This window comes from Pelodiscus sinensis, chromosome 17, assembly GCF_049634645.1.
Source record: "Pelodiscus sinensis isolate JC-2024 chromosome 17, ASM4963464v1, whole genome shotgun sequence".
NCBI lineage: Eukaryota > Metazoa > Chordata > Testudines > Trionychidae > Pelodiscus > Pelodiscus sinensis.
The window spans coordinates 28,655,397-28,857,656 of NC_134727.1; the positions used below are offsets into that span (position 1 = coordinate 28,655,397).

Sequence of the window (202,260 nt, forward strand, 5' to 3'; positions counted from 1 at the left end):
TAGTTCGAATTAACTTTGTAGTGTAGACATACCCTTAGAGCCCTTTACCAACACTGATCGACTGAGTCTTGCAACATCCCTGTGAAAAGTTGTTAAAGATTATTATTCCCATTACAATAATTAGAGGTTAATTGGTTTGCCCAAGGATGCATAGTGAGCCAATGGCAAAATCCAGGCTTTCAGCTCTAGCCACTAGACCACATTCCTTCCCTGGGCATGACTGTTAGATACCCAACAGAAATTAGATTCTGTCACACTCAACAGTACTTCTTCTGGCAGGCCAAATTCTTAGGCTATGTCTACACTGGCACATTCTCATGCAAAAACCCTTTTGCGGAAGGGTTCTTCTGCAAAAACTCTTCCAGAAGAGAGCGTCTACACTGGTGTGTGCTTTTGCGCAAGAGATGTGCTTTTGTGCAAGAGCATCCATGCCAGTGTAGAAGCTCTCTTGCGCAAGAAAGCTCTGGTGGCCATTTTAACCATAGGGCTTTATTGCGCAAGAAATTCATGTTGCCTGTCTACACTCGCCTCCTCTGGAAGAGCTCTTGCGCAAGAGGGCTTATTCCTGACTGGGAGCGTCAGAGTTCTCGTGCAAGAAGCCCTGATTTTATACATCAGAACGTCAGTTTACTTGCGCAAGAACACGTAGCCAGTGTAGACAGTCAGCAAGTTTTTACGCAAGAGCGGCTGCTTTTGCGCAAGATCGCACCAGTGTAGACACAGCCCCCAGGTACATCTACACTAAAGAGGAAGATCAAAGATGTTGCTTTCGATCTTCCAGGGTTCGAATTAGTGGTCTAGTTAAGAGAGCTAATTTGAATGAGAGGGGCACTCCCATCGATAATGGTAACCCTGCTTTCATGAGGAATAAGGGAAGTTGAAGGAAGAGTGTTCTTCCTTTGACTTTCTGCAGTGTAGACAGCACCAAAAGCTGAGTTAAGCTGCTTTGACTTCAGATATGCAACTTCAGCTACGTTAATTGTGTATCTGAATTTGACCCATAATGTAAACATACCCTTATTGAATTGAATAGGTGGTTTTGCTCCATTGTGATGAAGGGTGGATTCTATGGCATGAAATACTGCTTGGGAAATGGTTGTATTTCCAACAGTCATGCTATTCTGATTGGTGTCCTCAGTCTCTCTGGCGGTGAGCGAGGGAGTCAATAGGCTGCTTTGGGGTTTTGTTACAAACACAAAGCTCAACTTAGGATCCCCCCAATGGTTCCCTGAGGTGTGCAAATCTTCAAGGCACCTTGGCCAATTTTCATGGTGAAAGCGATTGATTTCAAGTGGAAACCAATAGGCAAAGTCCATTAGAGCAGGGCTTGGTCCCTAAACCTTGGCTGAATTTTGATCCTCTGGAGTTTTGGCGGGGATTTGGAGATACAGGCATGGCAAAATGTGGCTTAGCATCTAAACTTCCCCAATCCTCTGTCAGGGTTTGGCTGTGGAGTGCTGCCTGAACACATAATAGAGAGACCAGAAGCTTGCCTATAGGTCCCTACCCTCTTCATATTGAAATCACTACTGAGGATACCTACTCTGATATATACATGGCATTAAACGGCTACCGAAGGCAAGAAGGGAGGCTTTGGGGGAAAGGTGATATATCCAATGTTATGAAAAAACAACAATATTATCAAGAGGTGACCAACCAGCCCCTTGGCCACTTTATTTGTATGCTGTACCCTCTTTATGCTTTTCCTTTGTCTTTTTAGACTAAGGAACTGAGGCATTAAACCCCAGCTCAGGGCAGCAGCTAGAAAATAATCAAACACCAAACCTTTAAAAGAGGCCCTTGCTAGGATAGAACTCCAGCTTCTTTCCCACTGTGATGGAGCATTCCATAGGGCTTTATGAAAATATACTTATGATGTGAATGTATCATCATAAGTCAGATATGCTTGATGCAAGATGGCTCATGTACCATGGCATTGGAAAGGTTGTAATTTACTGAATATGATTATCCCATTTGTATGTGTGTTTCATTTTTGTAGAGGAAGTTATAAATATGGACTTGGGTAGCTGAAATTTCTTATTTGCTGCTTTGGGCCACGCCCCGCTGACACTTCAGGTACAGCCCTGATAGAAGCCATAGTGCTGTTGGCCCATCAGCATGAGACAATGAACTGTAAAAGAGCTGAACCTTCCTGGGAACCTGTGGGTCAGCCTTTGAAGAATGGCTACAGAGACATATGACCATGTGAACTGGCACTAGAAGTAGGGATGTAAGAGGGTAGTTGATTAACCAATTAATCGACAAGCAAAAGATTATTGGTTAATGCTATAGATTACACACATCCCCCACCCCCAGTCAATTTTTTAGCAGGCTGGCCAGAAGCCTGGCTTAGTCCTGGCTTGCGCCGGTCTGGGGTCTACCCCCATTGCTTACCAGCTTGGGCTGCTGGCCAGCCTGCTAAAAGATTTACTGGCAAAAGGGGGGGAGAATGCATGTAGTCTATAGCATTAACCGATAAGCTTTTGCTTATTGGTTAATCAACTACACCAGTGGTCCCCAACACAGTGCCTGCGGGCGCCATGGCGCCCGCCGGGCCATTTATATGCACCTGCCAAACAATCAGGGCCAGCTCCGCCCCTGGGCGCATGGCACATGCGCGGTGCCGGGCCCTGGCCCGTGGGGCATGGGCGGCCCCTGCCACGGCGTCGCGGCACACGCTGGTGCCGGCCCCAGGCGCATGGGCGGCCCCTGTCCTGGGGATGCGGCACATGCCAGTGCCAGCTCCGGGCACCTGGCGCATGGGCGGCCCCTGCCCCGGGGTTGCGGCACATGCCGGTGCCAGCCCCGGGTGCGAGACGCATGGGCAGCCTCTGCCCCGGGGTTGCGGCACATGCTGCTGCCAGCCCCTGGCACGTGGTGCATGTGCCGGCCCCGCATCCCAGGCATGTGGCACATGCGTGGCCCCACCCCCGGACGTGCGGCCTGTGAGCGGCCCCACCCTAGGGCACCCGGCAGCCCCAAAAGGTTGGGGACCACTGAACTACACTATTACATCCCTATCCAAGACCTACCCCCACTGCAGCTCTGCAATTAAAGTGTATTAGGAGAAAGGCGGGCAGGCAGCCCAGCTCAGTTCCGGCTCGCACTGAGTCCGGGAGCTCAGCCCTGCCACTGGATAGGGCCTGCTGCCACCCCAATCTATATCAGAGGCAACAGTGCTGGGCAACAGGCAGCCGATCCGTGAGGGGAGCTGGTTTTTAAACTGGCTCTCCTTGTGGACCAGCTGCTGCCTTTGATACAGAGGTAGCAGGGCAGAGTGGCAGGGGGCTCGTTAGCAGTGGGGCCGGAGCGCACTGGCTGCCGGCCCCACCCCCGGGGATTATAGAATAGTCGAGTAACCGACAAGAATTCATGAGATTGTTTATTCAATTAACTAGTATTTAACATCCCTGACTAGAACCCCTCTTTATTTCTGTACTTTTCCAGAAAAAGCTGGGAGCAGGTCAAACTTGAAACAAGCGTCTCCCACCTTATCCCCGCCCTTAAACAGGATTTGCATGAGGTAATCCTGGTCATCAGTAGGGATGTTAAAATATGTTTATTTGTGTAAATGTGTAACCACTGAATTTTTTAGTGGCTACATGTTTACACTCAGCGCACTGGCTCCTGCCTACTCCTCCCCCCGCCTTGCTGGTGCCCCAGGCAGCAAGGGATGGGTGTATGTTACTATGAGACCCTGGCTTATCTGTTAACCATGGTCATAGATATGCATTAACATCCCTAGCCACCAATCGTCCCCAGCTACCCCACCCAAGATGACTGCTGGAAACAACTAAGACTGAACTGGGGGAAACTGGACCAAGATTAGAAGGGAGTCTGGCTTGTGAAGAAGATTATTAGAACCACATTTCAGGTGAGACCTTACATGTAACTAGTTTCTTTAGTGTCTTCAGCTTAGCTTCTTTGTTTAGTAATAACCCAGTTTAATTTCTGCCCGAGGCAGCAAGAAGCTAGTGCATTTCTCCCTTTACAGTAAGAACGAGGGCACATTTCATGAGCTTGCCCTGTGTGAATCTCTATACGGAGTGAGACGGCTTTATGCAGGGTTCAGCTCCCAGGAGAGCTGTGTACTTGAGTGCTGGGAAAAGGGTTCTCACTGCACTGCTTTCAGTCTGGCCCTGTTCTGGTGTCTCAGCTGAAGCAGGCTGAAGAGCATGGGTGGTGAGTGAATGTAGGGCTGGGGGAGGCAAGCCCCCCCCCCACCACAGGGCAAGCCTTCAGCCCCCACCGGAGCCTCCCCGGCCACAGAGCATCTCAGGGAGGGTGGGCGGTGCGTGAGCCCAGCCTCCCTGCACTGGAGCATGGGGAGGCACACGGCCCAAGTCTGCAGTCTCAGCCTGCTGAAGTCCAGGGGCAGCAACACTCCACCCCCAGCACGGTTCTGGGGGCAGAGTGTGGGCGGGGCCATGCCTGGTTGTTTGGGAAGGCAAAGCCTCCACCTGCCTCTTATACCCGCCAGCCATGCTGGAGAGCTGGGCTCAACAAGACAGGATTCCAGGGTCCCTGCCCAGGCAGTCAGGGGAAGCAGGCTCAGGGGGTCTCCACACAAGGCTTGGTGCAGCTCTGGATTTCAGCCGGGGTCAGAGGAGGGAGGGACAGGGACAGGGACACCCTTCAGAACTTGCTGGCCGGGCTCTGATCAATGTGCACTCCCTCTCCCTGACACAGGAAGGTTTTCAGACAAGGGCACCCCTAAAAGGCAATCCACTGCAGAGCAATGCAGCCCAGGCTGGGGACAGACTAACTCCGCTAGCCTCACGCACTCAGGGGCGCCTACAGCCAAAAAGAGAGGCGAGGTTTTTGAGAGCTGCATTTTACGGGGTACGTTTTAGTCGGGTTGGGGAACCCGGCCCAGTGTGGAAGGAATCATCCCTGGAGAGAGACGCAGAAAATCAGTCTCTTGATAAATCTGTTGGAGAAGCAGGTAGCCAGTGGGGTTGTTACATTGGCACACGTCCCTACTCTTAGCTCATTGCCTCTTTGACACGCATTCTACCCACATTGGCTCAGGGCCCAAGTAATTTTCCAAACCCAGCCCTTTGAATTAGCAACACTGAGAGCCCTGCATTTGCTTCTTAACCAAGATTAGCACCAATTAGAGCTCCCTGCTTTCCCCATGTGCTCAGCGCTCCTCCAGCCCTGCTCCCCTCTCTCTGCTCTCTCCTGCTGCAGACAGGACTGCTGGCATGTTCACCTAGGGGAGGGGCGGAGGAGAAGGAGGGGGAGCTTTTCTCTCCCCAGAGCAGATAGCATCATCTTCCCTGCAAACACAATGACTCATCTCTGCAACTCGAGCAGCCGATGTCAGCATGAAACACAGGATCCCATTTCTCTGCCTACATGTTCTCTCAAAGGAGCTAGTGCATGTTTAATTTAAGGTCAGGTCCACAGCATGGCCTAGCCTGTGACCCTCCCCTCCCCACTGCCCTCCCCAGCATTTTTTTTTTCATCAGCAGGCTAGATGGGTTGGGATGAGTTCGCCTGTGTGTTTGGTGAAAAAGAAACGAGTGATCCTGTAACACCGTAGAGACTAACAAATATGTATCCTGAGCTTTCATGGGCAAAACCCACTTCCTCAGAGGTGTTTGGAGTGTGAGTTGCCTCCACTGCACCCATTCTCTCCCAGGACAGGATAAAACTGGCTTGTTTTGTAACACAACAGAGAGGGTGAGTGAACAGAAGGGGACACGCCAAAGTGTTTACTGCATGCTCCAATTTTTGTGCTTGATTGGCTGAAGCTGCTTCTCAAAGACAAGGCTAAAGGGTATTATATATCCCTGAAGGGGCGGGGGAAGTGAATCATTTTCCACTTAAACACCCCACCCCTGCATTCAGTCACTCACACAGCAGGCAGACCGGGCAGGATGAGTCAGCATCAAACAGCAGCTATCTCCACTCCAGTTTTCACTGAGCAGCTGGCGAAGTCTGTTAAGCCAGGGGCAATAGACAGTTGTTGGTTTTTTGCACTGACAGGCAGGAGAGTGAAGCTAAAAGCATTTGCCTTGGTGCGAGAAGTTCAAGCTGCCTTCAAATGGCAGAGCCAGAAAATAAGTCACCAAACAATGTCTGGAAGGGCCAAACCGGCCACCTCAGCCTATGCCAGGCAGCAGCAGTAGAGATGGCTTATGACACTGCTTGCACTGGGATGAGCCTCTCAGTAGGAGGCAGGGCAGCAAGCCACCCATCAACAGACCCCCGGTGATTGATTCCCCTGTGGGAGGCATCGTCGGGCAGACTGCACAGGCCCAAACCGGCAATGGCATGTGGACTACGGAGCAGGTGATAATCTCACACTTTCGCACTGTGCAGGGTGAGCGTACTCAGACGCGGAGAGAGAAAGTTCTGTATGCCCGGATAGAGCCACCCTCTTTCTGTCCCTTCACGTGGCCCTGCCTGCTCTTGGGGAGGGCTCCAGCTCCTCCACAGAGGCAGCTGCCATCCCAGGCAGCGTGCCTGTGGCCTGGGTGCTCCCTCATCCCTTTTTATACCTCATCCGAAAATCTCTCCGCTCTCCCTGCTGGGTCCTCTGAATAGCTCTCCTCTCTGCTACCGGTTGTGATTGGATGCTACAAGACAGTGAGAGTCAACCTGTCTGCCTCAAGGCCCTTGGGAGAGGCCGCGCCGGGAATGAGTGGAGTCCCCACACTGCCTGAAGCCTGCTCGGAGCCGCGAGTGTGAAGTTGTCGGACCCCATCCCTGGCCCCCGACCGCCAGGGCAGAGACGAGAGATGGACAGAGAACGTGATGAGAGTTCCGAGACCTACAGCATCAGGGTGACACAATAACCTTCTGCTTTTGAGCGCTGGGGTTGCGCCGACGTGGGATGATCTTCTACTGTTGAAAATGTAGCCAGCCTGGCAGCACTGCTTCCTCAAGAGGGCATCTCGAAACTCAGAGTGGGTGTTCACTCTTGCATGGGGAAACCCTGCCCCCTCACCCCAGCCAGCACATGGGGAGAGCCTCCATCCCCTCACCCCTGCCCCCATACTTCAGCCACCACATGGGGCGGGGCCTCTGCCCCCTTGCCCCAGGCACCACATGAGAAGACCCCCCCAATACCTTTGCTCCAGCTACCATCCCCACCTGCCCCCACTCTCAAGCCACCACATGACAGAGCTGCCACACCCTTTTCCCCAGCCCCTATGGGGGAGACTCTCCACCCCCTCATCCCACCACCACACAGGGGACCCCCACCCCATCACTGTAGTCACCACATCAGCAGACCCCTGTGCCCCTCTCTCCAGCCATCACATTAGGAGACCCTGCCTCCCCCCCACACTCCATTCCAGCCACCACATAACAGAGCTCCTACCCCCTTCTCCCTAGCCACCACATGGGGAACCTCTCCCAAGCCACCACTTGGTGGCAGGGTTGCCAGGTGTCCAGTTTTTGCACCGTCTGTCCAGTAGAAAAATTCAGAAAATACTGGACATGTGCAATGTCCTGTATTTTCTGAATTCCCGGGTGGGCGCCGGATGGAAGCTTGGTGGGGGCAAGGGAGCGACTGGGAGGCGGGGCCACGATTGGCGCTGGCAGCCCCGCCCCCGCCCACAACTAAGGACAGGGAGTGCCTGTCGGGGGCGCGGCCTGAAGGACTCCAGCTGTGGCCAGCAGCTGCACCCCCCGCCAGGTCCGCTTCCCCTCCCCCTTCCTCCCAGCTCCGCTCTCCTCCCGGCCAGCCCCGTGGCCTCAGGACACCCCCACCACCACCAGCTCTGCTTCCCACCCCCCCTCTTCCCGCTTAGCCCCGCGGCCCCCGGACCTTCTCCCCCACCAGCTCTGCTTCCCGCACTGCCACCTCCTGGCCAGCCCCCTCCCAGCTGGTTCTTCACCCCCTCCCCCTCCACCCATGATCAAGTGTTCGTTTTTTTGGCAGGGTCTACCTGGCAACCCTACAAACTTGGTGGAGCTCCTTCCTCCTCTTCCCAGGCATCACATGGGAAAGCTACAAGCTCCACCCTCTTCTCCCCAGCTATCCCAGAGGAAAACCTCCTCCCTCCCCACTAAACTATCGAAGAGGGGAACCCTGCTCCCTCACCCCTTCTCTCCAGTGATCACAGAGGAAGACTGCCACCACTCCCCAGGTATCACAGGCAGCATGTGACCACACACACACACATCCCAAGGGCTGTAATAGGCACTTGTAATAAGTAACAACACAAAAGCTTTCCCTGAGCAACATCCAAACCCTTTTTGCTGCTGCCAACAATCCACATCGGGCCCCGTTATAGCCAGCCAAGCCGGCTGGGCATCTCACCCCTCCATCGGGGGGGGGGGGGGCAGGGGGCAGGGAGGTTCCTGGAGCCACAGGCTCAGGTGGGAAGAGGACTGGAGTGAAGCCAGCTGGACCAGAAGCAGCAGATGCTGTTCATGGGAGAACTCTTTACATAGCCGCAACTCTTGAGAATAGCTCCATGCTTTAAAATGTTAGGTCCTGATCCAGCTTCCAGCAAAGCTCCCCGGACATCAGTGGTTAGGTGATTAGCCTCAGCCTTATTATTCCTTAGAATCACATTGTTGTAGATCGTTTGCTGGGAAGCCAGGTGCACAGAGGTTTACTTAATACCCAGGGGAAGAGCCTTTATTTTTTAATGATCATTTCAATTGGCTCTAGAGGAAACACTGAGAGCATTAGGAAAAGCAATCAGCTTGGATAGCAGCACTGGGTGACTGAAGGAATTGCTGATTAAACCTTCATGTGAGCTTAATTCCTAGGAAACGTAAAAGTGCTTATGTGGAATTTTCGGATAATTGAGAAGTGTGTTGGAGCTCCTGTATCACATGCCACAGTAAATACAACACATTAATAAAATACAATATAATTATTTACACCAGAGTAAATACAATATTACACCAAAGGAAAAGCACGTGCTGATTTGCAAGTGGAGCTCTCAAATGTGCATTCTGGGTACTGTCTAGTGAGATCCACAGGTAACTGGGCATTCATCAGTGGAAATTACAGAAACCAGAATCTGACCTCCCACCTCCGAGCCTCAGTTTCCCCCTCTATAATTAGGAAGTATGATAACTCCCTTCACAGGCGCTGGCTTTATTTTTCCCCATGGTTGCTCCTTCCTTGCTCCCCCCCGAGACTTTTCCCCCATGCCACCCCCTCTCCCCTGTCCCTTGCCCATCCACTGCTCTCCACCCTTCCCTAAGCACTTCTAGACACCTACCAAATAGCTGACTTGGACCCTACTCAAAAGCTGGGGCTAGTGGGTGCTGAGCATGCCCTATTTTTCCATGTGTGTTTGAGTGCTGGAACATCCAGAGTCAGCATCTATGCTTGCCCATCTTTTTAAAGCCCTCAGCCTGCTTAGATAATGAACACCAAGTGCTGTATCAATATGCAGCAGGCTCAAATAAGAGATCAGTTTTGTGTGAATAGCATGGCAGGCACTGGTTAAGCTCATAAGGACCCCATGGCCTGAAAAGGTCCCTTACTGAAGGCCAGATCAATCATGGAAACTGGATTTTGGAATATAAGAACTGCTAAACTACTAAAACTGCTCAAATAATTAAAGAAATTGATAGATACCACCTTGATGTCCTTGATCAGTGAGAAGAGCTGGACAGGTTTGGATCAACTACACTTTAGAGAAATAAATAACACCATCATCTGTTCTGATCAAGTTGATGATAAACATGGTGCTGGTGCAACAGTTCTAATGTCTAATGAACCAGAACACACACTGAGTGGGAATCAGTCAATGAAAGAATTATTAGAGCTAGTTTTTAGAGGAGATTCTTTAAACTAACAATCACACAACGACACACACCAACCAAGGAAAAGCCAGATGCGAGAAAAGGTATTTTTTGTGATTTGTTGCAATTGTGTTAACCAAGATCTCAAAACATGGTAGAATACTGACTATGCTTGAGTTTAATGCAAAGGTTAGAACTAACAATGGTGGTTCAGATAAAGTTATAAGCAAGTATGGAAGGGGTTTGGACATAAATTAAAATCGTGAATGATTACAAATTGGACCTCTCTAGTCCGGCACGCTGGGGTCCGGCAACATCTGTGGTCCAGCATCATTTTTAATTGGATGCCCTCTTATTATGGGTGAGGTCAAGTTACCTATGATCTCATAAAGTTTGTTTACAGCCACCAGTCCTGGCTCTCAGTGCCCTGTGCTGTTATTTAGCTCTAATTTACCCCCTAAATGTCTTCGAAGAGCCCAGTAAGCAGTGGAAGTGTTGGTAATGCTGCCAGACAATACTGACCTCCTGTGGTTCGGCAAATTCTCTTGTTTGGTACCAGTCAGGTCTCGAGGATGCAGGACTAGAGAAGTTCAACCTGTAGCAGAAATTTGCAATATGAATAGTGATAGATGGAACAATATTTTTCATAAAGAAATTCATAAAGTGTTATGGAATTCCTCAAAGAGTATCCACAATGACAGATAGATCACGTCTGCATTTCATGAAAGTTTTGCAGCTCATTGATTGATGTGTGTGTGCATACAGGTAAGCAGATCTGAGTAGTGCCATAGCCTTTGTATTGCTAAATTGAAGATCAAGTTAAAGTGGATGAAGAAAATTGAAGGAAGACTATGCAACAAGAAAACATCCAGACAAAAAATGCTTTTCATCATGAATTAAAAAACGGGTTTTGTTTCAAAGTAGCTAGCTCAAGAAAACCAGGACAATTATATTTTGGGGGGAACCTTAAAGAGTGCTATCTAGAAAGTGGAAAGTGCAAAGATGGTCCTAATAGCAATGAAATCTAGACAGGAAGAATGGATTAGCGATGCACTTGGGCAGCAGTGGAAAAGCAAAAAAAACTTGAATGCTAAGAGGTGAAGAGGCAAGCAAGTGGGAAGAAAAATATAGTGTTATAAGTAGAAAGGTAAAAAGACCAGCTAGAAGGGCACAGATTTATAGCAAATGTTGAGGGGTTGAAGATGTTAGCCAAAAAGGTGACCTTACAACCTTGTATAAGACAATTAAACAATTAACTGGAACCTTCAATAATACTGTATGCCTTGTTAAAGACTCATATGGAAAGACTCTTAAGACAGAAGAACAACAAAGGGAAAGATGGCCAGAAACTCTTCTGTTTAAATTGACCAAGTGCAGGCAAAGAATTTGAAATATGTGATTAAGACCTACCACCAAAGCTCAATATTTATTTAGGAGATATGAGAATTGAAACAGTTAGAAAAGCCACTGGTAAACTAAAAAAGGGGAAAGTGGCCTCAGAGGATAACATTAGTGGAGAAATGCTTAAAGTAAGTGATGAAACAGTTCTCCAGACTTCCCTAGTGTTTTGGATAAAATATCAAATGAAGATAATTAAAATTGCCCAAAATAAAATTGCCCAAAAAGACTGAACTTACCAACAGCAATAAGTGGAAAGGAATCACATTATTTCCAGTACCTGGGAAATCACATACCACATCATTCCAGAATGTATCAAAAAACAAATAACTCTCCAGTTTAGAGAGGTACAGCAGGCTTTAAACCATTAAGATCACATGCTGAAACCTCATTGTTGTTTTCAGATATATTATAAAACATGTGGAATGGTAAATATCTCTTGTGGTAAATTGTATAGATTTCCAGAAGGCTTTTAATAGTATACCTAGACACAGTCTTTGGGAAAGTATGCTATATTATGGAATACCAGCAAAAATCTTTAGAGTAATCCAGATTTTATATGAAAATGTTGAATGGGCAGTCAGAGATGGTGATAACATCAGCCCATGGTTTGTAGTGACAACTGGAATAAGACAAGGGTGAATTATGTCCCTACTTTTGTTTGCATAGTCATTAACTATGTTGTGAGACAAGTACAGTAACAACAGAGGGCAACCAAGGAGTTTTATGGACAAATGATATAGCACAGTTGGATTACCTAATTTTTGCTGATGACATTGTGTTATTTAGTTCAACATTTCGCACAATATGTCGTCACAGTCTCTGTCAGATACAGCAGAACGAATTGGTTTGTTTATCAAAGGGAAGACAAAATATGTGACAATTGATGTCCCAAAAGCAAGTGTCAGAGTAGAAGGAGAAACATTGGAAGAACAACATCATTTTACCTACATCTGGTCTAGGAATTATTTTGGAGAAGTCCTATGGCGTGTGTCATGCAGGAGGTCAGACTAGATGACCACAGTGGTCTCGTCTGTGAATCTATGAATTCTATGAATTCTGTGAATCTATGAATAGGGTGGAGCTCATCCCTCTCCTTTTCTCCCTCCCCTTTCCTCCCGCAGCATGGAGCCTGTGCTGGCACTCCAGCCTAATCCCCCTAGCCGCGAGGTTAGACTGCCAGTGCTGACTTTGCACCTGGGGAGAGGGGGAGAAAGCTCAGAGCCTCCTTGCTGGATCTGTCTCATGGGAAAGAAGCGGAGCCACAAGCAGGTCTGCCACTCTCCCTCCCCCGACTGGAGGTGCAGCAGCGCATGGACACGCTGCCTGAAGGCTTTCCCTGATGCTCCCATTGGCCAGATTCTGGCCAACAGAAGCAGCAGGAGGCCATGCCTAGGACACGGAGCCTGGGAGCAGTGTTGGGCACAAAAGCAAGTATGTGCCCCCCTTCCCCTCATGCCCAGACCCCACCCTCACCCCTCACATGCACACACCCCCATACTGAGACTGTGCACTCCCCGTCTGCTCCTGCACTCTCCCCTCAGCCAGACACCACACTCCCAGCCTGCTCCTGCAGCCTCTCTCGTGGCCAGACACCCTGCCCCCATCCTGCTCCTTCACCTTCCCTTGCTCCTGCACCCTCCCCCCTGGCTGGACACCCTCCCCCCGGCCAGACACCCTACTCTCAGCCTGCTCCTGCACTCTATCTCAAACCCAGACCTTGTACTCTCACCCCCTGCTACACTCTAATCCCTATCCCACTCACTGGCAGCCCTAAACCCCTCATTTTTGTCCCCACCCCAGAGCCTAAGGGGGTCCACAAAATCCACTAACTATGGAACCTCAGAAAAGTAAATCTGGCCTATGGGAAGACCTGAACCTCAGTCTTCCCTGACCCTCCCACTCCACCCCCTCCAGCCTCCTGCCGTGGGGCTGGAGTACCTGGAGAATGAGGTGTCACAGTTGGGGGTCACATCAATATGGGTTGGGCGTTTCTGGAGGGGTTTTTTGCTTCTCACTTGTGTGGTCCCCAACTGATTCTTCTGTGGGTCAGCTGCCTCCAACCGCAAAAAGTTTTCCCACTTCTGCCATAAACAAACACATTGGGGGGTACAGCCCGTGCTTAGCTTCCCCCTCCCCAAATATGCAAATACATTTAAAATACTATTTTAAGGTTACAATGAACTAAGGAAGAAGAGGCTATGAAGACCTAACAATTTCATTTTCTAGGCCCTTAACCTCACCTCTGCTGTGGAGATGTCTGTCCTGACTTTCTGCCAGCTTGTATCACCCATTTCCAATATTCCAACAGACTGCTTCCCACTACCCTTACCTATCAAATGAACTCCCCATCAACATCCACAGCTCCTTCAACTCCCCCCGGAAAGCCTATTTGCACTATAATGTGTACAGCACCTATAGGTGGGTAGTTGGTGTTCCGTGGCAGCTCTTTGTTCCTTGTCTTCGCTCCCCACCCGTTTTCTCAATTGTGCTCATCTGTTGTCGCATTTATATTTGGAATGGTAGGTTTGTTCTGTGTTTCTAAAACACCTAGCACCTTTACCACTCTTACACGAATTCCAATCACATCGAACTTTCCAGAAGCCCTTCCAAAAACATTTTGTAAAAAACTCTAGCTCAAAATATATAAGGAGATCAAAACGAACTTTGACATTATTGAAAAGTTGAAACACATTAGATTTAAGACCAAAAAGACAAACATAAAAAAAAACTTTTAAAAAAGACAATCTTTCTAAAAGCACACCAAAAGACTAAAAATAATTAAAAATTGCACCAGTTAAAAATAAAGTTTTAAGCTAGCAATTTAGGAGAAAGATTGGATGGCTAACAATGAGCAATTAGCTTGAATCATACTTAGCCATCCAATCTTTCTCCTAAATTGCTAGCTTAAAACTTTATTTTTGATTGCTTAGTGCAATTTTTAATTATTTTCAGTCTTTTGGTGTGCTTTTAGAAAGACTGTATTTTTTTTAATAATTTTTTTTTTTACTTTATCCACCCCAGTCATGATTTTATAGACCTCTGTCATATCTCCCCTTAGTCGTCTCTTTTCCAAGATGAAAAGTCCCAATTTTATTACTCTCTCCTCAGATGGCAGCCGTTCCATTCTCCAAATAATTTTCGTTGCCTTTTTTAATCTTTTCCGATTCCAACATAACTTTTCTGATGGGAGGAAGGAATGCCTGTCAAGTCATTAGTCTCATGTAATTTACATGTCTTGTCACTGTTCTTAATCCAGGGGAAACTTGGAATCCCCCCTGAAAGCACAGAAGGGGGAGGGGAGAATATATCTTTTAATCTATGCAATGTAGCACTCCACTTTGACTGCAGCTTACAACTTGTGTGCTAAGATGCCATCTTCTGGAAGCTGACAGTTGCAAGTCAATAAACAGTCTCAGCTAGGGTCTCACAACAGGAGGATGACCAAAAATCTGCAATCTGGCTGGGTTTACAGAAAGTATTTTTTCCTCTTTATCCTTTCTAGGAGGTAAACAGGTCTTTGTGGTTTCAGAGAGTTGGCCATGTTAGTCTGTTTCAGCAAAAACAACAAGAAGCCTGGTGGCACCTTAAAGACTAACAATTTTATTAAGCTTCAGAGGGGTAGCTGAGTTAAGTCTGTAACTGGAACAAAACATGAGCTTCATGGGCAAAACCCACTTCTTCAGATGACTGGAGTATTAAAAGTCAAGATCCAAGCATAAATAAGGAAGGGGGGGGGAGGACGTTGAGGAAGGAGAAGGAAAAAAAAGGAGAAAAAAGACAGTAAATAGATTAACATCCTTCTAGAAGAGCTTTGGTTCTACATTGTTCAAGTTACAAGAGGCTGATAAGAACAATTTTATTAAGGCATTTATTATGGGTCTGTGTGATGAGCTCAGTGAATCATGGACAAGCTAACAAGGATATCAGTTACAAAACAAACGGTACTTATGTAAAATGAGTTGGAAAGTGTCACCCCAGTTGCCCCAGGGCAAATGTCCACATTGCAAAACCCAACACCGAAACTGACCCATTGTTGGCAGTGCCAAGAGAGATTCCAAGGATTAGGTAGATACTGAACTCCCATCCCAATCCTAGAGATGTTCTCCCCAGGTCATGATTTTGGCAGGCTGGCAGGGCAGTATAGAGACTTGCCCAGGTTGTACAGGTTGAACCTCTCTCATCTGGCACCCTCAGGACCTGACTGGTGCCAAACCAGAGAATTTGCCGAACCACAGGAGGTCAATATCGTCTGGCAGCATTCCCAACACTTCCACTACTTACTGGGCTCTTTGAAGACATTTAGGGATAAATTAGAGCTAAATAACAGCACAAAACACGGAGAGCCAGGACTAATAGCTGTAAACAAGCTTTATGGGACTGTGGGAAACTTGGCCACTCCCTTAAGCAGACATTCAACTAATTAAAATCGTGACAGACCACAGATGTTGCCAGACCAGGAAGTGCTAGACTAGAGAGCGTACAGTATTATGGATAAAGACTGGATGTCAGCCTATGAATCAAAGAACTTTTTCCAGCTGTATAGTCACATGGAAATAAAGAAAGTAGGTTTTAGGAATTGGCACATGGGAGATGGTCTAATAGGAATTTATTCTCAGCTGTATAGATGCTGGAACTAGGGGTGCTGGTGCAGCACCACCTGGCTTGAACTGGTGTCCATTATATCCAGCGTTCACTGTTTGGTTAAATGGCTCTTGGCAGCCCTATTATACAAAGTATTCCAGTGCTCCTGCTCAGTGAAATCTGAATTGAAACTCTTTTGAAGTCCAAAAGCATCAAGATAATATTTCTCCCCATTTCTTTTCATTTCATGCCCCTCTCGTCTCCCTAATTCTGCTCCGGACCAGAAATAGAAATACCAACGGTCACAAGAGAGGCTGCTGTCACAGTATTTCTGACCAAGAACATACACTACCAGAAACCTTGAAAGCAAGCCTCTGGGGATTTCTGGCTGAAGTTTGAATAGGGGCCAATTAAGCAGGTGAATTTTAGATGAGTTTATGCCAGGAGTTTCCAAAGCTGGCTTGTGGGCCCGCCTGGGTAAGCCACTCGTGGGCCACAAGATACTTTGTTTATCTAAGCATCCATAGGCACAAAGCCATGATTTGACTTGAAAAAACGTACAGAGGAAACTGGACCAATCTGGAGTCTGTGACTACCTTGAGGAAATATAGCAAAGCCTTCCTCTTTGATAAAACTTTTCCACAATAGCCAGAATGGTATCGTAATATCCACTTCTTCTCTATCACCACATCCAAACATGCCTGCAAACTGGTATTTCTATAACACTAAAAAGGAAAACAGACTTCATGGAGACATCTAAGAACTTTGCTATTTCAGTCTAATCAACACGGGAGGAATTTAGGCACTACTGTGGTAGATGTCAATCAGAAGTGAAAGTAATTTAAAATTTCTTACAGGTACTGTCCTATTGCAATCTGGTCTCTTTAAATAGCTCCCTGCTGACTTTTGTGGCAACTCAGCCAGCTCTTGCCAGAGTTGCACACCAGGGCGCACCTGTTTACTTTCACCTCTGGTGGCAATACAAATTCCTAAGATAGATAGAAATACAAAATCCTAAGATAGATAGCATGTCACTTCTAGAAAGCAGGGCATTCAGCTCTCTGGTCATGCTTTTTACGGGACATAAGGTATAAATCTGTTCCTTATCGTGTTCATAGTTCCAGCCTTCCCTTTTTATAGCATGACTGAAAAATCAACAGCTGGCTTTGTCTTAATTTATATGTCACCTTTTGCATTTCAATTTTGTTGATATAGCGTCTCAATGAAATCTCCCTTACTAGTCGTTTCTTTGTCAAAAGCATTTCTCTGTCCTTCACATCATCAGAGCACTGAAGTATCACACAGCCTCAGCCACCCATGTACTGTTTATAATAGTTATATGGAGTTACCACTTTGTGACAATTTTCGACTTTGTGAATTTTATCGACAGCCACATTTCACCCAGGTTTTAATGCTTACCACCATTAACTATTATTGCAACAAGCTGTACCCTGAGCCATTTGAGAAGGGTGTCGTTTAAATTTGCAGATCCTTGTTGCTTGCGAATGCAATTTGGCAGCACGGGAGTTCCTTATAAAATGTGATTTATGACGTGAAATCATGCAAACAAATATAAAGTGGTATCTTTTACAGAGACAGATTACATTACAGAACTTGCCTGCTGGGTAGGAAGACTGAGTTAATGGGATTTTTAACTGCATGCTATTGAATGGGAAAGCAAATCCAGACAGCATATCACTTTACATCTATGATATATTTTAGAGAGTTTGTGTGTCTGTCTGTCTGTGTGTCCATCTGACTGTCTGTGAGTCCATTTGTACAAACTCCTGCTAAGCAGTAGGAGCTAGGACCACCAAATTTGGTATGCAGCTTCCTCTTATAACTTAAAGCAAGGTCAGTGTTTGGTTGCGCCAGGACAATGGGATGTATGTGGAATGTGATTGTTTCTCATCAAACAGAAAAGAGCGGTGTGATAGCAGGGACAGTAGAATGACCACAGATGGGGCATCAAGGACAGGGGACAGTTATACCCCAGAATGACCACAAGGGGCCAGCAAGTGTTCCAGCCTTGGGGAGTAGCTGCTGCCTGGCAGCATGGAACCCACAACCCTGGCCTGTCCAGGGGAGCAGCTGCCAGCCGAACCACACAGCCCCTGTCACTCTGGTCCGGCCCCAGGGAAAAGTTGCCAGTTACCACCTCCTCCGCTTTGAGTGCCTCTTCACCCCCCAACCCTGTCTCCTGTCCTCCCCAAGTCTCCTGCCCTGAAAGACCCAAGCAATGCTGGGTAAGTCTTCTAGTTGTACATACACCACAGGATTCATAAAATCCTTACAGACATTGGATAAGATCCTCATTTAATTTAGATTAATTCAGTCAGCTCCATTGATTGACACCATCTAGCTGAGGGTCTGGCACAACATCAATAGAGTCCTGCATTATCAGTAGCATGCTCTATGTAAACAGGTGGGAGGTAAACAGCAGAACAGAAAAATTTGTATATGTAATTTGTTATTTGTATATGAGAATCCTGTGTATACTCTGCATATTATATTTCCATGAGGTGGTATCAGAAACTGACTAACCTTGGACCAGAAAACAGATTGCTCTTTCGGTCAGGGTCTGACCCCACTGAAATCAAAAGGAATCTTTTCATTGTCTTCCACTGTTTTCCAAGGAATCTTTCCATTGTCATCCAGACAGGCTGTCAGGGTACATCTACACTACAACGTTAATTCGAACTGACTTAGTTCGAATTAGTTAATTTGAACTAAGCTAATTCGAACTAACGCATCTAGAACTAAAAACTAGTTTGAATTAGCGTTTTGCTAATTCGAACTAGCGCGTCCACATTAAGTGGACCCTGAACCAGGCTTAAGGATGGCCGGAAGCAGCGCTGGCAGGGCATCAGAGGAGGACTTAGAGCATGGAGATGCTGTCTCAGGCTAGCCGAGGGCTGTGCTTAAAGGGCCCCGACCTCCACCCCAGACAGACAGTTCTCAGGGGTGCCCCGCTTGCAAAGCAGTCCTGGCTTGGAGTGCCCTGAGTGCCTACACTGGGCATTTCACAGCACTTGGCCATCAGCCTGGCTGCACTTGCCACAGGCTGCCATCTGGGGAGAGGTGGCAATTGGGGGGCTGCAGGAGAGCTTCCACCCCCAGAAGCCTGCAGAGCCAGCCCAGTCCTCCCCATCGGGGGCTCGTGCCCCATTCCGCCCTCACCTCCTTCCACTTACCCTTCCCTAGCCCCTCTTCTTGATGTACAAAATAAAGATAACGTGTCTTCCAAAATGGAATCTGTCTTTATTGAACAAAACTGGGGGAGACTGGGAAAAGGAGGTGGGAGAAGGGAAGAGAGAGGCTGGGAGAGGGGAGGGCAACGAACATGATCAGGGGTTGGGAACATGTCCCATATGAAGAGAGGCTAAAGAGACTGGGACTTTTCAGCTTAGAAAAGAGGAGACGGAGGGGGGACAGGATAGAGGTCTCTAAAAGCAGGAGTTGGGTGGAGATGGTGCATACAGAAAAGTTCTTCATTAGTTCCCATAAAGAAGGACTAGAGGACACCAAAGGAAAGGAATGGGTAGCAGGCTTCAAACTAGTAACAGAAAGTTGTTCTTCACAAAGCAAAGAGTCAACCTGTGGAACCTTGCCTCAGGAGGCTGTGAAGGCTAGAACTGGAACAGAGTTTAAAGGGAAATGAGATCAAGTCATGGAGGTTGGGTCCATGGAGTGCTATTAGCCAGGGGGTAGGAGTGGTGTCCCTGCCCAAGGTTTGTGGAAGGCTGGAGAGGGATAGCACGAGACAAATGGCTTGGTCACTGTCTTCGGTCCATCCCCTCCAGGGTCCCTAGGGTTGGCCGTGTCGGCAGACAGGCTACTGGGCTAGATGGACCTTTGGTCTGACCCAGGACGGCCATTGTAAGCTCAGGGCTCAGGGTCGGGGGTCTCAGTGGACCCCCTTGATTCTCTTGCACACCTGCTCTTGGGTGGCCAGGCTGGCAGCTATCCTGCCCAAGCCGGCCACTTTCCTGTGCCTAGTGTGGAGATTGTGGACAAGGTCCACGATGTCCGCACTAGCCCAGGCGGGTGCTCGCCTCTTGCAGTCCCGGGCAAGCTCCTGGGAGCCGCCAGCCTGGTCCCGGGAAGAGGGGGAGGGCTGGGGGGCATCGGGTTGGTGGCTCGATCCATGCCAGGTGCAGGGTCTGCTGGCTGGGTGCTGGCAGGCTTGCACCTGGCACGGGCACCGTAGCCAGCCCGTGCCCCTTTAAGGGGTCCGGGGCCGGGAGGGGGGCAGAAGAGTTTCCGTGGTGTTGGCCAGAGTGGCCACCAGGGAAACCTGGGGAGGGCTAGCCTCCCACTAGTTCGAATTAAGGGGCTACACACCCCTTAATTCGAACTAGCTGGTTCGAACTAGGCTTAATCCTCGTGGAATGAGGATTACCTAGTTCGAACTAAGCGCTCCGTTAGTTCGAATTAAATTCGAACTAACGGAGCGCTAGTGTAGCACCTATGAAAGTTAGTTCGAACTAACGTCCGTTAGTTCGAACTAACTTTGTAGTGTAGACATACCCTCAGTGACTAGCTAGGGGTGAATATGTAAATGTATATAGGCACATATGCAGTACAAGTAAAGGTGGCTGGTAAATAGACATCCAAAAGTGACCAATTTCTGTTTTTCATATACTGTAAATAGAAGCCTTGCACCATTATTGACGTACAGTACCCATTACCTACCCTCAATGCATGGTTATTATTCCTATTGTGTTAATGGCGGTTGTGCATGCATGAAAGGGTAAGGAGTAGACCTCATGGTCTGCAATTTATTAAAGAAAAGATTTTCCTTAGCTAACTAACTAAAGTGACCAGAGTAGAGGACAAAACTGTAGCCATACAACCTTGTGTACTGTGATTTGGCTGCTGTTACAGGTCCAGCCGAATCAGATGACACTGTTAGTGTCTCACATATTTAAAAATATGGGCAATTCTGATTGTGACATTAATTGTTGTAAACATGCATGTTATTTGAGAACTCTACCATAGAACCACTGCTTGTATAGAAGCCTGTGTGTAACTAAAAGTAGTTCAAACTTCTCAGTACAGTATATTTAAAAATCACTGAAAACTAAAATAATAGGAAAAGCCTAGAATTCATGAGTCTATGATGTGCTTGGTGAATTTGAGGTTCTTATTCATTTGCATTCACACAAGTATGCTTATCTTACCTCTAACTGAAGTAAAGCTATCACTGTGTTACTCAACCAATTTTACTATGTATATATTTTAATATTTTGTTATTTAAAAAAAAAATTCGAATACTTCAAAATATCATGTACTTTCCTCATAGAACCATAGAAATTAAAGATGGGGAAAGAAACTGATTTGGTTGCATCTACGCCAGCCTGTGGCCAGAAGAGGATAGTTCTTAAAATATATTTGAAAGTGCTTTATCCTGTCTAGCTTTAAGTGTCAAGATAGATGGCACATCCATCACTTGTCTTGGAAGATCGTTGCATCATGACACTTTTCATCCTCTTAAGAAATTGTTGTTGTGTCTCACTTTAGTCATCATTTAGTCAGGTTTCAACTATTGGCTCAGACCCGTTCTTTATTATACTTCTCTCAATTGATTTACACCCAAAGGTGAAAGTGGGTGCTCCTAGGTGTGCAGCTCCAGCAAGAGCTGGCTGAACTGCAGCAAAAGCCAGCAGAGAGCTATTTAAAGAGCTGGCCAGGACCCAGCTGAAATAGGACAGTATCTTTAAGAAATGTTAAGTTACTTTCACTGCTGTTTACACCAAAGTCAAAAGGATGTAATTGAAAGCAGAATCTAATTCAACTCCCATTTTGAAGTAAATGGTTTAATTCTCACTCACTTCTCTGATGCAAGATCAAGCCCATACTTTTTAATCCTGTTTCCTAGTGTAACCCATATACCTAGTGGGTGCGGTTCACTGTCCCATGTAGTGGCACTTAGACCACTTACATGAGAGATAAGAATGAGTGAGCGCTACAGCCTAAACTGAGAGAGCCCTGCCTTTAAGCCCAAAGTGGTAGAGGCTCCTACACTAAGCTCCAGAGGTCCCAGGTTTGGGATTTCAACTGAGTCTCTGAAGCTCGTGAGGCTTCAAAGTGGCCACCAGCAGGCCTGGCTCCTGGAGGGGGGTCAGGAAGAGCACACAGGGATCCGTGCACTGCCCCTGCCCTGAGCTCTGCACTTCCAGTGGCTGGAAACCTGCTGCTGGCTGCGCCTGCAGTGCCAGGACAGGCAGGAAGTCTGCCTTAGCATTCTCACCAGGGGCAGTTGAGGATTTTGCGGGGCCCAGGGCAGCACAATTTCGTGGGGCTCCCCCTTTGACATGGTGCATGCGCGGGGCTTCTTGAAGCACGGGGCCCGTGGTGGCCTCCCCGCTCACCCTGCCCTATATCCGCCCCTGACTCTCACTGCACTGCTGCCTGGGAGCCACTTGAGGTAAGTTCCTCCTGTTCCCTTAGCCTCCCTCCAGAGCCAAAGCTGTTATCCTCAGCCCCACCCTGGAGCCCACCCAAATAATGTTGGGTGGCAGGCACTAACAATTTTCTTCAACTGGGTCATGAGAAGAAAAGTTTGAAAACCACTGAGTTAGCGTATGCTGTTCAGTATTGCATTTGCTCTTCTTTTGCCATCGTATCTCACTCCAAGTTGATGCCTGATTTTGATGGCCTCCCCTCTGCCCTAGGGTAACTTTCCTTAATGCAGATTTCTAGGGTTCTCCACCTTATGGTACACCTGAGTTTCAGATACAGCCAGTCCCCGAGTTGCAAACTGTCGACTTACGACCGTTTGCAGTTACGACCAAAGCTGTCGTAAATGGAGGACCCCGAGTTATGAACAGCGTGGTCGCATGTAACTCAATGGGATCCAACTTACGAACGAACTGAGTTATGACCAGTTGCTTGGTCCGGAACTGGTTCGTAAGTTGGAGAGAGGCTGAATCTATCCTCAGCTGTATTGAATGTACTGCAGCCCATTTTCCAGCAGTGCTGATTACCAGAGTTTATGTTACACACAAAATAACTACATTTAAGAAACAAAGGCTGCAAAATCAGGCACTGAAAAGTAAGACACGCAAGAATGAAGGTGTCATGTACATACCCTGTTTTTTCCATGGAACCCTGCCCTGCCTCATTCACCACATGGACTCAGCAATGATACGTTACTAAGCAGCTATTCAGAACTTTGTTTTGTCCTTGTTGTTACATGTGTGATCTTTGGCCTTTCTTACTGATTGCTATTCAACCCCCACTCTAAATACACAATCATTATTTTCCTCGTGGCCTTTTTCTATAGTGCTTATCATTATAGTATATGAGACTCACATTTTTAAAGGCATTTAGGCATTGGGCCACTTTGCTGCCTAAGCCATTTTGGTGGGAAATACTAAGTCCTATTTTCAAAAGTGACTTAGGTGCTTAGGAATCTAAATCCTAGCGACTTCCGTTCCTATGACCCAGGTTCTTAAAGGTATTTAAGTGCCTAACTCCCACTCAAATCAACAGCAACCTTAATTCTGGCATCTCTGAACATTTGAGCGCTTGACTTCACAACATTAATAATGTGATTTCAACAGAGTTGGTTCCATGTAAATTCCCAGGATTTTAAAAAAGCAAAATGACAAGCCATAAATTCCATCATGGGGCATCATTTTGCTCCCACATATGTTAGCAGACAGCAGTGGAACCTGCCATTACACAGCCTTCTACCACTTCGTCTATGGCAGAGAGGGGCAAAATATGTCCTAAGGGCCACATCCAGCCCATCGGACCCTTCAGTCCAGTCCCTGGGCTCCCATTGGGGAGTGGGATTGGGACAGACTCACTGGGAGGAGCCAGTTCAACTCCTGCTGGAGAGAGGATGGGAGCTGGACCACACCTGGCTATTTTGGGAGGCACAGCCTCTCCTATCTGACCCTCCATATAATTTCAGTACACAATGTGGCCTTCAAGCCAAAAATCTTGCCTACCCCTGAGCTATGGGGTAACTGAGAGCAGGAGTAGGCTGATGAGGACCAGCACTAGAGGGGAATGTAAAACACACTTCTCCAGTGGGTTTCATAGATATTTGCTGGCAGCAGAGGAATGATGAGAATCAGGAGGAGCATGTTGTCTAGCGGGCACAAAATCTAGCTGTTAAAATCGAAGCATGGTGCAAATTGTCGAATACTTTTAATGTGGGCAAACATGGGTGGATTTTCAAAGGCAGAGCGAAAAGGCTTATCTTTGACACTTTTGTGGTAAGCTGCAGATATTATTATCATTGCACCAGCAACACCACACCCATTTATTGGCAGGAAGTGAAAACTACTTTATCCAAACAAAGTGATGAGCTATTGATATCATCTTTTTTCTTGATAAAATATCATCACTCGGGTGGGAATTTGGTGAACACACTTGAGAAAAGTGCAGTGGGATTTTTAATGCACAAAGTGTTCGGGACCTTTATGATTCATTATATTATGCCTGAGAGATGGCACTTTCAATAGCAGTGCCTGTAACACGTGATGAGATTCAGATCCAGTGTAAAGTGCTCTCTCCATCTCCACTTTCTGCAGGAATGTGGGTTACTCCTTGGAGGTCACGTCTGGTAGTAACCAAGTCCAAACCTTCTGAGCTTATGACAACTAATCACACACAAGGAAAATATCACACCATAAAGCACCATGTCTGAGGAAGGGCACATTCATCACACAAGTAAAAACAAGAATTCTATACAGTGTGTAAATGCATTGACAGCAGATGGTTTTTAAAGAGTCTTTTCTCTCACTTTTCTGGTGCTGTCAGTGACCTCTGGGGCAGCTGGCAGTGGTCATTAACCTGAGTCTCTACATTTTAAAAAAAGCGGTGAGGAGTCCTGTGGCACCTTATAGACTAACTGAAGTATTGGAGCATAAGCTTTCGTGGGCAAAGACCTACTTCATCAGATGCATCTGACTTGCATCTGATGAAGTAGGTCTTTGCCCACGAAAGCTTATGCTCCAACACTTCAGTTAGTCTATTAGGTGCCACGGGACTCCTCATCGCTTTTGCAGATTCAGACTAACACAGCTACCCCTCTGATACATTTTAAAAAACTTTCCTACCAGCTCAGCAATTCTTTAACACGTTTCTGATTCAGTCATCCTCCAAGTCACCCAGTAACTTATTTCTTTCTCAGGACGAAGGGCTTTTTCTCTCTTTAGATAATTTCATCTGGGCGTGTTGCAAGGAGTGTTGTCGACCTTTCAGTCTCATCTCCATCCAGTAGAGTTTTTAGCTATTTCATGCCAACATAGTCCAAATTTTCTGGGTGATTCTGACCAGTCCTCTCCCCCACACACACAGCAGCAGCCCCAAAACTAGAATCTGGTTGTCAGCTCTCGTGGTACTAGGGTGGAGCACGCCATACATCACCATGCCACGTCTACACTGGCTGGCTCATGATCAGCTTGATGGACCCCAATAGAAGTAGAGATGGGGAGGCAGCTACTTTAATGGTACTATTCCCCTCACCATCTCCTGAATTGCAAAAATGCCTCGGGGAGACTGAGGATCAGGGTAGATGCAGGGAGCGCGCTGGGTGTGGAATTAGCTGTTTATTGTGCCCCTACCCACCTCAGGGGGAAACTATAGACAAACTGTCACAGCATGAGGCAGGTTCCTCTGGGGCGTTGCAAGTAGCATCAGGCAGCAGAAACTACAGCAGTGTGGCATCACTGGAACAGCACTACCAGGGACCTAGGTATCTAAGAAGATGGTCCTGCACCTCCAGCTGATCTTGGGGATATGCGAGTTCTGGAGAGAAAACTTTCCCACAAGGCTCAAAGCCCACTGCTTAATGAGAGAATCTGGGATAAGCACTATAAGACAAACCTCTCCACTTTCTTTCCCCTGGTCCCCTCCTGGGTTGGACCTCCTGGCTGTTTCCACAGAAGTGGGTGATCAGGCACCCTCAGCTAGTCAGCACAACATAGAATCCTGAAGCAGGCAATGGAGTCAAGTGGCTTAGACTCCTCGCCTCCAGCCACAGAAAAAGAATAGTATTGCATCTAGCTTGGTTTGATAAGATCGCCTGTCTTTTTTGTCTGGTGTTTGGGGCTTACAGCGTGCCAACCACATCAGGACTGAGGCCAAGTCAGGCTGGTGGCTTGATGGCCTAGAGGTAGAATTCTGTTTTGCTGGACTGCAGCCCCTGGGTTGGACCTCAGTGTCTAGACCTGATTTCTCACCCCAGAACAAAGCATCTCTGCAGAAGGACTACTGCATGATGAGTTCCTGACTGGGTGAAGCAAAGGTAGAGACTCCTCTGGGGTTATTCACTAGGATTCCCTCAAATGGTTCCTTTCTCCCCAAGCTTGCCTCAGAATACTCCGTCAGGGCAGAGCTGGTGTATACTTTTTATGGAGAGAGTTTGGACTGCAGGGAGCAGAAAACCAAAGCTTCCTATTTCACAGGATAGGGTGGGAAGCTACAGCGTGCCTATTCCCCGGTTAGAGGCAGTGGAGGCTGGAGAAACATCCTGCTTGCCCCAAAAGCTCAAGTATTTATCACAACAAAGCTCTGCCAGCATGAAGCAGTTCATACTCCATATGGGGCTGCAATATAAGCAGTCAACATTACACTGGTATTTCACCTGGCCCCGTGACTCTGAGATCTCCTGCAGCTGTGGGTTTGACAGCACCATCTGAGTCAGCCCTGGATAAGAGATGGTGATTAATACAGAAAGAAAGAGGGGGCTCCCCAAGTCCCCAAAAGTCTGCCAGGGACACAGACAAAATGCAAAGAATATTTGAGCAAAGCAACTAAAATGTATATAATTAATGGGCACTTTTGTGTCCAAATGCTTTTGCAGAGGAAACAAAGTCATCATAATACTAAAAATGTTCTGGAGAAGCACGTTTGCTTGGATGAACTTTGCAAAACAAGCTTTTAGCCTTTCTAACGGAGGTGTTAGATCTAAAGGGGGTGTTGATCTTGCCTTTTAATCCATGTGCTCTGACTTTTTGTTAATGTATTGTGAAAAGGATTGCATACATGAGCAGAGAGGGTTTTGTTCACAGAAAATACCCTTGAAAACCATTTACAATTATTTTCAGCCAACAATCAAAGTGCTGAAATAAAAGGTCAGCCGGAGCCTGGGGAAAGTACCTCATTAGATCAGCACTTAGCGGAAAAACATGAGGAGCATGTTAGTTTTTAAAGAATGCTGCCACCTATGGATGAGAATAGGAAAACTGAGAGCACTGTAACTAGGTAAGTGAGGTACCAGAGATTTAAATGTAGGACATTCTGCCTTAAAAAAATCCTACAAAAAAATGCCAGAGTTACAGAGTGCACATTCAATTTCTCCCTTGCTTTGGGGCAATTTGTAGCTGGGATTTTGATACCGCCCATTATATAAAAAAAAGTTCAGTGGGGACACATAGAACCCGATTCTCCTCAAATACAACGGAAAGCTATTTCTTCTCTGAGACTCTGTCAAGACAGGTGTCCCAACTTTTTGCACAGGACAGGGCAAAGTCTGAGACAGAATCAGCTCAGATGCCAGGGAAGAAAACCTGCACCACTTTGCAAGGCTGTTTGTGTGTCTTTTTTTACTGTGAAATTAGGCTCCAATTCTCTCTTTCCTGAAGCACTGGGGGAGGGAAGATTCTGTTACGCTAGAGCCTACTGTTGTTGGGTTTGTTTTCAAAACCTAAATTCATTCTGACCTGTCTTCTAAGAGTGCATCTATTTCAGCTTACTATAATAGGTGAATTACAAAAACCACATGTGGGCATTTTCCAAAAGGCTGAAATTAAACTTTTTGTATATTTTCATTGATAATACTTAATGATCCTCTTCTAGGTTTGGTCCAATTCCTATAGAAAACCCTAGAGGGAAATGGGGACAGGGGTATATTTGCTACGGCACCTTTTAGATTCTAGAGAGCTGACCTTTTGGGGCCTTGGAAACTGCGTGATAAGTATATTTCCGATGTTAGATCTGAAGAACTGTTGATACACATTGGGATATACGTTGCTTGCGTTACAGGCCTGTTTCTCTTTATTTCTATGGTCCTTTCAGAATGTCCTGCACACACAGTGGCTGTGTCTACACTGGCGCAATCTTGAGCCAAAGCGGCTGCTTTTGTGCAAAAACATGCTGCCTGTCTACACTGGAGGGGAGTTCTTGCGCAAGAACACTGACATTCTAATGTGTGAAATCAGTGCTTCTTGCGCAAGAACTATGATGCTCCTGCTCAGGAATAAGCCCTCTTGCACAACTGTTCTTGCACAAGAGGTCAGTGTAGCCAGGCAACATGAATTTCTTGAGCAAGAAAGCCTGATGGCTAAAATGGCCATCGGAGCTTTTTTGCGCAAGAGAGCGTCTACACTGGCACGGATGCTCTCGCGCAAAAGCACATCTCTTGCGCAAAGGCACATGCCAGTGTAGATGCTCTCTTGCGCAAATACTTTAACTCAAGAACTCTTGCGTTAAAGAGTATTTACGCAAGATCATGCCCATGTAGATGTAGCCAGTGTGTTTGAGGTTTGTGATGGTTAAAATGTCAATGTTTATGAAAGAAGAAGTCATAGAGAAAAAAATACTTTGAAAAAGAAACAGCCTCATGGTACGGCATGGTCATTGGCCATCTCTTGCCAAAACACATTTTTTGTGGGAATGGCTGAGTCTTTTGTTAAATCTGATTGCCTGATCTGCCAGGTGCTTTTAGGCAACTAATTCTTACTGAGGTCCTAGCTTTTCCCTCAGCTTAGCTAGCTTGATTTTATGCTGACTTGAGACCTAACTTCTGGTTTGCTGTCAGGATGCCACGTGGATGATCAATCTGCTATAAAATTCAGTGGACTATCTCCAAAAGCCCATATGGGCTGCAAGTGTCACTAAGCTGGGCACAGGCTGATGTGCCATATGGACCTTGAAGCAGGATAGAACAGGCCTACATCGCTTAATGGCTACCTCTTTTTTTTTTTTTTTTTTTTACAATATCCTCTTTAGTAATGGCACTGGGTTATGGTTGGGGCTCTCAGGTTGTGTATTTCTGAATGTAACAGAGAAAAGGAAGAATTCAGCTTATATTTCCTGTAGAACTGCACAGCAACTCATCACACATTTAGTGTGATCATTCTAGTGCCTAGGGATGCAATGTGCCCTATAAAGGCAATCCCTGGGTTACGTACAAGATAGGGACTGTAGGTTTGTTCTTAAGTTGAATTTGTATGTAAGTCGAAACAGGCGTCCAGATTCAGCCACTGCTGAAACTGACCAGCGGCTGACTACAGGAAGCCCGAGGCAGAGTTGCTCTACCCTGGGCTTCCTGGAATCAGCCGCTGATCAGTTTCAACAGTGGCTGAATTTGGACGCCTGGGACAGAGCAGCTGGGGCGCTGCCGGGTAGGTCCCCGCAGCACCGCACCTCAGCACTGCAGGGACCAACCCGGCAGCACCCCAGCTGCTCTACCCCAGGTGTCCCCAAGTCAGCCGCTGCTGAAACTGATCAGCGGCTGATTCCAGGAAGCCCGGGGCAGAGCAACTCTGCCTCGGGCTTCCTGTAGTCAGCCGCTGGTCAGTTTCAGCAGCGGCTGACTTGGGGATGCCTGGGGCAGAGCAGCTGTGGTGCTGCCGGGTTGGTCCAGTAGCGCCGAGGAGCGGCGCTGCAGGACAAAGCTGGCAGCGCCCCAGCTGCTCTACCCCAGGCGTCGTTGGTGAGAAAAGCCTGGTCCGCTGGGGGAGGGGGGCGCACTAGCTACAGCCCCCCCTCCAGCAGACCTGGGAGATGCGGGTGGCGGGACCGCTGAGACGCACCGCGGTCCTGCCTGCATCCTCCACGGCTTTGCTCCGTGTCTCCCTGGTCTGCTGAGCAGCGGGACAGCCCAGATGCGTCATATTTCATATTCCTCTGGAAGCCGTTTGATGTGAACTCCCTTTTGCATATGGGCTTCCCCTAGCAATCTGGATGAAAGGTGCTCAGAAGAACCAGGGCTACATCACCTATTGCACTGGGATTTCAATGCCTTCATCTCATGTTAGATACATGTCTCAGAGTCAGTATGAACATGAAAGGCTTCCTCGAACAGCCCTTGTGCACCCAAAACTCAGTAAATTGCCTTGCACACCTGTAGTACTAAATGAACACTAATATGAATGCCCTATCAAATTAATGATCCATTCTGGTCAATATCATGGTCATAGGATTTTAGAAATCATAAATTTCAGCTCTTTAAATCTGAAATTTCATCATAGTTGTAGGGCTCACGACCCAAAACGGAGTTTGGGGGGAGGGGTCACAAGGCGATTGTAGGACAGGTTGTAGTACTACTACCCTTACTTCTCTGCTACTGCTGGCGGGGTGCTGCCTTCAGAACTTGTTAGCTGGAGAGTGGCAGCTGCTGGCCAGAAGCCTGGCTCTGGAGGCAGCGCCACCGCCAGCAGCAGCACAAAAGTAAAGATGCCATGGTATAGTATTGCCACCCTTACTTCTGCATTGCTGCCTGGAAAGCTGGGCCCTCTTTTGACAGCTGCCATGTTCTGGGTGCTCAGCTATGAATGAAGGCAGCAGCACAGAAGTAATGATGGCATGGTAGGGTATCACCATGCTTACTTCTGTGCCGCAGCTGGTGGGGTGCTGTCTTCAGAGGTGGGTGCCCAGCCAACAGCCACCACTCGCTGGCCACCCAGCTCTGAAGTGGCAGTACAGCAAGCCCCCTCAACTAACCTTGTGACGCATCTGCAACTCTCTATTTGGATGGGACCCCCTCTTTGAAAAACTCTGGTCTCCCTGTGAAATCTGTATAGTGTAGGGGGGAAAGCTCACAAGAGATTAGATTTCACAGAATCATAGAACACTAGATCTGGAAGGGACCTCGAGGGATCATCAAGTCCAGCCCCCTGTCCTCATGGCAGGACCAAGCACCATCTAGACAAGTGGTAGGCAACCTGCAGTCCGTGAGCCGAATGCAGCCCATTGGGGCTCCATGCCATGAACCAGCTGTTTGTGGTTGTTCAAGCTCTGGGAGGGAGAGGAGCAGAAATGAAGCACGAATCAGGTGATTTGCAGCTCTCTGAAAGTGTTGAGAGGGAGGGGGGAGGAGTAGGAAGTGAGAGGCACATGGCGGAGGGGAGCAGATGGGGGGCTGTGGGGCTGCAGTTGGAACCCCAATGGATTGTGAGCTGCTGAGCCCACAGAGATGAATGCAGCCCACACACTCTTCTTGGTTGCCCATCACTGATCTAGACTTGGGATGTAAAATCCTGGTTAATTGGTTAACCATTATGATTAACCAGCTAACTGATTAAACAGGGACAAGCAGGCTGGAACGACCTTGCCTATGGTGGGCTGTGCAGGGGTGGAACAGTCCCCAGCCCACGGCAGTTACCAGTAATCAGTAAGCATCACCTATTAAGGGTGGCGCTTACCAGTTAACCATTTACATCCCTAATCTAGACCATCCCTGACAGATGTTTGTGTAATCTGCTCTTAAAAATTTCTAGTGGTAGAGAGTCCACAACCTCTCTAGGCAATTCATTCCAGTGTTTAACAACCCTGACAGTGACAAAGTCTTTCCTACTGTCCAATGTAAACCTCTCTTGCTGCAATTTAAGCCCACTGTTTCTTGCCCTATCCACAAAAGTTAAGGAGAATAAGGGTATGTCTACACTACCCCCTAGTTCGAACTGGGGGGGGTAATGTAGTCATACGGAGTTGCAAATGAAGCCCGGGATTTGAATTTCCCGGGCTTCATTTGCATAAAGCCAGCCGGCGCAATTTTTAAATGCCGGCTATGTCAGACCCCGTGCTGTGCGGCTACACGCGGCACGGACTAGCTAGTTCGGATTAGGCTTCCTATCCGAACTAGCTGTACGCCTCGTGGAACTCTGACAACAAATAGTCACATGTAATAGTGCTTAGAATGGGTAATTTGGGAAAGGAATGGGCTGGTATGCTGTGTATATAGTAAATTAACTGCTTCATGACAAAGCTTGTAAAATAATTTTGTATTTACTAGTTTTCAGCTATGAGACTGAGCTGGGACATGATTTATGTTTAGTTTTCATTTCATCCAGGCAGTTAATGATTAATTAAGGCTTAGGAGGGTCCAGAAAATCCCAGACTTATTTCTCTATGCTTCCTTTCTTGGGCAAACTCTCCTCTCTGTTCCCATGATAGACTTCTGTATTTCTCCCACTCTGGCACCCTTGATCTTCCTGCCAACTATAGCAGGACTGTCTGCTTGCCCCAGCAGGCTCCTGGCTGGTACAGTTCAGCTCTGTGCCATGCCACAGCCTATTCCTTCAACTCTCGCAGCTACTTACAAGCACTCTTTGGCAACAGGATCTGTTTGCCAAGCCAAAGATCTGCCTTGACCTGCCCTGGCAACAGTGTTCACTGATGGTAAAAGGGGGCACAACCACCCTCAAGTCAACAGAGTTGGAGTCACTTATGTCAGTGGTGAATTTGGCCTAATGAATTAAAAAGAAAGCCGTATTCACTGCTCTGTTTTTTATTTCTTCCAGATGTCAAACTGAAAACAAACACCACAAACACAAATGCTCAAGATGCAGCAAAATTGTGTTTAAAGGTGGTTTGGTGAAAGGCTCTGAGGTATCAGAGGCAGAGAACTATTTTAATTAATTTTAACGATACAAAGAAAATCCAATTGTTAAAATAACCTGAAAAAATAAGTGTCTAATCAATACTGTACTCCAAGACATTATTCTTGTAGGAACTAGTCAGGTACTTAACTATGTCTGTGAGAGGATATATGTTCAAGGCACAAACCTTTAAAGCAGGGGTGGGGAACCTAAGGCCGAGGGGCAGAATCCGGTCCCTGGCTTTCCTGGATCTGGCCCCCAAGGATTGGGCCCCCCACCCCAGCATTGGGGAGCCAGCACTGATGTTGAAACCCTGCATTCCCCCACATGAGCCCCCCCTGTCGTTCTGGAGCACCAGACCCTTACTTCTCACCCAGACACCCCACACCCAGCCCGTTCCTGCACGTCCACTCCACTCCTGCACTTAGTCTGCCACCCCAAGCCTGCTCCTGCACCCTAATATCTTCCCTGACCCAGTAACCCCCAACATACTCCTTCACCCTCACTCCCTCCAGACCCCATACCTCAAGCCCACTTCCCAGCAGCCCCCCCCCCCACACACTGAACCCTTCATTTTGCCCTACTCCAGAGCATCAAAAATCTCAAAATCTACTAGTCCGCCTCCCCCCCCCTCCCCAGCTCTGATGTGTGAGGGAAATGTGGGAGTGTCTTTCTGCTTCTCAGTCAGGGGCCATGTCAGTGAGATGGGTTGGTTTTTAAGGGATTTTTTTATTCTAATTTTTGTGTAGCCACCGACTGATTTTTCTGTGGGTCAGCAGCCCCGACCCAAAAAAAGGTAATTCAAAATATATTATAATATATTTTTCACCATTATGGTTACTAGAGAAATGCCTACTACAGTCATTTAAAAGGATGCACTGTGAGGGCTGACGGCTGTAAACAGGATGTGATTTTAGAATAGGTCATGCATGAGTACATTTTTTTTTATTATAAAGTGAGAGTGAATTTAGTGCTGAAAGTGAAAGGCCCTAACTATAGGCAAACCTGGCCATTTTGTACAGTGAATAGTGCTTACATTTCTCTTTTAGTGTTATTTTTCCTCTGTTAAAAACAGATATCTTTATTCAAAACAGAATTGTATACACTTTCATTCTTAATTAGTAAATGGTAAAATAAAACCCATAGCTTTAAAATTAGTTTTCCAGAATTCAATATAGTAATTCATATGAAAGATGTAAATCCAAGCATTAAGAACTACATGAAGGAACTTAAATTGTCCTCTTATGTCATGACATGTTCCATTGCTTCATCCTAAATTTTGATAAATGTTAAGAGTCTATTTCCTTCCCAGAAAATAACTCTTTTCAACAGCTCTAGTGGCCAATAACATGTTCAAATGAACTCTTTTTACCCCCCCTGAAATTTGTAAGACACCCTAGTCGACGACACAGGTCAAGCAAGGACTTCAATAACATCTCCATGGAGTTTCTCTCATGATTTCTTGTGTACAGTGACACAAATAGAAAAGGTGCTGGGATCACATGGATAAGGATCTGTTACACATTCTTAGCGCAACAGAAGTAGCCAAACAACTTATGGCAGCCCAGGGAACTTTAATTAACCACACTGATTGCTATTACGTTGTGTAGGAGGGTGGGGGGCATTGTAGTCAGTTTGTGAAAACCCTTTGCTTTTTCCTGTATTGATTCTGTCAGAGCCTAGGAAGGGCTTTTTGTTTGACAGAACTACCTGTCACAAGTACTTCCAGACCATGACTTTAAATGTGAGGCTCATTATGAAGAAAAAAATCTCCCCCAAATAGCCTGATAATCACATCACTGGAGACCTGGGAATCAAGTAACCCAAATACTCTCCAGCTAAGGTTTCAGAAGTGAAAGCTAGACAGAAAGATGCATGCATTTGGTTTGAGAGGAAAACAAAAACTGAACATTAAGGCTACGTCTAGACTGCATCCCTCTGTTGATAAAGGGATGCAAATCAAGCTCGTTGAAATTGCTTATGAAGCAGGGATTTAAATATCCCATGTTTCATTAGCATAAATATGGCTGCCGCTTTTTTCAAAACCGAGCTTTTTCAAAAAAACAGCAGTCTAGATGCAGATCTGTCGAAAATAAACCTTTTCGACAGATCCTGTAAACCTCATTTTTTGATGAATACAGGATCTGTCGAAAAAGGGTTTATTTTCAACAGATCCGTGTCTAGATGGTGGGGGGTTTTTTCAAAAAAGCTCCGTTTCAAAAAAAAGCAGTGGCCATGTTTATGTTAATGAAGCATGGGATATTTAAATCCCTGCTTCATTAGCAATTTCAACATGCCTAATCTACATCTCTCTGTCGACAGAGAGGTGTAGTTTAAACGCAGCCTAAGGCAAAGAGGAAATTTCTACTACCAGCAAATTTTCAGATTTGGCCACTGATTCTGTGTGCCTCCATGTTGGAATGTCTAATTTGAAGCCTTTTAGGCCTCATTGTCAGAGGACCAGCAGCTCTAAAGAGCATGGCCATGCAGATCCTTCAGTAGGGGATAAGGAGAGATGATAAAAGGATGTATTTTTACAATTTTTTTCTTGCACAATTTATCTATTTTTATAGAAATATTTGGATTTTTTTTTACCAGAACTAATGATGAGCTTGTATCTGATGCTGACAACAAAAAAGCACTTGTGATTAAACAAAACTACATTATTTGCACACTTGTTTCTTTCTGCCTAATTGATATGCCCATAAGCAGCACCCTAGCTTCCAGTTGCATTTTTTGCTATACCTGCATATTTGAATGTCTCCCATGATACTTCCTGTAGTCCCTATCTCCAGTAGGCCTGGTTCTAAGCCAGTTCTTTCCCTTTGTGTTTCACAAGCACTAACATTTCAAAACTTTGACCCTGCAAGTATCCTACATGGAGATTGGCTCAGCATAGCTTGAGTGGTTCTATTCACAGGTACTGTTGCCTGCTCCATAAGGCATTTTTCAATCCAACTAATTCCCCCTCCACACACACTTTTATTCTATAACTGTCCCCCATCCACTAACCGCCAATGTACAACGTTGCCAAATGCTTTTTGAAGATCATTATGTAACAATCAAGTCGCTTCCCTTTGTCAGCCCAGGGAGGTAACATTTGACAAGAATCCAAGTTACTGGAGCATGACGTCCCATCTAGTTTATTCACTACTTCAGGATTATGCCACTTTGAAGGAGGCACTTGCCTACTGTAGTCTTTCTTCTGAAGGTTTTAACAAGTCCCAGTTTTAAGCATAATGAGGAGTCCAGTGCCAGTCTCCTTTTACATACCGTAATCTTGCTGAAGTGTGACTTCATTTGCAAAGGTAACCCTGCCTGCTGCAGAATATAAACTATTACCCACCCTGTTGAGATTATCTCATATTCAAAGAGTAGATTGAGGTTTTTTTGTTTTGTTTTGTTTTTAAGATTAGGCTCCCCACAACTACCTCCCTTCTCTGTTTAACACTTGGCAAGCTCTCATCTGTTTCTTTCCCAAATCAGCTGCTTATCACTGTACTTCCTTTGTTAACATTTACTTCTAGGATTGTATGTACTCAAGTGTAATAAAAATGCTACTATGAAGTCTTAATGAAGTGAGACCGCAAACCTGAAATGGCTCTGAAGTTCCTGATAGTTCACTTGTGCACACTGTCCCAAACTATTGACACAGGTTTATGTACTCTTTGAGTAGCCTAAGTACTGCTCCTATCATTTCATTAACCGTTCTGCAATTAAAGGAACACTTAAAAAAACCTACTTAACTGCACTCAGGATGGCAGACATAAGATTTTATCAGCTATGGGTGTTTGCATCCAAGAGCCCTGATAATGTCTCTTCACTTTTATTTAAAGCAACAATGAGTAAAGTTTGACTGTTTAAATGGGTATTATTAATTTGAAATCTAGGAGTTTTAACAATTCAGTAGAGATTTTGGGAACCGTTATGTCTATCCCAAATTCCCCTTGCCAATGTTTGTGGTATGCTTGTGGCCTCTTTTCTGTCCCTTACGTTTTATCATAGTTCATTTGTCATATTAGTTGCAGGTTAAAGCACCATGAATGGTATGATGACAAGTGCCTTAGAAACAGACAGGAAGCAGCTCAGAAATAAAGTTCCTTTAAAACGTGATTGTCAGCTACAGCTTGTATATACTGCAGAGTTCTTCCCCAAACTCTGTTAAACAGGGAAATGACAAAATGGGAGTAAGGATTAGTGCAGGGGAAGAAGGCAAGTGTCAGAATTTAAGGAGTTAGTCACCAATTTGTTGAGTAACTTTGACCAAGACCATCTCCCTGGGCCTCAGTTTCTCCATATGTAGAATGGGGACAATAATACCTCTTTATCTCGAGGGATGTTGAGTGATTACTTTATTAAACTGCAGAGTGCTTTGAGATCCTGGAATGAAAATCATTAAGGGCCTCAAGGTATTGTTATAATTAATGATTCACTTAACATAAGATGGCACCACACATAATAATGGTGTCTAAACAAATCTATGTATAAAGTCTTTATGCTGGCTATTTTGGTTCATCCAGTGACAACCAGTGGAATTCTTAGCTCTTGTGAAAAGATGAGAATTGAGAATTAAACTGGTAATTTTAATTTGAAACAATCAAGGTTTGCAAGTGGCTACATGGCAAAGTGGGTTAAATCACTTTCACTTGCAGAGAATGTATGTCCATAAGTGAACGGAGTTTAATGATCTCAGTCTACAAGTGTGTCTGCATTTAAAACACTCAGAATTTTGAACAGCTGGAAGTCTTGCCTCAATATAGACACAACATCAGTGTGACAAAAGTCAGCTGCAGTGAATTAGCAAAACTGTATGAAAAAAGTACTGATAAGTACTGTCTGCTTGTATGATGCAAACATCCAGTTAACATTTCCCCACTTTTACAATGCCTAAGATTTTTGTGAACATTTTGCAATTGTTAGAAGGGTAGAGATTGAGACAATTTCCAAGTACCCTGTACTTGAGAGTTCTCTAAGTCTGGGATTTTATTTTCACATCGACTGTTTATAAAGTTAGCATGTTATTTTTTCATTCTTTGATTTGTAATCATTCAACAAGAAACGTGACATTTTAAAACTACATTTCTTCAAAGTTCAGGTCAGAATTTTATTTTGCTATTCCTGACATTTAAATTTAAAGCACGTGATGGGATAACAGAACAGTGATAAAAACAGCACATTAACCGTTTAAGAACATTTTCATCTATAACTATCCTTCTGCAGAAATACATAAATTGAAAGCTCATTATATAAATTATGTTTTTAAACATTTACAGCACTCACATTCCAGAACAGAAAAGGTTAATTCCACACTGAGATACTAGTGCAAAAAGTGGTTTATCTAAGTGCAAATAAGTTAGTAAGAAGTTAAGTCTTCTCACGGTGAGCCAGCAGACTTGTCATTTTTATGCAGCTCTATAAATCCATAACTGGGGACTTGTATTCACTATGTCAAAGTAAATGGTACTTTGTGGAAATAGTGAACTTCAGAGAGTACAAACCAAATCCTTTCTGAATGTACAATAATACGAGGTTAGGGTATATTCTCCACTACATGCAGATCTGCAAATTCACTTGAGTTGAAGATAGAGCACCTTACATTTTGCTGAGCTGGCTCAAGAGATAAAGTAGTAAATGTAAAATATTTTATGTTAATCTCTGATTATTAAAATACAATATGGAAAATATATAGTATTAAAACTCACAAACATGCAGGTATTATATTCCAATGGATGCCATATGTCATCTTTGGCACATCACGGACAATACCTGAACACTAAGTATAGCACTAGACGATATACTTTGGGGAACAATCCTGCACTGGAAGAGAATGAACTAGATGATTTAACAGACTTTTGCCATCTCTAACTTCTATGATTCTATTATTTGTTTGTGCTAAAAAATACATTTAGCAGGCCAGGATAGAGATACAATTACACCTCAAATCTTGAGGTTATACAGTGTATCCTAAAATAAAAGCATAAGTACTATCCAGGCAAAATAAATGTTAAACAACTCACAAATGGAAACATGAAGTGACTGCAATGCTCAGGTCACAATCTCAGCAGCAATTATTGAAATACATGACGTCCGTGTCCACCTACCCTAAGAAACTGTTGCGGTATAAAAATAGGTTGGAGACACTTCATAAATACACCTTTACTAAAGATGAGCTTTGTTTTTTCAGCACATATTCTTTAAGTTACTCTCATGTTTAAACTGAAGGCTGTGTATCTGGATACTCAGGAGAGTGAAAAACTTTCACACAAGCTGGTCCTAGAGAAAGAAATCCATTCTCACCAAAAATACGAATGATCACAGATGAACCACTTTAGAAACTAGTCACCTCCAGCAATTAATGCCAAAAACTCATTTCAGCAACCTAACTTTCTGTCGATAATTTCTTCACGCATAGACACCCATTCACATACACAACAAAAACTAAATGAACCCTATAACTTAATCAAGGTATTTCTCCAAAAGGCTGGAAAGCAAGTGAGGAAAAAAAAAAACCTATTTCTTTAAATATTTGAGAAATGCTCAGATACTACCATAATGGAGGCCCGTGTAAGTGGCTAAATGTATAGATACAATTCCTTTCATGTCCTTGTTATGACCCCATTTTAAACCAGCATTTTAATGTATCAAGCATGAAATCTGCATATTTTCAAAACACTAAAAATTACTCTCAATACACACTTTTAAAGATGATCACCTACATTTTTATTCTTACCACTACCCTCATGTTCCTTGCTTTCACTGGTTACTTGGAATAAAAGCTGAAAAGCACAACACATCTGTTTCAATGCCCACCCTAATGAATCAGCCAGCAGAAGTGAACAGAAAGCATGGCCTGGACTGAGGAGAGAGAAACCAGGACATCTGTTCACAGTTTCATTTCTATAAGCATAGGCAACAAAAATTCCAAGTCTCCCATATCAGCATTGTGCCAACTACCTGAAAGAATTATTTTTAATATTTACAATATCCACTGATTTAATTATTCTCAGCATTATAAGGATCATCTGAAATATCTGAAGGAAAGCAGGTCTTCAAAACAGATCCATGGTAGGCAGCAAGGGCACCTGCATCTTCCCCTAACTCTGATAAGAGGCCATTTCTTAACTAAAAGGTTTGGTTTGTGCAACCCAGACAGCATTCCATAGTAGACAGATAATTGGAGGGGGGAGGGAATATCTCTTAGGTTGCATTATATCTGACACATGTAAGCTGTTGCCTTCACTTGCAGCTTAGACATCATCACCCACAAACAACTTTGACTTAGAAAAAGACTTAATATTAAGATAAGATTTGCAGAATAGCAAATGAGTTATAAACATTAACTTTGAGGTTTTGTATTATTCCTCTTAGTCAGGTGCACAGTTCAGGACTGTGGAGATGTGTTTATCAACACACTGTCATTCAAGTTCTGATCAGGGAAAGAGTGGTTCACATTATCCACTGTGATCCTGTATACCCTGCATCTGGAAGTCAAATCCAATGGGCCAAGAAGAACAAAAATTAATTCTAGACATACGATATCAATATTCCATGCATGCTGGACATCAGGATCCACATACATTCCCAAAAAGAGAGCTTACATTACCATGAGGGAAGCAACAATCTTTCCTGGAAATCAATCTTAGACACCAAGAACTTACCTACCCTTACTTTCTTAGGCAAAACCGCCACTGAACAACATCACAAAAAGATGACTCCAGTTTGAAATCTATAATTGAACTTCCACTCCTTTTTTCATATTTATGTAAAATATCAGCCCCACCTGCCATAAATAGGTTCAGATGAAGGCTACAGAATGAGACATCCTACAACAAACAGACCACAGTTCAACAGTAAGTACCAACTAATAGCAACAAGAAATCGACATATGTGCTCTACCACTTTCCACTTAGAAAATAATCTTCATTCTTTTCAAAAGTAGTAATGCATGCAGAAGAAAGGGGAAAGGAACAGTCAAATGCCAGACCACCAGTCTTAGTGATACCAAAACTTTATCTCAGAAATAAGTCATCTCAGACTCCAAAGCATTACATACAGTTTGCCAACATCGTAAAACTGTCCAAAAAAAGCCTTAGACAAAAAGAAAGGCTAAAACTCACATCCAGTCGTGTGACAGATGGCATGAGTTTCCACATGTAACATCAGCAAATGCCTTTCTGGGAATTACAGGTTATTCAGAATCAACTCCTCTGGCACAATCATGGTCTATTGAACTAGGAGAGTATTATTTCACACGGGTGTTTTTTTTTTTTTTTTTAATTTCTTCAAGGTAATGTCAGTTTACAAGTTCATTTTAATTCACAAAACAATAAATGAGCTCAATTTTGCTTTAGATAAAGAATTGTATATGTACACATTAATTTATATATATTTTTAAATTACAGTTTAGTGGTTGGTAGGGCATCTAATTAGATTATTCTCATGTTAATGCAAAATCCTAATCAATGCAATCAAGTAGTTTGAAAAGCTTATAATTTTCTAAAGTACACCAAAACTATCTTGTGGCCTAAATGTTTCAGGAAGATATCCCACTTACTCAAATCTTCAGACATCCTCACTAGTTAAGACACATTAAAATGAAACATTTCCCATCAAAGATGCCAAAAATTGGATTTAGTTTTATTGCATGACGTTGCTTGCATAAGAAAGTGTATTATTGAAAGCTGTAAGGCATCATGCAATTATCAATATGCTAATTATTTATTGTTCCTTGAGATGGTTATATATTCTAAATTTATAAAACCAGTTTCAAAAAAGTACATACAAATTTAACACAACGAGCATTAAATGTTGTTTACATGTCTCCTGTTTTTAGCTGTTAAAAAGTGCATTCAAATGTACTGTACTGGAAAATCACTGTCAAAAAATGGTGCCGAAGACTATTGTCAAGTTATAAATTTCAAAAGACTGTTATGTTATGGGATTAGAAAGCTAACATGTTGTGATAGTCAGTCTTACAAACTTGCTTAAAATCATTTTTCAATCCTCACACTTTCAGTTTAGCATAGTTGATTTAATAATCTAAAAAACATATGCTTTTGTAACCAAACAAAGTCTACTGAGTTTAAATTATGTACACTGAGTGATCAAATAATGAGCAGACAATATTCAGACATGGAACAAAATGTACTGATGCGATTTTGGCATTAATCAATGTATTGTGCCATCCAACGGAATCCTTCTCCATAGCCTTGTCTCTTTAGCACGCTGCACATGAAGACTTCCAGTGGTCTTGCATTCAGTTCTTTCAGTGACACGTTGCCCTGGAAGTGAAAGATGAGAAGTATTTCAAATTGCAGTATTATAATAAAAAGTGTTCTTTTTCCAAAAACAAACATTTTAATAGAACGTTATTACCTCATTTGTTTTACAATACTAGAAATGTGGAAAATTAACTAACCTTAATTTAACAAAAATAAAGATCCTTGTTGAAATATACTGTGCATTCTATCTGTTATATTTATGCAGGGTGAAATGCATGATACAGGAATGCAAGACCAGGCATCAACAAGGAGGTTTTAAACCAAGATGTTTCTGAAAACACATACTAGGAGTTCCTCTGTGCACTGACATTCATTTTGTAATTAGATAAAATAGGTAAATAGCCACTCATGTTAAGACTGACTTCAGTCATGCTGACTGTAGTCTCAGGATAATCCTAACCCTAACCCATTACTACTAATTTGAAGACACTACTGCTTGTTCTGCATTTTGGGTTTGAACCCACACAACCTAGATTTGTGAGTTATGAAAATAAGAGCAAGATAAAAAAGTGAATAGGAGAGCAGAGAAAACAGGAGAATCCAACCATCATTGTTCTCCATGTCCTTTGACAGTAGAACAAGTAGTAATGGGCTTTATCTGCAGCACATGGGATTTAGGTTAGATATTAGGAAAAATTCTCACTTTAAGAATAGTTAAGCTCTGGAATAGTCTTCCAAGGGAAGGTGAAATCTCCATAGTTGAGGTTTTAAAAAAAGTTTGGTCAATTGCCTGTCAGGGATGGTCTAAGGTTACTTGGTCCAGCCTAAGTGGAGGAGACTGGATTTGATTACCTCTCAAAATCCCTTCCGGCTTTACATTTCTATAATTCTATAATAAGGATCCCACCTCACAGACACACACTTTTACCCTGCACACTTTCGGTTGAGAGATTGAAAGCACAGGAACTTGAGATTTACGACTGCTCAGTGTGAAGAAATCTGTTTTGCATTTAACCCTACTTGTGCCCATGCATAGGCTATACTGGCACTAGAGCACAACAACTTCATGGTACAATTATTGAGGATTTGCAACTACAGCTGTGTAATTGTAACTCTCTCCACCTTTCTTTCCCTCACATACTTGGTAATGCCCGTTATAACCCAAATGCTGTGTTACAAGCCAAAGGTGGTTCTTGTTGTTCTTCTACAGAAAAATAAATTGAATTTCACATGACTAGTCTAGAAAATCTACACTATAAGCATGAAAGATATTGGAGGAACTTGTTCTTAATCCCCTACAACTAAATATATGTTATAAATTGAGTGTGCTATATTTACATTTAATTAAAAATAGAGAGCTCCAATAGCACAATGGTTCATATGTAAAACCTAGTTTATTGTGATAGGCATTATTAAGAACTTTTTCATGAACAACCTATCTAGATTTTCACAGCAGTAAATTGGAGTATCCCATTTCTAATCCATGGACTAATATTTTTCTACTGTATTACTCGATAAACCTGCACTATAAATCAGAAAGATCAGTACCTACCAAACTTTATCAAATTACCTAACAGAGTTCTAATCTGAACAACTATCTTTAAAGGCTTGCTCACTCAAAGTATTTTAGAGGAAACTATAAAAGATAATTTAAGTGTGATTTTCTTTCTCTGAACAAAGATGATCCTGAAAACAATTAATAAATTATTGGTAGAACAAGATCTAATTCAGAAATTAGAGACTTTATTTTGTAGATATTACATTTTTAAATCAATGAATAATAAAGTAGTCTCAGAGGGGTAGACAGTTTATTTATGTAACTGAGAAGAAGTAATGCAAAAGAATGCTCTCTGTGGAGCACAGGGAAAGCAAACTTTCCAACAAGAAAATGAGCATTACCTTTCCTGTTGTTTGGCCATACAAACCAAACATCTCACGTAACCTCTCTTCACTGATGGCTTCAGGTCTGTCAATCTTGTTACCAAGAATTAGGATAGGCACGTTAGCAACAGTTTCGTCTGTCATTAGTGACTATGAGGGGGAGAAAAAAAAAGGAAGAGGAATTAAATGAGCCTATGTATCCTCGTGTGCAAGGACAGCAGCAAACAGCAATTGTCCTTGGATAGAGATCATGGGCGGGGGAGGAAGGGGAAAAAGAAACAGACTGCTGAACACCCTGGTCGGGTGGCAGAAGTTCGCATTTTTAGGTACCGAGAACCTTAGTTCATTTTTTTTAAATCCAAATTATTTACGTACATCGAGTTCTTCTTTTGACTCAGCCAATCTCTCATGATCAGCACAGTCCACCAGGAACACAATACCATTGATGGCAGGCAGATAATTTTTCCACACTCTGCGAGCTAAGAAAAAGGGTTATATAACAGCAACAGGAAATTATCCCAACATTCAGAATAATGCACAGGATCTCATTAAATAACAGAATATTTAAAAAGGCAGCCAGTTCTATTTTTAAAAATTTAAAATCAATCTTTAGGACAACCTTCCCTGCTTGACATAGCTTGAAATAATGAAGCAAAAAGGGAATTCTTATTTGAACCTGGAGAAAAACTAATCACATCCATAAGCACAGTTCTAAAAGCCTATGGTTTTGTGTATTATTTAGCAGTCAAATAATTTATGACAATCTGAAGAACTTGAAATTTTTGATAAACTATACTGGACTTTCAGTCCAATTTAGCAGCAGAAGAGGTGGAAGACTGATTACTGCCCTGACAGATCACTTCCACATGTACACTACACTTGAACTTGTTCCAATAGACTTACATCAACAAATGCAAGTTTAAATCATAAAGGCTAATAGTAAATATCAGGGTGGATTTTTTCATTTTGATTTTTGTATTTGTTTTTTCTAATGGTCATGTCACTCAATGGAGACAAGTTTCAGAGGGGTAGCCATGTTAGTCTGTTTCAGCAAAAAACTTGAGGAATGTAAAGACTTACAGACTAACAAATGTGTTTGGATATAAGCTTTTGTGGGCTGAACCCCACTTTGTCAGATGCAGGAAGTGGAAACTTCAGTTTGACAGGTATATAAACACATACTGAAGATTCCACTTCATCCATCTAACAAGAATAGTATCTGTAGCACGGTCATTTGTTTGATTTAAAAAAAATAAAAGTTGCAATTATAAGAACCAAAGTCAATATAGTTACAACAAAAACAAAATAGCCGATCCCACTATCTTACCTTGAGCATGTCCACCCAGATCAAAAGTTGTAAAAGTCATACCAGCAATTGTCAGCTCTTCTGAGGCTAAAATACACAAAACTGGTATGTTCTTTGTTTCTGAATAGCATGCAATACAAAATACTTAGCAGGCTTCTGAAAACAGATTTTTACTGACTCTCAAATTGAGGAAAGGTCCTTTATTATGCTATTATTCAATAAGAAAAGCAGAGCAAAGTGATTGAGAGAGTTATGGCAAGTGCAATGTGTTTTAATAATGAACCAAACATCAATAGGTATTAAAGCATATATAAAATGTTCAATAAAACAATGGGAGAAATTCTCTTTGCATCACTTATTCCTACATAGTTGGTTTTTATCTTTTTATACCTGAAATAGCTTGATTTTATATCTAGAATCATACAATCATAGAATACTAGGACTGGAAGGGACCTCGAGAGGTCATCGAGTCCAGTCCCCTGCCCTTATGGCAGGACCAAGTATTTCAATAGGGGAAAGCCTCACACAAACACACGCGGAATCCTGGGCCATTTTAGCAACTGCTGAAAGTCTGCAAATTGACTGCCTGTTCCAGTGTAGAGCTGTTTTGCTTCAGTCTCACACTAAACCTCTCTGGGAGGCTTGGCTGGTTTTGAAGCACCCCCAGGTGCCAGCTCACTAATTCATCAACATCAGAGCTGTACTTCCTGGTGTCTTATTTAAAGGCACCAGATCCCCAACCCAAAGCCTGCTTGTGGAAACTTAATCACAGAGCAGCACAGCGGCATTTCGAGCAGTTCCTCCATTTGCCAAGCTTTAACTGTAGGCAACGAAGCTCGCTTAATTTCAAACCCTGCATGCACTTACAGGGGTGCACAAAGCGCTGCCCCATCAACAATAAACTTTTCGCTCTACTCTGAATAGCTTACTTTTAGTTTCCATCCAATTCCACTTTTATCCAATTGTTTGTTGGCCTGACCAACATGTGCTCCACACCATCTGATATCAAGCATCTGATCCAAAGCCCACTGAAGTTAATGGGAGATTTTCCACCATCTTCAGTGAGATTTAAAGCAGGCCCTAAGTAAATGATGGCTCAGCAGAGTTTGAGCTTCAAATCCTCCTGGTTCTCAGCCCTCTGGTGTCAATATTTTACATGCTGCTTTCATTAATTAATACAAAGAAGAAGCTGTTTGTTCTAGCTACTGATTTTTACAGTGACACCATATAGCAAGTTTTCTGTTTGTCTTCCATTATCCTGAAGAATTTTCTTCTCCCATTTCCAAGGAAACAGCACTCCTTACTCAAGCAAACCTCTTTGTCCTCACTGGGAATATTTCCTGAATAGAGTGAGGGACTAAGACCAATAATCAGATTTCTTACATCACTAATGCCACACTGCAGGGATATTGAATGTGTGACACTATGTATTTCACATGTAAAATAAAATATAGTTCACTCTGTCTCCTTCCTCTCTTGCTCCCAAGCATCGTGTGTGTCCTCATTGACCTCTAAGTCTATTTTTCATCTGGGGCTTAATTCCCCTCTTACAAAGCCACCCTAGGAAAGTCTTAGCACCCTTTTAGACAAACAGAACCAAACAGCCTTTCTGTAGAGGCTGTTGATGCTATTTTTGCAACTAGCTGGAGAGGTGTCTGTTGAACAATGTAAGGCACTCTATCTCCCATGATCTGAAGTCTCAGCCCCTGTTAATGTGCTCACTTCAGGTCTAAGTGTTTTCAGTAACCCATATTGAATTATATTACAACAAATTTAGTTTTTGTAATATCAGTGAACACATGATGACGAATGTGGCACATGAGAAAATCAAGGAACTGTTTCCAATGTTAAAGAACTGGAAGTGTTGACTTACTGGGATGCAATGTAGGTACATGTTGTCCCAGTCTGTCATCTTTGAGCATGTGCAGCAGTGTAGTTTTTCCAGCATTGTCCAATCCAAGAAATACTAGTTTACCAGATTTCTTATACAGTCCTGTTAAAAAAAAAAAAAAAGCGTTTACTGACTACATTGATTTTATAATCTTTCCCTCTCATATTTATATATAAGTGTTTCCTGATGGGCGAGAAAAGCAGACGGGTGTGGGGGGAGGGTAGGTGAGTGTAGCAAGCAGGGGGCGCAGCCCACTAGCAATAAGGATAAAATAATGTATGACCAAAACTATGACATATAACAGAGGATGAGCAATAGCATTTTCAGCTATTCTTAACAAAGGCTTCTTCCACATTCTATGGGACCTCTCCTCTGCTGGAAGCCCAAGATATCTTCCTCAGACTGAGCTGGGAATGTTTTTCTCAACTATGATCTCTGTCTAGAACTATTGCAAATGAAATTGTCTTGGCAGATAAATAAAAGGGGAAACTGGTTTTAAATAGTATTTGTTATTTTTTAATTCTACACATATTCTGTTGCTGTTTGGTGATCTGAGGCAAATGAAGATGCACGGTATAGTTTGATCAATAGAGCCTGAAGACACAATAAGCCTTGTCTGACTAAAACACTCATCTGTGTCTCAAGTGAGTCGAAAGACTGTCTCATCAACAGTGTATAATGCATTGGTAAAACATTTCCTGTCATGCAATAATGCTCGAATATAATAATCTTCATAAAAACAATTTTTCCTTTTTAATTTCACCGTGTTTTTGCCTCTGGTACAAACAATTAGACAGGAGGAAGAAAGGGTTAAAAAGTAAGACAAGATCTTTTTTAAATTAAGAGAATGACCCTTTGATAATCTCAAATTATAAAAATACCTCCCCAATACTGAACCCTGGGTCAGAGTCAGTCTCTGATTCTGCAAATTATTTCATGCTGAGTATGCAATAGTCTTAAAACTAATGTCAAGTTGCAAGTCACCACTTCCTTTCAAGACCTGTTCAACACAGAATCTGCTTTGATTTTAACTGTTTTAAGGAAGTCCCCTTAACTCCAGTGAGAAATATGACCTGGCCACTGTGTTAAATACGTTTTGTTAATCACCACAGTCAACCACACAGCTGATAGCACGGAAAAGTCCGTGTTAAAGTTACTCTGGGAGAACGCTTCACCATTGCACATGAATATAATCCATGTCCCCTGCAGATTCCTTTGCTTCCCTGAAAAAAAAAATCCTTTCTGATCAGGAAGCAAAGGAAAGCCATAAGAGTGGTCACACGCTGCTTCCCAGCAGTGGACATGCTGTTTCGGGTCTCTGAAGCAGCCAGCCAAGTAGTAAATCACTGAGGAGAGGGTGCTGATGAGGACACCAAGGCCAGCAGCTTCTATCCTGTGCCAGATTCAGTCACTAGTCCTGGCTAGGCTGGAAAGGATGGGGCAACTTCTTCCCCAGCAGCGAGTGGCCAGGGCTAGGTCAGATCCATCCCCAGAAACCTCTCCAGCTACAGGAAGCATCACATTCCTCCACCTCTGCTTCCTGCTCCCATCACTCCTCAGCTGTTGGGACAGTAGTCATTGTACAATGAGCCTTTTCCCATCTGTCCAACCCCTGTGCATCTGGACCCATCTCAGACCCAGATTGCCTCTGCCAAGCCTCACTCCCTGCACCCAGAACCACTGCACCCACCCCACTAGAACCTGCAGCTAGACACCCACCCTTGCGTCTGGACCTCATCCCTGTATCCAGACCGTCCCTGACCTCAAACTCCCTCCCCAAGAAGTCCCAGCACATGTGCACCTGGACTACCCTGACTAGCCCTCTGCACCCAGCCCTCCGCTCCATAGAACATTACCAAGCCAACACCTAGACCACAGCCCACCAAACCAGCTCCTGGATCCTCACCCCATTAAACCTTCCACACCCAAATCCTTCCCACTGAGCCCCAACCATCTACACCTGGATCCCTGCAGAGCCCCATTGTATCTGCACCCAAACTGCCCCTCCACCAAAATGAGTTACTCTTCATCCAGATCTCCCTTGCACCCAGAGTCCCCCAACAAGCTACCTGTACTCACATTGCCCCACACACAACCCTATCATCCTACATCTGGATCTCCCTACACTAAGCCCCTTCATACTTGGATCTTGCTGGACTGCACCTGCTAGCCTACAATCTAATGTGGTTGGCACAGATAGACTCATTGGTTTTTCTAGGATGGTCCTAGTCCTTGAGCTGTGTCAAGGTCAGGTGCTATTTAACCACCAAGTACGTGCCTGTGGGAGGGGGAAGCGCAGAGTGATCTGCTACTTCTGTGCAATCAACCACTGCCAAGCTGGAGGGTCCATTATTATTTATTGACAACATTTGCAAAACTTAAATTTTTTTGGTGCAGAATACCATCAGGAGTATAAAATGGGTGCCATTAAGAAAAACAAATCAGTATTATATGCGATAGCTAAATTTACCACTGCAATTCTATTTCTTCTTCTGTGTACAGGAAACAACCAATGTAGTGAAGTAAACTGGGTTTTCCATGGTTACCATTCTATACTAGGGTCTTTCATTACCTGATGCCATTGTATTTGGCAATGTGATAGACAATTAAGGAAATATTTATTTTACAAACTTTATGAAGATAAAGATATAATTAATGTAATAACTTGTTGGATTATACAATTTAGAATGTGCTATTAAAGTTCACCATCTTAGTTTCTCTGCATTCATTTTGCTTAACTATGTATTCTAATGCAACTGTCCAAAGTTGTGTATTATTTATATTTTCACTTGCTGGGTTCACATTTTGGAGAAAAGACAAAAAAGTCTAAGTATTTATGGTCACGGTTCTTCTAAAAATGGGCCGGACAGTGCACTGCTTGGGTCGTAGGTTACTGATGAAGGATTTTGATAAAGAAGACATCCTACTTGCACCATACCCAAAGAAGGCTGAACTGGTGATGAGACTTTTTCTGACCTTTGCTTTTGTTTAATGAGGATTTTTAATGAATCTTTGATTTGGATTCTGAATTAGACCACTTCTAAGACACTGGAGCATTCCACACACATACAAACATTGACCCTGTTGACCTTTACCCTGGTATTATTTACTTACTGTCTCTTTCTTTAAACTGTAATCTCTACAATCAAATGTTCCAACAGGGAACATTTATAACTTTGAGAGAGAAGGCTGCAATTCACTAACAGAATCAAATGAGGAGAATGGGTCTGGTACTCTTTACTATTACAGGTATGTTACTTGATGTCTATTTGATGTGTTCTCTTGTGCTAAAATCACAAATACTAATAGTATGCAAGTTAAAAACATGGTGCATTTATAAAGCCAATTAAAAAACCTGGTTTCTTCAGAGTCTGACTTCTTAAATTCAGCTCTTGGTACATACAAATTATCCTGCTTATCTGTCGAGCTCCCGAGTAAAACAGTCATCGCCATCTATAAGCAAGAGAAGGTCATCTGACGAGTTCTTATATTGCTCGGTATCTGTCACAGAAGAAGTGTTTATATCCTCCGTTCAGGAAGTTTAAGAACAAGTGAATTCATTATGGGGAAGATAACTGTGTAGGATGACTATAGTTTTTTGGGATCGCTTTCTCTGAAAAAACAGCTAAATATACTCCCTTCACATTTTCTACTAAGAACAAATAACACCTCATTCCTGAGCCAAGTTACTGTTTCCCTATTTTAAACAAGAGCATCTTAGTATCACTGAGCTATAAATATCTAAAGTACAGGCACATTATGGGCAGAATGAAACAGCAAGTTAGAAACTATTGCTTCTCTATGCTTTAATACAATTTTTGTTGTTTTTAATAACAATATAATGTGCTCAATTAGTAATACTGCGGCTATAAAGTACATCACAATATACAGAAAAAAATCCTATCCAGAAATCTCTTCATGTGCATTTTTCTTTTGATTTACACAATGTTATAATCTACTTCATGATAATAATACATCATTAACATTAAATAGACACTATATAATAAATTAAGAGCGCTTGATTTTTAATCACAACAAGATAGTCCCTTTATTTTAATTAAAAAAGAAAAAATCGTTGAGCAAGAGTAAGAAAGGAGGAAGTAAGTTGTCCTTCGAGAACATATACAAAGGACACGTCAAGAAACATTTTCCCTGGCATTTTATTCAATAGTATCTCTTTCACTAGAAATATCCTTGGAGGATTGTGGTGGGGGGCAGGGAAGTTTTAAAATGTGCAGCAGTCGCTGAATAATAAATAAAGTGGGAGAGATAAGAGTTTATTCCACTTAGCCAGTGAAATTTTAACTAACACTCACATAGCTGGCCAAGGGTCTAACATACAGCAAGTTTAAACATCTACCTGATAATGGCTAGGCAAGTAGCTTGGCATGATTCAGTAATATCCTGTATTATGTATTTAATATAATATAAAAAAATCTGTAAATCATACATATTACTGGTCTATGTAACACTGGGTCCCTTTGTTATCCTCATATTCCTTTCCCGGCCCTGTCTGTTGACAGATAAAATTCACATATTGCATCTTGTATCAACCTGGCTTGAAACACTTTTGGCTAGATGCTGTTTTCATATTATGGTCCCTTCTAATGCCCTTCATCTGGTTTTAGTAATGTTTAACTTAGTGTGGTCCCACTGTCTGCATTGGTATTGCTCATGGAGTGAGGTATTGTTCAATATGAGTAAGGGTGTCAGAATCTGGCCCTCTGTCATTATACTGGGTCACAACTGAGCCCTGATCCTGAAAGAGGATTCCAGGTGATTTCATAACACAAATGATAAATAGTAATTAAATAATAAAGTCAAATCACTGGTCTAAGTTCTCCCCTCTTGCACTATGAGAATAAGGAGTAACTCCACATATGTGAATAGACTCCACATCAGTATAAATCTAATTAGTGTAAGTGGAAAATCAAGGCCATTATATTCATACTGGAGAGATTCTTCCTGGGATACACAGGATTGTGAGGTATCTCACTACCACCTGCCTTTAGTGTGAGGAAACCATGTCTCTGCCTGTCAGAGATCAGCTCCCTGATTCCACCAGTCATAGACAGCAGAACCATTCACCACTAGGTCTATGCAAGTCCCACACTAAAAAAAACAAAAAAATGCACTTTTCTCTAGATTTAAAGGAAGTGAATGAGATTAACAGAAGGATGGATGAAGGGGACAACAAAGAGTCAGTGTTGTTAAGTGAATAACTCGGTTTAGTATTTTACATATTTAATCTGAAAGTAGTTTAATTTACACCAAAATAAATGCTGTGTTTTAGTAGTACTATACTTGAAGGATGCAAAGGTAAATGAAAACAACTATAATAGAGTAGCATAAAAACTTACCCAAAAACTGCAATACACTACTGAAACCACTGTAAATCCAATCAAATATGAAGGACATGTCCAAATCTTAAGGGGTCTGAAAGAAATAAAGCAAAATGAATTTAAGCACTATTGAAATATTATATAAAACACTGTAACAAATCTGTATGAATTATGAGGACTCTGAAGTAGGGGATGAAAAAACTAAGAGCCGTTAGCACACATTAGTAGATACATTCATTGTTTGATATACAGTTATCAATTTTCTGGAACTTAGTTTGGGCTGAGTTTTGCTTACTATAGTTTACCCCTGAACACTATGTTGGACCAAACATTTTAGATGTGTTAAAGAATGTCTGACTGTTACAGCAAGGACTGCCGCAACATGATGTTTAGTTATGAGCTGTGTACTCAGGTGAAGCTACCAGAGAAAACTATGAGAATCCAATGAGTATTGACTACAGTTTGTATTCACAGAGAATCTATTTATAGGGGTGGAATTTTAAGCTCAGAAATCTGAGACGTTAGTTTTACCCTCATTTCACAATAAATGTTTATCTGTTTTTTAGTTATTTATAAATTAAGGGTCTTTCAGCATTACTATTAAACACCTTATTTAACAAGATTTATAATCTTACATTAAAATAACTCCAGGACTGGCTTTGTGCCCATAGAATAAACTGCCACTTGGTATATCCAATTCTATTATTCTCACAGCCAATAGAAGTTAAGACTATTGCACCGTCTGCATACTAAGACACTTTTAGAAGTGAGCTTTCTAAACTTTGTAAAAATATAATATTTTTAGTAAATCATAAAAAGAATAATTTAGCCTTAAATTTCAAAATATAATCTTCATTTTCATAGCTTCTTTTGCTTCCATTGGATAATTTCAAAGCACTTTACAAACAATTAATTTAGACTCACAATATCAATATATTTCACGATGGGGAAACAAAAGCATGGGCAGGCATTAAATGATTTGTCCAAAGTCACATAGCAAGTCTATTGCAGCGATAGGGAAAAGAACCTGGATCTTCATACTTTCAACACTCACCATTCTTCCTGCAAGTGTAGTGATGGGAAAAAATAGAAGTCTCAGCAATGGTAGTACAAATTAATTAATTTTAAAACAGGTCTGTGCAGAAGCCGTAAGAGTTATTTAACTGAAGATTTCCTATGGAAATTAAGCATATATATGTAAAGGGATAAATACCGTCGGGGCAGCCTAGGGCGCCAAGTTAAATGGGGCGCCAAATGATGGTGCAATATCATTGAAGGGTTTGGAGGTGGGGGCGCTGATTGCATGATTAGCCTAGGGCACCAGTTGCTGGCAGCTAGTCTAGGGCTGCCCCTGAATACTGTGGATGGGTCAGTGCATTATCCATCTTGTCCTAATCACCACAGTTGTGTGAACTGACTTTCCAGTATGGTGATGGTACCTGAACCACCAGATTATAAACATTTCCATATTCTATACTATTCATTGTCAATCATAGGGGGACTTCGTAAAGACAGACTAGTGAATAGTCATTAAGAATTACTATGAATTATGATAATAGTCCCTGGGCTAGAAGGAATGTGAGAATGATTTACTTGATAGTTAGAGTACCTGCCTAAGATGAAAAAGACCTAAGTTCAAGTTCCTACTCCGAATTATTTATACAAAGTGAAATAGCTTCAACAGGAGGGACTGAAAGAGAAACGGTGTAATATCCCATAGCCCAGTAGTTAGGACACTTTTTTGAGAGCTCAGAGACTATGGATAGTTTCTGTTCTCATAAGTTATCATATAACCATGCATTTCCGGGTGAATTTTCTATTTGCTGAAAAATGTTTGTCCAGCTCTATGTCCAAAAGAAAGAAAGTAAATATACTTTTTCCATTAGACACTAATTATGGGGTCTATCTGGTGCTTAAGTCAATCATCAAGTTTTAAAGTTAAAATATCTTCTCCGGGAGAAACACTGGTACATGAGATCCTGGTAGCACACAAATGAGTTCTTCCTGGCCAATAAAATACAACTAGAATGGTCCAGTTTTAGCCCCTCTTCTTCTGGGAAATAACTAAGTGACACTGAGAAGGCCATATACCCTAAGTTTGTTCAAAGGATATGGACCCCCAGTACTACGCTGTAAAATCTTATCAAGAAATGCTGCATTTATGGCATAGAATTTGATTAATGGACAATTCTCAACATAAAAATAGCCCCTCAATGTACACACTAGTGATGGATGCTGTTCATCTGAGGAAGTCAGGATTCATTTTGCAAGAAGCTAGAATGTGGACCAATTCTGAAGCAATATTTGTGACGTACAAATATCACTGCCACTGACTCACTGTTTTGCCATTGGCAACTTGCTTAACCTTTTCATCTCAATTTCCTGAGATGAGTATACTTACCTATCACAGAGGGTGTTCTGAAGTATTGCTTGGATAACATTTTGCAATCATAAGGTACTTAGTGACACGTATCAATTGCCAAGACACCCTGGCCATGTCTTTTTTCCTTAGGCAAAACCTCATCCCATTCCCTCACTCCACCTCCTCCCCGATACTTGTTGCAGGTTCCAATGCCACCTGAGGATCTTCCTCCATTGGAGTGATCATTCAGTGGCTGAGCAAGATGGCTTAAGAGCAGCTTTGCATGAGTAATGTAGTACAAACTGGATGAATCACAGCTCAACACAAGCCAAAACCTACAAACCGACCATTGTTACAACAGTGGGGGGGGGGGGGGGGGGAGTAATAGCAGCTTAGTAGCTATTGAAACAATCAATTATTAGCCCTAGGTAAGAAAAATGTTCAGTGTTGCCATAAAGGAACAGACCTATCACAGGAAGAAAGCTTGAGGAAAAGAAAAAAAGGAATAGAGTAATTTAATATGAGTCTTTAAAGCACAGTTATGATCCATCCACTACGCATCTGCTGTCCCATTCCCTTTCTCCCAATTTTCAAAAGGTTAGAGTTAGCCAAGAAGAAACCTAGAATTCCTCATTCACATCATGAGTAACTGGAAACAGAGTTGATCAGATAAGAAAGAAGAAAATGACTAAGGGAATAAAAAGTATCACCACATGAATAGTCACACAACACTATGAATAAACCTATCAGTTACATGTCTCAAAAGCAAAGGTCAGGAACAAGCAAACACCAAAGAACATACACGTCAGCAGATTTGTTTATTGCTCAAACAAAATACCAATCAGGAAAAGCCTCTATGAGGCTTAGAAAAATGATCTACTCAAATCAGTGCAAAGGGTGTGATGCAACAGAACTGCTCAAATTACTGAAGTGAAAATAACTGCTTAAAGCCACATTACATTGAATTGAAATGTTCATTTTATGTTTACAAAACTTGTGAATAAAAAAATCCCAGAGATTTTATGTGCTATTAAAAACTCCAGCATGCAAGATTTAAATGTTATTAAAATGAGAAAGGGTTATTCAGCACATAGAGCTGAAACAGGAATAGTTAAATCACTATCAAATTAAAGTACAAAATCCGGTTCTCTACTGCAATGAAATCTCTTAGACTAGTCAAAAGATGTGTGGGTTTAAAAATAGGACTTGTCCAAATAACTCAAAAATACACCAACAAAAACTGACAGTAATAACACCTGACAATACTGAAAGTTAAATAATTCTATTAAAGGAAAATAGCTTTGACAGTTATTTTAGAAGGGAACATTGTAATATTTGGATTGGAGTACTGAATCTACCGTTATGATGTAGAAAAGAAACTGCATAACTTTAAGGTGAGCTTTAAATATATGAATTAAAAGACTTATCTTTACATTTGAAATCAAATGATTATGGCAGTGATGGGCAACCTAGGCTAGGGAGTGGTCTGAAACACTGATTGAGTGGCCCTCACTCATCTCAGTGGGCCACTAGATTGTCATAACCAAAACTGTCTCCTGGGATGGGTTAGTTTTGCATACTTATATCCTAGACTTCGCAGGGTGCACTGATTGAACTATAGCAGCACTCCGATTGGATGCAGAAGAAGCAAACGGCTCTCACAGTTAATGTGTAATCAGCATGCACCTCACTTCACATGCCCTTGCTTTACGTGTGTCACCTGAGTAATACTGCTAGGAAAAAGACTACAAGGACGGCAACCCTGAGCATGGGCAATGGCAAACAAAATGTCTTGTGGGCCATACATGGAACCCCGACAGGTTGCCCACCACTGGATTATGTTCTAATGAACATACTGAAGTCTGGTCACTATAAAGCAAATGAAACAAGCAAAGGCCATTCATTTAAACTGGCATGACTACATCCAAAAGCACCAGAAAAACTGAACATCCAGAAGCAGGTCAATCAGCCTACAACCCATAAGGAAGGTAAAGCCTCTAGGTTATAGAGTTCTCTTAAATTAGATAGCTTGAGAACGGGGTAGGTAAAAACCAGCCCATTGGCCGGATCTGGTCTGCCAGGGTTAGCCCCTGGCAGGCCCCCACACTGCCATATTTACCTGTACCTCCACAGGTATGGGGGGGGCGGGAAATCACCATTCCTGGGCAATATGACCTGCAATTACCCATACCTGCAGAGATGCAGGTAAATATAGCAGCAGTGGCCCACTTGGAGCTGACCTTGGTGAACCACCACCATTTCATAGCCTGCTGCTTTAGAACCATAGAATCATAGGACTGAAAGGGATCTCAAGAGGTCATCAAGTCCAGTCTCCTGCACTCATGGCAGGACCAAGCACCACCTAGACCATTTAGATGTTTCTCTAATCTGCTCTTAATTCTTTTCAAGGCAATTTGAAAGCATAAGCCATTGTTTTTTGGGGAAGTTGCTTGATTTTGAAAGCAAACAGATTTTAGTTGGTTTGTGAAATAATCTTTTGATACTGTCTGTTTCAATAAAAATCACTTTAATTTATTGATGGCCCTCCTGAGCAAGAAAACAGAAAGTATTTTTATAGAATCACACCAGCATGTCTAACACTGTTATCAGTTCCACGTATATGTCAACCATGCCTAACATTACATCATCATTACATCCTGAGCTTGATTTTGTAAGTTCTATGGAGCCTGTCTAAGGCGGTTACTTAATTGATCAAAATATGTTGCTTCATGGAGGTGATAAAGGTGAAGTAGAATTGGATGCAATATCTTTGGGAAAAACTTGAGCAACCTCTTAAGTCTGAAGATTCCTAACAAGAAAAAGCTATCAAATAGACTCATCGTAATTTATCATTCTTTACCTGTCAGGAGATGAATCAGAAAAGAATAAATTTTCTTTCCCTCAATCATTATAAATTTGTTACAGATAAACAATTCTGTTATGCTTCACAAGCTAGTTAATATAGTGGTTGTTCTTTTAAATATATTGTTAAAATTGCAATTTAAAATATGTTTTGTTAGGATAGTGGATTGTGTTCTTAATTTAAAATTAAACTTACTGTTATTTCATATCACAACAAGCACATGTAAAAAATGAATAGTTTTATTCAAGTAAAATGCCCTTTGCATAAATTGAAAAGTGCATTTCACAGGTCCTGGAGAGCCTGTTATCAAAACTTAGCGAAATCAGGTCTCTAGCCAACATGACTGCACTTTAACCAGTGTACTCTGAACCTCAATAATTCCAGGAACAGCGTCTTCTAGAAACAACTTGGCAAACAAATGTTTAAAGTCTACTTTAAGGCGGTATGCAAATTCATTTCAGATTTGATCTAATTTTATAAAATCTTAAAAAGCTCCATATTTGAAGTGATGATATGCATCTGCACTAGTACAGATCATTTAAAAAACAAATCTGGAAACCACATTTTGGTCAAATAAATCACCTTAGGAATACTTCTGAGGTAGGGAAAAAGGAAGCCTCTTCAAAAAGGAAACAAGTAACGTATTTGTATGCATTTGAATGGCTTTCTTGCAAATATTTGTGGAACCTCAAAAATGATTTATATTATCATCAATATAGCCCTATAACTGTGTGTTTTATTAAACAAAGGAAGATAATGTTGGAGGACATATTAACTTTTTTTAACACTATTTATTTAGGAAGTCACTCCCTCAGATAGAGGGGTACTTCAAAGTGGCAGCACCACACAGAGCCCAGGGTCAGCTGCTCTGCGCGGCGCTGCCTTTTTGAATGCTGCGGGGAGCCTAGCACCGGGCAGAGCCGCACGGAGCCCGGAGTTAGTGGGGGCGTCCGCAGCTGACCCCGGGCTTCAGTGCTTTCACCTTTGAAGTGTAGCAACAGCTTTACGGCCATTGTTACATTTCAAAGGCGGAGACATTCTTTCCATTAATCGAAGAATAGTCGATGCAAAAATGCATTGACTATGCGATTAGTCAATTACCTGATGCTTAACATCCTTAGAACAGACAGGTGCAGGGTCTAAGCCCCAGGGAGGAGGTGCCAGAAGTGTCAGGGCATTGTGTGAAAGAAGCTGTTTGCATATATTTGCATATATATTTGCATGAATATGCAACCACACTTAAGTTGCAGCCCTTTGCATGTGCTGTGAGTATCACTGTGGCCCCCAGGGATTCCAAAGTTGAGTAGCCCTGCTTTAACAAGTTTGCAAATCCTTGCCATGTAAATATCAGATACAAAATAATCATTATAATGCTTAGTTTTTGTATAAAGAGGCATTACATAGGAATATAGTCAACAGATCTTTCTATAATCTTGCATACTGAGCAGAGCACAATCTTTAACTTTCAAATAATACATCAAAAAATAAGACTGTGAAAATGGTGATGCAGCAGTCATGTTATTGTCCTAAAGGACAATAAATACACTAACTGAAGTTATCTAAGTAGCAAGAACTGTTTTCAGGTTGTACTTTGAAATTAAAACAGATTGTATGGCCTGTTGCAATAACTACTTTTCTTAAATGAAAAATAGTTTACTTAGGAATTTTAATTTTTACGAACTTTTTCCCTCTTAGCTGTGATAATACATTTTTATTCTTTTTCTAAACTGAATATTCAGAACAAATAAAACAATGCAACATGCCATGCTAAAACAAGATTAACTATAGCAGATAAATTCAAAAAGTTTGTACACTGGAAATGAATACTTACTGATGCTCTACTGAAGACTATCGACATCAAAGAGAAATACAATCAGGACTGAAAAGGAATTGCCAAATAGTACTCTTACAGATTAATACAATTCAGGTAAACAAAAGAAAAGTATCTCTGAGTTAGAAAGACCTTTCTTTGGAATGCTTTTCCAATAATGCCCAGAAAGGAAAATAAAGTGAATTCCAGAACAGGTATGTAGGAGAAGAGAGAGAGTAATGAATCACTACTACAAGGATTCTGACTCACAGTTTTCAGTCACTTAGCTATTTTGGATGATGCAGTAATGAATTCCAAGTCTGTTTACAAAGGGAGCTGGTTACACACTTCAGAAACAAAATAACTTACTTAAATAACGTGGAGGTATTAAAGTCCTCTAAAATGAATTAAATACACTTCATTTGGACCATAAGATTGCTTAGTCACATTCACATCACTTTCTAGTACTCATAGCTGTTATCTCTTAGTATTTATAGCAAGAAAGATGCATTTTTCTGTTATTAGTCCAACAACACAAAAGCAAGGGGGAAAACCCCCATAAATGGCCCCATATCTATTATTTTAAAAAGGTATTTTCTTTTCAGTAAACTTTACTGTCAGATTCAACAGGCAGCAAAGCCAAACAGAAGTTCTGTGTGATTATACAATCCTTTGCACTGAGCCTGCCCTTCCAAATGTTCCCGCTTCCTTTTATTTAAATATTTTTTCCTAGTCCTGAATAGGTAATCAAATATTTTGTCAAAATTTCACAATGTCAAATAACTCCTTTGAACAGACTGAATGAACATTGTTAGCATAATAAAATAAGCCAACAATCTTGCTGGTGTTTTATTAAAATGGTTTTATATAAACTATTCTTCCTTATATAGTGTATTTGATAAGAAAACAATATTTTTCATTTTTTAAGGAGTTATCTTTAGTTCCAATTAAAAAAAAACCTCTATAAATTTTGTAATATGATTTTATTTAAATCACTAATATTTTCCCAACAGATTCCTTCTAAAAAAATACATGTTCTAGTGTAAACCAAAACATGTACACAAGCAACCGAGTTCTCGTGTCCTAGCTTATGAAATCCAAAAAGGAATCTTATGTGCCTGATGTCACACCGCGTTTTTAACAGGGCTTATTGAAAGCCATGCCTAAACAATTCATAGGGAGTGACTCCTACTATATCACTTCTTACTAGGTCATTATCATTCCAGTGAATTTGACCACAATATTTATACCAATAGTGCCATTTTAACAGTTTTTTCAGTGATAGCTGTATAAATTAAATGTTGACAAAATGTTAATGACTGGTACTTATCTGTATCCCAAACTACTGGGGACATTCAATTGAGTCATACTTTCCCTTCAATTAAACTTGGGTTGGACATTAGGAAAAAGTTCCTAACTGTCAGGGTGGTCAAACACTGGAATAAATTGCCTAGGGAGATTGTGGAATCCCCATCTCTGGAGATATTTAAGAGTAGATTAGATAAATGTCTATCAGGGATGGTCTAGACAGAATTTGGTCCTGCCCTGAGGGCAGGGGACTGGACTCGATAACCTCTCGAGGTCCCTTCCAGTCCTAATATTCTATGATTCAATCAGATTCTCAACACAACTTCAAAAAGAATGGCTGAGACCACTTTCATCATGCACTACTAGTTCCATGGTCAAAAGCTTTAGAGGGGTAGCCGAGTTAGTCTGCAACTGGAAAAACTTGAAAAACGTTCATCTGAAGTGGGTTGTACTCATGAAAGCTCATGATACCATCTACATGTTTTGTTAGTCTTTAAGGTGCTGCTAGACCATTCATTGTTTTTCAAGTTTTTCTAGTTCGATGGTGTCCAACCTCATAGAGGTTAAGTCCATTAATGGCTATTAGCCAGGATGGGTAAGGAATGGTGTCCCTAGCCTCTGTTTGTCAGAGGGTGGAGATGGATGGCAGGAGAGAGATTGCTTGATCATTACCTGTTTGATTCACTGTCTCTGGGAAACCTGGCATTGGCCATTGTTGGCAGACAGGATACTGGGCTGGATGGACCTTTGGTTTGACCCAGTATGGCCATTCTTCTGTTCACTAGCCACATGTCTAGTTGGCTTGAATAATGCAGCTATTTGGCTGGTTGAGTTTGACTAGTTTGCTATAGCCAGGGCTCGACAATTAGGGCAATCTACTTGCCCGTGGTGAGTAGATTTTAGCCTGGCACGGCGCCGCAGCATGATCAGCGCACGTGCAGCGCATTCTGTGCATGCACAGCATGCCAAACCATGCAGATGGCGAGCAGGGCTCACCGCCGCTTGTCAAGCCCTGGCTATAGCAGTAGCCACTATAGGATTCAGAACTGGTTGGACACCATGGCTAGCTGAAAGCATTTTTGCCCTATCTATTCAAGCACTTAAAAAGTTTTCAACACCAACTAAAGGAAGACTGAGGAAGGAGGAGGCTATCACTTGCTGACAACCACTAGGAAAATGACTTATTCCTGATATTGTGGATTGCCCCTATGAGTTTAACACCACACTAGCTAGTGAAAAATAACTTAGCCCCCCGCCCACCAAAAATCATGACTAATTCTTGTTATTCTACTCTTTAAAAATATACTTAAGTTTTTTGGGCAGGGACCATATCTACTTCTATGATAGACTCTGTGTGGGTGGGATTATCCAAGTCATGGGTCAATAGAGGGAGACACAGTCATGACTGGAATGCAAGTTCACCTGCACAGAAACACTTACTGAATCTAAGTCGGTAGTTGTGTAGCACTTAGCATATTGCAGCTATGATGCTAAACAGTGTTACTATAATAATAAATATTAGGGATGTTAGCAGCTAGCCGGCTAACTGTTTAACCGATATGTGATTACTTATTGGTTAACAGGTCCAGTTAACCACAACACCCTCTCCCTCACATGCTCTGCATTTTAAATTGGGACCGGCAGGCTGGTCAAACTGATACAGAGACAGCAGTGAGGCGTGGGATGGGACTCCCCAGGAGTGGGGCCAGTAGCTCACTGGCTGCCAGCCCAGCCCTCAGTGACGAGCATTTTAATAACCAAGTAACCACTAAAAAATGTTGCAGCTACACAATTACTAAAATAAAGTATATCTAACATCACTAATAAATATATTTCATAATTGTATCGTTAATTCTCTGGAAACTACACTGAATCTGTAACATCAAGCAAAATCCTCTTATTGCATACTGTCATAGTCATTATACTGGCCACCCACTGCAATTGCCCCTATTTCCAAAAACCGTGAACACAGAAGGGATACAGCACCTTCCTTCTAATGAGCTGTCTGTTTTCCCCTGGCTCTAATCTCCAATAGACTGTCACTATGTATTCCCCATCCCAACATCTGCTGTGAGCTTCCATGGCAGAAAAGACATCAGTTCATTGAACCATGTTTATGAACACATGCAAACAGAATGAAGGCAGCACAATCTCTAGGGGCTGAAGTACAGGCCTGAGAGCCACGTCTATCCCCAGCCCTAGCATTAACGCACAACATGAGCTTGGGCAAGTCACTTAAGCCATGTCTACACCAGGACTTTTGTCAGTAAAACTTTTGTTGGTCAGAGGTGTGAAAAAATACTTCCCTTACTGATACAAGTTTCACTAGCAGAAGCATCAGTGTGTATAATGTCAGCAGAAGACACTCTCCCAATAAGGGTACGTCTAGACTACATGCCTCTGTCGCCAGAGGCATGTAGATTAGGCTACCCGACAGAGTAAAATGAAGCGGCGATTTAAATAATCGCCGCTTCATTTAAATTTACATGGCTGCCGCTTTGAGCCGACAAACAGCTGATCAGCTGTTTGTCGGCTCAGCGGGATAGTCTGGACGCTCCCCTGCCGACATCAAAGGGAGCTGTCGACAACCCAGGTATGCCTCCTGGGATGAGGCATACCTGGGTTGTCGACAGCTCCCTTTGATGTCGGCAGGGGAGCGTCCAGACTATCCCGCTGAGCCGACAAACAGCTGATCAGCTGTTTGTCGGCTCAAAGCGGCAGCCATGTAAATTTAAATGAAGCGGCGATTATTTAAATCGCCGCTTCATTTTACTCTGTCGGGTAGCCTAATCTACATGCCTCTGGCGACAGAGGCATGTAGTCTAGACGTACCCTAAGACAGCTGCTGCCCTTCATTGGGGGTGAATTAATTATGTGAGCAGCAGAGCTCTCTCTATCAGCATAGAACAACTATATAGAAGACCTTACAGAGGTGTTCCTATGCCATTGTAAGGTCTGGAATGTAGACACAGTCTTAGTCTTTCAGTTTCCTTGTCTTTAAATTGAGAACAATAATTGCATAAGTATCTAACAGGGATGTTGAGTGAATGAATTAGTTAGTGTTTATGAAATGCTCTGAGAATAAGTCCTACACAGTGCTAGTGAAAGAGACAGCATTATTATAAAAAGGGATCAATGAAGGAAAGAAAATTACAAGCTCTAAGAAGAGCAGACAGAGTAGTTTCCATGGAGAGAAAAGCTCTGTAGACAGGTGGTAGAGAAAAAGATATAGTGAGAGGCTGAAATCTTGGGAGAACAAGTAGGAACAGAATGGAAGATACTGGGTTAAGTGCAGGAATCAGGTGGGGAAATGGAGGGGAATGAACTTGGGGGCAGAAAGGAAGACACTGGAGACAGGATGGAATGGATGAGGAAAGAAGGAACAAAGAGGAAAGTATGGGCAGGCAGAACGGGGGAGGACAGTAAGGAAGGTACAGGCTGGGGCAGAGCGTACAGATGGGCAGGTGGGGGAAGGCAGCCGGGAGGGTACAGGTGAGGATACAGTGTACACAGAGGGAGGTACGGGGGGCAGCAGGCATGTAGGGGAGGGTGGGGAAACAGAGGGACAGTGGAACAGAAGGTCCAGAGGGAGCAGCAGGAAAGCTACAAGGGGGGGGGGGGGGAGCGATTAGAGGCCGGCGGAAGGGAGCAGAGGGTTCAGGTGGGGGGTAACGGGCAGTGCTCACAGAGGGCAAGGTGGGGGGTAGGGGACACGGGGGGGCAGTGGATACGGGGAGTCAGCGGGAAAGGCGGGGAGCAGCAGGTACAAAGGGGAAGCTATGGGGGGCACCAGATGGCAGGGACGGGAGCCGGGGGGGACACGAAGGGCCCCGGCCGCTCACTCACCCGCTGGTGAAGAACCGGAGATCCAGGCTGCCCGCTTCGCCCGGCACCGACTCGGCCCCCCCCCAGCGGCTCGGCCCCGCTCCGCCCCCAGCTCGCTCCTTCCGGGCCCAGCCGGCCGTGTCACACTCAGCGCGCTCCGCCCGGCCCCGGCTCCTGGCGCTCGGGGGCCGCCCCGGGACTCGCTCGGCCGCTCCGCTTTCCTCCCGCATCGCCAAGGGGGCTCCCCCGCCCGCCTCGGGTTCCAAGCGTCTGCCCCCCCCCCCAACAAACCTGCTAGTATTGGGGTCGCCCCCCACTTCACCCTCCTACACGCCCCCTTTTCTGGGATTGCCCCCACAGGCCCAGGCAACCCACCCAGCCCCAGCTCTCAGAGCCAGGAGGGCATCCCACAGCCATCAGAACTACAGGGCTAGAAATGTAGCCGTGTTAGTCTGGGGTAGCTGAAGCAAAATGCAGGACAATGTAGCACTTTAAAGACTAACAAGATGGTTTATTAGGTGATGAGCTTTCGTGGGCCAGACCCACTTCCTCAGATCAAATAGTGGAAGAAAATAGTCACAACCATATATACCAAAGGATACAATTAAAATAATGAACATATATGAAAAGGACAAATCACATTGCAGAACAGGAGCGGGATGCAGGGGGGGGGGGGAAGGAAGGTAAGTGTCTGTGAATTGATGATATTAGAGGTGGGGAGAGTGGGATGTTTGTGAGTTAATGGTATTAGAGGTGATAATTGGGGAAGCTATCTTGGTAATGGGTAAGATAGTTTGAGTGTTTGTTCATTCCTTTTTGGAGAGTGTCAAATTTTAACATGAATGACAGTTCAGAGGATTCCCTTTCAAGTGCAGATGTAAAAGGTCTTTGTAGCAGAATGCAGGTGGTTAAGTCATTGAGAGAGTGTCCTTTCTGGTTAAAATGGCAAGAAACTGTTTTTCTACAGGGCTGTTTTCTTAGCATCCCCACCCCACCTCTCTTCCCAGGATTTAGTATTATTATTGTATTATTATTACATTTTATTATTATTATAATATTGTATTATTATGTATTAATTAGTAGTACTCAACATGTAGAATAGTGATAGAAATGTAGCGGTGTTAGTCTGGTGTAGCTGAAACAAAATACAGGACTATGTAGCACTTTAAAGATTAACAAGATGGTTTATAAACCATCTTGTTAGTCTTTAAAGTGCTACATAGTCCTGTATTTTGTTTCTAGTACTCAACCGCCATTCTAGCTGCTTTTTGCAACACTCAGCAACTCCCAATCTTACACAGAAATGAAAAAAAAGGGGGGGATTGTTGGCAACCCCTCCCAAACTCATCTAACCAAGTCTGTGTGCTTGCCTCGGAAGAACTCCCCACTCAGAAAAAGGGGATTTCTTTACTCACTCTCCTCATTTTACCAAGGGAGGGTGACCTCCCAAATTAAACTTCCTGTCTTTCTTCCTCCTCACCAGGGATCCCTAGTCAAGAGCATGGGGTACAGATCACAGCTAGAGGATTCTCTGCATCTTGGCGTCTTCAAAGTATTTGAAGGCTTCAGTCTCTGAGATATAGGTGAGAGGATTATTCTGGGAGGGGTGGGTGAGATTCTGTGGCCTACACTGTGCAGGGGGTCAGACTGGATGATCATAATGGTCCCTTCTGACCTTAAAGTCTATGAGTCAATGAGTGTATAAGAGCTGCCGCCAGGCTCTAAATTAACCGCCCAGATTACTTAGCCACAACTCCTTGTTCAAGAGATGCTTAGAATTTATTTTTTTTTAAATGTTACTTATAATACAAAGAAACAATGGCAATGGACTGGTTTCTTGAGGAAAGACTATAAATACAAAGGGCACAAGAAATATAGTGTTCTTATCACAAAAGAGGCTCTTGTGGTTAAAGCACAAGGCTTGGAGTCTTGAGATATAGGTTACTCAAAGGTTTACCTGGCATTGCTCAGGTTCTAACTCAAGTTTTGTTTTTCTTCATTTAAATCATTGCTCTGGGGTGGGGCTGGAGATGAGAGGTTCATTATGCAGGCTGTCCCAGGGAGATAGGCAGGGGCAGATATAGGGCAGGGCGAATGGGGCGGCCGCCCCGGACCCCGCGCTTAAAAAAGCCCCGCGCATGCGCCGTGGCAAAGGGGGGGCCCCGCAGAGTTATGCTGCCCGGGGCCCCGCAAAACGGTCATCTGCCCCTGGAGATAGGATAACCCCAGCCTTCTATCTCTGCAGCAGCTTGGGGTCAGATGAGAAGTGCCTGTCCATGGCCACTGCAGTGAGCATATTCCCAGGATGGGGGACAGACAGACAAATAGACACATAAACTCTCTAAAATATATAGTGAATCACGTGTCCCTTTCTGCACCCCTGACACCTGCTGGCCCAATGGGGTTATAGCGGTCCTGATCCCCATCTCTAGCCCCTTGCTGCCTCCCTGTGGTCATTCAACTGTATAACTGACCTTCCTACTAGAACTTTCTCTTTCCATTTTATGAGACACAATCAAATTTCAGGCACATCCCATTGTCCTGGCACAACCAAATCCTTACCTTGCTTTACATTATGATAAGAGAAAGCTGCATACCAAATTTGGTGGTCCTAACTCTTACCATTTAGGAAGAGTTCTTAAACAACAGACTCACAGACAGATGAACAGACAGATGCACATTTTTTTAAATGAAGAAGAAGAAAGAAGACGAAAGATATCTTGGCTCTGACATACACTCACTGTGTGACTGTAGGCAAGTTACTTAAATTTTCTGTAACTTAACTTTACCATTTGTAAAACTGGAAAAACACTTTTTTACCTCAGAGGGACAGTGTGAAATTCACCTCTTAATATTTTTAAGCACCCACTTATGAGTAAAAACTACTTCTGTAATATTTCAGATGGGCGTAAGCTTGCTGGATCAAAGTCCACTGTTGTTATAAAGAAAACAATATCCCAAGCTATTGTAAAAATGTATGCCTGTCATTGCCACTGATGCCAAGGAAATAAATAAATTATTTCTGTGGGAAGAAGAAAGAATTGTGATGATAAATATGTCTATCTTACACTTAAGTACCTCTATAGAGAAGAACATTTACTCTTCTATAATTTCTTTTGCAGATTTAAAAAACAATATTTCCAAATGTGGTTAGTAATTTTAGGTGTCTCATTCTGAGTTGCTCAAGTTGAATTACTTTAAAGGGGTCTGATTTTCAGAAAGTGAGTGCTCAGTTCTTCAAGGTGTATCAAGCTGGTCACCCAGAAATTGAGATGGGAAAAATCACTAGTAACATTTTAAAGTTTTAGCTAAAATCATAAAACATCAAAATGTGAACTATAACCAAACTAAAAGCAATTGGCTTTAACACCCCTGCACGGTACCAGATTTTGCACAGCTTGCCTATATGTGGTGTCTATGTACAGTGACATTGCATTTTGCACCTGCTTCTGAAAGAATTTGAGTAAATTATCCTTGAAGCAATCATGAGCCAAGAAAACATCACCTGTAACAGCATTTATAGAAATTACAACAACTTTTAAGTTTAATTTTTCCTTTTTACATGTGCATTGTGTCTCATGGAAAAACAAAGAAATACTAAACAAACCAGAAATAGTGTACTTCTTTTTAGACTTCCACTGGTCCATAAATATCCCTATAGTAAGAACTGCCAGTAAGGAATATGCAAGAAACCCTCAAATTAATGCACATAGGCAATACCTAGGTTTAAATGGCTTTTCCCCTAAATTCTATAAAACTTAACCATCATAGCTATTGCAGAATAATAAATAAAATAGCATATAAAGAACAACTCCAACAGCTATACTCCCCCCCTTCCCAAATAAACAGGATTTAATCTATAAAGGCTGCCAAGAGATAACCTTACTAAAATGCTGACTTTAAAGACATCTCTAAGACCTTATGGTACCTAAAGGTTATTTGAGCCCACCTATATTCACAGCTCCACTGACCAAATCAGTTTAAGAAAAGACAGACTGGCATTATACAAGGTGTGCAAAGTGCTGTTCCAACTACACTTGGCAACACTGTTTCGCCACAATGCTTATCTTCTGTCAATAGATGGCAAGGAAACTTTCAATTACTATACCTATTATAAATACCCTTAAATAATGTGATTTGGGGAAGGTTCTATAAATGGGATTTACGCCATTTTCAACCAGCCATTATAGAAGCCAGGAACTCAGAATGGTAGCACATTATTGTCTCTTCTTTTTAACCTGGTACTGTACTAGGATTTCTGGTTACCAAAATCAGACCACACAAGAAAATTGCTAATGACCATTTCAGAATATAATACCTTTCAGAATATAATTTCAAAATATCTCCCCATATGTGCTGAATTACAAAATCAGTTATTTTACATCCAAGGGGATGGCTGGATGAAAACAATGGAGTTTCACTATACTTCAGGCTTTCAGTCATAAAATCAGTCACTATTTTTTAACATGCACTGTTATGGTCCTGCAAGGACCATAACCCACCCACACTAAAGGAACTGAGAAAAAAAAGTATCTGAAAGGACATAGCCACCATCCTAGTGCTATAGAAGACAAATAAAAGTCTACTATCTCACTTTGTTTAATTTGAAAGGATATTTTGCAAACCTAACAATAAGGATAATCTTCAGAAACTTGGTTAATAACTGATAAAGGCACATCCCTTTCCAAACTGATAAAAATACATTCTTCATGTGAATAACTTTCTATCTCTTCCTCTCCCATCACAGATGCTAGGGTCTAACTAGTTACAATTACACTTTGCAGCACAATGAATAAAAATCTAATTAAAAAAGTCCAATGTGAATTGCTACATCTTTAGGGCTTGATCTGATTCCTACTGTAGTCAATGGAAAGTCTATCATTGACCTAAATTAGAAACGAATTGGACCTTTATACCACTTATACGATCCTATCCCCTTAGTTATACAAAATTTGTTGTTAAAAATGAACAACCAATGAATAAATTCTCATTTTTTTTATTATACAGATTTTTTTTCTGTTCAAATGAGGAATTTTTGAAATTCCACCTTTACTGTGTGAGGATTTTTTTGTTTGTTTTTAATGGCAAAATCCAATAAATCATGTGATGTGCGTGTTGTGTAATCACATACTTGCCTTGCTTATATATGCCTCTTTATAAATGTTAATCTCTGGTTTCCTTTTAAAAAGCGAATTATTTGTTGGCTGCAATATAAATGCTGAAATCCTAATCTCCCTTCTTATTCACGTTAGATAACTGTGATGGAGACGTGCTAAAAATATTCTGGTTGGGAGGAGTAGACTTTTCAGAGCCAGCATGATAGCATTTCAAGGCTGTTCAGTGACCTGCATGTAATGAGTTGGTATTCTCAGTCTAACCACCAGTAAATAAATGCCTATCCCACAGAACAACCAACATACTTGGCACCCTGGTTGACAGTCTCATGAGAGGCTCAGCTAAGACCTGAATCAGTCACAGAGACTAAACTATAATCACTCACTTCGTTTCCATTCAGTCCTTTCAAACATTTATACATTTATCTGAGCAACATACTTCATGATGCAAATCTGAAAAGGAACAAAGTTAGTATGGTACTTTAATTGTCTGAAGAGTAATTAGATGGCAGTAGAAACTACTAAGAATAAAAAAGTATCTGGTTTTGTAACCTGAGGAAGGATTTTAAACAATAAGATAAAATAATCATAGAAGACAAATTTGAATGAATTTGGACACCTTTTTAAAGAAAAGGTAGTTGGAATAGATGTCGTTCAAGCATTAAAATAACATGAGTATATAGTTTATCATATATTTAAAATTGGATGAGTGTGAAATAGTAAGCCAAATTCATCCCTGGAGTACATGGGGTGCTGTTGTTCAGTTGTTGTGGTCCTTTGTTCATCTCTTTTATATTTTGTTGCTTTATTCTTCTCCATCTGGTGTTTTAGTTTTTCTTCATTAGTGAAATATTATCTAATTATATTTTCAAATATTAATTTTTATTAATAAAGATTTACGTTAAAGTCTCATTGAAATTAACAGGGATCTGCAAGAAAACATGGGACCATCTTAATAATTGCAAGAATAGGACTAGAGATACTTCTTTGACCTTTGACAATACAAGCTTTTATTTTAAATTGCTATTTTTTAATGTTATTGTTGGAGGTATACAGTGTAATTGTAGCCATGTTGGTTCCAGTCCCAGGATACTGTATTAGAAAGAAAAGGTGGGAGGAGAAGTAATCTCTTTTACTGGACCAACTTCTGTTACTGAAAGAGACAAGCTTTTGAGAAAGAGAGTTTTTCTTTTGGTCTGTAAAAGATACTCCAAGGGTATGTCTACACAGCAGTGTTATTTCATAATAATTGGCGTTATTCCGAAATAACATAGGCCGCGTCTACACTACAGGCAGTTATTTCAACATACTATCAAAATAATGGCAAGCTGGAGGAGTTCTTACTCTCACTCTGTAACCCTCATTTTACAAGGAGTAAGGGAAATTGAAGGAGAAGTGCTCTACCATGAACTTCCTGCTGTATAGACAGCGCCAAAAACCAAAATAAGCTATTTTGACTTAAGTTACGCAATTGACATGTTATGTAGCTTATTTCAGCATTAGCCCTGTTTTGTAGATGTGCCCTGAGTGTCACAGTTAAATGCAAGGTGGAGCAAATTGTTTAGCATAAATCCTTAGCACTGGTGCACAACCAGTTAACTCAATTTTGTATTTTAAATATAGTTTTCATAGCCTCAGGCTATGTACCCAAGTGATGGAAAACAGTCCTGGGATGTGACTGAAATCACCCTAAGAAAGATAAATTTTGCATTTTTTGTAGCTCCACAACCCAGATGACTCATTGATCTAAAAGGAAGGAAAGAAGAGGCATTAAGGTCCAGAGTAAATGGGAATGAAAGTTAAGCACGTGAGTAAGTGCTTGCATGATAAGGACTTAAACTGGTATGTTGGATTTCTATAACTATTATTTAATCCTTTCACAAGTGTTTTAAAGCGAGGCTAATAGCTTAAGAATTTTTAAAAAACCAATATTCTCTTTATAACAATACTGTCAATATTATTTCATATTTCCCTTTTCACATTTTTATTGTTAATAGGAAGAACATTTGGCTGCGAACCTAATATTTAATGTTTCTAAATTCCTCTGATGTAGTTGCTTATTCCAATTGGGTACATTACATTTGGAGATTGTTGCCCTTCGGGTTAACATTCTAAATTGTTTATTTTTATGTTAGGATATTATACCCATGCCTTAAACCTCAATATGACAAAGAGCTTCATGCAGTTAGACGTCTGTTCCTGTTTAGAGCTCTATTAGATCCAATTTTGTGTTGCTCCTTGTAGAATCACGACTCTGCTTTCCAAACTTTTTCAAGAATCTTGCCCCCTGCTCAATATAGGATTGTCCAGATCCTAAGGGTGCATCTAGATTGCAGGGTTTTTTTTTTTTTTGGAAAAATGGCCATTTTTCTGAAAAAACTTCACCTACATCCACACTTCAATTGCGTTCTTTCAAAAGAAAATCGAAAGAACGCAGGGGTTTTTCCAACATTGGTAAACCTCGTTCTACGAGGAAAAACACCTTTTCCGAAAGAGTGTGAGCCCCAGGGCCGCTCCAGGCCCGTCTCCTGCACATGGGATCCCACTGTGGCTGGACACTTCCGTGGCCTGCTTGTCCATGGGGGAGGGGAAGTGGGCAGGATGGTCCCCTGGGCACCTCAGGGCACCTGTGCATGCCACATGAGGTCTTGCTCTCAGGACATCACTGTCCCCTATTCTAAGGACAGTTGCTAGCTGCTCACAGAGGAGGGCACAGCCTCAGAGACAGTGTCTGCATGGATGACTGACCGCCTCTCCCTCTTGTTTTCCTCAGCCAGACCAGCTGTCTCTGAGGGGTGATCCACACCATCCCAGGCATGCGACCGAAGCCGGGGGAGCCGCAAGAACTAGAGGGTCCACCAGGATCTCATGAGAGAGAACATTGTAGTCCTGCGTGACATGCAGCAGACCTTGGCCCAAAAGGTCTGCGATGACACCGAGTGGTGCAATAGCATGTGGGACCACCATCTGGGAAGTGATGGCATACCTGGTTCCTGTCCCCGCTTCTGCTTTCCCCACTCCCACTCTTCCCGCTCCTGCTCCCCTCAATTCTGCTCCCTCTGCCATCCCTGACCCCGCTGAAGCCCTACCTAATCCCGAGTTCATCAAGGTCCCTGGATGCGAGGTGGCACTTCCATCCATACCATGTGCCACTCACAGCCCTAAGCCCCCCCCTCCCCATTCAGGTTCTCAGCCTCCCTCCGCTCCAGTTGCTTTTATTATAAAAAACAAAATAGAATTTTTTTGCTGAAACCAAAACAGGTGTATTTATTATTTGCACAGGGAAGGGGGGAAAGGAAGGCTTGTGGTGGGAAAGGTATATGGGGGGGGGGGCAAGGCACAAGCCCCCATTGAGGAGGCCCTGGAGAGAGTTACTGGGCTCCTTCAGAGAACCTCTCCCTCATGGCCTCCCGGATTTTCACTCCTAACTGATGGGCCTGGTGGATGGCAGCTGTCCACAGCTGTTCGAAGGCCCTACCCTCACGGCCGGCCTCTGCCCATCACCCTGGGAGGAAGGCCTCTCTTTTGCTCTCTACAATGTTGTGGAGAACACAACATGCGGCAGCCGCTTTGGGGATGTTGCACTCCACCACGTCGCGGCAAGTCAGGAGGCACCTGAACCTGACCTTGACGTGCCCGAAGGCGCATTCTACCTGCATGTGGGCCTGCTTTAGGTGTGCGTTGAATTGTTCCCTGATGGGGTCCACGTGGCCTGTGTACAGCTTCATGATCCATGGCATTAGTGGGTAGGCTGCATTCCCGATAATGCACGGTGGCGTCTGTATGTCCACCACGTGAAAGTCCTGCTGGGGGAAGAATGTGCCAGCTTCCAGCTTGTGGTAGAGGCTACAGTACCTGAATATGCGGGCATCGTGTGCCCGGCCCAACCACCCAACAAAAATGTCCAGAAACTGTACCTGGTGGTCGACCAGGGCCTGCAGCACCATGGAGAAATAGCCCTTTCTGTTTATATACTGGGTGGCTCGATGCTGTGGTGCACGTATTGGAATGTGTGTACTATCGATCGCTCCTCCACAGTTCGGGAAGCCCAGGGCAGCAAATCTGGCCACAATGGGATCCAGTTCTCCCAGGTGGATGACCCTGCACAGCAGGACGGAATTGATGGCCCATACAACCTGCAAAAGGAGACAATGAAAAACACAAAACATAGACTGAGAGGGAGTTCCTGAGCCCTTGAGAGGTGCCCGTCTCCCTCCTCCTCCCCTTAAACCTCCCAGGAGGCGCCCCCTATGAGGCTGCCCACCCTGGAGCAGGGCTGTGTGAGGGCTGGATGGCACAACCCCCCAGGGACAGACCTTTCCCCCACCCCTGTAGGCCTTTCCCGAAGGTTCCCCTTTTCCAGGACACTCCCCCCCAATTCACGCACTGCTGCCCAAGAGCGCCTTACCTCCATGAGAGGACTCTGACGGTGGACTTCCCCACGTCAAACTGGTGGCCCACCGACCACTTGCTGACCTAATGCCCTGGCTGAAGTGGTTCCATGTGGCCTTTTATGCGAGATAGCATCCAAATTAATGTGGATGCTCTCTCTCGAAAAAGCAGATCGCTTTTTCAATACGCATGTGCAGTCTGGATGCTCTCTATAGAAAGAAGATTTTTTTGGAAGATCTCTTCTGAAAAATCTTCTTTCAAAAAAAGCTTGCAATTGGACCCTAATAGGGAGAGAGGTAGTGTTGACAACTCTCATGATCTTATTGTGGTCTCATAATATTTGGTGTGTTTCTTACAGCTCTAGCTTCTGGAGTGAGGTGATTGTGTAAAACTGTGAGGTTATTTTGTGTAAGTTTCTAGTCCTTTGGTTTCAAAGAAAGTTTGACAACATGATACACACACACACCCTCATCTCAAAAACTGGATGGGGAATATATTACTTCTTAAAATATCATGATTTTAAGACAATGTAATTATTTGTACAGGCAGTCCCCGAGTTACGCGGATCCGATTTACGTCGGATCCGCAGTTACGAACGGGGCTTTTCTTGCCCCGGAGGATGGGAGCGGCAGGATGCCAAGATGCGCCGCGGTCCGCCGCCCCCGTCCTCCGGGGAGAGAAAAGCTGCTCCCCATCTCCCTGGTCTGCAGGGAGATGGGGAGCAAAGCCTTAGAGCACGCCCGCAACGGGACAGCCCAGGCGCGCTTGAGCTGTCCCCCTGCGGGCGTGCTCCGTGGCTTTGCTCCCCGTCTCCCGACCAGCAGACCGGGGAGACAGGGAGCAAAGCCGCGGAGCACGCCCGCAGGGAGACAGCCCAAGCGCGCCCGGGCTGTCCCGCTGCGGGCATGCTCCAAGGCTTTGCTCCCCGTCTCCCTGGTCTGCAGGGAGATGGGGAGCAAAGCCTTGGAGCACGCCCGCAGCGGGACAGCCCAGGCGCACTTGGGCTGTCCCGCTGTGGGCATGCTCCACAGCTTTGCTCCCCGTCTCCCTGGTCTGACCAGCAGACCAGGGAGATGGGGAGCAAAGCCTCGGAGCACGCCAGCAGTGGGACAGCCGCGGCGCGCCTGGACTGTCCCGCTGCCCGCGTGCTCTGTGGCTTTGCTCCGTGTCTCCCAGGTCAGCAGACCAGGGAGACGGAGCAAAGCCATGGAGGACTTGGGCGGTCCCGCCACCCCCGTCTCCCTGGTCTGCTGGGGGGGGTGCAGCTAGTGGCCCCCTCCCCCAGCAGACCAGGCTTTTCTTGCCTACCCCTGGGGTAGAGCAGCTGGGGGCTGCCGGGTTGGTCCCGCAGCGCCGCTCCGGACCAACCCGGCAGCACCCCAGCTGCTCTGCCCCAGGCGTCCTGATTCAGCCGCTGCTGGTCAGTTTCAGCAGTGGCTGAATCAGGATGCCTGGGGCAGAGCAGCTGGGGTGCTGCTGGGTTGCTCCAGTAGCGCCGAGGAGCCGTGCTACTGGAGCAACCCAGCAGCACCCCAGCTGCTCTGCCCCAGGCGTCCCCAAGTCAGCCGCTGCTGAAACTGACCAGCAGCTGACTACAGGAAGCCTGAGGCAGAGTTTCTCTGCCCCAGGCTTCCTGGAATCAGCCACTGATCAGTTTCAGCAGCAGCTGACTTGGGAACGCCTGGGTTTCTTAAGTTGAATCTGTATGTAAGTCAGAACTGGCGTCCAGATTCAGCCGCGGTTGAAACTGATCAGTTTCAGCAGTGGCTGATGCCAGTTCTGACTTACATACAAATTCAACTTAAGAAAAAACCTACAGTCCCTATCTTGTATGTAACCCGGGTACTGCCTGTATGCCTAAAGCGTGATCCTTGAATGCTTGGGGTTGGCAATACTGCAGTGCTCTTTCTTCTGAGTTAGAATTGCTGCACCAAAATGTTGGCATTTATGCTGTGGGAACTTAAATAGAATTATGTAAAATTAAAGAGGTCCTGTGACTCTCATAAACCCTATATCACTCTGCAGAAAGGATGTCTCTGGGAGTTTTGCTATTGACATCAACTCAAGCAGGATTATGCCCCAGGGTGTACCTTTCGCATCCCTAAGCATTCCTTCCTCTCTCTCTCCCTCCAGCCCTGTTTCAGCTGGATGCCCTTACTCATTTTTTGTGCAGCACACCGTGTGCCTGGCTACTGTGCCTGAGGATTTTTCAAGAAAAAATGGCACTAGGCACATGGTGTAAAAACGGGGGTGCAGAGACAGCATTATATTAATGTAAGCTATTGTTATTATGACATATACATTGGTTTAGAAATGAAAGCCTATAATTAATTATTCAGCGAGAGACAAAATAAAGCCAAACTCAGACACTGCAGGGGGAACGCACCTTGCACGCAATGCTGCTGGTGCTAGAATCGTGCTACAGCTCAATGATCTACTACCAGCAAAGCAAGAGAGCGAACTCCCCCCTCCCTCGGCCCGGAAGCCCCGCCCCGAATCAACACCCCCTTCAAACCCCGCCCCGTCAATGCGCTGGCCACACCCACTGTCGCAGAACGCTCGGTCCCGGAAATGCCACGTGTACGGAGTGCGCTTGCGCGGACCGAAGTGTCGGTCCCTTCCGGTGTGTGGGTCCCTCCCTCCGTCCTTCCCCCCCAGGCTCGGAGCTGGGGCCGGACGGAGACAGGCAGAGAGCTAAGTCCGCTCCCGCCATGGCCCAGCCCGGGAGACCCCCCGCCGCCTCGGGGTACAGCAGCCAGAACGGGGCTGGAGAGCAACGCTACAGTAACGGTGAGGCCAGGCCGCCCGGCACCGGGACTCCGGCCGCTCCCTGCCCCGGGGCTGAGGGGAAGCACGGCCGCTCCCAGGGGGCGCGGAGGAACCTTGCAGTTCCCGGCGCGACGGTGGGCCTGAGCCCCGGGATGGGGCCTACGGCGCCTTGGGGGGAGCACAGTCCCTAGAGAAGCCTCCGTGTCCGGCCGTTCGTCCGGGGTTACCCCTGAGACAGGCCCTCAGGCGGGGGGTGGGTTCCTGAGGCCCGGGGGGGGGGCACTCACTGGTCCTCCCCAGCTCCCTTCTCGCCTCCCCATGGGGCACCGAGCGGGTCGAGCAGCCGTTGTCGGGGGGATGGTCGGCCGCAGAGGTCTGCCGTGGGCGGGGCCTGAGCTTTCCCCGGGACCTCGTTTGCCCCTGAGACCTCTGCGCTCCTCTCACGGCTCCCGTGGGGCCGAACGGGCACAGCTCTCCTGTACGGGCGGTGCTAGGGCCGGGACTCGAGGGACGTCGCAGACTCGAGCCTGTGCTCGATTTCAGAGTTTCAATGGGGGGGGGGGTGTGCCACGTAGGATGTGGGTCATCCTTTTGGGTTCCCTATGGTATGCTCATCGCTGCAGTATCGGGACACTCATCCCGAACTGGGTGAGTGGGGAAGGGCACGAGCCGTGCCCCCACAGGTACACCCAGTGACAGGTGTCTGTGGGAGACTAATACGAACCAGTTTAAAAAAAAATACCAAGGGAAGAAAAGTCCACTCTGAAGTTGTTTGTGTGCCCATGTGTATTACTCTAAATATTTTCCAAGTACCTTCCCTTCTGGTGGAATTTTGTGCAGATCACAGTCAAATTGAGTTCTAGTTTCATCACTAAGCTACACATGGGACACTTGTTAACATTGTTTGCTTTAACAAGCAAACAAGATTTAGAGACAAGCCATAAACAGTGGCCAGCTCTTGAGTTAAAAGATGCTTGGTGGAAATACTATTTCTGTATCTGATTGCAAATAGCTTTTCAGTAAGGTTAGAGAGGAAAATATGTTGGCGTTTTAAGGAGTTTGTTCATTTTTAACAATATCATGGGAGAGGACCAAAACTGATCCCCATAAGCACAAGGGTTGGAGTTTTCACTCTCGCAAACCCCAACGTATATACAGTAGGCTGTGTGCATTGTTGGTGGCCATAAGGCTGTATTCTCTGTAAACATTAAATACTGGTATCAGATGAGATAATTAGCCACTGGCCTGAATTTGCACTAATAGCAAAGTATTTCTGTAAAAATCAGTCTGTTTTAGTCAACTATTTGGTAAAGAAGTCGCCATCCTCTGTGACCATGATAATGAGATAATGTATATATGGTCAGTATGTACGTTGTTTTCTTTTTTGAAAACCAAAAAGCCCCATACAGGTAAAGTTGAGTGAGATTTGTCCAGTTATAGATTGCATTCAACATTCTGAAGTTAGAGTCATTGATAATCTGAGCTTCTGTGACCTTTTGGAATGTAATGTACATGTGGCACCATGATTATTACTTGCAGTGGGAGGATCCTGTAACTTTAAAATAAAGCACCTAATGTAACTTTAAAATAAAGCACCTAATGTAACTTTTGCATGAACTACAAAGTAAAACAGCATTCTCCCATTTAATAAATTCTATGATCTGGAAGCTCTATACTGGTTTGAGAGGCTGGTGGCATTGCATATCTTAAGGAAGGTGAAAGATCCTGACAGTAATGGTACAGGTAAAGTTGAGCAACTTGCACGTTGTCAGCCTAAAACTAGAAAAATATCAAATGTTTCAAGAAAAGCCTCTTAATTACTGAATAAATAAGGGGATATGTTGTTCTAGGTGTTTTTTAGTTTCACATGAAACTGGGGTATTCCCTGTAGATTTCATTCTAAGGTAGGCATTTTGCATAATATACAATTAGGTTAGTGAGTGTAGCATTTTTTTCTCTCCTTTCCCCATAAAGGACGTCTCACTGTTCCTTTTATTTTAACATATCAAATATTGGCATTTTACAAACAAGATTATGGTAGATAAATAATTGTTCTAGTGCGAACAGTGTGTGAGATGCTTATTGTACTATATGAAGATGGGAATAGGGAGCCTGTCTAGACAATAGCGAAAGAGAAGATTGCTGGTAGGTCGCAGAGTGATAAAGCATTGTAGTTTGTCTTGATTATATTTTATTTTTGTAACCACTGATTTAGTTAATATTGCCTGGATTAGGAATGGACTGGGGCTATACAATATGTTTGAAGGAAGATCCATGGCATGCTAGTTGGGAGATGTGGCATAGAGAAAAAGGAAATGAAAAAGGAGAATTGTACAAATTTTTGTTTATGAAAATGTCATCTTCAGATGATATGGCATGTTAGATGTAACATTTTTGTCCCTTGTCTTTTAAATGCAGAAAATCTGTTAAATTGTTGTTTAAGCGCTGATCATGTTCTCAATACTGTTAACAGCATGCATAGAGAAGTCATCCTGCCTCCAAAGACCTTGTATGTGGTGAGGCATTAAAAATCAAGTGTTGGCTGATTAGTAACATATCTCTTTTAAATAACATGACTGTGACCAATCTTATAATGGCCAGGATAGCTTTTAGATTTACAGTGATGGTTGTATACGGGAAGTAAGCTTTATTTATGTTCATATAGACTATTCTAGCCTTTCACAATGATGTCTTGCTGATGAGGCATTTAGTAGGTAACCTTCTGAACACATGCATTCATATATTACCTTAAATTATTACTATCAGCATTATTGTTCATCTCTCTAAGTTGCTGAGTGTTGTACAGGATGCGTCTCCCTAAACCAGGACTCTCTCGTCTGGCAACATCTATGCACCATCAGGACCACAGATGTTGCTGAATGAGAGAGCAGGACTAGTAGCTGAGAGTGGAAGGAGGGGCTGGTGGTTGCAGGGCCAGGGCCTAGTAACCCAATGGCTGTAGTGGGGCACAGGCAGCCCAGCAACCCAGCTGGGGCTAGGGCAGCCCATGTGTGCCGGCCCAGCAACGGGGTTGTCCCCTGGCAGCCCGAGCAGGGTTGCATAACGACTTGGCTGTGGGGACAGAGCCACGGCAGCGCAGCAGGGGAAGCCCATCTGGGGCTGGAGCAGCAGCAATCCTGCTGGGGCTGCAGCAGATGGAGAGCCTGACTGGGGCCACGTGCTAGCCAGCAGTGGGTTTGGGGTTGCAACAGTGGGGCTAGGGCTTCTTGCTGCCGTGCCAGCAGTGGGGCAGGTGTTGAAGTTATGGCAGCGTGGCAGGGGCAGCTGTGTTGCTTGGCCAGCTGTGGGGCTGAAGGAGACGGCAGCGGGGAGGGGCAGCAAGCTGAGGGGACTGGTGACAGGGGACTTTCCCTGGTCTGGCAAATTCCCTCATCTGGGACTGCTTGGGTCCTGAGGGTGCTGGGCTAGTGATAACCAGCATACGGGTTGGACTGCTTCAAGTAACCGCCTCGTCCAATACTTCCAACAGTTGTAGCACTGAACATTTTTTGCCAGTAAAATGAACTAGACTCATAAAAAGTGGAAACTTGTCTACTTTTGGTGTTAAACATGTTAATGGTGCTTCATTTTAAATAAAGGCTAAGATTAGTATTTATCATTAAACATTAAATGAATTTTTTTATTTAAATATTTTCTGCATGGATCATATGATCACATGCTGTAAGGTCACAATGTTTCAGAAACTTTTGAGTTGTGATCAGGGCCCCTAGTGCTCTGTTTAGTTGCACCAATTCCCACGTTCATTTTAGGTTTTTGTAGCTAAGTGGAAGTACTATTACTCCTGTTTTTCTAGATGGGGAACAGAGTCAGAGAGTAAGTCACTTGCCCAAGGTCACACAGGAAGTTGGTGTTAAGTAGAGAATTGAATTTGAGTCCCTCAAGTTCCAGACTAGTGAGTGCCCTACTCACTGAAATAACCTGCATCACCTTAAATGCCCTGACAACACTAATATTTTTTTTGCTATGAAGTATCCTTTATTCCTATCCCTTGATAGCTGTGTGTACTTTTAACAGGTTATGGTTCTTAATAGAAAATGCTAATTGACATTTACTAATGACTTTTAACGGTAATTACTCTTTTGAATACATTTTCTGCTGTTTTCTCTAGGTGCCTTGTTTTCTGTTGCTTTGGGGAAATGAACCAATGACATCAGAGAAGGGAGAAGTTTTTAGGCAGCTTTAGTGACTTATCCCCCCAGCTCTCTTGTCCTTGATTTTTGTGCTCTTCAGGCATCATTGCTCATCAATCACTGCTTCTGGTTGCAAGCTGGACTCCATGGGAAAAAAGCAGAACATAAGCAGTGTAATCCAGTTAGGTCTTCCTGATGGAGAAAGCTGGAGAGGAAAAAGCTGATCCCACCTGGGCAAAAAGATGAAAAATAAAATACGGACCTGGCTGCAGCAAAATGGCAGATCGTTCCCAGGTGCTGGTGCGCACATGGAGCCAGCTTTATACCAGCTCCCCACATGCACCGCTCACAGAGGCAGTAGCATGGGGAGGGCTGGTATCAGTGTGAGGTAGCATGTGGCTCCCCATCCTGCCTCTTCTCTCCCCCATGTTGCTGCTACTGATAGAGACAGCAGCACAAGGGATGGGGAAGGGGGACTGTGTTTAACTGTGCATGTTAACTGATGAGCCCAGGCGGTGTACGGTTATGCTTTCACATCCCTACAGTGTATACACATCAAGGAATGCTCATATAAAGCAAAGACATCTTTTATAATTATTTAAATGGGCATGTGAAAATCACATGAAAGTTAAAAAAAAAAAAAAAAACTTGAGGTGATGGAATGGAAAGTCATCTAGAAAGATTCAGCTTGACTATGAATAGTCAAAAATACTTTGAGAGAAGAGACAGAAAAATAGTTGTAATGACAACTGGAATACAATATGCAGAATATTTAGATCGCTTAAAAATATTTCACTTGGAGATATATACCACCTCCCTTCAAGGTGGAAACGTAGGTCTAGTGGTCAACACATGCTGTGCATAACTTTAAACTGTGGTCTTCAGTTTTGACATCTTGAAAAATAATTTATTTTGATTTGGAATGAAAATTTGAAATTTCTGGTGGAAAATAAACTCTGAAAGATTTCGTTTCACAAATGCCAAAAGCTTGGGATCCTAGAAAGCCCTGGCTTGAGCTAAGGCTCTAGGTTCATAGTTCTGTGTTGAGAAGCTTGCAAATCTTGAGGTACTCATCTTTGGGACAGTTGATGGTGGGACTACCTGGGAATAGTAAATCCTAGACACTTAGGGCTCCTTGGCAGGAAACCAGAAGGTTTTATAATGGGAACTTGCCTGTGAGTCTGTAGATATTTTAGTTTGAATGAAACATTTTGGATTTGACAAAATTAGTGTTTTCCAACAAAAGCCTATTGTTAAAAAATTCCAATCTGCTAAAATACTAACTTTCTGAAAATGTACAGTTTTCCCTTATCACATTTAGTTGTTTAGAAATACATCTAGAAAATGAATAGTATCCTAAGAATATAAATCATCAAAATGGCTAATGGTTTCATAAAGTGCTTGATTCCGAATATCTTCTTTAAATGAATCGAGGTTAGTTCAGCTATATCAGCCAGCAAAAATCCAAAAAGCAGATTAAATAGGCTACCTTCTTTTTTTTAATTTAGCAACATTTTTTAAAATTATTTGGTGGGAGAATTGAGCTCCGTCCCATGATCCTAACAGATTTTTTTTAAAGTATCCTTGTTCAGGAAAATATAGCTGCTAATTAGGTGTGAATAGCTTTTTAAAAAGCATTTTCATTCTAGGTACTTCAGCACATATAATCTGTTCACACGTGAAAGTTGGTACTCAACAGTTACTTGGGGAATGAACACAGATAAGCACTGCCTTATAGTACAATTGTACCCATATATGATTTTCCCTTCAAACCCATTTGTCTTAGCTGATTGTCACTTGGCTTTACGTGGCAATAGAAAATAACTTTTCTATTAGCTGGCTTCCAGAACTTGCATTTTCTAAAATAAATGGTATATAAGTAATATGGGAATGAGTTTTTCCTCTTGCTAAAGTTGATCACTTTCATTAAGCTTGTGAGAAATAGTAGTCATGGTTTATTTCCTTTGCAATTGTGCTGGTATGTCCACTGACTTGAATGTTTCCCAGTAAATTAACAGTAGTGTCAGTGATGTAAAAAGGAATATTTCCAAACTGTTTCGAACACCAAGCATGTTTTCCCTAGCTGCCATCTACATTTAATTGCCTCATTCCTTTTCACTAGCTAGTTGCATGTGAGAGTACCACAGCAATGATTGAATTGATTTTATTGAATGTTTGGCATCTGACTGTTCTCAAGAAACAGATGGTATCACATGCAAACTTCAGCCATAGGTGATGGCCCATGTTCAAACCTTGAAACTTTTAGAGAATATTAGGTTTCTGCTAGGTTGTCAAAAATAATTAAACAAGGGTCTAGCGTATTAAGAGCAGTTATTTATGAAGTTCACGTGACTTATACTGAGCTCCATGCATCTGCAGTGGAACTCTTGGCTTATTACTAGAAAGTACTTCATTACTAAGGGACTAATGGTGAATTCTATGGGGCTGTAAATAAGTGATATGTTATTGGGAAGCTGAACATTTCTTTTTGGGTGCAGAATGTGCAACACTGACTCTTAAAAGTTTTTTTTATCTTCTTGTAGGTCCTGTGCAAAACTCACTGGTGCATTCATCACAAATGTCAGATGGCCAAGGATATAGCTCTACAGTTCCAGGATTATATTCACATCAGGTACCAACAAAGGTCCCTCTGCAGCCATCTTCTGGACTATATAACTTTGGTGGTTCTCAGAATGTTTCTCCATTAAGTAATCAGAGATCTGGGCAGACTCTTAATCGACCACCTATGGGCCACATTTCTGTTGCATCTTTGCAGCATACAAGTTCTGGTCCCCAAATGCTTCCTCAATTACAAAACTCTACTGCTTTACCATCATCTTCTAGTAGCTTTGTTCCTGGAGCTCATCCCCCAGCACTTTCAAACTGGCAGTATGGTCAGACTCCTATGAGTCAGCCAACTGGGTCTCAAACAAACCATTTGGGTCATGTAGCAGGAACAGTGTCAACTCAGCCATTATCATCATCAGGGAGCACAAATCCTGCAACAAGTTATCAGTATGCTGTTTCCCCTGGAGGTCCTCCACTTCAAAACAGCTACATGAAACCAGGTAAGCAGGGTAAACATAAGGACTCGTGTACAATGGCGTATATTTGGACTGAATAATACCTCTGGTTGCAAAAGTTCATTCTCACTTTAGCTGTTATGGTTAAAAATAAAGATCTGATTCTTCAGTGACTCCTAATGGTTGTGGAACTGCATTGTTAAGCTAAATGCTCTGATAAAATGCAGTTCAGAACTAGTTGGAGAACTTTCAGTCACTTAAAAGAATATTCTGTATATCGAGCAAGCTCCTAATTTAGTGTTTTGGAGAATACGGCAACAGGCATTGGCTTGGAATTGGCCTTTAGTTTGTTTAATGCTGCTTATTTGAGTCAAATTGTGCAGGCCTTAATGCTTTCTAGGAATTCCTTTCCATATATCGGAACCTAGATGATCTTTTCTCCACAGTGCTTATCCACCCCCCTGTGACACCTATCAGTCTTTTTCTGGAAAAGGAAGGGAGGGGTGTGGGTGGGTGGGTGGATGTGTGACAAGTACATACAGCAGAGAGGTTGGATGAGCATATTTGGTACCTATATGCTGTCCTGAATGTTGCCTATTTAAAATTTGCACACTGATAAAATCTTGGTCTCTTAAAAAATTTTCTGTTGAGTGTGTGGGTGGGTAGGTAGGAGAGTGTAAGTAAGGCTTTTTTTTAGGATTCCTGTTAATCATTCATAAAACAGTCTTTCTGAAATACAGAAGCCTAGTATGCATTTGTGTTTGCAAGGAGAAAGTGGGAGAAAGCAGTGATGCTATATTCAGTTGCTTACTTCATTCTAGGCAGCGATGATGTGTTCAGGAAAACATAATCAGGCACACAGACTTAATTGAGCACAGCAAATAAAATACTGCTATTGCTTCTCGGTTCCCTGATAATATGCACTGTACAGTCTCTTACCTTGTTAGAGGCTTCTGTTTGTGGTAAACATTTTAACATTTTTTAGTCACGCTTTCTTAAATGTGTGAATTTTGCTTCCAGCTATAAGTTTCTTCAGGATTGTTCACTAAAGCAACTCAGGCATCCAGACTAGTAGATCTCTACATTTCATGGAGAGCAAGAAAACATAAATAAAGTGATATGCGTATTATTGTTAAATGGAAAGCGTAGTGTATACAGGCAGTCCCCGGGTTACATACAAGATAGGGACTGTAGGTTTGTTCTTAAGTTGAATCTGTATGTAAGTTGGAACTGGCATCCAGATTCAGCCGCTGCTGAAACTGATCAGCTTCAACAGTGGCTGAATCTGGACACCAGTTCCGACTTACATACAGATTCAACTTAAGAACCCCAGGCGTCCCCAAGTCAGCTGCTGCTGAAACTGATCAGCAGCTGATTCCAGGAAGCCTGGGGCAGAGCAACTCTTCCTCGGGCTTCCTGTAGTCAGCCGCTGGTCAGTTTCAGCAGCGGCTGACTTGGGGATGCCTGGGGCAGAGCAGCTGGGGTGCTGCTGGGTTGGTCCAGTAGCGCGGCTGCTCCTTGGCGCTACTGGACCAACCCAGCAGCACCCCAGCTGCTCTGCCCCAGGTGTCCTGATTCAGCCGCTGCTGAAACTGATCAGCAGCGGCTGAATCAGGACTCCTGGGGCAGAGTAGCTGGGGTGCTGCCGGGTTGGTCCAGTAGCGCCAAGGAGCGGTGCTGCGGGACCAACCGGCAGCGCCCCACCTGCTCTACCACAGGCCCCGGGTAGATTAGCTGGAAGCGCCGCGGGGCCGGTCCCGGGTCCTCCGCCGCTTTGCTCCCCGTCTCCCTGGTCTGCTGGCTCCCCCAGCAGACCAGGGAGACAGGGAGCAGCTTTTCTTGCCCCGGAGGAGGTGGGCGGCGGGACCAGGTGTCCCGCCGCTCCAGTCCTCCGGGGCTAGAAAATCCCTTTTCGTAACTGCGGATCCGACATAAGTCGGATCCGCGTAATTCGGGGACTGCCTGTATTTGATAGAAAACTTCCTTACTCTACATGTCTAGTTTTCACTCTCCCAAGTTTTGTCTCTGGAAAGTGTTCTGAGAAGTGTGAAATGGACTATAAAAGTGATAAAGCAGCACATTATTAAGTATAGTGTAGCTCTTTTTGTGAGCTCTATGATATGCAGGTGATAAAAAATTTGCATAATACTCACAGCTGACTTGAACCATTTTGGAAACATAATATAGATGCAAACTGTTTGTATAGTTTAACTGCAGTTTTATCACCAGGTTTCTACTATTCAGTTCACAGATAGTAGTTCCTTTTCCAAGTATGATCCTATGGAGCACATATTACTGTTAGTGGGAATTATGTGCTATCATTATATAGAATTTCGTACAAATTGAAGCCATTGGAATGCTAAAGCAAATATATCCCTTGTGTATAACTTTTAAACTGAGGTTAGCTAATGTATCTCAATGTTTAATATGCACATTAAAAAGAAACCAATTGCACAGTGACTTTCAAACTGTGGTCTGTGAACCATTATTATCCCTGGAGATACCCTTGTCATCTATAGGTGAAGGAAAATTAGGAATCAAGGAGTAGATGGTTGGGAGAGAAGAGCTTGTAAAACTTTTTCAGAGTGGTCTGTAGAATTAAGGGCCAATAGCAGGACTCTCATAGCCATAATGCAATACAAATTCTTCTTGAACTAAATCAGTCCCAGTTATTTGTAGAATTAGTGTAATGTATTTATTGTCTTTAAAATTAGATTGCATAAGTTAGTTTATTGGCCAGATGTTTCATGTATTTAGTGGGTGCAAAGATCTCTGCTAATGTTTGTAATATACTTTACCCAAAGCCATCTCTGTTGGCACAGTCTCAGGTAAAGAAACAAAATGAAAGTAATTTTGGTAAAGTTCTACAATACAACGGTTCGTTGTTGTTCTCTGGAACTGGAAGGGACCTTGAGAGGTCAGCGAGTCAAGTCTACTGCCTCATGGCAGGAACAAGCACTGTATAGATCGTCCCTGATAGATGTCTGTCCAACTGCTCTTAAATGTCTCCAATGGGGAAGTTTCCACAACCCCCCTAGGCAATTTATTCTACTGTTTAACAAACCTGACAAGAAGTTTTCCTAATGTCCAAACTAAGCCTCCCTTGCTGCAATTTAAGCCCATTGCTTCTTGTTCTATCATCACAGGCCAAGGAGAACAATTTTTCTCCCTCTTCCTTGTAACATCCATTTAGATAGTTGGGAATTGCTATCATGTCCCCCCTAGTCTTCTCTTTTCTAAACTAAACAAGCCCAATTCTTTCAGTCTTCCCTCACAGGTCATGTTTTCTAAGACCTTTAATAATTCTTAAATTGCATAAGTTGCTCTTCTCTGGACCTTCTCCAATTTCTCCACAACTTTCTTGAAATATGTTGCCCAGAACTAGACACAGTACTGCAACTGAAGCCTAATCAGTGCAGAGTAGAGATGAAGAATGACTTCTCGTGTCTTACTAACAACACTCCTGTTAATGCATCCCAGAATTATGCTTTTTGCAAGTGTCACATTGTTGACGCCTATTTAGCTTGTAGTCCGCTATGACTCCTAGATCCTTTTCTGTAGTACTCCTTCCTAGGCAATTGCTTCCCATTCTGTATGTGTGAAAGGATTGTTCCTTCCTAAGTGGAGTACTTCGCTTTTGTGCTTATTAAACTTCATCTAGTTTACCTCATGCCATTTCTCTGGTTTGTCCAGATCATTTTGAATTATGGCTCTGTCCCCCAAAACACTTGCAACCCTTCCCATCTTGGTATCATCTGCAAATTTAATTTTAATAAGCGTACTCTATGTCGTCATCTAAATCATTGATGAAGATATTGAATAGAACCAGTCCCAAAACAGACCTCTGTGGAACTCCACTTGTTATGCCCTTCCAGCATGACTGTGAACCAATAATAACTACTCTCTGAAAGTGGTTATGCAGCCAGTTATGCACCAACCTCATAGTAGCCCTATATAAGTTGTATTTCCATAGTTTATTAATGAGAAGATCATGTGAGACCGTGTCAAATGCTTTAATAAAGTCTAGGTGTACCACATTCACCACTTCCACAAGACTTGTTATCCTATCAAAGAAATCTATCTGATTGGTTGGACATGATTTATTCTTTACAAATACATGCTGACTGTTACCCTTACTTAGTGTATAGTTACTACGTGAAAAGGATTAGTGTTCGGGTGCCTTATCACAATTTTGTTTGATCTATGGATACACATGGAATATTGAATATTCCATAAGTAATCAAGCAATTTTTAAATCATCTGTTACATTTGTGTAGTTTAGTCTGACAACTTACTTTATATGGCTTAATAATGAGAACTACAGAAATACTTCAAATATATTTTAATGTGTGGCCACTAGCCCATGCCGCCCATCCTGGTGAAGACCTGATGCATTGACAAAGGTTATCTCCCGTGGCTGGCCGGGAGAGATAGAGGAGGTCGGGGGCAAAGCGGCTGGCCAGGAAAGATAGGGGAGGTCGGGGGCAGCGCGGCTCCCCATGAAGCATCTGAGCATCTGCAGAGCGGCAGCTGACAGGGAAAATACCTTGGACCCTTCATGGTATTTTTCCGTATTATCCAACATTTCGATTATCCAACCATCCTTTGGTCCCGTTTAGGTTGGATAATCGAGACTCTACTGTATTTAGTTAATGCCTGGTAGTGTGCCTGGTGCTTTTAGAGAAGGGTAGACATACAACACTGTGAAATGGGAAAAGTTGCTCTTATGACAGCTCTCAAGTATAGAGTACGAAATTGAGTTTGGGTGGCAGTCAAATAAGTAAATTATCCATGGCTGTCCAGGAAGGAGGAAACCTTTCATTGGCTAAGGAAGGGAGAAGGTTACAGGAAAATGGTGTAATCTTAGAACGGTCCTAAGATGATAAATACTTGATATGATCTTTTCACTATATAAATGCTAATAAACCTTTGGGTAATAGGGATGCTAAAATGTTTATATTAGTGTAAATGTATATCTGCTGAAACTTTCAGCAGGTACCTATTTACATGTTGGGGGAGCCGACTCCCCACTCACACTGGCTCCTGCATCTCCAGATGTACAAGAGGCAGTAGGCGGGGGAGTGAAGGTGGCTGCATGTAATCAAGAGTTAACCGGTGACCACAGGCTTATTTGGTTAACCGTATACTCAGCTACACGTTCACATCCCTATTGTATTCTTGACTTTGAGTACTTGGTTTTAGAACAAAAATTCTTAAATTGCATAAGTGTATACTTGGGCAGCGTATCATCTCTGCCGCATTCCCTATGTAAAATCTTTTTAACAGATAATTTTAAAATCTAGAAAATATGTATTTCTGATGATGACTTCTTGACATAGACCATATAGATGGCACGCATCCTGTCAAGGGAAATCTGTTTAAAAAATGTCTGGGTTTACAGGATTGTCAGACGCGTAGTGTTATTGATGTAGTTGGATTTTTTTCAAAAGCCACTCTTGTTGACTCTTTAAGTGGAGTTTGGGTGCTCTGTGCCTTTAAAGTCTTGCCATAATGGATTGTGAGTCATCAAAATAGGCAGGGATGTAGATCAGTGGCTCCCAACCATTTTGAGGATATGGACCCCTTTTCAATCTACTAAAATTTTATGGACTCCTCCCCCCCCCCCCCCCCCGGGGGGGCAAACAATATAGCAGTGCCTGCAGCCTGTGGGAAGTAATGTGGGTTGAAGGACATGCTGGTACTGTAGAGGGCCCATGTGGATCCTCTGCAGTACCACCACGGACCCCTGTGGGGTCCACAGTTTAGGAACCACTGATGAAGATTATAGAACTATACAAGTCCCAGTACTTAAGGACAAGAAGAAAAATAGGCTAAGAGCTTAAAAAACAACAAATTGTCTTGCATCACCTTAGAGACTAACAAAACATGTAGCTGGTATCAGAGCTTTCATGGGCACAGCTCACTTCTTAAGATGAATGGCATCAAGAAAGCTCATGATACCATCTATGTTTTGTTAGTCTCAAAGGTGCTGCAAGACTATTAAAGTTTTTCCAGTTACAGACTAATTCAGATACCCCTCTGAGGCTAAGAGCTGTTTAAACTTCACATACTTCTTTTGGGGTTTCTGTAACGTATGCTGTTCTTTCCACTGAATAAACAAGATTAATATTTGGATTGACTTGTATGGTTCTGTAATAAAGTAACCATCCGTGACTTCAGTCAATTTAAAGCTCTTGAAAATGAATATCTTTACAGGGTCTGTTCCTCCACCAGTGAATCGGCCTTTAGGTTCAGCATTTCCTCCTGCAAGACCTCCTCTAGGACCCCCTCCAACTGGAGGGCCACCGTTAGTGAGGCCATCCACAACCCCAGTCGGACTGCCTAACAACTCTGTACCCCATCTGCCGCTAAATTCAGCTACAAACCAAGAAGGTAAGGGGTTGGTCAGTTCTCTTTATTTGTTTTTTCCATACCAATGTAGGTAATTGGAAATAAAGAAATTATCTTCACTCAAAATGACTTAATGAACAGAAACTTTTAGCTGCTGGAAAATTTTTCCTTATTCCACTGAAGTAACTGTGCTTCAGAACACTTGCATGGTTTTTGATATCTGAATATTTTAAGCACCTGCTTCCCAATTAAGGTGTTGGAGGATCTTTTTTCTTCAACTTTAAATACTTTTTTTATTTAGAGATTTCAAATATGACATGTTTCTCCAATATCAATTTCTGATGCTATATTTTCAGAACAAATTTATTTCATGTGTTGTAATATGTCTCCCTTTGAAAAATCTGTAGAAATTAATGGAGTGATTTTTCTTGCCTTAGCATAGCATAGTTTTTTCACCGTTTTAAGGTAAAACTATTGGGAGAAAGAAGGTGTATTATTTCCTATTGACAGATGCTCAGGAAGGAAATAAAAAAACTGTTCAAAATAGATATTTGTGAGTGGTGTGGGTCTCCTATTATGCCCTGGGGTTCTATATTCACTTTTCTTCTTAGGAGGGAGTTTTCTTTTCCCATTGTTTCAAAACAGTTTGGAGAAATATAAACCTCTCTACCACCAATCCTGCTGCAACCCCAGAGGAATAAAATCTGTTAGTCTTGCATGGAGTTAGTGTTATTTGCATCATGGTATTGTTGCTGCTGGACTGAAAAGGGGACTGCTATATTCAGGCTTGTCCTATGAGCTCTGCAATCCTGTCAGATGTACAGTATTTACATTATATTTAACTTTTGTAGTGAAACTTGAATCTTGTACTGTGTGCTTTCTTTCCACTATGCTAAGGTTGTTGGAAAGTAACACCTGCTCTTAAAAAAAAAAAAAAAAAAAAAAAAAAAAAAGTTCTTCGTATCACCAGCTGTCCAGAACTATTAATAATCTAAGAAGAAATATAGCAGTTTTGAGCTTTACTCCTATGGCTGCCACACAAGTATGCCATTGTGTTTATGTACTCATCACTGCTTTGTACCATGCAGCCTTGTAGTGTTTCACAGTTTTAATCTTAGGATCATACATTGGCACTGTTTGGTTTTTTTAATGGGGGGAGGGAGTATCAAGTCAAAACTGTTCTTGGCTTCTGTCAAGGAGTAAAATTAATAACTACCTTCTCCTATGGTAGCTGGGTGAAACTGTAGAATGAAGATTCCTTTAAAAGGAAACCTGCATGAACAATGAAGACTATTTTTCTCATTTTTGGTTTGACATTTACTGGAAATTGCATTTGGTTAGAAAACTGAATGTTTTCCACATTTAAAATAAAACATGTAATACTTTCTAGATAACTTACAAAATGGCTTATTTATTGCTGTTTAACAGAAGGAATCTGGATATTACTACATTAAGTCTTTTTAATTTGGGTCATCTTTTAGATATGTTGGGTGTTTTTTTCCCCCTTTTACTAACCCAAAAACCTCTTTATGTATTAACTGAGAGTTCCCAGTAGCCCTTCGTTAATGACTCCCTTCCTATTCTGCCACTCTCAGTTCTTTTTGAGTCTTTATTACAGTTTACTTTTGAATGGGTATGTGACTTCCAGAAGCTGCTATTGTTAGAATTAGTAGATAGACAGGATGGTGCTCTTTAGAGAAGCGTATTGTGGTTTATTATTCTTTTAGCAGAAATAATTAATCCCTTATGGATGGAGTTTTCAAAAATACATCAGGGTACTGAATAGGGATGTAATAATGTAGTCCAGTGTCTCAGCTAGAGAGAAGTCTGAGGGGCATATCAGCACAACTGAAATTTGGAGAAAATGGATTTTTGTTTTAAGTTTTATAGTGCTTGACATTTTTGGGAGTAAAAAGTACAAAAAGAATAATCGTCCACCCTGCTACAATTAAGTTGTTTAAACAAATGTGTTGCAATGGTAGAAAAATTGTGTGTGTCTAAAAACTGTAGGTCCTGGGGGTACTTCTCTTTTTAAAAAAAGGGGGTACTTATTTTTTAAGAGGTACTTTATAAAAAAAGGTTGAGAGACACTGGTGTAGTCAATTAACTGATAAGCAAAAGCTTGTAGGTTAATGCTATAGGCCCAGTGGTCAGCAAGCCAGATTGGGATCTACTGGTAGATCTTGGAGCCTCTGACAGGTGATCCTGACTGGTTTGGCCAAAAGGCTATCAATGCCGGCACTTGGGCTGCTTCCTCTCCCGCCCCCCCCCCCCCACTGCTGCGCATCTCCTGTCCTTTGCCTTGGAGCTTGCCTCCCCCCCCCCCCCAAAACTTCTGGGAGCCTCCTGCTTTCTGTGCAGAGAAGGGAGAGGAGGGGGCGCTGATGTCAGGGTGCCTCCCTCTCCTCCTGTAGTCTATCTCCACAGAACGGGGCGGAGGGGGGCCACAACAGGACTTGGGATGGAGTTTGCTGGCTGCTTTTGAGAGTAGTGTGCTCCAGCCTGGTGAAAGGGAGGAAGGCTATGAGAGGGAGGGAGGACAGAGTGAGCAGGGGTAGGGCTGCTTGGAAAAGGAGCACAAAGGAGATGAGGCAAGGGTATTTGGGTTTGAGGTAGATCCTGGATTGCACTTTAATTCAAAAAGTGCTTAAAAAGGTTGGAGACCACTGCTATAGACTACACACATTCCCCTGCTCCCCCACCCCCACCCCCACCTTGCCAGTAAATTTTTTAGTGGGCTGGCCAGCAGCCTGGCTCAGTCCTTATTTGTGACAGGTCCGGGACCTACCCCGGCTGCAGCTCTGCATTTAAAATGTATTAGGAGCTGGGTGAGTAGGCATCCCGGCTCAGTTCCAGCTCACTCCGGATCTGAGAATTCTTTATCAGGCAGCAGGACAGGCCAACAGGCAGCTAGTCCACAACAAGAGCTGTTTTTTAAACTGGCTCCCCTCGTGGACCAGCTCCCTCCTGACACCCTGCACTGCTGCCTCTAATAGAGTTAGCAACGTGGAGTTGCGCGGGCTCCTCAGAGGTGAGACTGAAATGCACTGGCTGCCGGCTCCGCCTCTGGAGACTTTGAAATAGTAGAGTAACCAGTAAGAATTCATGAGGTTACTCAGCTATTCAATTATCCGATATTTAACATCCCTAGTGTTGAACTTCTGAATCCCTGAGGTGCTTTTGAAAATCACTTCCTGCCATGTGCAGCCACCTATGACCAGGGGAGCAACTTGGCATCTTGCTACATTACAAATCATGTTGGACACTTGGCAAAGACTGTTACCAGTCCTAACTAAAAATTGTATCTCTGGTAAAATATTTCATTGCAATGATAAATAACATTTTTTGAGGGGTTGATGACATTTAACGTCCTCTGCACAAGCAGAGTTGGCGGGTGGGCACAAGTAAGCTGTATTCCTACATCTGTATTTAATCACTAGTGCTCAGCCAAAGTAAGCACACAATCATACTAACCTCAAACTTCATCCAAAACATGGGAATGCTTTTTTTGATAAATTGAAAAGGGATTATCAACATGTATTTTTCTACAGCTGGTATTAAATATAGTGGAAGATTTTAAAAAATAACTATACCTAATACTTGAGTGTCCCTTTAAACTTAAGTTTTTGTTCTTCTGTAACATCAACTATTTTAGTGTCTTTATATGAATGTAAAATAAACAAGTATTTCAGTTTATAACAGATTTGAAGCCTATTCAGGTAATATGTGCCTGGAATGTGCAAAGAATATATTTTGCCTTTAAAGTCAGTCAGTCATGACATCTGGCTAGATTCATGTTCTGCCACTACGCAGTTTTGTTTTTCATTCTAAGATATCCCTTGATGTATGACTGAGAGCAGTGTTAAGCAAAGTATTGGGCATTTAATTTGAGGTTTATAAATTAAGTCAGGGATGTAAAATCTCATTTAATTGGCTAACCAGTTAAACATGATGATTAACCAGTCAAAGGGAGGGAGGCCCTGTGCTACAGGCATGGTCGGCTTCATCCTGCCCCCTGTCCATGGCAGGCCTGGATGGATCTCAGTCAGGGGCTGCTCCGGTGCTCTGGAGCAGTACTTGCCTGCTAGGCACCTAGGCCCGCTACAGACAGGGACTGCTCCAGCTCCCATCAGTTAACTGGTTAATCTTTCACATCTCTAATACTGACTTCACTGATCTGTAGTTTTATCAATTTCTCATTTTCTATAAATAGCAATACAGTAATTCCTCATTTAACATGTTCCCACTTAACACATTTTTGCGATAGGACGACTTTTTTTTTTAGGGAACATTTTTTGAATTACACGAACGTCCCCAGAATAACACAATTTCCCCGGCCGGCCCATTGCTGGTGGCTGTGCAGGGCTTCCCCCGCCTCCCTGCAAAGCGGGGGAGGGTTCGCCGCTCGCTGCGCTGTTCCCCAGCGGCCCCCTCCCCCCTTGCCAGACGCAGTGTGGGTCCCCGCAGACCCATCACAGGGGCATACTCCCAACCCAGTCCCCCTCCCCTCCCTTCTCTTCCTCTTCCCTGCCCTTCCCCGGAGCCAAACGCCTCCCCTTCCTGCTGTAACCCAGTCCCCTTTGTCCCCCAACCTTGTGTCCCGGTCCCAACAGACACCATCGCTTGAAATGCGACCCCCCTCTTTTCCATTATTTTCAATAAGAAAATTGACCCTGCATATAACATGTTTTCACTTAACATGATAATTTTCTGAAACACATCTGTAGTGTTAAATGAGGAATTACTGTATTGACTGGAGTTTTAATTTTACTTAGACAGAATATTTGAAGTATAAAATGTTTTACTTCTACATACATATTAGAGCAACTTACTTAGATTCATTTAAATATGACTGGCTCAGATGCATATTGCATTAATTTATTTACTTTATGAGGAGTCTCTGCCATTATTGTCGACTTTGGAACCTGACAGGTTCAGTGACTGGGATGAAGATCTGATTCCCATCCTAAAAATGAGCGTAACTCCTCTGATGGTGCTTAACGTTTGTGGTGATAGTTCAGTGTACCTCTCCCTTTCCATTAGGAGATCCCTTTTCACTTTGTTAGAATTAGGCATTAGGATTTTTATGGTGAAATATTTTCCAGCTTGTCACAATCATATTAAATCAATTGCTGATATCAACTTCTAATAAGGAAAAGCAGCTCAATTTCTGCATTTGTCTTCCTTTTTTAATGGATTGTTCTTAGTAGGTGATGTAGCAGCCACTGCCAGTGATGGATCTTTGGTCCAAAACAGTTATGATGCGATAGAAGGAGGCGGCTTTATGGGTAGGACATTTTTATTAAACACTTTTCATCTTGAGAGAGCCATTTCAGGAGGGAGGCGGTAGGGGGTTTCTTTAACAAATGTATACTTTACTCCATGTAAGTTTATCTGAAGGAAATTGGAAACTGTAGTATTGGATCTTTGTTGTAACAGTTTATTATGCTTATCCATGTAAGTGTTTTTAAACAACAGTCCAGCCAAGACCTTTCAGTAATTTCCTGGCCAGAATGTCATAGTAGCATGATATCAAGGGAAGCTCTATATTTTGTTCTATCAACCTGACTGCCTTTCTTGGATAACTCATTTGTATATGAAAATCCTGTTTGTCCACTTTAGCAACTACATGTTCATCATCTGCTCCCCAGAATCTTAATCTGGGTAGAAGTGTTGGGTATTCTTATCCCACCCTACCACCAGGCTACCAGAATGTGTCTTCACCTGGAGCACCAGGAATGCAGTCCTCACCTCTGCAGTATCCAGCTGGACCACAGCCATTCCCTCAGGTAAATCTTTCCTGTTGATTTTATGTCCCTCTCACACCTCAGTCCTGTAAACAGATCTGTGCAGGCAGAACCCTGCACTCATGTAGGACTTTGTAAACTTCATAAGAATCTATGTAAGAACCAGAGTGTGTCTGTGCAATTAATCTTACAGGACTCAGACCTAAATTTATCTCTGTTGGTTAGTTCTTCAGAGTTGGTCAGGGAGAAACTTTTTCTACATCTTTTGAAGCAATATCAACTTATTGCAAATGTGTACCAGTTCTCTTTACAAGATTGTCTCCCTAAATTAATCTGTACCGCTGCCAAAATAATTTTTTCCAGCCACTGATTGTATTTTTAATTTCCTCCCACTGATTCCCTGTCTTTATTGATGATCAAAATTGGTGTCCAGTATTCTACATATTTCAGGTTTTTTCTCCTGACTTTCAAAGCAGGCCATTAATATACTTCTGCCTCTTGCTCAAGCCAAATTTGTCTTGGCCTGTTCTTTGTTCTATTGTCCTATGCTCCCAGTTAGTATGCAAAGCTTTTTCCTCCTTGCAAAAATGTTATGCATGTTGTAGTGTTCATGATATGATCATCACCTGCCACAGTGTGTCCCATAATTGATGTACAAGAGTTTTTAGTTGGTAAATGTTTTGAGGCAGAAATTCTGCATAGCTCACTTTACTGCATTCTAAAATAGGTACACAGATTTGTCCCTGTTCAAAATAATAATAGACTGAACATTAACATGGGTATTATGTTCAAATAAGCTTTCTTGCAAGACCCCTTATACTGTGCAACATGATACACCTAAATTATGCAGCAAGGATCTCCTGATACATGTGGCATGGCTATATTGAATTATGAAGCATTATACTGCAATTAATCACGAAATAACTTGTTTAGGAGCCATTCAGCCTATCTATGCTGACAGTGGGAGAGACAGTGATATAAGCACCTAAATTTGTGCCTGTGGAGTTTGAGGTTGTGGCTGCTAGGATCCCTAGATTCATAAAAACACAACACTGAGTTTTAGGAGCTGTGCACTTGGGGAGGGTATCTGCTCAGTAACTTCATATTTATGTTGTTTAGGAGGACTAGTTTGGAAAGTCTCCCTTAGCTCTGTCCCAGATGATAATTGTGGAACTCATGCTACTGCATGTCCTCCACTTCAGCTGGTCACACTGGTCCAGATCATCAGAGGAATGTAGGCATTAAATTACCTTTGAAATCAAATTATGCAGAAAATGCATAAATATGCAGGTAAAATGTCTGATTATTTATGTGCCTGTGTAATTGCATATACAGGGTCCTGTTGATTGCTAATAAAAATTGCCAATAAACTCAGAAGTCATGAAATAGGTGCATTGGTGATGCATATCTTTGCTATAATACATAATTTTGTCAAATATCAAGAAACGAGAAGCTTAAGTTTTTGTAACCAGTGCCTGGCTATATTGCAGCAGAATACCAAGAAATACATGAACTAGAAAATTCTGACAGGGAAATAATTGGCTTGTTTTCAAAATAGGCATATCCAGATAAATTCAATTAACTTTTATATATTTTTTTTCCTTAGCCTTCCTTGGGTAGTAATCACCTAACTGCACCTATGAGTAGCCTGAGTCTGCAACCAGAAGGTTTAAGATCTATCAACCTTCTTCAAGAAAGAAATATTCTTCCTACAACACCTTTGCAGGCTCCGGTTCCAAACTTGCATGAAGAAATCCAGAAACTCAACTGTAATCCAGAGTAAGATTTCCCATTAGCTATAATTTATCAAAAGAAATGGAAATAAGTTCCTTGGATTTAAAAAAACCCAACAACCCTTAGGCTACGTCTACACTGGCAGCTTCTTGTGCAAGAACAGCTGTTCTTGCACTAAAACTTGCTGGATGTCTTCACTGCATGCGCGTTCTTGCATAAGTAAATTTACAGTCTAGCGTCGGAAAACAGGGCTTCTTCCAGAAGAGTTATTCCTCTCTCCACAAGGAATAAGCCCTCTTGCGCAAGAGGGCAGTGTAGACAGGCAACATGAATCTCTTTCACAAAAGCACATGATAGTGTAGACGCGCTCTTGTAGAAGACTTTTTGCTCAAGAACTCTTCCGCAAAACAGTTCTTGTACAACAAGCTGCCAGCGTAGACGTAGCCTCCGTGTCTAAAAATCAGCATATAGATTTCTTACATTCCTGAAATGCTTGCTTAGTTTTTTTGGATATGGACAGTAATTGTTTGAAAATGATTAAAGGCCCAGAAAACATGAGCTATGAGGGAACACTGAAAGAACTGGGCTTGTTTCATTTAGAAAAGAGAAGACTGAAAAGAGGACATGGTAGCAGTTTTCAAGTTTCTAAAAGAGTATTATGAGGAGGAGGGAGAAAAGTTGTTCTCCTTGGCCTCTGATGATAGGACAAGAAGAAGTGCAGCAAGGGAGGTTTTGTTTGGACATTAGGAAAAACTTCCTAACTGTCAAGGTGGTTAAACCCTAGAATAAATTGCCTAGAGGAATTGTGGAATCTTCATCACTGGAGACATTTAAGAGCAGGCTAGATAGACATCTACCAGGGATGATCTAGGCCAGTGTTCCTTAAACTTTTTAAGACCAAGGAACACCAAAAATAATTTGTTTTGAGGAACACTAAGGATTTTTTGTTGAGCATGCGCACACCCCCCAAAAAAAAGGGTCGGGGGAAAGTTACTGAGCAAAAGAAAAAAGGTTGCCTGCCCCTTTAAGGGTGGCCATTTTTAATTCTGTTCTCGGCGGCACACCTCCGACTGCCTCGCAGCACACTGGTGTGCCACAGAACACAGTTTAAGAAACACTGATCTAGGCGGTGCTTCTTCCTGCTGTGAGGGCAGGGGACTGGACTTGATGATCTCTTGAGGTCCCTTCCAGTTTTAGTACCTATGATTAAATGAAAAGTGGCATCTTAATTAAAATAATGAAAGATGAAAACTGGCTTAATTTTTAAATTTAAAAAAAGATGAGTAAAATACACATCAGGGTGCAAATGCATGAATTAATCTGGTCTTGACACCTTCAAGATACTAGCTATATGAACTCATTCTTAAACTATTCTTCAGTCTCTTTTTGTACTTCAGCAAATTTCTGGTATTGAGTTGATCAGAAGAGAATGAAATGCAAGTCCACAACAGCTTTTATTGCTGTCAGTCACCTCTGTCCCCCTCAAATGAGAATGAAGGTTCATATGTTCTTTCTAGAAAAATTGCTTCTGGGAACTTTGTAAGGTCTTAGAAGTTTGTTTGACAGTGTAATAGTTGATATCTTATATAAACAACAAAGTCATCTTCTAAACGCTATTTTTAGAACACTTTAGGTAGATGTTCTCTCTCGTTTTGCCATTTGTCAGAGATCTAAAAATATGTTTTAGAGTAGTTTAACACCTATCCATGACCTCATCTTCCCTTACAAAATAGGGATTTCCTTGAGTGTAACCTTTTTTTTCCAGTATATAGACTGGTTAGTTATCTAATTTTTCTCCATTCACCTCAAAATAAGTATTTCAAAATATAATACATATGTTCAGCTCCTTTATATCCATTAGACAAAGATTAGTGTTTTGAAGTGCAGAGGTTCTTCAGTTCCAAGGCCAACGACTTGGCCTTTTCCTGTTAGAATATGTAACTAAAGTGCTTTTCATTATACCCTCTACACAGAAATACAAACAAAATACAAACCTGCGTTTAAATAATCTTAAATTGATAAAATGAGTCTGCAGTATGCATCCCCACAGTGGTTTTTGTTGCGTTATGGAAACATGGGTAAAGGCGTCTTTCTTTTGAAGCCCTTGGATAGATGATAGAACCCAAGAGATACAACTAGCAAAAAATAAAAGTTAAAAACAGAAATAGAAATAAATAAAGTTATGTATGAAAGGTCCTTTAACTATCTGAAAAGTCTAACTTGGGCTTAAATAGACTGTAAGTTTTGTATTTGTAGCAGAATGTGTTTGGGGCCACTATACTTATTCTGCTCAATCAATTGTATACAAAATACAGTTATGATTTAGAAAAAACAAGGTATGTATGATGATTATGCCTTAGATTCAAACAGTTCAGGTTGACTTAGTAGCTTTGGCATATAACCAGAGAGGGTATTTTGTTAAGAAATAGCAGTTCACTGCTACTAACTATGAAAAGAAATATACAGTATAAAGGATGCAATGTACTACTTAAAAACAATGTTATTCTCTTAAAGTCTCTGAAAATAACCCTTTATCCTTCATGTAGGTTGTTCCGATGTACCCTGACTAACATTCCTCAAACTCAGGCCTTATTGAATAAAGCCAAACTTCCTTTGGGGCTCCTGCTTCATCCTTTCAAAGACTTATCGGTATGATGAAATATTAAAAGCTTTAAATTACTGTAGTGTCCGCTATATCTGTTCTAGAGTTCAATATTAGATAACTAACAGAGGTAAATCTGTCAGCTAATCTTGGCCCAGAAAAATAAAAACTTCCCTTAGAAAACTGTCATCTTGCTTCTGTTCTGTGAAAACCACTGTCATTTTGTTAAATATCTGCCCCTGTTTCAGTCCCTAGCCTCGTTTTAAATGCTATTAGAAGCTCTGAGGTACAGTACAGTGCACAAACTATAACAAAGCGAGTCAATATATTTTGGTATAGTTTTTACGGTTTTATCTAGTCACATACTGGCTGTCACCATTGATTTCTTCATATACTCAAGTCTCCTGAGTGCTAATTCTTAACTAAATTAGGAACTAAAATTCGAATGGACTCAGCCACCTTTTAAACTACATAGTTCTTGAATTTAATCTGCTTCTATTGCTACTTTCCAGATAAGTGTGCTTTTTGGTGACTTCTGGAGTCAGAAGGGACTTCTGGAGTCAGAAGGAAGGCAGTGTGGATTCAATTACTATGAATTTATGAGAGTCACACATAGGGATGTTAAAACGCATTTTTTTTGGGGGGGAGATATGTAACTGCTGAAATTTTCAGTGATTACATGTTTACATGCGGGGGGGGGGGGCAGCTCACAAAGCTGGCTTCCACTTGCTGCCTCCCTCCTCCACATGTTGCCATCGGCTCCCTCCCCTCCGCTGCCGCTGATACAGAGGCAGCAGCATGGATGTGGGGAACCTTGCATGTAACCGTAGGCTCATCGGTTAACCGTTTAAACGTACACTATCACATTCTTAGTCCCACAGCCTGTTACTTCCGCAATTGACTTATATTTCTAGAACACTTTTATGACTTCTATTTCTGCAGTGTTGAATTGGGGGTAAGTCTTCCCCAACTCAGTTTTTGTAAAATAAACTGGAAACACAAAATTAGACATGCTGATTGAGAGGTTTATCATCATTTTGAAACATACACGGCTAAAAAGATTAGAGCCTGAATTCAGTCAACCTTTCTAACAGTTAAAGTTTTGGCGGCATCCCTATATGGATTAGGGATACTTTTCTTCCTTGATTCTGCTTCTTACGTGACTGTTGCATCCAGGCTGGCAAACTTGAGATCACAGAAATTAGTATTACTGTGGTAGATATGTCATCTGTATCTTTGGGATTTTAAAACAGAAGTTCCTCTTTTCCAGCAATTACCTGTGGTGACCTCCAGTACAATTGTGCGATGTCGTTCCTGCAGGACGTATATTAACCCTTTTGTCAGCTTTCTAGACCAAAGGAGATGGAAATGCAACTTGTGTTATAGAGTGAATGATGGTAGGTTTTAAAACCAGGAGCCCACTTAAACATGCATGTCAACTTTTGAATTGGACTTCTACATACATTCCCCCAATACACTTTGATCCTGACATCTGAGCTCTGCTGCTATGCTTCTAGTCATTCCCAGATCAGGATTGTGAGTGATCAGGGCTTGACAAACCGCGACGAAATCTACCGTAACTTTGTGAATATACCCCGCACCCGAATATGCCCTGCGGTTTTTTTATTTGAGTAAAAAAAAAATCTTGTATACCCCGCACACGAATATAATCGGTGGGATATACAAGACTTTTCTGTGCTGGGGGTATATTTACGGTGCGGGAGGGTGGGGGAGATTAGCCACTCACTGCCCCAGGTTCCAGCGCAGCCTCCAGGCGGGGGAACACTCATTCCACAGGTTCCTCTGCAGCCGCAGGAAGTGGCAGGGGAGCAGGAACCACCAGCCTCTGGGCGGGGGAGCGCTCACTGCCCAGTTCCTGTGCAGCTGCAGGAAGGGGTAGGGGGATGAGCACTCCGCCGCCCCTTCCTGCGGCTGTGCAGGAACTGGGGGGGTGAGTGTTTTCCCGCCTGGAGGCTGGCGGCTGTGTAGCCACAGGAAAAGGCGATGGAGAGCTCACCACCTGGTGAGTTTAAAAAAAAAAAAAAAGCCTCTGTAAACCTGCACCTGAGTATACCCCGCGGGGGAGTGGTGGTGGTGGTGGTGGTGGTGGTTGTAAAAATGAATATAACCCGCAGGTTATATTTGCTAAAACACGGTACTCGCCAGCCCCGTATTGTGCATGCGCAGGCTGCCAGTGAATGGGGCAACCGGCTGAAATCTACTCGCCACAGGCGAGTAGATTCACTGATTTGTCGAGCCCTGTGAGTGATAACTAGGGACGTTAGTCCCCATAAGCTCATTGGGTAGTCGAGTGGAGTACTTCACTACTCACTTCTCTCCCCTCTATGTATGAGAAGCAGCTGGGGGGGAGAAGGGGGAGAGACAGCAACCTGTGCTGAGGGGAGCTGGCTTAAAAGCCAGTTCCCCCCAGCACTGTCTCCACGATGCCACCTGCCCCCAAGACCCCTCCCACCCCACTACCTCTATTGGAGGCAGCCATGGGGGGATAGGGGAGGCTACTGAGAAGCATCCTCTGCCCATGGTAGGCTGAAGCTCACAACGGGCAGAGGCTGTTCCAGCAGCAGCCCCGTCCACGGGGATCAGCCTCAGTTTACAACAGCCAGCCCTAGCAGCCATGAACGGGTCTGCTGGATTTTGCACAAGCTGGGACCGAGCAGTTCCAGCTCGTGCTGGTCTGGGACACTGCCTCTGCATTTTAAATGTAGTAAGAACACAGAGGCTCTTACTACATTTAAAACGCAGCACTGCAGCACGGATGGCTCCCAGAGCTGGCGTGAGCCAGGTTTGCTCAGTCCCAGCAGCAGCTGGCTCCAAGAGCTACCTCCATTGTGGCTCTGCAGAGTAGCCTCTTATTGACTAATCGTGTAGTTGATACAAACTGTATCAACTACATGATTAGCCAGATAACTGCAATTTAACATCTCTAGTGTAACAAATAATGGGATTGTGCGATGTAGGAAGTCTTCCATTATGGATCATTATGTGATCGCTAAAAAAGCTTAATTGAGTTTGAAACAATCTCCAAATGTGTGATACTGTAGTAACTTGCTATCCTACTAGTACCCCTATGTTTCCTCTTACACATTATCACATTGCAGATACAGCATCATTACTTAGACATGTCTGTGCAAAATCCTACCACTTTTAATATTAGTGTATGTTAGTGTGAGCTGTGATAAATACAATATTTTTCATTTGATTGTAGTTCCTGAAGAATTCATGTACAATCCTGTGACAAGAGTATATGGAGAACCTCATAAAAGACCTGAAGTTCAAAATGCTACTATTGAGTTCATGGCTCCCTCTGAATACATGGTGAGAGTTTGTTCACTTTTTTATTAAACTTTTATATTGCTTTAATGTCTAGGGACCTCAGTAGGAAAAAATTCCCGATTGTGCTAGATGCTTTGCAGATTCCCAGTAAGTAAGGTAACAGAGTGTGTTTGAGTAATTCTGCAAGATGTGCTTTTCGGATAGCATTATGTAACTTCAACATCTGAGTTTATTGCAAATATTATTTTGTACGTTTATATCAGAAAATGTGTTAGTACTGCTAGGTTCCTAATGAAGAAAGCTAAGGTATTCCACTGGGCTAGTGCATCTAAACAGTTCTCGCTCTAGTATAGTGTTCATCAACTGGTTGATCGCTATTGACTGGTTGAACCTGAGGAATCTCACAGTTGATCACAATTGGCAGGCTTCCTACCTGGCCAGTGTGGCCCTGTGGGTGGGTGGGTGGGGCAGGTGTCTTGGCCCCCTTCAGCTCCCATTGGTTAGGGACACGGAAATTGGCAATGGAAACTGGGGGAGTGGTTCCAGTAAAGAAGGGCAGCACGTGGAGCCATGTGCCCCCAGACCACAAGGGTGCATTGGCCCCTTCTGGGAGTGTCATGGTGCTGGGGCAGGCGGAGAGAGGGGAGGTTGAGCGGGGTAGGACCTTGGGGAAGGGGCAGTGTAGATCTTGGGTTGCTCTTAAATTCAGAAAGTGATCTTGGGCATAAAGGTTGGAGGTAACTGTTCTAGTGGCTGGTTCCTGTTTGTTTAGCCTGCTGTCTCAGCTCAAGTGGTAGAGACCTGTTTTTCATAGTTTTGAATCCTATAAATCCTTCTTTTTAAACCATCACAGTGTCTGAATGTGTTCACACCTAAGATTTCTTACACCAAGAAAACATTGTGCTGAAGTTGTTTTACATTCGTTTAATATGACAAATTGCACACAGCCATTGCTTGCACTCCTGCTTTTGGTAGATTAGTAAAAGTCATTTGATTGTTCTCACCCAACAGTGCATTTGAGATTGATCAGTTTTGCCATCTTCTGCAGTTATAGCTATGGGTGACAGTGGTTCTGCACCTGTTCTGGATTAAAAGTCTTAAAAGGGTAGCTGTGTTAATCTGTAATTTAAAAAAAAATAAACAACTAGTGGTCCTGTAGCACCTTAGAGACTAACAAAATATATATATATAGTTGTGCCAACAAAAGCTCATGATAGTATATGTATTTTTGTTAGTCTCTAACGTGCTACAGGACCACTGGTTGTTTGTCTATTGTGGATTGTGATCTTGAATTACGACACATTTTTGGACCACCCCTCCTATATTAAGAAGTGGTTGCTGTCTCTCACTCTCATGAACCCCTGTGTGTTCAGAACTCCTAAGTTGAAAACTTGTGGCACAGGACACCATGAACTAGTTTAACGTGCGTGGTTAAAGGCAAAGAATCTTAACATAAATTGTGGTTCTATTTTCTAAATATTAATGTTTATTTCTAGTTTATAGTAACTTTTTTAATATTCTAATGAAAAACATTAGAAAGCTTAGACATTGTTCCTTGAACTGTACTTAAGATAGTATACTTGTACTAAAGCCACTGAGTAATAGACCAAGAGTCCAGTCCTGCAACTGTTGCTCACCTGAGTTACTCCTGTTGACTTCAGTGAGTGTTTGGAGAAGGGTTTCAGCGCTGCTGCTCCTTAAGCATTACCAACTAAACGAATGGTGATGAACAGTATCATTGTAATTGCACTTTTCTAAAGTAACTGATTGCCATCTAGATTGGAAAATACCAGTTCTGAGAACTTGGAGGAGACAGCATGTTAAAGGGACATTGAATCAATACATTAAAGTAGAAATGAACTTGTTCAAAATAATATATTTAGATTTTAAAAAATTAGTACTTTAGAAAGCTAATGTTGATATTTATATTTTTACTTATATTATCTCAACCTTGATGATGACTGGTCACTATTCTGGATTGCTATCAGGATATTCTACTGTTTGAGTTACAATGGAATATTTGGCAATGCAATGTTTAAAAAAGTCCCTTGCTGATCTTTAAATTACATTCTTGTTGACTCTGGATTTTATAAAATCTTATTTTTACAGATATCCGCATCAGGCCAGTTTTGATCTGACAGTTTCACTTTGTCAAGGACTATAATTTATCCTATGTGGTTTTCCTCTGTATTTCCTACTTACCCTATTTTGAACGATCATGGCTTATTTGTTCTCTATTACACAAATTAGAGAGATTTCTGTTTTGGGAATGCGTTCTGAATGATGCAATGTAAACCTACAATATAACTAATAAATGAACTATGAAACTATATGGACATTAAAAAACGTTGTTTTTTTTTTTCAGCTACGTCCACCTCAACCTCCTGTGTACCTCTTTGTGTTTGATGTCTCCCACAATGCAATTGAGACAGGATACTTGAATACAGTCTGCAAGACCTTGTTAGACAATCTTGACTTGTAAGTTTTGGTTCTTTTATCAGAATTTAATCTTTCTCCTCCCCCTATATTTCCAGTGTTTTCTGTGTGGACTTTTTTTTTGGTGATTTGTGAAATTAGTTTAATATTCTGTGGACAAGACTTTAATTCAGTCCATTTTTAATCCAGAGAGGAAAATTTTCAAAGCCTTAAACTCAGTTTTTATCAATTGTAATTGTGTGCTCAAACCCTGATTTTTAAAATGTATGTGCCAGTCTGATTACACACCTTGGTTTTGATTTATAATGCAAAACATTCATAAGAATGTCATAAGTTTGCATTGAAACTATGGCTTTAGAAACAGTAATTCAGTGTGTACTCACAACAAATGCACATACATATCTATAAAGCTTTGCATGAGAGACAAATTGGGTGAGCTAATATCTTTTACTGAACCATCTTCTATTGATGACAGACAAACTTTCAGGCTTACAGAGTTTTCAGTTTGTAGCTATTCCCACTAAGGACTTGTGTAATGCTTCACATCTTTAAAGCTCTGTGCAAATGTTCGGTAAGAAGCTCTCTGTTTACCTTGGAATTTCTCCCTTTGATTGAGGGACTTTTTTTGGGGGGGGGGGGCTTTCTGGAAGTGGAAGATAGGTTATATGAATCTTGATTCTGTCTTGTGTTAGAGCAGTGGTTTTCAACCTCTGGTGTGTGGACCCATGCAGGTCCACAGACTTTGTCGAAGGGATCCACGAAAGATGACTCTGAACATAAAGTTTCAGATCCAAGGAAAGGCATTTCGTTCTTCTGATCAGTCAAGGGTGTGTGAATACCTCCACATACAGGTCAAAACCAGAGGTAGTGATATAAGAGAAGCCCATAGATGAGCATCCTTTCTCTCACTGCATCAAATGCCATGCTGAGCATATGGAACATTTGTATTTGGTTTCTGTTCAGTCAGTTTTCAGGCTCAGACTTTTATGTTACGCTAAATTTCCATGAGGATCTGCACTACCATTCAAAATTGTTTAGGGGTCCACAAATGGAAAAAAGGTTGAAAATCATTGCTATAGATTGAGTCTCAACATAAATAATGTCAGTTTAGTGCTATAAAATACCTCAAAGGCAAGCCATGAATAAATTTAGTACTGCATTTGTTCGAACTACTTGTTGGGTAGGGGGAGTGAGTATAAGCATTAGCCTGAGAATAATGTGATGAATATTGCAGAAGCTGTATTTCCCAGCAGGTATAAAAATGTCCCTCCACTTCATGTCATTGTAATAGCTCTGAAAGAATGTGCTTGCACTTAAATAATGTAGGGTAACTAAATTTGACTTGCTGAATCCTGTTTCTGATTTTTAGGCTTCCTGGGAACACTAGAACAAAAATAGGCTTTATAACATTTGACAGCACAATCCATTTCTACAGCCTTCAGGAAGGTCTCTCTCAGCCTCAGATGCTAATAGTTTCAGATATTGAAGGTATGTAAGAATAAGTTCTAAACTGTGTTTTTATAGAACAATACCTAATGATTTTGACATACTATGCTGGCACAGTCTAAAACTCTAAATACTAAATTGGGTGAACCAGTGTGTCTGGTATTAAATTAGGATAGTGACATAATTAGGATTGCAGAAACTTAAGTGTAATAAGATAATTGATGGAACATGGTAATAATGCGTACAAAATGTATAGGAATTACAATAGTTCACACTGAGGGAATAGCACTAAAGGTTGACAAAAGAATAGTCAAATACAGTAAAAATCTTACATTTAACTCTTAAGGATAGAAATCACATGCTTGGGCAATAAGAACATAGCAGTAGTAGTATGCTTACTTTGCAGAATGGGGACACTGTGAAATACTCCAGGAGTGTAGAGTGGCTCTGAAGCAGAAAACTCAATAATGATAATAAGAGATTTCAGCTAGCCTCATATTGACTGGGAACATGTCACTTCAGGAAGGAATGCAGAGAGAAAATTTCTAGACTTCATAAAAGACTTCTTTGAGCATCTTGTCCTAGAACTTAGAAGGAGAGAGGCAATTCTTTATTTAGTTCTAAGTATGGATGTCAACATGTAATTGAGTGTGCGATTAACTGATAAGCCTAGTGCCCCTCCCTCCCCCATGCCGTATCACAGGCAGCAAGGGCACGTGATAAGGGAACAAGAGCCAGTGCTGGGGGGAACCAGCTTAAAAGCTGGTTCCCCGCCAGTACTAGCTCCACAGTACCGCCTTACCCCATCCTCCCCCCGCCCCCAATAGAGGCAGCAACAGAGCAGACAAAGGGAGCTTCCATGAAGTAACATCTATCCGCAGGGATGTCCGAGCTCCCTGTGATCAGAGGCTGGTTCCTGGCAGCAGCTCGGACCCCTTGCAGACAGGGGCTGCTGCTGGACAAGTCTCTGTCCATGGCCAGCCACAGCCAGAGGCTGCTTTGTGGCAGTCTCTCCCACCTCCTGCAGCAGCCTCTGTCCGTGGGGAGCTCAGACCTCTGCGGACAGGGACTGCTGCCACCCTGTGCTGCTGCCTCTTAAAAAAACTTAACTTTAAAAAAGAAAGAAAAGAAACTACACTAAAATGAGTTAATTTTTGTTTGACTAGCTAACAGGAACAATCACAAGGGTGAAATGCCTGCACATTGCATAGAAACTATTGAAAAACACCTTCAAAGAGATTCAAACTATGTGTATACCCTACGTAACAAAACTCCAAAACATGTTGCCATGACTAAACAGAGTAAGGGAGAGACAGAAGGCATTCTTTAAAAATTTTAAGTCAAATCCTTCTGGGGAAAATAAAATCCGGCAAGGCAAGTGTGAAGTATAAGGCAGGCCAAGAGAGAATTTGAAGAGTGCCCACAAAAGCTCGTGATACCATCTACATGTTTTGTTAGTCTTTTAAGTCCTACCATTCTATTTGTTGTGTTTTAAGTTTAGCCCCCCCCAGAAAAGTACATTAACAGCAGGAAGCCTGCAAAGTCAGTGGAACCACTGGATGATCGAAATGCTAAAAGAGTACTCAAGGAAGGTAAGACCAATGTGGAGAAGCTAAATGAATTCTTTCCATTGGTCTTCACTTCACAGGGTATGTGGGAGATCCGTCCACCTGAGCCATAAACAGCAATAAATCACCAGGTCCAGATGACGTTGACCCAAGAGTTTCAAAAAAATGAAATTGCACAATTACTAACTGTAGTATGATAATAGAAATGTAGCTGTGTTAGTCTGGTGTAGCTGAAGCAAAATATAGGACTATGTAGCACTTTAAAGGGAATCCTCTGAACTGTCATTCATGCTAAAATTCGACACTTTACGTCTGAGTCTAAACAAAGGATCTAGTTATCTTACCCATTACAAAGATAGCTTCCCTAATTATCACCTCTAATATCATTAGCCCACAGACATTCACCTTCCCCCCACCTTCCCTCTTCTGTACTGAAATTTGATTTGTCCTTTTCATGTGTGTTCATTTTTTAAAATTATATCCTTTGGTATATATGGTTGTGACTATTTTCTTCCACTATTTGATCTGAGGAAGTGGGTCTGGCCCACGAAAGCTCATCATCTAATAAACCATCTTGTTAGTCTTTAAAATGCTACATAGTCCTGTATTTTGCTTTAACTGTAATATGAAATTCCCATTTCAATCAGTCTCTGTAACTAATAATTTTTACAAAGGCTCCAATAGCGAGCCTGGCAATTACAGGCTAGTAAGCCTCACTTCAGTACCAGGCACTTTTCTTGAAATTAGGCCTAAGAACCAAATTATCCAACAATTACATAAACACAACGAATTGGAGAAGACTCAGCATGGCTTTATGTAAAGGGAAATCCTTCCTCACCAGTCCACTCAAATTCTCTGAGGGAGCCAGCAAGATTGTATAGAAGCACGATCCAGTCAAAATAATGTACTTGGACTTTCAGAAAACCTTTGTCAGAGTCCCTCACCAAAGGCTCTTAAGCAAAGAAAATCAATGGGATAGGTGGTAGGTTCTGTCCTGAGCTAAGACAGGAATCAAAAGCAGGAATAAATGGTCAGTTTTCACAATGGAGAGCGGTAAACAGTGGAGGCTCGTAACGTGGTGTAACTCACCACTGCAGTGTCTTCTGCTGGTCACTCCAGGAATCAGCTTCACTCAGCGACGAAGCACCCCCTTCTGACTGGTGTGTCTCGTATTGTAACTTGTTTATGTGTTAAATAGGTTATCAAGCCTTGTGAATAAGGGAACAGCGGTGGATGTGGTATACCTAGACTTTAGTAAGGCATTTGACATGACCTTCTTATCAATAAACTAAGGTGTCAACTTACAGGGCCATGGCCAAACAGGATTATGGATTCACTTCAACACAGTCAATTAGGGATAGTTGCTTTTATTAATCTCACTACTTCACTGCTATTTCAGGGTTAATACTGCCAAATGGTTATACAGCTACCGCAAAGTGACACATTAATAAGCACCGGCATAGCAATGCATAAGAGAGTAACAGGCACTTGGAAATGCTTACGCCCCTTCAGTCTGCAGGGAGTCCCATTCCTGTCACCTCGCAGCAAGACGCAGTAGACGTGGCTTCACCTGGGGGAATCCAGGGCACCCTCTGAGGCTTACGTCCTTGGTGAGACTCACTGGGCATGGGACTCTTACACTAATATTCCAGTTGTTTACCGGTTGTGCGTGCACTGGCTCAACGTCACTCTCAACATTCTCATGAGCTGAGACTGAGGTCAAACTTGTTTACAACTTAGTAGTTTCCCAGCTCAAGTGCATGGGTTAAAGCTGATGAGGGTCAGCTGCTGTTTGTGCTTGCAGGGTCCCAGGCTATGTACTTCAAGGATGGAAACTTCCGTCCTAGCCTGTTAAGCTGTAGGCCACACAGATTGGTGTTTGGAGGATAGGGTCATAATTCAAAATGATTTGGACAAACTAGAGAAATTGTCTGAGGTAAACAGGATGAAGTTTAATGAAGACAAATGCAAAGTAGTCCACTTAGGAAGAAACAATCAGTTTCACACATATGGAATAGGAAGCGATTGTCTAGGAAGGAGTACTGCTGAAAGGGATTTAGAGATCTTAGTGGACCACAAGTTAATCATGAGTCCACTGTGTGACACTTGCAAAAAAGCAACTATTATTCTGGGATGCATTAACGGGTGTTGTGAGCAAGACACGAGAAGTCATTCTTCTGCTCCACTCTGACTTCATTAGGTCCTGATTAGAATATTGTGTCTAGTTCTTGGCACCACATTTCAAGAGAATTTGGAGAAGGTCCAGAGAAGAGCAACAAAAATGATTAAAGGTCTAGAAAACATGGCCTATGAGGGAAGACTGAAAGAATTGGGCTTCTTTAGTTTGGAAAAGAAAAGATTGAGGGGGAACATGATAGCAGTTTTCAAGTATCTAAAAGGATGTTACGAGGAGGATGAAAAATTGTTCTCCTTGTCCTCTGAGGATAGGACAAGAAGTAATGGGCTTAAATTGCAGTAAAGGAGGTTTAGGTTGGACATTAGGAAAACCTTCCTAACTGTCAGGGTCATTAAGCACTGGAATAAATTGCCTAGGGAGGTTGTAGAATCTCCATTACTGAAGATATTTAAGGGCAGGTTGGATAGACATCTATCAGGGATGATCTAAACAGTGCTTGGTCCTGCCGTGATGGCAGGGGACTGGACTTGATGACCTCTAGAGTTCCAGTTCTAGGGTTCTGTGATTCTCTGACAATAGGACCTGCAGCCCTCTCCTCTGTGTTCTGCCCTGATGCGGTGCCCCCATGCTCTGGCGTCCTCCCCCTTAGGTAATCCGCAACCCCCTGTACCCACCTTACCTCAGTGACCTTATTGCTAGTCGTATTCTAGCCCCTTGACCTCAGGGGCAAACTGCAATCTGAAATGGCCACTTATCATTGGCCTTCTCCTGCCCTGGCTGTCTCCCTGCAGCCCTAGTACCCTCAGAACTTGCCTCAGGCCCTGCAGCCTGGAAGTGAATTCAGGCCAGAGTTCCACAGCTCTGCCTGCCTTTCCCCAGCACTGCGTTGTCTCAGGAAGCTTCTAGCTTCCCTGAAACCCAAGTCCTTCTGGTTCCACAGCTGAAGCAAGAATGAGTGTTTTCCTCCACCTTAGGAAGCCCTTATTTTTACAACTCCAGCTGGCCCTTAATTATCTTCAGCCTCACCTGTGGCTGCCTACCACTCAGCCTCCTGCCTGCCCACCTCCTCTCCTGAATGTAAACATGTAATTGCTAAAACTTGTAGTGGTTACACATTTACACAAATACACATTAGTTGAGATCACTGTTTATGAAAGGGATAGAAAATGAATCTCAAAAATCATGATGCCTCCCTCTATACATCCATGGCATGCTCACATCTTGAATACTTCATGCAGTTCTGGTCACTGTCTTAAGTAAAGGTGTATATTAGAATTGAATTAGGGCACGACATTAAAGATGTAGAACAGCTTCCTTTCAGAAGAGATTAAAACTGAAACAGTTCATTTTAGAAAAGAGATAACTAAGGGGGGGCATATGGTAGAGTCCTATAAAATCACGAATAGTGTCAAGCAAGTAAATAGGGAAGTGTTTATTCCTTCACAATGCAAGAAGTAGGGTTACCTGGTGACATTAATAGGCAGCAGGTTTCAGTTAAACAGCGGAAGCACGGCTTCACATGCCAACTGCCCAGGACTGATCAAGCAGCCAGTGTGGCTGGCTGCATGGCTGCTCTAGTCACTAGTGGCTGGTGTGGGAGGCCCCAGAGCCAGCTGCTTGGGCAGCCCTTGTGTCAGCCACACTGGTCATTGCAGAAGTCACAGAAGTTGTGGAAAGTCACTTTTTGTGACTTCCATCACCTCTGTGACAGGTACTGAGCCCTATTCATGGATATGCAGCTGCTGGGGACACCTGAGTTTTCAGATAGCTTTAATCAATTCATTTTTTGCTCTTCCAGATGTGTTTATACCAATGCCAGAGAACTTATTAGTAAACTTAAATGAAAACAAAGAGGTAAGCCCTGTCTTAAATTGTATAGGTGACATTCAGGCCATATGACATGCATTATATAGCTTGTACAGTGCTTAATTATTTAATGTCAACTTAAATCTCACTTGTCTGAATTTCTTGTCTACTTTTATTACAAATATTACTGTAACTGAAATAAATGGCAATAGTTTGTTCAGTTTTACTTTGTGTATTTAATTGCATTGTATTTGGTTAGTGTTGCTGTTTCCCTTCTGTAGTCAGCCCGTTTCATTGTGAAAAGGAAACTCATCTTTCTTCAACAGAGTATAGCTAAACCCCAGAAATTGGCAATGGGACTCCAGGGCAAATGTTGCTCCAAAAACGCCTATAACTCATTTCTGATTGACTACATTTAAAGTTAATGGTATCCTTCTAAAATAAACAGACCTAAATATTTAGAGATAAATGAAGATAACATGTCTCTTACTTAAAATAACAAAAACTTAACATTTTAGCAAGCTTTACGATATTGAGTTCCTAGTTTTTGGTACTATGGATCTTGTTTTATTAGAAGTGGTAGGTTATGTAATACTATAGAATGACATTCTAGGTAAAACGGAGAACTTGTACTATCCTCACATCTTGTTGCAAGGTATTTTAAATGTTACTTTTTGTATATAATATTTAATTAATCTCTTTAATATCAGCAGTACTCAGTGTTACATGCATAATAAATAGCCTGTGCAATAGAGGAGAAATCTCTTCTGAAACTATAATTGAGTAATTTTTTACTTTTATCCCAGCTAATTCAAGATTTACTGAGGACTTTGCCACAGATGTTTACCAAGTCACTGGAAACACAGAGTGCTCTTGGACCTGCGCTGCAGGCTGCCTTCAAATTGATGTCTCCTACTGGTGGTCGAATTTCTGTCTTCCAGACACAGCTTCCATCTTTAGGAGTGGGAGCACTCAAATCCCGAGAAGAACCTAACCAAAGAGCATCTGCAAAGGTTACAAAAACACTGTTTAAACACAAATCCATGAAAACTTACAATCCTGTTGCATGAATTTATATGAATTTTGAATTGTGTGGTTTAGAGTACCTTAGTTTTATTGGAGGTCTATAACAGGAGCTGACATTCTTACACTGTATTAATCAATGTGACTAACAAGGGAACCTATAAACACAGAGTGATACTGATTTTGAAAGATATTGAGAACTCAGAACAGTCATTGAAGTCAGTGAAAGAGATGCATTGCTGAACATCCCTGAAATTAGGTCACAAGAGTGTGGTGCGATTTGGAATCCCTCTTTTCTTTTTCCTTGTATTAACAGGATATACATCTTACACCATCCACTGACTTCTACAAGAAGTTAGCATTGGACTGCTCAGGGCAGCAGGTTGCAGTTGATTTGTTCCTCCTTAGTGGGCAGTATTCTGACTTGGCTTCATTAGGTAAGTCATCACAGGGTACTCCTTAAGATTGTAGCTTCAGTGTTCTTAAGAACACTCTGTAATGCTTAACTTTTTTTTGCTCTTTCACTTGTGCATATTTTACTATTTTAATGTAATGATTTAAAATGGTAACCATGCCCGACAGAGTTAACTATGAGACTGCATGTTCCCCTATCTGCTGTTTGATATTTCTATCAGTAGAGATTTTGATCTTTCATAATAGAAGTTTGGGGATGTCTGGACAAGCTAACTAGCCTGTTTTTTTTCTCTTCTTACCTGAGGGTTGAGATTTTTCTGTCTCTTAGAACATTGTCAGGACTTGTTCCCTAATATTACTAATAAAAATCCAAGTTCTAGAAACATTTAAACAAAGTCCTGCTTAACAGATAGATATATGTTTAAACTATGTGGGTATAATGTCGTCATTTCCAGATTCTGAAAAGCCTCATTAGTATGTACTGTGAGACTATTACTACTCTTAAAAAAAAAATTGGTAGCTATATCCTTAGATGTCAGAGCAGTTCAAAGTGCAGTATCTGATTGTCTTTTGGATGCTCAAAGAAAGAGTTCTGTTTGTAAAACTTGACCCATCTCTTACCCCCAGTTCATGTCCTGAATTTATATAAAGAGGATTTCTTTGTTCTGGACCTAAACCTAAAATCAGATGCAACGGTGACAAAGCACAGTGTAAGAACCTGAGTAGGGTAGAATTTTTATTCATCATGACTAGGATGAAATTTCATATGGAGATTACTTCAGCCTTAATGGATAATTTCATTGTTAATGAGACATAATAATACAGCTTTCTTCTGGTTAGCATGAGTATTTCCAAGATTCTATTCCCCCTGGACTTATAGGAGTATTTAAGAAGATTATTTTTATTCTGGAATGAGGTGTGTCATTTGAAGGAGAGAGTCTGTTACCTTTCAATGCATGATGGAATAAACACCTTTCTAGGAGCAAGCTTCATTAACATTTTAATTTTTCTCACTCTTGAATTACCTTCTGATTTCTATTCTTGAATGGCATGGTGTCATTTTTCCTTCAGACCAATTTTAAATTTATTTCACATTTTATAATCTTAATTAAGTGAACATGCAAGTTATTTATAACATCGACACAATGTCTGGGCCTATACCTATATAGAATAAGATTATTAATGTTAGACTGTTCATACTTGCAGATAAAATTACAAGAAAAATTAGGTTAATCTGAACTGATATTTAAAGACCACAGCAACAATTGTTGGTTTGAACTCCACTAACGCACATTTTCTGTTCTAGGCTGTATATCAAGGTATTCAGCAGGGAGCGTGTATTACTATCAGTCTTATCATCAGCAGCACAATCCTGTCCTGGTGGAGAAATTACAGAAAGAGCTGAAACGATACTTAACTAGAAAGATTGGCTTTGAGGCTGTCATGAGGATAAGATGCACCAAAGGTCTGAGTAAAATCTTTTTTGCATAGTTTATTGTTTAAAAATGTTTTATTGGCATATTCATAGAATCATAGAATAATAGGACTGGAAGGGACCTCGAGAGGTCATCGAGTCCAGCCCCCCGCCCTCAAGGCAGGACCAAGCTCCGTCTACACCATCCCTGACAGATGTCTATCTAACCTGTTCTTAAATATCTCCAGAGAGGGAGATTCCACCACCTCCCTTGGCAATTTATTCCAATATTTGACCACCCTGACAGTTAGGAATTTTTTCCTAATGTCCAATCTAAACCTCCCCTGCTGCACTTTAAGCCCATTACTCCTTGTCCTGTCCTCAGAAACCAAGAGGAACAAATTTTCTCCTTCCTCCTTGTGACACCCTTTTAGATATTTGAAAACCGCTATCATGTCCCCCCTTAATCTTCTTTTTTCCAAACTAAACAAGCCCAGTTCATGAAGCCTGGCTTCATAGGTCATGTTCTCTAAACCTTTAATCATTCTTGTCGCTCTTCTCTGTACCCTTTCCAATTTCTCCACATCTTTCTTGAAATGTGGCGCCCAGAACTGGACACAGTACTCCAGCTGAGGCCTAACTAGTGCAGAGTAGAGCGGCAGAATGACTTCACGAGTTTTGCTTACAACACACCTGTTGATACAACCTAAAATCATATTTGCTTTTTTTGCAACAGCATCACACTGTTGACTCATATTCAACTTGTGGTCCACTATGACCCCTAGATCCCTTTCCGCCATGCTCCTTCCTAGACAGTCGCTTCCCATCTTGTATGTATGGAACTGATTGTTCCTTCCTAAGTGGAGCACTTTGCATTTCTCTTTATTAAACCTCATCCTGTTTACCTCTGACCATTTCTCTAACTTGCTAAGGTCATTTTGAATTATGTCCCTATCCTCCAAAGAAGTTGCAACCCCGCCCAGTTTGGTATCATCTGCAAACTTAATAAGCGTACTCTCTATCCCAATATCTACATCATTGATGAAGATATTGAACAGTACGGGTCCCAAAACAGACCCTTGAGGAACTCCACTTGCTATCCCTTTCCAGCAGGATTTAGAACCGTTAACAACAACTCTCTGACTACGGTTATCCAGCCAATTATGCACCCACCTTATCGTGGCCCTATCTAAGTTATATTTGCCTAGTTTATCAATAAGAATATCATGCGAGACCGTATCAAATGCCTTACTAAAGTCTAGGTATATGACATCCACCGCTTCTCCCTTATCCACAAGGCTCGTTATCTTATCAAAGAAAGCTATCAGATTAGTTTGGCATGACTTGTTCTTCAGAAACCCATGCTGGCTATTCCCTATCACTTTATTACCTTCCAAGTGTTTGCATATGATTTCCTTAATTACCTGCTCCATTATCTTCCCTGGGACAGACGTTAAACTGACCAGTCTGTAGTTTCCTGGGTTGTTCTTATTCCCCTTTTTATAGATGGGTACAATATTTGCCCTTTTCCAGTCTTCTGGAATCTCCCCTGTCTGCCATGATTTTTCAAAGATCATAGCTAAAGGCTCAGATACCTCCTCTATCAGCTCCTTGAGTATCCTGGGATGCATTTCATCAGGACCTGGTGACTTGCTGACATCTAACTTTCCTAAGTGATTTTTAACTTGTTCTTTGTGTATCCTATCTTCTAAACTTACCCTCTCTCTGCTTGTATTCACTACGTTAGGCACTCTTCCAGACTTCTCAGTGAAGACCGAAACAAAGAAGTCATTGAGCATCTCCGCCATTTCCAAGTTTCCTGTTACTGCTTCTCCCTCCTCACTAAGCAGTGGGCCTACCCTGTCCTTGGTCTTCCTCTTGCTTTTAATGTATTTATAAAAGGTCTTCTTGTTTCCCTTTATGCCTGTAGCTAGTTTGATCTCATTTTGTGCCTTTGCCTTTCTAATCTTGCCCCTGCATTCCCGTGTTGCTTGCCTATATTCATCCTTTGTTAGTTGTCCTAGTTTCCATTTTTTATATGACTCCTTTTTTATTTTGAGATCATGCAAGATCTCCTTGTTAAGCCAAGCTGGTCTTTTGCCATATTTTCTATCTTTCCTACACAGCGGAATTGTTTGCTTTTGGGCCCTTAACAACGTCCCTTTGAAATACTTCCAACTCTCCTCAGTTGTTTTTCCCTTCAGTCTTGCTTCCCATGGGACCTTACCTACAAGTTCTCTGAGCTTATCAAAATCTGCCTTCCTGAAATCCATTACCTCAATTGTGCTGGTCTCCCTTCTACCTTTCCTTAAGATCATGAACTCTATTATTTCGTGATCACTGTCCCCTATACTGTCTTCCACTTTCAAGTTCTCAACTAGTTCCTCCCTATTTGTTAAAACCAAATCCAGAACAGCTTCTCCTCTGGTAGCTTTTTCAACCTTCTGAAACAGAAAGTTGTCTCCAATGCAGTCCAGAAACTTATTGGATAGCCTGTGCCTCGCTGTGTTAGTTTCCCAACAAATGTCTGGATAGTTGAAGTCCCCCATCACCACCAAATCTTGGGCTTTGGATAGTTTTGTTAATTGTTTAAAAAAGGCCTCATCCACCTCTTCCACCTGGCTAGGTGGCCTGTAGTAGACTCCTAGCATGATATCACCCTCGTTTTTTACTCCATTTAGCTTAACCCAGAGACTCTCTACACGGCTATCTTCTACATTCATCTCCACTTCAGTCCAAGTGTGTACATTTTTAATATACAAGGCAACCCCTCCTCCCTTTTTTCCCTGTCTGTCCTTCCTGAGCAAGCCGTACCCTTCCATACCAACATTCCAATCATGCGTCCCATCCCACCAGGTTTCTGTAATACCAATGATATCATAGTTGTATTTATTGGTTAGCAATTCCAGTTCTTCCTGCTTATTACCCATACTTCTCGCATTTGTATATAGGCATCTAAGATACTGATTTGATCTTGCCTCCCTGTTGTGCCCTGACCCTCCTTTCTCCTTGCCATTATAGGCCGTGGTCCCCCCCATTTCCAACCCATCTCCCAGTCCCGCACATGCAGCACTTACCTGTGGGCTTTGCTCACCTGCCCCCAACAAACCTAGTTTAAAGCCCTCCTCACAAGGTTAGCCAGTCTGTGTCCAAACAAGGCCTTCCCGCTCCTAGAAAGGTGAACTCCACCTCCGCCAAGCAGTCCTTCCTGGAAGAGCACCCCGTGATCAAGGAAGCCGAATCCCTCCTGGCGACACCATCGTCGCAGCCAGGCATTCACCTCCAGGATGCACCTCTCTCTGCCCGGGCCCCTACCTTTGACAGGAAGGATAGAAGAGAATACCACCTGCGCTCCAAACTCCTTCACCCCTACTCCCAAAGCCCTGTAGTCACACTTGATCCGCTCAGTGTCACACCTGGCAGTATCATTTGTGCCCACGTGGATGAGTAGCATGGGGTAGTAGTCAGAGGGCCAGATAATCCTCGACAATGCCTCCGTAACATCTCGGATACGGGCCCCTGGCAGACAGCATACCTCTCGAGATGAGCTGTCAGGGCGACAGATGGGTGCCTCCGTTCCCCTCAGAAGAGAGTCTCCAACCACCACTACCCTACGTTTCCTCCTCGCAGTGGTGGCAGGAGACTGCTCAACCTTGGTGGTGCAAGGCCTGGTCTCCTCCACTGTGGGGGGTGACTCCTTGTCTCCTGCTGAAAGTAAAGTGTAACGGTTATGTAACACAGTGGGAGGGTTAGGAGCAGGGGTGGAACACTGCCTGCTGCCGGAAGTAACCAGCTGCCAGTTCTCACCCTGCACCACTGCCTCCTCCATAAGTGGCTGGTCAACAGTCCCACATCCTAGGACAGTGACCTCCGTGGACTCCACAGGAATACTGTCCAGGAATTCCTCATGGCTTCGAATGCTCCTCAGCCTGGCCACCTCCTCCTGTAGCTCTCCCACCTGCTGCCTGAGAGATTCCACCAGCAGGCACCTTTCACAATGGTTGTCTCCCCCAGCCTGGAGATCACTCAGTGGGAATTGCAAGCCACAAATACAGCAAGACCACACCAGGACCTGGGTAGAGGCATCCATGCTCAGGTTCTCTGTCTGGATACAGGCACAGGTGGAGGAGACAGGAGAAGTACTGGCACAAGCGCTACGGGTCTTCATCACCATCAGTCACTCCCTCTGCTCAACTCCCTCTTCAACTCCCCTGTCTGCAGTCCCCTGTCTGCAGTCCCCTGTCCGCTTCGCTCCCCTGGTCGCACTGCTCTGGCTTTTTAAAGCCTGCTTGCCTAGGTCAGGCCTGCCCCCTTCTGAGTCACACAGGGGAAGGCTGTTACTATTATTTTTATGTAAGCCTGAATGAATAGTTGGCAGATGTAAAATCTGGCATTAAGAATCCAACTGTACAAAAGAGAGCTGAACTGGTAGTACTGCATAAAAGAATTTATCAGTGGTGTTTAGGAGTAGTATCTATGGCTTGCCAAGGCTAGAAATAGGTGCTTCGTTATCATGTACTTCTATATGCTCCTCAAGTAAAAATAAGGATTTCATAACTTAATGTTCCTGCTGCATAGTTAATTTTCAAAACTGTGTCCTGCCCTGTGGTTAAACCAGAAGCCTGACTTTTCAGTTTTTCATAAGCTAGAAAAATAAGGCAAGCTCTTCACTGTCTTGCACCTTTATTTAAAAACGACAGAAAAGCATTCTAGCAGTGTACTGTAACAAGGCTCCTGTGCCTTGGGTCTAACTGAATTCAGTATCCTTCAGTATGTAATGAAGTGTAATAGGGTTGTCAGTAAATTTCAATTAATTTGCACAGTTAACTTAAAACATTAGTCACTGTTCTAATTTCACTGTTAAGCAATAGAATGCCAACTGAAATTTAATGTTTTGGAGTGTTTTTCTACATTTTCAAATATATTGATTTCAGTTACAACACAGAATACAAAGTGTACGCTGCTTACTTTATATTACGATTTGTATTACAAATATTTGCAGTAATAAACATGAAATGGTATTTTTCATTTCACCTCATAAAGGTGCTGAGGTGCAATCTCTTTATTGTGTAAATGCAACGTACAAATGTAGATTTTGTTTTGTTACATAACTGCACTCAAAAACAAAACAAAATATAAAACTTGAGTCTAAATGTCCACTCAGCCTTGTGTCTTGTTCAGACAGTTCCCTAGGTAAACATGTTTGTTTATGGAAGATAATTCTGCCCACTTCTTATTTACAGTATCACCAGAAAGTGAGTAACAGGTGTTTGTATGTCACTTTTATAGCTAGTGCCAGATATGCTAACCCTTCATATGTCTCTTCATGCTTTGGCCACCATTCCAGAGGGTATATTTCCATTTTGATGATGCTCATTTAAAAAAAATGCAATAACTAAATTTGTGACTGAACTTCTTGAGGGAGAATTGTATGTCTCCTGCTCTGTTTTAGCTGCATTCTGCTATGTACATCATGGTATAGTGGTCTCAGATGATGACCCGGCACACGTTCATTTTTAAGAATGCTTTCTCTGCAGATTTGATAAAATGCAAAAATTTCTAAAGATAATTATAGCCAGGGCTTGACAATCTATGTAAACTACTCGCCCAAGCCGAGTAGATTACATCCCGGAAGAGCCAGGTTTGGGCGATCTACACATGCGGAGAACGATCTGTGCATGCGCAAAATGCCGGATAGTGTGGCTGGCAAGCGGGGCTCGCTGCAGCTCGGCGAGCCCTGGTTGTAGCACTCAAATCTGAAGTGTCTTCCAAAATCTGAGAGGGATGACATATTGAGCATGCTTTCAGAAGTCTTAAAAGAACAACATTCCAATGTGGAAATTAAAGGACCTGAACCACCAGAAAAGAAAATCAGCCTTCTGCTGGTGGCATCTGACTCAGATGATGAAAATGAATGAGGGTCAGTCTGCACTGCTTTAGATTGTTATCAAGCAGACTGAGCTTCGATGCATGGTGGTTGAAATATAAAAGGACATAGGAGTCTTTAGCACATCCAGCTCATAAATATCCTGCGAGGCAAGCTACAACAGTGCCATGCGAGTGCTTGTTCTCAATTTCAGGTGAGACTGTAGACAAGAAACAGGCAGCATTATCCCTTGCAAATGTAAACAAACTTGTTTGAGTGATTGTCTGAACAAGAAATAGGACTGAATGGACTTATAGGCTCTAAAGTTAATTTTTAAAATTCCGTTCTTTTTGTACTTCTACGTTTGTAAGTTATGCTTTTACAATAGAGAGATGGCACTACCGTACTTGTATTTGGTGAATTGAATAATACTATTTTGTTTTTACAGTACAAATATTTGTAATAAATGTAAAGTGAACAATGTATACGTCATATTCTCTTGTAATTAAAATCTATATATTTGAAAATGTAGAACACACCCAAAATATTTAAATAAATGGTATTCCATTATATTTTCATAGCATGATTAATCATGATTAATTTTTGTAATTGTTCGACAATCCTAATTTATAACCTTTTTAGAACTTTGAACTACTGGTTCCCAAGGCTAGTGCTTACACTGAAAGAATATTTGCTATGCTATATACACAATTGTCCCTTAAATGACTGATCCTATCGTGTTCTATACTAGAAATATCAACCAATTATGACTCGGCGTCAAAGAAATTTGGGGCACTTATTTATCTTTGAGCTAACTTGCATTTTGAGTGCTTGGTTATTTTTTGCACATTGTACAAATGAGTATGCAGCTTGAGATTTATATTTACTAAATGAACTGTATTTTGAAAAGGGTTTGTCATTATCTAGAGTAAAACACAATCTAAAAATTAGGGCATCTATGTAATCAGTTCATAGTTTAGATTAGATTGTAAAAGTAACATTAATAAAACAGACCAGATGGTTTTCCCTTTCATAGGTCTTTCCATTCATACCTTCCATGGGAACTTCTTTGTGCGATCAACAGACTTGTTGTCTTTACCCAATGTAAACCCGGATGCAGGATATGCTGTACAAATGTCAGTAGAAGAAAGTCTCACTGACATGCCAGTTGTTTCTTTTCAGTCAGCACTACTGTACACATCCAGCAAAGGTAAGAAATGTAAGCAGCATATGATGTGCTAGATGCCATGGTATGTAATTTCTTAAATTATAATCTAGTTTGCTTGTACTACAGTTGAAGTTACTTGCTTATCTTAATAACCCTCCCCTTATCCCCTCCCAAGAGAGGTTGAGAGTACTAGTAAGCCAGCACACTCATTCCTCAGCTGCTCTTGGTGATGGTGGTTATACATTATTCTGCAGCTGCATTTTGGGAGTTTACAGATTTGCTGGAAAACGTGCTCTAAACAGAAATGGTCAACTTTAGCTCGGTTAACCTGGCTGCTTAACAGCTGTTAGTTTAAAATACTTGTGAGACAAGTTAATGTGGTAATAAATCAGTTTTGTATGGTATTTATCTGAAATAGACTAATTGCTTTTGGTAAGTTGAACAAAAAATATACTCTTAAATAAATTAATTTTAAAAAATCAGAGTTGCTGCAAGTTGTAGTGTGCAAACTTCATTTTTGCTCCATTTGTGGTTCCCTCCTCCTCACTCCAAAATGCAGCTTTGATGATGTGGTGTGGAAAATGCCATTTGGAGACTACAAAGATTAATTTTCTCCCTATAGGTGAAAGAAGGATTCGAGTCCACACTATGTGTTTACCTGTTGTTACAACATTGAGTGATGTCTATCTGGGGGCTGACGTACAAGCTATTACAGGCTTACTAGCCAATATGGGTAAGCATGATGCTCTGATATACATGTGTAACATTTTTAAAAATTCTGAGGAACAACCCTTTAGGAAGCAAGATTACAAAGGGTTCAGAAGGGTCTTTCCTTCTGAATGGTTGAAGGCATTTAGCCATATTGTTTAAAGCTCTTTTGATGTGTGTAGATAAGAGTACAACTGTATAGTCTCTTTGTATGGTATGTAAATGTGAACTTCAGAAGTTAGAGCAGCAATTAGGACTCCTGGATATTTTTATTCTAGGCTGTACTATTAATGTTCCCATGCCTTCTGATGGCATAGGGAAGCTCTATTAATGTCTGCTTATAGCCATTTTAAGATCCTGAGATGAGCTGCTAAAGATGTATAAAATAATACTTGTCAATAATTTCTAAAAAAGAAATTAGGTATAACTTGCTGTTGAACACGTACGTGTGTGTGTGTGTGTGTGTGTGTGTGTGTGTGTGTGTGTGTGTGTGTGTGTGTGTGTGTGTGTGTGTGTGTGTGTGTGTGTGTGTGTGTGTGTGTGTGTGTGTGTGTGTACACACTCTCTCACACTCTCTTGTGTTCCTTTTTAGCTGTGGACCGGTCAGTTTCTGCTAGCTTGAGTGATGCCCGAGATGCCTTGGTGAATGCTGTAATTGATTCCCTATCTGCTTACCGATCTTCAGTCCTAAGCATTCAGCAGCCTGGTCTGATGGCTCCGTATTCCCTACGATTCTTTCCACTTCATGTACTGGCTCTCTTAAAACAAGTAAGAATGAAATCTTTCCAGAGGATGTTATTTTTGTATTCAGTATGTCAGAACCTGGCACAATGAGGCCCTGAAAAGTTTCTGTGAGATGAAATTATATATGTATAGTTTTGGCAACATTTGGAGTGGGGGAGGTTCTTCATTAGTTTACATCGAGTTGAATTAAAACCAGCCATCTCTCCATATGATATTGCGGTACTTGAGGTTGTTAGGCATTTAAGATGATAGCCTTTTCTGGTATAAATGGGACAGCTCTGGAACCAACTTATTACCTCACTTCCCTAGTCCTGGAAATTGTGATTTTTTTTTTTCCTTCAGTACCATTGCAAAGCAACATTGCTTGTTCATCTGGGTTTTCCTTGGGGATAGCTGTAGTAGAAGATGGCTTGGGTGTCTGTCAGCCACCAAAAAAGGGTTTTTTTTTTTAAATAAGATCTAAATGTGCCTAAAGTATAGGCTGTGTTTATGTACTGCATAAGTATAGACTGTATTTATGAATTGCATCCAGTGCTTATGTCAGATGCATTTATTGTAAAGCTTGAATTTTTATGAACAGTGTAGGGATGTGGTATAGTTGTGGCATGGGGTGCCATGGCAGAAAGAAGGGGCTTCTGTTCCATGTATAGAGCTGCAGCAGTTTAGGATGAAAAATATGGTAAAAATAGCACCACAAAGATAGAGCTTATAGAACAAGAAGTTTGTGTGCATTGGTATTGAGGCACTGGGCAGGCAAGAGAAGGGGAAGCAAAAGAAAGCAGGAGTAGGGAGCAATACGGAGAGACTTGCTGTTGTTGTGAGACACCCCTGACTGCTAGCCAGGGGAATGTGCAGCTCTATGCTGCTGCCAAGACAAATCCAGACAATAGCTTAATGTGGAGTATGGGGGGGAGTGAGCTTGGAAAGAACTGATCTTTTGGCTTTTTGTCCTTGTGGGTGCTTTGGTGTTGGGCTTGTCCTGGCATCACAGAGCAGAGATCTTTTTAGCAGTGTCTGGCCGGGCTGTGCATGCAGAGTGGTGGGGGCACGTGCCATTTGCACTTCTGCAGTTCTGTGCACAGCCCATCTGCCCTCAGTTCCTTCATTACCGCCTCGAGTCACAGACAGAGCTCAAGTCCTCTCCTCCCTTGAGATTCTTAGACACAAGATTTTACTTAGAATTGTTTTTATTTAACAGTTTTCTGTTGTTCCTACTACTTAGTTTAGTCACTACTTTAAAAAAAAAAAGTTCTCCTGTAAATAGTTGATTTAATGTTCTTCTGAAGGAGACGCGCCATTAGTCTCCAGCCGGTGGCCCCTCAGGCCTTCGTTTAAAAAAAAGAGAGTTGGAAGATAGGAGGGAATACTACATAGAAAATTAAAAGTCAAAGCCTCTCTCTTGAATGGCTTCATTTCACACCATTAAAAAAACAACAAAAAAGCCACCTTGCATGCACAAAAGAAAAGGAGAAGAAAGAATCAAGATGAACAGACAAAGAATTGCAGACAACATGCCTGCGCCCTGGGTTTTAAAAATGTGCGATGCCACAACCCAATGCCTCCCTCAGATGGCCATGAGTCTCCGATACGTTGTCTGGGTGAGGCCCATGCTACTCAGAAATAAATATATACACTGCTGCAGTCTCCCTGCCAGAGCCCACAAAGACAGGGAGCTGAGGCTGTGTATGTTACTTAAGCCCCAAAACAGAAGGGATGAATGCAGCCAGGCTGACAAGGCTAGCAGTCAGGCTAAGGACTTGAGCTCCTCACTGCCCAAGTCCACAAAGAGGGTTTCCCCAGCCCACTCCCTACCTCTGAGAATGAGTATGGGAGATAAGCCAGGCACCTCCGGCACTGGACACCCCTGTGCCATGCCAGTAGTGGATCCAAAGCAGTGCACTGCCCAGAAGATGGTACACCATCCTCCGCACCAAAAAAGGCAGCTACCAGGGAACTAGATAGGCCCTTGGCACCGGAGACACTGGTGGCGCTGGATAAGACCTTGGCACTGGCAAAATCAAAATCTGTTAAGCCCTTGCCCTGCGCACTGATCCCAGAACTGTAGCCTTCTCCACCGGCACCAATTCCTCCCCCCCCCCCCCCCCCATTGGCACTGAGCTCTATGGCATCGCATAGTATTTCCTCTGGCCACCATAGTTCTTCCGTGATTACCACAAGCCACTATTGAGTATGGCACCATGACTGAGAAGCCTGCATGGCTCTCCCCCGAAGCATTGCTCTCCTCTTCCTTTGTCCATAAGAAGTTCTCCGCCTCGATCACTGGTGTTATCCCATTATAGTGGCTATGAGGATGACCAGAGGAGTGTATTTTCTTCCCAACACTCCTCTCCCGCTAGAGCACGTGTCTTATAACAGACATCAACCACGGTATGATCATCGTCCTCCATGGTACCCAAACTGGTCCTACTGTCCCCACTACTCTCCTCACTGGTCCCCATGTCACTTTTGGGCACCCCCATGGCACTGACCAATGGCACCATCAATGCCAGCTCATAGGCTGATACCTGTCTCATCCTCTTAGCTCTCCTTAGCCGAATAAGGACATAGAGACAGAGGACGGCCAAATTACTTTAGGATGGCAAGGCAGAACAACCTGATGTCTTCCCCACTTGATAAGTTCTCTTCCTCACCTGATGAGGCTGTCGTTCCAAATTACCCAATGCCCACTGAGGACCTGAAGCAATTTCAGGACCTGTTTAAGAGAGTCACTACCAGCCCAGAGATGGTACAGTAGACTTCCAATAATCCGGCATCTTTGGGACCCAGGGGGTGCCGGATTATCGGATATGCCAGAGTATCAGGAGGTACTCTGGCAGGGGGCTGTAATGGGTCTGCCTGGACCTGCACTGCGACCAGCGGGGCACTGGGGGGGGGGGGCGTCGGCGGGGACCGGCGTGGCGAGGGGCGAACCCTCTACCGTTTTGCAGGGAGGCAGGGGAAGCCCTGTGCAGCCACTGGCAACAGGCCAGCTGGGGCTGCAAGCGGCAGTGCCAGACTTGGTGAAGTGGCAGGGTAGAGCAGCTGGGGTGCTGCCAGGTTTGGTCCCGCAGTGCTGCCCCTCACCTGAGCGGCTATGCGGGACCAACCTGGCAGCACCTCAGCTGCTCTGCTCTGCCACTTCCCCAAGTCTGATGCTGCCATTTGCTGCTTGCCTGCAAGCAGCCGCGGCGGACTTGGGGAAGCGGCGGGGCAGAGCAGCTAGTGTGCTGCTGGGTTGGTCCCGCAGCGCCACCCCTCGCCTCGCCCCCCTCTCCTCCACCGCCACTTGCACCCCCAGTTGGCCTGTAGCAGGCAGCTGCGCGGGGTTTTCCCTGCCTCTCTGCAAAACGGTGGAGGGTTCACCCCTCACCGTGCCGTTCCCTGCCCCCCGGCCAGATGCAGCGCGGGTCCCGGCAGATGCGTCACAGGGGTATAATCCTTTCCCCCTCTCCTCCCCTTCCCTTTCCCAGCCCGTGAGCGCATGTGGGCTCACAGGAGCTCCAATTGTCTGGCTGGCTGGAGCACTTCCGGGTTCCAGTTGGTGCCGGACTATCAGGAGTGTCGGACCACTGGATGCCGGACAATTGGAGTTTTACTGTATTATCAGAAGTACAGTAGAAACATCACACTACTAAAAAACCTCCTGCCTGCCTCAATCGAGGATCACCCTTCCGATAGCTGAAGCAATTGTGGAAGCGGTGAAAAAGGTCTGGTAGACACCAGCCTCAAACACCCCCCTATCCTCTCCTCCCAAACAAACAAGTGAGCCAATAGGAAATATTTCATTCCATCCAAAGGTATGGACTTTTTTTCCTCCACCCACAGCCAAATTAAATGCGGCACAACCCAGGGCTGAAACCCCTCAATACAAATCTGTTCAGCATGAAAAAGACCGTAAGTGTCTGGACACATTTGGTAGGAAAATGTATTCCTCATCCACACTCCATCTTAGAATAGCGAGCTATACTGTGTTACTTGCTAATCACATCTTTGACAACACAAAACTAAATGAGCTCATTCAACACCTTCTGGATGCAAAAAGAGCTATCCTGAAGTCAGTCATTCAAGAGGTCTGCACTATATCATGCACAGCCTCCAAATGGCACTTGACTCAGCGGATACATCTGTACGAACAACTGCAGCCTCCATTGTCACGAGGCACTCATCATGGCTTCAAGTGGTGGGAGTTCCAAAGGATCTTCAAACCAAGGTGGAGGATCTCCCATTTGACAAAGAAAAACTTTTTGCTACCAAGACCAGTGAGGTCCTCCATTCCAGCAAGGACTCCTGCACAACAACATGTACATTAGGAAGGTATACACCTCCTTATTGACGGAAGTATTATATGCTCTACCAGAGAGAGCGTGATTTCTCATATGGCAGACAGTAGTAAAGGCCATTTGATCAATACTTCTCTAGGCCCAGAAATCGATGCCAGCAGGCTCCCAACAATCGCTCGTCCACATAGCAAGCCTTTAAGCAGAAGATTTGAGGCTTTGGTTGAGGGCCAGCATTACCGCTCCACTCTACCAGTGCCTTGCAAACGCGAGACGTTCCACCATTTGTACCCCTTTTTTAGTCAATGGGCAACAATTACCACAGGCCTTAAATCTTGGATATCATTGAATGCGGATACTCCCTTACACTCACCACTATTCTGCCAACTTTCCCACCCTCCCCGTTTTTCGGGGATCCACTCTCACAAAATACTACTTTGTCAAGAAGTAGAACATCTCTTTCACATAGAAGTAGCAGAAAGTGTTCCAGAAAGACATCAGGACAGGGGTTTTTACTAAAACAATTTTCCTATAGAAAAAAGAATGGGTGGGTGGAAACCGATCCTTGATCTTTGACAGCTAAACAAATACCTCCACAAGCAACAGTTCAAGATGATCACACTCATGTCAGTCATCCCAGCACTGCATGAGGGAGACTGGTTTGCAGTCCTCAACCTCCAAGACGCCTACTTCCACATTACAATTCACTCGATGTTTTCTATGGTCACCTCAGAACAGTTCCAGTATCAGGTCCTGCCTTTTCTATGCTTCCACTCCCATGGTATGTCTACACTACCCTCCTAGTTCGAACTAGGAGGGTAATGTAGGCATACCGCACTTGCAAATGAAGCCCGGGATTTGAATTTCCTGGGCTTCATTTGCATAAGCGGGGAGCTGCCATTTTTAAAACCCCGCTGGTTCGAACCCCGCGCCGCGCGGCTACACAGGGCACGAACTAGGTAATGAAATGAAATGAAATGAGGAGTAATGGTAGTTCGAACTAGGAAGCCTAGTTCGAATTACCTAGTTCGTGCCCTGTGTAGCCGCGCGGCGCGGGGTTCGAACCAGCGGGGTTTTAAAAATGGCGGCTCCCCGCTTATGCAAATGAAGCCCGGGAAATTCAAATCCCGGGCTTCATTTGCAAGTGCGGTATGCCTACGTTACCCCGCTAGTTCGAACTAGCGGGGTAGTGTAGACATACCCCCAGAGTCTTCTCTAGGATGCTGGCACTAGTTACAGCATTCCTACAGCACAGAGGCACCGTGATTTTTCTTTACCTGGACAATTGCCTCATACGAGGCGCTTCCTGACAAGCCACAGAGAACATGGTTCTATTTGCTTAGAGGCTGTTCGATTCTCTCAGCCACATCATAAACCACCAGAAGTCCACCCTGAACCCTGCCCAATCTCTGGAGTTCATAGGCGGCATCCTGGATTCCCTGACAGCACAGAGACTTATCTTCTGCTTTGGGGCAATCAGAAGCTTGGTGTCCATCATAGTGTCAAGCCCTACAGTACCTGTACTCACCTATATCCACCTCATGGGCCATATGGCCACCACAACATACGTAGTTAAACATTCTCTATTGTGCATTTGCTGCCTCCAACACTGGCTCGGTTCAGTGTACATACCTTCCAAACACGTGGTCACAAGTATGGTACCCCTAAGGGTCCTCACTTCGTTGCAATGGTGGACCAGCCTGGGCAACCTTCTTGCAGATGTCCCATTCCACCAAACCCAGTTGTTGAGCCAGATTACTACCGATGCTTCTCTGCTTGCTTGGGGCATGCAACTACTCCCATCATTTCATTCAAGGCAGATGGTCTACGCAGGAGTTCCGGTTACACATCAACCTCTTGGAGCTCTGAGCTGTCCACAATGCTTGCAGACATTTTCTTCAACCTATCCAGTGTTTTACCTCACCGACAATACGACCACTATGTTTTACCGCAATGGTCAGGGTGGCATCCGTTCTTTCCCTCTGTGCTGATGCGTTAACGCCTGTGGAAATCGTGTATCCAGAACAGTGTCAACATCGATGCATCATACTTCCCCGGCATCAAGAATATTACAGCAGATTCCCTCCACCATTACTTCTCGATAGACCACAAATGGGGGATCCATGCGCGAGTTCTACAAGAAATCTTTCATCATTGGGGTTTCCCGTCTACAGATCTCTTTGCACCAAGTGTGCCCAGTTTTGTTCCAGAGCTGGGATAGGTCCCAGATCATTGGGTGACATCTTCCTAATTCCATGGGAGGTCCCTCTCCATTACACTTTTCCTCCCATTGCATTCATAGCTGGAGTCCTCAGATCAAATCAGATGGGGCCCGAATCACCCTCATAACGCTGGCATGGGCCTGACAGACTTGGTTTCCCTCTCTCTCTCAAATGTGTCTCCGACCTCCTTATCCTTTTCCAGTTCACCCAGATCTCCTATCCCAAAACAGAGGAACCCTTCTCCATCCCAAACCAGAGACTCTCCATCTGACAGCATGGTTCCTATCTGGTTCTCGGAGGCAGAGAAAAGATGTTCCCAACAAATGTAAGCCTTCCTACTCCAGACTAGGAGACAGACTACTGGCAACACTTACCTCTATAAGTAGAAGTGCTTCACATTCTGGTGTGGGACCAAGTGCATACAATCTTCTGATGCTCCTCTTTTTATAATCCTTGATTATATCATGCACCTGAAACAACAAGGCATGTCAATCTCCTTGCTAAGAGTTCACTTAGCTGTGCTTTCAGAATCCCACCCCTCTATTGGGATTTCGTTCTTTGCACACCTGATTTCCAAAAGGCTCCTTAAGGGACTGAGATTGACTAATCTCAATCCTCCATGTACGCCTATAGCCCCAATGTGGGATTTAAGCCTGGTGCCCAACTCTCTAACTAGACCACGTTCGAGCCCTTGGCCAAATGCTCCCTTTCTCTATTAACAGCAAACTCTGTATTTTTAATAGCAATCACATCTACAAGATGTGTTAGCAAGATTATTGGTCTCAGAGCCTCTCCACCCTATACTGTATTTCAGAAGGACAAAGTAATCCTTTGGCCTCACCCTTCCTTTCTGCCGAGAGTTCACTCCAATTTCCATATTAATGAGCCCATCATCCTATCAGCTTTCTATCCAAAGCCTCATGCTACCTGTGAAGAGGCCATTCTATATACCCTCAACGTACGCAGGGCTCTATCATTCTAAATAGGCTGCACGCACTCCTTTCACAAATCACACATTTTATTTTTCTCTTGCTGAACATTGTTGCGGAGTGCCTCTCTCTTCTCAGTGCATTTCCAGGTTGATTTGTTTTGTATAGTCCAGTGCTACTCCCAGGGCTCACTTGAAATGAGCCGTAGCTGCCTCAACAGCGTTCCTCAAAGGCATTCCTTTTAAGGACATTTGCTGTGCAGCCACTTGGTCATCTAAATGTACCTTCATGAGACATATGCAATTTCCACAAGGATGGCCACGAGTTCTGCTGTTGCCAGTGCAGTTCTTTCCACTTCTCACAAGAGCTGAACCAAAGCCCACCTACCAGTTTATGTAGTCAGCAACAGTGGAGCACCCACGGGAACATCACTCGAAGAAGAAAAGGAAGTTATTCACCTTGTGCAGTAACAACGGTTCTTTGAGATGTGTGTCCCTGTGGCTGCTCCACGGCTCACCTGTCCTCCCCACTTCACTTCTTTGGATCATCACTATCAAAATCTGCCTACATGAAAAAAACTGAGGCAGATGGGCCATGTACTCCAACTGCAAAAGCGCAAATAGCACGTGCTTCCTCCCTTCTCTCCTCCCCCTCTCTCCCCCGGCGCATTCACAGCCTGGCCAGACACTGCTAGAAAGGTCTCTGATCTGCAGCACTGGGACGAGTCTGACACCAACAGTGGAGCACCCACGGGGACACACCTCTCAAAGAACTGTCGTTACTGCACAAAGTGAGTAACTTCCTTATTTTGCACCGGTCTTGAGTCTTTTCTACACTAGAAAACAGAACACTTGCTGAAAATGGCTTTCAACAGAAGATCCCCCTGAAACAGTATAGAAAATGGTTAGTGTTAGGATAGATAGTTTACTTTTTCCAAAGCAGTATGATCCAGACCTGATGGAATCATGTCTCCCTCTCTCACTTTCTCAGATGATACTAAAAACTCTTGTCAAGTCTCGCTACTCTGGCTGTGTATATACTGGGGAGATTTGATCTCTTTAATAGGGGCATGATCAGACACTTGAGCAGTGTGCAATACTTGTTTGGGATGGGGTCCTCCCAAGCCTTCTAAAGGGGGGAGGACTAAGGGGATAACTGCCCCTGGCCCAAGGATTCGAAAGAGCCTGGGGTTCCCAGTCACTGCTACTGTAGCAGGGGTGGTGTCTGAGCACCAGGCCCTCTAAATCGTTGCCAGAGTCCCAGACTGCTCCGAGGGCTGTCTGGGAAGGCAGGGTTATGGTGTGCTCCAGGCAGTACTGAAGGCTGTGGGAGGAGAGGGTGCTGCAGTCTGGGCAGTGCTGAGAGCCAGCTCCTCTTCCCCCCTCCATCCCTTCCCCAGGCCCAGTCCCTACCAAGAGTGCCGGGGCCCAGCTGTCAGCTCCCCTCAGTTCTGCTTCAACAACAGTTCAGCTGCTTTGTGTTTGTAAGCCAATGGAGTGGTGTTTTGCCCTGATGGTAAACACTTTAACAGAGATGTGCATTAGAGCCAAAGGACTAAGCATAACAAGTCTTTGGATTTCTATTTTAAGTTATCATTATGTAGCTTTTTGAGACAAAGTAGTGAGCGTAAGTTTATTTAAAATCCATCTAAATATGCTATCATTGCAATTCGACTCTTTAGAAAGTGTTCTACAGACATAGGACCAGCATATATTACACTGTTACATTAGTGGTTCCAGAGTTCAAACACAAACATATGCTGCTTGAATTATTAGTCACAATGCTATTTGCCTGTAAATAATATTTAAAAAAACTTGCTTTGAGTGTAGATAACCAATTGAGAAATGTGGATAAATTAAGGGGAGAGAACTGACTGTTGTAATGAAGACTTTTATTACTATATTTTCGGGTCAAAGTAATTCAAGTGAAATTTTGCATAGGACTCAAAATATTTCATAATGTATGTAATCAAAAGCAGATATAGGCAATATAATATTGTATAGACATCTTAAAATGTGTGATACTCTTTCTAATGCTTCTTACTTATCAACTTTGAATTAAAAACATACTAAATTATTTCAAATGTTGGTTTTATTTACAGAAAGCATTCCAGACTGGGACAAATATCCGTTTAGATGAGCGTATTTTTACTATGTGTCAAGTGAAAAACCAGCCCCTAATTTACCTCATGCTTATGACCCATCCCAATCTGTACAGAGTTGACAATCTCACAGATGAGGTATATTTTTTTTATTCGTTGCACTTGTTTGTTATTGCTTGATTCCTTTATTTATAGTGAAGACTATGTATTGCATAGAAAACCTTTTAAATAAGAACTGTATTCTTCAAGGGATGTAGTCTGAGATCTCCCAGCTGGTCACAAGGAGTTTTAAAGATGCATCCAAGCAATGTATCTTTCAAGTGTCAAGGAATTTGCCTTTAAGTCACATGACATGAACCATGATATGTGTATGTCAATTAAAAATATTATAAAGGCTGATGCACTAACTGCCATTCCATGTAACCCAATTTATTCTAAATCAAGTTTTGCAGCAATATTTCAGAAGCACTACATTCATGAATTGTAAGTTGTTGGAGGAAGAGTTATTGGATTGCATTTCAGACTATGTTGAAGCATGTATTAGTTTACAAATACCTTAAACCATATATATGAGATGATCTCCCTTATTTGGCAGGTTGGCTGTTAGGATTTGGCCCTGTGGTGGAGGGAAAATTACATAATGATCATGAGGAGTCCTCCCTTTCATTGACTTCCTCTCCTGATGGGAGGAAAGTTGATTTGATATAGATGGGGCTGGAGGGAACGTTTGTCTAGAGTGGAGTGTTAACCACAGTGTGGTTTGGATTGCACTTTGAAAAATATAGCTGGCATCTTGATTTAAAAATAATCTATCACATTACAAAACACATCCCCTTACCAGGGAGCAGGTGCAGCAGAAATTGTTTTAAGTGTTGTACAACGTCCTTTTTAAAAAAAAGTCCTATAATTCCTTGAGCCAGTATGTGTATGAATTATATGGTGCAGGTCGACTAATACTATAAATCCAGACCTTGAAATCTGTGGATTTTTTAGGCTAACGTTATTTATGACGTTTTTAAAAGGGAATCAATTTCATTAAGACAAAATACTGGGTTTTTTATAATAAAGTATGTTATCTGATTTGTAAGAATATAAAAGGCAGCACCAGATGATGCAATTGAAGATAAGGGGTATAATTTGTCCTTAATTTGTTTCTTTAGTAATAAAAATGTATTCTACTTGTACATATCACATTCCTCTTGCCTCAAATCTGTATATCTGTAGGCACACTTACATTGTAGCAATTTTTCTCTATAGGGAGCCCTCAACATTAACGATAAAACAATACCTCAGCCACCCATTCTCCAGTTGTCTGTAGAGAAGTTGAGTAGGGATGGTGCCTATCTTATGGATGCTGGCTCTGTAAGTTAACATTTTATATGAATTTGTGGGTTTTTTGGAGGACTATTAAGCAGATTATATATATGAAAGAGCATAAAGGTATATGTATTGCATAGATTAATGCTATCATCTGACTGTCTTTTAGGTAATGTTTATGTGGATTGGAAAGAATTGTGGACAGAATTTTATCAGCCAAGTCCTTGGCATTCCAAGTTATGCATCAATACCACAGAACATGGTAAGTACTTAGGTAGCAGAGTGTCTTTAATAGAACACACAATGTATTATAAATATAAATAAAATATCACGTTATGGGCTAAAGAGCTTTTCATAATTGTAAAAGTTTGTTCCCCCATCCTATGACACTCTTCCTTAGGTTCCCCACTTAAATAATCTTAGCCCATCTCTCTCATCATGAAGCCACAATAAGTAGAAGCTAATAACCATCAGTTAAATCCAGTAAAAGTCTGAGCAGACTGAGAATATTGGGACCAGGAAGGAGAGTGGGTTAGTTCACCAGCTCTGTAAGTTGTTGGAAAATTCTAGTTTAGGTCACAAGTGAAAATGAATCTGTGAACGTAGTCATAGTTGTGACAGCCAAAAGTCACTATTCGATTTCACACAACTAATAGTTTGTTAAAGGATGGTCTGAGACTGAAATTGCAGTGGTATATGGAATAGCTTTGTATTAACTATGCGTGCTTTATGCCTGACTACAGTGCTTGGCCCTTTTCATTAACACTAAATTAACTTTGTCTCCTGAATACAGAGTATGTTATGTTATGAATTAATGATAACCTTTGTCTAATAGACACATCTTCCAGAACTTGAAACAGCTGAATCTACCAGAACAATTGCCTTTATCTCCTGGTTGAGAGAGCAAAGGCCATTCTTCCCTATACTGTATATAATAAGGTAGGTTCTTTTTGAGAACTCTAATACACAAGTATGCATAGTCCCGTGTCACCCACTGTAGCGACATATTTTATACTGCATGGTCCTCACACAAGGTTTATAATAGTTGTGCGTAGTGTGAATTGCAAATATTTCAAAAACGTGATGTGATTTTAATTGTCCTTGTTTTGTCATTTTTTATTTGTGGAGGATGATACTTTCTCAGGGGATCCAGAACTGTAGGTCATCTTGTTGCCCTTCTGTCTTAGCCCTGAATCCATCCACCTTTGGAACTGGTGCATCAAAACCAACCTAATGCTTAACCTCAGGAGTAATATATAGCTTTATTTTATGCAAAAAATTGAAAATTATCCACACCATATCTTAACGTTCTGCAAATGTTTATCAATAAATGTGGCTCCAGCTTAGCAGTGGGGAGCAAAGACAGCTGGCTGCATTGAGGAGGGATAGCATTGAGAAGCCCAGGAACTTGACAGCGAGTCTGCACCTGATCCTGACACAGTGCAAGGGTCCCTCTCTGCTAGGCACACCAAATCTGGCTGGCTAGACTCAGCCCAGCAGGATCTGAGTTTGGAGGGGACTAATTTGAAGAGGGGGCGGGGGAACATCTGGATGTGAGGTGAGAGGTTTCTGTGTGGGGCAGTTGGGATGTGGGTGGCTCAGTGTGAGATCTGGATGCATAGGTGCTCGTAGGAGGGTTCCAGGTATAGGGGCAATGGGACTGCAGGGGATCCAGGTGGTAATGGATAGTGCCCAGCCGGGGTGGGGGGGGGAGAGGAAGAGGAGAGGCTCTTGGCAGGAGGTCTGAGTACAGGGACTCAGTAGGGGAGTCCGGGTGCTATGGGAGAGGGGCCAGGAGGAGCTGGTTAGGGATCAGTGAGGTGTGGGTAGGGGGGCGCACTTATCAGAGGAGTCAAGATGTTGAGGGGATAGGCAGGGTTTGATGATGTCTGCTTAATGGGACATCCCCAGTCGCTGCTGAAGGGATGCCACGTACCAGTCTCCTACTTCCCTTGTGATTCCTCCTATCCACTTTTCTTCCCCATTCTCTCTCCCTCACATTCCCTTCCCCCTGCCCTAATCCACTTATTTCCCCACCACCACTTATCCAGTCCCACCTTAGGCACTCAAATGTTCCACAGAAAATAGAAAGGTTCCCAGCCAGTGCATAGAAGGGGCGCACAAAGACCCAGGAGACTGTGTTCAGCTGTAGAATCCCTGGAGCCAGGCAATGCGAGGGGGGGGGGGGGGGGTGCAGTGGCCTACAATCCTGTGTACTTGCCTCATCTCATGGGGAGACAATCCACTCCCAAAAACTGCACACATGGTTGTCCCTCTGCTGCTTTCTTTTGCTTCCCTGACATTTTCTGGAAGCCAGGGGGAATCTGCGGGGAGGCCAATTTCAGTGGTTGTGTAGGCCTGCAGATTCCCCAGGAGTAACCTGTCTTCTAGGCACCCAAAATTCTCTGGGCACTGCATGCAGCAGGGCTCTCTACTTCAGTCACGAGTGAGAGCTATACAATGTCATGCCTCTAGTAGTTCTTTGAGAACTGGGACACCCCTCAGTGGGGGCTATTTGCCACTATGACGAACCAGAAGCTGCCTCTCTGTTCCATAGGTACAGTAGGAAAGAATTTGCAGAGCAACACTCCTCCTCTTCCCCTAGAAGAACAGACTTTATTACTCCTTTCCTCCCATTGCCCTTCCTGCTGCAAGTACTACATAAGAATAGTTGGGACAGAACCATCGTACTTGTAGCCTCATTTTGGCCCAGTCCTTTCTGATTTACAGATCTCCTTAGATTCCCAAATGCCGCTCTGCCTTCACATTCTCCCTGATCTACTCACAAGATCAGGGGAGAGTCCAGCATCCCAGTCCTAGCACTTTTCACCTCATAGCTCTGGTACTTGGATGAGAGTCGAGTAGGCATGCCCACTGCTGAATGGCAAATCCTTACCCAAACAGCTGGAGAGAATCCACTAGGGAATGCTACATAAAATGATTATGCTTCATGGCATGGGCTCAACATGAGTCACTTTCTCAGTGTAGTATCTGGACTACCTTCTTGCCCTCAAAATGCCTGCTCTAGTCATCGACTCTATGGGGATACACCTGGTAGCAATCAGTATCTTTTTTTTTTTTTAACCCTTGCCCCTCCTCCTACCCCAGATAACACCTTAGTATTCATACACTCCACTGCTGTCCACTTTGAGGGGTTTACTCAACATTTTTCCAGCAGTGCTGAAGCTCACACCCCTATGGGAACTTAATCATATTCTCTACACCAGTGGTCCCCAAACATTTGAGGTTGCTGGGGCGGGGACACTTGCGTAGCCCCCCTCCCCCATAGCTGCATGCCCGGGGGCGGGTCCCCCCCATAGCCACGCACCCGGGGCTGGTGCCCCCTCGAAGGGCCGCGTGCCCGGGGCCGGCGCTTACTCGCCCCCCCCCCCCCCCCGGCAAGCGCCGCACGGCCCAAGTGCCGCACGCCCGGGGGTGGTGCCCCCTGCGAACGCCACGTGCCCAGGGCCGGCGCTCTCCCCCCCCCCCCCCCCCCCAAGCGCCGCGCGCCCGGGGCCAACGCCCCTTGCAAGCGCCGCGCGCCCAGAGCGCGGGCGGCCAATCCGCGGCGCTCCCGGGGCCGGCGCTCACCATGTGCATGGGGCCGGCTTTGGCACCGCGCATGCGCCACGTGCCTGGGGCCAGGCCAGCCCCGAGCACTTGGCAGGCACACGCAAATGCCCCTGCGGGCGCCATGGCTCTACACCCTCCCAAAGCCACCCTTTGAACTGTTGGCATCATGCCCCCTCGCCTGCCTTTTGATGAGTGCTATTCATGGTAGCTATAACCTCAGCCAGGTATATTCCACAAGGACAATGTGTTCCTATGGCTCCACCCACCCTAAATTTCTCCCGAAGGTAGTGTTGGAATTCCACTTAAACCAGTGCATCCACCTCCCTGTTTTCTGTCCCAAACCGCACACCTCCCCCACTGATGGGGTCCTACACTCCTTCGATGTCTGCAGTATGCACTGGCTTTCTACCCTCACACCTCTACCTTTCATACATTGCTGAACAGTCCAAACGTCAAGCCCTGTCCTCCATACAAATCTGCAAATGGGTCTCAGTGAGCATCTGTGGATGCTACCAATAATCAGGTGTAGCCCCCTTTCTGCTGGCATCACAGCTCTCTGTGCGTGAACACAAGCCACCACATTGGCCTCACTGCCAGATGTATGCTGGCAAGACTTTGTTATGCAGCCATCTGGCATTCTTGTTCCCAACGTACTATACCGTTGCACAAGTGGTAGCAGACTAGGTTGTACTGCAGATCATGCTTCCCTTGGGATCCTCACACCCTCCTCTACGCTGCCTGCTGTTCGCCAGTTACCTGCCTGTAACTGGAGGTTATTCAAGATACGTAGTCTGTATTCCATTATCCACACCTTTTGCTTTGGACTACATCCCAAGAGGATAATAGGGAGACTGGGAGGCATAACTTATTTACACCCTCGGTAGGGAGCATGAGGGGATGCAACACTCACATGTTGATCATTGGACGCTGCTGAGAAACTGATTCGGCAGGCATGCCATGCCTGCCTACCCACCCACATGTGCAATACAGATAGGAACCACACATTTTGAAGAACCTCCTTATAGTTAAGTAACTATTTCCAGCACACATGACTCTTTGTATACCATCTGTACAGTCTTACAATGACATTATTGAACAGCAAGCATGGCACCAGCTCTCATTTAATACATGGCACTTTATAAGTGTTGCACTTGATGGGAGTTGACAGAGTAGACCCTCTGCCAATTAGGTCTTATATAACATTTTTTAATGTTATAAAAATAACCATGTCGTTTAACATCAGACATTTAGTGAATTAAATGTGAACATTATCCAGCAGTATTATGGTATGAATGACTGAGGCCTACAGTACAGGCTTTTCATTTACCCTTTACAAGCTGATGCATTTATTTTTAAATATTTCACAATACTAGTTCATCCTGTAACTTTAAAAATACACAACTATAGGTCAATGAATGTTTTATTTCACTCAGTCATTTTATTTCTATTTCTAAGGGATGAAAGTCCGCTGAAATCAAGTTTCCTACAGAACATGATAGAAGACAGAACAGAATCTGCCTTATCATACTATGAGTTCCTCCTGCATATACAGCAGCAAGTGAATAAATGAACCACTGAATTTTGTGGCTCTCTTGCTTAGCGAAAATTTCTGCAGTAAAGAACAATTGTGCTTGTAATATCTTTTGTTTAAGTTTGTGGCCTGGTGCAGTTGACAAGAAGATCTCACTGTGATTTCAACAAAAGTAAAGCAAATAAAGGACCACAACTGAAAATCATATGTGCAACTACATAATATTGTACTTTTAAAAAAATCAAAATATATTTGAAGAGGTTGGGTATCTTTAATTTGCTGCAAATTATGTTTTTACTGTAGGCAGTTGCAGCATGAAGTACATTTGCAATATTGAAGCAAAATAAATTTTGTAAAATGTAGTTCAAAATGTATATTTCTGTAACTCAGTTTTGCTTTTTTTGGGGGGGGAGGAGCTGCTAGATTTAAAACCTCAGTATGATTGAGTTGCAGGGAAATTGTATTGTCTTTGATACAGTATATCCACTGATGAAAGACTGAACACTTGTTTTAAGAGAGCTAACTTGTATGCCTAAAGTAGCAATGAAACAATTCATTGTGAAATGAACAAATATTTGAAAATAATTATGAAAATTTTAGGATGCAATGTTCTGGAAATGGTTATGTTGGATAGATCTAAAGGTAGCTTAAACTGACCTAGATGGATTGAGATAGATTGGTCATTGAGAGAAGTAATTAATTAAAAAAAACTTTTAAATATATCATTATTCTTGTACCTGAAAGGCAAATGTGGCATAGTAGACTGTGTAAATTGAAAATTATAATCAAGTGGTCTGGCAGCAAAAGTGAGCTTGACACTGAGCCTTGTTCTTGTAGTTAAAATTAGTTTGGTTTTGTCTTCATAGTTCATTAAATGGCAGTCAAGTGGGAGAACAGAAGGCAAAGCATAGAACCACCTTGATCCTTTAGATTTCTGTGCTCTTGTAAGTTAACTAAATGTTAGGTCCCATAAACTTAATTTTTTTTGTGAAAGGAGGCAGTGGTGGTGACATTTCAACCTTAATTTATCAATATATGTTTGAAACAGCACTGAATATTGTGTTTACTTCTAAACCTGAATCCAACCAGAAGTAATCTGGCTCTTAAAAAGCTCTCAGAAATAATTTTGATGGAAGCAGTTAACAAGCCTAATTCTAGGGCCGTGTGCATGCCAAATACATATAATAATTTAACTGACAGACTTGCGGGTACTACAGTGAAACTGGACATTGGTTTTACAGAAAGCTGATATTTTTAAATGTAAGATGTGCAAAGTATTTGAGAAGTAAAGTACATTGGAGAGCAATCTGTAGATGACAGGTTGTTTCTCCTTATGTTACTTGATTGTTGCTCCTTATATGCCTATGAAAGAGCTGTGGGGAGGGGAGGAGAAGTTTTGTACCTTACTTTGTTTTTATTTTATATTAAGGCTCATATACTTACTGCAGACTTGCTAAAATCTTGTTGGGGTTAAGTAACTTTTCTTTGGTGAGTAAAATGTTTATAATAAAGGCAGACAAGTAGGTATTGTGCCTAGGCTAGTAAACTTGTGAAAGGTTTGCAAAGTGGATTTAACGGGACCTGATAGGATCACAGTTTCTACAGCCATAGCCTGTTTCTCTGCTCCAGTTATAATAAACTAATGGGAGTTACCTCAGTGCAGGGGAGAAGCAGCTGTTTCTTCATAGAAACATAGTGAACAAGTTGAGCACAAGAAAACCACTATCATTGTGTGCTGATTTATTTCTCCCAAAGATGATTTAAACACCCTGCCTACTGTGTCTACATAACTAGTAGAAATGTATTTCACAAAAGCTTTTTTTAAGACTGTGCATTATCTTCTCTCAAAATGAAAATATAAAGTAAGTATGTAGGGGAAGTTCTGTTTTAAAATTCACTAAATGACTTTTCTGGTTTCATTTAAATCTTATTTTTTATTATTTCTTAAATGAGAATCAGTCCTTCCGACAACCACAATTTTATGAAGTGGTAATCCACTCCAGGCATGTGATGACAAAATGTACCCATTGAGATGTTGGAAATAATCCATATATCTCATAACACACACAAAAGCCTGTGGTTTTCCTTACTATCACCACGTGCTTTGTCATTATAGTCCATAAACTTAATTTTAAAATATAGCATCTGTTTCAGAGAAAGCTTCACTTTATGTAAATTAGGTTAACAGCTGTGAATGTCAGTCTACATGCCAATTCAATGACCAACAACATTTCAAGTTATGATCCCTAATTTTTTTTATGCAAAGCTTATGAACAGCAAGCAAATTAACCCCATTTGGAGTACAGTGCTTTTGGAATGTCTATAATGAATTGACTGACTATCCTGCACTATTGAAAGTCTAGTTTAATTCCATGCAGTCAGAGACAAACCTCTCCTGCTTCAGTTTGTATTATTTTTACATCATTGCAGAGTAACACCCTTGTGTAAATTGCCTTTGTCATACTTCTCACTGTTTACAGATGTCAAGAATACTGTTTTACAATAAAAACAGACAAGGGTGGCCCTGGTTGTTATCTTAGTGTGACAACTACCATAGTACACTTACAATATTTTTCTAGTTTCTGAGATTTAACTATTTGTCTGACACATTAATGTTACTTCAGTCAACATCAGTACCATCCATTTTAATTTGTATACGTCTTTATAATTTAATATATTTGAATCTCAGTCTAAATAGACTATTTTGCAATAACTAGAATAAGATTTACATTTCTTTTATTCAGAGCTAATGTCTTAACAATTTATAATCAAAGATGCAGAATGGCTGTTATATAAGGGACCATCAAATGTGATTTTAAGCTTCTGTTCACTATTATGGATGTAATCCTTATACATTTAATTTTGTAAAGTAGTGTATAATATTGTAATATTAAATCCTTGTTTTCTGAAACTCAGACACAGATCTTCAGCGTGAAGTTATAAATCTTGCCCCTTCTGAATCTGAGACAGGATTTACTTGTCCTCCTTTTTACAGTTTGTAATTTTCACTGTTTTATTCCTGTAAAAAGTCATTTGTAACACATGCAAATGCTTATTTTATCTGTGCTAATTTAAAAGATTTGGCTACTCAATAAAACTAATTGAAAGTGCTCACAAAAGTCCATTAGTCCTTTTAGTTACACAAGTGGGATTCCATATTTGACCAATTGCTGGGTGACATTTTTTCCAATGGTTGCATTAGTCACTTCAGTAACAATAATTACCTAGCTAAAGAAGAAAATACTAACTTGCTACAATTGTCAGTTTTGTAAATTATACAAAGATTGGGGCACTTCATATTTCAGGAGTAAAAACATGAAGTATTTGTTATGTAATCACTGGTAAAATTCCACTGTTAGTTTAAACAAGGAAAATTCAGAATTACTGGCTTTTGAACTAGGGATGTCAATGTGTAGTCCACTGTATGATTAACCAATAAGCCTAGGTTTATGGGTTAATCTTATCAACTATAAGCATTTCTCATCCCCTCCCACCTCCTGCTTTAAATGCCAGCTCCCCTCACAGGTCTGTTGTGCTGCCTGCCCCTCCCATCGTGCTTCTGCCTTATCAGAAGCAGCAGCACGGGGAGGGGGAGGGATCTGAGTTCCCCGCAGGCAGAGGCTGGTCTCTGTCTACAGGAAGCTCAGAAAGAGAGAGAGAGAGAGAGAGAGAGAGAGAGACACACCCCTTGGACAGAGGCTGCTGCTGAAGCAGACTCTGTCACAGCAAGCCCCAGCACACCATGGACAGAGGCTGCTCCAGCTTCAGCCCTTGACTGTGGGGTTTGGAGCTCCCTGCAGACAGGGGAGGCAGAGCTGCCTCTGTCCACAGGGAGCTTGGATCTCTTGCAGACAGAAGCTACTGCTTCCCCATGTTGCTGCCTCTGTATCAAAGGCAGCAGCTAGTCTGCATAGGGAGCTGGTTTCTTAGTCCCCAGAGACTAGAAAAGTCAAGTAACCAGTAAGAATTCATGCATTTACTCAACTATTCAATTACCCAATAGCTAACATCCCTATTTTGAACCCCAAGTATTATGCCTTATTCTTTAAAAAAAAAAAAAAAAAAAAAGAGTACAGACACAGCTGAGTCATCTCTGGGACCCTTGAGTAGCTCCATCTGTACTGTGTAGCATGAACTTCAGTATTGACAAATACATAGGAAGGGTTCTATTCAACTGTCATACACAACTGCATTCTTAATTACTTAAGTCAACAAATAGGAGGCATGGATAACTCAATTCACTGTGAATTGAGCAGCTGTTTTCACTATTTTAGAATGTTTAAAAAAAAAAGGTTAGAAAGTAACATTGAAAATAAGTGTTTATATAAATCAAGGGTATTCTTTCCTAGAATGCTGTATTCAAATGTGATCAGGCTATTGAGGAAAAATAGCACAAATAGAACATACACAGCTGTTGGGTGTAGAGAAGGTAATTGGGATGAAAGGCCTACATGAAAGGCAACAGATCTAAAAGTAATGAAAGGAAATAATTAAAACTGGCTGGTCTACTCCATAATCTAAATCAGGGCTACTCAACTTTGGAAGCCCGGGGGCCACATTGATACTACACATGCCAAGGGCCACAACTTAAGTGTGGTTACATATATATTTGTATGTATATGCAAATAGCTTCTTTCACACTGATGGACATGAATACAAAGCACTTCCCACAATGCCCCTGTGCTCCCAACACCACCTACACAACACCCAGACCCCATTTAAATCAGTTCTGCTGATATTATTAAAATGCAATATTTACCTGATTTCCACCCATATAACAGCACTTTTAATGAGCAATGACAGTCCTGGAATTAAACTACTAAAATGCATATCAACAGAAAACCATTATACTGACTACTTTTTTGTTTTGCCTTCTACCTGCGGACCATGTGTTGAGCCCTGCCTACGTAAATCCAAACCATGCTGAGGGCCACGTGCCCCACCGGCCATGTGTTGAGTAGCCCTGATCTAAATCTTCGTTTGATGCATCTGGTACTGATCATTGTCTGAGAGAAGATACTGGACTAAGTGATTGATCTGATATGGAAATTTGTGTTCCAGAATGTAATCAGGACGTTTTATTTCCTATCTAGAGTCTTTAGCAGAATGACACTTAGTATAAGACTAGGACATTGGTTGAAGGAAAGATTCTCAGCTTGAATACTAACATGAATCTAAAACAGTATTTCACCTATGTATTTACTAGAAATGGGACTGCACTACTGAGGACCTGAAGAGCCCATGAGATTTTGAGAAGAGATGTAACTGGAATTCTTGTCAGCATTTTTCTCCTATCAGAGTTGTTTTCCAAGTATTCAGTCCTTTGAGATTGTCTGTACAGGCAGTCCCCGACTTACGCGGATCCGACTTATGTCGGATCCGCACTTACAAATGGGGCTTTCTCGCCCCGGAGCTCACAGGCAGTGGTCAGCCACCTCGACCTCCGGGGCGAGAAAAGCTGCTCCCGGTGCCCCTGGTCTGCTGGGGACCGTCTCCAGCAGACCAGGGGCACCGGGAGCAAAGCGGGTCCCGCGCCAGAGCAAAGCGGGTCCCGCGCCAGAGCAAAGCCTCAGAGGCGAGGCACCCCCCGCTGCCGCTTTGCTCCCTGTGTCCCTGGTCTGCTGGGGGGGGGCGCAGCTAGTGTGCCCCCCCCAGCAGACCAGGCTTTTGTTGTGGACCCTGGGGCAGAGCAGCTGGGGCGCTGCCGGTTGGTCCTGCAGCGCCGCTCTGGGCACTACTGGACCAACCCGGCAGCACCCCAGCTGCTGGGTTGGTCCAGTAGCGCCGAGGAGCGGTGCTACTGGAGCAACCCAGCAGCACCGCCCCAGACGTCCCCAAGTCAGCCGTTGCTGAAACTGACCAGCGCTGACTACAGGAAGCCCATGGCAGAGTTGCTCTGCCCTGGGCTTCCTGGAATCAGCTGCTGATCAGTTTCAGCAGCAGCTGACTTGGGGTTCTTAAGTTGAATCTGTATGTAAGTCAGAACTGGCGGTCAGTTTCAGCAGCGGCTGAATCTGGACGCCAGTTCCGACTTACATACAGATTCAACTTAAGAACAAACCTACAGTCCCTATCTTGTACGTAACCCGGGGACTGCCTGTATTAAGATCAACAGTGCAGTAATTATATGCAAACACATTCCCTTACATCATCATAGAATACTATAACTGGAAGGAACCTCAAGAGGTCATCAAGTCCAGTCCTCTGCCCTCATGGCATGCCCAAGCACCATCTAGTCCACATCATCCCTGATAGATGCCTATCTATCCTGCTGTTAGTGATGGAGATTCTACAACCTCCTTAGGCAATTTATTCCAAGCACCCTGACAGTTAGGAATTTTTTCCTAATGTCCAACCTAAACCTTTCCCTGCTACAATTCAAGCCCCATTGTTGCTTCTATCAGAAGCCAAGGAGAACATTTTTTCTCTCTCCTGCTATCATCTTTTTAATACTGACTGACACCTTTTACATTGGGATCCCTGGCTATACAATAGTTTATCAGACCAGATTAAAAAAAAATAAAGCTAATGTTAATGTATGATAATACAGAGGTTAAGAGTCCAAAGGCAGCACGTTAAGTTATTTTTGCCATCTCTCCTATAAACAGCACTATACTCCTTCCTATAAAGAACACGCAGGAAAACAAACTGTTATTTCTGAATGGGAAGGTACAATGGGGGAAGTACAGATTAAAATTCTCAATAGCCATTATGCAAAGAAAACCCAAAAATAGGAATAGTATTGAGCTAATTGAGGCATTTCAACCTGGCACATGGGCAGTAATTGGAGTTCTGTGGAAAGTGATTAAACTTGACCTAATGCTTCCCAGGTAAAATATTAGTATAGAGTTCCAGGAATGTTTCGTTTCTTCTGCAGTTCAGAAGTTGTAAAATGTAGAAATTACCACTGCATTCTAATGAATCTAGTCCAATATAGGAGAACATTACGTAGCTAAAATTGGCATTTTGCTACTTCCTACCTGTACTCTTACACACAGGTGCCTGTGCTAAAAACAGCTCTTTAAGGTTTGATGTTGATAATCTAGTCGGAGATGGTTTAACAGAAGAGTTATTAGAGCCACTTGTTTTTTTCCAGGCGCTTTCCAGCCCCGGCCAGTAATAATCCCATACCTTGAAGAACAAAGGCAAGCACACAGTGCCAGAATGGGGAAGAAACAAAAAACAGGACTATGTAGCACTTCAAAGTAGAATAGTGGTAGAAATGTAGCCGTGTTAGTCTGAGGAAGTGGGTCTGGCCCACGAAAGCTCATCATCTAATAAACCATCTTGTTAGTCTTTGAAGTGCTACATTGTCCTGCATTTTGCTTTAGCACTTCAAAGACCAACAAGATGGTTTATTAGATGATGAGCTTTCGTGGGCCAGACCCACTTCCTGAGATCAAAGAGTGGAAGAAAATTGTGACAGTTTTCTTCCACTCTTTGATCTCAGGAAGTGGGTCTGGCCCACGAAAGCTCATCAGGTAATAAACCATCTTGTTGGTCTTTGAAGTGCTACCTCCTCCTGTTTTTTGTTTCAGCTGCATTTCCATCAGAATGGGGAAGGACTGACTCTTGAGGGCTTCCCCCAGCACGTCGCACTTCCAGCAGCGAGTCACATGCTCGTGCAGCTGGAGCCTCGATCTGTGCAGGGATGTGTCGGATCCCTTCTGAGGTAACGCTGGTGTCCAGCAGAGCCCGCTGCCCTGGGGCTGACGCGGAGGGCTGGGGGCGGGGAGCTCCGCGAAGCGCCAACGGGCCGTAAAGGGCCAGTGAAACGAAGGCGCCTGACTCCGCTGGTGGGAGTGGGGCGTCCGCGTTGCCTGCCCCTCTGCTGCGCCGTCTCCTCAGGCAGCCAACGGGCGCCGCTTCCTTCACGGCACGCGGATTCTGGTCTCCCCTCACGGGCACCGCTTCAGCGCGACACCTCCCCACACGCTCCTTTGTGTCGTCATCCCGAGGCCGGAGCCGCCATCTTTACTCTGGGCCGCCGGTCCGAGTTGGAGAGGCTTACCGGCGCGAGGGCTTTCCGAGGTCCCTTGGCCGCTCCCCTTCCCCAAAATGGCGCTGCCTGCTTCAGCAGGGGGGCGGGGACGCTAGGCTGACCGCGGAGGTGACGCCTGCGCACTAAGCGTGGGGGGAGGTGGAGTGGCCTGTCAGGCCCCATTGTTTTGGGGGGTGGAGCCGCTCGTCGTGTTTCTGCTGAGGATGGAGCTGGAGGCGCTGGCCGCGGTAGACAGCGGCGGGGCCGGGTCAGCTCCCGGCCCTCACGGGGTCCCCGCGGGGCTCTCGGCGTCGCAACGCCGGGCCGAGCTCCGGCGGAGGAAGCTGCTGCTGAAGTCGGAGGAGCGGATCAACCGCATCATGGGCTTCCACCGGCCGGCCGGGCTGAAGGGTAGGCGGGGGGGCGGCGTGTGGCCTTGGGCTAGGGGCCGCTCAAGGAGCGGTCGCTCAGGAGACCCCCGAGCGCCGAGGGCAGCCGGACTGGGCCGGAGACTGCTGAGAGACTCCTCCCATTAAAAAGGGAAAGGGGAGGTGGCGCTGGCTTAGGTTGGAGGGTGCGGGGAGCCCCTTAGCTTTGGGGGCGTAGGACACACCTCGCCTCCTCCTCCCCAGGCTTCAGTAGCAGCAGCCAGGCTCTCGTTACCTCCTTGCTCGGCAAGACGAGGGGCTCAGGGCATGGAAAGTGATGGCATCTTCCTCCTCTCTGGAGCAGGGAACAGACTCTTCCCCACCAAGATGTGTGGGGGCATGACTCTGCTATCGATGGTGGTGGGGTTTTGTGTGTGTGTGTGTGGGGGGGTCCTCATTCCTCTTCTCCCCATACTGCTGCGTGATACCAGGTAACACACCCATAAGTACTGCAGAGATTGGAGGAGTCCACTTCCCTGTGCAGGAACACACCTCAGTGCAGCAAACCCCACGTGTGTGCGATTTCCCTCCGGTGTCTGGAGTGGAGATCATTTCACTGACCTCGGAGTCGTCTGCCCTCTGTAAAATAGGTTAGGTGACTGATACACACCAGCTTGTTGCAGTATTGAGCTCTTTTTTTCTGTGTGTCTTATATTTGGAATCACACTGCACTTCTTTTCAGGGCCCTTGGGTGTGTTAGGGTTGATGTTGTTATCTATAAAGCATAATGGATCTAAATATGGCTCCGTTTAAACACAAAATAAGACATGTTCCCCTTCATTTTGCCTCCTAAATATACTTTACAATTTAAGGATCTATGCTGGAAATCCCTCTTGACACAGAATTGACTATGATTTCAATTGAATTTTCTGCATTGGATGGGGTTGACAGGATTGTGCCCTGATGCGTTGATTATGGAGTTTCTTGGGCCCAAGAAAGAAAAGCTAATGCATCTTTGCTTCACCATTACAATATTAAACAGATTGGCTACGTCTACACTGGCCCCTTTTCCGGAAGGGGCATGTAAATTTCATGAGTCGTAGTAGGGAAATGCGCGGGGGATTTAAATATCCCCCGCGGCATTTAAATAAAAATGTCCGCCGCTTTTTTCCGGCTTTTAAAAAAGCCGGAAAAGAGCATCTACACTGGCCCCGATCCTCCGGAAAAAGTAGGAATAAGAGCCTCCGGAAAAGGGCGCTTTTTCCGGAGGATCGGGGCCAGTGTAGACGCTCTTTTCCGGCTTTTTTAAAAGCCGGAAAAAAGCGGCGGACATTTTTATTTAAATGCCGCGGGGGATATTTAAATCCCCCGCGCATTTCCCTACTACGACTCATGAAATTTACATGCCCCTTCCGGAAAAGGGGCCAGTGTAGACGAGCCCATTAAGTTTGGTTTGGGTGGTTATGTGAAACTATTATAGGCTTGGTTTCATTATAATAACTGACACCACAATTTTTAACATTGTATAAAAGATACAGAAAAACAAAACCAGTAAAAGAAGATGAAATGTACAGTTGTAAGTCCTTTCATTTTAACAATATTCTTGATTCCTTTTAGCTGTATAGTTTTTTTTTTTTTTTATAAGGAGAAACTCCTGCTTGGATAGTTTTATAGTTGACTTCAATGGTTTCCTGTGCAAATACAAAATGTATATCCATGGATTCAAATTCGAGAACATGTAGCTGCAGGACTGTACAGAGAATGTAACTGTGAAAGTGGCAGCATGTTGGGCCATTGCTTGCAGAAGCCACCACCCTGTGTAGACAGCTCCTCTGGCATGGCTGTATCACCCAGTAGGGCATGGCATCAGGTTCACTGGCAACTATCCCTGGTCACACTAGCATTTGCAAGGGACTTACACGTTCCCAGGCAGGAGTCCCTTCCATGCAGCAGAATTTATACCAGTAACATTATAGTGTGACTGTTACTCTTCTTACCTATCCTTCCACATGCTAATGTATTTATTTGAAGCGTAGTAATTTATCCAGGTAATGCTACAAATAAATATCTGAGCATGTGGGAGGATGGGTAAGAAGATTAAAAGTATGAAGAAAAAGGAGGAATGGTTATTACTACAGTGATCCCCTTCCAGTGCAGTGATGGTGAGATAAGATATTAGGATGGTTTAATTCATACATAGAATTTGACTTTCAAAATCCAAATTTGTTTTTTTTTCTCATGTCAGGAATTATTATTCAGAAAAACGATGTAAATGATATTGGGTGCTTCTATTGGACCTTTCAATTCATTGTTTTTTTTAAAAAAAGAATCATTAGCTTCTCTGGTTCTCAGTTTATGTGTCTACTAGCACATGACTGCTCGGGTTGCAAGTGAAATAATGGGGTAGTGGATTTGTTTGGAAAATAAAAGAAAATGTACATGCTTTGTTTAAATTATTGTATTTTTCAAAAAAAGAAGGAAAAATAAGTTTGGATTAATAAAAGAAGGAAAGTGATTCAAACATTAGAGCTTGTTGGTAGACAATATTTGCAGGTTTTCTGACATCTGTACCACCTGTCTCCTTTTTATTTTAGCAAGAGTGAGGACAGGGGTTAGGAGAGCTGGTGGGAGGAGGCTCAGGGCAGGGGGTAGGGGATGCTGGAGTGAGTGCAGAAGTGGAGGCATAGGGTTTGGTGTGAGCGGGACACAGGGCAGAGGATGCAGAATTCAGGGAAGGTGGTGGGAGGTGCAGGACTCAAGGCAGGGAGCTCAGGCCAGGGCGCTGGGAGGCCAGGTGAGGGAAGCTTATCAGGGCTGCCCATGGTGGTGAGGATGGCACTGCTTCCATGGCACCTCCTCCCGGGGGGCCAAGGTGCGCTCTCTAGCCAGTGGCTACCCCTGGGGGGCCAGGGATGTGAGGGCCAGTCCCAGCCTCCAGTTTGTCCAGGGATGTTGCTCTGGGGCCCAGCCTAGCTTCCTCTGCCCTTCAGCTGGTCCTGAGGGGTCAGAGGTCAGCCTTGGCCTCCAATGCCCTCCCTGTCCTGCAGCAACCCTCCTGTTCTCCCCAAACTGCAGCTGGTCTGGGGCCAGGCCCAGGGGCCGGGGGGAAGCTCTTCTTGGGTGAGGGAGGCTGACTAGGTCGCAGTCCATGTCATCTCCTCTAGACTGTCTTTGTGGGGGAGGGGAGAGACAGCTCGTGGGGGAGGGCCAGGCTGCACTGCCCAACCCCAGGGATGAACCCATGAGAGTCGGTGTGGGGCAGCAGCTCATTCCCTGGGAGCGGGGCAGGAGCAGGGCTGCCAGGGGGGAGCTGGTACATGCCAGGAGCCAATTTAAAAGCCGGCTTCTGGCATGCACTGGTCCCTGAGGAGCCGGCTGCCGCCCCATGCTGTGGGCTCTACAGTATTAACAAATCTGTTAACTTGAGAGTAACTTTAGAAGCTCTGTAGTGTGTGTATATATATATTTAAAGGTGCTGTCAAGTAACAGATTTTTGTCTTAATGCTGAAGTTGGCTTTGTTATGCTTTTTGTCCTGCCGGAGACATGGTGTAATAGTCTGCACATAGGAGCAAGAGTCAGGAACTCCTGAATTCTAATCTTAACTCTCTAACACAGTTGTCTTCTGTGGCTTAGGGCAGGTCATTTAACCACTGCCTCAATTTCTCTGTTTGTTTGTAAAATGGGACTGCCGATAGTCACTCGTTTACTTCTCATTTACTTCTTCCTTTAGAAAGACTAACTAATTACTATTTATAAATGCTGTGAAGAAAAACTTGAACATGTTGTCAATTGTAAGACTGTGGTTTCACAAAAGTGTTTTAATACATTAATCTGATGCCCAAAATCAGCTGAGAGGCTGATCTAAATATTCATGGGGAATAACATTCTCTTTTGTTTCTCCTCTTCAGATGATGAAAGTCACACAGAATCAAAACTTCAGCATGAGCAAGATAAACCAAACTCCCTCCCTATTCCTGCAGTTTCAAAGCGAATTGTACTTGGTGATTCTGTCTGTAATTTGTCAGGAACATCTGACCATGCAAGTGGCATTATAGAGCTTAAGGGAGATAAAAAGGACTTGTTCAGTAAAGCGCCTGAGCTTGGTAATGATGGTACTAGTGAGCTCCGGCATCGCAGCAGAGGGGATCTGGTATCAGAAGCTTCACAGAGAGCACCTCGACACAGATTAGATCAATACTTATCAAGATTTGATGAAGCTATGAAGCTAAGACACCAGCTGATGAATGAGAAGCCTAATCAAGAGAACGGAAATGCAGGGGAGGAATTTGATTCTTTTCGCATTTTTAGATTGGTGGGATGTGCACTTCTCGCCATTGGAGTTAGAGCTTTTGTATGCAAGTACTTGGTGAGTTAAGGAAAATTTTTTGCTTTGTTGCTGCAAATCCCACGTTCATGTCACCTCAAGAAAAGGACTAAATTCATATATTTAGGATCCTCCTCTGTAGATGGTGACTAGATGAGTAGAGAACTTCTCTTTCTCTTGGTCCACCGTATAAGGCCCTGAGTAGTACGTCATTACCTTCTTGGAGTAGGTACTCATCTTAGTACCTGCAATGTCTGGGTAATGCAGCCACCAGGTGGCAGCTGAGATCAGTGCAAACTATAACTTCATCCCCTCTAGACTAGAGACTAAGAACATTAGCACCAGACTGCTTCATGCATCTGCCTGTGTCTCCAGCTGGAATCTCATCTAAAAATATGTAGCTAGCACAAATTACCACCCTCTAAGCAATTGGGTTGACTTTAGACAGCAGTGATATTGTACCTGTGGCAACAATAATTGGTAAATCAGTCTTATCTCCTTTCAGGGTCAGGGCCTAAGAGAATTATGCAGATATTCCACCTTAATGGTTAAATGTATCTGTTTAGGCCACTAGTGTTCATAAACATAAATGATTTTTCAGTGCAGTGACTTAAATTTTATTACAAATAATTGGCATTTGCCTTGGAGGAATACGTTTATTCTTGTTTTATTTTGTCTAATTTTCATATTTTCAATCTTTACAGTCAATATTTGCTCCATTTCTTACTCTACAACTTGCATATATGGGACTGTCCAAATATTTTCCAAAGGTAAGATCAGTACTTAGAAAAGATTAAATTAAAAAGAATCTAAATTTAACTTTTGCAACAATAATTTAGAGTGGGCCCAAAATGCACTTTACAAACAAGTTTTAAGTGACTGATTGATGTATCAATATGGCTTCTTTTCATTTTAAAGTAGTGAAATGAAAGACACCTATTGTTGTGGGTTAATGCATTAGCCTTTAAGTTGTTAGGATCTTAATTCAAATCCTCTTAAAACCTCAAGTGAAAATGAGTTCTATTTTCTTGCTCTTCTACCTAGCAAACATTTAGTCATAGCACAATTAAAAGCATCTGATCAGAACATAAAGTTAGTTCTTCCTTGCATAATGTAGCATTTACCTGACATCCATGCAGTACTTACCTGTAATTAGTGGTGTGTGGTTTCTTTGAGATCTTTGCACTCACGGAATTTTTCCCCCTCAAAGTGAACTGAACATTGGGCCTTCATTTTCAAAGTCTCTGAATTCATTTGCTTAATAATTGTTTAAATGTGGGGTCAAATTCAAGGTAGAAGACTTTGAAATGTGAGAATTTATTTACATGTGTAACTTCCTGCTCATCAATAGGAAACTGTATCCTTTGCTTTACATATCTACCCCAGTTAATTACAATGAAGTGTGGTAAAGGAAAGTCAACCAGTGGTTGATCTATAGTTTAAAATTATAATGTTCCATTTCAAAGGGGTGGTAAATTTAAATATAGACAGTGCGGTCGGACTTTTTTAGGTAAGTAATTGAAAACAGATAACTTTCAAGAAGTCATTCTAAACTGATGTGCAGAAAACACCAGACAATGTATTAGGAGGCTCCATCCTGGATTAGATTACCTGGACTAGCTCACTTATTAGGTTTTTCTAGCTCTACCCTCCATGATTCTAAATTCAGTTATTTAACTGTACTACTTTCAGATGTGACTTTTTGAATATGGAAATAATATTTTTGCTGATAACAATTACCCTTTGTATATGTTGCAGTGATGCTTTAAACTAGGGCTGTCAAGCAATTAAAAAATTTAATCGCGTACGCCTCCCCTTGAAAATGCTGCTGTGGCTGCACAGAGCCTGAGACCAGCTAAAGTCCCCAGCTGACCCTTGGCTCCATGCAGCGCTGCTCCTTTGCATCACTGCAACGCTTCATCAAAGGGGCAGTGCAACACAGAGCCCAGAATCAGCTGGAGTGCCAAGCTGATCCCTGGCTCCACAGAGTTTCAAAGGGGCAGCACAACGCGGAGCTGGGGATCATCTGGACACTCCAACTGGTCCCCGGTAGGGAAGTTAAAGACTAGTCGATTCCCCACCTTCTTTGCTGCCACTATCAGATAGAGGAAGCAAAAGGGGAGGGGAGGAAAGGGGTACTTCAAAGCACCCCAAGGCGGCGTTTCAAAGGGGCAGCCGTGGAGCCCAGGGTCAGCTGGGAGTGGCTGCCACGGGGAGCCCAGGATCTGCTGGGAGTCCCCAGCTGACCCCGGGCTTCGCAGCTGCCCCTTTAAAACTGCGCTTCTGGCGTTTCAAAGGGGCAGCTGCTATGAAGCCTCGGTTCAGCCTTGGACTGTCTAGCTGATCCTGGGCTCTGTGTGGCAGTGGAGCTTGGGGTCAGCTGGGGGCTCCCAGCTTACCTTGGGCTCCCCACAGCAGCGGAACCCGGGGTCAGCTGGGCAGCCCTCAGCTGACCCCAGGTTCTGAGGATATGCCGTGCAGAGCCTGGGATTAGCTGGGCCTCCCCAGCTGACCCGGAGCTCCAGGACTGCTCCTTAGAAACACGCGTTGAGGTGGTGTTTCTAAGGGGCAGCCACTGCACAGCTGATCTCTGGCTCAGCTGTGTGGCAGCTGCCCCTTTGAAACACTGCCTCTGCGCGTTTCAAAGGGGCAGTGGAGCCCAGGGTCAGCTGGGGGAGTCCCCAACTGATCCTGGGCTCTGCGTTGCGCTGCCCCTTTGAAGTGCTGTATCGGCACTTCAAAGGGGCAGCGCAGCATTAACACCTCTGTGTTAAAAATTTTACGCGTTAATACTGGACTGCATTAATCGCAGGCTTTAACCCATGTCAGTTGACAGCCCTACTTTAAACCACAGGCTTGTTTGTACATCTCTGTGCTAGCTAGTTGGAAAGTGCAGCTCTTCTGACACATTTTGAGAGGAGATGGCCAAACTGCTTTCCCTTCTTTTTAGTATATTACTAGGATACAGTTGTGTGATCTATTTGTTTTGTAAGCAATGACTAATATTTGCTAATGCAGGTTATTCTGCTATCAGTATCCATTTTTATTGCTTTATTAAAATGTTGGGATATCCTGAATATAAGACTGTGTTTTAAATGTTCATAAATGGCTTGATTTACCTGTGTTGTGTTGTAGTAAGTTGCAACACTAAACTGTAATAGGTTACAACATTTTGAAATTTCCCACGACTTGTTGTTGTTGTTCCAAAAATGAATTTCAATATAAAATGCCTAACAGACAGCTATTTTAGGACCTTAGACAAATAATTTAAGCCACAGCCTATAACACAATAAATAGCCATTTCATCCATCGCAAGAACAGTAGTCATAAAGCATTCCCACATGAGCTCCTACAAAAACCTTAACCTACTAGGCTCAGCCCTTTCCTAATTACCGTTCTAAGAGATGGAATTTTCAAAGCCTCCTAATGGTCAATAAATTAAGACTATTTCAGTCCACTGACACAGGAATACATTTGAGATGTTGAAGGTCATCAGAGTCCTTGAGAGAGCACTGTAACAGTTTCATTTACAAAACAGTAAACACCAGTGTGATCACCTGTGCTTGATGCCAACTGAAGCTGTGTTGCATGGAGAGAGAGAGATGGTCTCTTAAGCAGACAGGCACCTTCCCATTTGTGATTTGTATATGTTAAAACAAACATTTTGAATTTGACCTAGAAACCAGCTTGGTAGCTACTGTATGTTTGACCATGGAGGGAGAAGCTTCTTATCAAGTAAGCTACTGCATTTTATGCTAGTTGTTCTCAAATCCATTTAAGATGAGGCCCTAAATAGAACACACAGTCATAATCTAATTTAGAGATGATAAAGGCATTGATTACAGGAGTAAGGTTGCATCCAGAGATGGTTACAATCTCCTGACCAGAAAAAAATTGGGGGTGGAGGGAGCAGTTTTGGTCATCACTGTTAAGATTATCCAGAAGTAACTATTAATCTAACAAGAAGATCACAGATTGCACACTTGACTGACAACCAGGGAGGAGGCAGTCTTTGTTATAGTCCCTGGCTTCTTGCCCTAGCTGGTGATTACCAGTGTTCCCTGTGAGCTGTGCACTCATGTGGCCACTCAGGAGAGATTCCAGTGCCACCCAGCTGATTAGTAGAGCACCTAGAACAAGGTTTCTTGTTTCTTTTGGTGGTGCACATTCACACATGCCTTGTTACACATACAATTTTATTCTGCACGTGGATGGAAAATATTAGAGGGAATATTGGTCATTACCTCCGTTTTATACCATTTAACTTTAATTTTCTCTCCTCATGCCCCAGACACAGAAATATGCTTGATTATAATAGGTTAGATGAAATGAAAATACAAAGTGGGTATTATCAAGATAATTCACTCCATTTCCTTGCTAGCCATCCTTACAGCTCTCTGTCGGTAGTGGAATCCTGCAGGATCCCACAGGAGATCATTGTCAGGGCAAAAGAGCACCCTCCCCAAATTGCTTGCTAGGATTTCTGGTATAAAAACAAAAGAACCAAGCAGTAGTCTCAGCTGCCTTTTTCTAAAGTCCACACGTGGGGTCAGGCTTTAAACTATGTAACTTTTGTGCATTAGAAAAAGATCAAGATCTCAGATTCCCAAAACAGTGTGACCAAATTGATCTTGAAGGCAGTCATAGCCCTGAAGAGCTTAGAGTTCAAAATCAGCATGACACACCACTCTCTTTCCTTGTCAGTCTTTGGGAGAGATAATGCCCAGAGTCTCTAGAAGGTTGTATCCTCCCTAGCAGTCAATAATTTGTGGTGTTTACTGCTCATGCTGAGTCTTGCTATCTGGACTTGATGCCACATGATTAGCATTGAAGTGATAGTTTGAGAACAGAAAACAAGAATGAATGGCTTGAAATGAAAGGATAGATGAAAGCCTTTCATACTTAGAGCAGATCTGTACTAGAATCTTTTGCTGATAATGTAATGTCAGTTAGGGATATAGTATCTTTGACATTTTTATAATGGCAAAAGTCCTAGTGTAGATACAGTTATGCCAGCAAAAAATGCTTTTGCCAGTACAGTCTATATAGGGAAATATAAGTTATACCAGCCAAAGCATCTCTCTCTCCCCTCCCCCCCTGTATAAGCTATATCTGTGCTGAGAAGGTTTGCTAGCATAGCTAAATTAACTCAGACTTAACCTATTTTCCATGGTGGTTTGAGAGAAAATTGGAGCCATCTCAGCATGACTCAGCTACAAGGACAAAAAGAAATGTCCAGAATCCTAGCACTATTGCACAATTACAGAGAATGGATACAAAACTTCACAAGAGGATAGCTAGAACAGGGCTACTCAACTTTGGAAGCCCCAGGCTATGTCTAGACTGCAGGCTTCTTTCAGAAGAAGCTTTTCCAGAAGAGATCTTCTGAAAAAACTTCTTCTGAAAGAGAGCGTCCACACTGCGAAAGTGTCAGTGTGGACACTATCTGGCATTTCAGCTGTGATTACTATGGACAGAATGGCCACCAGAGCACCTGTGCTTTTCTCTCTTTCCTCTTCATTCGAAAGAACTTCCTATTCCCCGTCTACACACGCCTTTTTCCGAAAGAGCTCTTTCGGAAAAAGGCTTCTTCCTTGTAGAAAGAGGTTTACCAAAATCAGAAAACCCCTCTGTTCTTTTGGTTGTTTTTTTTCCGAAAGAACATGATTGCGGTGTGAACGTAAGTGGGTTTTTTTCCTGAAAAACAGCCTTTTTTCAAAAAAACTCTGCAGAGTACCAGGGGCCACAATGATATTCACAGTACATTCCAAGGGCTGCAACTTAAGTGTGGTTGCATATACATGCAAATATATATGCAAATAGCTTCTTTCACACAGATGGACATGAGTACAAAGTACTTCCCACAATGCCCTGGCGCTCCCGGCACCTCCTACACAACATACAGGCCCCTTTAATTCAGTTCTGCTGATATTAATAAAATACAGTATATACCTGATATGAAAGCACTTTTAATGAGCAATGACAGTCCAGGAATTTAACTACTAAAATGCATATCAACAGAAGACCATTATATTGATTACTTTTTTTTGTTTTGCCTCCCACCGATGGACAACATGTTGAGCCCCGTGTAAATCCAAACCGCACCATGGGCTGCAAACAAACAGGCTGCAGGACACATGTGGCCCATGGGCTATGTGTTGAGCAACCCTGAGCTGGAATGTAAATTGTCTGTATTGACAATTTAAACAAACATACTAAAAAATCATGTATTGGCTTAAAATTAGGTGTACTGCATTAAGTAGAACTCAATTGTGCCAGATGAAATAATTTAGTAATCACTGTTTGTTTTTTGATGCGTAGGGTGAAAAGAAGATGAAAACAACAGTATTAACTGCTGCTCTTTTACTGTCAGGAATCCCTGCAGAAGTGATTAGTCGCTCCATGGATACCTATAGCAAAATGGGAGACATCTTCACAGATCTCTGTGTATATTTCTTTACTTTTATTTTCTGCCATGAACTGCTTGGTTTTTTTGGTTCTGAAGTTCTGTGATAGCTGTAGAACTCCATACAACAGAAAACTGTTATGTATTCCTATATCACTGCCTATGCCACACAAATTTATACCTTGTTAATTCTTACCTATTGAAATGCTTGAAAACAGTTAAATCCACTCATAAATGAATGGAAGAGCAGGGTCCCGGGTTTAGGGTTGTATTAGTACAGTTTATTCAATTTCTAATGTGGAGAATAGAGTCCAAGTGTTAGTGATTGATTTCTTTTGCTTATTTAGTTAAAAGATGCCCTTCTCACTGTACTCTTGGTGTCATTTTCTTGTTGACTCTCTGGTGTGAGAACACACCAGTACTGATGGGGACTCAAGTCCAATCACAATGTATAACTAATTCTGTTATCTAAAGACTGCTCCGTGTGTGTGTCATCTGAGGGTTTTTTTAATCTCTACATGAAATGTACCCTTACATTCTGTTGTTCAAACTCTAAATGTTAAACAAAAATAGCTTTCTGCAGGAGAGTTTGGTGATGCACCACCTCGTTGTCTTCCTCTGTCGAAGTCTTCATCCCTTCTGCATAACTTCTTATAGTCATGACTTATTTCAAGTTAGGAAACAGTAATGAGACAAGTAAGCAAAAAAAAATCCTGTTGTCTTACTAATATCATTCTTCTAGAAGTAATATAAATTGTTAGTTTCACAATGTTTCCCTGACCATTTGGCAGCTCTTGAATCTATCTTGTTATCCTAACCCTAGTTTTACCCATGCTTTCATCTCAACCCTTGATTACAAGTTCACTTTATACAGTGAAAGCTGCACCCAAGAAGCCCATGCCTCAAACAGTGCTCCGAATGTATCATACATGTCTGTGCTCTTTTGGTGAATCATGAATTAACCCTGGGCTATGTATGTTTGTTTTCTGTTTTCTTACATAAACTTTGACTATGTATGTATTTTTCTGTATTTCTATCCTTTTGTTTATTACTGAAGACATTTGCCTATAAACAGAATAACAGCATACCAGAACCTTTGGATGTTGACTGACTTGCTTGTTCCTTTGTTCTACACTGTTTTGAAGGCCCTCCAAATAAATCACAATAGCTGTACTTATTGAGATTTTAAGTACTGAAACAGACAATGGAAAAAATGCTCTTCTCTCCATGTTTTGAGTTTGTTTCCACATAAAGATGAGTGTGTGAGGGGGGGAACTGATACCTATTATGGAGCAGGTGTAAAACCAGACAGGAGGGATTTAGGAGGCTGCCAGGCAGATACATTTTATTCTCTCTTTAGAGAGAAGTAGCTAGCTGTAGTTTTACTTTCAATCCCACAAAAAAGAGACATATTGAGAGGAAGGAATGGATTATCTGAAGTGTATTACGAGCTAGTCTCCCCTTCGTACTGGCCATCTTCAATGATTTCTGCTGCATTTGAACCTGCTGAATTTCACCATGTAGCTTATCTGCTTACTATTCAAGGTGTAAGATGAAATCCAACAATACTGGTTTTTCAGTTTGGAAGGATCAGTAGTTTTATTGGTGCTTGTCTACAGTAATTTTTTAGTTAGGAAGCAAAACTATCTGGCTATATGCCTGTGAAGTAAACAAGACTTTTTTTCTGCCCAGTTTTTCTCAGCTAAAATTATTTGCTTTATAATTTTAATTCTGCATTTCTGAGCCAATTGTTATATATGTCTGTGGCACAACAAAGAATCTTGTGTTCTGATTTTACACTATATTCAGTTCTTTTGGATTACCATCATTTTTGTTGGGCAGCCAGTTGTAGACATTTAGAGTTAGACTGTAAACTATTGCAATTTAGATCTGAGTGTACAAATGCAGTTTGCAATGCTAGTTTAGCCATGCTGGTCCCAAGATATTAGAGAGAGACAAAGTGGGTGAGAGAATATCTTTTATTGGACCAACTTTTTTGGTGGAAGAGGCTTTGGGTAGCTTGAAAGCTTGTCTCTTTCACCAACAAAATTTGGTCCAATAAAAGAGATTACCTTGTCTCGGCACAAATGTAGACATGTTAAAAGGTTCAATCAGAATACTAGAAAAGCATATTGATATACAGATTATTATTCTTTATTCATTCTACTTCTTTTGCATTCCTATCACTTGGAAATGATTTAAGACGGATTTTTTTTCCACAGGTCGCAGAAGGAATATTGCTCTGGGCTGGTCTATAGTACTGCAAGGGATGAATCTAAGTTGCACAATTTTAGCTACGTTAATAGTGTAGCTGAAGTAGACATACTTATATCTACTTATTGCAGTGTCTTCACTGTGCTGTGTCTACTGGAGACACTCTCCTGTCACCTCTCCTTTCACTTCTCATTGAAGTGGAATGCCAGAGTCAACAGGAGAGTGATTGGTGGTCATTTTATCGCGTCTATACTAGATACAGTAAATCAACCCCTGCTGTGTTCTTCACAACCCCATTGAACCAGCCTGTAGTGAAGACATGGCTTCTGACTCTTAATATGGAAATGTTGACTCAGAAGAGAAGACTTTTGTCCGACTTATAGGGTATGTCTAGACTGCATCCCTCTGTTGGCAGAGGGATGCAGATTAAGCAGGTGGACATTGCAAATGAAGCAGGGATTTAAATATCCCGTGCCTAATTTGCATAAAAATGGCCACCACGTTTTGCTGACAGCACTTTGTCAGCAAAAAGTGGCAGTCTAGAGGGGGATCTGTCTAGAAAGAAAGCCTTTTTCGACAGATCCCTTATGCCTCCTGCAAGGAGGTTTACAGGATCTGTCGAAAAAGGCTTTCTTTTTTGACAGATCCTCCTTTAGACTGCCACTTTTTGCTGACAAAGTGCTGTCAGCAAAACGTGGTGGCCATTTTTATGCAAATTAGGCACGGGATATTTAAATCCCTGCTTCATTTGCAATGTCGACCTGCTTAATCTGCATCCCTCTGCCGACAGAGGGATGCAGTCTAGACATACCCATAATGCTGCCAAGTGAAATGTAGAACTGATAGGGCAAACGTTTATAAGATGAAGTTCTTTCATTCATTGGCCAAGGATGAATTCAGTTTCCATGATGTCATTTTCTGTGTTCATGTACACAATTCTGTTTAATGTTTCCGTATTTCTACACTGGTTGTTTTCTGTTAAGTGCATTAAAGTTATGCTTGTTACCGCCTTCTCTTATGGCTTGACTGTGCTTGGGAAGACATCCTTTTTATTAATCTCATGATTTGTTAATATTCTAAACAAGTTCCCAGTTCTATAAGGAAAATCAAAAAGAGCTAAATTTCACAGTCCTACATTAGTAAACTGTTTAATTTGAGCACAAGAGCCAAAAATTCTTTAGCTGTAATCCCAGCTCAGATACTAACTCCCTCTGTTGCTTTCATTGAGTATTTGAATGACCTTGCCTCAGTTTTCCCATCTGTGGAATGGGGGGAGAAAGAGAACCCAACTCTGCAAACTGTGTTTGTACAGGTATCCCAATTACATTAATAAGCCCACAGCAGATATCAACTACTTGCCTGAGTAATGGTTTGTAGGGGGAAACTTATGGTTACTTATAGGATATTGTATAGATTAATATATTTATAAACTCTGTAAAGATTGCAAACTCTGTAAATGCTAAGTATTGTTTGGGGCTAATTGTACATAAATGTACATGTGTTAGATTACAGTACATGAGGTTAGTACACAGATTACCGAGTAAACAAAATTGGTGTTCATTACATGTATATGAATTTATTTAAAAAGTAATCTGAATTGATTGCATGAGCAAAACCTAAATTTGAATGCGACTGAATAATCTCAATGTATAAATGTTTGCGTACTTAGAGGTGAATCTTCCTAATTCCAATATTTTTTTTCAAAACTTTCTGCATTTATAAACACTTCTTTGTTAATTGATATCTTAGGCCTGTTGCATGTGAAGGGTTTTTATGTTTGTACCAGGTGTATCACATGCAGCTGTAAGTGGCTGGCTGTGTTAGTTTAGATTCATATTTTGCTCTGTAAAACAGATTTATCTTCAGTAGTAATTTAAAATTACTTTTAATACATAAATAAAAATTCTAATCTGTATCTCTACAGCCTTACTGTGAATGCACAGGACTGATCAAGTGCCTTGCTTTAGTTCTCATAATATAATTATTACTATAGTAAAACTTTGGTTATTATAACTTTTACCTGTAAAAAGTAGCACTAGCAGAGGGAAAAAATTGGCAATTTTCAAGTGCAGTTTTCATTGGGCTAACTAATTTTGAGTTAATTTTAGTTCCTATAGTGTTCAAAATATAATTTTTTATTTACATGCACAAAATAACAGGTATTTTAATCTGGGCTAGTAATGGGTGTGATACAATTTCAGTCCTTTATCTAGAGCAAATGTTTTTTGGTTTCAGACCATAGCAAAGAAATAGAGAGGGAAGTCATAATTGGGTCCCTTTAGTCTATTCAAGTGAAAATGCTCTATAATTATTCTCTAGCATGTTGAGAGATGCTTTACCCTTTAGCTTTAAATATTCTGAAAAAATTGGCTACTTTTACCTTTCACTCTTTGGGGTGATATTTGTGCAGTCTAAGAATACAGAATTCAGATTACTTGTAATTGTATTGCATTTTTCCAAGTTAGACTATTCTAAATGATAGCTCTTCTGGGCGTTTACACTTTTTCATTTATTTTTAGGTAAGTACAGCTTCCTTTCCCACACTACACTCTAATAACTTTATCAACACTATACCTTTTAACTCAATATTCCCTTAATTGTAGGGTTGACTAAAGCTATATCCATATTTGAATAGTCCAATATCCATGTTTGGATAGCTCTCTGGCCATGCTGTTGGGGTTGCGTAGGGTTGGCATTTTTCTCCACGGGCGAGAATAAACCGTGGTAGAACAGGCTTTCGTAAAAGGTAATAGAGATGTAGCCGCGGAGGCCGCTAGCACAGGTCATAGTAGGAGAGGGGAACACCACCTGTGCTAGGCTCGAGTGCTCTTGGACGTTAAGCCCTCGGGACTTATAAGGGATAATTATTGTGGGATGAGGAATGAAGATGAGGACGCTCCTCTCTCATTCCACCCCTGGCAGCGCAGAGCCGGAGCAGACACTCCCATTTCCCCGCTCGCTGCAAAGGGGGCGAGTCACCAGCGGCGTTTGCGCTATGGCTGCCGATGAGAAACGTGACCGGTGCAGCCCACACCCGAGCCCGCTTGGAGCTGTTGCTCCGAATCCCAGCTGCCTCCGCGAAGGACTTTGGCCGGGGCCGCGGGCTCGTCGGAGGTCTGAGCGCCGTGGCAGCGAGCGATACTGCTGCTGCTGCAGCTCGGTGCGAGAAGGAGCTTTGCCGGTGCAGGAGCGCTCCGCGTACCCTCACTGGCGCGGGGCTTAAGGGGGCCCTGCCCGCCTCCAGCCGCCAGGGGGCGCTGTAGCCCTCGGCCGGCCCCTGTCGGCTCCGCTCTGCAGCGCTCCTCGCCTTGGTCACCGCGCTACGGGCCCGTAATGGCGGCAGCTGCGTAGCGGTTCCTGGGTCTCGCTCAATCCCACAGGCCGCCGCTGCTCCGCGCGCTTGGGGCAGCCATGGGCCGAGAGTCCAGGTGAGGCGGCGGGAGCGGCCCTGCCGCTGTCAGAGCTGGGGGTGGGGAGGAGGAGGAGGGGCCGCGTTGAGGGGAGGCTCGCCTGGGCGCAAGGCCCGAAGGCGCGGGCGAGCGGGCTCCCTCCGGATGGTGCGTGAGGGAGGGCCGCGCGGCAGGGCAGAGCCGGCCGTTGCCGAGGCTGTGGGGGTAGCGACGGAGACCTCCCCACACCCCTGCCCGTTTCCCAGCGGGGCGGCCTCGCACGGCTGTTCCGCCTGCGGCCCGGCCGAGGCCCGAGTGGCGAGCTCGCCCTGCTGCTGTGTCGATTGTTCGGCGCCCCAGCTCGGCCCAGGCCCCTGTTTCTAATGCTTCCCGCTCCCGGCTCAGATGCTCCTCAGACTCCGGCTATATATTTATAAATATATTCCTCCCCCCCCCCCCCCCCCCCAAACAAGCAAGCTACGGGGCTGCCTTGGTTTCTAGCCCTACGGGCGGGAGGAGGGGTACAAAGTGCTGGCTCGTGCACCCAAACGATGGGTAACACTGTTGGGATTCAAACCCATCAACGTCTCTGAATGGCTTGTGCTGATTTTTAACGTCCTTGAAGTGCATCATCTCTGTAAATGCAGAGACCCTAATGGAGACACGGCACTGCTGTTTTTGTTTTGCTGTAGCTCAGGGCTATTCAACTGTGGAAGCCCCTGGGGGCCACAATGATACTCTCAGCACATGCTGAGGGCCGTACCTGAAGAGTGGTGGCATATATATGCAAATATCTTCTTTCACACTGATGGGCATGAACAGGGCTTGCCAAGTGGCGGTGAACCCCGCTCGCCAGCTGTGCGGTTCTGCACATGTGCAGATTGCTCTGCGCCGGCTCTTCCGGGATGTAATCTGCTCGCCACTGGCATGACACTGGACCCAAACATGGCCAGTGTAAGCCAGTCAGCACCTCTCAGGCTCTCCTCACAAGGCTAAGCAGCCAGCACTTCCCACAATACTTCTGCATTCCTGGCATCTCCTTCCTGGGGACTAGAAATGCCAACACCCTGTACCTATCTGTTCCAGCCAACCTGTCCACTTGCGTCTTTCAGTGTTCACCCTGCCTGGGAGACATGTCGCCTTTGTGGAGCATGTTCCCAGTGGGGGGTGTAGCTGGTGAAGGTTAGTCCAAATGGCAGAGGTCGGAAGGAATATAGATCTGACATTTTGACTTGCTATACTATCAAGACAAAAACTACCTGTGGTACCTCTACTAGGATTTTATAGAAGTAGCTCTTATGTTGTCATGAGCGCACCTTCCTCCCTCCCCCCCCCCCTTCTTTTTCTTCAGTGAAGACAAACCCACACTCTGGAATCCAGCAGGGGTGTACGAGTGGAACTGTTTGAATGGTTAACCGATAAGCATTACCCGGGCTCCTTGTGGCGCTGCCACTTTGAAGTACCCTCTCCTCTCTTCTCCCTCCTCCCCCCCCCCCATCAGATAGAGGCAGCAAGCAGGAGGATTGACTAGTGGACTGGACTAGTCCTTAACATCCTTACTCCCATGTACCATCTCCCAGCCCTGCTCCCAGGGAGTCAGATGCTGCTCCACACTGCAAGCGATGATACAGAGCCAGCAGCAAGGGGTGGCAGCTGGCTCCCTGGGAGCGGGCTGGGAGCCATTGTGAAACATTTACAGTAACTGAGGGTTAACCATTTAAATGGTTATACTGTTATATCCCTATTTTATGAGGGGAGCACTTGCTCCAGCTAAGATCCAGGCTCCATTGCAAATTACACAAATGTCTGCCGAGATAGTCTCTTTCCCAGAGACTTTACAGTCTAAGACAGAACTGAGAAGAGGTTGGAAGGGAATAGAGAGGGACAAAGAGGTGAAGAAGTTACTTGCTCAAGGTGACACAGCAGACACAGTGTATCTACAGAGTACCCTTAGCTCAAAATAAGCTACGCAATTTGTGCTACGCATATTGCGTAGCTTATTTTGATGCTATTTCAAAATAGCGTATTTTGTAATTTGGTGCTGTCTACACAGTGCCAAATTTCAAAATAACTCGCTATTTCAAAATTCCCCTTAACCATTGGGATGCCAGAATAAGCCGCCCATTATTTCGAAATCTATTTCGAAATAACAGGCTCCTTCAATAAATGCAGAGTAGCTATTTAGAGAGACTTCTGGTATCCCTAAATAGCTCCACAGTGTAGATGTACCCTAACATAGCTGTGAATAAAATTTAAGTCTCCTGATTCTCAATCTAGTGCCCTTTCCATTACGCCACACAGGCTCACATTTGTACACAATCTTTTGACTGGCGTTTGATAGTATCTCTGTGGAACTGAGCTATAAACTGAGGCAGACTGTCTGAGACTTTTTTAAATGCAGTTTTAATCTTTTTCCTGCACATAAAATTGATGTTGCTCAATAGTAAACCCCTCCTGAGATTATGATGCTATCACAAAAAGCTTGACTTTTGTAGTGAAGCCTCATTAGGATTATTTCAATGATATATAGCAAATAATCCAGCTATCTTCAATATCTCAATAGGGGACATGTGTGTGTGTGTACTAATTCCGTTATGCAAGACCAGGGAAGACTTCTGTAATCTTAAAACAAAAACAAAAAAACCTCCTTGCCCTTCCTTTTTATGGTTTTTGTTCTAAATGTGATTTCAGTACCTATAATCTGCAAAGTGTTCTCCTTTACATCTTTACTTTTTTATTGTAAATGTGCAATTACATAGGCATTATCGGAAGCGCTCCACATCACGTGGACGATCTGGTAGCCGTTCTAGAAGTCGATCTCCATCTGACAAAAGAGCAAAACGTGGAGAAGACAGACGATCTAGAAGTAGAGATCGAGAACGCAGGCGTGAGAGGTCACGCAGCAGGGAGAAGAGGAGATCTCGGTCACGGGACAGAAAGCGCTTGAGGTATGAGTTTCAAAGTCTCAGGAAATGTATGTGTTCTTGAAAAATGAGACTTGACTTAGTCAAAGTATCAAATTCTCTGGAATGTCTTATGAATATCTTTTGTTCCTTTCTGTATGACTGGTGATGGTATCTGCCTTTTGTAATTGGTTTTACTTAGGTAAAGTAGTACGTAGCATAATTGGATTTGGTAACCCTGTCTTAGCCTTAATGGCTCTTGGCTTCCTTTTGCAGATTTTTGCTGAAGATTCTGTTTTCCCCCATGTAAATAGACTAATTTATGTTAATGTTCCCTCCCAAGCAAAACTTCTAATTTTTTATATATATTATATTTTAAAATAATGGGCATGAGTTCAGAATACTAAATACGCCAATTTTGTGGCAGACGTTCAAGAAGCAGAGAGAGGGAACGGAGCAGAGAGAGGAGGAGGTCACGCAGTCGAGAGAGAAGGAGGTCCAGAAGCAGAAGTAGACGGTCACGCTCCTCCAGTCCTGCCAAGAATAAGAAAACAGAAAACAGGTACTCTCATTCACGGCTGAAATTAATATGCTAGGAATTAGACATGAAAAGATTTATAGTCTGTTTCTCTATAGGGGACGGGATGTAGTTGCCAGTTTTAATATCTGATACATCTACTGGTTTTCCACTATTTCTGTAAATCTTTTCATGAGTTAAAATATTTCTCGCAGTGTTCCTTGGCATAATGGGCCTTTTTCCCAGGAGAACAATAACATTGGTTTTCTCACCCAAGTAGCTGACTGCAACTCCTTTTTATGCTACATCTCGTCATCATCACTTTGTGGTCATGTCCACAGAATGCCTTATCAGCATTTTAGGCTATTTATGCCTGTTCCTGGATTGTCATTTGCCAGATGATTAACTCACCATTGCAGAATCTTGCTCAAAATCAAAATGCCTACATTGGGAGCTAGATCATATACATTAATTTAATCTTTCAAATCTAGAAACAGGAGTTCACTCTCATATTCTTCCTGCTGACCATTTGTCCACTTTTTTGTTTTGTTTTGTTTTGTTTTTTGTCCTCTATACTGCTAGAAGACTAAAATAGGCTTTCTGGAAAGTCTGTCTAGATTTTGTTTAAAAAGCTTGTGTATCTGTCCTTATATGTTAATCTTAATTTGTTTCAACTGAGATCATTGTAACTTAACTTGCCGTTGGGTATGTAGGTTTTTTTTTTATATTTTCTATTATAATATTTAAAAAATACAAAATTCTTCATATCCCATAAGTGGTTTTGACCTGGAAGACATGAAGCAATTTCAAGGAAGAGTAACCATACTAAATGTTGTTTGAAGTGCCTTTGTTCTTGTTTCTGCACGCATACATTCAGTAGCAAACTAGGCATACTGAATGGATTAGTATGTTTTGCTGTTTCATTTAGCTGAGCTACTTTGCAAAGGTGTGTTGTTTTTAAAACTACTCGTATGTATTTAAATATTGTGCTTGATATTAAGGCCTGGGGGCAGTAAGTCAGGAAAGCATGCACAGGTTTGGTTAGTTTAAGGAAAATATTCAGAGTGCACATGCACAGCCTTAACCTTATGGTTGTTTTCATAGCTACATAAATGTATTATAAAACTTTTAAGCAAAGTATCCTATATTTTATTTATTATTTGTATTGGCATAGCACTTAGGAGCTCTAGTCATGGACCAGGACCCCATTGTGCTAGATGCTGTACAAGCACAGAACAAAGACAATTCTTGTCGCAAATAGCTGACAAAAGGCATCAAAGGGTATGTCTACACTACCCCGCTAGTTCGAACTAGCGGGGTAATGTATGCATACCGCACTTGCTAATGAAGCCCGGGATTTGAATTTCCCGGGCTTCATTAGCATAAGCGGGGAGCCGCCATTTTTAAATCCCCGCTGCTTCGAACCCCGTGTAGCGCGGCTACACGGGGCTCGAACTAGGTAGTTCGGACTAGGGTCCTATTCCGAACTACCGGTACTCCTCGTTTCACGAGGAGTACCGGTAGTTCGGAATAGGACCCTAGTCCGAACTACCTAGTTCGAGCCCCGTGTAGCCGCGCTACACGGGGTTCGAAGCAGCGGGGATTTAAAAATGGCGGCTCCCCGCTTATGCTAATGAAGCCCGGGAAATTCAAATCCCGGGCTTCATTAGCAAGTGCGGTATGCATACATTACCCCGCTAGTTCGAACTAGCGGGGTAGTGTAGACATACCCAAAGGCATTTGTCGACCACCCAGGTAAACCTCATCCCAGGAGGCATACCTGGGTGGTCGACAAATGCCTTTGATGTCGACCCCCGCGCGTCCAGACTACCACGCTGAGCCAACAAACAGCTGATCAGCTGTTTGTCGGCTCAGCGCGGCAGCCACGTAAATTTAAATGAAGCGGTGATTATTTAAATCGCTGCTTCATTTTCCTATGCCTGGTAGCCTAATCTACATGCCTCTGGCGACAGGCATGTAGTCTAGACGTACCCTAAGTGCAAGACAAGAGAACAGATGTATACTAGCAGATAGAAGAGTATAAGGAAACTATAAAATATTTTAAGTTCTATATATGCTGTTTTACGTATTAGGAACTCTCATGCTTTTCGCTGGAGGAATATTTCTATTTCAGTGACTCAAGAAAATACCTGAATATACCTAAAGTTAAGGTTATATGACACCTTAAAAAAAGTTTAGATTGACTCTTTATCCAAGTATCTTTCCAGTAAATCATAGTTACATCTGGGTCAGCAAGTGATGTTTTGTGTCACATCTCTGCAGAAAGAATGCATTAAAGGTGATCTCTAGCACAGCTGACACTCATGAAGGGTTTTGAAAATGTAATTTTTGTTGAAAGTACTGTGGTTAAATCACATAATACCCCTTAGAAAATTGAGTGGGCATTCATTATTCTTATTACAAGAGTTATTTAAATAATTTTAATATATGAATGTCCTCCAATGCCAGTGTATGCGGTAGACTTTCTAGCTTTCAAGTACCACCTTCATCTGGGAAGTGGTGATCTTCAGGGCTGTGGGTTGTATTATTGGCTTTGCCAAGTCACTTAAACTATTCAAACCTCCTGTTTATTATTATCATATTACAATTAGTAATATGACTAATTAGTAGTTATAAAGTGCTTTAAAGTAGTCAGACTAATTACCTTGAATAGTCTGTTGAGATCAGACATGCAGTACATAGGTTTTTGACCTTATCTTTCAGCTCAAAGTCTAAAGAAAAGACAGAAGGTGTGGAAGTTTCCAAAGAAAAGAAAAAAGAGAAAGAAGACAAAGAAGAAGAAAAGGACAAAGATGTTAGTGTATGTATTCTGACCACTGAAAGAAACTTGTATCCGTTTAAACATTAGCTCTTACAAATGATACATTTATTTTAAAACTTTAGGTATAGTTTACTGTGTGTCTAAAATGTCACCCTAGATAATCCATTTTAGGTCATATAACACAGACTTCCATTACAATGGGTATGCTTCTACCACTTAACAGAAGAAACATTCTTCCCTTAATGCAAGGCTTCTCAGTCTGTAGAATGCAAACCTCAAGCAGATTATGAAGGATCACTTGTGTCGCATCCCACTGACTGCTGGATGTTGGGGACTAGATGAGTTTAGAAACATGTAAAATCTTATTTCAGGTCAAGTGCTTCCTAAATACATTTTTATGTACAAAACATCCTTTGATCACTAAAACCTAGCAGGAGTCAGGGGAAGAAAGGGAAGGAGCAGTTTGCTTCCTGTGTTTTTTATTTCCTCCAGTTCTAGAGCAGGTCTCCAACACAAACAATAGTTGGCTCCAAAGCAGGGGAAGAACTGCTTTAAGAGCAACCCTCCAGTCTGGCAGGAGTCAGCAACAGACCACCAAACCAACATCCTCACCAAATCTAGTCATCAACACATGCACCCTCAACCAGCACTCTGGCCTAGGACTCATCCACCATAATTCCCACATAGCTTATTTCTCTGATATACATAATGTGGTGAAATAGTGAGTTGCAGGGTGGCTTTTCAGGTGGAGAACCACTGCTGTTGTATATATTGCATATTAGGATGGGAAAATCTGGCGCGTTTAGGAGTATTTGTTTAGAAATGTAGATCCCTAGAACGAAGTTGCAAAGTGGATAACTACATTTCATATTATTTTACCATCACTTTGCTCATGCAAGTATTGTAATTGTTGTCACTATAAATTGAAACTGAGATATATTAAGTTAAACTTTTATTGCAGTGTATTTTATATTGGACAGTCCTGAGCCAAAGCTCCCATATATTTGAAGGAGGAGTTGATGTAAAGAAGAAGTGCAGAGTCAGGCCAATAATTCATAACTTTTTAATTTGGTTCTAATAGAACTTTGATCAGAACAAACTAGAGGAGGAAATGAGAAAACGAAAAGAGAGAGTGGAGAAATGGAGGGAAGAACAGCGCAAGAAGGCTATGGAAAACATAGGAGAACTGAAAAAAGAAATTGAAGAGATGAAACAAGGAAAAAAATGGAGCTTAGAAGATGATGATGGTATTTTCTTAATATTTGTATATAACAATTAACAGATAATTGCTTCATTTTGTAGTAATAAACACAGCTTTAATTACCACATCTGATTTTAAAACTTCAGTTATTTTTTTCAGGGCGCTGTAAAGTTATTAAATCTAGACTTGTTCATGATCCTAAATAGCTTAAAACACAAGAGAGAGCAACTGGTAAAAGAGAGGAATGAGAGGACAAACGATACAGTAATAATGGTGTGCAATTACTCAAGTCAGTTATGGAGACATAATGGTAGTTTTTTCTTCTCTCTCTTACTTCATTCCCAATTAAACAACAATTCTCATGTAGGCCTTTGATGTTTTTGTGGACCTAATGCTGTTCTGGGAACTTGTAGCTGCTATTTTTACCCACTAAAATCCTAGCTAAATTGCCCATTTACCAATGACCTATTTCAGAACAGCGAATTCCAGCCTTTCATCTTGTGGTGTTCTCATATCCCTTATCGAGAATCTCCATCCTCGCATCTCTCCAAGAATGGAGGATTCTTCTAAAATGACTGCTCTTGGTGTTAGAGGAACTTCTGCAGGCTGTCGGAGCACTTTGGTTACTCTGGCAGCTCCAAATTTAATCTGTCTTTTTTTCCCCTTGGAGGCAGAATTTTCTCTGGGGAGGAGAGTGCCCATGTGGTGTCAGTGGGTAATGGTGTCCTTTGATTCCAGGGTTTCTCTGACCTGGTGAATAAACCCTTTGACAACATATGGAGAGCCCTATCCTCTCTGTCCCAGATACTTTTCTCCTCCCTGGTTGACTCCACCCCTGGGGATGTGCTCCTATTCTCATTATATTCTTTGTCTGTGTTCTATAAGTTTATAGTACTGTGTTCCTGCATTCGTGTGTGCTTTGTAAACATTTTTCAGAGTTCTATACTGAAAGCAGGAAAAAAACCCAAGGATTTTGAAATTCATAAACATTTCTCTTTTAAACAAAAATATTTCTCTGTGTACTAGATGACGAAGAGGAGACTGCGGAAGGGGAAAAGGAAGAGGAGGAGATTGAAGATGAAGAATTAGATCCACTGGATGCTTATATGGAAGAAGTTAAAGAAGAGGTCAAGAAGTTTAATATGAGAAGTGTGAAAGGTGGAGGTGGGAGTGAAAAGGTGAAAAATTAAGGTTGTCTTCTTTTTAGTAGTTTAGCTTTTAATATAGGAAAAATTATATCGAAGAACACTTTTTGAGAGGGAAAGTATGCAAATAGATGAAGACAGCTTAGACTACATGTAATGCATACCTGCCCATAACCTTTAATCTCCACAAATGAATCACGGATGTTGCTGAACTAGAGAGCCTCAGCACAGAGGTTGGGAGCAGAGCTGGCTGTTGGAGCCAGCATAGCAGCGGAGCTCATGGAACACCAGAGCCTGCAGCCAGACGGGCTGGGAAGCCAGCACGAGCACTAGAAGCCAGCAGTGCTGGGGGGTGGGGCAGCAGAGCTGGGAAGCCGGGGGGGGGCGGGGGGGGGGGCGAGAGGAAGAAGGCACTGAATCCACAGCTGGCAGGGCCAGGAACGGGGAGGGAATTGCAGAATCCACGGCTGGCGAGGCTGGTGGGACTGCGAGCACCAGGAAGGCTACCACCGAATCTCCTGGGGCCAGCAGGGCTGCTGCAGCCAGGGGGCCAAGAGTTGTGGTGCCAGGTAGCTGGGGAGAGGAGCCCAGTAGATAGGTTGCCACCCACCTCTCCCCCGACCTTCCTTGGTCCAGCAAACTCCCTTGTCCGTGACTGGTAAGGTCCTGAGGAAGCCAGATCAGGGTTGTCCAATCTGTAATTGTTTTCTTTAAATGTTTTGTTAGAAATCTGGACCAACTGTTACCAAAGTAGTAACTGTGGTGACAACTAAAAAAGCAGCTGTGGAATCAGAAAAGAAGAAAGGGGAGCTTATGGAGAATGACCAAGATGCAATGGAGGTAATTGAAAACTCTTAGGTGTCTGTTATGGAAATTGTCTGTTTTTCTTGCAAAAAGGGGCCCTGATTCAGTCAACTACTTAAGCGCATAAGTAGAGCTATTGGCTGCATTGAGGCTACTCACGTGCTAAAGGTTTGACATTTGGTTATGTATGTTGTTGAATCATGGGAAAATATAGCTGACACTGATTCATTTAAAAAAATTGCAGCTCACACATTCATGTATAGAGACAACATGATAATGAAAATTAAATGCATCAAGTTGCTTAGGTCGATAACTTTTTAATATAATTCAGTTGATGTGTGGATGCCTAAACTTGGCAAATTCACAGTTTATACACATATGTTGAAATTGTGCATTCCATCATGGCAGTTTGGCATGTGAATAATCAATTGAACATCTAAATGATTATGTATGTGTGTAGTTTCTAAACTCACATATTTAGTCACAAAAATTACATAGCTATTTGTATATGTTTAATTATCAAACTCTTGGTCTTACATTTATTAAGTTATCTTTACACTTCAAGTTGATCTCAAAATACTTAAACATTAATGTGTTAAGACTCTTTGAACCCGTGAGAGGTGGATATTTTTATTTTACAGATTGGGAAACAGGTGGGGAGTGATGAGAAGGGAAATCGGCAAAAGAATGAATGTGTATAAAGTGGGAGATCTTCAAAACGTAAAGTAATTCTCCCTTTCATCGATGGTTTTAGTGCAGCACACCAGAGAGAAATTTCCCCTGTCAGTAATTTTTCAGTGCTATGCCAGTGAAAAATCAAGCCCTTGAAGGTTATTTTTATCACTGAATATATTTCTTTATTATCTTACAGTACTCATCAGAAGAGGAGGAAGTTGATCTTCAGACTGCCCTGACAGGTTATCAGACCAAACAGAGGAAGCTGTTGGAACCAGTGGATCATGGAAAGATAGAATATGAGCCCTTTAGGAAAAACTTCTATGTTGAAGTTCCAGAGCTGGCTAAAATGACCTTAGAGGGTAATGGCAAATGCAAATAGAATTTTGTAAGGTAATTTTGTAAGGTAATTTTTCTATATTAATCCATATTATATTTTTTTTCAGAGGTGAATGTATACAGGCTGGAAATGGAGGGAATAATAGTAAAGGGGAAAGGCTGCCCCAAACCAATCAAAACCTGGGTACAGTGTGGTATTTCCATGAAGATTCTCAGTTCCCTTAAGAAGTGAGTGAACATTTTATGAACCAAAATACCTTTCTTCCCCCCCTCCCCGTTGCGTCCTTGTGTCATTAGACTGTGGAGTGTTCAGGCCAGGAAACGTATTTGTCTTACATATTCTCATTGTATGGCACGGTGAACACCAGTCATCTAAATTAAGGTGCTCACTCGGGATTTCTCTTCTAGTCAGTAATAAACTCTTCTTTCGTACCAGTTATGCAACACATGTTTCTTCATTCTGTATTTGTTGTGCTGGTTTGAGTGGGTTTTTTTTTGTTTGTTTGTTTGTTTGTTTGGGGTTATTTTGGGTGTATGGGGTAGGTTTTTTGTTTTATTTTTATGAAACTGAAGTTTTTACTCAAATATAGAATATGTAAAACTTTCCAGCAGGATTATGTACAATTCATGAGAAATCTTTTTACTCCTGACACTTGTTGTTTTTCTTTCTTTAAGACATGGCTATGAAAAACCCACTCCAATCCAAGCTCAGGCTATCCCAGCAATTATGAGTGGGCGTGACTTGATTGGTATTGCTAAAACAGGAAGTGGAAAGACTATTGCATTCCTGTTGCCTATGTTCAGACACATCATGGATCAGAGATCGTTAGAAGAAGGAGAAGGTCCAATAGGTACAAATCTTTGTTTCCAGATATTGGCAGATAGATACTTATACTTTTTTTTTAAATGTTTTGAGTACCATAATTTAAACATCTGCATTTATTTTGATTTTTCATGTGAACTATGTTGTGACTAGGATATATCATGACAATAGAACTCTGTGTGTGGTATAAGTTCCCTATGCCAATGTGCAGGGCTCGACAAACTATAGAATCTACTTGCCTGTGGTGAGTAGATTTCAACCGCGCGCCCTGTTTACCGGCGGCACGCGCATGCGCAATGCGGCTCTTGCGCATGCACAGTGCGAGGCTAGCAAGTGGCTTTCGCTGCCGTTTGTCAGACCCTGCCAATGTGTAACTTTGGGGTTGATCTCCCCTTGCCAGAAGGTAAAATGAGAATCCTCAGAGCTCTGAGATGACATCCCAGAACCTACCAAAAACATTTATTATGGCAGCTCAGTTTTTAAGCTCTGATTCGGCATGTAGGCTAATTTTACATCTGTCTGTTTCATGTACATTCATTCTTTTTGTTTAACATATCTCTATATATAACAACTTGTTAGGAAGAGTGAAAGGGAATTTTGCACCCTTTGATTTTTTTCATTGGGAATTGGCCCAGGGCTGATGTGTGATTTTTAAATCAGTGTAAGTCCTCATATTTATAAGAATCTGAAGTACAGAATTTTCAAATTGTTTTGTCAGATATTCCTTTATACCAGGGCAACTCAACATGCAGCCCATTTGTCTGCGGCCTGTGGTGTGGTTTGGGTTTATGTGGGGCTCAACATATAGCTCGCAGGTAGGAGCAAAAACAAAAAAATAGTCAATATAATGGCGTTCTGTTGATATACGTTTTAGCATTTAAATTCCTGGGCTCTCATTGCTCCTTAAAAGTGCTGTCATGTGGGTGGAAATCAGGTAAATTAATATCAACAAAACCGACTTAAATGGAGCCTGTGTGTTGTGTAGTCTCTCCTTAATTTTTGTATTCATGCTCATCTGTGTGAAAACATATTTGCAGATATACTTGCATGTATATGCAACCACACTTAAGTTGTGGCCCTTGGCATGTGCTGTGTTATTGTGGCTCCACGGGCTTTCCAAGTTGAGTAGCCCTGCTTTATACATTTCTATAAGGTTTTCAGAGGGGGCTTCATTTCCTCTCTTGATGTTTGGAGGAATATGTACTTCACAACTGTCAACCCTGAGAGGGGTTTTTTCTTAACGTGAGCACTGAAGGTTCTGCCAACACAGGTGAACCACAGCTACATATTTCCATATACCTTGAAAGGAGGATTTTTTCCCCTTGCTATCACTATGTTGTTGGAGATAGGGATGTTGGATATTGGGTAATTGAGTAGTTAGAGTAACTGCATGAATTCTTACCAGTTACTTGAGTATTCTATAGTCCCTGAAGGCGGGGCTAGCAGCCAGTGCACTCTGGCCCCACTCCTGGGGAGTCCCCTGCTACCCCTCGCTGCTGCCTCTGTATCTGAGGCAGCAATGTAGGATGCCAGGTGAGTGCTGGTTTGTGAGGGGAGCCAGCTTAAAAAACAGTGCAGGGTGGCAGCAGACCCCACCGTGGACAGAGGCTGCTTCCAGGAAAATGTGTGTAGTCAACAAGAGCCTGCTTTTGCTACATTTCAAAGGCGGAAGTGCCATTAGTTCCCCGCTGTGCCTCTGCCCCTTCTTCCAATGGAGACAGTGCTGGGGGGACCAGGCTTTTAAGCTGGCTTCCCGCAACACCAGATCCTAATCCCCCACCTTGCTGCCTCTCTCTGATAGAGGCAGTAAGCGGGGGGAAGCGACTAGTTGAGTTGACTAGTTGCTTACATCCCTAAGCTATGGTCAAGTTTATTTTTAGTGCCAGGGCAGGCTCTATTACTGTCAATCTCTTGAAATAAGGCTTTTTAAATGTACAGACAATAATTTATACAGTATAGTTAATTAGTCTAAAAGAGATGTTTAAAAATTGAACCTTCATGGTGAAGTTTAACTATGTAAAGTATCATCAACTCCTACATTTTTGTGATCAGTTTTAATAAATTTGTTTTTCAGCTGTCATCATGACCCCAACCCGAGAGTTGGCTTTACAAATTACCAAGGAATGTAAGAAGTTCTCAAAGACACTTGGGTTTAGAGTTGTCTGTGTCTATGGAGGAACAGGAATAAGTGAACAGGTACACTTAAAACACATTTTATCAGAAATTTCGTAACATTCATCACTTACCAACCTTTCTCAGAGGTTGTTTCCCATAAACCCCTTATTAGTTCTTATTTCAAATTTTTGCTTTTCTCTTTATGTTGGAGGTATGGTAGTACAGGCAGTCCCTGGGTTACGTACAAGATAGGGACTGTAGGTTTGTTCTTAAGTTGAATTTGTATGTAAGTCAGAACTGGCGTCCAGATTCAGTCGCTGCTGAAACTGACCAGCGGCTGACTACAGGAAGCCCGAGGCAGAGTTGCTCTGCCACGGGCTTCCTGTAGTCAGCCGCTGGTCAGTTTCAGCAGCGGCTGACTTGGGGACGCCTGGGGGCAGAGCAGCTGGGGTGCTGCTGGGTTGGTCCAGTAGAGCCGAGAGCGGCACTGCGGGACCAACCGGCAGCGCCTCAGCTGCTCTACCACATGGGTCCTGAGAATAGGCTGGTCTGCTGGGGGGGAGGGGGCGCACTAGCTGCGCCCTCCCCCCCCCCCCCAAGCAGACCAGGGAGATGCGGGCGGCGGGACCAAGACGCGCCGTGGTCCCGCCGCCCGGGTCCTCCGTGGCTTTGCTCCCTGGTCTGCTGGAGGAGGGGGGGGCGGAGCAGCAGCGGCAGACCAGGGAGACGCGGAGCAGCTTTTCTCGCCCCCGAGGACGCGGGTGGTGGGACTGCGGCGCGTCTGGGTGGTCCTGCCGCCCGCGTCCTCCAAGGCGAGAAAAGCCCCGTTCGTAAGTGCGGATCCGACATAAGTCGGATCCGCGTAACCCGGGGACTGACTGTAGTTAGATTTCTTTTAAAAACCTGCTCCTTAATACCACCATCAGCAGTACCTGTCCTTTGCATGTGAACTCAAACGTACATTGTCAGAAGTCAGTCTGTTTGAAGTTTCTCCTGTATGGGCCCATGTGTTTGACCTTTTTTTTTTTTTTTTTAATATATATGATTTGGTGGTAATTAAACAAAGTATTTGTGGGTTATGATGGTTTGAAATAAGGGTTTCCTGTTTCCAGAAAGTTTCCTAACTTTTCTGATATCTCAGTCTCAAAAAAGAAGGCTGAGGAATTCTTAATTTGATTTGTCATTAGCAAGTAATGCTTTTTGACTTTTAATAAAACTTGATGGATTAGTTTTAATAAAACTTGATGGATTAATTTTTAAGTTACTCAATATTGTTAATCCACGGAATTTATAGGATTTATAAATTTTGTAATCATATGTAATGGAGCTTAATATATTCACAGATGTATGCTGTGGAGAAATCTTAAAAACCTAACATGAATTGTCTTAATATGCGAAGCTTATCTTAATATACGGATGAACATTTGCATAATAATTGTAGCCCTTTTGTGTGCACTGCTCCAGATTGTAGCAGCTTCAAGTTACTGCAGGTCTTCACAAATCATTGTTTTAAAAGTAAATTCCAAATACTAAAGAAATTGCCATACAAAAACTTCAAATAGATTAACAATACTCTATTGTTGTAAATTATCATTAAATAGGAATGGTTAATCATTGTGACAGAAAAAAATTACGTACATCATTCAGTCTCTGCTAGCCGTAAACTTCAAATGGTTTGTTAAATTAAATTATCTGTTTTTAAAAACAGATTGCTGAACTAAAAAGAGGTGCTGAAATTATTGTTTGCACACCTGGACGTATGATTGACATGTTAGCTGCTAACAATGGTGAGTAGAAACTTGACTCCTTTAGAGAGATTTTTTTATATATTTTGTAATTCTAATAAATTCAGGAGATCGTGTGTTTTGATAAATAGTCTTCTGGTATTTATTTATATCTCTTGAAGCTGTGATATCTATTTATATGGCATTTCAGAATGTACAGCAATGAAAATGGTTCTATTCAATTAGCAACTTCATTTTGAATGAAAGGCATTGTACGATGCTTGAAGAATTTCTAAGAGTTTTTATATGCACAGTCAGTTTATAACTCTGTACTCCAAATTTCTGGTACTTTTGCATGATTTAGGGCTTATCCACATGGCAAGGTAATTTAAAAATCCTAAAGACTGGCTTGGTTTCCTATACTTGGAAGTACTGGTAAGCCAAGTCCCTCTCATTTTCAGTGTGCTGTAGCAATATTCACTGGGACATTACTGCTCAGCAAGCTGTTATGCTATGGATTCACAGCCTAGCTTGCTGTGGAGTAACTTGTCATGTAGATAAGCTTGTAATTAAAGACTTATTTATGTAATTCTCACTTATTTGATATCCCATTGCCCAATAACTGAACTTCAACATTTGCACAATTTAACAGCAGTTCACTTTTGCCTGAAATAGACTTAGCTGTACAGAAGACCCTGACTTTGTTGCTAAAAATCAAAAATTGTTATTTGAATGACCTTCTGTTTAAAAATTTAAAACTAGTGTCTTCCTAGATCAAATGCCTGGGTAGGTTAAAATGAGATACTGCAGCTTGAAGAGGCTTTGGCTTACTGTTATCATTGCATGCTGTTAGACAAAGTTTGATTATTAAAATATTCCATATCAAACCACTAATAAACTGTTGACATTATTTAACTTCTGTGGAAAAAGTCCCTCAAGACTTATAGAACTGGGCTTCCAAGACATAAATCGTCAAAGGTAGGTACATTAATGCTGTTCCCAAGTAATTTTAAAGAGTTTTTATTTGAGGATGAAAATATTAACATGTTAAATATGTAGATTTTTAAGAAAAAGTGTGACCTGAACATCTTAAAGTATTGTATGATATTTAAAAAATAGTAACTTAAGGACTTGACACATCTGTAGTTTTAAATTTAAAAGTAGTAGGTCCTTACATAATTTGATAAAGGTACCAGGGAAATTTGAAAAATCCTTCTTGGAGTCTGAAAACAGACAACAAACTATCACAATTATTGTGTGAAACGCAGTGTATTCTTGTGTCAATATGTTTTAAAGATAATATGATTTAATTCACTTTTTTCACTTCTAAGTGTTTTATGTTCACTATTTAAGGTGTACCTTTTTTCACTGCTTGGGAAGACTAGTAAATTGCTTTATCCATGACCATTACAAAATGAACTGTGTGTACAGATGTACACTTTTTGTACTTGCTTTAATTCCACTTGTACCAAAGACTGGGGTTATTACTTTTTGACTTGGCTGCTTTAATAGACAGGTTTTAATCTGTATGTGTTTGTTAGTAAAATGTTGGTTACACTTTATTATTTGTGCTGTTAGCAGTTAACTACAAATAGTTATGAATATCCTCAAGTCATTTCTAAATCCAGTGTGGCATTGCAGATTGTAATATGGAGGGCAGTATTATGAGGCTTCATCAGTTAGAACTGGAACATTGCTTTCCACACATACGCTGTAATCTCTAATATGTTTTTTCCTAGGTGGAGCTGTCAGATAATGGCTGATGTGGCTCGTTGCTTCATCTCAGTCTTAGTTTTATGATGTGTTTTGGCGAGGGCTGTTTTCTGAATTTTACAGGTTCTTCTGGCCCTATGATGGTACGCAAGAGAAGAGTTTGACAAAATAAAGGGCCTTGTGCATCCTTACACATTTGCCAGAATGTGTATGTTATTAGAATAAGAAATTTAAAATAAAAAATCTATCCTATTTAACTTGTATATGTATGCTAGAAGATAGTCAGAATACTTAACATTTTATTTATAATTACCCATGAGGGGAAAGAGACGTCTTTTTGATGTTGTTTCCTCTTTTTTTCCTCTCCTTTTTCACAGGTCGGGTGACAAACCTTCGGAGAGTTACATATGTTGTACTGGATGAAGCAGACAGAATGTTTGACATGGGTTTTGAACCACAGGTAATGTGGATTTTAACTTTAGTGGGAAAGGAGAGATGGCAATGCAGTGACTTAACATCATGTTAGGCTTCAGGACATTATTGTTGCTTAAAGGATTTTGCAGGATAGAAGTAAGTTTTGTGTGTGGGGGGGGGGGGAATTAAGTGAATTAAATCTGCCTATCAGTACTGTCATATATGAGGCTATCAACACTTGGTCAGCAAAGCATATTGGTTTTGGGTAACAATTTATCAGCTGACTCAGTTTTTGCATTGATCGATCATGGCTAGAACTCTGTGTCAGTCACAGAGGTTACGGAGGTTACAGATTCCATGACCTTCTGCAACCTCCCTGTCTTCTTCAGTAGCCCGTGTGATTGACTCAAAGGCCACCTAAGTAGTGGCTGGTGGCTGGCCCCAGGATTTGCCTGAGCAACAGCTGGTACAGCTGGTACAGCTGGCCCTAAAACTGCCTGAGCAGCCGGTGTTTGGCAGCCCCAGGAAGCTGATGCTGCTGGCTTCTCAAGAACACTGTCCCCCAAGATTTAGTCAGGGGTATTTATCATGATTATTTGTGTATTGCATGTGACCTGTTTTTCTACAAAATATCCATGACTAAATCATAGCCTTAATCATGGCATACTTAGAGTTACCCAATAACTTCTTGTCAGCGTTGGAAAGCATGTGTGAATTTCCCCAGTAAAATAAATATAAATATAAATATATATATATATATATCTGTATGTATGTATGTATGTATGTATGTATTTAGAGACCTGAAATGGGCTGTTGAAGCCCTCTGTAGCCATATAACTGGCTGGGGGGATTATTCCCTCAGAACAGGCATTGAAGGCTGTCTCGGAGGCTCCATTATCTCCTTGGATAAGCCTTGAGAAAGGAAAGTACTATATCACTACAGTGAATCTGGAAGGCCGCTACCCTTATTTCCTTGGACTGTGAAGTTTGTGGTTGTGTGCTCCTTTTGGAGCATCCCAACCATGTTTTGTTTCCTTTTCTGCTGCTTTTCCAGTTAGAATACACAGTGTCCTGAAGGTAAAACTTACAAAGGATATTTATATGTGTGCAAAACAATTATTCCTTAGTTTTAAAAATGACAGAGAAGTGTATGTGTGAAGTCTTTGTGTGTTGTGCAGAATACTCCAGTGGTATTAACTTTAATTTTACCCTTCAATCAGGTCATGCGCATTGTAGACAACATCAGACCTGATCGTCAGACAGTCATGTTCTCTGCCACCTTCCCCAGAGCTATGGAGGCATTAGCTCGTCGAATTCTGAATAAGCCGATTGAGGTGCAAGTTGGAGGCAGGAGTGTTGTTTGTTCTGATGTGGAACAGGAGGTGGTGAGTATTGCATGGCTGCATCTTTTATCTTTTGTTTAATTGACAATAAGACATTCCTGGAAGAATAGTATATTAAATGCAAAACCATAAAATAAAGGCTTTTTTACTTTTGGCTCTTTTGTGGACTTAAGCCATTAAAAATACCTTCTAATGTTTTCACTCAGTGAAGTGGTAAATAATTTATTAACAATGATTTTGATATACTGATTTGAAAAAGTAATAGGTTTAATTTGACTTCTCTTGGAATTGGTTGGAAAGGACTGCACATTTTTATAAACATAGTAAGATTGTCAGTAAAGAAAATTATTTTTAGTGCCTGCACAGATACAAAATGTATGTGAATAGCTGCATCCATATCAGTAAAAATGAGCTGCGAATAGCCATATTTACATCTGTGGATGCCCACTGATTTGCAGAGCTCTAATTATTTTTCCTCTAGCATTTATGGACAAGGGATACAACTTGTTTATTTGGTGTAATGAGTAGTGGAGGGGAGAGACGGTTTCCAGGAACATTTGCTAATACTAATTAAAAAAAAAAAAAAAAGCAGCAGCACCTATTTTGGCTAGCCCAGCAGTATGGAAGTTCTCATGAGGCAAGCATTCTTTTCTGAGGGTTAAATATAACATGCATATGGTCAATCATCATTAAGAAAAGGCATGTCTGAGCTGCCATCCTAGTTAATGTGACATTAGATTATATGGAAGTTCAGAAATGGCAACTGTAATGAAGAATATTTTAAAAATACATATTCCACAGTTCATTGTATGAGTGAACTTGTGAATTGTTAGACTGTTGGGCTTAGCAAATGGAATCTACACTTTACAGTGGCACAGCTGCAGCACTTCATTGCAGATACTCACTACAGTGATAGTAAAACTCTTCCTGTCCCTGAAGTTAGCCCACCATCATGAGAGGTGGTAAGTAGGTTGATGGATAAATACTGCTAATTTAGTGTGACCACACCCCAGGTTGGGTAGGCATTGCTTCATCTCCTAAGGGAGTAGAGTTTTCATACCACTGAGAGATGTAGCAATGCTGATAAAGTTTCTAGTGTAGACAGCCCCTCGCTTTTATATAGTGCTGTTCATCAGTAGATCTCAAAGAACTTTACATCATTTCCCCCTTTTATAAGGGGGAAACTGAGACACAGAGAGATGATGTGACTGTCCAAGGTCACCAGCAGGCCGGTGACAGAGTTAGGGATAGCCCCAGTCCAATGGCTTTTCCACTAAGCCACATGGTTGATATGAAACAAAAGACAGGACTAACAAGATGGTTTATTAGGTGATAAGCTTTCGTGGGCAAGACCCACTTCCTTAGATCAAATTGTGGAAGAAAATTGGCATGACTATATATACCAAAGGGATATAGTCAAAAAAAGTGAACACACATAAAAAGGACAAATCAAATTTCAGAACTGAGGGGGGGAGGCTAATGTCTGTGAGCTAATGATATTAGAAGTGATAATTGGGGAAGCTATCTTTGTAATGGGTAAGGTAATTACCCCCATCACCTAATAAACCATCTTGTTAGTCTTTAAAGTGCTACATAGTCCTGTCTTTTGTTTCAGCTAGACCAGACTAACATGGTTGCATCTCTATTACTATTCTACATGGTTGATATGTGATTCCTGAGTGCTCCTTCTGTACATTTTGTTATAAGGAACGGGGATAATGGTTGTTTTGTGAAATGTTTGCAATATGTACTTTTTTTTTTTTTTTTTTTTTTTTTTTTTTTGCAGGCTGGTAAGAGAAATCTCATCCATGTGTTATGTCCTAAAATCTTGACAGTTTTATTACTGACATGTTTCTTTCCTTCTTCACCACCTGCTTCACCATTTCCCACAACATCTAGTGCCCAGCATTTCCAGCTCCCTCTCCCCTATTCATCCCTTTTAAGGAATTTTTAGTGGCAAAATAGAAGTCATTAACATGTAAGAAGTTGCTCCTTGCTGTCTCCTGTCCTATGCTGCTGTGTACACTCTCCCTCTCCCGCCCTCTCCCTCCCCCCAAGCAGCAGCTTAATGGAGAGCTGAATGCCATCTTGATTCTATAGTCTGAGCTGCACATTTGAGATGAGCCCCTCATTCCCACTACTCACCCCAGTTGAGACTCCTGCCTCTCCTTTAGTTAGGCTTCCCCAGCAATGCCTTGTGCTAGTCTTCTGTAATTAACTCTCCCTCACTCTCAAGAATACACAGACTGTGCAGATGGTATTGTAACTAGTTTCATTACTTGGTTTTGACCAGCTTTGTTCACTGGAAGCTTTAGTGCTTCCACTTCTATCTTGGATGCAGCACAAAGAAAATCCAACTTCTGTTCACAATATTTGTATACTCAGACCTAGTAGTGATAGAGATTAACTGGCTCTGGAGCAGCCCGTGATGGGCCCAGCCTGGCCAGAGCAGCCCACTGTAGGCAGGGGGCACTCCAGTCCAGCCATGCTGCCCAACCCGTTTAAGCAGTTAATTTGTTAAATATAACATTTAACTGATTGATTAGGGATGTAAAACCCCATTTAAAGCTCAATAAAAGGAATAATGTGCAATTTGTCTTACGTGTTTTCAAGTGTTTGTAATACCCACAGTCCATTTGAACAGGCAATGTCTCAGCTATTTTTTTTTTCTATTTGCTTTTCAGATTGTGATAGAAGAAGAGAGCAAGTTCCTAAAGTTACTTGAACTGCTTGGGCATTATCAGGAGAAAGGATCTGTCATCATATTTGTTGATAAACAGGAACATGCTGATGGATTGTTGAAAGATTTAATGAGAGCCTCTTATCCCTGCATGTCACTTCATGGAGGTAGAGTGCAATCTTAAGGACTTACATTGTTTTTAACTAGAATAATAGGATTGGGTATTTTTTTAAATGTTGTAATTTTTTATTTCCATGCAGTACCATTTTAAACCTTGGAATATTTTCTCCCTTGCAATTAAGGCCTTTCATTTGGCGCACACATAGTTTTCTAACATTTTGAATAAAACTGCAATTGACTTGGCATTTTATAAGTTAAAAACACCATAACATGCCAAAATATCTCTTTATGCAGCAAGTTTATGAATTGGTTTGGCAGGAATACATCTCTGAGATAGTAGTAGTTCATTGCTATTGGAGACCGGTAGAGGGAGCATAAAATGGATTTTTCTAGAGTCTACAAAACTAGTTTCATTTCTCTGTCATCAAGTAGTAATTTAAAAATGTAGGTCACAGAAACCCCTCTAGAATACAGAGTGGAGTATATATAATTTGCTTAGGCTAATGTCATGCAGAACAATAAACCATTTAGTTTCTGGAGTTAATTGAATTTTGTATTAGATTTTGACACTTGAAATAATTGGTGAGGGCTCTCTCAGCCTGCATAAGGATACTTTTTACTGAAAATTGAAAGCAAATAAATGCATAAAATTAAACTGTTTAAAAATCAGCTATTTTGTGTGATTCCTTGAAGGTATTGATCAATATGACAGAGACAGCATAATTAATGATTTTAAGAATGGAGTATGCAAACTTCTTGTGGCCACATCTGTAGCAGCACGAGGCCTGGATGTAAAGCAACTAATGTTGGTAGTCAATTACAGCTGTCCCAACCATTATGAAGATTATGTGCACAGAGCAGGCCGAACTGGACGAGCTGGCAACAAAGTATGTAAAAGTAATTCTTCTTAACTGTATTAAGACCTCTGCCTTGTTTGTCTAATACAGTTTTCCAGAATGGGGATTGGGATAAGAGAATGTTTTTGGTATATGATGAGAATTGTTCCTAGGCGCTGAGGTTTTTAGAAGCATCACATGTAAGACAGTGGTCTAAATTTTAAAACTCAAACGCCTGTTCTGTACCAAATTTGTGTGAAAATGAGGAAATGCTTATTGAAGTAAGACTTCCCCAAGAGTTTGTCTCTGCTGATCATTTGATATTGCTCATGCTTGGAAATGTTCACGTGTGACCCTGGAAGATTTAGTGTTACAGATTTACAGCCATGACCAGATGTAAATAGAAAGCTTTAGATTTCATGATGAGCGGCTGAAAGATTTTATCAGTTTACATGCTAAGAAAAACAGTTAGTTTATATTTCTCTTAAAAGGAAGTTCAAGTAAAAAATGCAGTTTTACTTTTATGAAATTTAACAGTACTACCTGTGCTAAGATGCTTTAAAGAATAAGAGGACACAGTCTTCATGGATTTTTGTTTAATACCTCTAATTTTTAATTTAATGCTGACTAGGGGTATGCCTTCACCTTCATTACTGAAGATCAAGCACGGTATGCTGGTGATATAATTAAGGCTTTGGAATTGTCAGGAAAACCAATTCCCGCTGAGCTGGAGAAGCTCTGGAGTGACTTCAAAGATCAACAGAAGGCTGCAAGTAACCTTTTTCCTTTTTGATGAGTTGTGCTTTTGTACTCCTGTGTCTCTGTTCTGCACACACAACTTTACATGCTGGATAGAGTCCCACTGACCGCATTGGGGCAACATGTATACGGTTAAATAGGTGCTAAATGTTTTCAGGATTGGGGTCTGACGTGTTTTCAAGAGTTTTCTTGTGAATTTCACTGTTGTAACCATGCGTATGTGAGCAGTCTCGAGACCTTATTTTGTCAGAAATCGTATATTAGACAATGAGAGTATTGTAGCATTTGTATTTTATTTGTATTCACTCCATCACAGTATTGGGGCATAATGTTTCAAATGTAATATTATGTGTTGTCTACCAAAGTGAAAATTCTGTTACCTTAGAAAACATTTTAGTTTGATACACTTACATTACTCAAAAACAAAATATTTATTACTTACATCTCTTCAGTTTATATTAAATAACTGTTAAACTTTTCTTTGTAAAATAATTGTTTCAAGGTTTAAAAGCCTGGTAAATGTCTTTATTTTATTATTTTTTCATTTAACATCATTAGCAATTAAGTAGCCTTATTTACAATTGTTTTACTATTTCTAGAACTGTGTTATAAAACTTGTAGTGTTTCAAGTTACTTTTAAAAATAAACATACTTATTTTATAGGAGGGGAAAATTATTAAAAAGAGCAGTGGGTTCTCTGGCAAAGGATTCAAGTTTGATGAAACAGAACAAGCCTTGGCTAATGAGCGAAAGAAACTACAAAAAGCTGCTCTTGGCCTTCAGGATTCAGATGATGAAGATACTGCTCTTGATGTAAGCATTAAAAAAAATTGTTTACATTTTTATCAATTTTACTATATTCCCTATAATAATTCATAAAAATACAACCCAGTCTAATTACAAATTGCTGAATGCTTGGATTTATGCTATTCCACACAGCCCTCTAATTTACTAGATAAATCTCATGTAAATCTGTGCTTTCTTTAACGTCTGAAAGTATAAACCTTCTAAAGAGTTACAAATCTGTCATTTGTCACTTACTGATATTTTATAAATAATGTAAATATGGATGTTACTTGATTCAAAAGGGCACAAACACTTTTTCACTTTTGCAAAGTTAATACTCTTGTAGCCTAGTGCTTAAAAGAAATATATAATAGCGTTTCCCATTTCTAGAGCCATATTAGATACTTTCCCTTAATATTTGCTACCTTTTCCATGAACTGAAAAATTACTGCATTAACTGCTGACACAAGGGCTGCTGAAGAACTGCTTTTAGAAATATTCCCTCAAAAACCACAATGTGAACACTGTTCCCCACTCCTCCCTAAGCAAACTAAAGTATGAGATTACTTAAAGATCTTAAATGGCACTTTTCATGGGAGAATCTCAAAATGCTTATCATTAATTAATCTGAAACTGAAGGACTCAAGATAAGTGCCTTGTTACAGGTAGAAAGTAAATCTGTGGCACAGCCAAAAATAGATCTCCAGTCTCCTGATGCACAGTCTGTTTCCTGACCACAAGATCATCCTTCCCCTTTGTTTCACTGCAGTTCTGTGCAAGCTTAGTCAGCGTTTATTGTTGCAAGGTTCAAATTTTATTTTTTGAAAAATAAAGTGATTGCACACTGATATTTTCTTACTATATTTGGACAAGAATTGTGTAATGCTAAATGTATTGATGCTATTGATCTATTCCTTAGATTGATGAACAAATTGAGAGCATGTTCAATTCAAAAAAGAGAGTAAAAGACATGGCAGCACCAGGAACATCTAATGTGCCTACACCAACAGCTGGTAATGCAGAAAAACTGGAAATTGCCAAAAGACTAGCTTTAAGAATTAATGCTCAGAAGAATCTTGGAGCAGAGGCACAAGTATTGGTCCCTTTTCACTTTAAGGTCATTCTCTTTACCAACAATTTTTTACTAACTGTTTAGTGGAATGTATTAAATTTTTGTTTTACAACCATGTTAAAGTATTGTTCTAATTAGCTTCTTTATTCGATATTTAACAGTAAACCATATAATTCTTTTACTGTCAGTTTTGTAATCTTTTTGTTGTGACAAAATGCTTTAGCACAAAAACTGGAATCCCTGATCTGGTTTGGCACAAAGGGGTTAAATATAGCTACTTTTACAAGAGCAACTAACCAGTTTGTTAACATTATTAGAATTACAAAATGCCTGTGTCTCCTGAAGTATATAATATACAATGTTTTGTCATGCTTGTAGAACTCTGTAATTTAATTTTAAATGTATATGAACTTTAGTAGCATTTCCAGGAGATGGTTTGTTAGTTTTGAAGTTTCCATCATTAGAGTCAACATAGTCACCATGAATGTCTGAATGTCCAGAAAAGGAAGAGAGGGTATGTCTATATTAGCTCATTAATTCGAGCTAGGTAGGCAAGTCAGGCAACCGGAGTTGCAAATGAAGCCCGGGATTTAAATATCCCAGGCTTTATTTGCATGTTCCCATCTGGCCGCCATTTTTAAATCCCCCTTAGTTCAAATGAACTGCCCACGGCTTCATGCGGCAGTTTAAAGTTAATCCGAGCTAAATCCTTAGTTTGGATTAACTGTTATACCTCATTCTACGAGGAGGAACAGTTAATCCGAACTAAGGACTTAGTTCGGATTAACTTTAAACTTCTGCGTGTAGCCGCGGGCAGTTCATTCGAACTAAGGGGGATTTAAAAATGGCAGCCGGACGGGAACATGCAAATAAAGCCTGGGATATTTAAATCCCGGGCTTCATTTGCAACTCCGGTTGCCTGATTTGCCTACTTAGCTCGAATTAACGAGCTAGTTGTAGACATACCCAGAGATATTAATTCAACTCTTACCCCTAGTTAACATCAGTCAACTCTCTCTCCTGTTACAGATGTTAAAGTTTAAGTTTTTTAGAATATATTGTCATGAAAGCTACTATGTGTAAGAGAGCTTCTGGTTTAATGTTAGATTATTTCAGTTCACAATGTATAATGTCTTGGATGAAATAAAGAACTAAGTATATTATTAGAGTAGTCCTTAGGCTTTACAGGGTTTTTAGTTCCATTGAAGGAAGGTAGCATGTGCTCATTTTCCTAGCTTGGTAATTGGACAAGAAGTGTATGGAATGGGTTAAACTTAAAGTTTGTTTTGCTGATGACAGTCTGGAATGTCTATAACCTTTAGAGCTGAAAATGCAGCAAGGGCCTTTTTTGGGGAGAAGGAAAGTACAGGCAGTCCCCGGGTTACGTGGATCTGACTTATGTCGGATCCGCACTTACAAACGGGGCTTTCTCGCCCTGGAGCTCGCAGGCAGCGGGACCGCCCAGAGCGTAGCGGTCCCGCCACCTCGACCTCCAGGGCGAGAAAAGCTGCTCCGGGTGCCCCTGGTCTGCTGGGGACCGTCTCCAGCAGACCAGGGACACCTGGAGCAAAGCCGGGGAGGCAGAGGGGTCCTGCGCCTCTGAGGCTTTGCCAGAGCAGCCCAGCTGATCTGTCCCAGGCTCAAGATTCAGCCGCTGTTGAAACTGATCAGTGGCTGATTCCAGGAAGCTGGGGACAGAGCAATTCTGCCTCCAGCTTCTTGTAGTCAGCCCCTGGTCAGTTTCAGCAGCAGCGGCTGAATCTGGAGCCAGTTCCGACTTACATACAAATTCAACTTAAGAACAAACCTATAGTCCCTATCTTGTACGTAACCCGGGGACTGCCTGTATTGAAGCTGCCATTTACTATGTGTAGACGTTTTGTAATGAAAGTCAGGTGCTTAAAAGCCAGATTTTTCTGATGCTACCTCTGGGAACCTTGTAATGAATGTGGACTTGTTTATTACAGGATGTGATGCAGCAGGCTACAAATGCAATCTTGAGAGGAGGCACAATTCAGGCTCCTACTGTATCTGCCAAAACTATTGCAGAGCAACTGGCTGAAAAGATAAATGCCAAGCTCAATTATGTGCCCATAGAAAAACAAGAGGAAGAAAAACAGGAGGGAGGACAGAATGAATCGTTTAAGAGATATGAGGAGGAATTAGAGATCAATGATTTCCCACAGGCAAGTAACAATTTTTTCTTTAATCATATTTTAATGCCAGTCACTAAACACAATGCTTTCCTAGAGACTCTTTATACAGGTTGATGATGTGTGCTCATTCCAACTGAGGTTTTATCTGTATTGTAGATCTTTATCAGCCATATCCAATAAAACTCCATGACATTAGCTCAGTTGTATAATCTGCACCATGTATCTATTGACATTCTTTCCTAGCGCAAGAAATGCATCATCCTTTAGACACTCATCATATGAAGATGTGGCGCTATGCCCTTAATCCTGTTAACATAAAAATCTTACCACATCTTCTTGTATAATATTAGAAAGATCTGGCTTTTCTTTGTCCTCATTACCATAACTCTGGTCCAGGCCCACATCTCTTGACTATTATATCTGCTCTTAAACTTGGATTGTTAAGGAATTTTCTGAGGCATAAAAAGTAGGCACTTAACTCCATGTCAATGGGAATTACATGTCCAATTGCCATTTATGCTTCTACAATATTTCCACTGTCAACCTTTTAGAACAGGGACTACTTTTTGCTCTACATCTGTACGTTGCTTAATGCATTGAGGCCCTGATCTCATTGGGGCATGGCGTTATTCTGTTATGAATAATTGCCTGACTTTGCTGTTTCCCTGTAGTTCTAATGTAAATACGATGTAAATGTTTAGCATAGTTGGGTTAGTTTTCTCAGGATTCAAATTGCATGAATATAACTACAGTATGAGCTGTATTATAGAATACTAGAACTGGAAGGTACCTTGAGAGATCATCAAGTCCAGTCCCCTGCCTTCATGGCAGAACCAAGCACCAGATCATCCCTGATAGACATCTATCCAACCTGCTCTTAAATATCTCCAGTGATGGAGATTCTACAGCCTCCCTAGGCAATTTATTCCAGTGTTTAACCACCTTGACAGGAAGTTTTTCCTAATATCCAAACTTCCCTTGCTGCAATTTAAGCCCATTGTTCCTTGTCCTATCATCAGAGGCCAAGGAGAACAATTTTTCTCCCTCCTCTTTGTAACACCCTTTCAGATACTTGAAAACTGCTATCATGTCCCCTCTCAGTCTTCTTTTTCTATACTAAACAAACCCAATTCTTTCAATCTTCTCTCATAGGTCACGTTTTCTAGAACTTTAATCATTTTTGTTGCTCTTGTCCGGTCCTTCTCCAAATCTTTCTTGAAATACGGTGCCCCGAACTGGACACAATACTCCAACTGAGGCCTAATAGGTGCAGAGTCAAGTGGAAGAATGACTTCTTGTGTCTTGCTCACAACATTCCTGTTAATGCATCCCAGAATCACGGTTGCTTTTTTTTTTTTTTTTTTTTTTTTTTTTTTTGCAAAAGTATCACACTGTTGACTTATGTTTATCTTGTACTCCACTATGATCCCTAGATCCCTTTCTGCAGTATTCCTTCCTGCTTCCCGTTCTGTATGTGTGAAACTGATGGTTCCTTCCTAAGTGGAGAACTTTACATTTGTCCCTATTGAGCTTCATCCTCTTTACCTCAGGCCATTTCTCCAGTTTGTCCGAATCATTTTGAATTATGACCCCATCCTCCAAAGCACTTGCAACCCCTCCCAGCTTGGTATCATCTGCAAACTCAGTAAACATGCTTTCTATGCCATCATCTAAATCGTTGATGAAGGTATTGAACAGAACTGGTTCCAAAACAGAACTGGCCCCTGCGGAACCTCATTCATCCTGGTGCTGAGTTTGTTCTTCATACCCCCCACCTTCCCATCCTAGAATGTAGTAGGTGATACAAATTGTTTTCAAGAATGAGACAAACTATTATCTTATTAACTCTGTGTGTCTAATAGATTGAGATTTCAATAGAAACAGTGTCTAAGTGAATGAAGTACTCTAAAACTTCAGGCTTCTCAACTTCCCACAGAGTAAAATGGAGCTTGTTCCAGTGGCCCTGTACATCCATCACTTTTTTTTTTTCTCCCTCTTTCTCATTATTTTCTTGACGCATGGGATAGCAATGCAGGTTGAACCTCTCTCACCCAGGACTTCCTGGTCCGGCAACATCCTGTTGCAGGGAAGCCAGCGGCTGGAAGCCCTGCTGAGCCTGTGGCAGGGCAGCCAGAATGCCAGCGGACTTTGGTGGAGCAGCAGTCTGCTGCAATGGGGCCAGAAGCCCCGGCAACGGGACCGCGGGGCTGCTGCAGTAGGGCTGGCGAGGTCGGGAACCCTGGCAGCTGAGCAGCAGTCTGTCAGCCGGGGTTGGGGCGGTAGAGTTGTCCAGGCAGTGGGACTGTGGGCTGGCAGAGCCAGGAGTACCAGTGGCAGGTTAGTTGTTTGCCGCAGTGAAGCTGAGAGCCCCAGTGGCGGGACCATAGGCTGCTGTGGCAGGGCAGCAGGGCTGGTGGAACATGGGGAACCTGCTGGGAGGCCAGACAAGGAGCAGAGTCGGACTGGTAGGAGTGGGGGTGGCAGAAATCACCTATTCTGGTCAGGCAAAATCCCTCCTTTGGACCACTCAGGACCCAGGGAGGTCCAACCTGTACTGATGTCTTTTGTGGTATAAGTTCATTTGGATGTGGGTATTCATTTTTTAAAAAACTGGTTAAAATCCATTTGCCATGGAAGACATTTCTGATTAAATAGTTCTCACTATCTGTAATCTTGTTGCTAAGTTTTCTGTCTAGAATGTCAGCTAGCCCTCTGGTTCTTCTTTTATAAAATGTCTTTCTCTGTGCCTCTCTTCATATACCTTTTTCTTGTATAGACTGCTAGATGGAAGGTTACCTCCAAGGAAGCTCTGCAGAGAATCAGTGAATATTCAGAAGCTGCCATTACTATCAGAGGAACATATTTCCCTCCAGGCAAAGAGCCTAAGGAAGGAGAACGAAAAATTTACTTGGCTATAGAGAGTAAGTATGACACACATATTTGCATTAAAAAGATGTCCCTAGTGCAGGCTGGACTAGGCATGAGACTCCTTTTGGTAGTAACCTTTGGATCCTCACTGGCAGACTAACTTTGGTTATGGAAATATGGGCACCTAGGGAAGCCACTTGTTTGTTTTGATAGGTTTTTTTTCCAGTTGGCTCATGGAGCTGTAGTGATGTAGGTCCTAAGAGATCTTCAAATCCCACCCAGCATGAAGGTGTTTATGTGGTATCTGTATATGAAAATAATTTTAAAAAAAGAAACAAGAATTTGCTTAGTGCTTAAAAAATTAGAGAAAACCTGGAGACGTTATTTGAGCTAACATAGGGTATGTCTACACTACCACCCTAGTTCGAACTAGGGTGGTTAATGTAGGCAACCGAAGTTGCAAATGAAGCCTGGGATTTGAATTTCCCGGGCTTCATTTGCATCTTGCCGGGTGCCGCCATTTTTAAATGTCCACTAGTTTAGACTCCGTGCCCGCGGCTACACGCGGCACGGACTAGGTAGTTTGGATTAGGCTTCCTATTCCGAACTACCGGTACACCTCGTTCCACGAGGAGTAATGGTAGTTCGGAATAGGAAGCCTAATCCGAACTACCTAGTCCGTGCCGCGTGTAGCCGCGGGCACGGAGTCCGAACTAGTGGACATTTAAAAATGGCGGCGCCCGGCAAGATGCAAATGAAGCCTGGGAAATTCAAATCCCGGGCTTCATTTGCAACTTCGGATGCCTACATTTAACCACCCTAGTTCGAACTAGGGTGGTAGTGTAGACATACCCATAGAGAATTGACAAAATTGTGCAGTTATCCGGCAATACCATATCTGTTCTAATCTCTTGCATGCAGCTTATGGCCCAGTTCATCTTATGGTTACTCTGGCATGCTCTGTTGCTGAAATGAGTTTGTCTGCGAAATAACTTGTTGTTTTAGGTGTTTGCATGTAGTGTAAAATGTGACTTGAAATGTTAAGTATATCCATCGTATAAAAAAAAAAAAACAGCCATGGTAATGGGCACCTCATAAATTGGGACACTCTGGTCCAGCAACAATGTTTCAAGATCAGAGAATCCTGGCATGCTGTAGGGGGGTGGGAGGCCAGGAGCCCGGTGAGTGGCCCTGCTGGGCTGGAGTGGGGGAAAGGCCGGCACACAGCCCAGTAGGGCTGTGGAGGGGGGCTGAGAAGCCTGGCACACATGACTTAGCTAAGCTGCCTGAGGAGACCAGGGAGCACACAGTTCATCTGGGCTGTGGGCAGGAGGGAGAACCCAGTGGGGAGGCAGGGCAGGGTATGGAGCCAGTAGCAGGGGGGACAGAAATGACCTCTTCTGGTTTGGCAAAATCTCTCATCCGGGACTAGTCGGGTCCTGAAGATGCTGGACATGGAGGTCCAACCTGTAGTAAACAGTTTAATAGCAAAGTTTTAGAATGTGTTTGGCAACCTATATGGTGGTGTTAGAAATAACTTGCAGTTTTACTCCTTAGGCTTTGTGTGGGGAAAAGATGAGTACTTTATTTCTTCCTGTTGTGTCTTCAGGTGCCAATGAACTCGCTGTGCAGAAAGCAAAAGCGGAAATCACTAGACTTATAAAAGAAGAACTTATCAGATTGGTAAGTGGAATATACTATATTTCAGAAGAATGTGCTTGGCTTTTTAAAGATTTATAAGAACATGCTTCAAAAATGGTATACAAGCACTAGAGCATAAATATGTATTACTATCTGGAACTGGAAGCTATAAATATAAAAGGTATTGTACAGATGAACGGCTAAGAAAACACATTTCTCTCTTCTGTGGATCAATATATGCTCATAGCAGTGTTCCCTCTAATTTTTTCCATGTATGTGCAGAATAATTTTTAATGTATACCAAGGCATGTGCAGATGTGCACTACCAATAGAAACCCATGCTGTGGGCACTCTGCTAATCCGCTGGGTGGTACCTGACTCTCTCCTGGGTGGCCGCCCAAGTGCTCAGCATACAGGGAACACTGGCTCATAGGTATTCTATGCAGACAAAAGACATCAACAGAATGTTATGACATTGAGCCTCCATAAAGGCTAGTTCCTACTTAACAAACCAGTTCATTTCCTGACCTTAGCTACATCAGGTAGAGCTAAGCTTGTAACAGATTGATCTTCAACTTTTCTTTTAGTACTGCTTGTACTGTGTTGGGGTGTGTTTTCCTTTCCATCTGTTCCTCCACATAGCACACTCTGAAGCAGTAGTCTTCTGCTTTCAGTTTTATTGTCCTCCTTGTTTTCAACCCAGAAGCACAAGCCTTGGCTTTCTGTGGCGTAACCTCCAATAACATTGTATTAGGTTCAGGAAGAACTCCTGGTAGCAGATACTTCTCAGCTCAAGAGTTCACGTGTTCAATTGCTCTTGATGTAACTCTATACAAAGTTCCTTCCAACTGCCAAAGAAAGGGTTAATGCTGAGCAATTCTAATTCTGTATGATTCAGCTGTTCACTTGTCTGTTTTCAGCTAGAGCTGTGATTGACTTATTTTTCCTCTTTATTTGCAGCAAAATTCATACCAGCCAACCAACAAAGGAAGATACAAAGTTCTGTAAATAATTGGTGTAACCTGTCTGCCAGTGGCTGGAGTCGGACATTTCGAAGCTTCTATTGTCTTTGGTGTTCCCACTGTTTATAGTAAATTAAGATATTTTTATTTTTTTCCTTTGGTAACATTTTTAACACAAAATTGGTATTTGCTGAGATCTCATTCTCTTCACTAAGGTTAGCAGTCTTAAAGCAGATTAGTTTTGTCAGGCCATGATTTAATTGAAATGTATAATTTATATAGTTTTCATTGTAAAACTACTGAATAAAACAGATTTTAATTGTCCTGGCATTCTAGTTTAGTGTAAATTAAATGATTTCAGCTTTGCGTTGGAATTTAAGGTGTACTTATAGCCTCACGTTTTAAGGGTAGTCCACACCTGTGCAATTTATTGTGGAGTAGTAAAACAGACCAACATGAGGGCATATTACTCCATAGCATCTCTGTGGCTTATTCCATATGCATTCTCTCTCTGCAAAACCTGGGCCATTGATAACAGTGAGAGTCCTGTGCTGATCAAAGTGGAGAATTGTGTCTTAGCACAATTAGAATTTGGCTTTATGAATATTTTCCCCATCTTTTATTTTTTTTCTTTCTATTTGTTTTTTACTTCCTATTTGTTTTTTATTATTTGAGGAATAGAATAGTTAAACCTTTGCATTTCCTATCTCAGTCTAAAAGAGAAATTACTTCTGCAATGAAATATGAAGTTTGACATATTTGTATAGTGTTATGTATACATTTAATGTGTTTCTTCCAGGACTATTGTCTTTATACTATTAGAGAATGGCTTTAGACAAAAAATTAGATTTGTAAGTCAACTCCACAAACATTGACCATTATTGCAGCGGTGGAATGTGATAGCTTCCTGATAGTCCATTGTTTTTAACCCACTTCTCTCTCATCCTCAGAAGCCTTTAGCATTTCACATTGTTATTATCAAGATTTTTTTTAATCCCTTGTCTTTTCTGTAACCAAGCAGTCTGAATTCTTGAATCATTCTAGCAGCTGAAAAAGCTTTCAAGAAAGTGAAAATTACAAAGTTTTTGTAGAAAGCTTTCCTTACCTGACATCATGGAAAAAATGTAATTTTAAAACAGCTATGTGTATGTACTGCTTTAACCCTAGTGAAGAACAAATCAAATGCTTGCATCATCATGGTTATAAATTCATTTTTTCAAAAAATCACTTATTTTTACATCCACACCAGTTTTGAGATACTGATAAACCTGTCCGCTATTTTGAGATCAATTTACCTTATTTTTGATGTAGAAAAAGGGAATACCAGCCATATCCACTAAGTTCTATACATTTATTCTGCTAGGAACAACTGTAATATAATACTTACAAAGGATTAAAAAAAAACCCTTAATGGAGCTAAAAGAAGCACATATAGGAAAATTTTCTCAAAGTTCAAACAAAATCTCAGATATTTGCAAAATCAGATTTCCTTCAAGTGTTTCTGGCTTCCTTTAGTTACGATTATTTATTATGTAAGATGTTTCACAGTTTGTGCTGACTTGTCTAACTTTTTGACAGTGCTGTAAATTGCCATGCCCCCCAGAGTTGTGGTGGGTTTTGATATGTTTGGTGTAGAGCACTTTCTGGTTCAGGCATTCTGACTTTTTTTTTTTTTAAATGTCTTTAGTTTGAAATTTTCATGTTGATATCTACTGAGCAAAGCTCTGGTGGAGATACTTAATGTGATTTCCAGCTCAATGATGTTGGATTTTCAGTGAGACTGGACAGTGTACAATCTTCCAAGGTTTTTTAAATGCAATGTCAATATTCATATTTTTTTTAATTCCTCTAAAAAATAAAAATAATTTCAATGTGTTTTTGTGAAATGCTCTTTTTCTGCTGATGTGTTTTCTGGCTTGTTTGCAGAGCCTCTACACTGGTTTCTACTGCAGCTCCGTGCTCACTAATTTTAGTTGTCCTTTATGTGTAAGAAAACATTTTCACTACTATTATTAGAATTTTTTATCAGGAACATAATGAAAAGCAGCAGGAGACACAGGACAGTAAAACTGCTGCAATAGAAACATCACTGAAGATGCTGCGATACTTGGAATGGGGACAGCCAGCAATATGCAAAAGAAAAAAATGAGACAAACTCTTAACATAAATAAATAAGGCAAAAAAGAGAAATAGAAATGAAGAGGACAAGCAAAAAGTAGTAAAAAGGCAAAGAATAAGAGAATATGGAGTAAAACAATGAAGGAAGATCGTTGCATTTAATCTTCCTAACTGTTTTTGTGCTTATGGAAGGTGGACCCAGATCTCTGACAACCATAACAAGTCTGCTACTTCCTTGGGGATGCATCCCTTCTCAAATGCTGGAAGAGAACTGAACTTGTAGCTTTTTTAAAAAGCAATATAATTGGGCAATATACCCTTTTTGCTGTTATATAACACTTTCCAAAGGGAAGTTTCAGAGGGGTAGGCATGTTCGTCTATTTCAGCAAAAACAGAGAGCAGTCCTATGGCACCTTAAAGACTTAACAGATTTATTTGGGCATAAGCTTCTGTCAGGAACATTAAATGGAAACTTCAGTTTGGCAGGTGTGTATATATACACATTAGTAATGTAACATGCCCATGAAAGCTTATGCCGAAATAAAAACATTTCACTGTATTCATATTTTGTCAGCAGCTAATAGCTATGGGTTCTTCTTCTTGAGGCATCTCATCTTGACTAATGATAGATCCAGGATTCCTTTATATATTTACAAGCTATTCCACAATGTGCAGTGCAAAAGTACTATACTCCTGCTGATAATGATTCTGAGAGCTAGATTGTGACTTTGAGGGCATGTCTTAATTTTGTCATGTAGACACATTGATGTACAGCACTACAGTAATTAAAGCAATGTTTCATGTCCACACTATGCTCCAATTGGTGATTTGTGTCCTCACCAGGAGTAATTCCACCAACTGACTGTGTGGGTACTGAGACAGCTTGAGGTCAGTGCTGACAGTCCATGCTTGCAGCCAACAGGCAATGTAAGTAATGTGTACATGGGACACTGCATTGCCCTAGCTACATCTACCTAAATGCTACACTTCTTGCACAGGTAGAGTTATTAATTCAATGTAGTGGGTGACTTATATTGGTGGGAGCCACATTTAACATAGATCCCTACACAGTTACATCTATGTAAGCTGCCTTATGTGGACCTAACTATAATGTAGACCCAGCCTTAGTGCCTCTGCAATGAAGTGAGTACATCCAACATACAGGTATAAGGGGTTGCTGGGCCCACAGAACTAAGCAGGTGCCATATGTCTGCTTCCTCCCCAGCAGCTGAGAAGCAGATTGACAAAGCTGTTGCTCCAATGGCTAGCCAGCAGAATGGGACTTGCATAGTGGAAGTCACAATTTGCTCCCGATTGCTCTTCAATCCGAAGTAGGGAGAAATTGTACCTTAGTTGGATTTTGGAGTCACAATACCAGAAGGGCCTATTTAGGGCAGTTAAGATTATGCACCACTTTTTGCTCACAGCTGTGATTATTATTTATATTGCAATAGCACCTAGGAGCCCCCTCTGCGACTAGGGCTCCATTGTATTAGGTGTTGAGCACACATGAGTAAAAGGACGGTTCCAAGTCAGTCTAGATCTAATCCTTCTACTCTCTCAGAAACACCAAGTGGGCACATAAGAATTTGCATTAGTGGCTTTTTCAGAATACATCAAAATATAAGAACACTGGATCCAATAAGTGCATTAGATGCAGCTAATTGCATAATTTGAAACTCTTGCTGAGGTGCACAAGCACAAGAGCTACCTCTCTGCTTTGCTTTCAGGTTGTGTACCGTAGTTGAATATATCCAGCTGTTTATTCCAGCATATTGGAGCCAGAGAACGTTGCCTAGCAGTACCTGTAGGGGGCGGCATTCCCTTTCCCTGCTGTATAAAGGCAGCACCATCCTGGCTCCTTCAGTCCCCTTACTGTCCATGGCTGGAGTTGGAGCTTAAATGTCAAGAGACTTGAAGTAGCATCTTCTTGAGCCGGCCATGAGGACTGTTTTGCCATTGAGGCTCTTGTCTGATCAGTAGTTGCCTTTGGATCTGGTAGGTGATATTGCTCTGTACTCAGGCTCTGATGTTTCCCCATTTAAAAAGGGAAAATCCCATAAAATGACCCAGGACCATTCCTGGGCTCAGGGAAACCTTTTCTAGGCGGAGCAAAAACGACGCCACGTCACCTCTGGAATACAGGATGGAGCAGGTCCTTCCAACCACTTCCTGCACTGCACTGATGGCAGCAAGGGCCCATACGATCGACTCCAGTTCTAGTCATGCTTTATCAGTGGAATCCAGTACTGACAACGTTGGCACCTGCACTGACCATCTCCATGATGACAGCATATGAGGTGGTTTCAGACCCACTTTGCCTTGGGCTCAGACTCTGCTGGTTCAGGCGTTCTCCAGTGCTGTGGCTTCTAGCAGCTTGTCCTCTGTTGAGCCTCTGGCATCTTGTGGCTGTGTCACAGAGCCTTCCGGTCCATTGGCTACAGCCATGACAATAGGATGAGTTTTGTGGCTTCAGATGCTGGGGCTCCCAAGTCCCAACTGAGGTCCAGAACACTATCCATGACCTACCATTCGATTGTGCTGGCTTGTTTGGGGGAACAAATGGACTCAAGTCTGCACAGTTTGAAAGACTATGGGGCAACCTTCAGATCTTTGGGGAATCACACTCTGGCACCCCAAAGGAAGCCCTTTAAGCTCCGGCTTACTCCTTGCTTCTATTCTGGGGCCCCAAGGCAGGACTTTAATAGATGGCAGAGCAGAAATACTTGGAGGCATCCTTCTCAGTACTCCTCGGGCCAGGGCTCGTTGAAGCAGCCTCCCAGCCCTAAGTCAAATTTTTGAAGTTGCACCCAAGGTTGGAGCAGCAGTGCAAATCCCAGATCCTTTGCCTTTTTTGTGAACCATCTGTCCCTCTTATACCGCACCTGGTCCCAGATCATTTCAGATCACTGGGTGCTGAGCATAGTAGAGGTGGGATATTCTATCCAGTCCTATTCCCTCCCTCCCTTTCTCTAGCCTATCCTCCCCATCCTCTTCAAGGACCCTTCTCATGAGCAACTCCTTCTATAGGAGTTGGAATTGCTCCTTGCTCTAGGAACAATAGAGGAGTTTCCTCAGGAGTTCAAGAGCAAGGGATTCTATTTATTTCCTCATCCCCAAGGCCAAGAGTGGGCTCAGACCT

The 202,260-nt window shown here is 42.5% G+C and overlaps 4 protein-coding genes and 2 long non-coding RNA genes across 9 annotated transcripts; 4 read left to right on the top strand and 2 right to left on the bottom strand.

Annotated features, from left to right (window-relative positions):
• Positions 1 to 38,786: 38,786 nt before the first annotated feature.
• SAR1B (secretion associated Ras related GTPase 1B) lies at positions 38,787 to 64,242 on the bottom strand. Its single transcript, XM_075900397.1, has 7 exons — positions 64,104 to 64,242; positions 51,933 to 52,008; positions 46,555 to 46,674; positions 44,703 to 44,768; positions 43,751 to 43,854; positions 43,394 to 43,525; positions 38,787 to 41,554 (listed from the first exon to the last, which is right to left on the bottom strand). Exons 2-7 carry the CDS (start codon positions 51,988 to 51,990, stop codon positions 41,438 to 41,440), a joined length of 597 nt encoding a protein of 198 aa, XP_075756512.1. The 5' UTR covers positions 51,991 to 52,008; positions 64,104 to 64,242; the 3' UTR covers positions 38,787 to 41,437.
• Positions 64,243 to 64,395: 153 nt separating this feature from the next.
• LOC102443955 (uncharacterized) lies at positions 64,396 to 72,447 on the top strand. Of its 2 annotated transcripts, none has more exons than XR_012896365.1 (3): positions 64,396 to 65,665; positions 70,917 to 71,007; positions 71,970 to 72,447. It is a non-coding gene; the product is annotated as an uncharacterized LOC102443955 (long non-coding RNA). The 2 variants fall into 2 exon arrangements; XR_331549.4 differs by having other exon boundaries at positions 65,263 to 65,665; positions 70,917 to 71,003.
• Positions 72,448 to 76,183: 3,736 nt separating this feature from the next.
• On the top strand, positions 76,184 to 143,058 carry SEC24A (SEC24 homolog A, COPII component). Of its 2 annotated transcripts, none has more exons than XM_075900399.1 (23): positions 76,184 to 76,378; positions 83,052 to 83,576; positions 89,748 to 89,924; positions 95,090 to 95,170; positions 95,505 to 95,671; positions 97,236 to 97,408; positions 99,910 to 100,012; positions 101,236 to 101,362; positions 103,192 to 103,301; positions 105,625 to 105,737; positions 107,065 to 107,183; positions 112,645 to 112,700; positions 113,459 to 113,665; positions 113,992 to 114,112; positions 115,396 to 115,554; positions 122,406 to 122,579; positions 123,160 to 123,270; positions 123,838 to 124,013; positions 133,519 to 133,656; positions 134,776 to 134,880; positions 135,005 to 135,097; positions 135,671 to 135,774; positions 139,864 to 143,058. In XM_075900399.1, the coding sequence occupies exons 1-23, from the start codon at positions 76,300 to 76,302 to the stop codon at positions 139,976 to 139,978; spliced, it is 3,333 nt and encodes a 1,110-aa protein (XP_075756514.1). In that variant the 5' UTR covers positions 76,184 to 76,299; the 3' UTR covers positions 139,979 to 143,058. The 2 variants fall into 2 exon arrangements, with proteins under 2 accessions (XP_075756514.1, XP_025036997.1); XM_025181212.2 differs by having other exon boundaries at positions 95,093 to 95,170.
• On the bottom strand, positions 129,472 to 148,052 carry LOC112544639 (uncharacterized). Its single transcript, XR_012896366.1, has 3 exons — positions 147,951 to 148,052; positions 130,863 to 130,958; positions 129,472 to 130,268 (listed from the first exon to the last, which is right to left on the bottom strand). It is a non-coding gene; the product is annotated as an uncharacterized LOC112544639 (long non-coding RNA).
• Positions 148,053 to 148,057: 5 nt separating this feature from the next.
• On the top strand, positions 148,058 to 160,112 carry CAMLG (calcium modulating ligand). Of its 2 annotated transcripts, none has more exons than XM_075900401.1 (4): positions 148,058 to 148,331; positions 152,198 to 152,655; positions 153,318 to 153,383; positions 156,293 to 157,696. In XM_075900401.1, exons 1-4 carry the CDS (start codon positions 148,145 to 148,147, stop codon positions 156,305 to 156,307), a joined length of 726 nt encoding a protein of 241 aa, XP_075756516.1. In that variant the 5' UTR covers positions 148,058 to 148,144; the 3' UTR covers positions 156,308 to 157,696. The 2 variants fall into 2 exon arrangements, with proteins under 2 accessions (XP_075756516.1, XP_075756515.1); XM_075900400.1 differs by lacking the exon at positions 156,293 to 157,696 and adding an exon at positions 158,935 to 160,112 and having other exon boundaries at positions 148,060 to 148,331.
• A 4,389-nt stretch (positions 160,113 to 164,501) lies between these two features.
• Positions 164,502 to 198,875, top strand: DDX46 (DEAD-box helicase 46). The gene is made up of 23 exons (XM_006116048.4): positions 164,502 to 164,661; positions 167,382 to 167,570; positions 167,953 to 168,087; positions 170,767 to 170,863; positions 171,906 to 172,071; positions 173,052 to 173,203; positions 173,897 to 174,010; positions 174,846 to 175,011; positions 175,096 to 175,216; positions 175,664 to 175,839; positions 177,886 to 178,007; positions 179,635 to 179,713; positions 181,741 to 181,823; positions 182,998 to 183,162; positions 185,805 to 185,967; positions 186,614 to 186,807; positions 187,388 to 187,525; positions 188,179 to 188,328; positions 189,221 to 189,418; positions 191,341 to 191,559; positions 194,306 to 194,450; positions 196,007 to 196,080; positions 196,999 to 198,875. The coding sequence occupies exons 1-23, from the start codon at positions 164,645 to 164,647 to the stop codon at positions 197,044 to 197,046; spliced, it is 3,111 nt and encodes a 1,036-aa protein (XP_006116110.1). The 5' UTR covers positions 164,502 to 164,644; the 3' UTR covers positions 197,047 to 198,875.
• Positions 198,876 to 202,260: the final 3,385 nt, after the last annotated feature.

Coding starts and splice junctions, on each gene's coding strand:
- CAMLG (XM_075900400.1), top strand. CDS start 148,145: ATGGAGCTGGAGGCGCTGGCCGCGGTAGACAGCGGCGGGGCCGGGTCA. Junction 148,332..152,197: donor CCGGCCGGCCGGGCTGAAGG/GTAGGCGGGGGG, acceptor TCTCCTCTTCAG/ATGATGAAAGTCACACAGAA. Junction 153,384..158,934: donor TGTCCAAATATTTTCCAAAG/GTAAGATCAGTA, acceptor TTTGATGCGTAG/GGTGAAAAGAAGATGAAAAC.
- DDX46 (XM_006116048.4), top strand. Junction 173,204..173,896: donor GTGGAGGTGGGAGTGAAAAG/GTGAAAAATTAA, acceptor ATGTTTTGTTAG/AAATCTGGACCAACTGTTAC. Junction 194,451..196,006: donor AATTTACTTGGCTATAGAGA/GTAAGTATGACA, acceptor TTGTGTCTTCAG/GTGCCAATGAACTCGCTGTG.
- SAR1B (XM_075900397.1), bottom strand. CDS start 51,990: ATGTCCTTCATATTTGATTGGATTTACAGTGGTTTCAGTAGTGTATTG. Junction 44,769..46,554: donor TGTACCTACATTGCATCCCA/GTAAGTCAACAC, acceptor TGTGTATTTTAG/CCTCAGAAGAGCTGACAATT. Junction 41,555..43,393: donor ATGGCCAAACAACAGGAAAG/GTAATGCTCATT, acceptor TTTCACTTCCAG/GGCAACGTGTCACTGAAAGA.
- SEC24A (XM_075900399.1), top strand. CDS start 76,300: ATGGCCCAGCCCGGGAGACCCCCCGCCGCCTCGGGGTACAGCAGCCAG. Junction 95,171..95,504: donor AGAAGGAGGCGGCTTTATGG/GTAGGACATTTT, acceptor TGTCCACTTTAG/CAACTACATGTTCATCATCT. Junction 113,666..113,991: donor ACCAAAGAGCATCTGCAAAG/GTTACAAAAACA, acceptor TTGTATTAACAG/GATATACATCTTACACCATC.